Source organism: Rattus norvegicus, chromosome 7 (genome assembly GCF_021556685.1).
Source record: "Rattus norvegicus strain SHRSP/BbbUtx chromosome 7, alternate assembly SHRSP_T2T, whole genome shotgun sequence".
In the NCBI taxonomy this organism is placed as follows: Eukaryota; Metazoa; Chordata; class Mammalia; order Rodentia; family Muridae; genus Rattus; species Rattus norvegicus.
The window spans coordinates 76798487-77086844 of record NC_141540.1 but is presented as its reverse complement, the minus strand read 5'-3'; the positions used below and the strand labels follow the sequence as shown (position 1 = coordinate 77086844).

Genomic DNA, 288358 nt, shown 5'->3' with positions numbered 1-288358 from the left:
TAGACCTGTACAAGATTAAGCCAGATAAAAATTCCAGTGTGGATAAGGGAGGGGCTCCCCATGTCCCAGCCCTAGCAAGATAGGTGCTCCCCACACCATCCCAGAAGGCTGCTGGGGGAGGAAGAGCCACTTTCTTGAGTTTTACCATTGGTTGCCTCCCCATGTCCAAATGCATATGGCAACACCAACTGGACTTGGTGGTTTAAATACATAGAAAACAAAACAGAGAAGTGGAGTGAGAGGTTGGGAGGGAGACATGACAGGGAGTCCTGGGAGAGAGCTAGCTGTGGGGAGCACGGTGTATTGAGATGACACTGTATACATGGATGAGCTCTTCAAGGAAGAAATGACACTAAAGAGCTGGGCCAGGCCACTCTAGGTGGAATCTGTAACCAAGCAGCTGCCCTGGCCAAGGATAAAACACTTCCTGCTCCATTTTTTCCATGCTCCCCAAAGCTCCCTGGAACATAAACTGTAATGATGAGGAATTCTTTGTTAGACTGTCTTGATATCAGACATGCAAAGATTTGAGCTTGCTACTACCCTTCTAGACTGTAATACAACATTATTTTCCTAAAAGCAGCTTAGATGCTCGTCTCATGTCCAAAGCTCAGGGACCTCTTTTCCAATGTTATCAGTCGTATCTTGTGGTAGCAGCCAGCACAAGCCTCCAGTTGTGTTAATTCCTTCTTAGGGAGAATGGACTCCTCAGGAGTTCTAGCTGTTCTGTGTTGCCTTTGCTCTGTTGGCTGATAAAAGGAAACTCTTTTTTTTTTTTTTTTTTTTTTGGTTCTTTTTTTTCGGAGCTGGGGACCGAACCCAGGGCCTTGCGCTTCCTAGGTAAGCGCTCTACCACTGAGCTAAATCCCCAGCCCCGATAAAAGGAAACTCTTAATGTTTCTGTTTTTCTGCCAGGACTTTTTTCTCTTTTCTGAATCTTACTTCACTCATCCCCTAATCTACAGATAATCTCGATAAGGGGACCAAGTGTCAGGATCAGAAATGGTTCTCACAGGGCAGAGACCTGGTCTGTAACATGCCACAACCATCCTGGTTTGGATCTCTAATCACAGTAGTATAAAGTCAGTGGTACAGCACACACACACACACACACACACACACACACACACACACACACACACACACACACACAGAGGAGCCTGGTGGTGTTTAGCATTGTTTAGTGAAACTTCTTTGCCTACAGTTTGCCCCTACCAACCACTACAGTATACAGACAGAACTCACAGAGACATGGGGCTACATTCTAGCCATCTGACCCAGAACTGTACCAATGGGACAACTTCATCTTCCTAAAGCACGATCTATAAGACAGACAGGCAGAGTAGCAAACAACTGTAATCCCGACACTCAGAAGGCAGAGGCGGTGGGACAGCTATGAGTTCAAGGCCAGCCTGTACTATGTATCAAGGACCCTATCTCAAACGAAGCAAGGCAAAACAAGACGAAAAAGGCATATGAAATTATAATTGCAGTTTCCTCAGAAAGTAATTAATATTGTGAAGCACATCACTAGTTCAACTGTCTGCTCTTTCTCTCATAAACACACACACACACACACACACACACACACACACACACACACACACACACGGGGTGGGGGTGGCGCAGGGTAAGCGATGTTCCAGTTAAGATAAAAAATAGAACAAAACAGAACAAAGTAAACAAAGAACAACATCATTGGTTTCCCCCTGGCAAACCTAAGAACTGTCCGCCTTTAAAAACCTCATAACCATCCTTAAAACGCCATCTTTCGGTGAAGAAACGTCCCAGGCACCATGACACGTTTCTGCAGTCCTGAATTTGGGAGGTGGAAGCAAGCCGCCAGGAACTCAAAAGTCGCCAATACTGAGGAATGGGCAGAACACTGAACATAGTGTCCCATGTCTGTAACCCCAGCCTTCAGGAGCCTACAGCAGGAGGATTGACATAAGTCCCAGGCCAGGCTGGGCTACAGGGTAAGATCCTGTCTCAAAACAATACCAACGAAAAGAAGTAAAAAGACAAAGAAAAGCCTGCGACACTGACACCGAGTGTGCTGTTGAGGGAGCAAAAGCCACCAGGTCTCATGACAAGGGTGGAGCACACACCAGCATGTCATGGCTTGAAGAGGTGACTGTGAAGCCGGTTAAGACAACTCAGTACAGGGAGGACAGACACGTAGGTCAGTTAAACACAATGACTCCCACATTGCTGCTGTCCACACGAGATTGACCAATTAGCTCTTTGACATGGAGTAAAGGCAATTCGAATAGTAAGGACAGTTTTCAACAGATGATTTAGAAACTTAGAAAAGCAGGCTAGGTGTGGTGGCCCAGACCTTTAATCCCAGCCTTGGAAGGGATAGAGGCAGAAACAGGCAGACATACTTGAGTTTAAAGGGAGTTCCAGGCCATCCAGTGCTACTCAGTGAGATGCTGTCTTAACGACAACATCCACAAAAACTTTGAAGGAAACACAGAAGAAAAATCTTCATACTTTTGGACTAGGCACAGGGTTCACAGATAAGACATTGACAATTATGTTCTAAAATTGAGTAAATGTAACTTCAACAAAATTAAAAACCTTTGTGCTGTGGAAGACACTTGCTGTTGCAATAATAAAGCCTGCGGCATGGATGGGAAAACCCTGTGGGTGAGACTTGGATAAGGCCCAGGCTTGGCAGCACACTTGAGGTGTCTGCCACCTCAGAGGGTGGGTCAGAAGGGGCTGCAGTGCAGGCAACTTTCTACTACACAGCAGTTAGGTAAGGGACCCATTTAAATGTCCGTGGGACACCAAGCACAGTAGTGCATGCGTGTGATCCCAGCTTCAGGACACAGAGCAGGTTCAAAGTTGGGTTGCAAATGGCTGGTATCACGTAGGCACAGCCACTTAGAGTAAATGGATGCCAAGAACTCTGAATACAAGGGAAAAAATTAATTTTGGAGATTATATTTGTGATGGCTTTTCTTGGTTGCCAACTAAGTTGATTACATCTGAAATTAACTAAAATTTTAAAAATGGGGCATACAAATGAGGGGTTTTTGCTTAATTTGAAGTGGGAAGAATCACTTCTAAATTTTGGGGTGGGAAGACCCACCTTTGTTCTGGGCCACTCCTTCTGCTGGCAACCCATACAGACAGGGAAGCAGGAAGGTGCTGCTCTTTGCTGCCTGCCCTCGTGTCACTAGCAAAGCCCACTCCTTCACTGGTACTGGGGACTATTTCTTCAGGATTTCAGCATGTACTAAACACCAGTTGAGACATTCAGCCTCATGGACTGAACAACTACTGGATTCTTGGACCTTCCATTCATAGGAAGACATTGTTTGGGCTAGCTGGATCTCAGCCTGAAAGTCATTTTAATAAATCCCCTTTCTATATACAGAGAGACACATTCTATAAGTTCTGTTACTCTAGAGAACCCTAACTAGTACAATACTAAACTGTATTAAGAAAAATGGTGACCAGGCATGGCCTCTAATCCCAGCACTTTGGAGGCAGAGACAGGTGAATCTCTGTGAGTTCCAGAACAGTGAGGCCCTGAATAACAACAACAACAGCAATAATAATAATGAGGAAGAGGAAGAAGAGGAGGAGGAGGAAGAAGGGGAAGAGGAGGAAGAGGAGGAGGAGGAAGAAGAGGAAGAAGAGGAGGAGGAAGAAGAGGAGGGGGAGAATGGCCAGCAGGTAAAGGTAAAGGCCAGCAGGTCTGAGGCACTGAATTCAATCCCAGGATCCCAGGACTCATGTACTAAAGAGAGAACTGGCTCTGACAAGCTGTCTTCTGTCCCTCACATATGTGTTACATGTGTCCCTACCCAGCACATAAAATAAATGTAAAAATTAATTTAAAAAGAAAAGCAGTGCTAAACTTGACTGTAGACTTTAAGGTAAAGCTACAGCAAGTTTGGGAAACTAAGGTTTCCATAACAACAGAGCCCCCACCCCCCACCCCCACACCACCGAAGCCTTGTGATGAAAACACAGTTTGTATAACCAGAATGAAAGATGCCTCACCCATATCCACACCATCATCTTCATGATCATCTTCGTCTCCCTTCCCACCTTCATCTCCCGAGTTTTCAACTTCCTCAATAACCATCCTCTTCCCTTTGGTTTGGAGCTCAGAGGCAGGCTCTGAATTCTTCAGCTCTCTTTCAACCTCTGATAAGGTTTTCTGCAACATAATTAAATGTTTTTTTTTTTTTTTTTTTTTTTTTTTTCCGGAGCTGGGGACTGAACCCAGGGCCTTGCGCTTGCTAGGCAAGCGCTCTACCACTGAGCTAAATCCCCTACCCCATGTTTTTCTTTTAATAAAACAATCATTCTTTCTGGTAAGAATATGAAGTTACTTTAAAATGAATAAACTTAAAAACAGCCATCTTTATAATAATTTCACTGTTTTGTCTGATTAAAATGCTTATGTCACTATAAAATAAGCAAACATACAAGTGGATAATAATATAAAATAAATACGAAACAGGCTAGACAGACAGCTCAGGGGTTCAGGGTACTGGCTGCTCTTGCAGAGGACCTGGGCTCAACTCACAACTCAATCTCCTGCCCTAGGAGAGCTGAGGCTCTCCTTCTGATTCCTGAGGTACCAAGCATGTCTGTGGTGCAGACATACATGCAAAACACCAATACACATAGAACACATTTAAAAAAAGAGGAAGAAAACAAGTCGCCCAAACTCCTCGCCCCCACTTAACCCTGCTGACTGCTGGAGAGCTTTCAGGGATTTCTGTGTACAGACACGCACACAGATGGGCAGTTTATACAGACAAAATACAAACACGCACTATGAAGGACAGTGTTCAAGGTTCTGAGATAGGTTATGCCATCTAGAAAGAAAGACATTTATATTGATCCTTCCCATTAAATATTAAAAATTATTTTACTTGTATAAGTGTATGCAACACACATGCTGGGGTCTGCATAGGTCAGAAGAGGGTGTCGATCCCCTGAAGCTGAAGTTACAGGTGGTGGTAGTCTGTCTGATGGGGGCGCTGAGAAACTAGCTTGGGTCCCCTGGAAGATCAGCTAATGTTACTGACTACACTGCTGAATCATCTCTTCAGCCTCTAAAAATTATTAACATTATTGCTGTGTGCATGTGCATGCGTGTGTGCGTGTGTGCGGGTGTGTGCATGTGTGTGCGTACACGGTTGGTATCCTAAAAATTTGATTCCTCAGTCACCACACACATTCATCAGCACTAAAACTACTCTGTATAATCAGCGTGGGACTTGGGAATAAGAGGAGCTTTGTTGACTGTGGGTAAAAGCCCCTCCTGTCTGACTGAAGATACTGTAGTGCTTTGAATAAGAATGGTCCCCATAAACTCATATTGGAATACTTAGTCCCTCATTGGTGGATCTGTTTTGGGAAGGATTAGGAGGTATAACTTTATTAGAACAGTTGTGTCCTTTCTGATTTCTACCTGCATCCAGAGCTGGCCCTTTGCCATAACTCTAAACCCAGATCCTGCTGGGAGAAAGCTGGTTTCTCAGAAGTGCTGACGCATCTGAGACCACAAGTGAGACTACCATTTCTGCTCACATTCCTAGCCCAAGAGGAACCTGCCTGGAGCCTTCAAGACACAGGAACGGAGGAACAGTCTGGAACAGGATACTTCTGGTTTATGTCTGTGCCCTGAGATGACCCTGTACCACAGCTCTCTGTACCCAAATCCTGCAGGGAGAGAGCTGGTCTCCCAGGAGTGCTGACACACAGATTTAAAGGAGAGTCAAGTCACTGTCAGAGACAGCAAAACCAGCTAACACCAGAAGCAAGCATATGGTGAGAGGCAAGCACAGGAACCTAAGCAACAGAAACCAAGGCCACTTGGCATCATCAAAACCCAGTTCTCTCACCACAGCAAGCCCTGGATACCCCAACACACCAGAAAAGGAAGATTCTGACTTAATTCTGACTCCATTGCTGATCACAACTCATGATCATCATAGAGGGCATTAAGAAAGACATATAACTCCCTTAAAATAATACAGGACAACCCAGGTAAACAAGTAGAAGCCCTTAAAGAGGAAACATGAGGGGCTGGGGATTTAGCTCAGTGGTAGAGCGCTTACCTAGGAAGCGCAAGGCCCTGGGTTCGGTCCCCAGCTCCGAAAAAAAGAACCAAAAAAAAAAAAAAAAAAGAGGAAACATGAAAATCAATTGAACAGGTGAAGGAATAGAACAAAACCATCCAGGATCTAAAAACAAAAATAGAAACAATAAAGAAATCACAAAGGGGGACAAACTGGGAAATAGAAAAGCTAGGAAAGAGATCAGGAGTCATAGACACAGGCATTTTCAACAGAATGCAAGAGATACAAGAGAGAATCTCAGGTGCAGAAGATAATATAGAAAACATTGACAGAACAAAGAAAATGCAAAATGCAAAAAGCTCCTAACTCAAAAATACAGGAACTCCAGGACACAATGAGAAGATCAAACCTAAGAATAATAGATATAGAAGAGAGCAAAGATTCCCAACGTAAAGGGCCAGTAAATATCTTCAACAAAATTATAAAAAACTTCCCTAACCTTAAAAAAAGAGAGAGATGCTCATAAACATACAAGGAGCCTACAGAACTCCGAATAGATTGGACCAGAAAAGAAATTCCTCCCATCACATAATAGTCAAAACACCAAATTCACAAAACAAAGAAAGAATATTAAAAGCAGTAGCGGGAAAAGTCAAGTGACATACAAAGGCAGACCTGTCAAAATCATTCCAGACAGAGACAATGAAAGTCAGAAGATCCTGGGCAGATGTCATACAAACTCTAAGAGAACACAAATGCCAGCCTAGGCTACTACATCCAGCAAAACTCTCAATTAACATAGGTGGAGAAACCAAGATATTCCATGACAAAACCAAATTTACACAATATCTTTCCACAAATCCACCCCTACAAAGGGTAATAGATGGAAAACTCCAACACAAGGAAGGAAACTACATCCTAGAAAAAGCAAGAAAGTGATCTTGCAACAAACCCTAAAGAAGAGAGCCACACAAACATATTTCCACCTCTAACAACAACAACAACAACAAAAAACAGGAAATAACAATCACTATTTGTTAATATCTCTTAACATCAATTGACTCAATTCCCCAATAAAAAGACTTAGACTAACAGACTGAATATGTAGAGGACGTAGCATTTTGCTGCATGCAAGAAACACACCTCAATGACAAAGACAGCCACTACCTCAGAGTAAAAGGCTGTAAAACAATTTCCCAAGCAAATGGTCCTAACACACAAGTTTGAGTAGCCATTCTAATATCCAATAAAATCTAATTTCAACCAAAAGTTATTAAAAAAGATAAGGAAGGACATTTCATATTCATCAAAGGAAAAATCCACCAAAATGAACTCTCAATTCTGAATATCTATGCTCCAAATGCAAGGGCACGTATATTCATAAAAGAAACCTTACTAAAACTCAAAGTATATATTACATCTCACACAATAATAGTGGGAGACTTTAACACCCCACTCTCATCAATCAGATCATGGAAACAGAAACTCAACAAAGACACAGTGAAACTAACAGAAGTTATGAACCAAATGAATTTAACAGATATCTATAAAACATTTCATCCCAGCATAAAAGAATATACCTTCTTCCCAGAACCTCATGGTACCTTCTCAAAAATTGACCATATAATGGGTTACAAAGCAGACCTCAACAGATACAAGAAGATTGAAATAATTCCATGCATTCTATCAGATCACCATGGACTAAGGCTGATCTTCAATAACAACAAAGATGACAGAAAGGCCACATACATGTAGAAGCTGAACAATGTTCTACTCAATGACAACTTGGTCAAGGAAGAAATAAAGAAAGAAATTAAAGAATTTTAGAATTTAATGAAAATTAAGTCACAACATACCCAAACTTATGGGACACAAAGAAAGCAATGCTAAGAGGAAAACTCATACCTCTGAGTGCCTCCAAAAAGAAACTGGAGAAAGCATACACTAGCAGCTTGACAGTACACCTAAAAGCTCTAGAACAAAAAGAAGTAAATACAGCCAAGAGAAGTAGATGGCAGGAAATAATGGAACTCAGGGCCGAAATCAACCAAGCAAAAACAAAAGAACCATACAAAGAATCAACAAAACCAGGAGTTGGTTCTTTGAAAAAAATCACCAAGATAGATAAACCCTTAGTCAGACTAACCAGAGGGCACAGAGAATTTGTCCAAATTAACAAAATCAGAAATGAAAAGGGAGGCATAACAACAGAAACTGAGGAAATTCAAAACATCATCAGATCCTACTACAAAAGCCTATACTGAACTAAACTGGAAAATCTTGATGAAATGGACAATTTTCTAGACAGATACCAGGTATCAAAGTTAAATCAGGATCAGATAAACCATCTAAACAGTCCCAAACTTCTAAAGAAATAGAAGCAGTCATTAAAAGTCTCCTAACCAAAAACGTCCAGGACCAGATGGGTTTAGTGCAGAATTCTATCAGACCTTCATAGAAGAACTAATACCAGTACTGTCCAAACTATTCCACAAAATAGAAACAGAAGGAACACTACCCAATTCCTTTTATGAAACCACAATTATGCTTATACCTAAACCACACAAAGTCCCAACAAGAAAAGAAAACTTCAGACCAATTTCCCTTATGAATAACCATGCAAAAATACTCAATAAAATTCTCACAAACCAAATCCAAGAACACATCAAAATGATCATCCACCATGATCAGGTAAGCTTCATCCCAGAGATGCAGGGATGGTTCACTATATGAAAATCCATCAATGTAATCCACTATTTAAATAAACACCAAATGATCATCTCATTAGATGCTGAGAAAGCATATAACAAAATTCAACACCCCTTCATGATAAAAGTATTGGAAAGATCAGGAATCCAAGGCCCATACCTAAACACAGAAAAAACAATTACAGCAAACCAGTAGCCAATATCAAACTAAATGGAGAGAAACTTGAAGCAACCCTTCTTAAATCTGGGTGTGGATAAGGCTGCCCACTCTCTCCCTGCTTATTCAATATAATTTTTGAAGTCCTAGCCAGGGCAATCAGACAACAAAAGGAGGTCAAAGGGATGCAGACTGGAAAGGAAGAAGTCAAAATATCACTATTTGCAGATGATATGTTAGTATAATTAAGTGACCCCCAAAATTCCACCAGCGAACTCCTACAGTTGGTAAACAATTTTAGCAAAGTACCTGGATATAAAATTAACTCAAAGAAATCAGTAGCCTTCCTCTACTCAAAGGATAAACAGGCTGAGAAAGAAATTAGGGAAATGACAACCTTCGCAATAGTCACAAATAATATAAAATGTGATAATAATATAAAATATATAATATTTATTAATAATAATATAATATAAAATTATTTGGTATGACTCTAACAAAGTAAGTGAAAGATCTGTATGACAAGAACTTCAAGTCTTGGAAGAAAGAAATCGAAGAAGATCTCAGAAGATGGAAAAATCTCCTATGCTCATGGATTGGCAGGATTAATATTGTAAAAATGGCCATCCTACCAAAAGCAATCTACAAATTCCATTCCAAACTCAATTCTTCATAGAGTTAGAAAGAGCAATTTGCAAACTCATTTGGAATAACAAAAATCCAGGATATAGAAAACTATCCTCAACAATAAAAGAACTTCTGGGAGAATCACCATCCCAAGCAGTATTACAGAGCAACAGTGATAAAAGCTGTATGATATTGGTACAGAGACAGGCAGATAGATCAGTGGAATAGAACCGAAGACCCAGAAATGAACCCACATATCTATGGTCACTTATCTTTGACAAGGGAGCTAAAACCATCCAGTGGAAAAAAGTCAGCATTTTCAGCAAATGGTGCTGGTTCAACTGGAGGTCAGCATGGAGAAGAATGCAAATTGATCTATTCTTATTGCCCTGTACAAAGCTCAAGTCCAAGTGGATTAAGGACCTCCACGTAAAACCAGATACACCAAAACTAATAGGAGAAAAAGTGGGGAAGAGCCATGAATACATGGGCATAGGGGAAAATTTCCTGAACAGAATACCAATAGCTTATGCTCTAAGATCAAGAATTGACAAATGGGACTTCATAAAGTTGCAAAGCTTCTGTAAGGCAAAGGACACTGTCTTCAGGACAAAATGGCAATCAACAGATTGGGAAAAGATCTTTACCAATCCTACATTTGATAGAGGGCTAATATCCAAAATATGCAAAGAACTCAAGAAGTTAGACTCTAGAGAATCAAATAACCCTATTAAAAAAATAGGGTACAGAGCTAAACAACAGATGCTGGAGAGGATGTGGAGAAAGAGACACTCCTCCATTGCTGGTAGGATCGCAAGCTGGTACAACCACTCTGGAAATCAGTCTGGAGGTTCCTCAGAAAATTGGATATTGAACTACCTGAGGACCCAGCTATACCTCTCTTGGGCATATACCCAAAAGATGCCCCAACATATAACAAAGACACATGCTCCACTATGTTCATAGCAGCCTTATTTATAATAGCCAGAAGCTGGAAAGAACCCAGATGCCCTTCAACAGAGGAATGGATTCAGAAAATGTGGTACATCTACACAATGGAGTACTATTCAGCTATCAAAGACAATGACTTCATGAAACTCATAAACAAATGGATGGAACTAAAAAGTATCATCCTGAGTGAGGTAACCCAATCACAGAAAACACACATGGTTTGCACTCACTGGTAAGTGGATATTAGCCCAAAAGTTCAAATTACTCAAGATACAATCCACATGAAGCTCAAGAAGAAGGACGACCAAAGTGTGGATACTTCAGTCCTTCTTAGAAGGGGGGAACAAAAATATTTATAGGAGGGGATATGGAGACAAAGTTTGGACCAGAGACTGAAGGAAAGGCCATCCAGAGAGTGTCCCACCTGGGGATCCAGCCTATATATATATATATATATATATATATATATATATATATACATACACACACACACACACACACACACACAGCCACTAAACGCAGACAATATTGTTGATGTCAAGAACTACAAGCTGACAGGAGTGTGATATAGCTGTCTCCTGAGAGGCTCTGTTAGAATAGGACAAATACAGAGGTGGATGCTGACAGCCAACCATTGAACTGAGAATGGACCCCAATGGAGAAGTTAGAGAAAGGCTTGAAGGAGCTGAAGGGATTTGCAACCACATAAGAACAACCAACCAGAGCTCCCAGGGACTAAACCACCATCCAAAGCGTACACATGGACAGACCCATGTCTCCAGCTGTATATGTAGCAGAGGATGGCCCTGTTGGGCATCAATGGGAGGAGAAGTCTTTAGTCCTGCCAAAGCTCGAGGCCCCAGTGTAGGTGATTGTCAGAGCGGGGAGGCAGGAGTGGGTTGGTGGGTGGGTGGGGGAGCACCTTCATAAAAGCAGGGGGAGGGGTGATGGGATTGGGGTTTATAGATGGGAAACCGGGAAAGGGGATAACATTTGAAATGTACATTCAAAAAAACCAATAAAAATAAATAAATAAAAATCATACTTAAAAAAAAAGAAGAGGTTTGTCAGTAGGAGTTAGCGTTGAGATTTCTATCTTCCTGTCTGCTGCTGGTTGTAGACAAGATATAAGCTAGTTCTCTCTCTCTCTCTCTCTCTCTCTCTCTCTCTCTCTCTCTCTCTCTCTCTCTCTCTCTGCCCACACCTTTAATCCCAGCACTTGGGAAGCCAAAGCAGGTAGATCTGAGTTTGAGGCCAGCCAGGGCCACAGAGAGAAGCCCTGTCTTTAAAAACCAAAGGTGTACGTTCTCAACCACTGATCCAGCCCCATCCTGCCTGCTGCCATGCTCGCCGCCATGACAGTCATGGACTCACTCTCTGCACCTGGAAGCAAGACCCAGGGAAATGCTTTCTTTCTCAGTTGCCTGGTCATGGTGTCTCTTCACAGCAATGAAGCAGATACCTTGTATGTGCAGATCAGCCAGCCATGTTATTAATTTGCAAATAGAGTGAATTAGCACATCTTTCCTGGTCTTGAAAGTTCTTCTTCAGGCTCAGAGCCATGCTTCCTTTCACAGCTTACTCTCTCCTACCTCAAGGAGATATCAACACTTTATAGAGTTTTTCATCTTTGTGAAAGGTGTGGCTTCACTCCCAGCACCATCTATTCAACAAGACTGGTGCCATAAAAAAAAAGATTTATTTACTTTATTTATGAGTACACCAACCAGAAGAGGGCATCTGATCCAATTACAGATGGTTGTGAGCCACCACGTGGTTGCTGGGAATCGAACTCGGGACCTCTGGAAGAGTAGTCAGTGCTCTTAACCGCTGAGCCATCTCTCCAGCCTAACTGATGCCATTTTTTTTTTTTTTTGGTTCTTTTTTTCGGAGCTGGGGACCGAACCCAGGGCCTTGCGCTTCCTAGGTAAGCGCTCTACCACTGAGCTAAATCCTCAGCCCCCAACTGATGCCATTTTTAACTTACATTCAGTAGCAGCTGGGCATGGCAGTGAATACACTCTTAATCCGAGCGCCTGGGAGGCAGAGGTAAGTAAGCCTCTGTAAGTTTACTGCCAGCCTGGTCTTTACAGGGTACTACAGACCTACTACAGTGACATGCTGAAACCCTGTCTTAAAACCCCAAAATAAATAAGGAAAACCAGAAACAGAAAACTACAGAGTTAGGTTTTAAAAACCATTGTCCATCCTTACCTTGGCCAGGTCGTTGTCAGGCTCTGCTTGCAGCACCTTTCTCAGGTCGTCCACGGCCTCCAGGAACTTGTTTTGATGTTTATATGTGGTGGCGCGTCTCAGGAGAGCTAAAAATGTGCCAAGGTAAATGCTCGGTAGTTTAACATGGACCATGGTAGTGTCACATAGTTTGAACACGTTCCCAGCAAGAGGCAAAGTATAAGCAGCACGAGACACTAGCAGGTCCGAGTGGTGGCATGTGACACCACCCTGCCATGTGCAGAAAGGCTTCATTGGGTACCAGCCTGCCTTTTAAATTCCTTTAGACTTCCATACACGAGTATCATGCTGTGGTCAAATCCACCCTTTCCCCCTTCCCTCCGTCCTTTCTTCCAACAGCTTCTCACTTACAATTCCATGTGCACCTTTTTAAAAAACAAAAACCCAGAGTCCACCTAGTGCTATCGGAATGTGGGTGGGTGTAGGGCTAGGGACTGATGCAGGAGCAACATGGTGGTCTGAAGGACAAATGTCCCTGGGGGCATTGGAATTCGACTACTTGGTCCAGTTGGTGGGGCTATTTGGGGAGGTTTATGAGGTGCAGCAGCCCTCCTGGTGGACGACGGTGGGACTGTGAGAGAGAAAGCCTCATCCTATGTCCACCTGGCTCTCTCTACTGCTTGCAGTTAATGCTGTGGGCACTTCACTGCTTGATCCTTCTGTCAGGTCTCTCTACCATGATGATCTCAAACAAACTCCTTCTCTCTTATGCTGCCTTGGTCATGGTGTTATCACAGCAAAGAATAGCAACTCACACAGGTCTCCTCTCGGGGGCTGCATCTGAAGAGAACTGATCTCCCTCAGCAGTAACAACCGAGGCTACTCACGGCCTGGACCTGCCACTGGGCTCTGCCCCTTTCCCATGCCCTGCCCCGTGCTTGCCCTGTGCCACAGCAGGGAACTGCTCACTCACGGGACAGTAATGCTTGCATTCCTTCAGTCGCCACTGCTCATGGCTCATTATTAGGAGATTGCTTGTAGACATTTTGTAGGCACTGACTGGCCAAGGATAGATAAAACATATTAGCCGGTTACTTTTGTTTGGTGGTGGTGAGAAGGGTCATGTGTTTGGCTTGATTTGGTTTAGTGTTTCGGGTCTCATAGCATAGGCTGCTTTTGAACTCACTGTATAGCCAAGGAAGACCTTTAAACTCTGGTCCCCCTGAGCCTACCTGCCATGCAATAACAGGCATGGGCCATGTCACCCAGCTCTATACAGCTAATCCTACAATAATCAGAGCTGGCTGTGGCAGTAAGAAAGGCCTAAATCCCAGCTTTCATGCGGGTGAGGTGGGAGCATTGGAAGTCTGGGCTGGCTTGAGTTATATAGTAAGGGCCTGTCTCAAACAAACAAACAAACAAACAAACAAACAAACAAACACAAAACAAAGACGGAAACTAAACCAAAACAGCCCAAAGTTAACTTAGCATGAAGAAGAGCCATGATGTGGTCCTGGTGACCATATCAGCTGGGGTCAGGAATGGAGCACTCTGGCATTTTGTGTTAGTATTTTTTTGTACATTTCAATTTATAATTTTATAACCATTTAACACTAACGGTGTACCATTCTAGTCCCTTGGTCCCTTATATGAGAGAACTTTACATAGTAAAATGGTATATTGAGAAAAAAAATCAGGTTCAATAATTCTAAAATGTAAGAAACAGTGTGTCAAATGTTTTAATATGCTATCAATAGCTGGAAATTAATTATAGAACTTAGTTTTAGCCTTATAAAGAACATACTGTGTTGTACATATTGGCAACTCAACAAAATTACAGGTTTCAGGTTTGTTATTAGGTAGTTACTAGGTAGCTGACTGCTCAGAGGACTGTCACTCATGCTAGGACTAGGTAACAGCTGCAGCTCACATCGTTCTCCACTACTGCCTTAGGGTTTCCATTGCTGTGAAGAGACACTGTGCCCAAGACAACTCTTATAAAAGCAAACATCTAATTGGCTCTGGCTTACAGTTTCAGGTGTTCAGTCATTATCATCATGGCAGGAAGCATGGTAGTGCACAGGCCAAGACGGTACTGGAGAAGGAGCTGAGAGTTCTACATCTTGATGCTAAGGCAGCAGGAGACTGTCCTCCTCAGGCTCTTCCACCGGAGGAGGCTTTCTTTTGTCCTGGGTGGAGCTTATGCACAATTCCTCAAAAGCCCATCCCCACAGTGACACACTTCCTCCAACAAGGCCACACCCACTCCAAGGCCACACCCACTCCAAGGCCACACCTCCTAATAGTGCCACTTGCCTTCGGTCAAACATTCAAACCACAACTACTATTTCTTCTTCTGAAAGAAGTGGCATCACAAAGTACCTCAGGTGGGCTGCTGGACCCGAGACAAGGTACTTGCTGCCTCGTTACCTTTTATGTTCCCAGGCTCCAGCTCCAAGGCCTTCTCGCAGTCTTCAAGAGCACTGCTCCATCTCTGCAGCTTGATTTCGGCCTGAGCACGATTGTTGTAGGCAGTCGCAGTGGGAAGAGCGGATAAGCTCCTACAGAAGAAACGCAAGACGGCAACGGGGAGCTCAGAGACAGAGGAACTCAGCTGAGGTTCTGTTGTAGTATGAACACGAAATGTCCTGACAGGCTGGTGACACAGTGATGAGAGAGAGGCTCTGGAAACATCAGGGGCTGAGCCTACAGAAGGAAGGAGGTTGCAGGGATCACGTCCTTGGCTTCTCTCCCTTTGCCCCAGCGTGTGGATGTATTGGAGACTGGTTCTAATGTTTTGATTCAATCTGCGTGTCCAAATGCTAAAGGTCCTTGACCCCAGTTGGTTTTGATCAATCAGTAAAGATGCCAATGGCCAATGGTTAGGCATGGGATGGGACCCGTAGAGTTGCACAGGTTTGGACACAGGGAGAGAGGGAGAAAAGATTTCCATGAGTTGGGGAGAAGGATGGGATGCAGGAGCTGCAGGAGAGAAAGCCAACCAGACAAGTGAGAATGTGGCTGGGTGGCCACTGGCCACTTCCCTGATTGGGCCTGGGGTAGCAGTGGAAGGTTTAGGAGTACCAGCCTTTGAGGTAGCTAAGGCTTTTCAAAAATAAGTTAGTGTGTGTGTGTGTGTGTGTGTGTGTGTGTGTGTGTGTGTGTGTGTGTTCCATTCATGAATTCAAAGAGTTCCTTTGGGGGAGGGGGTGGCTGGAAGTGTGCGACCCTCAGGGAGCACAAAGCAGTATAGCTAAAAAGTCCCGCTACGTGGATATCCCTGACCCGGTCCCTTCCTATGTTCTACCGTCAGGTCCACCATGAAGTAAATAGCTTATTCCTGCCATCAAGTTGTTCAGCCTTACTTCAGACCCAAGATAACAGAGCCAGCCAAACCACCAAACTTGAGTTCAGCCCTCAGAAACAGTGGGCCAAAGTAAATCCTTCCCTCCTTATAGCCGCTATTTTCAGGTATTTAGGTCATAGCTATGCACAAGTAACTGGTACAAACTATAAGTAAAGCAAATCTAGACCGTATAAGAGCTGAACTCTGTGTCCCTTAAAATTTATATGTTGAAATCCTAAACCTACGATGTCTCAGAATATGAATATGTCTGTGTGGAGGGCTTTAGAGATACCTAGGCCAAGGATACACACGGCTTGGTGCTTGCTGGGTTCAATCCCCAGTGCCACAGTCTCAGTTTCTTTTCCTGTTGCTATGATAAAATGCCCCAATGTGACAACTGGAGGTAGAAAGACTTATTTTGGCTCACTTTCAAATACAGTTCATCATGGTGGGAAAAATCACCATATGCACAAGCAGGGAGCAGAGACAGGCATGGATGTGCCCTGCTGTTTAAGTGCCCGTTCTGTTTATACAAGCTAGGATCCTTGGCAGGGAATGGTAGCACCCATAGTGGGTGGGTTGTCCCAACTCAACACAATCAAGATAATAACCCCCCACAAGCAGGCCCATGGGCCCAGCTTCCGGGGGATTATAGATTCTTCCAGGTTACAAATAATACTAGTCATTACAACAACCACCAAAAAAATGTTTTAGAAAGGTAATTAAGTTAATGAGGTCCACAGTGTGTGTATTCTAGTCTGACAAAACTGATATCCTTATAAAAGGAAGAGGCAGATGAGAGGCAGATATGAGTGACAGGCATATGCTGTGAGCCAACAGTAAGAAGACAGACACCTGCCAGCCTAAGTCAGCACCTCTAAAGCAACCAGCCCTGCCTTCACCTTACACTTAGACTTCCAGCCTTCAGAAATGTGAGGTAAACATCTTGTTCAGGCCACTAGGTCTGTGGTATTTTGTGATAACATATGCCATGAAAGTACAGAAACGCAGTTCTGTGCATGACATGTCCATCGAGACAGTCTTAACCACTCAGTAAAAGGCTGGAAGCCAGTTTACCCCTTAGAGAGGGGACATAAAGGTAAGCACTGCTGGATCTCTGTTTTAAAAATTAAAAACATTTTCAACTCCTGGAGAATTTTTTCCTAGTACAAAAAAGTGAAGTTCTCAATCACAATATCCTATTAATAGTCAGTTCCTATTGTGCTGACAATAATGAGCTTGTTTATAATTAAAAGTAAGTTTAATTATAAGGAAATCATCATAAAATTATTTAGTCAAAGAAATTTAACTGAAAGAAACAGAAGAGTATATGAGAAGAAAGAGGACTACAGAGGAAGCCACAAAGGTTGACAGATTAGATATAGCACAAAATAACAAGTAAAATGAGGACTGGGGACTCTTCCTTTCTGCTGCTTTAAAAGTGATTTGGAATGATATGCAATAACTGGTACCAGATATAGGATTTACTAAACACAGAGGATATATAGAGGGAAAAGTCATAAACAGGGTCAATGTATTCAGATCACTAAAGGTGCACACAGAGGAATTCCAAGACTTGGTAGAGACCAGGCTAGGCCAGTGTCTGTAGGGCACTGAGTATGGGCAATGAGCACCTGTCTTACTGTCTCAGTTAGGGCTTCTATTGCTGGGATGAAACACCGTGACCAACAACAACTTGGAAAGGAAAGGATTTATTTGGCTCACATTTTTATATCATAATTCATCATTAGGGGAAGTCAGGGCAGGAACTCAAACAAGCAGGAACCTAGAGGCAAGAGCCGATGCAGAGGCCATGGAGGGGTGCTGCTTACTGGTTTGCTCCCCATGGCTTGCTTAGCCTGCTTTCTAATAGAACCTAAGACCACCAGCCCAGGGATTGTATCATGCACCATGGCTGGGCCCTCCCCTATCAATCACTAATTGAGAAAATGCCCTGCAGGCTTGCCTAGAGCCAGATCTTCTGGAGGCCTCCTCTTAACGGAGGCTCCCTCCTCTCAGATGACACAGACCACATAGCACAGCACTGCAGGCACTGAGTGCCCCCACACACAGATCATGCCATCCTCCTTACTTGGGCCACCCCAGGGGAGTCTTACCACTCTGCCCATTGAAGAGGAGAGAGTGCACGCAGTGAGGAATCTAAGGTATGCCAACAGCCACATCCACCCAGGAACTGCAAGGGCCACACCTAGACCACGGTGAGGCATCTGCCTTAGTCTAGAAGGCAGCAGACTGCAGTTCTCTAATCCAAAATTCTTCAACTAGCTGACCCCTCAACAAGGAAGGCAAAGAAAATGTCATTCCTGGTAAGAGACAGGGTCCACTAGTGGAAATTCACAACACACACACATCCCGAGCCAACCAAACAAGCAAACACAGTTGGGAGACGGTGGTGCCTATAATCCCAGCACCTGAGACATGGAAGGAGGAGGATCCGAGGTTCAAGGCCAACCTGGGCTCATAAACTATGAGAAAAGGAGTGAGGGTGAGGGAGGGAGGATGAGTCTGGCAGGCTGGTGTCCGCAGACTGAACATGGGAGGCTGCACTGTAGCCATCAGTATCCTTGCTACTTCCAGTTAGCTGAATACAGGCGCCATCAAAGAAGAAACACCTAGACTCACAAAGGTAGCAAACATCTGTAATCAGAGTGGAGGCAGGAGGACCAGGTCATTCTGAGGTTAGTTTGATATGTGGGGTACTACCTCAAAAAACAAACAAAAATAAACTTTACAGTCTTCCTTACAAAGGAGGAGGGAGGGCTGTATACAGCTTAATTGTGAGTTTAAGACACCCTGTCTTAAGGTAGCACTGGAACTTACTATGCAGACTGGGCTGACCTCAGAGATCCTCTTGCCTCTGCCTCCCCAGTGCTGGGGTCAAAGGGGTCAAAGGTGTGTGCCACCATGGTTGCTGGCACTGGTGACTTTAGAAACCTGGCAATGACATTGCATGAACCCAAACCTACTCCATCTTGGGACCAGCCTCCAGATTAAAAGAAAAAAAAAAAAAAAGACTTGAGAACTTGGCCTGCAGCTGAACCCAATCTGCACCCACTACCAGGAAGGACTCCATGGCTTGTCCTTGGCCCACACCCAGAATTACTCTCTAGCTACTTCCTAGCAATAGTGAAGCAAAGATCAGTCTGATTGTTTCAGATGTTCCTTTAGACTGTGATTGTATCTGGTCTTGCTTCAGAGCACCCACTGTTGGCTTACAACAGTCATCCTATGAGATGCTTGCCAGTCTACAACCCCTCTCACTTGCTCCCTTTTCTTATAAAACCTTGTCCTGCTGAGGGTTTCAGCTGCTTTGCCTTCCTGTCCTGCTCCGTCAGGGTTGGGCTGGAGGACAGAGTCCAAGCCGGAGGTTGTAATAAAGAGACCCCAGTGTGATTGCATTGCTCCCTAGTGGTCTTTTGGGGTTCACGAATGCTTCCTGGACAACAGCATAACTTCAAGAGTCCGCAGGTCCTGATGAAGACCTGCTATGAGCTGAGCCCTTCACTGGGTGGTGAGGGGAAATGTCATCAGACAACTGAACAAGTGTGCTCTACCCTCGGGGAGCTTATGGCACCGTGGCTGCCAGATACAGAAATCTGAACTGTACCCATGAGAGGAGCTATGAAGGGCTGTAAGGCGCTAAAAGAGCCTGCTAACCAGAAGATGGTGTGCTGTGTTACAGGGTACAGTAACTTGGGTGGGGGGATCAGGGAAGAGTCCTCTAAAGAACTGAAGACATGGGCTATGTCACAAAAGATAAGGTAGACTCAACAGATGGTGTGGGGAGGGAGACAGCCACAGGGGCCACCTCTGGGTGAACTCATGACATCACAGGTACAATCCCTGAGTGAACACAGTCTATCCAGTTTATTTATGTGGTTTTTAATAACTAAACCATCACTTTAATTTCACCCATGTGGATGTTTTGCTGGCATACATCTACAACTGCATGTGTGCTTGGTGCCCGGTTGGATCCCCTGGAGCTGGAATTACAGCAGGTTCAGAGCTGCCCTGTGGATGCAAGGACTGAACCTAGTTCTTCCGGAAGAGCAGCCCCTGTGCTTGCTGAGTCCCTACGAGGGGAGGGCAGGGGAGGGCAGAACTAAGCCACAGGGGAGGAGAACCCACTGACCTGGTGTAATACATCACAGCCTCTTCGTAGTCTCCTGAGTAGAACGCCTCGTTCCCTTTCCCCTTTTCACGGTTGGCAAGAAAATTCTTTTCCTTCTCAGTCAGACCTAGAAATAAACTCACATGAAAGCACACAACCTAAGACGACTTCTCTCAATGTTTGAATGCTTGAGTGCTTTGATTTTAGGGTGGCTCTGGAACTAGAACCTAGGGCCTCAGGCAAGGCCAACAAGTGTTCCACCACTGAGCGATACTCGATACTGCCATATCCAAGAATAGTTATATTAATGAAGAAGAAAGCCATGGGTTAAACAAACAAAATAAAAGCTCTCGAGTTTGGGGCTATTTCTTCTCTTCTAGCTACGTTTGTTTTTAGGGTTGGTTTTCTTACAGCTGGTTTAACTATTACTTTAAAGGGCTTGTATGGACTTCAGATGAAAAGGTGTCTCATTTCTTTTGTTTGATGCAAAAAGATGAGAATTTTTCTTAAAGAGGGTTGGAAAAAGGAAATGGAAAACAAAAGAATATTCTAAGAGAAGTATGTTTCTATTTAAAGTCTTACAAACATCATTATTAAAGCCAGGCACGGTGGTGCACACCTCTAACCGGAGCACTTACATAACGGAGGCAGGAGGATCAGAAGTCCGAGCTCAAGCTATGGTGAGTTCACTAGAAATAAACTTGTTAGGAGCGGTCCACTCTGGCCGAAGCCTACGAACATTCATGGAAATCAGTAGTGCTCAAGGACAATATGTCCTCAGCTGACATGTTTCCTGTAATTAAAAGGTTGGAAGAGGACCAACCCCCCTTTCCTCTTATTACCTGCTGTGTCTATTTTCGTCTCAATTTTAGACAAATGAGCTTTGTTGTTTATGACAGTCTTCTCTTTGTAATCCTCATCAATCTTTGAACACTCTTTTTCCACATCAAATCTGAAATAACAACAGAAGACTAGTACAATACAAGGAAGAAACAGACCTTAGCACTGTTCCTTGCCTCTAAGGCTCACACAGAGTCTGCAGATGGATTGTCTGGGACAAACTCTTAGGACTCGGTCTCAGAATGCTGCCTTGTCCTGGAACTCACTCTGTAGACCAGGCTGGCCTTTGAACTCACAGATATCACCTGCCTCTGCTTCCCAAGTGCTGGGATTAAAGGTGTGCACAAACACTGCCTGGCTGAAATTCTTTTCTCTGGTGTTGGCAAATATTTGCAGATGCCAAATGAGATCTGTGGGGAACCCACAGGTTAAAACGTGACACTCATGCCTGCTTCACATACGTGTAACCCAAGCACAGTTCCATATAATAGTTTAAATAATTTTATGAATGAAACAATAATTTTACGGTGTAAAATTATCCACTGGCACTGACCTGTCAGTGCTCAAAGAGCTTCAGACTTGAGAACATTTTTGGACTTTGGTTTTCAGATTTCCAATGCTCAACCTGTCCTGGGTGTCCAGACTTATGAGCCAAACACTCGCCGTGGGTTTCTCCTCATCTGCATTCCTTCTTAAGCAACTGCCTGGCACCAAGGCACCCACTCTTAAGCCCAGCACTGGGACGAAGAGGCAGGTGGATCTCTGTGAGTTCTAGGCCAGCCTGGTTTACAGAGGGGATTCCAGGCCAGCCAGAGTTACATAGTAAGAGGCAATGTAAGAAAAAGTTTTTTTTTTAAAATATAACCTGTTTTACTGGATGTTGGAGGTATATGCCTTTAATCCCAGCACTCAAGAGGCAGAGGCAGGCAGATCCAGGAGTTGGAGGCTAGCCTGGTCTACAAAGGGAGTTCCAGGATACCCAGGGCTACACAGAGAAACCCTGTCTCAAAAACAATGGACTTAAATATAACCTTTTTTTCTGGTTGGTCTCATAATCCAAAGGATTCAGAAAAGTCAGCTTTAATGGAAAAAATGGAATTAAAACAGCTTAGATGACCGGAGTGGTAGTGAGTGCTAAGAGTCATAGCAGCTAGTGGAGGGGCGGGGGAGGACAGACAGGGTTACATGGGAGATCCCGTCTCAAAAGAAACAAGAAAGGGGCCGGGGAGTATTGGGTAAAATGGTAACTTTACTAAATTAATTGGAGACACTTGTATCATTGTATTATAACATTTATAATGTTATAAATTAGCATAGTGTTTAATAGTAGGGAATTTTTCAGAGACAACTTTTAAATAAAGAAATATAAAACATACTTATCCCACTCTGCATAATCCCTTGGAATCCTCTTCTTAGCTGTCTTACTTTTAGAAGATGTTTCCTGAAAGAATAAATCATACTTGATCAGATTCCTTCAACCTAAGCTCACCTGGATTTATTATAAATGCACTGTGAGCCACTGCTGTAAGATACACAAATGGAACGGATCAGAAAAACAGGTCCTGGGGGGTTAGAAGAACTCCAGTGTCATGGTGTAGTTAATCCCAAGGAAAGTGTCATAGGCTTTTAAGGACATACATGAAAACTCATATATGTCATTGATGGTTTCTTAAAATAAAAATAGTACTAAACCCATTTATTCCTGTAGCATCAAGGCATTTAGAGAAACAATAACGACTCTGTTGGATTAGTAAGGGTTGTTTTGTTTGTCAGGACAGACACCCAACTTGGACTAATTCCAAAAAAACAAAAAATCAAAACCCAAAACAGTAAGAGCAACAACAAAAGCCACACTGGCGGGAACTGGGTGCTACAGGGAGGACTTCCCACCTTTGCTCTCTCAGACATCCTGCATTCCCTGACTGCTGGTTCCTCTGCTGTGTGCTTTCCCCGGGTGGCAGGAGACATAACCACAAAGGCCTCATCAGAGAAAGCTAAAGAGTGCTCCTGCCTTCTTGCCTTAGAGAGACTGCAGGAAAGGGCTCTAGTGAGCTGGCAGGGGTGCAGTGTTCCAGACCAGGTCCCAGACCTGCTGATTGACGATGTAAAACAGGGCAGGTTCTGTACCCAGAGAAATCAGGAGGAAGGCATGACAGCCGTTAGACAGAGGAGTACTTGATTTCACAGAACACGTCATACGTTCCTGAGGAATGGACCAAGCGTCAGGGGACTCTGAAGATGAAGGTAGGGAAAGGGTTCAGTTGTCATAGCTACGGATGGCCAGCAATACCAAGAACCAGAAAAGCAAAGAGGGGCTTTCCCTAGAGGTTTCAAAAGACCATGGCCCCGCCAACACCCTGGCTGTCAGCCTCTTGCCTCTGGAACTGTAAGACACATTCCTCTTGTTTAAAGCCAACCAGTTTGTCAGAAAACTAATACACAGCTTAGTGGTTAAAGGAGCTGAGAAGACAGTGGGGTACTGAGGCTGGAGTGATGGCTCAGCGGGTGAGAACTCTGGCTGCTCTGGCTGAGGACCTAGGTTCAGTTCAGCACCTGCATGCTGGCTCGCAGACACTGGTAACTTGAGTTCTAGAGGGTCTCACACCCTTTTCTGACCTCCTCAGTCACTATACATGCACATGGTGCACATACATGCATATAGGCAAAACATGTAAAGTAACTAAATATAAAAATATTTTTAAAGAAAGAAACTGGGAATACTTAAATTTTTGTATAGTTCTTTAATATCCCTATGTGAAAAATGCATTCCACTTAGAGGATAATAATATATGATGTGTGTGTGTGTGTAGATCAAAGGACAACAAAGAGAGATGGTTCTCTCTTGGATTTGGAGAGATACCTCAAATGTTAAGAGCACTAGTTGTTTTTCCAAACTACCCGAGTTCAGTTCCCAGCACCCACATAGTAGCTAACTCCAGTTCCAGAGGATCTGATACTCTTTTGTGACCTCCGCAGGCATCATGCATGCACACAACACACATGGATACATGCAGGCAAACATTGTACACATAATAAAATTTAAAAATCTAAAAGCCAACAACCACGAAATCTCCTCCCACCATGTGGCCTCTGGAATCAACTCGTGCTATCAGGATTGGTGGCAGACACCTTTACCATCTCATTGGCTCTCGAGTAATTTTGTTGAGATTCGAAGTAAAATAGCATTTCCTATTCAGTAGGCAGCTCTTGCTTAGCCTGTCACATAAAATATTGAAAGCACATGACTTCAAGGTGCAATATTAGACAAAATAGTAATTTGCCGTTGCACCAAAGGTAGCATCATGTTAATTGGTTTTGTTTTGTTTTTCCACCGTGTGTGCTGGTGGTTTGCGCCCCACCCAGCCTTGACTCAAGCCCAGGCACAGCAGTTTTATTCTTGGTGGTGATGTGAAGACACAGGGAAAGGTGAGGTATTAATACTGTTTTCCATCGGCACTGCTGATGCAGTGGTGTCCATCTACCTTCCCAGCGGCGCGGGAGGCCAAGGCAGGGCGATCATTCGACTCTATTTCACAGGAAAACAAACACTAACTTGTAGGATTCCCTGGGATGCAATCTGAGAATCATGGTGCTGCTCAACTGTCTATACCAATGGATTATAAGCCATTTTAAAACTGCGTCACGGGGCTAGAGAGATAGGTATGTGCTGCTTTTCCAGAGGAACCAGGTTCAAGTCCCAGCACCCACATAGCAGCTCACAACTGTTTCTAATTCCAGTTCCAGATAAAGACCAGAGTCACCTGAGGCCTAGGTGGCAGCGGGGCTATTGGGAGAGTATGAGAAGAGGAAGGGGTTTAAGTAGAGTTTGGGGACGAAAGACAGCTTCGAGAAGGTGGGGGCTGGGCGCATGCACCCATCTCTCCTCAGTCCCCTGAGCCGGAACTCCGCCCCACCCCCAGCCAAGCCAGTGCCACTGTGGGGTGGGTTCGATGCCAGTCAGGATAGATTCAGGGCAGTTTATGACTCCCTGGCCTGGACTGTCAGTGCCCCATCGCTGCTCCAGCCCAGGATGCAGAATGTGATTAACATGGTGAACGGAAATGCTCTGGAAGTGACTGAGTACCTGACTCTGGTCCTCAAGGAATCAAAATTTAAGGAAACAGGTGTAATCAATCCAGAAGAGGGCTACACGGGAAGAATTGAAAGTGAAAGCTTATCTGCCAATAGGGAAACAGTTTGTGGTAACCAAAATTGTTCCATGCCACAAAGGGTATAAACAGATGGAGTATTCGGATGAATCGGAGGCTATCCTTGAAGAAAATGATGGTGATGGGGGATGGGTAGACACATACACAACACAGGATGGAGTATGGGACGGCAACTTATCGACATATTTTGATATGAATGTGTTTTTGGATATAATTTTAAAAACTGTTTTAGAAAATTCTGGAAAGAGAAGAATAGCATTTTCTTCATTTGATGCAGACATTTGAACAATGATTCGGCAGAGGCAAAACAAATATCCCATATTATTTTTGACCCAAGGAAACTCTGGTATTTACCCTTAACTCATGGAACTCAAATCTCGGACAACACCCATTGCAATGAGCTTTGCACAGTTTGAAAATATTTTGGGGATAAATGCCTATACTGAAGACCTCCTTAGAAACCCATCGAACGTCCAAGAGGCCAAAACTAAGGGATTGGTCATATCCTGCTGGGGTGAAGATACCAGTGATCCTGCAAACAGAAGGAAACTGAAGGAGTTTGGAGTGAACGGTCTAACATATGACAGGATATACGACCGGATGCCTGAACAACCACATATATCCCAAGGGGAGCAACTGGAGCTCCTGAGGGGAGAGTCGCCAGAGCTTAAGAACTGTTTGTGTCCCACCGTCAGTCACTGTGTTCCTTCTCCTTTCTGTGAGGGGCCTGAAATCAGTGTGGATGCCAGCGGCATGGATAATATGGAGAACACTTAGTTCCTAGTGCACGGAGGACATTGAGTGGCTCTCCAGTGCACTGAGGTTGTTTTCACCGTTGAGCACTGCGGTTGCCTCTTAGGTGTCTCAGTCCAATGAAGCAATAATGACATATTTTACTATTTCATTACAGTGTCCGCAAGAATATCAAGTATGCTACTTATCACTTGTTCAGGTATAATTACCAATCAGTCTCTGCACAATGTTAAACATTTTCAATGGGAGATCTAAGCCTATAATGGTGAATCTTCATTAAAAGTATAATACTTAGAAATTAACCGGGTTGGGGATTTAGCTCAGTGGTAGAGCGCTTGCCTAGTAAGCGCAAGGCCCTGGGTTCAGTCCCCAGCTCCGAAAAAAAGAAGAAAAAAAAAAAGAAATTAACTATATAAATGTCTCATATTTAAAGTTTAGGCTTATCCTTTGATTAGGTCTTAAATCTTCAGTGCTTGAGAAAAATGACTGCAGAACTATCCCTGACCACTCCCTGAAGGAGTGCATGCATTTGCGGAGGTGGCTGCAGCGGACGAGTCTGTGCCATCCATGTTCACAGGTGCCTTTACATGGATCGACAGGAACGTGCCCCATGCTCCTTTGGTGTAACTGCTGCCATTTCCCCCCCGACCCAAACCAGCCTGCAGAGGAACCTCAAAACTTGTTTCATACTGTTCAGAGATGTTAAAAGTTCCAGAATGCTGCAGGTAACTTAATGTATGAAGTATTTGATCAGATACAGCTTATACGAGGGGCAGCTGGGCCTGATGGCACAGTCCTGTAATCCCAGCTTTTGGGAAGCTAAGAAAGGAGGCTCACAAGTTGAAGGCCAGCCTAGAACACTGGGGGAGGCACTGTCTTGAAATAAAAAGTTACACAGGTCTGGAGCCATAGGTCAGGGGTACAGGTCTTGTCTAGTGTGAGCTCCCAGGTTCAAGTTCTAGGACTATACCACAGTGGGGAGGAGGGAGAGAGAGGAAAAGAGAAGAGGGTGAGTTACACGTCCTTCTGTCACCCTGGTGTCCATGATCATACAGCGGAATCCCTGGGAGACACCTCCCATGCCTCGCAGTCCCGCTCCCCCTATTCCAGAAAGGCCTACCTTGCCGCCGCGAGGACAGCTGTTGGAGCCACGAACAGGAGGCAGAGGATCTTCCACTCCTGGATGTTTTTCAGGGTCATGGAAGTGTCGTGTGTTTTCCTCTCTTTTGATTTCTGACACCCAACTCTGAGAAGGATGGAGCAGAAGGGGACAGCAGTAGAGAAGAATGTCACTGACCACACCTTAGGAAGGACCGCACAGCAGCCTTCAGAGTCCAGGTCGATGTCTCTCTGGGGCTCCTTCCTTCCTTAATTGTTATAAATTTCCATAACACAGGTTTGCTTTATTAGCTATCTTTACTGTAGAGTTAAGTCTCACTAAGAATATTTGGGGGAGGGCATGAGATGGCTCAGCTATTAAGGCTGCCAAGCCTGAAGAACTTGAGTTCAACCTCAGGTCATATAACTGAAGGAAAAACTGGCTCTCACAAGTTCTTCTCTGACCTCTACCCCATACACGAACATTCTGCTGTCTCTGTCTCTCTCTGAGTATAATGAAAATACAAAAATAATATATGAGACAGTGGGCAAGGGTACTTGCCACCAAGATTGATGACCCAAGTTCAAATCCCAGGATGTGAATCAAAGACGGTAACTGGCTCCTAAAGTTGTCCTCTGATCTCATGCTGCACATGCATGCACACACACACACACACACACACACACACACACACACACACACACGGATGGATGGATGGATGGATGGATAGACAGACAGACAGGTAGATAGATTAAGAATTTTTTAAAGAATTTTCATGCTGTTTCCTATTTTACTGTCATGGTTTGAATATGCTTGGGCAAGGGAGTGGCTCTATTAGAAGGTGTGGCCCTGTTGGAGTAGGCGTGTCACTGTGGGTGTGGGCTTTAAGACCCTCATCCTAACTACCTAGAAGTCAGTATTCCACTAGCAGCCTTCAGATGAAGATGTAGAACTCTCAGCTCCTCCTCTCTCTCCCTCCCGTCTCCCTGTCCCCTGCCTTCCCCCCAATCTCTTCTCTCCCTTCTCCCCTCATTCCTCTCTGATGACTCTAGCTAGTGTCAAGTTGTACCAGCCAGCACATTTATACAGAGCTAAATGAATGGAAAAATATACAATGTTTATGAATGGAAGCCTCAATATTGTTAAGATCATAGTTCATAGAGAGGTGTGGTGGTGCATGCCTTTAGTCCCAGAACTTGGGAACCAGCTGGATCTCTGTGAGTTCAAGGCCAGCCTAGTTTGTTTCAAGACAGTTAGAGATACATAGAGAGACCCTGTCTCAAGAAAAAACAAAAAGATGTTAGTTCTTGTTAGTTCTTCTGAAACTGATTCACAAAGCAAATGTGGCAGCTGATAATCCTATCACTTGAAACACATAGGTAAGAGAACTGGCCATCTGAGGCCTACCTGGGCTGTAATATAGTGTTAATAATAAAAATAGCTAAGAATTCAATACAGTCTCAACCCAAACATAAGCACATTAGTGTATAAAAACTACACTATTGTATACACCTAAATGAATCAAACCAACTCACGAAAAGAGCAGGTGTGCTGCCTAGTTTTATGTGAACTCGACACAAGCTAGAGTTATCTGAGAGGAGGGAACCTCAGTGGAGAAAATGCCTTCATAAGATCCAGCTCTAAGGGGTTTTTCTTAATCAGTGATTGATGGGACCCATGCCATAGTGGGTGGTGCCATCCCTGGGCTGATGGTCCTGGGTTTTATAAGAAAGCAGGCTGAGAAAGCCATGGGGAGCAAGCCAGTAAGCAGCACCCTCCATGGCCTCTGCATCAGCTCCTGCCTCACGATCCTGTCTGACTTCCTGTCCTGACTTCCTTCTGAAATGAACAGCACTGTGGCAGCATAAGCCACACCCTTGCCTACCTCTCCCTGGTGGGTTTGCATCACAGCACCAGTCACCCTAACTAAGAAAACAGGGCTAAGGTTTCACTGCCTGATGCCAAGATTTTCTATAAAAATACTGCCATATAGACAAAGAATCCATGTGTACTAACACAGCCTGTAATCCCAGCTCTTAGAAAGTAGAAGCAGGTTAGGAACTCAGAGCCGTCCTAGGACCAGTCATGACATGCACTCTCAAAAAAACCTTAAACAAAATATTTTTAAATTGTTTGCTCAAATGACTTGAATTCTCATAATTTACTCAGGAGATATCATCAAGAAAATCCAAAACAAACGAACAACCACAGCCAAGTATCAAGTATTTCTGGTTTTGTTTTTTGTGACTGAGTCTTGTGTAGACAAGAATGACCTCCAATTCACTGTGTGACCTGGCTTAACTCTTTCTGACCCTCTGCCTCTGCCTCCCCAATGCCAGGATTACAGGTGACACCACTGCACCCAGCCCCACGTATCCTCATGGAAAGATACAGATGGCTTGGTTGTGGTTGAACATGATACAGAAATTTAGAAAGTCTTCACACCCACAAACTCACAATATGTGACTAGAATTAAAAAGCTACCACTCCTTTGGAAGTAGTCACCACTAAGAGCTGGTCAGTGACAGGCTGGAAGGCCAGGGTTTCGGGTGAGCTAAGCGGATGCTCAGAGCTAGCACGCTGCCAGAGATGGGTGGGTGCTCGCTCTACCTTTAGATCGCTGTCGATTTTTTCCCACTCTTCTGCTGAAAAGCTGGAGGCTGTGGCTGCAGGCTTGTCCTTCCTCAGAGCTCGACTTCTGGGAGCCAAGCCGGTGAGGCGCTTCTCACAAAACTCCGTGAGTTCAGGATAATAGCCTTCTTCACCAGACCTTAAAAAGCAGTTACAATTTTAGAGCCAGCATCTTACTTAGAGCATCTCACCAGTCCTCTAGGCTGGTGGTTTGCAAACTGGGTTCCCTGGGACCCCAGGGCTCATATCAAGGGTTGTGTAAGGCTGGAGCTGCGATGCTGGCTTAGCCAGAACATTGGCCATTCCTATTAGCAAATCTACAGCAGACTCCAGAGAAAACAACGTGCATCACACACATTAAAGGTTGAACACACCGGAGGGGGGAGGCAGCCTGGCAGTTAAGAGCACTGGCTGCTCTTCCAGAGGACCTGAGCCTCATTCCCACGTGGCAGCTCACTTCTGTAAGTCCAGTTCCACGTTATCTGACACCCTCCACCCAACGTCTTCTGGCCTTTGTGGCCACTGGATGCACACAGGCATACATTCGGGCTCAACAACCATGTGCATAAAATAATAAATTTTTAATTTGAATAAGTAATATTTTCTCTCCTAACATATATATGTTCATTTCATGTACAGAGCAATTTCAAAATGTATGTTGGAAATTCAGTATTAGCGACAAGCTGACAGATAATGTAGGCTTCCATTCCAGGGAGTTTCTGTTAAAAAAAAAAAATCTCACTTTCAGTCAAGTTCTCTTGTAGCCCAGGCTGATTTCTACATTCTGTAGTTTAGGATGACCATGAACTTCTAATCCTTCTGAGCTTGTACTCCTCATGCTGGGACTGCAAACATTTGCCACCAAATTCCATTGATGTGAATCAAACACAGGGTTTCGTGAATGCTAGGCAAACATTCTAAAACATCCCCAGCCCTTGTCCCTCGCTGTTTGTTTGTTTTTAATGTATGAGGAAAAAATGGCCGAGAAACAGCTTAGACAAAACACCCTTAAAGTGAACCACTCAAGATACAATTTCTCCCCTAGAAAGCTAGATGAAGTTCTGAACTCTGCAGGCCTCCGTGGGTACTGGCACACATGTGCTGCACGTACATACATATATACATACATGAGCTTTTTCAAGGGTCAGAGAAAATAGAAGCCAGGTCTAGTGAAGAGTCAGAAATCCTGACTGCACCCTGGGGAGGCTGCTGGCTCATGAGCCACAAGTTCAACTGTCACCTCTCAGGAAACCCAACTGATGTCCCAGGCTGGCACCCCACGGGGCAGGGACTTAAAATTCCTAACAGTTAAAAGCTCACTTCCCCCTCAGGCTTTCTGAAGTACAAAGACTGGGAACAAGGCACTCGACCTGCATTTTAAACAACTACATCTGGATACACATATAAGGTTTGACATCATCAACACCGGGCTCTGATAGCTTCCTGCTTCAGGCCTCCCCGCTGTCTTCCCTGGGATCTGGCAGCAGTGAGTCACCCTTTGCTCTCAGAGAACCAAAAAGTCTGCCTTCCCCAACGGCTGCATTCACAGGGTTTTACCTCGGGTTGGGGATTTAGCTCAGTGGTAGAGCACTTGCCTAGCAAGCGCAAGGCCCTGGGTTCGGTCCCCAGCTCCGGGAAAAAAAAAAAAGAAAAAAGAAAATCTGATACAGGGTTTTACCTCTGTGTACAGCACAGTGGAGGCCAGCAGGGTACCCACTTGGATCCTAGTCAGCATGTCTCATGTGGCCCAGAACCACAGAATCAAACCAACAAGGAACCTATGTGTTGGCTTCAACATCTGTAAACTCTCCAACACTTCCACTGTTCATTTGCCTCCCTGAAGGCAATGGAGGATTAGAACTGCTGTATCAAAGCATGGCATCACTTTTTACATGCTTACCTTAGCACACAAAGAATTTTTTCCAGCTGTTTCACATCTGAACAGTTTTCAATATACTTGAAATCCAAATGTTCGATGGGAATTTTAAATGTTTTTGTTGTTCCAAAGCCCCACAGTGGTGGATGGTCCTTAACCTTAGCAGTCATGGCTGAAACATAATAGAAAAAAAAAAAGATGTGAACCTAATTAGCTCAATTATATATATTTTATATCACAATATATTTTATATTATCATGTATAACATATTATATATAATTATATATTATATATACTAATTTAGCTCAATCTAGGTAGCCCTGAGTACTCTTAGAGGTAAATGGATAGAGTGTTCTTTTTCTCCAACGAGGAAGGCTGTCTGTTTTGAACTTTCTCTCTCAACATTAACTGACTCAAACTATTTGTCATCTTGTGTTATTTCAGACTTCACCTTACACAAGGCCTGACAGAATGACAAAAAAGGTTATGGGGCAAAAACTACAGGTTGTATAAAAATCAAGTTTGAGGGCTTTCTTGATGAAGCAGAGCCACATGCTTCTGACATGAAGTGAAGCTGGCGCTGGGTACCAGGAAGTTAAGTCCTCCCGCACAGACTCGGGACAACGCCTTCTGAGATGAAGTGCAGCATCTCTACAGCTTGGCACGCAATGGTCGCTAAGCGTGGGACCGAGGAGACCACCTGGGTCTGACTCACAGCCCGAATGTCCTTTCTCTTCCAGGTCATCTGGAGCTTTCTGGCTGTGTGGACACAGATATGTGTGATGCATAGACCCACATGCGGGCAAACCCCCATGATAAAATAGTCTATTCTAGAACATTCTTAATGGCTTTTCTCAAACTTACAAAAGCTAAGGAATTAAACAAAAGCACAAGGCAGGGCCAGGTGCCTTTAACCAGAGTTTGGGAGCAGGTGGATGTCTGAGTTCTAGGCCAGCTTGGTCTTCACATCAAGTCTTGGCTAGTCAAGGATACATAGTGAGATAAACAAACAAAACCCATCTTGTAAAAAGCTTTCAGATTTATAAAACCTGTCTATTCTGTCATGAAAACTCCCAAATACAGACTTGGGAGAACAAAACAAAACCCAGCTTTCTTTCTGTTGCTGTGACAAACACCGAGACCAAAAGCCACTTGGGAAGAGGCAGATTTATTCCACCTCGAAGATTACAGTTCATCACTGAGGGAAGTCAGGGCAGAAACTCGAGGCAGGAACCTGGGGGCAGGAGCTGAAGCGGAGGCCATGGAGAGTGCTGCTTACGGGCTTGCTCCCAGAGGCTCCAGGTCAGCCACCTTTCTTACACCCCCCCAGGAACACCCACAGTGGCTGGGTCCCCCAACGTCAATCACTACTCAAGACAATACCCCACAGATTTGCCATTCCGATAGGGGCAATTCCTCAGTTTTAATTCCCTTTTGCCGGATGCCCCCCTTTGTGTCAAGCTGACAATTAAAAAGAAAAAGCACAAAAGACATGTATTACAAACATGTTCACGCCATGCAATAAAAGCACATTAATCCCGATTCACAGACTTTTGCAAGTTCTCCTGAAATATTTCTCTTTCTTTTTTATTCTACTGTATAACATCCTTAAACCTGTGGCGATTAGAAATGGTAGCTTTTGTACTGGGAGGTAAACTGTACAGGGCATTGATGAGAGCAATGAACTGATCGTTGGTCTAGTAGGAACCATTCAGCCTCATTCAACAATGGCTGGAACTCTCCTCAAATTTGTTTGCTTTCCTGATACAGCTGGACTGTTCGTACTCAGTTCATTCAGCAGAGGCCGGCCTGAACAGAGGACCCATCACACGCCAGCCACTAATTCTGAAGGACATCTGAACCATCAGACATATTTGGATGAAACATTTTTGTGGTTTATTTAGGCACGCTTCAGAAAACTGTTGTCCACAAGGATGTGTTCAGAGACCCAGCGCTGAGATGCAAGGCCAAGGTCAAGTTTGAGAAGCGATACAAGACAGGGAAGAACAAATGTTTTTTTCCAGAAGCTCTTAGATCTATTTTTGTTTTCGTCATTAAAACTTAAAAAAAAAAAAAGAAAATTCTACTAGTAGTAAACTGTCTCAGGAGAGAGAGAGAGAGAGAGAGAGAGAGAGAGAGAGAGAGAGAACGAACATAATACAGCTCAGCACCACAGCACTTGCAAAGTGTGGGGCCTCATCTATTTCACGTCTACATATATAAATGCATATTTGCAAAGAGAACACATTTCTCAGGAATGCCAGGCAGCACTGGCAAAGCTCACTGGTTCATTCTTTCCTTTCTTCCTTCCTTTTTAAAAGCCACTTCAGTTAAACCTACTATTGGTCATTTTAAAAACAAAGGTAGCAGAGGTCTAATTCACAGACACATTTGTTTCAGGGCCATTGCTCTCTGGCAGTGTGGTGTAAGAAGGAGGCAGGCTTCTGCAGATCGCTGCTGGCTTTGCCTTGGGTATAAAAGGTTAACAGTTCGACTTTGGAACAGGATGCAGCCAGGGAATTAGACTAAAGCTTTCAAAACATACCTCTAGGCTGAGAGTGAAGACTGCTTTCCATCAAAAGCATAATCTGAAAGTTTGAAAGGAATTGGGAGAAAACTCGAAGAATTCTACTCTTTATTTGTATTAAAGGAGCTAGAGTTACAGACACTTGTGCACTGCCCGATGTTGAATCTTTTATGCTTTTTTTCTTCTACAGGATACATTTTCTTAATGTCGCTGCATGTTAGCTTGGCGTGGCGTAATGCTAGCTAGCACTTGGGGGCTGGACATAAATTCAAGATCATCCTCAGAAACATAACTAACTCTGTCAGCTTGAGCTCTATGAGACACCTCCCCCAGTCCCTACCTCCATACACACCTCAACGTTAAGTCTCAGCTTCTAAAGGGTGGTTTGGATTGTTCTCTAGAGAATTTTTCCGTATTTCTTTTCAGTCTTTCTATATAAAACCTTGGTCTTGGCCGAGTTTGATTCATTTCCCATATTCCCTAATCAGTGTATTAGTAATATCTCCTGTGCAAATTGCTGTAGCGTTTCGTGGTAACCCTAGTAACATGAAAAACCTGGCTTCTCCTACCCAGGCGGCCAGCGCCCTCTGCAGCCAGAAACGGAAGTGGCATGCCCCAGCTATGGCAACGGTTTCCAGGCACCGCCAGACCCAGGGAAAGTGTCTGGGACGAGCCCGGGAGCTAGCTCTAGGGCCAACCTGCAAGCCGTGGCGTCGGGAGTCGTTCCTCTGGCCTGGGCTGAGGTTCCCCGGGCTGAAGCAGATGGCTGTCCCAGGAAACCGCAGTGCGGCAACTCCACCACAATTTCCACTCCCGTGCGAACCACAGCGGTGGGAAGTTCCAATCACCTTTCCAGACCAGAAAGGACGTTCATCGATAGTGTGCGTGTGCGGCCCGCTTCCTCCACGCCCCGCGGGTGCTCACCGGGGTCTCTGACTATGACCAGCGGAGAGCGACCCGAGAACCGGAGCCAGTGCTTAACACGACTGGGCGGAGACTAAGCTCGCTGCCCGGCGATTGGCTACTCCAACTGCCACCGCTGATTGGCCTCACAGGCCGCAGCCCACTCCGGCCATCACCCAGACCAGAACCAGAGCGAAACCCCTCCTTTGGGTTTCAGTCTGTTTTACAGCAAGTGAAACGCTGTTTCTTTTTGCTTTGATTTTCCATGACAGGGTTTCTACGCGTAGCCTTGGCTGTCCTGGAATTCCCTCTGTAGATTCGCCTGCCTCTACCTCCCGAGTGCTCAGATTAAAGGTGTGTGCCTCCAACACCCCGCTTAAAACGCTATCAATAGACTGCTGTACTCCTAAGGAAAGTGGTGTCTAGTTCTACATAACTGAAATTTACGTAACTGAAACGTTAGACTCTTTGTTACACACTAGGCTTACTTATCTACTGTCCTTTGAACAAGAATAAATGAAAGGCACATTTTCCTCTTTTCATGCAGTCTTGAGAGGTTGGTGAGGAACAAGGTGCTGGAGATACAAATGATTGATAGAAGCAATTCAGATGAATAAAGCAGCAGAGGTCGTTTTGTGGAGAAATTTACTTCCGTTTTAAATACATTTCAGAGTTGGTAAAGTAGATGCGCAAAGCAGCTGGTATGTACTCAGTCCAAAACAGGAATCCTGTAAATAAATTTGTCTACGTCCCGACGAGTCTGCGGGCAGGGGCCACTGCTGCTACCAGTCCCAATGATCACGCTATTACATTTATATACTTACTTAGGGCGTGACGTTGGGAGAATGCTAAACTGCGTATTTGTGGATGAAGACCCAAGCTTTAGGATAGTCCCTAGGCTGACCCACTTATGTGGAAACAGCATCGTATGCTCCAGGTGCTCACTCCAGACGGCAAATCGAGTCTCAAGCAACCACCTGAACTCCCACAACACTGATTTCCTGCAGAGAAAAACTGTAACAATCTCGAGAATGGCTGTCATGCCATGGGGTTCGTAATTTTCTTGTCACACTTCATGTTTTCTTCTGGCTATACAATCTATGCTGAATTGACAAAAGGTCAAAATAATCTTGAAGACTGTGGGCAAGGAAAATATATCTGTCCTCATAAAAGAAAAAAAGTATTGCAACCAATAAACAGATAATGTAAAGAAAGGCCTAGTAAGGGTCACAAGGGGTGCCAAGGTTTATTCAATTTACAGAGCTCTTGAACAGCAGAAAGTATTTCAAGCTGTGCCTGGTAGTGTAGGCCTGCACTCCCAGTTACACAGGAGACAGAAGCAGGAGGATTGCAGAGTCAAGACCCGTCTTCAAACAGCCAACCTAGACATACAGTAAAGCAACAGAGTAGAGTACCATGGGAGAGCACCGGCTGCTCTAGTAGTCAATCACTCTTAGCCTCAAACTAGTTATGTAGCCAGAGACAACCCTTGAATACCTTCTGAATCCTCCTGCCTCCACCTCCCAAGCACTGGGATTAGACAGGCTCCACTACACCCAACTCCCAGAACTCTGTGGTCTAAGGAATATGTGTACCTACATAACTGAGGAAACACTTTTTATAGTCTATGTGTGGGTCTGTGTGGACTGTGTACACACCCAGAAGGCAGTGTCAGTTCCCTGACTGGAGTTCCAGTCTGTTGGGATATACACAACGGGTGCTTGAAAACAGAGCCAGACGCCCTTGGAAGTACAGCAAGTGCTCTCAAGTGTTGAGCCGCTCCTCTGCCCGCTGCCCAAGTCTATTTCCTTTTGGCTTTTTACAATTCTACAGACAGGAAGTACAGTGGCACTCTGGAGAGTTTAGAGTTGTTGACAAAGTACAGTCGTTCCCAAGGGACATATCTCTTCAGACCTTTAGAAAAGGGTTCTAAAAAGCTGCATTCAGAATTTTCAATGTTCTATTTTAGTTAATTGTCTCTGTGGGTGCACCACAAGCACATGCCCGAGTCTCCGTGTGCCCGTGGAGGTCAGAGGACAGACCCATTGAACACAAATCACCTGGCTCGATGGCTTTTTAACAAGACACTGGATTGAAGTGGTTTGGAGAAACACTTTTAATCTTCACTGTATGAGGAATTACAAGGACAATAAATTAAGTCATATGTTGACCCGAAATTTCCTTTATACAGAGTATTAAAATACAATTGGCATTTCTAAAATGAAATCATAGGTACACAGTTGTAGTCATTAAGTAAGCTAAGTTAAATGCTATACATTAAAGAGAAACATCAACGAGGCAAATGTATGAAGACATTCCTCAACTCCACTGTTTCATCGAGCATCAAAAACCACCACTGTTGAATTGAGTTAAGGATTTTAAACAGTACTTAAAATTGTGTAAGACTAAGGCTTCCAAGTTACCCCCTGCACCAAGCTTGCAATTGAATATAAAATGAACAAAAGAATGAAGTTCACTATAATCAGAGATTATCTAAAAAAATAAAGTACACTACTGCCATGTTCAGTAGCTTACTTTTTTGGATACAAGATAATATAAATTAATAATGTAACATATATTAATATAAGTAGTATTAAAAATAAACACAAATTAAAAAAACTCACTGAAACAATTGATGACTTTTAAGAGTTTGTGTCCGTTACCATGAAACAATTTGTAGGCCTCACTATTTTCCACTGTTATTAATCTCTTCTTCCGTACTTTATATTGTTCATAAACTAATAACCAACAATGACTATTACTAAAAACAAAGATTTCCTGAAAAGTAAAAAAGACTTATCAACTAGTTTTTATATTACTGAAAGCCCATAATGAATGGTACATGAAAATGCTAATCACATTTACTTTATATAAAAACCTCTGCCAGGCCTTGGGAGTACATGTCTTTAATCCCGGATTTGGGGGGTAGAGGTGGTGGGCGGGGATAGGTGGATCTCTGAGTTTGAGGCCTGTCTTAGTCAGGGTTTCTGTTCCTGCACAAACATCATGACACAAAGCAGGTTGGGGAGGAAAGAGTTTATCCAGCTTACACAGTCACATTGCTGTTTCATCACCAAAGGAAGTCAGGACTGGAACTCGAGCAGGTCAGGAAGCAGGAGCTGATGCAGAGGCCATGGAGGGATGTTACTTACTGGCTTGCCTCCCGTGGCTTGCTCAGCTGGTTTTCTTATAGAACCCCAGGACCACCAGCCCAGGGATGGCACTACCCACAATGGGCTTGGTCCTCCCTCCTTGATCACTAGTTGAGAAGATGCCTTACAGCTGGGTCTCCCGAAGGCATTTCCACAACTGAGGCTCCTTTTCTGTGATAACTCCAGCCTGTGTCAAGTTGGCCTTCAAAACTAGCCAGTATAAGGCCACAGAGGTTTAGGAAGGCCAGTGATAACCTTAATAAATGAATTAAAAATGTATTTACTGGGTTTTAAAATTTGTTTTATTCAGGTTTATTTTATGCACAAGTGCTTTTGCCTGTATGCATGTATGTACCATTTGGGTCCCGCGCACTGGTAGGTCAGAGGTCGGCCTATCCGACCACCTGTGATTGTGAGCAATCATGTTGGTTCTAAGGCCCTCTGAAAAAGCAGCAATGCTCCTGCCTGCAGATCCAGCTCTCAGGCCCCTAGTTGGTCCTTTGAGACTGGGTCTCACTAAGTAGCTTTAGCTGGCCTGGAATCCTAAGTGTAGACCAGACTGGCCTGGAATTCACAAGGAGCTGCCTGTCTCTACCCCACAAGTTTTGGGAAAAATAAATCCTATTAAAATAATTAATCTGGGTATACCTCCTGTGGAGGCTCCACTCTTTCAGTTCTCAATAAGTCCACATGCACTCTGCTTAAAAAATAATCCAAAAGTTATTACTACTTTGATCAGATCTTAGTCTTTTTTTTTTTAAAGATTTATTTATTTCATGTATGTGAGTACACTGTCACTGTCTTCAGACACACCAGAAGGAATCAAATCCCATTACTAGGTGGTTGAGCCACCATGTGGTTGCTGGGACTTGAACTCAGGACCTCTGTAAGAGTGGTCAGTGCTCTTAACCACTGAGCCATCTCTCCAGCCCCAGATCTTAGTCTTTATCAACCCAAGTATTAGTTACTTCCTCTTCACATTTAAAAAGTATACTTAAAAGGATACATCTCTTAGTCCTTTTCTTGTACATTATTCTGTATCCACATTCTCTGCATCTGATTGGATCCCTGGATTTTATTTCATTTTCGGTGTGACACTCTGGGAAAGAAAGCACATTTATTCAAAGCCTGAAAGAGAAACACTCCAGGGAAGCAAACAGTAACAACATATTAAAAACAGGAGGAAACCAGGGCACCAAAACATCCAAGTACATTCTTATTACTGAACAGACCAAGGAGAAAGAAGAGCTGTAGGCAGTACACCTTTTCCAGATAAAAGGAAGAAATCTTAATAAGGTAGAGGGATTTTAAAATTAACAATCGCTAAAGTGCTCCACGTTATAATTTTAAAGATTTGTACTCATGTATGGAAGGATTCTTTTTAATGGGAGGGGGGGGCGTTCCTAAGTAAAGCATTATTTAAATGTTAATCTTACCTCCACAAATATATATCATTGGCTGCTGCTTTGGTGGTTGAACATCTTTCTGGGTGTCCATTGTTCGTGCCTGAAATGAGAGCCAAAGACTGAGTAACAGGGCCTTCGCACAAAACATGCCCCATTTGATTTATCTTTTTCTCAGAAGCTATACGAGGTTCTGATTTTCCGACCAAAGAGGAAAACCTCAGTAGAATGTTTGCCTAGTGTGCAGAAGCCCAAGAATCAATACCCAATATTACGGATGGGGAAATTAAAAAAAAAAAAAAAGTAATTATCTACTTCCCCTAAACAGTGATGTGGGCTGGGTCTGAAGGATACAGCACATTTTCAACAATAGTAAATACATTATGAATGTTTATTACTCTTCAGGATCCTAGAGGGTATTACACACGAAGAAACGGAGGCTAAGGACATGTTGGTTTGTCCAGTATCACTCCGCAAAGGAATTCCGATTTGAGCTGGGAGCAGTAGCTCCGTCAAAGCTTGTCTCAACATTAACTCCACCGGGGATCTTTATTTTCGCATTTGGTTCTTTAAGAAGGCTTTGAGAGTCTTCACTTTGTAATTCAGGTTAGCCGAGAACTCACTTTGTAGCCTTAGATTGAAAGTCAAGGTGCTTGTTGATGGCAGAATTCTCCTACCTCTGCTTCCCAAGCGCTCAGATGGCAGGCGTGTGCTACCGCTCTCGGTCGTCCAGGGATATTTTAAAGCCAGGTGTCTCTCCTAGTTTTGCCTCCAATTTACCTCCCAAATCACCCGCCGATCCCTTACCTCCGCAGCTCCGGAAAGCGTCCCTCCTCTGTGCACGCAAACGCTTTCTCCGGCTCTTAGAAGCAAGAGACACTACCGGCGCTGCTTCGCCAACTTCCGGCGCTGACTTATGACGCAAAAGCCCTGTCCCTTTCTGCCTGGCAGTACCGAAGAACTAGGGCGCTTGTTGGGGACTGGTTTATAGTGTTTCTCTCCTTAATTCCTGTAGGATTTTGTTTTGATTTGCCCCTCTCTCCAGGGTAGCAAAACATTCCCACAGCTCGGCGTTCGAGAGTCTGTGCTTGTGTAACGGCAGATAGAGCAGGAAGCCAAAACAGGTGCTGCTGGAATCTTAACCCAGCCATTGCTTGGGCGAACACCAGCAGGCCACCCTACCAACACTTCACTTCCCAATATCACGGTTTTCAAATTGTTCAATACCCATGCAGGTTTTTGTTTGTTTGTTGTTTTCAAATTCCAGTTTTCTTAGTTTCTTGTCACCTCTCTTCTATTTTATGTTGGGGAATGGAATGATAGGGGAAGCCCGAGGCTTGATAGTCTATGTAGCCCAGGCTGAGCTTGCTCTTAAACCGGCGCAGTTCTCTACCTTCGCCGCCTCAATGCTGAAATTAATTGCGCAAATCACAACGCCTGCCCATCTTCCTTTTTGAAGCCAAGGTTTTCACAACTAAGGTTTTCACAAGGACAACTCCATCAATTACTTCCACTAGTTGGTGGCTTTAGCTTTTCTCGTAGTATTCTCCCTCTTGTGTTTGATCAATTCAATAGAGTACAGGTGGTATGTGTTCTCACAGATCAAACTTTTAACTCAGTAAAAATCTGTTGGGTTCAGGACGTTTACACTCAATTATTTCACACCATTTATTTTAAAAATAGAGTGGACAAACTAATAGAAGAAAAACTAGGGAAGCATCTGGAACACATGGGCACTGGAAAAAATTTCCTGAACAAAACACCAATGGCTTATGCTCTAAGATCAAGAATCGACAAATGGGATCTCATAAAACTGCAAAGCTTCTGTAAGGCAAAGGACACTGTGGTTAGGACAAAACGGCAACCAACAGATTGGGAAAAGATCTTTACCAATCCTACAACAGATAGAGGCCTTATATCCAAAATATACAAAGAACTCAAGAAGTTAGACTGCAGGGAAACAAATAACCCTATTTAAAAATGGGGTTCAGAGCTAAACAAAGAATTCACAGCTGAGGAATGCCGAATGGTTGAGAAACACCTAAAGAAATGTTCAACATCTTTAGTCATAAGGGAAATGCAAATCAAAACAACCCTGAGATTTCACCTCACACCAGTGAGAATGGCTAAGATCAAAAACTCAGGTGACAGCAGATGCTGGCGAGGATGTGGAGAAAGAGGAACACTCCTCCATTGTTGGTGGGATTGCAGACTGGTAAAACCATTCTGGAAATCAGTCTGGAGGTTCCTCAGAAAATTGGACATTGAACTGCCTGAGGATCCAGCTATACCTCTCTTGGGCATATACCCAAAAGATGCCTCAACATATAAAAGAGACACGTGCTCCACTATGTTCATCGCAGCCTTATTTATAATAGCCAGAAAATGGAAAGAATCCAGATGCCCTTCAACAGAGGAATGGATACAGAAAATGTGGTACATCTACACAATGGAATATTACTCAGCTATCAAAAACAACGAGTTTATGAAATTCGTAGGCAAATGGTTGGAACTGGAAAATATCATCCTGAGTGAGCTAACCCAATCACAGAAAGACATACATGGTATGCACTCATTGATAAGTGGCTATTAGCCCAAATGCTTGAATTACCCTAGATCCCTAGAACAAACGAAACTCAAGACGGATGATCAAAATGTGAATGCTTCACTCCTTCTTTAAATGAGGAAAAAGAATACCCTTGGCAGGGAAGGGAGAGGCAAAGATTAAAACAGAGACTGAAGGAACACCCATTCAGAGCCTGCCCCACATGTGGCCCATACATATACAGCCACCCAATTAGACAAGATGGATGAAGCAAAGAAGTGCAGACCGACAGGAGCCGGATGTAGATCGCTCCTGAGAGACACAGCCAGAATACAGCAAATACAGAGGCGAATGCCAGCAGCAAACCACTGAACTGAGAATAGGTCCCCTATTGAAGGAATCAGAGAAAGAACTGGAAGAGCTTGAAGGGGCTCGAGACCCCAAAAGTACAACAATGCCAAGCAACCAGAGCTTCCAGGGACTAAGCCACTACCTAGAGACTATACATGGACTGACCCTGGACTCTGACCCCATAGGTAGCAATGAATATCCTAGTAAGAGCACCAGTGGAAGGGGAAGCCCTGGGTCCTGCTAAGACTGAACCCCCAGTGAACTAGTCTATGGGGGGAGGGCGGCAATGGGGGGAGGGTTGGGAGGGGAACACCCATAAGGAAGGGGAGGGGGGAGGGGGATGTTTGCCCGGAAACCGGGAAAGGGAATAACACTCGAAATGTATATAAGAAATACTCAAGTTAATAAAAAAAAATGTTAAAAAAAATAAAAATAGAGTGGAAAACGTGAAGGGATTCAGGAATTCAAGTGAAAACCGTTAATTAAAGTGATGGCTTCTCTCCCAGTGTGCATCCTGGTATCTTAGTAAACTGTACTCTCTCCATTCTCCATTCACCAAAAGAACAACTTTGGGCTTTGCGTTTCATGTCTAGTTCAAGTCTGTAATATTCACAGACCAGCTTGAGAGATTCCAGTCTTCCTTGATGCCATTCTTTTTTTTAAAGAATTGTTGGCTTAACTCAGTAGTAAAATGCTTGCTTAGCATGCATGGACTCACAGTGGTAATTTCTTTCAAAAGGAAATCATTTCTGATTTCAACAGTACTTTCCAGCTTCTTCCTCTACATGCAGATTAACAGCATATTTTGACCTGCAGCCATGTTACAAAGTACTTCTTCTCAACAAAGGGGAAGAGGTAAACAAGTTTGTATACTAGACATCTGTACATCTGTACAATAAATACTAGGTTAAACCCATGGCTACCGTAAAAGGATTTCATACTGCAAGACATCTTGGATCTTAAGATTTTATTATTTTGAGTTATGTGTGAGTATCAGTAGGGATCAGAAGAGACAGTTGGATCCCCTTGACTGGAACTACAGACTACTATACACTGCCCCACCTAGAAGTTGGGCCCTGAACTTGGTTCTCTGCAAGAACAGCAAGTGCTCTTAAATGCTGAGCTTTCTTTCCAGGTCTTGTATTTTTTTTCTCAGAGTCTTGCTATGTAGACTAGGCTAGCCTGGAATTCATAGATCTTCCTGTCTCCCAGTGCTGAAATAACGAGTAACTTTTAAAATCATAACTTTTTACTAGATTCTAAATCTGTTCAAGTACCAAATTTTCTATCACAAAACATGTATGAAGGTTAGAATGGATCATCACATGTAGATCTTAAATGTACCCTGGGATTCTACAGGATAGTGGTGTAATGCCTAGTCACAGTAAAAGATCCAGTATTTCCATAGGGGTTCATACTGGTGCTAGTGCCCACCCCTTTTCTATTAGCAGTAACTGGAGAATCTCCATGTGACATAATCCATTATCAAAGACAACATGAAGCTAACTCCGTGAGCATCCACCCCATGACAGAAATCACTGTATCACTGTCCCAGTGCAGGCTGATGCCATCCTGAAGCCTTTAACTCTTTATATGATGGTTATGATGAAACATGTTGCAATTTTTTCTTGACTCTTCTGGGTTTCTTTTATGCTTGTGATAACAACTTCCGAATAGCCTGAATGCCAAGGTCATCAAGGAAGAGTCATTATGTTTTACTGAACAGGCCCCAAAAGAAAATGAGACCTTATGGGAATTAAATAAGTTTTAGAATTCTATCATGGGAGCTTGATCCAAGAAAAGCAAAGAAGCAAAAGACTGTGGCAGATAAGCAAAAGACAGGGCCAGCAAGATAGATCAGTGAGTAAAGGCACTGCCTCAAAACTTGCTATGTAGGGCTGGAGAGATGGCTCAGTGGTTAAGAGCACTGACTGCTCTTCCAGAGGTCATGAGTTCAATTCCCAGCAACCACATGGTGGCTCACAACCATCTGTAATGAGATCTGGTGCCTCTTCTGTCACATATGCAGACAGAATGCTGTACATAAAATAAATAAATAAATCTTAAAAAAAAAAACCTTGCTATGTAGCCAAAAATGGCCTTGTGTTTCCCATCCTTCTGCCTCCACCTTCCACATTCTGGGGATTAAAAGAGCTATCATGCCTGCTTCTGGTATGCTTCCCCCTCATATAAAAAAAGTCTCCTAAAAAACAAGTATTTTTAATCTGAGAGCATGGCAATACAGTGGTTATGGATTATTTGTAGCCATATGCAAAATGCTATTCCCTGTTTACACTGGTGTGGGGAAACTAAACTAAGTAGATTGGATTCCTTATATTTCAAAGGAGACTGTGATGCAGTCCTCTGCTACCGTGAATTACGCAGTTTAGTTTCCCACATTTGGGGAAATTGCTGGTGCCAGCACATCTGGAATGGAGAGGATGAGGCTCTTCCTGGGAAAACCATCTTCATGATTAGAGCAACTCCTCCGCCAGGTTAGTGTATAAGCCAGGTAAGTGTATCATCATATTTGTTTGCGTGGGCTTCTCACTCATCCTAAACTGACCTCAAATATATCTAGCTGATGTCCTTGAACTTCTGGTCCCTTTGCCTCCACTTCCCAGATGCTGAGATTACAACAGTGTTGCCCCCATGCCGGGCTTATGTTAATCCCAGCACTTCATACAAGCTAGACATTCCACTAGCAGAGCTCTGTACCTATCTAGATAACAGTGAATTTTAGAAGAACATACACAGGGGAGATGCTGCAGAGGGGAGGATTGCCGCTGCTGACCAAGGTGGGATGAAATGACTTTAACAAAGCCTTATTTGAGAAGACCAGAGAGTACCATTTATTGTATGTGGGAGTGTCAGACAAGTGCTACAGATGTTAGTGGAGTTCATTGGCTCCTTAGGTTATACAGGTACCTTCTTAAATTTACAGGAGTGTCATATTTCCTCCAAAGACAGTTGTTACCTCCCCTGCCCCCTGCTGTTGATCCTGCTGACTGAGCATGTTGGTCCAGGTTTTCCCTACCCCCTAGCTATCTTCCAGTAACACAGTCTCAGTCAGTGCCTCTGTCTGTTTCTGTCTCTGTCTCTGTCTCTGTCTCTGTCTCTGTCTCTGTCTCTCCTCGTCTCCATGCCACCACCCTCACTTCTTTCCATTCTCCCCTCCATTCTATACATCCCTTTCTCTAAGATGTTCTGCATTGCCCACAGGATAAAACTCAGTCTTAACATTCATCCACAACCCTTGAGACTAATCTGTCTCTTCTTAAGAGCGTTTTTCACCAGCCCTTTCTGCTAATACCCTGGTTTCCAGGTGCATCACCATCACCACCACCACCACCATCATCATCTACATCTATATAAATTCAATATATAGCTATGGCTGACTTGGAACTCACTGTGTAGAGTAGGCTGGCCTCAAATTCACAAGAGATCTGTCTGTGCTGCCTCTGCCTCCCAAACACCTGGATTAGAGGTGTGCACCACCACTCCTGGTTAAGATTATTTTTTGAGCAATAAATGAGCTTTTGATTGATTCAGATAAATTTTACTAAAGGAGAATGGTAATTCTTTCCTTTAGTATCAGAAGAGAAAAAAAAAAAAACCCAGGGCACTATGCATGGCTGGCAACAAAGTCAAGTCGTTCATATTCCATGTCCTGCCTTTAGCTCTGACTTTGTTGATGCCATTGCTCATATCCCTTTCTTGGAAGTGCCTTTCAACTGATTCCGGGAACCCCACTTGGCCTTGCTTTGAGGTCCAGCATCCCCGTCTGCTCTGTTTATCTGTTCTGTTGCCCCGGTCACTTGTTGATGTGGCTGTAGGTGAACAGGGTGTCATTCTCTTCCAGCCGGGTATTCAGGAGCTTAACTTCTGCATTTGTCACACTCGGCCTGTGACATGCCATCAGTGTCACTCAGATTCCTGAGAGCCCCAGAGGAAAGGAGCAGGAAACAACAGTGTCTGTAACGAGTGGCTGACAGCTTCCTGTCCTTGCATGTTCAGTTTGGGGTTCCCTGTTGTCTCCCCTTTAATTGCTATGCACCCATCAAAATCCACCTCACCTTGTAGAGCTTACAAGTCAGCACTGTCTCTCCTCTAGGGGCTTAGACACCTCTTTATACCATTATAGTATTGCCCTGTCCTGTTACCAGTTGGATGTCTGGCGTACCCTCTCTACCTGATAGAAACTATAAGCAGCACCAGCTTGTCGAGGGCTGGCCATTGCTGCTTTGCTTTTTCTTTTTTTAAAGACTCATCTGTTTTATGTAAGTACACTGTACACTGTCGTTGTCTTAAGACACACCAGAAGAGAAGAGGACATCGGATTCCATTACGGATGGTTGTAAGCTACCTTGTAGTTGCTGGGACGTGAACTTGGGATCTCTGGAAGAGCAGTCAGTGCTCTTAAACACTCACTGCCCAACTGATTTGAGCAACAGCCTGCGGGCCAGGAAAAGCAGCAAGTGGCGCCATCTAGTGTTAGTTCTCCTGCAGGCCTTGGGTAGCCTCACCCGTTGCTCTGTGGCTCTCATGTAGCCAAGGGTACCAGGCCATCAATATTCCACTTGGGCATAGGGAGTGGAAGTCTGAACTCCTTAGCCCTCCACCCCACCCCCCGATAGGTGTCCAGGGTTAACAATTCTCAGGATCCAGGATCTGAGACCCTTCCCCTAAAATCCTGACAGCTCTCTAGAACTCTTCAGCCACTGGGGCCTGCACACCCTTACTATGTCGGTCCAGCCTCTGCTCTCCCCTTCTCTACCCCCCACCCATGTTGTTCTTCCCCTGCTGTGCTCTGGAGCTCTTCAGCCGACCGACCGTTCTGTGACCACCAAGCAGCCAGCCACCTTGCCAGGCTGCTCTGCTGCCTTGCTTCCTGTCAGCTGCATTACTCAAAGTGGGCAAGGGAGGGGTGGGATGGCTCAGTAGGGACAGGTGCTTATCACCAGGCTTAACAAGCCAAGCCTAGTCCCTGCGACCTACACAACCAAAAGAGAACAAACACTATTGGGTTTTCCAATGACTGTCCTATGTGCACATGTGTGCGTGCCAACATACACACTCACACAATCAAAAAAAAATAAATGAATAAAAATTAGAAGCAGACAAGAGGACATTTATTGAGCTTATGCCCACTGCAAGAGCAGGAGAGCATCACAGCAGAGTGTTTCCTAGGCAATGCACCAACTAAAATGAATAGCCTGCTCATATGGCCAGAGGAGGGTAGGTTCTGTCAACATAGTACTGCGCTTTTAGGCCCAGTCAAATGAGTCTCTGCTGGGTCACTGGAGGAAGTGCTACTCCTCTGACTTAAATGGAAGTGGTTTGAGGGCCACTGAAAGTTCACGAAGGCTTGGGATAGCAAAAGGTGTAGAAATAAAAAAACCCTAGAAATAGTAGTGAAGGAGGCGCCTTGCTGAGGTGGGTATGTAGATGCTGGCACAGACACGACATCAATCAGGGCAGCAAGCGAGAGTGCAGTAGCTTCTAACTAGGGGTCAAGTCGCCTCCTTCGCCATCTTTGTCTACAGAAAAACGAACACGAGGAGTGCTCACAGTCAGAGCTTACACAAACACGATGGTTTAAAACATTTTAAAATGCATATCTTTGTGAGATATGCCACGTGTGTTCAAGTGCCTTGCAGGTCTGGGCGGTTGTAAGCAGCGTGGTAAGGGTGCTGGGAACCAAAGTCAGGAAAGAGCAGCAAGTGCTCTTAACAGCTGAGCTTTAATGGCTAACACCTGCCCAGCGCCTAGGGCACAAGGGCACTCTCACCTGTTTACAAGCAAGCCTCACTAATACACTGTGCCCTATTCGTCTTTGTATAAATAACTAGCATGTAGTTTGAGCTTAATATTTGAGTTTGGATATTTTAAACCTATTTTTCAATGCCTAAGGGGCACCCAGGCAGAGAGACGCCCTCAGAGAAGAGGGTAGGAGTGGTTGTTGCTGGTTTAAAGGTGGCAGCTAGGTTCTGAATGAGAACTATGTTAACCTGGGGAAGGTAAACCATGAAGACCGCCTAGCTGAAATGTCTCATTGCAGTGGTCCCAGGAAGAAAGGAGTCTCTGCTCAGAGAAGACCAGTTAGACAGTTGACAGGGGTCAGGTCTATGTCTAAACTACATTATGCATTCAGGGAACACTGAATGAAAATCAAGATGTGTCCAACCCCTAAAAAAGAAATGTCTGAAAACAATAAACAGTCACTCATGTATGCATAACTTTTGTTTAGTTGTTATTTTTTTTTTTTAAAGACAGAGGTTATGTAGCTCAGGCTGACCTGAAACTTGGTATGGTCTCTGTGGAATCCTCTGCCTCCTAACTGCAGAGACTACGGGGGTGTGACTCACAACTTTTCTTTTCGGTCTATTCACAAAATTTATATACTTGTCCAATGAGAAACAAGGGCAAAAACAAACTATTTTTAAAATTCATTAACCAGGTGCGGTGGCACGTGCCAGAACTTGGAAGGTAGAATGAAGAGGAACAGGAGTTCAAGTACAGCCAGGACTTCATGTGACACGGTCTTAAAGACACAAACGAAACAAAATTGTGTGTGTGTGTGTGTGTGTGTGTGTGTGTGTGTGTGTGTGTGTGTGAGAGAGAGAGAGAGAGAGAGAGAGAGAGAGAGAGAGAGAGAGAGAAAATGAATGAATGAATATACTAGCACTTGGAAGACGAAGGCAGGAGGATGTTCCAGAACATCCTTGGCTACCGAACAGGTTCAAGGTTCAGGCCAGCTTGGACTCCCTGAGACCACTGCCTGTCTCTTACTCCCAAATCAAATAGTAAGGAGGTCAACCATACCTCTCAGTTCTTATGCTTACCTTTTGTGAACACTTAACGCCTTTACCATCCAAAATTGTTGGCAGGATGCTTTAACTCTGAACATCGGGCGAAAGCTTCCAGTGATGGTGCCTGGCACTTCAGGTTTTCTAACCGACGCGGCCCCCCTCCTGGGCACACTCAGTGATGCAGGGAGGGGCGGATCGCTGGGGCAGGGCGGGGCTGCGGAGGGATGAGGGCGTGGAGCTGGGCCAGCCGCGCGGACCGAAGGTGGAGAGGGCGGTGTCCACGGGCCCCGGAGGGTGGCAGGGGCGGGCTCTGCGGAGACTCGGGGCTCAGGTGGGCGGTGCGGCGCAGGTGCGCCCGCCCGCTCGCCCGCAGCTGCTCCGCCCTCCTCCCAGCGGCGCCTCCCGCCCCGACACCCGCCCGCTTGTCCGGGTGACGACCGTTAGTCCCGCACGCAGCAGACGGCGCGGCAGCTCCGGGGGTGGCTCCGGTTCCCCCACGTCCAAGACTAGCTGGAGAGAGTCCCGGAGTGCGGCTGCCGCGGGTCGGAGAGATTCCGAGCGACTTGACCTTCCCTGCACGCCGCCGCTGCCCTTCCAGTAGCAGTCGGGGCGCTGCTGGGGGCTCCGTTCATTGTTGAGGTTTTTCTCTTAAGTGGTGGTTCCTTGGCATGAACTTTAAAGGCAAAGATGACAGATTTTGTTATTTGGAAGCCTATTTACTTTGACATGTCTTAAGAACTCAAGGTTGACTGGTGGTAAGATATCAAGAACCAAGCAGTTCTCTGACTTATATTGGGCCTAAGTCTTTGTAGATAGCAGTTCTGAGCGATTTATCAGAACTTTTTTTTTTTAAATCGAAAGCTTTGTTTGATTCATCAGCCTGAAGCAGGCATTTTGGTGTACAGGCAAGATGAGGATGACAGCTGACAGAGCCAGTGGTTTTTCCGAGGGAGCGTGTGTCTGGGCTCGCATTTTATTCCCAACGGTTTTAGCTTCCATTTCCCAAATCCTATGCTGGGTGAGGCACCTAGTGGTGAAGTGGCGGAACTTTCAGGTCACTGACCACACTGGAATACAATACAAATACAAATACAAAATACAATAAAAGCTCTTGCTCCAATTTTCACAAATTGATTGAATTTAATATTTTTTTTTCAGGAGAAAGTAATTTATGAGAGGAAACATTGTAACCCATATTTGGAATTCAAAGTGGTTTTAAAGTATAATGTAATTTGCAGAAAGCAGAATTGAATCCTCTTGTCCTCCCAGGCAGAAGTTAGCCATAGCACAGAGGATCAGAAGTCAAAACTGCCCCAAAGCTGTAGAGGTTTAAAAATCACTTTGTGTTATAATAGTGAGCCTCTGATCTTGTGTTTATCATAGCAAGATTTTTGTAATGTGCTTTTTCTCATTTAACTTACATACCATAGATGACCAAATCCATATGGTCTAAAGACAGAATTGACTCTCGGGAGCTGTCCTTTGAATCCCACAGTGTACTATGGCGTGTCTGTCTGCCTGTATCACCCACCCACAAAGAAATGTGCAAAAAGGAAAAACATAGTGTTTTTTCTGATCTATTTTTAATTACATATGTCTCTGTATGTGCATGAGCACAGTGCCCATAGAGACATACACAGAGACACTATGAACGTGCAGGTGCCCATAAAAGAGGGCATGTGGAGCCCGGAGCTGCAGGCAACTGTGAGCATGGGAGTCTGGTGAGAGCGGTACAAAAGCTCTTAACCTCTGAGCCACAGCTCCAGCCTCACCTAGTGAGCTTTGAAAAGAAATAACCCAAACACAAAGACATCAGAATGTTACAACCGAATGTACACTCGCGAGTTAAAATTATACTGTAACAAAATAATCTGAAAATAAGGCTGTTATGTTTTTGTTAAGAACAGTTCAAGAAAATATTTGTGCATGGTGCTTAGCCTATGGTTGTCAAGTAATCAGAATATAATATGGTTTATAGCAAGGTGGTGTTTTAAGTAGGAAATATAGGACAGTTAATTATGAAGATTTATTTTTAAGTAACTTGAAAAAGTCATAAATTTCCTAGTTATATTTAACACAAATTATATATTTTGTTATAAGCTGCTTGGATGCACATCACAAAGGAGGAATAAACTTGTGTCTACTTTGTAAAAACAGAGAGCTTGAAGATGCCCCAAAAGCACTCAGCCAGCCACAGAGCAGGAAGCAACATGGGGTCCTCTGCTGTCACCGTCAGGTGTCCCAGCCTCCCAGACTTCGGCCCCACATCCTCCTTTAAGCATAGGGGCCCTCACGAGCTGTCAGAGACTTGCAGCTTTAGTAAGAAAGAAAAAGACCCAATGCTAACCTGTGAACATCTGGAAACTCCACGTCTAGGTTTCCCTAATCCTGCAGTATCTCCCAGTCCAAGAAAGAAGTCTGTGTCCCTAAGGAAGGAAAAGGAGGAAAGCCCAGAACTTTGCGAGACTCCTAAACTCAGAAGGAAAAAATGCACACTACGCAGGAGGCTAGACTTGACTTTGACTCTTCTGAAGGGGGATTCTGATTCACAAAGCAGTTCTCTGGAAAGTAATATAAGCCACAGTCTTAGCCTAGAAAAACGTTTGCGAGACAGCACTTCAGGTTTCCCAAAGGAAGACAACTTTAGCCCATTGGTCACCAGCACAGTAAAAACCGAGGATGCGATTTCCAGCAGTCAGAACTCAAGGCTACATTTTTCTCAGCACAAGACTTCCACCATTGATGATTCCAAAGACGACTGTGGCTTATTTGAAGTGGAATGTCTGTCTCCAATAGAAGGCAATGATTTTAAAGATTCTGTCACACACTTTAGTGACAGTGGTTTAAGTGCTAGTGATGAGAATACATGTCCTGAACTTCTGGGCTCCTCTGGTAGTCAAACAACCTATGGCGCAGACGTGACCACATCTGTCACTCCGGTAAGTAGTCTCATAGCAAAAATCAAATTTCATGGAAGCCAAACCCTTGCTTCTTCAGCAGAAGTGAGAGACAGTCTGTCAACACCTGAAGACAGTGGCTTCTGCTCACTTAGCTGGGACAAGTCCGAAGATTTCCTCTCTGACCAAGAGGGCTCGTTCCAAGAACTTCAAAAACATAGGGGGACCCCCACAGTTGGGGACCTGGTAAGACAACCAAAGCATCCTGGGAGGTTGAGAAGGCTGCCCACTCTCCAGGAGCAAGGCTCCCAGTCAGAGACTGACGATGAAATGCAGGTGGCCCATCCCAGCGCTGGAGTGAGAGTGGGCACTGCTTCGGGTGTCTTGGAGAGTCAGCAGGGCTCTGAGGAGAAGAGTGGGGATTTGACTTTAAGCTTTAAGGACCTGTCAAATACTCCAGCCTTGCAGTTGGTGTGTGAGCTCTTTATGAAAAGCAAGAGGAAGCGGTTCGAGCAGGCAGATGACCAGGAGTTCTCCGAGGAGAGGGAGGAGGGGAAAATCGCCAGGCTGCAGCACGTTCTCGCAGGACTGATTGGCAAGAAGATGGGCATAGAACGGCTGGACATCCTGACAGAATTACAGTATAGAAACTTGAAGCATATCCTAGCTATGGTTTTAGATTCCTTGACTGCAGAGAGTTTATACAGGTAAGAAATAAAAGTGGCTCATGGAAGAAAACATCATTTTTTAAAATTGGTGTTTGGTTGTGTTTCTGTCTTTGGTTGGACATTTAAATGACCTCCCTAGTAGAGATCGCTAAGTCGTTCCTTTGTTTAAAAGCAAAAATGAAAGATGGGCCTGATGGGGCAGTCTGTGACCCCTGATGGGACAGCTTGTGACCCCTGATGGTTCAGCCTGTGACTTCTGATGGGACAGCCTGTGACCCCTGATGGGACAGCCTGTGACCCCTGATGGGACAGCCTGTGACCCCTGATGAAGGTAGAAGGATTGTTCAGGTTCAAGGTCAAGAAAGAAAAATCAAAATGCCAGGCTTTATTTCAAAATCGCTTGTTGTTTTGTTGTTGTGTGTGTCTTTTAAATCGCTCTCCTCCTTACTTTCTGAGACAAGGCCAGGCAGGAATCCTCCCACCTCTTCTCCCCACACTGGGATTTCGAGTGAGTGCTGAGCCTTTTATGTAGATAATGATAAGCCAGACTCAGGTCTTCCTGCTTACACAGAAAGCACTTTACCAGTCCCCACTAATGTGTGTGTGTGTGTGTGTGTGTGTGTGTGTGTGTGTGTGTGTGTGTGTATGTGTGCATGTGTGCACAGACAGGCCGCACAGGCACTCATGTATCCCAGGCTAGCCTTGTACTCACTATGTCGTCGAGGATGACCTTGAATTGATTTTCCTGCCTCCATCTTTCAGGTTCTAGGATTTCAAGGTATGTGCTACCATGCCCAATTTATTCCACAGATTTTTAAATGTTTTATTTAAAAGTCCACAGCTCATTGTCAGATGCAAATTGTTTTACAGTCCTGATACTTGGTTAGAAATAAGAGCAACAGTATGGTAACTGAGAGACTATCACACATCATGGATATTATTGTTTAGTCCAAACTCCAGGATCTAGAAAAATGTCTAGCTTTGGTTTAAGAGTTGGCGTCAGGGGCTGTGCGTGAGCCTTGTTTCCTCTTGGTTGTGACACAGCAGAGAAAGATGGCTGTCTTTAGGGATTGGAAGCTGAAGAACGTGTGTGCACAGACAGATGTAGATTCCATGCTGCTGCATGATTGCAGAGAGAAGCAGAGGTTTGGGAATGGAGATGGCAGACTGGAGACAAAGACTACACAAACCAGACTGCATGCAGGCATGTGGGGAGGGCTGCAGGGATTCCAAGGCAGGACCCTGAAGTTGTCGTGCCCAGGAGAATAGAAACCATATGGGAGTCCATGCAGGAGTCAGTGACCCTATTTTAAATATTTAACTGTAGCATGTGTGTGCATGTATGTTGTGGCACATGTGGCGGTCTGAGAACAACTTGCACAAATCAGTTTTCTCCTGCCGGGACTTGAAACTTGATGGCAAGTTTCTTATCTTGATGAGCCATCTTGTCACCTTGTGACTCTCTTTCCTGATGGGGAAGATGTCAAGTGTAGATTATGTTCTTGATGTTTTTATGGCCACTGTGCCCAAAGCCTGTCTTTACCCGGCACATTCCAGGCTATTGTAGAAAATTGTAGCATTTTGCAGATGGAAGTTTTCTGAGGTATCTTGTATATCTGTGTGATTTACAGACGGGGAGACCTCCTAACAGTCGGGACTAGATGGAGGTCTACCCCACTGGCTCTCCGAACCTTCATCTAGTATCTTCCTAAAACTCTTAAGGTTCTCCTGCTTTTCAGAGTATACTTGGTAAAGCTCATATTGCTATAGCACCAGTGGATAGCGTGCACACATGTGTGTGCAACCCTGTTTGCCATTCAAAGTGTGTGTTCAAATACTAAGTTGTCCAAAAAACAAAACAAAACAAAACAAAAAAGCATGGCTGAATACAGGAATGTTGTTTTATATGTTAGGGTGGAGTTGACCTTTGCTACTTTGTGGGTTCTTCTTTTTCCCATCCTTTTCCCCATAGTTTCATCACCATCACAAGGTAGGAGATAAGGATAGAAGTGGAGAGAGGGAGGTGTGTGTGTAGGGGGATCCTTGAATCTAATTTCTTCTTGTTTCTTCTTTGAGCACGACTACAACCACTAACAAACATCAACCAACCCCCCTGAACCCCACCTATCATAGCTCTAGCATTTAAATACCCTCTGAAAAATTCCCAGAATTTCAAATATCGTACAATCACAGAAACTATCTGTAGCTGGCAAAATCACACCTCTGCTAGAGCATGGGGCAAATCACAGTGAGCTGCTGGGGAAAGCCTGAAGCACCCATAGGCCTACATCTGGGATTAAAATGAAAACATATTCTTATATTATTTCTGTGTTTTAAAAGAAACCAAAGTTCAAAATTTCTCACTACATTGGAGTATTTTTTTTTTTTTTTAGTACAGGAGAGTCAGAATGCTGGCTGACAATTTGGGGTGGTTGCTTATGTGAGCCATTGATAGTGGTCATGCATCAACCTCTGGAGTATTATGTGTTTAAATTTTTTAAAAAAATTTTTTTCGGAGCTGGGGACCGAACCCAGGGCCTTGTGCTTGCTAGGCAAGTGCTCTACCACTGAGCTAAATCCCCAACCCCGTATTATGTTTTTATAATCTTGATGGCATGCTTCTTGGTAACATGATGGATGAAGATCAGTTGAGATAGTTCTGGAGGGTGTGTGTGTGTGTGTGTGTGTGTGTGTGTGTGAAAGGATGACTTTGTGAAGTCAGTTCTCTACTTCACCTCTATGTGTGAGGCAGCTCAGGTTGTCAGGCTGGTGTGGCACCTGAGTTTATCCACTGAGCCAACCCTCTGGTTCTGGCTTCCCTTCAATGGGAGCTTCTGTCCACTTCTTGTGTGATAAAGGGCATAGACTGACTTTGAGAGGAGTGCCTCCTTTGTTTGATCCTGTGATCAAGTGATTTGCTAATACAACAAAGACCAGCTCATCAGCTCAGTTTCATAAGTACTTGAAGCTGCTGAGAAATGGAGAGTCTTGGGCTGAAGCAGTTCTCTGCCATGGGCTTTGTAAATAAAACAGGGACACAATTGTCAGTAGGGTTTCCCTCAGGATTGGATATAGGGTGCTATGACAGCCATATCTGTGATATGGCACTTAGAATTTCCAGTGAAGGGTTATTCCTATGTTTATTTGGCCAAAAGTAACAGAGATCTGCTAGATACAAGAATAGGAGAAATTAATTGCTCACACTAAATATGATAATCAGTTGCTGCATGTTGTGTTCTGGATTTATAACTGAACATCACACGGACCCGTGGCTCATGTCTGCTTTGTTAATTTTTGCTGGCACTGTAATTTTTGTGACAGGATCTCAATGTAGCCCAGCCTGGCCCTGAACTCATTATGTAGCCCAAACTGGCCTGAGTTCACAGTAGCCCTTCTGCCCCATCTCCCCAACTTTCGGGTATAAACACCACCCATGACTCATGCTGGCCTTAAGTGACCACTTAACTGGGTTGCCAGCATGGCTCAGGAGGTCCAAGCATGTGACAGCAACCCCCGGGACATACACATGAGTTATCCTCTGACCTCCACTTGAGAACCATAGCACGTGTATTTTCCTCCTCCCAATAACCACCAGAGACATATTTTTTAATTAAATGAACACAGATGAAACAGTGATCTAACAAGGTAATGGCCTTATGTGCTTAGTGTTTTAATAGGGATTTTCATATGGTAAATTAGTAAGGAGCAATGAGCTGATCATATTATTATGTAATTGAAAGCTTAGGTTTACAGTCCAAGTCCTTAAGGTCATTTTTATTAATTGGTTATAGGTATAAACACCTATACCTTTGGAGAACATACAATAACAGACTGACCTGTTTGTTGTAGTGCTTGGAATGTCAGCAGAAACTGGCGTGGAATTGTGGCTCAGGATAAAAGGGCAAACAGGAGGAGGAAGCTTTTCATCGCACAGCTGAAAGCCAAGGCTCAGGTAATGTGGGCATGCTCCTCCGGAGTGGGTGTGTACCCAGTGACTCCGCATCCCTGAGCACCAGGTGCGGCTTGTCTTTTACAGTTTCTGTTCAGCAAACACCCCCTCATAAGTGCTACCTTTTCTAAGCTACCCCATGTAGTCCATGGAATTCAGCAGATGCTCAAGCTGTTTGCACGGTGGCTTGTCGACACATTTGAATACCATTTTTTTGCTAGAGCCTCTTCATAATTAGACACCCCGGTAGCATTTAAAAAAAAAAACAGTCTTGTAAGTGCATATCGAACATCAGGCATTGTGTAGTGGCTCAGATTACAAAGACAGACATTTCTGTCATGATCCCTGCTGCTTGGATCCTGTGCTGGGATGGTAGAGCTGGACAAGTGACTACAGCACAGGTGTGCTAAGGGACTCACTCGCACTTTCTCCTTGACATTTAAAAGCAAATACTTGGGAACCAAAAGAAGACCCTGTTGAGACGGGCAAGGTCAGCTAGGCAGGGAAATGGTGTCTTCAGAGGCCTGCAGAGGGCACTCTCGGCAGACTGAGGCGAGCCACAACTTGTCCTCCTTCGACCTGATGAGGCCAGTCTTAGAGAAACTTCCAAGTTTTTCACAGACATGCAGCTTTGTGTTAAATGGAAAATGGCAGCATCTATATTTGGTGATAGATTCAACTTGAGACCTTTTGTGGGCATCCACACAACTGAGCATTTGCTGCATTACCTTTTTTCTAGTAAGTACTGTAAGTAAATTCCTATTTTTTTTTAAATTATTTGTGTGTGTGTGTGTATGTGTGTGTGTGTCCACATTGCATGTGTAGACACGAGAGGACACCTTGTAGAAATCGTAGAAGTCTGATTTCTTCTTGCTCTGGTGATTGAACTCAGGTCTTCAGGCTTGGTGGCAAGCACCTTTACCTACTGAGCCCTCTCACTGGCCCTACATTTCTCATTTGACTAATAACTGAGATAGAACATGACATAAACACATAAGAAAGACCATCTACATGTAATTTGTGGATGTCTCCTTTCACTGAGGTAGTAAGGACAAGTCTTATCATGTTACTGTGAGGCTTTTTCTCAGCATGGCTGCACCATGACTGCTTGTGTGTGTATGCGAGCATGTGTGTGCATGTTCTCCTGTGACACAGCACACATATGGACATGGAATCACAAGAGTCCCTTGAGGGTCCCTGGGAGATCAGAAGACAACTTAAGAGAGTTCAGACTCAGGCTAGCTGGTAAGCGCCTTTCCTCACTGAGCCATCTCACCACGCCCTGCATAGTGTTTTTAAGATGGTTGCCCTATATATGATGGCCAAACTTTTTTTAAAAAATATTTATTTATTTTATGTATATGAATACACTGTAGCTGTCTTCAGACACACCAGAAGAGGGCATTGGATCCCATTACAGATGGTTGTGAGCCACCATGTGGTTGCTAGGATTTGAACTCAGGACCACTGGAAGAACAGCCAGTACTCTTAACCACTGATCCATCTCTCCAACCCATCAGACAAACTTTAAAAGTAGTTTGAAACAGTTGGGTGTTAGTGGCATGCACTTGAGAGGCAGAGGCAGGTGGATCTCTGTGTTTATGATCAGTTTGTTCTACACAGTGAGGTCCAGGTCAGCCAAGACTATACAGTGAGACCCAGTCTCAAACAAAGCAAAACAAAAATTTCAAATCAGTGCCTGTAAATGTTTAAATTGTAAACCTCGTTACTCCATCCATTTTCTGCTTAACTTCTCTAAGGAAGACTCCTGGTTACGTTGGCAGCCCACCTGGTAATTCCAGGTAAAAGGCTTGATCCTCATATCCTTGCTGTCATTTACAAAAGAAAACTAGCTAGGTGGGGGCAGCCCACACCTTTAATCCCAGCATTCAGGAGGTAGAGGTAGGGGCAGGCAGATCTCTGAGTTCAAGGCCAGCAGGGTCTTCAGGGCAAGTTCCAAGACAGCCAGGACAATTACACCAACCAAAGATGGAGATGAAAAAATAAAAGAAGGACGAGGAGGGGGAGGAGGAGAAGGAGAAGGAGAAGAAGGAGAAGGAGGAGAAGGAGAAGGAGAAGAGAAGAAGAAGGAGGAGGAGGAGGAGAAGAGAAGGAGAAGAAGAAGAAGAAGAAGAAGAAGAAGAAGAAGAAGAAGAAGAAGAAGAAGAAGAAGAAGAAGAAGAAGAAGAAAGAGGAGGAAGAAACCTCTAACAGCGGCAGCCACCTTGGAGGCTGGTAGGATGGTGTGGCGGGTAAAGGCCTTGCTGACAAGCCTGACGACCTGAGCTTGTACTCTGCGAAGTTGTCTTCCGACTTCACATGGACGCAGTGGCACATGCTTGACCCCCACAGAACATAAGTAGATGTCAGTAAGAAGATGATACATGCCCCCTCCCATGTCTTTACTGAGTCTTACTGTGGAGCTCAGGTTGGTACTGAGCTGTCTCTGCCTTCCAAGAACTGGGGCTACAGGGGCTATTGTTCCTTCTTTCAGTCTGCCTCCTATTTCCCCTTATTTTAGTTTGCTTTTAAAGCTCCTTCAAAAGACTACAAGCTTTAAAATAAAATTGGGTTAGAAGGTTTATAACCAAGTGTGCCCTGCTGCCTACCCTGTCCTTTTGCTTCTTTAGACAGGGTCTGACCCTGTATTCCAGGCTCTCAGAGCTCACTGTGTAGCCCAGGATGTCCTCAAGCTAGTGGTCCTCCTGCCTCACCTTCCTGAGCACTAGGATTACAGATAGAGCCACCAAAGCAGTCTCCAATTCTGTGATGTTTCTAGGTAATGTGCTTGACTGATACTTGTTATTTTTTATTTTTTGACACAGGGTTTTTCTGTGTAGCCCTGTCTGTCCTGGAACTGGTTCTATAGACCAGGCTGGCCTCTTAACTGAGAGATCCACCTGCCTCTGCCCCCTAAGCACTGGGGTTAAAGGCATGTGTCACTATATCCAGCCAACACTTGTTTTATCTGGGAGGGACTCTTCTCCTGCCTCTCCACACTAGGATCACTCCCTACTCCCCTTCTCTGGGCTGATTTCCCCTGTCTTAGGACTATAAGTGGTGATTTACATCACCATTTGTGGGTGGATCTGGTTTAGGTGTAACACAGAAATCGTATCAAGAGTATTAGTAACACGTGTATTATCATTATCATTAAACTTCCATGTTTGGGTTTCTGACAGGGTCTTACTGTGAAGGCCTGGAACTGTGTATATAGACAAGGCCGATTTTAAGCTCCTGGCACCTCCTGCCTCTTGAATGCTGGACTATGAGTGTGTATCAGCATGCCATTGTGTGTGTGTGTGTGTGTGTGTGTGTGTGTGTGTGTGTGTGTGTGTGTGTGAGAGAGAGAGAGAGAGAGAGAGAGAGAGAGAGAGAAGAGAGAGAGAGAGAGAGAGAGAGAGAGAGAGAGAGAGAGAGAGAGAGAATGCGCATGTGGAGATCAAAGGTCAATGTCAGGTATATCTGTTGCTCTCTACCTTAAGTTGGTGATGGAGGATTCCTCACTGAACCTGGAGCTCAGCTTGGCTAAGGCGTGCTGGTTCATGAGCTCCAGGGATGTGCTCGTGTTTGCCCCGCCAGAGATGCACTTAAAGACCCAGCTAGTTTTGGCTAGCTTTTATGTAAGAGCTGGGGATCTTATGCTCACCCATGTCCTTTACTGACTGAGCCATCTCCCAGGACAGGGTGCTATGTAACTCCATCCTCCTGCTTCTGTTGCTCTCCTGCTGGGACGATACATGCGCTGACACACTCGACATGCCACTACGCATGTTTTCCTGCGCAACTGTCTCCCAGAATTATTCATTGCTGGCTCTATCAAGGCCTCACTGTGTGCCTCATGTGTCTGTCTGTCTCAGCCAATGCCCACAGAAACATCTAGAGGTTTTCCTCAGATTGAAGAGTGTCACAGAAAAGTGCTAAGTGTGAGACTCAGAGAGCACAGGCCAGTGCATTCAGGCAGAGCTGAGTGTCATCTGTCCTCTATCTCTTGAGCAGGGGAGTGCACACCTGAGCTGAGGTACTGCTTTCCTTTTGAGCATTGTCACTTAGTGTCCACTGTTGTCACACACCATGGGTGATCAGCCCTTAGATGGTTCCACGTTCACAGTTAAGTCTTTTTAGTAATCCAGCACCAGGTGGCAGAGGTAAGTGGGTCTCTGAGCTACACAGCAGAAGTGAGGCCAGCTACTGCCGCACAGCTCAAGAACCGTGCTTTGAAGACTACTAGCAGACATGGCGTGTGCTTTGGTCAACAGCTCCATCTCTTAGACATTCAAAACAAAACAAACAGAATCCAGAAAAATAAGGAATAACTGCTTCTTCTCTATTTGCCGCAGCTGACACCTTGATTGGTTTGGTGCGTGCGTGTGTGCTGTACACATCAATTGCGTCAGAATCCTGCGGGTGTCCTTTCAGTGAGCTCTTGACTGGGCACTGTGGCCTAGGCTGCAAATGGTAGAAATATGTGAAAGACAGCCCTCCAATGAGTTCCGTATGTACAGCTGCACTTAAGTTCTAACCGCAAAGGCCAGCGTTGGCTCATTGCCTGTATTTTTAAGCTGTTACCCATTTCCCTTCTTATGACCCACTAACTGCATTCCTGATACTTGGTCTGCTATAATTTCTCCTGTTTTAGTTTTTCCTGTTAGGGGCAATTACAGCTCAGGAGACTGCCAAGACAACAACTACAGTAGAATGGTAGAGAGACCCATCACCCAGCGAGTTCATCTTGGTGGTTGGTTCATCACGCCTGGGCTTTAGAGAAACATTCCCCATCAGGTTCTTAACAAAGTACAAGGCTGTACAGGCTACTTATTGAAAATGCTTTTCTAATTATTTTTCTAATTTTATCGAGGAATAATTGACAAAGAGACATTGTGTACTTTTAAGGTGTACAAGCCAATTAACACACTTCTTGACTGAACATTAGAATAATGTGGCAATCTAGTTCAGATGAGAGATGCTTTTGGTTCCTTTAAAAATATCAAGGCTGTTTAAACCACTGTAAAAGTGCATCAGAAAATTTACAAAAGCCTGCCGAGGACATTGGGTCACAGGACCTCAGCAGTCCTATTGTTTGTCCAGCTCATGTTAAGGTAAGAACTTTCCAAGAATTCCACAGCAAACCTTGGAAAGGTTCACCCTGCTGTCAGTTCTCCTTTTTAGTTGTGGCAGTCCTTTCTGTCACCCGCACTTCTCTAAGTTTTACTGGAATGGCTGCCTCGGCTATACAGCCTGCAGTGTGACGTGCCCGCTTCTTACACTCTCGGATTCCTTAGAGAAGTTTGCCAATAATAGATAAATGGCTTAGATGAATCCTGTCAACGGAAACCCGAGAGAGAGAGAGAGAGAGAGAGAGAGAGAGAGAGAGAGAGAGAGAGAGACAGACACACCAAGGGTTCAAATGTGGAGGTCAGGGCAGCTTTGGAAGTTGGTTCTTACCTTCTATCTTGTTGGTCCAGGGTCTCTCTCTCTCATATTACACTGCTGTGTGCTGTGCTATAGACTTGCTTATAGTCCAAGTCCCATGTAACACAGCAGGCTGTTGGGCTTGCATGGCTACCTAGTGCTTTTTTTCCACAGAACTACCTCCCCATCTCCACAGCTTTCTTTGACTTAAAAGTTAGGTGAGAAAAGATTCCCTGCCTGTCCCCACCCCCACCCCATCCCCTCAAAAGGAGAAACGATTCAGGGAAAGGTCCTGATGGTATTAACCATTCCTAAACGTTACATCCTGGCCAGGCAGAAAGCTGGCCTGGTGATTTTGCAGTGTTGTTTCTCCTTCCCTTACCACAGGGGGCTGCTGTGTTACGTGTCCAGGATGCTGCCACTCGGCTCCGGCTTCTGAGTCGCTTGGCCTTAAGATCAGTGCAGGCCCAGGCCCAGGCACCCAATGGTCAGAACGAGCAGGCACCAGCTCAGTCCCCTTGGGGGGAAGTTCTGACACCGGTAGCAAGCAGTTCCCTCACCCACCTAAGAAGTAAACAGGAGCAGTATTTGAAGGTGAGCGCGGATCGTAAGTTATTAAAAGCATTTAGAGTTTGAAATGAAGTGACTCAGTCCCTGGAAGACTGAGTGCGCATGCTTCCCCTGCAGGTTGCCAGGACACTGTTTACTGACGAAGCCTTAAAGCCGTGCCCGAGGTGCCAATCCCCTGCTAAGTATCAGCCGCATAAGAAAAGGGGGCTGTGCAGCCGCCTGGCCTGTGGCTTTGACTTTTGTGTGTTGTGTCTGTGTGCTTATCATGGGTCTGAAGACTGTAGAAGAGGGTCAGCAAAGGGGAGAGGTAGCAGAGACGTTCTCCCAGGGAGTGCACAAAGCAAGCGGAACTTAAAACGCCTCTGAAGAGACTAAGGAACCACTCCCGCGCTGGCCCGTGTTCTGTCTGACTTAAAATTATGACTATTTTGAACACATGCAAATCTTCCCATTGATAACAGATGGTGATTTATTTCCTACTTTGTATATGTTATATTGCACACCATTTTATTTTCTTTAAAGTGATGAGTTTTGAAAGAATTTTATTTTACCTTGTCATATCCCCATTTTAATATTTTGATGTTTTAAATAAAGACATTTTAAGATTGTTATATATGTGTGTTTCAGTGCTCCATGTAACCTTTTAAACTTGTGCATTTCATAACTATGTATTGAAATGTCCTTCAATTATTTAAAAAATAATTTCCAAATAATTTGAAAAAATTTGAACTTGAGGCCAGTGAACTTTCAGGTTTGGAAAAAGAGTTGACAGCTGAAATTAAATATAAAGTGCTTTTAGAAGTTCCATCAAATGTGATCCACAATTTCAAGCTTCTCTTACTTGATGTTTTAGTAGACTTTTGGTTTAGTAAAATTTACGTGATACTAATAAATGTAAGTTACGGGGACTGTAGTTACTTAAAATGGGAACTTATTTAACAAATTCCTACAAGTCACACGTGTCTAACTATATCTGGAATTATAATAACATTCTGATATTTTAAACGGTTTGGGCTGGGTGGAAATGACAGGTTTTGAATGGGAAAGAATGAAGTTGTTAATAATGGACATTATAATTTTTATGTTTGTAATGAGCCTTTTTCCAAGAGGGATTTGGGAATGAGTACACTCTGTTTATATATCAGTGGCAAAAAGAGCTAAGTTTTATTGCTGAAAAAAGTGTAAGAGGGAGTTTTGGGTTTTGCTTTTGCCCTTTTTTTTCGTTGCTGTTGTTACTGTTGTTTTATTTTGAAGACAGGATCTCACTATGTGGCTCTTGGTCTCCAAGCCTGGCCTATGTAGACCAGCCTGGCCCTGAACACACAGAGATCCTCCTGCCTCTGAACTTGGATTAGAGTCCTGCACTACTACATGAGGCCACAAGAAAGGAACTTTTTTTTTTTTTAAAATGTCATTGATTTTTTTTTTACTTCTACTTTTATATGATAGTTTTAAAAATCATTATAAACATCAATATGTTTTGCTGAGAAAAAGGGAGTTTATAGCCAGCTTTGAACACTATTGCTTGTCCCTGTAATATATATAAGGTTGTCAGTGACATCTAGGCTAACACCCGCCTCCCCCTACATTTTGGGTTGTGCCTGGGCATTCTTATAGCGACAGGTTTTACTTTTTTCTTCCTTTCTTCCCACAAACCTGAACCCTTTAGCAGGGACCTTGTTTTCTTGATGGCTTTGGGCGCTCAATACTAGGTCTGACTCAATGTAGGAACTTAAGAAGTGTGGTGGGGGCTGCTGCCCTCAAGGAGAGCTGAAATCCAGCTCCAAGGAGCGACTTCAGGCTGGAGACCAGAGGTAAGACCAACTTTTCTGTCTCAAGTGACCTGCCTGGTGGACTCATCACATGCAAAGGCAAAATTCCTCTGGGACTGGACACTTCTGATTTCTAGCTGGAGCCCAAACCTCGCTGATCCTGGCCCACAGCTCCCTGCTCCCAAACCCCGTGGGAGAGAGAGCTCATCGCCCAGACAGGTGGGCACTCCTGAGACTGCAGGGCAGGAGAGACCGCTAGTACTGCCCACCCTTGCCCACATCCCTGGCCCAAGAGGAAACTGTACAGGGCCTCTGAGAACAGGAAGATAGGGGCAGTCAAGCTTCAGGAGCCCTGCGGTCCAGACTGCGCCTGGATCTGAACGGACCTGGTCAAACAGTTCCCTGCACTCAAATCCCATGGGAGAGAGAGCTAGACCTTCAGAGGGGCAGACATGCCTGGGAAGCCGGAGGAGAATACTCTCTGCCCACATTTCTGACTCCAGAGGAAAACACCTATCGCCATCTGGGCCCCCTGTGCACAGGGACCCAGAAGTAGGGGCAGGCCCTTCTGGTTGCTGCCCTCACGGAGAGCTGAAACCGAGCCCCAAGGAGCAGCTTCAGGCCCAAGACCAAGCAGAGACCAACTTTTCTGCTCCAAGTGACCTGCCTGGTGGACTCAGGACACAGGCCCACAGGAACAGCTGAAGACCAGTAGACAGGAAAGACTACACGCCTGAAAGCAGAACACTCTGTTCCCATAACTGGCTGAAAGAAAACAGGAAAACAGGTCTACAGCACTCCTGACAAAAGGCCTATAGGACAGTCTAGCCACTGTCAGAAATAGCAGAACAAGGCAACACCAGAGACAACCTGATGGCGAGAGGCAAGCGCAGGAACCCAAGCAACAGAAACCAAGACTACATGGCATCATCGGAGCCCAATTCTCCCACCAAAGCAAACACTGAATATCCAAACACACCAGAAAAGCAAAATCTAGATTTAAAATCACATTTGAGGGGTTGGGGATTTAGCTCAGTGGTAGAGTGCTTGCCTAGGAAGCACAAGGTCCTGGGTTCGGTCCCCAGCTCCGAAAAAAAAAAAAAAAAGAACCAAAAAAAAATTACATTTGATCATGATGATGGAGGACTTTAAGAAAGACAAAGAACTCCCTTAGAGAAATGCAAGAAAACACAAATAAACAAGTAGAAGCCTATAGAGAGGAAACACAAAAATCCCTGAAAGAATTATAGGAAAATACAGTTGAAGGAATTAAAAATGGAAATAGAAGCGATAAAGAAAGCACAAAGAGAGACAACACTGGATATAGAAAATCAAAGGAAGAGACAAGGAGCCGTAGATACAAGTGTCACCAGCAAAATACAAGAGATAGAAGAGAGAATCTCAGGAACAGAAGATTCCATAGAAATCATCGACACAACTGTCAAAGATTATGTAAAACGTAAAAAGCTACTGGCCCAAAACATACAGGAAATCCAGGACACAATGAGAAGATCAAACCTAAGGATAATAGGTATAGAAGAGAGTGAAGACTCCCAACTCAAAGGACCAGTAAATATCTTCAACAAAATCATAGAAGAAAACGTCCCTAACCTAAAGAAAGAGATTCCCATAAACATACAAGAAGCCTACAGAACTCCAAATAGATTGAACCAGAAAAGAAACTCCTCCTGTCACATAATAGTCAAAACACCAAATGCACAAAACAAAGAATATTAAAAGCGGTAAGGGGAAAAGGTCAAGTAACATATAAAGGCAGATCTATCAGAATTACACTAGGCTTCTCAGCAGAGACTATGAAAGCCAGAAGATCCTGGACAGATGTCGTACAGACCCTAAGAGAACACAAATGCCAGCCCAGGTTACTGTATCCAGCAAAACCAAGATATTCCATGACAAAACCAAATTTACACAATATCTTTCTACAAATCCAGCCCTACAAAGGATAATAAATGGTAAAGCCCAACACAAGGAGGCAAGCTACACCCTAGAAAAAGCAAGAAACTAATCGTTTTGCAACAAAACAAAGAGAAGACAAGCACACAAACATAATCTCACCTCCAAATATGAATATAAGAGGAAGCAACAATCACTTCCTTAATATCTCTCAACATCAATGGCCTCAATTCCCCAATAAAAAGACACAGATTAAGAAACTGGATACACAATGAGGACCCAGCATTTTGCTGCCTACAGAAAACACATCTCAGAGACAAAGACAGACACTTCCTCAGAGTAAAAGACTGGAAAACAACTTTCCAAGCAAATGGTGTGAAGAAGCAAGCTGGAGTAGCCATTCTAATATCGAATAAAATCAATTTTCAATCAAAAGTCAAAAAAGATAGGGAAGGACACTTCGTATTCATCAAAGGAAAAATCCACCAAGATGAACTCTCAAACCTAAATATCTATGCTCCAAATACAAGGGCACCTACTTACATAAAAGAAACCTTACTAAAGCTCAAAGCACACATTGCACCTCACATAATAAAAATAGATTTAACACCCCACTCTCAATGGACAGATCATGGAAACAAATTAAACAGACATAGACTAAGAGAAGTCATGAACCAAATGGACTTAACAGATATTTATAGAACATTCTATCCTAAAACAAAAGGATATACCTTCTTCTCACCACCTCATGGTACATATAATCGGTCATAAAACAGGCCTCAACAGATACACAAAGATAGAAATAATCCCATGCGTCCTATCAGACCATAATGGGCTATAGCTGGTCTTCAATAACAATAAGGAAAGAATGCCCACATATACATGGAAGTTGAACAGTGCTCTAGTCAATGATAACCTGGTCAAGGAAGAAATAAAGAAATTAAAGACTTCTTAGAATTTAATGAAAATGAAGGTACAACATAACCAAACTTATGGGACACAATGAAAGCTGTGCTAAGAGGAAAACTCATAGCTCTGAGTGCCTGCAGAAAGAAACAGGAGAGAGCATATATCAGCAGCTTGACAGCACACCTAAAAGCTCTAGAACAAAAAGAAGCAAATACACCCGGAGGAGTAGAAGGCAGGAAATAAACTCAGAGCTGAAATCAACCAAGTAGAAACAAAAAGGACTAGAAAAAGCTGGTTCTTTGAGAAATCAACAAGATAGATAAACCCGTAGCCAGACTAACCAGAGGACACAGAGAGTGTGTCCAAATTAACAAAATCAGAAATGAAAAGGGAGACATAACAGAATCAGAGGAAATTCAAAAAATCAGCAGATCCTACTACAAAAGCCTATATTCAACAAAACTTGAAAATCTGGAGGAAATGGACAATTTCCTAGACAGATACCAGGTACTGAAGTTAAATCAGGAACACACAAACCATTTAACCCCATATCTCCTAAATAAATAGAAGCAGTCATTAAAAGTCTCCCAACCAAAAAGAGCCCAGGTCCAGTGCAGAATTCTATCAGACCTTCATAGAAGACCTCATACCAATACTATCCAAACTATTCCACAAAATTGAAACAGACTGAGCACTACCTAATTCCTTCTATGAAGCCACAATTACTCTTATACCTAAACCACACAAAGACCCAACAAAGAAGAACTTCAGACCAATTTCCCTTATGAATATCAACGCGAAAATACTCAATAAAATTCTGGCAAACTGAATCCAAGAACACATCAAAACAATCATCCATCATGAGCAAGTAGGCTTGATCCCAGGTATGCAGGGATGGTTCAATATACGAAAAACCATCAATGTAATCCATTATATAAACAAACTGAAATATAAAAACCACATGTTCATTAGATGCTGAGAAACTATTTGACAAAATTCAACACCTGTCGAGCGCCCAATGTCCCGCCAGCAAGAACGACGCGCGGCAACAGGATTCTTCTGCGAACAAGCCTTTACTGTGTTACAGCTCTTCTTAGTGTTACAGCTCTCTTAGTGTTACAGCTCTCTTGAACAGGGACCCCGAGCAGCAAAATCGCTCGGCTTATATAGACAACAGTATGCTAATTATCTCTCAGGGATTGGTGGGTCTTGGATCACCCCACTACTTGTCCTCCAGGGATTGGTGGAGAATGAATCACCTCATTAGCATATTAACGGTCAACTGACACCTGGTGCATAAACCGCATGTGTGCAGTACCGCTGTTCACCACTAGAGGGAGCCCTAGCAAGGGGACAAGCCTGCAGATGCACAGTAAGTCGTTTATATCCAGACAAGGCTGGATGTCGGCGCCATCTTTGTTTCGCCGCGCCGCTCTCTACATCTCCCCTTTTTTGTTTAATAAAATGACTGGTCTAGATCTGGGTGTCACGTCAATCTTGTCATTGCTCCTGTCTTAGGTCGTTCTCATCCAAACTCGGCCTTACCCGTCATAGAGTTACCCTATCGCCACCGGGTCCCGTGTCTTGGGTTGGTCTGAGCTCGAGGAAAGTTGCCCGTCCCTGGATACAATGACTCCACATGACTGTGACAAAAATGATCTAGGGCGAACTCTTTCAAAGAGGCCAGCCATATGTTGGGAGAAGCACCCTTTTTAATGGTGGTCATAGCCTGGTAAACAACCACTTTGTGTCTGGCATGTTCTCTTTTTAAACGGCCAATAAACCAGAGACCTACTCCGCATCCCAGAAGGACAATAGCTCCCTGGGACAAACATGCCCGCCCACTCCTTGAAAAGGGAGAAAGCATTGGTAACCCATGAGGTAAAGTCTTCAACTGTGATGGGGTCCAGCCTAGTGCTGTTGAGGACAGCAATATGCATCAGCAATTGTCTTGATAGTTGCTCTGCTTTCATGGACCAGTTTCCTTTCAGATAATTTGAGATTTCTTTGCTCTGTTGAAAATTCTGAGAAAAGTTAGCTCGCACAGGAATAATGCATAAACCTCTAAGGGAGGAAACACAAGACAGCTGTGTCATATGATACAGTGCTTCAATTTGTTCTTGAACTAAATCTATCCTTTGATTGGCTAATAGAAGGCCAGATGCCAAATGGGTATTAAATTCTTCTTGTATCTCTAGCGCCACTGCAGTTCTTTCTACAATCTGATTGACAGTCTTAGCCGTCTGTATTTGATTGGTCATAGCGATTTCAGCTGTGGTAGCTGCGGCAGCAGACAGCACAATGGCTGAAATTATGGCTGCCATAATTCCAAAATCTCTTTTGGCTCTCAGCAAATTAAGAATAGGAAAGCTATCTGGGTTTGCCTCCACTGGGATTGGCACAAAGGAGGGAATCTTAACCATCACTGTGGTGTCATTGGTGCCATCCCAGCATTCAGCTAAATAGCAGACTACATCAGAGCTATTACAATTTAAAGCACCACTGTTTACATTAGTGCTTATCAGAAAGAAAAAAGGTGATCTAACACATACTGAAGTACTAGTGGCAGTATTATTTGCCAAGAGGTTATTATATTGAATATTGGTCAACCTGGTATCATTTTTTCTGGTAGCTGAAACATTATACAGCACGAAGTTCTCACCCATCAACCTAGCAAAGGGGGTCAGGGATATATATGCCCCTTGCTCATTAGACAGCATCCATTGAAACCAAGGCCAGAGATTATGTTTGCCAGTCTTATTCTCAAAACAGTAGAATTGCTATGAACTGGCATGGGTACTGGCCAGGATCTGGCAATAGCCCACAGGGTGAGCGAATTAACCTGTATTACCATTCCCAGTAGTAATAGTAGGGTTCGTAGTCTCATCTTCAGGAAGAGCAGAAGACAATCTTCGAGTCAAACGCTCAGGTACCCAAATTGGATTTTCTTGATTCTGCGGAAAAACACAAATTGCTCCCCTAGATCTCGAAATCACGGGATCTCGAAATCACGGGATCTGGGCCACGCCATTCATCAGTTAAGACATCCTTCCACTTTACTTCTGCATTAGTTATAGGTGTTGTAGTAGCATTGCGATCTGCAGCAGAGCGCCCATGCGCATCCAGAATTAAGAAATTTAGAGTAGAAAGAGCTAAAAAAAGTTGTTCTTTTGGTGTTCGGCTGCTGGCAATTCCCTCTTTTTGTTTTTCTATAAGCTCTTTTAAGGTACGATGTACCCTTTCCACAATTCTTTGACCTTGGGGATTGTATGGCAATCCTGTAGTATGTTTGACCTGCATTGTCTGGCAAAATGCCTGAAAGGACTTTGCAGTGTAGGCAGGCCCGTTGTCTGTCTTGAGACTATCAGGCTTTCCCCAGGCTGCCCATGCCTCTAAGCAATGACTAATGAATGGCATTACGAGCTTTTTCACCAGTCATCAGAGTAGCGTGTATAATACCGGAACAGGTATCAACAGAAACATGAGCATATTTTAAATTTCCAAATTGAGATATGTGTGTGACATCCATCTGCCAAAGTTTTAGCGGGATCAGACCACGAGGGTTAATCCCCACATGAAGAGGGTGGTGAAATTGACCTTTTTTAAAACTATATCCAATAACTTAAAAGCCAATAGTCCATAATCAAGGCATGTAGAGAATATTTATACATTTAAAACCAATCAGAAAACAAAATTGAAGTGGCTACACATATCTTAGCTACAGGTGCAAGGCTCCAAGGGCCGATTGAAACTGCTTTTTTAAGAGAAGCACCTTGTCACTTGCTAAATCTCCTTGAGACCAGGAATCCAAGTAGGCACACTCAAGTTTATCTTTTTGTTTGATTCTCCTGAATAAATTTTCAGGCGGTCTACCTCTATCAAATCTGATCAGTATGACTCTGTGAGGTTTCCAGAGCCTAATCACATACCTAGCAATAGCCTCAACTTGAGCCACAACAAAAGCTGCACTGACCCCATTTTTTATCTCTGCCTTCTCTCTGTTCCTTTTATCTCCTTTTCTTTTCTTTTTTTCTTTCGAGACCTTTTCTCCCTCTGACATACTTTCTTGTTGCTCTGCAAGGACCCTCTGACCTGCCCTAACAGCTTCCTCACATCGTTTATCCTCTAAGCAGGCAGGGACCATTCGCCAAAGAGGTTTTGGTCCGGGCTTAAGCTTGCCGTCAGTGGCTTCTCTATCCCACACAAAGAAAAAAAGAAACAAAATTACCAGCCTTGCCCACATAGGATCCATAACTTTCGGTTTCTTCACAGTGGCTCTCCACCTAGGCCCATATCTTTCTTCCTCATATCTGGCTGCCTCTTCCTCTAATTCCTCCTCCTCCGACTCTGACAACTCTTGCTCAGAGTCACTGCCAGCCAGTTCTAAGGCTTCTAATTCTTTTAATGGATACAAAGTATCCTCTCCGGATGACTTGTACTTTGTCCTCCGGGGCATACCTATTTTTTCCTCTGGCAGCGTTTCTTCCGCCTTTTGTATCTCTTTCACTTTTGTTTTAGTAACCTTTTTCTTTTTGCGCGCTCCTAATTTCTCACTCCGCTCCATTTCTGACATGCTCTGTTAAATCCAAAAAGGGGCATGCCTCTTGGAAGCCTAATTTCTCACTCTGCTCCGTTTCTGACATGCTCTCTTCCAAAAAGGGGCATGCCTCTCGAAGCTTACCTTTTAATTTACCTTCTCACAGTTCTGAATCCTCTTCAGCACACTGAAGGGTCCCCTCGGCACCGACGATGTTGGTTCCCGGGTTTCGGCACCACTTGTCGTGCGCCCAATGTCCCGCCAGCAAGAACGACTCGAGGCAACAGGATTCTTCTGCGAACAAGCCTTTACCGTGTTACAGCTCTTCTTAGTGTTACAGCTCTTCTTAGTGTTACAGCTCTCTTAGTGTTACAGCTCTCTTGAACAGGGACCCCGAGCAGCAAAATCACTCGGCTTATATAGACAACAGTATGCTAATTATCTCTCAGGGATTGGTGGGTCTTGGATCACCCCACTACTTGTCCTCCAGGGATTGGTGGAGAATGAATCACCTCATTAGCATATTAACGGTCAACTGACACCTGGTGCATAAACCGCACGTGTGCAGTACCGCTGTTCACCACTAGAGGGAGCCCTAGCAAGGGGACAAGCCTGCAGATGCACAGTAAGTCGTTTATATCCAGACAAGGCTGGATGTCGGCGCCATCTTTGTTTCGCCGCGCCGCTCTCTACAAACACCCCTTCATGATAAAAGTCCTGGAAAGAATAGGAATTCAAGATCCATACCTAAACATAGTAAAAGCCATATACAGCAAACCAGTAGCTAACATTAAACTAAATGGAGAGAAACTTGAAGCAATCCCACCAAAATCAGGGACCAGACAAGGCTGCCCACTCTCTCCCTACTTATTCAATATAGTTCTTGAAGTCCTAGCCAGAGCAATCAGACAACAAAAGGAGATCAAAGGGATACAGATTGGAAAGGAAGAAGTCAAAATATCGCTATTTGCAGATGATATGATAGTATATTTAAGTGATCCCAAAAGTTCCACCAGAGAACTACTAAACCTGATAAACACCTTCAGCAAAGTGGCTGGGTATAAAATTAACTCAAATAAATCAGTAGCCTTCCTCTATACAAACTATAGAAACAAACTGAGAAAGAAATTAGGGAAACGACACCCTTCATAATAGTCCCATATAATATAAAATACCTTGTTGTGACTTTAACCAAGCAAGTGAAAGATCTGTATGACAAGAACTTCAAGCCTCTGAAGAAAGAAACTGAGGATCTCAGAAATGGAAAGATCTCCCATGCTCATGGATTGACAGGATTAATATAGTCAAAATGGCCATTTTACCAAAAGCGATCTACAGATTCAATGCAATCCCCATCAAAATTCCAATCCAATTCTTCATAGAGTTAGAACAATTTGCAAATTCATCTGGAATAACAAAAACCCAGGATTGCTAAAACTAGCCTGAACAATAAAAGGACTTCCGGGGGAATCAGTATTCTTGAACTCAAGCAGTATTACAGAGCAATAGTGATATAAACTGTATGGTATTGGTACAGAGACAAGCAGATAGCCCAATAAAATAGAATTGAAGACCCAGAAATGAACCCACACACCACTTGATTTTTGACAAAGGAGCCAAAACCATCCAATGGACAAAAGATAGCATTTTCAGCAAATGGTGCTGGTTCAACTGGAGGTCAGCATGTAGAAGAATGCAGAACGATCCATTCTTATCACCCTGAACAAAGCTTAAGTCCAAGTGGATCAAGGACCTCCACATCAAACCAGATACATTCAAACTAATAGAAGAAAATGTGGGGAAGAATCTCAAACACATGGGCACTGGAGAAAATTTCCTGAACAAAACACCAATGGCTTATGCTCTAAGATCAAGAATCGACAAATGGGATCTCATAAAATTCCAAAGCTTCTGTAAGGCAAAGGACATTGTCATTAGGACAAAATGGCAACCAACAGATTGGGAAAAGATCTTTACCAATTCTACAACTGATAGAGGGCTTATATCCAAAATATACAAAGAACTCAAGAAGTTAGACAGCAGGGAGACAAATAACCCTATTAAAAATGGGGTTCAGAGCTAAACAAAGAATTCACAGCTGAGGAATGCCGAATGGCTGAGAAACACCTAAAGAAATGTTCAACATCTTTAGTTATAAAGGAAATGCACATCAAAACAACCCTGAGATTTCACCTCACACCAGTGAGAATGGCTAAGATCAAAAACTCCAGCGACTGCAGATACTGGCGAGGATGTGGAGAAAGAGGAACACTCCTCCATTGTTGGTGGGATTGCAGACTCGTACAACCATTCTGGAAATCAGTCTGGAGTTTCCTCAGAAAACTGGACATTGAATTAACTGAGGACCCAGCTATACCTCTCTTGGGCATATACCCAAAAGATGCCCCAACAAATAACAAAGACACATGCTCCACTATGTTCATAGCAGCCTTATTTATAATAGCCAGAAGCTGGAAAGAACCCAGATGCCCTTCAACAGAGGAATGGATACAGAAAATGTGGTACATCTACACAATGGAATACTACTCTGGTATCAAAAACAATGACTTTATGAAATTTGTAGGCAAATGGATGGAACTGGAAAATATCATCCTGAGTGAGGTAACCCAATCACAGAAAAACACACATGGTATGCACTCATTGATAAGTGTATATTAGCTCAAATGCTCGAATTACCCTAGATGCACAGAACACATGAAATCCAAGACAGATGACCAAAATGAGCATGTTTCACTCCTTCTTTAAAAGGGGAACAAGAATACCCTTGGGAGGGAATAGGAAGGCTACGTTTAGAACAGAGGCAGAAGGAACGCCCATTCAGAGCCTGCCCCACATGTGGCCCATACATATACAGCCACCAAACTAGATAAGATGGATGAAGCAAAGAGGCGCAGGCTGACAGGAACCAGATGTAGATCTCTCCTGAGAGACACAGCCAGAATACGGCAAATAAATAGGCGAATGCCAGCAGGAAATCACTGAACTGAGAACGGGACCCCTGTTGAAGGAATCAGAGAAAGGACTGGAAGAGCTTGAAGGGGCTTGAGACCCCATATGAACAACAATGTCAACCAACCAGAGCTTCCAGGGACTAAGCCACTACCCAAAGGCTATACATGGACTGACCCTGGGCTCCAACCTCATAGGTAGCAATGAATATCCTAGTAAGAGCACCAATGGAAGGGGAAGCCCTTAGTCCTGCCAAGGCTGGACCCCCAGTGAATGTGATTGTTGGGGGGAGGGCGGCAATGGGGGGAGGATGGGGAGGGGAACACCCATATAGTAGGGGAACGGGAGGGGTAAGGGGGATGTTGACCTGGAAACTGGGAAAGGGAATAACAATTGTAAATAAGAAATATCCAATTTAATAAAGATGGAGAAAAAAAAGTGTGAAGAATTTTGGAAGGATCCTGGTGAGGTAGGAAACCAAAGTACAGGAAACCCAAGAAGCTAGCCCTGACTACACTTCTACTCTGTTCTTGTTTTCTGCCTCTGTAGGTAAGGCACTACTATATCTGGGCATCTATTCCTTCCCTATAATATGATATTAATACCTATTCTTTTTCCATTTTTATTGAATATTTTCTTTATCTACATTTCAAATATTATCCCCCTTACCGGTTTCCCTTCCAGAAACACCCCTTCTCCTCCCCCTCCCCCTGCCTCCATGAGGGTGCTCCCTACCCAACTATCTACCCACCCACTCCCTCCCGTCTCCCTGCCCTGGCAATCCCCTACACTGGGGCATTGAACCGTCACAGGACCAAGGGCTTCTCCTCCCATTGGTGCCCAACAAGGTCATCCTCTGCTACATATGCAGCTGGAGCCATGGGTCCCTCCATGTGTACTCTTTGGTTGGTGGTTTAGTCCCTGGGAGCTCTGGGGGTGTCTGGTTGGTTGATCTTGTTGTTCTTCCTATGGGGTTGCAAACTCCCTAACTACCTCTGTCCAAGAAAGGAACTTTTAAAAGATGATATGTTTATCTTACATGCACTGGTGTCTTGTCTGTGTATATGTGAGGATATCAGACTCCCTGGAGCTGGAGTTATAGTTTTTTGCTGCCATGTGGATGCTGGGAATTGAATCTGGATTTTTCGGAAGAACAGCCAGTGCTCTTAACCACTGTGTCATCTCTCCAGACCCATTAGACAAATAAGACCCATAAGTGACAACACTTATATTTTGTGTGTGTAAGTGATTGCTGTATAAAAATGTGTGTTTATACTATACACAAATATTTAAATGTAGTTCTGGACACATCTTAAGGCAATGATTAAAATTAAAACTAATAATTAAAATTAAATTTAAAATTTACATATTTTCTAAGCTAGAAAGTCTCCCCCCCCTTTCTTTTTCTTTTGACAGACTCTTACTTTGAAGTTCAGTCTGGCAAGGAAGTCACTACATAGCTAGGCTGACCTTGAACTCAAAGCAATCCTCCCACCTCAGCCTCCTGAGTACTGGAATTATAGGCCACCACACCCATCTCGGTGTTTACTTAATTTCCTGACACATCTTTTGCACCAGGACCAATTTACTAATGTTTACTTCAGTCTTTACTGTTCCCTGCATCACAGAGGCTCTTGAATGTATTTTTAGGACATTTGCTTGGGTCCCGAGTCTCTTACTGTATGACCTCATCTCTGACTTATTTCCCCTCATGAACTGCTTACTCCCTGTGGCAAGTCACATGCTGACTGTTTCCTTTGTCCCTCAATGAAGGGATTTTAAAAGACTCTGGCTCAGAAACTCCAATCATTACAGCAAGTTGTGCTGCTGCTCGTTTGTAGAAAGTAAATCTAGTGAAATATTAGCTCAGAACCTTGATGCTGAAGAAACCATAGAGCCAACGTGTAACCTGCTCGCCAAGATGTCCGCTGAACACGAAAGCGCTCATGGGATGAGCTAATAAGGCTCTCTTCTAAGCCCCGCCCACAAACCACCTCGCTTATACCTCACTGTGATTCTTTGAGAAACCTATTTCGACACAGTTATGTGTGTGTACCTGCTGTGTGTATGAGCAGGAGCCTGCAGAGGTCAGAAGGCATCAGATCCATGGACTGGTGTTTGTGAGCGACCAAATGAGGGATGGAAACCGAGCCCAGGTCCTCTGCACATGCAGCCAGGGCTCTTAACTGCTGCGCCACCTCTCTAGCCCTGGAGGGACATACCCTGCTCCTTTTAATAAAATAGGACATTGAGGATCAGGAGATTACTTTGTATGAGGGCAGGATGAGGTTGGGATTCTAGCAGACTACGGTCAGTGAATGACAAGGCCTTTGCACAACTCTGTTTGAGAACTTAATACATGTGTCATTACAGCACCTTAAATGGAAGGTGGTTTTGTTATTTAAGAAAATTTTCTTGGCTTGCTATGGAAAAGAATCTAATTACAAATAATTTTACTTGAGTGTGTAATTAATCCTGTGTGGCTTAAACAACTCTGTCATTGGAAAGTGTAAAGAAAAGCCAAACGCAGGGGTGGGGAACATGTATGCGTGCGTGTGCGTGTGCGTGTGTTAGGGCAGCGATCTCCTGTGATCCCCGAGTGTGAGAGGTGGAAGGATCAGGAGCCCATCATCATCTGTGCCTATGTAGCCCACGTGAAGCTGACCAGGGCTGTATAACCAAAAGATGGAACAAATTACAACCCCCACTCCTAAAACAACCCAAAGCAAGACAGAGAAGCAAAATCCCCAGTGTGATCCTGCCAGCGTGATCTCAGGCACAAGCGCACTGCACCGCAGCAAGCGCCAGGCACTGTGCTTGGCTTCTGCCCTTCTCCCTTGTGGGTCACTGGGTGAGAGGATGCATGGAGAAAGGCTCGCCAAGCAGTCACGGTGAGCCCTTCCATGTTCCCTAGAGCGTCCAGGAGAAAGGAATGAGGGCGCTTGACTGATTCCCATTCTGCTTTAAAACACAAGGAAACGATGGAGGACTGATTGAGAGGAAACACCGTGAAGCATCACCTTTCATTGACTGTGAGAATATTTTACTCCTCCCCGCAACCCCCAGTCAGTCAGTCCCTTCTACAGCCATGAGAGCGAGAAAAATCTGACCAACTGATTCTTCTCTCCCAGAGCTTGGGAAAATGGTGGAAAGGTGTGTCAAATATAGAGAAACAATAAGGGTTGGGGATTTAGCTCAGTGGTAGAGCGCTTGCCTAGCAAGGCCTTGGGTTCGGTCCTCAGCTCGGGGGGGGGAGGGGGGAACCAATAAAAAGCAAGCTGATCATTTTATACTAACTTTCCTATGGGCACAAAGAGAGGTGTTTACATTTATTGTAACTTTTAAAGCATCAGATTTATGCAGATTTATTAAGATTTGAATTGCAAGCCAATAAACCAATCTTAAACTGCTTTTAAAAACAAAACAAAACCCTAAGGAGTCTCATATAGACCAGGCTGGCCTCAAACTCTCTATGCAGCCGAGGATGACTCAAGCACTGAGATAAGTGTGTGCCATCGTAATGAGGGGTTTGAACTCAGGGCTCTGTGTTTGCTACACAAGCTCTTATTACCAACCAAACCGTATGTTTAGTCCAAGGAAACATTTATTTTAATATATTTAACTTTTTAGAATTCATATATGCATACAATGTACGCTATACTAGAAACATTTTAATACTCTGTAAAGCTTACATTCTAAAATATATTTATATTAAATTTTTGTGTATATTTACATGTCTGGGTGTGGGTATGTACAGGAGTGCAGGTACAGAGGAAGGTGTCAGATCCTGTGGCCCTGGAGTTACAGGTCGTGAGCTGCCCGGTGGGCGATGGGACCTGTGCAAGAGTTGTACTTACATTGTAACCTCTGAGCCATCTTTCCAACACCCAAAGCTAAGTTCTATTTCCTTGACTTAGCCTTAGCACAAACCACAGTTATTAATTCAGGATACAAAGATTCCCTGAGGATTTGGGCATTTAATACATTACATTCCTGTTTACATTATTTCTTTAAATCATTTCTGGCTAAATGGCATGTTACAAGATCTGATTAGGGATGGAGAGATGGTTCAATAGTTAAAGAGCACTGGCTGCTCTTCCAAAGGACTCAGGTTCAAATCCCGGCACCCACAGCAGTTCACAACTGTCTGTAATTCCAGTTCCAGAGGATCTGACATCCTCGCACAGACATATACGGAGGCAGAACACCAATGCTGCCAACAACAACAACAACAACAACAACAACAATAATAATAAATATCAGATTATTGGTGGCATGGGCAAGGGAGAGATGCCCTACCACCCTGTGGTAGGTAGGAGGGTTGTCCTCCCAGTCAGAAGAGCAGGAGGGAGAGCTGGCCCTGCCACTCACTGACTGCTTACTCAGGAGAGCAGCCCCCACACCTGGCCTGGACAACACAGTACAGCTGTGCCAGGTGGTAGGAGTGCAGGGCCCCACCCCTGGGCAGCCTCAAGGGCATGAGCAAGTGAGAGCTGGCCCTACCCCTTGTATACCATGGAATGGAAAGGCCAAGTTTCTCCAAGTCCCCTGCGTCAGGCAGGAGCACTTGGGAGTGAGAGCCCTGTGCCTTGCCCGGGCAGCATGGTTGAGCTGGCCCTGAGGGTGTGAGAGCAGGAGAGGTGACCCTGCCATTTGCTGGCTGCAGCCCTGGGTGAGTTAACTGGAGGGCAGTGCCGGAGAGCTCCCCCTGGTGGTGACAGTGCAGGGGAGCTCATGGGCTCAGCTACCTACGGGCCCAGATCCAGGGCTTTGAGTTGCCACCCCCCCCCCCCGACTAATCTACCCTATTATGATCTGCTGGAGCGTGTGAAAGTGTCTGTCGTGCAGATCCAAAGCTACAGGATCCTGCTGACACAGGACAACAGCAGGATATTGGAGAGGAGTCCCGATGAAGATCCAGTATAGATAGGGAGCCAGAGGCCTCAAATGACTCGCTGCAGTGAACAGTCGCAACTATGACACCCTACAGCTTCCACAACAAGATTTTAAAATTATAATTTCATTTTGTTTTGCGAGGTTGCAAGGACAGAGGGCAGATATGAAGGGACAGAGAGATGAGTTGAATTGGGATGCATGATGTGAAATTCACAAATAAGATCAAATTAAATACAGAGCAGTTAATTTTTAAGACATTCCACTAGAGGGCACCAAAGACTTATATATGGTGTTAAAGGCATTCTACAAGTAAAGATAGCTTTTATGAATTTGACATACACTATGACATTTTCAGATAGAAGTATTTCTCTACTTTACTTTAAAAATATGTGTCGAATAAATGTGTGGAAAAGTTATTGCTTTGAGTTCATAATTAAAATATTTTGGTTGGCTTGCAAGTGTGTGATCATTTGCAGAGCTCTTTGTTGGACCCTTGTGCGTGTTTCTCACTGTGAACTTGCCCACTTGTCCTGCGCTCCTGTTTCCCTCATCACAGACTGTGGAGATGGATAAGAGCGCACTAAGAAAATGGTATCATGCTGGCAATGGTTTCCCTCCGGTGGTTTCTTTCTTGCGGGAAGCAGGGAGAGGGTTAGGATCTTAGTCACATCCTGCCTACGTTACTGCGAATGTTCCCAAGGGGCCCACTCCAAACATCTAGTCGCAGGTTGTCTGCTCTAAACCGGGGCTCGGCACCACAGTACTTCCTCTTGAAGAGCAGACTTCAAGCAGTCTCTCCCGTGATCATTCTGCACACTTTATTCCAAACACCACAACATCTCGCTCTTTCAACCTCCCACACGTTCTCTCCCACTCCCTCCCTCTCTTGCTGTACGGACTGTTAGTTAACCCCGCCATCGGTCTTCTCTTTCTGTGCGTCATTTTCTGGTATGTTCGACGAGATGAAAGTTTTACCTCCTTTGAATCGTGTATTTATCCTTTTGTGTGTGTGTGGTCTTTCTACTGTGTTTACTGCCATTAAAGCCTTCTCTGCCACCATTAGTAAGTTCTTGAAGAGCAGAACTCTTTAACCTTTGAAACTCTGTCAGCAAAATGTCTCCTGCAGAGTAGACTGTGCACAGCGGCTTAGTTGAATGGCTACCGGGGTAACAGTTGGTCGTTATTTGACACGGGGACTCTATCCAAGCCTCCTTTTCCTTTAAGGTGGCACAGGAGACTTCGACTGCAGATATTTTTAAGTTGTTCATTTCCGAGTGAGTCAGAACTGAGCCACATCTTTGCTGCTCTGACTCTACCATGTTCGTTTTCCAGGCACGCTCTCTGCCTTTGGCCATCCTCTCCCGCCCCAGGCTGGCCGTCTCCTTCCGCAAAGGCAACTCCCGTTGTATTGTGGTCCCAGGGTATATCAGAGCTTTTCTGTTCTCTTCAGTGTGCCCCCCAATCCTTGTCTGAAGGGAAGCCCCGAGTTTGGCAGACCCCTTTCTTCCACAGCACTTCATCTTTGGTGAGGTTAGGAACACAGAGCATGATGAGGCAGGGAGAAGGGGTCGCCGGTATCAAAGGACCCTAACATGGCTCCCTTGGTCTCCCCCTTGGCTGCCAGGGAAGTGTGAGGTGCTGACTCCTTCCTGAGATTCTCACTGTGATCAAGTATAAGTGCTCTTTAATTATTTCCTGAGAGGATAAATACTCTAGGGGCAGGACTGTGTTTTCTTACCTCCTCCCCCCATTTCTCCACTTATGTTCCTGTAATCTCATAGTGACATGTACATGGTGACGGAAGGAGCCAGAGCCAGACACACAATGTAAGCAATGAAACTTGTTACATGTCTTTATTGTTTGGATATATATATATATATATATATATATATATATATATATATATATATATATATCTCAGGGTCTTACCACATAGACCTTGCTGGCTTAGAATTCTCCGTGTAGACCAGGCTGGCCTCAAATTCAGAGGTCTACTTGTCTCTCTGCCTCTCAACTGCTGGGGTAAAAAGCATTTGTCAATATTCCCAGCTGGTAGCCCATTTTAATTTGGCTAGGCAGTGAACTAAATGCCTGTACACATACGTGTTAGGAACAACCAACCCTACAGGAGAAGGTGCTGTTAGCAGTGGCTTTTTTTCCAGAAAAGAAATATCCAGAGGAGGTGAGAGGTATGTTCCACCCTCACTGGTGAATTTAGAGCTGGAGTTCAAATGCTGGCTGTTCGCTGTTAGAGACTGGGCTTGGCTTGCCGCCTGCCTATATGTGTGTCTGAGCGCCACATGTGTGCCTGGTGCCCACAGAAGCCAGAAAAAGACATGAGATACCCTGGAACTGGAGTGACAGCCCCCGTCCTGCATCAGGGACCTCTGTGTGTGTGTTGCTCTCTCCTTTATTAGGAGCCACTTCCTGTTGTTTTTGCTTCTAGTAAATAAGAAATTCAAGCTATCGGGCTTCCTCCCTGCCCTCAACAACCGATACGTACTTAGAGCATTAAATTGTGAGATCTTTTGACAAACTATTCTTTTGTAACTTCAAATAATATATCAGTTTCTTCATTAAATAGGGTTGAGAGGATGAAGGGATGGCTCAGGAAGTAAGAGCAGTTGCTTTTCTTGATTCATATCCAGGTTTGCCTCCTAGCATCCATGTGGTGGCCGTAAATCTAGTTCAGGGGATCTCATGCTCTCTTCTTGCCTCTGTGGGTATGAGGCATGCATATGGTGCACAGGCATACATACATGTATGCAAACATTCGTAATCTTAAAAAGGGCCGCTTAGTACATATTATTTGAGCATTTACTTCATAGTCTATCTGTTAGATAAACTATCAGAGATGTCAACTTAGTTCAAAATAATCTCTTAAGGGTACTGGAGAGATGGCTCAGGGGTTAGGAGCACTGGCTGCTCTCTCAGAGACCCCAGGTTCAATTCCCAGCCTCCATGTGGCAGCTCACAATAGTCCGTCACTCCAGTTCTAGGGGATCTGTTGTCTTCTTTTGGCTTCTGTGGGTATCAAGGCACACATGTGGTGCTCAGACACATATGTAGGCAAAACATGCTACACATAAACTCACCACCAAGAGCTTAAGTTCATTTTCAAAGAGGAAAATGAGTTTGGGAAGAAGAAACACAGGAGGGGCAGGGAGAAGAGAGGAAAGCCAGGGAGGGCTTTCCTCTATGTGTGTAAGTGTTTGCCTGCATGTGTGTCTGGGCACCATATGCATGCCTTGTGCCTGCTGAAGCCAGAAGAATTCACTGGGTCCCCTAGGACTAGAGTAACAGATGGTTGTGAGCTGCTACGTGTGTGCCGGGAATCGAACCCAGGTCCTCTGAAACCCTGCAAGTCCTGTTAACTGCCGAGTCATCTCTGTAGCCCCCAAGAGAAGGTATTCTTTACCTGTAAAAATCACAACATGCATACTGTTAGCATTTTCCAACTCTGACTAGGAAAGGGTTAAAAGCAGAATGGAGTAATCTCATCAGTGCAGACCAGAGACGGCAACGGAGTGGAATCCACTGACAATTAGAGCAAATCTACACCAGCAGGTCCAGATGGTAGTTAACTTGGATAAGCTAAGAAATTACCTAATGACTATATTAAACTAATTATGTTCTTCCAAAAATTATGAACTGTTAATTTAGGAAGTATAAAAAAAAAAGCAAAAAAGCATCGTTTTCCTACTAAATGTCATGCAGGTGTGGGTAATTGTTCTGCAATATAGATAAGGTATGGATAAGGTATAGATAAGGTATATAATTTAATGACAAAAAAAAGATGTTGATTGAGAGGAACATGGAAATCTTCATCAGGCTGGCAATAGCATGGTCCAGCACTAGCCTCGGGCTGTGCAGTATCTCAGAAAACACTCCAGTGGATTAACTGGTCATTCTAATTCATGAGTGTAGTTTTGTGATGTGGTAAGAATACAATCAAAACCAGAACAGAGCCTACTCGGAGCTGTGGTCCGGGAGTCCACCCTCACTGCCTGTGGTTTTCAGGAACTCCAAGGCAGGCAAGGGAGAGGAGCACTGTAGGGACAGCAGAGAAAGACTCCACTTGGGTCTGTACAGAGGCTGTTGCTCAGGAAGATGGGTGTTGGGTTAACTCGTGTGCAGTGCGCACCCTTGGTTTAGGAGTGCAGTTGTCTCTGAGTAGCTCTGAATTAGAACTGGGGCATCAGGGGAGATAGGGACAGGATACAATGTGCTGAAAGTCAAGAGAGCTTAGTCACCAAGGAGCTAGACCTAAAGACCACAGAGAGGTAGTAGCACTTTACACCCAAGAGGACCACTATAATGAAAAGGTCAGAGGATACTTCTGAAAAATCTAAGCGAGAAGTGTTGGCCTAGTAATAAACTGGTCTAGACAATGTGGGAAACAATGTATCATTTCCTCAGACATTTCAGTTGCTGGTTGACCCACCAGTTCTGCTAGGTACTTAGGAGAAATGAAAACATCTGCACACAGCCATCGTACATGAACATCCATCGCATCCCTCCCCTTAATGGTCAAACCCGGAAACCTGAGTGTCCACCGGTAATCAATAACAATACTACTTATTTATAAAAACGTACAATGTCCCTGAGCCTTGAAAACATTAACTGAAGGAAGCCAGACCCAAAAGACCAGGAGCGATGTGATCCCATCTATATGCAATGTCTAGACAGGAGGGGCAGATTCAGGAGGCAGGCCCCAGGTTACAGAGTAGAGATGCTTTAAACATTGGGCCGTTTCTTTAAGCTACTGGAAATGTCCTAACCTTGTGCTGGCACTCCACACTTGAAATGAGTGGACTGGGTAGCATATGACTTATGTATCATTGAAGTTACAAAAGCTCCAAAAATTTTGAAGTTTATAGTCTAGGCTTTTGGGTTCAAGCTATTGTCTTTGTGATCCCAACGCTGTTTTTAACTTTGGGAGGTTGTTTTGGAAAAGGGCCATACAACAGAGCCATCCGTCCCGGTTGGGGTTACTGTTGCTCCGATGAAACACCATAACCAAAAGCAAGTTGGGGAGGGAAGGGTTTATTTGGCTTACACTTCAACATCACTGTTTATCATCAAAGAAAGTCAGGACAGGAACTGAAACAGGTCAGGACCCTGGAGGCAGGAGCTGATGCAGAGGCCATGGAGCGTGATGCTTACTGGCTTGCTCAGCCTGCTTTCTTAGGAAACCCAGGACCACCAACCAGCCCAGGGGTGGCCCTACCCACAATGGGCTGGATCCTTCCACATCAATCAGTAATTAAGAAAATGCCCTACAGACTTGCCTGCAGCCTGACCATATGAAGGCATTTTCTCAATTGAGGCTGTCTCCTTTCTAATGATTTTTAGCTCTGTCAAGTTGACTTAGCGCAACATCTAAGAGCAAGGGCTTTGGAATGTGAAAAATTTATTAATAGCTCTCTGTAACTTTTTTTTTTTTAAAAAAAACAAACCCTTTCTATATCTGTTTTCTAAACTATAAACCCAGAAGAACAATGCTGTTCTATTCAAGTTCTCATTCAGGGCTCCTGGTAAGAGAGGGCAACCGGTGAGACACCATCCATGATAAACAGATTAAGTTATCAGTGTGGCTCTCTGGCCAGAATGAGTAAGTGTGGGCAGAGCACAGGGCAGGTGACTGGAATGAGGAGTTCCAGAAGTCCAGCAGGCGACTCGTGGTCCTGGGTGTGTTGCAGCGGAAACCGGCTGACATCTGATGGGGCCTCCAGTGCCCAGAAGGTACATTTCTGACTCAGTGGCTGTAATATGACTGTGGCTTTAAGGTATTGCTTTGCAAGAACAAGAGGAAAAGCCAATGATGGGCATCCATGGGGACACACACGGGAGGGAATGGTCCTGGTAAAAAGAGGGCCATTATAGTCTCTTGGGTGGCAGAAAAAAAAAAATGTGTTCTCTCAAGTTGGTATCCCGAATTCTGAAGTCCCTTGTCAATTGCAAACTGGAAATCTTGGTTTAGGGACTTCCTTGACAGTGGCTCTGCACAACCTTCCCATGTCTGCTGACGACCATACCTTTCTGTGTGTTCAGACAAAAATCTTCAAGACTCATCCCCCAATACCTGTTTCTCCCCACAGCCATTTTGTCAGATCTTCTAGGCTCTACGTTTATTTATGTGTATGTGCCCAAGCGTCTATACTTCCTTGCAGGAAGAGGTAGTGGGATCGCTGGAGCTGGAGTTCTGAGCCACCATGCCGGCTCTGGACTTGGATTCTCCGGTGCTCTTGACTGCCCAGCCATCGCTCCAGCCCCTCAGCTCTCCCCTTACATAGAGATATGAAGCCTGAAGGCCGTGCTGCCTGACGACCATCAGCCTGGACCTGAGCTGCCTAAATCCTCTGCACAGCAGCCAAAGTAGCACTTGGATCATGAAAGTTAGTCTCTGCTGGGTCTACAAGGACTTTGGGGGAATCCCTGCCCCATCTCCCTTCACCTCTTTGCTCCCTTCCACTGCTCTCTTGGTTTCATTTGGCTTTCTGATTTTGTCTGACGAGGGCAGTATTTCACTGTTGTCTTTTCTCTGTGTCATACTGAAATTGCAATACTACAACCAGGGAGCAGGTGTCTGCTTCCTTGGAACATAGGCACCCATTGTCTGAAGGGCACACGGATACCTGCCTCACACTGAGGAGGCAAATGTGGAACCACGATGGTTTTAGAGTAGGTCAGATTTGCATTTAGATAGCTGGCTCTGCTTTCAGCATGGATAATGGATTTAAGGAGAACTCCTAGCTGGAAGCTAAGACTGGAAGATAGACAAGTTAGGAAGCTTACAACAGACCAGATGGGAGCCAGCACTAAGGCTGTGTGTGGGAAATGACAGGAGAGTCCAAATACAGACATGTTTTAAGGTAGAATTGGCTGAATCCAATGTTTGCCTGAATGTGGGGTTTGGAGGAAAAGTTTTGGGGGGCGGGGGAGGAAACTTCTGGCTTGAGTTACTTTTTATCATTTAATGATCATAAGATTTTTGCCCCAAGATGAAACTATATTCCTGTTTTAGTTGAGATAGGTTCTTATGTAGCCCAGGCTGGGCTTGAACCCCTTAATCATTCTGCCTTCACCTTCCTAGTGTGGGCTTTGCAGGGCTTTGCAGGTCTTTGCCCCAACCCTGGCCGGAAGATGAAGCTCTACGATCTGGTTTGGGAATGGGTATGAGTTGGGTGTGGAGTGATAGGTGGGGTGGGGTTTATTTCCTTTTAGACATTTGCATTGGAAGTACAGCTGGGTAGGGGACAAGCTCTGGGGTTTATTTAGCACCACTGGGGAAATTCAGAACTACAGATACGGATATTATAAGTTTTATAAAAATTTTTTTTAGTATTCAGAATATTAGTTTAAATTTTCATTATTTAAATTCTGTGTGTGTGTGTGTGTGTGTGTGTGTGTGTGTGCGCTTTACTGTAGCCCAGACTGGCCTCAAACTCTTATGTAGCTGAGATCATCCGCTAACTCTGTTCTCCTGCCTCCTTTCCGTTTCTTTTTTTTTTTTTTTTTTTTGGTTCTTTTTTTTCGGAGCTGGGGACCGAACCCAGGGCCTTGTGCTTCCTAGGTAAGCGCTCTACCACTGAGCTAAATCCCCAGCCCCTCTCCTTTCCGTTTCTTAACTGCTGTGATTACAGGTGTGTGTCACTACGCAGGGCTTTGTTTTCCTAACTCCTTTCCTGAACACGCATTACAGGGTATCTGTAATCTGTGGTTTCCAGTTCCAGTAATGTTTAGTGGTCAGTGTTCATAAAAACGCAGCGGTATTACCTTTGGCCGCAGGCGTCTGACCAGTACTAAGGGAACAGGGCCCTGGCTCTGCGGTCCTTCCCCGTGGGAAGGTCTGCACACACACCCCCATTGCCCCCAGCTCCCCTCCCCCCACCAGCGGCCCTTCCCCACCCAGAACCTTGCGATCTCCACAGTAACGGCCGCTCCCCAGCCTCCACCCCAGGCCCAGGCGCCTCTGCTTTGTGCAGCTCTATGGCAACAGCAGGCAGCACAGAACGGGCATTCCCTGGCCGCGCGCCGCCGGGCGGCGGTCGCTCCCCAGACAGCGGGGCCGGGCAGCTGGGCCCCCGGACAACATGCCGGAAAGGCGGCTCTCGGCGGGTAGGTGGGCCCCGGCGCTCCGCCGGGCACTCCCGCACCCAGGCCTTGCTCGACCCCAGCCCCACGCCTCTCCCCAGCCTCCGCCCGCTGCCTCGGCTCTTCCAGCCTTTTATAGGAGCCCCCTGGGAGGTCCCTATTACCTTAACTCCACCTCGATAAGCTCTCCCTTTGCAACTGGGGGCCTTAGGTTAGCTCTGGGGTTACAGTGGGTCCCAAGCCAGAGTCCAGAGGTCTTTCCTCCCCGTCTCCACCTTGAATCCTACCTTAAAATCTAATTCATATGCGGATAATGAACATTTTACTGAGCTCACCCGGGATGTATATACAGTAGGGCCAAGTCACTTAGTCTAAAAGGAAGATCTGAGTACGAAAAGGTAACGTTTTGTCTCCTTTCAGAGCCGCCAGAAGTTACAGAAGAAGAATTTGTAAGTACAGTTAAATGGGCTACTTGGTGATCCCCCATGGCCTTTTGTTTTAATAGAAAAGGTTGGATTCTAGGAGGAAGGCTATGTGATTTTCCTTTTGCCATTCCAGGCAACAGACACAGTGGCGAGACAGTGGATAGGTCTTTTTTACATTCTCTTCAGGTCAAAGCTGTCTCCTGTAAGAGAGCTCATGTAATTTCTCCATGGCTTTGTTGTGATGTGCCAGCACTTCCTGGTTGCAGTAAACATTAGTAGATGACATTGAGGAAGGGGGTTGAGCAGTAAAGTGACTCACAGTTGTAAACCCAGCATTAGAGATGGGGTGGAAGGATTGGGGGTTCAGGGTCATCCTTTGTGACATAGCAAATTCAAGGCTACGTGAGATCCTCTCTTAAAAAAAAATTCCCCCCACCCCTCATGGTACCCCTCATGGTAGCACTCAGGCCTTTAACCCAGGATTCAGGAGACAGAGGCAGAGGCAGGAGGATTTCTGTGAGTTTGAGGCCAGCCTGGTCTACAGTGTAAGTTCCAGGACAGCCAGGGCTACATAGAGAGACCTTGTCTCAAAGAACAAAACCAAAAACAAACAAAAACCCTCCAAAAACCAACCCCCCCAAAAAACCAATCAGATAATATAAATAACAAAACCAAAAAACCAAAACCAATTAAATAAAACAAACACAACCAACAACAGAAACAAGTAATACATTTATAACTGTTTAAAATGTCTTTGATGCATTGTTCTCAGGTCAGACTCTTGGAGAAATTGAGCGTACTAAATATTTGCCACATCCATTTGTCATTTGGCAGAGTGCTGTTTTTAGAGAATATTCCATGAAGCCTATCGAAAACATGAAGAGCTTGCCCCAGGGCACAGACAGATGTAGAGATGACTCTTACTCCTACCTGGTCGGAGGCTAGAGCTCCAGTCACGTCTAGTATTTACCAATGTCCTCCAGCACTTACTTCTCTAGTTGGCCTATTTACTTCTGGCTTCTTATTCAACAAACATGAGTGATTGTGCATTCAAAGTATTGTCCTAAATGCTGGGGCTAAGTCTCAAAACGTTAACAGTCCAGTTGGGGCTAACATCAGAGAGAGGGATAAGTTAGCAGATCCTGGAAGGAGGAGGAGGAAGAGGCAGAGAAAAGAGAAACTCCAGCCTTGTGTGTGCACCAACACACAGGTCCACACAGCACCTCAGAAGTGCTCGCATACATTGGCGGAGGCCCGCTTACTGTAGAATTTAAGTTATTCCAGCACCTCAAGTGCTTCATGCAGCAGGGCTTCCGATCCAGCCTCTCCTTTCCGTACAGGCCAGTCTAGCAGCACACCACTTCACATTTGAGTGATTGTGCTTGAAGACCTTTAACTTGCCCTGCTTCCTTGGGTACCCGCAGTGTTCCAGGCCTCAGTCCCAGTCTTCTTCCCCCTTCCCAGCTTCTCTCTTCCCACTCCTGTGATGTACTGACCTTCGGGGCTCTGCTCTCCAGAGGTTTGTGGGTAAGCTCTTTTGCCTATCTCTTGAGAATTCCAAGTTCATATACCATCCCCACATCTGCTCAGGGCGTTACTACCTAACCTGTGCTGGCCTGGAACTTGCAGCCCTGGATAACTTCAAACCTTGTATCCAGCTGCTTCAGCTTCCCCAGTGCTGGGTGGATTGCAGATGTGTGCACTACGTCTGTGTCCAGACAACACTTTCCATGCTTTTGCATATCCAATGTCCTGTGTCACCTCTTCAGACCCCTTGCCTGCATTCTCCAGCTCTGATTCTGCCTTTCCATTGCTTTATTGTGTTTTGGTGATTGGTACACTGCTGTTCAGTTGTCTGTGGGCCTTCCTCCCTCCCTTGATGATCTACCCCAACCTTCCTCCCTAGCCGTGTGTGTCTCTGCATCCTCAGACCTGCTGTTGTAGCTCTGGCTTCATCTACAGGCACAGAGTTTGACTGTAGTCTTAACTGATACCAATTCCACATTCCTTCTCTTAACCAGTTCTTCTTTGTCTAAAGCATCGGATGCAAACTGTGTGCATTGGCTGTCCTGGAGTCTCATCATTCTTGCCGTGACTGCCATACTCCTGTTAACTCTTTCCAAATTTACCATCTTACTCCATTGTAAGACACTTGATGAATAGCTAGTATTGCCAAATGCTGGCCACAGACTGACCTTTAACCCCAAGACAGCCCTCCGAGGTAGTGGCCATTTCCCACATTTCATAGCCGAGGAGGACAAAGTTCACAGAAGTAAACTGTGACTGAGGCTACTAATCTCATGGCCCATGGAGCCCTTCAAACATTCAGTCTTCCTTAACCCTGTTCTCTAGGATAAGTTTTCCATCCATCCTGCTTTGAGCTTGCAAAGCACTTCCACATGCTCCGCTCTGGCCAAGCTGCTCTGTTTGCCTTGCTGTCAGTTTTGACTAGGTTACCCTTCCTCATCCATTTCACAATGTGGCACATTCCTTCTGGTCCATCTCATCTCCACAAAAACCTTCCCAAACCCAACACCACGCAGACTGCCTTGGCACTGGGCAGCTTCCTATGGAGACCAGTTTGTGACCAGGTCCTCAAATTCGCATGCTCACCCAAGTGTTGGCTGACTCCTTAATTGACCTTCCTCAAATGTATGCTTGGCTTTGGTTCTCCAATGAGTGCTGGTGTTTTTTATCAATAAACAACATCTTCTTAGAAAAAGATGGCTGTTATTCTACTCTCCAGAGTAAAGCCAGGCTTTCCTGCCTCTCCTGCAGGTGAGTGCTGTCAGGTGGCCGGGTGCTGGGGCGAGGCTGTGAGAAGGAATGGTGGGCCCACACCATGTTTCCAGTGGCCAGGTAGCTATCCCTTTACCACAGGCTTGCTACTGGTTGAGCCACATTGGAAGCTGGGTTAGTGAGATTCTAAATAAAGTTCATGTAAGTGCTGAAGGGAAGAGTAACCAGGTTTCTTCCTCTCGCTGGAGCAGGAGCAACTACCTTGGATCCTGAGGAGGCATCTCGAGGATAACAGAGTCATAATCAGAGGGAACCCTGGTGGCAGACAAAAACTTTGTATTTCATTTAAGAAGCAGTGTTTCGGGGTTCCTATGTTTATAGTCATTTTATTCTTATTTTCTCACTCAGTAATCTAGACCTACATCGTTACTGTGGGTGTTCCAAAGGTTCTCAACCTCTCCACTTGGAGGGGCTTCATTTTCAAAGCATAGGGGAACTCGTTTGGAATCAACCACTTGTCTGCCAGGGACATTGTGTATATTTAAACTTCTGTTTTTAGGTGAGAGGCTTGTTTTGGGGGCAGGACCTTGTTATGTGGACCTGGTGAATTTGGAACTCTATGTAGATTATACATTCCTTGGCGTGGTGTATAGTAGGCTGATCTTCTTGTCTCTACCTACCACATGCTGGGTTAGAGGCATGAGTCATTATGCCCAGCTATTTAAACATTTTATGTATAAAATTTGAAGTTTCCTAACAAATCTGTAGGCCAGAAATGTCTCTGCATACCTTTATCCCCCCCCAGAGCACAACCCATAGAATATGCCACTTAGATGATGAATTTGGTTCAGTGGGTCATTTTTCATTTATTTACTTAATTTTGGAGATGGAGCGTCAGGTAGTCTAGGCTGGCCCCTGACTCTCTGTAAATGAGATGCCTTGAGCTCCTTATCCCCCAGCCTCCGCCTGCCAAGTGCTGAGACTCAGTGTGCCACTGTACCGGGCTTAGCGTCTTTATGGTATTTGGTTGAGCTTTGCTACAAAAACTTAGATATTTTTATGTTCTTTGTGGATAATATTTTTATTTATGTAAATGACTCAAGAGGCATGAATTCAGATCGTCTTATGACACATTGTGATATACACATCGAGTCAGATGGTGAGAGTGACTCCTATTATTCTTAACCGTAAGACAGATACATTAAGGATGTAAGTGAGTTTACATCCTGATTGTTTTCTTCTTGTGTTCCTTAAAAGTAGCTTGTTTGTACTAGGAAAACCCAACCTCAACAACATGGTGACCTAAAGGAGACCTACCTAGTGACAACACCAGTTGACATGCCAACATGAACAGGGTGGGGCGTTGGGAATGAAGAGGTACAAGCAAGCAATGGCTGCTCAGGGGGAGGATCCATCTTCTCCAGGGATGAGCCCCTGGCAGGTTATCCAGCCCCACATGGCCAACCCTAAGCACATACACATGAGTGACAAAAACAGACTCAGTAGGCTATCTCTCTGTGTGTTGTAACAAATAATAATAATAACAATAACAATAATAACAGTGATAATAATAAAATAATGCCACAAGGCATGGTCATAAAGGGAAGGAGAGGACAGGAGGCAGTCACAGGAGAGGGAGATTAGAAATTATGTAAATATAGAAGTTGTGTAGGAAGTCCTCAAGAAGTGTACCTGTGGAAAGGGACTCTAGCTTCAAACCGCATATGCAGCAACTTAGTTGTGAGAGTTGGTGTCTGTTCTCAACGAAGGCTTGGCTTTCTTGGATTCACTTTGATATCGTTATAGCTTGGATGTCATTATAGTAAACAAAAAGATTTCTTAAGTATAAAAATATCAACTTTATCTAAATGTATCAAAAGCCCCATAGCCCCCGTCACCAGGAAGGTGACTACATGATCTCCTGACTAATCGCTGAGTTTGTTTTCCAATGGAGCATGGTGGGTCAAGCCAGTCAGAGCACCCTCACGTGCAAACCACGGAGGCCAGGGCGGCTTGATGCAGGAATCTCAGGTCCTATCTCCCTTCACCCCCCTTCCCTGAAGACATTACAGAGTTAGGAGCCAGAGCACTGTGGGGACATCTTCTGGAACCCGAGACAAATCCCAGAGAGCCTTTGGAAAGTGTTGCAGTTTGGGGGTCACTGACCCCAATGGAGGCCTTTACTCAGGACAGGGATCAATCTTCTAGTGCTTTTGGAACTGTAGATCGTTAGACCCTCCAGAAACAAGGTAGCCAGTGACTGTAGCCTGTACTGCAACACACATCAGAGTTCCCAAAGCCCCGTCCCTTCTGCCTGGAGAGATAACTGTGTTGGTTAGTTTTTTGTTAATTTTGCCAATTTGACACAAGCTCAAGTCATCTGGGAAGAAGGAACCTTGGTTGAGAAACCATGAGGTTATCCTGTAGGCATGGCAGGTGGGGAGGCATTTTCTTGACGGATAACTGTTGTGGAAGGACCTGGCCCAGTGTAGGTGGCGCCCCTGGGCACAGGTGGTTCTGGGGTGTATGAGAAGGCAAACGGAGTAGGTCAGGAGGAGCAAGCCGGTCAGCAGTATTGATACTCGGCCTCTGCTCCAGTTCCTGCTTCCAGGTTCCTGTCTTGAGCCCCTGCCCTGACTGCCCACCATGATGGGCTGAAGAAGAGCTGTGAGGGGAAATAAAGCCTTTCCTTCCTAAATTGTTTTTGATCATGTTTTATTACAGCAGGAAAAAGTAAACGGAAACACTAACTAACCTTTCCAGGGAAGCAGAACGAGCAGTTACCTGTGTTACCTGTGTATGTTTGTTGTGAGGTTAAGATTTAGAGACACTACCACATCCCCCACGTGGACAAGGGGAGAAAGGGAGAGCCCGTTCTCTTTTTAAATTAGAATTGGAAAGACTTTTATACAGGGAGAGAGCCTTGGGTGTCAGGGTTTAATAGATTAAAATCTACTGGCTGTGATTTGAGATTAGAGTTAATGATGGGGAGGAAGGAGTTGTACTGAGGACCAGTGAGATGGCTCAGCGGGGGCTTGCTGCTAAGACTGACAATGTACATTGATTCCTAGATCCCACAAAGTAGCAGAATGAACACCTGGAGGTGAAAGCTGTGACCTACACACTATGTAAAAACAGTCGTGATGAATGCTGCCTCGAGAAAGCAGCACAATTGATTCCTTCCATCAGCAGCAGAGGCCATCACTGGCACGCATGCGCAGACTATTCACTCCGCCCCTCCTCCTGTAAGAAACTTTTAAGTCTGGACCGAAGGTGAACAGGCTGGCTGACTTAAGTCTCACAGGAGGCTCGCCTGTAGGACACCGGAAGCCAGGTTTCAAGAGTAGTGAGCGCTAAAAGAGGCCCCTCCCGTCACCTGGGCATGACATTGCACCTGTGGATGATGTAATGGGGAAACAGAACAACTTTTTGTTGTTGTTGATAGTTCCTTTAATCAACAGTTTGTCTGGTATTTGGAAGATACCAATCTGAATTAAGACATTTAATTAATTAAAAAAATGTCCGAATAATTGGATTATGGAAATTTAATGAGAAAAGCAGAACTACTAAACGAGATTAAAGATTAGGTTTTTTTTTTTTTTTTCTTATATAATTCAAGGGCTTTGGAAGTAAATAGCTTCTCAGGTCTTCATTGGTTTAGAGCTAGAGATGCAACTTGTGGTAGAATTCGTGCTCCCAGCACAAGATTCTCTGTTCAGTCTCAGAAAAAGACACACACACACACACACACACACACACACACACACACACACACACACACACACACACGGCACTTGCCTTGGAGTAAGTGTGAATTCACTTCCTGCTGAAATGCACTAAGGCCACAGCAGGTAGCACTTGTAGGCTACACTCACTTCACCTGTCTTGGCTGCTCCCAATCAACATAATTGTCAGTACTTAATATCAATAAAAGCTAAGCTAGAGCTTCCCAAAAGAAATGCCTATTTTGATGTATTTGAGTACTTTTAGGTTTCTATGGTCTCTATGACACGTGATTGTGCCACAGAACCCCTTCACCATGGAGTAAAGGCAGGCCACCAGTGTCCCCGGGATACAAGAGGAGCTCGGCAGCCAAGAGGAGATGCTTAGAAATGTTATGTCAACTTGTAGATGTGTTTATAACTGGAGAGTTTAGCAATGAGAGCTGGGACCGCACTGGATGGCCTTTGGTTTCTTTTCAGTGATTTACTCTTCGTGTATTTCAGGAAAAGTTCATGTCTGAAATGGATTACGAAAATGAAAACAAAGCAGGTGTTTTATCACACACCGCGACAGACTCGGAACCAGAAGCACCTAGGGCAGTGGTTCTCAACCTGTGGGCCGAGACCCCTTTGGGGGATTGAAGGACCCTTTCACAGGGGTCCCTCAAGACCATCGGGAAACATATATTTACATTACAATTTGTTAACAGTAGCAAAATTCAGTTATAATGTAGCAACAAACTTTTAAGGTTGGGGGTTACCACTACGGGAGAAACTGTGTTAAAGGGTTGCAGCATCAGGAAGGCTGAGAACCACTGAGCTGAGGTGAGTTTGTGAGCCTGAGGGTTATCTAAGAATTGCTGGTCCACCAGGCTCTCTGTAATACATAGAGTTATCCACTAACGATAAAAATGAAATGCATATTTTAGAAAAAGTAACAAGGAATTTTATACCCTACAGCTATTAGTATATTTATTAAGATAACAGTTACATTAATTTGTAAAATTAATATAAATATACATTTTTATTCACAGATTCATAATCCTATGGCTTGGTATTATAAAATTTGGTTACTTTAAAAAATTACAGAATTTAATAAAATAAATTTCATCTGAAAGACATAGCTGCTGTTTCAAATCATTTCACTTTGGATTTACCAACTCCACACAGGTTTGGCTACTCTGATTGTGACACAAATGCCTTCTACCTGGGTGACACTAAAAGTTACTGATTGAGTTAGGATGTGTTTCTTAAGAGTTAACTTGGTGCTTCACTATATAAGTTCAGAAGCTTGATAAGCTGAAATGTTATTTTTCTGGCTAGCATTTTTGTCAACTTGACATAAGCTAGAGTCATCTCAGGAGAGGACTCTCAACTGAGAAAATGCCAGCCAGCATCAGCCGGGCCTGTAAGCCGGCCTGTGGGACACTGCCCACCGATGTCCCACACCTTAGCTGATGAATGCTGAAGGAGGTGCAGCTAACTGTGCATAGGGCCATCCCTGGCCTGGAGGTCCTGGGTGCTGTAAGAAAGCAGGCTGAGCTGGCGGTGGGAAGCGAGCCTGTGAGCTCCTCTGCTTGAGACACCTGGGGTCTGAGCAGACTGAACCCTGGGTTGAGATTTCTAGTAAATTCCTTGATATGCATCTTGAATCTTGAAGCTAGATTTATTTATAAGTTTCTTCAGACTCTGCAATTACTTAAAGTTACCAAAACAAATCCTTTTCTTCTTCCTCTTCCTCCTCCTCTTCCTCCTTTCTTCTTCCTCCTCCTTTTTGGTGTATATGTGTACGTGCACACATGCCTGTGTAGATATGTGAGTGTAGACCTTGGTGGTGTTCCTCAGGAGCCTAGCCACTGTTTTTTTTGCTTTTGCTTTTCTCTCCTCCCCTCTCCCCTCCTCTCCTCTCTTTTCCCTCCTCTCCTTCCCTCCTCTCCTCTCTCCTCCTCCTTTCCCCCTCTTCCCATCCTCCCTCCCTCCTCCTCCCCCCTCCTTCTTTGGCTGGGTCTCTTGCTGATTAGGCTCCGTGGGTTGGCCAGAGAGCCTCAGGGCTCCTCCCATCCCTGCCTCCCCAGACTTGGTATTACAAGTGCACACCACCACACCCAGCTTCCTATGTGAGCACTGGGGATTGAAGTCAAATCTGAGGAATGCTTGCACAGCAAGCCCTTTACCAACTGAGCTATCTCTCCAGCCACTACTTCACTAATTTTTAAAAATTGGCTAGTAATAAAAAGAAAATTATCAGCCATATGGAAATAATAGCATTGTGTCATGTTTCAACTTTCGTGTTAGATTTGCAAAATTGAAATATAATTATGAATAATAAAATAACCACATGTACTGTTCAGCCGAGTGAGCCATGATGTGCTCTGGACACAATGGAAACACTGACTAATAGAGCAAGGTGTTTGATGATTTCGAGAGCAGTGTTGTTCTTGGCAGTGCTCATTTGATTTTGCCAATTTTAAAAGTGGCTCTGTTGGTGGAAGAGACAGTTACAGAAAAAATACACACACACACACACACACACACACACACACACACACAATCTGTGCTCAGAACATATGCATCGGCAAAAGAGTCTGTGTTCAAAGTCAAGCAGGAGCTTGACCCTGAAAACTGAACTTACAGACAGGAAACTGGACAGTATGCTTAGCTTGCCATTTCTGCTGGGCAGCGAAGGATGCCACACGATTAATTTTGTTTTAACTCATAATTCTTATTATTGTCTTTAACAAATCTTCCTTAGTTCTTTTTTACTTTAAATCTGTATTATTATTCATGTGTGTGTGTGTGTGTGTGTGTGTGTGTGTGTGTGTGTGTGTGCGCATGTGGGAGTCAGAGGACAACTCCATGAAGTCCATTCTCTCTCTGCAGAGTTATGGGGATTGTATCCATCAGGTTTTGGGAAAGCTTTTGACCTGTTAGTGCATCGTGTATACCTTCTGCTTCTGTTCTACGAGTGCATATTCCAAAGCCTGGGAAAGCCGTGTGGCACGTGTATTTGCTGAGACTCTGTTCTATGCGGTAGTACACGCTTCACGTTCTGTGCGCTCCCTGGCTGCAGTAGCAAGGTCTTCTGAGAGAATATTCCAATCTAGTTTCTTTTTTGTTAAGGATGGTGGTGGTGGTTGGGGCAAGGTCTCAGGTTGTCCAGTTTGCTTTAAACTCATTCCACAGCTGGGACTGGCTTTGAACTCTCAATCCCGTGCCCCCTGAGTGCTCAGTTCATGTTGTTGTCCATTTTCCTATCCCTTCCAGGGACTGTGTTAGGTTTATAGTGAGAGTTCAGTGTGTAACTGACTTAAAAGGTCTCAAAGATCTACGCTATGGTAATATAGACATGTGCAAAACACGGCCATAATGTGTTTTTGTGTTTTTGCAGGAAAATTACTTGGCAACAGACAACTTCCTTGTGGACTACTTTAATGAGTTCTTAAGTCTTCCTGTGAGTACATTATGATGTACTATTGGATATATTATTAAAGTATCTAAGCATTATTAGTATGTGTGTATGTGCGAGCACATGCAGTATGTGTGTGTACATGTGTGTGTATGTGTGACTGAATGCAGTATGAGTGTGTACATGTGTGTGTGTGTGAGTGATTGCATGCTGTATGTGTGTATGTACGAGTGCATGCATACATGCCACCATGCATGACTGTGTGTGTTCACACCATGGTACAGATGTGGGAATGTTAGAGGACAACACTGTGGAGTTCTCTCTCTCTAGCTTACATGGAACTCAAGCTGTCAGGTTTGAGCAGCTGATCCCTTTATCCATGGAGCCACCTCACTAGCCCCAAAACAAAATATTTTAACCACTGGACTATTTATCAGACGTATTTATCAAATATAATATTTTCTTAGATCAACTAAAGGCTCAATGAAGTGGCATATGCTTTAATGCCAGCATTCAGGAGGCAGAGGCAGGTGGATCTCTGAGTGCGAAGCCAGCCTAGCCTACGCTGAAAGTCCCCGACCAGCCAGAGTTACATAGTGAGACCTGGTCTCAAGGTTAAAATGATAAAAATGAGGGTCAATTAAAGTAAACTGTGGATGTGTGGTTAATCACACCTCTAACAACTCTAATCTCAACACTTCAAAACCTGAGGCAGGAGAATTGACATAATTAAATGCCAGCATGGGCTATAGAATGATTCTCCTCCCCCCCCCAAAAAAAAAAAGAAAGGAAGGAAGAAGAAAAATAAGTAAAAATAAAGATTAAGAAAATTTGCTCAATTTATCTCTCTTTATACTCACATATTTGGATTTGAGTCCAACTTAGAAATATTCTTACTGAAAAAAGCTGGTGTTTCTCTGAGTAGCAAAAGGCACCTGTAAGACGTCCTGGCCAGTTGCATTTGGCAGCATATTAGACTTCTTTTTTCTAAACTCTAGGCTATTGTTGTTATCCTCTTGGGGAATGTATTAAAGTAGAATTTGTATTTAAGGCAACTAGAGTTTATATTAGTAGAAAATAAGATTCAGGACACATAGATGGATGCCAGTTAATAGAGTTTGAGTTCAATAGCAATGATTTACAGGGGAGGTATTACGAGATTTGAGGAGCATAAAGCGAGAGTTCCTGAAATGGTTTATGGTGTCCTGTAGAAGTAAGATAGGTGGGGAATGGCTCGGCAAAGGACGTTAGCTAAGAAGCTTTCTCCATAAGGTTCAGAAAAGCATGACAACTTCTTCTATTAACATTTTAACAAGGAAAGGGCTGGATACAGAGCTCAGCTGATAGAGTGCTCACCCCGCCCATGGTGCTGGTGCATGCTGTAATGTGCCAGCATTTGGGTGGTGAGATCAGTAGGATCAGAAATTCAAAGCCATCCTTAGCTAAATGAGACCTTGTCTCAAAAAGACCAAGCAGGCAGATGAAACTTTTGTTAACTAGAAAGGATTTGGAGTATAGAGAAGAAACAAATAATTGTGAACAGTGGACCTAAACTGTTGCTACACTAAAGCCTAGCGGCTCACACTGTCTTTTAAGGAGAAAGCTGAGTATCATGTTCTTTTGCAGTCTGTACCAAGGATCAACCCATGTGGGAGTGCTTGTTTTGTGAATATCTCTTCTCTCAAAGTAGTTTCGTGTTCTCTTCTTGATTTGACACAACTAGGGACAGTGGAACCAGCAGGAAAGTTAGACCAAGCTGCCCAGATATCTTTTCCCTTTCCAGAAACAGACGGGGCAGCTCTCAAACATTCCCAGGGGATCCTCAGACCATTCTCCTTGGCTCTCTTTCCAGAGCTCACCATCTACTCCTGTTATATAACCCACCAGTAGCAACACAAAATTGCCAGAATTCTGCTTTTCCAGATTATATAATCTTTCCATGACCTCAGGCTCTTCAAATCTCTGTTCTTCCCAAAGAAGTGCATTTTATAAAACTTGGGAAAGTCTGGGGTAGCCTTGTCCAGCATATACAGAAGTACATAATAATCTCATGGCTTGCCCGGGACACAGGAGACCACACCTTAAGAAGAAAGAAGGCATGGCCGTGGCAAAGTGTAAGGGTATAGCTCAGTGGTAGAGTGCTTGCCTAACATGCTCACAGGTTCAATTCCCAGTCCCAACCAACCAACCAACAACAGTAACAGTAACAACAACAAACTTTAAATCTTAAATTTCATTTTCTTAACATTTATATCTTGGTGCTAACATTTGAGATTATCTTGGTGCTTCTTTGCTCCAGGAAGAAAAAGAGTTCCCTACTGTATCTAGAAAATCTGTATTGAACTGTAGAAATCAACATAAAAGTAACAGAAAACCAAAGCCAAGCATGACCGCTCATGACTGTAATCCCAGCTTCTTGGAAGGCTGAGGAAGAAGGATTGCCCTAAATTTGAGGCCATCCTCAACTACATAGTTTGACTGTCTTTTTTTTAAAAGGAAGAAGAAAATTTATAAAGTTTATGGAAATATTGAGCCACAGTCCTGCCATACAGTCAAAATTGGCATCTGCAGTTTGTGCGTTTTCTTTGAAGCCTTAGGTCAAGTGGTACATGGTACCTGTGCTCCATTCCCCCGCACCCCACCCCCCACCTTCTTTCTTCTTAAGGCGTGGTCTCCTGTGTCCCAGGCTGGCCTGGAACTTACTATGTACCTCTGTGTATGCTGGGCAAGGCTACACCGAACTTCCATTCCCTAGTATGTACCTGTGAGTGCACGCATGCTTGCATACACACACACAGGTCGGCCCTTGGTGGATCCAGTGCAGTGACCTGCCTGGGCTCTGCTTCACTTTTTTTTTCTAATTCCTTCAGCCTTTCCACCCCCAGATCTTCATTTCTCTAGCTCTGTTTGCATGTTTTGTACCATGCAACCAGCCTGTCAATTGATGGTTCTTCACGCTACAACCGGAAAGACCTGTCACACATTTTCAAAGAGAATTTGAAGACAGGAAGGAGAAGGAATGGTGGATTCCCAAATCGAGGTCCTGGCGAGTTCTAGACCATTAGTAATGCTTGGGTTCTGAGAATCAGAAGCCAACATGTTACCAAGAGGACGTGTGCCAAGCCAAGCTCTCTCTCTTTGGATCAGGTACTGGTATTTTAGGCACCTGTAAATATTGTGTATTATGGTTTCAATAAAGTATTACAAAATAATAAATTCAATCATGTTTCTTCCCACTCTGCTTTTAACAGTGCTCATGGTTTCCCATTAACCAGGACTAAAACCCCAATGCCAGTATGATTTGGTCTTTCTACCTCCTGATCTTCGTTTCCTCTCCTTTTTCATCCTATGTCTTTTCCAGCTTAACCAGTCTTCTGTTTTTCTTAAAAATGAATATGCCAAGGGTGCCAGCTGGTTTTATGTCAACTAAATACAAGGTAAGGTCATCTGAGAGGAGGAACCTCAATTAAGGAGATGCCTTCATGTGATCAGTCTGTAGGCAAGCTTGTAGGGCAGTTTTAAAAGTAGTGATTGGGTCTGTGCCTGGAGCTGAGCCTGTGCCACAGCCCTCTGTGCCTGGATCCCACTCGGGGAGAGCTGATCTCCCAAGAGTGCTGACACACCTGGGAGCGTGGGTGAGAGCACCACTTCTGCCCTGAGGAACCTGACTGCAGCCCTCTGTGTGCAGGAGCCAAGAAGCAGTCTGGGATGTGATCCTTCAGTTTCGGTACATGCCCAGAGCTGACCTTGAGCCTCAGCTCTCTTTACTCGAATCCTTCTGGGAGAGAGATGATCTCCCAGGAGTGCTGACACACAGACTTACAGGAGGGTCAAGCCACTGTCAGAGACAGTAAGACCGACTAACACCAGAGATAACCAGATGGCAAGAAGCAGGTATAAGAACCTAAGCAACAGCAACAAAACCACATGGCATCTTCAGAACCTAGTTCTCTCACCACAGCAAGTCCAGGATACCCCAACACACCAGAAAAGCAAGATTCTGAATTAAAATCACATCTCATGATGATGTTAGATGACTTTAAGAAGGATATAAATAACTCCCTTAAAGAAATACAGGAGAACACAGGTAAACAGGTAGAAGCCCTTAAAGAGGAAACACAAAAATCCTTTAAAGAATTACAGGAAAACACAACCAAACAGGTGAGAGAATTGAACAAAACCATCCAGGATCTAAAAATGGAAAATAAAGAAATCACAAAGGGAGACAACCCTGGAGATAGAAAACCTAGGAAAGAGATCAGGAGTTATAGACCCAAGCATCACCAACAGAATACAGGAGATTTAAGAGAGAATCTCAGGGGCAGAAGATACCACATAAAACATTGACACAATGGTCAAAGAAAATGCAAGAAGTACAAAGCTCCTAACCCAAAACATACAGGAAATCCAGGACACAATGAGAAGATGAAACCTAAGGATAATAGGTATAGAAGAGAGTGAAGACTCCCAACTCAAAGGGCCAGTAAATATCTTCAACAAATTCTAGAAGAAAACTTTCCTAACCTGAAGAGATGCCCATAAACGTACAAGAAGCACACAGAACTCAAAATAGAATGAACCAGAAAAGAAACTCCTCCCATAACGTAATAGTCAAGACACCAAGTGCACAAAACAAGGAAAGAATATTAAAAGCAGTGAGAGAAAAAGGTCAAGTATAAAGGCAGACCTATCAGAATTACACAAGACTTCTCACCAGAGACTATGAAAGATCCTGGGCAGATGTCATACAGACCCTAAGAGAACACAAATGCCAGCCCAGGCTACTGTATCCAGCAAAACTCTCAATTACCATAGATGGAGAAACCAAGATATTCCATGACAAAACCAAATTTACAGAATATTTTTCTACATATCCAGCCCTACAAAGGATAATAGATGGAAAACTCCAACACAAGGAGGGAAGCTATACCCTAGAAAAAGCAAGAAAGAAATCTTTCATCTAACCCAAAAGAAGACAGCCACATAAACGTGATCCCACTTCTAACAACAAAATTAATAAGAAACAATAGTCATTGGTCCCTAATATATCTAAATATCAATGGACTCAATTCCCCATAAAAAGACATAGGCTAACAGACTGGATATGTAAGCAGGACCCAGCATTTTGCTGCATACTGGAAATGCACCTCAGTGACAATGACAGATTCTTCTTCAGAGTAAAAGGCTGGGGAAAAAGTTTCCAAGCAAATGGTCCTAAGAAACAAACTGGAGTAGCCATTCTAATATCAAATAAAGTTGACTTTCAACCAAAAGTTATCAAAAAAGGTAAGGCGGACACACTATACTTGTCAAAGGAAAAAACTGCCAAGATGAACTCTCAATTCTGAATTTGTGTGCTCCAAATGTAAGGGTACACACATCCATAAAAGAAACTTTACTAAAGCTCAAAGCACACACTACACCTCACGCAGTAATAGTGAGAGACTTCAATACCCCATTCTCATCAGTGGGCAGATCACGGAAACAGAAACTAAATGGAGACACAGAGAAACTAACAGAAGTTATGAACCAAATGGATTTAACAGATATCTATAAAACATTTCATTCTAAAACAAAAGAATATACCTTTTTCTCAGCACCCCATGGTACTTTCTCCAAAACTGACCATATAGTCAGTCACAAAGCAGACCTCCATGGATACAAGATGATAGAAATAATCCCATGCATCCTATCAGATCACCATGGACTAAGGCTGGTCTTCAATAACAACAAAAAGGACAGAAAGCCCACATATACATGGAAGCTGAACAACGCTCTACTCAATGATAACTTGGTCAAGGAAGAAATAAAGAAATTAAAGACTTTTTAGAATTTAATGAAAATGAAGGCACAACATAGCCAGACTTATGGGACACAATGAAAGTTGTGCTAAGAGGAAAACTCATAGTTCTGAGTGCCTCTCAAAAGAAACTGGAAAGAGCATACATTAGCAGTTTAACAGCACACCTAAAAGCTCTAGAACAAAAAGAAGCAAATACACCCAGGAGGAGTAGAAGGCAGGAAATAATCAAACTCAGAGCTGAAATCAACCAAGTAGAAGCAAAAAGGACTATACAAAGAATCAACAAAACCAGGAGTTGGTTCTTTGAGAAAATCAACAAGATAGATAAACCCTTAGCCAGACTAACCAGAGGGCACAGAGACAGTATTCAAATTAACAAAATCAGAAAAGAAAATGGAAACATAACAGAAACTGAGGAAATTAAAAAAATCATCAGATCCTACTACAAAAGCCTATACTGACAAAAACTGGAAAATCTGGAGGAAACGGACAGTTTTCTAGACAGATACCAGGACCCAAAGTTAAATCAGGATCAGATAAACCATCTCAACAGTCCTATAACTCTTAAAGAAAATAGCAGTCATTAAAATTCTCCAAACCAAAAAATGCCCAGGACCAGATGGGTTTAGTGCAGAGTTCTATCAGACATGCATAGAAGACCTCATACCAATATTGTCCAAACTATTCCACAAAATAGAAACAGAAGGAACACTACCCAGTTCCTTTTATGAAGCCACAATTATGGTTATACCTAAACCACACAAAGACCCAACAAAAAAGAGAACTTCAAAGCAACTTCCCTTATGAATATCGATGCAAAAATACTCAATAAAATTCTCACAAACCAAATTCAAGAACACATCAAAACCATTATCGGGGTTGGGGATTTAGCTCAGTGGTAGAGCACTTGCCTAAGAAGCACAAGGCCCTGGGTTCAGTCTCCAGCTCCGAAAAAAAAGAACCAAAAAAAAAAAAAAAAAAAAAACCATTATCCATCATGATCAAGTAGGCTTCATCCCAGGGAAGCAGGGATGGTTTAATATACCCAAATTCCTCAATGTAATCCACTATGTAAACAAACTCAAAGGGGCAAAAAACCACATGATCATCTCATTAGATACTGAGAAACCATTTGACAAAATTGAATACCTCTTCATGATAAAAGTCTTGGAAAGATCAGGAATTCAAGGCCCATACCTAAACATAGTAAAAGCAATATACAGCAAACCAGTAGCTAACATCAAACTAAATGGAGAGAAACTTGCAGCAATCCCACTAAAATGAGGGCCTAGACAAGGCTGCCTACTCTCTCCCTACTTATTCAATATAGTACTCGAAGTCCTAGCCAGAACAGACAACAAAAGGAGATCAAAGGGATACAAATTGGAAAGGAAGAAGTCAAAATATCACTATTTGCAGATGATATGATAGTATACATAAGTGACCCTAAAAATTCCACTGGAGAACTACTAAGCCTGATAAACAACTTCAGCAAAGTGGCTGGGTATAAAATTAACTCAAATAAATCAGTAGCCTTCCTCTACACAAAAGAGAAACAAGCCAAGAAAGAAATTAGGGAAACCACACCCTTCATAATAGTCTCAAGTAATATAAAATACCTTGGTGTGACTGTAACCAAGAAAGTGAAAGATCTGTACAATAAGAACTTCAAGTCTCTGAAGAAAGAAATTGAAGACCTCAGAAGATGGAAAGATCTCTCATGCTCATGGATTGGCAGGATTAATATAGTAAAAATGGCCATGTTGCCAAAAGCAATCTACAGATTCAATGCAATCCCCATCAAAATCCCAAGTCAATTCTTCACAGATGGAGAGAGCAATTTGTAAATTCATTTGGCATAACAAAAAACCCAGGACATCCAAAACTATTCTCAACAATAAAAGAATTTCTGGGGGAATCACCATCCCTGAACTCAAGCAGTATTACAGAGCAATAGTGATAAAAACTGTATGGTATTGGTACAGAGACAGACAGATAGACCAATGGAATAGAATTGAAGACCCAGAAATGAACCCACACACCTATGGGCACTTGATTTTTGATAAAGGAGCCAAAACCATCCAGTGGAAAAAAGACAGCATTTTCAACAAATGGTGCTGGTTCAACTAGAGGTCAGAATGTAGAAGAATGCAAATAGATCCATTCTTATCACTGTATACAAAGATCAATTCCAAGTAGATCTTGAACCTCCACATAAAACCAGATACACTGAAACTAACAGAAGAGAAAGTGGGCAAGAGCCTCAAACACAGGGCACTGGGGAAATTTTCCTCAAGAGAACACCAATGGCTTATGCTCTAAGATCAAGAATCAACAAATGGGACCTCATAAAACTGCAAAGCTTCTGTAAGGCAAAGGACACTGCCAATAGGACAAAATGCAACCAAGAGACTGGGAAAAGATTTTTACCAATCCTACATCTGATAGAGGGCTAATATTTAATATGTACAAAGAACTCACGAAGTTAGGCTCCGGAGAATCAAATAAACCTTCTTTAAAAAGGGCTTTAGAGCTAAACAAAGAATTCTCAACCGAGGAATATCGAATGGCTGAGAAACACCTAAAGAAATGTTCAACATCTTTAGTCATAAGGGAAATGCAAATCAAAACAATCCTGAGATTCCACCTCACACCGGTCAGAATGGCTAGGATCAAAAACTCAGGTGACAGCAGATGCTGGCGAGGATGTGGAGAAAGAGGAACACTCCTCCACTGTTGGTGGGATTGCAGACTAGTACAACCATTCTGGAAATCAGTCTGGAGGATCCTCAGAAAATTGGACATTGAACTACCTGAGGATCCAGCTATACCTCTCCTGGGCATATACCCAAAAGATGCCCCAACATATAACAAAGACACGTGCTCCACTATGTTCATAGCAGCCTTATTTATAATAGCCAGAAGCGGGAAAGAACCCAGATGCCCTTCAACAGAGGAATGGATACAGAAAATGTGGTACATCTACACAATGGAATATTACTCAGCTATCAAAGACAATGACTTCAAGAAATTCTTAAGCAAATGGATGGAGCTAGAAAATATCATTCTGAGTGAGGTAACCCAATCCCAAAAGAACACACATGGTATGTGCTCACTGACAAGCAGATATTATCCCCAATGTATGGAATACCAAAGATATAATTCACAAACCACATGAAGCTCAAGAAGAAGGAAGCCCAAAATGTGGATGCTTCAGACCTTCTTAGAAGGGGGAACAAAACACTCAACAGTTTGGGTGGGGGAAAGGAGAAAACATTTGAAATGTAAATAAAAAATATCCAATTAAAAAAGTACTCACAGGAAGAAATACAAAGTGTGGAGCAGAGACTGAAAGGCCATCCAGAAACTGCCCCACATGGAGATGCATCCCATATACAGATACCAAACCCAGAAAATACTGCAGATGCCAAGAAGTGCATGCTGACAGGAGCCTGACATAGCTGTCTCCTGAGAGGCCCTGCCAGAGCCTGACAGATACAGATGAGGGTGCTCACAGCCAACCATTGAGCTGAGCACAGGGTCCCCAGTAGGGGAGTTAGAGAAAGGACTGAAGGAGCTGAAGGGGTTTGCATCCCCATAAGAATAACAATAGCAACCAAACAGAGCTCCAGGGACTAAACCACCACCCAAAGAAACTGCAGGGATGGACCTATGGCCTCATCCGGATATGTAGGAGAGGATGGCCTTGTTGGGAGGGCATCAAAGGGAGGAGAGGCCTTGGATAGATGCCCCAGTGTAGGGGAATGTCAGGGTGGGGAGGACAGAGGAAATGGGTGGGTGGGTGGGTGGGTGAGGGAGCCACCTACATAGAGGCAGGGGTATGTGCGGGATAGTGGGTCTCTTGAGGGGAAACCAGGAAATGGGATAGTATTTAAAATGTAAATTTAAAAAAGCAATTAAAAAAAAAAAAAGGAAAAAGTAGTGATTGGTGCCATCCCTGGGCTGGCGGCCTGGATTCTATATGAAAGTGTGCTAAGCAGGCCATGGGGCGCAAGGCAGTGAGCAGCATGCCTCCATGGGCTCTCAGCAGCTCCTCCTCCAGGCTCCTGCCCAGCCTGAGTCCCTGCCTGGGCTTTTCTCATTGAACTGTGATTCAGGATATGTAATGCCAGTGTGTCCTTCTTCCCCAAATGGCTTTTGGTCATGGTGTTTCATAGCCGCAGTGACCTTGACTTAAGACAGGAAGTAGATCTGGCCTGGAGAACTCTTCTGAGTCATCTGTGTCACGTTCTTGCCTGCATCACTGGTGTTTAACAGGCTTTTCCGACTCCCTCTGAAACAATGCCCTGCTGATATGCTTTATTTGTGGCATCCAAAGCCCTCATCATTATATGTGAAAATAATTTTCAAATCTTTCAACTGGTTTGCTAATTGTAACCAGTAGGGTCAATTCGTCATAGCCCACCGGCTGAACGGCACATCCCTTTAGTGTGGAATTCACGACCTTTGCAGTGTGGCCTCAACTTAATCTTTCTGCGCACACTACCTTCGCAGCACTTGTATGACACTGTCTTCCTGCCTCTGTGTCCTTTAACCCACCAAGTCACATGAGCTGCACATCCTGTGCTGGGGTCTCACTCTGCAGTGATGGGGAAGGAGTGTCATGGAGCTGCTGTTGATCTGTGCCCTCTCCTCGTTACCCCTGTGGTTTTAGAAATGCTGTAACCTTTTATTTATGCTTAACCTTTGTTTTGTGTTTCTCTGAGAAACAAAACTAGTGCATCTTTTAAGATTGCGGCAGAGCGAGGTAATGTGTGTGATGTATTGAGAGTTTATTTTCCCTTTAACCTTACGGTTCATCTTCCATCCCTGAAGTACGGGCGGCAATGGATCCGTGTCAGCATGCAGGGTGATCTCCCACGGCACACCCAAGGCCACATGGCCAGAACGCTGTGAGTGTCCTGCAGAACTAGCAACAGAACACAAACAGATCGTTTGGAGAGCAGGCGGAGGCCTCGTGGTTATCCTGATACATTAAATGAAGTAAAACAAACGAAGCTAATGTGTTTTTAGGGTGTGTGAACTGAAGTATAGTTCAGATCAAGAAAAAATAATAATCTGGAGCATAGAAGGCCCTTGGCGTTTTTTCAGAAAAGACTGAACTGTTCTACATTTAGAATATTGTGTTGTGATCTTGGTCCCATGTGTTGAGAATCACTCTGCCAAGCTGGTCTCTGGGGGACTCAGCCTGTGAGCATTCAGGAAACCTTGTCAGACGTAGAAGGGTTGAAAGACGTTCAGTGTTTAGCATGGCTTGAGGCTTGGTGGCAGGGGCTAGGTTGAAGGGGCTCGGTGGCAAGGGTAGAATGGGGTAAGCTCTTCTAATGATCTCAAGACCTAATCAAGGGAAATTTGTTAATACCCTGTGAATCCAGAGGCAGGCAGAACCCCATTTATAAGAATCTAGTTTTCAAATAATAAGATTGTTTGTTTACTTGGGAAGTAGTAAACTTTCCTGCACCAGGAGGTTTTCAGGTAGAGGCTGGGAAATGAGTATTGTATTAGAAGAGAGGAGGGGGAAAAAGGAAGAAAATTTTTCTCTTACATTTTCCCTTAAGATGATTTCCTATGACCAATAATTAGAAAATCATAATATTGATGAATGTGGGATGAATCTTATCCCACACTCTTATTGTATAAAACAGAGAATTTACCCAGGTGCTGGTGGCACACACCTTTCAGCTCAGCACTTGAGAGGCAGAGGCAGAGGCAGAGGTAGAGGCAGGTGGATCTCTGTGAGTTTGAGGCTAGCCTGGTCTATATTTTGAGTTCCAGGGCAGCTACATAGAGAAGCACTCTCTTGAAAAACAAAACAAAACAAAAACAAACAACAAACCAAGAGAGAGAAAGAGAGAATTTGTTATCTATCTATCTATCTATCTATCTATCTATCTATCTATCTATCTATCTATCTATCTATCTATCTATCAATCATTTGTCTGTCTGTCTATCTAATCTATCATCTGACTGTATACTATGGTGGAAGGCCGGAGTCACCCAAACAAAACAAAACAAAACAAAAATGTCAATTCCTTCTTTGCTGTTTATTTCAGCTTAGTATCTGAACTGTACATTGACATGCCAGGTCTCTTCTGCATTTTCCCAACATCTTAAAGATCATTTATCTCTCATTTCTACATCTTTCGTGGAAAATCTTTAAAATAGAGAACGCTTCTTTAGTCTCTCCCTTCCCTTCCTCTCCTACCTCCTCATCACGTTGTACACAACCAATGTTTGAGCCTGAAAAGGTAGCTAAAGTCACGGGGCCTTAGGTCAATCTAGACTTTCAAGCGCTCTGAGACCCCAGCCCACCTTTGCAGGGACATGGCCACGGCAAAAAATGGGCCATGAATCAGCCGCTGGCTCCCCTCACACTTCCTTCCATTACACCATTGCCCTCTTGGGACCTGCAAGATCCAGAGCCTGATGGCTGGTAGCCTGCCTGCCCATGTTGTCTCTGATGGGGGAAATCCAGGACAGTCGCCTCTGTTATAAACGATCATGGCACTTTCCAAATCTTAGCTTTCATAACTTGGTTGTGTTTGTTCTCAAGCCAAGTTCACATTCAGATATTGTTTTCATTTGGTGTCTGGTTTTTTTTCTTTCTGTCAACTCTTTATGGACAAGTGTTTGCTCGTTAGGTTTTCTTCTGTGCTATAGTGCAAAAACATTTTTCCCTTTGGTTTTGTTTTGTGTGTTTTATGCTCAGTGACTGTTGTGGGATTGAGTAGATGAGCCCACATAGATTTAGGTTGGTTCTCTGTGGGTGGTTTCAAATATTTGTGACATTTATGGTTTGCAGAAGCTGAAGGGGTGGCCTGCTCTATACCCTGCTTGCAAGGGTAGGTGTGCATATGTTCGCCAGACTCTGCTTAGCTATGCACTTTTGGAATTTTACCGTAACTCCTTCTTGGCCTGATTCTCCACACTTTTTTTAGTCTGTAAACTATTATAATTTCTTGCAGCTTTATGAAAGAGTTATATGCTAGAAGGAACCGTTGGGTGATGGGGATGAGAAAGGTGGGCTGAGAGAAGATGGAGGGCTTAGGTCTTCCACTGCCAAAAGCTAAATACTGGAGAGATTGATCTTCAAAGGCACGCTGACAGAACACCAGGTAACTGTTCAGTTCAGTGCTCACACCTACGGGTGTTTTCATAACCCCCAAACCCAAGGCCCTCACATAAAACACTCAGACTGCCACTGTAACTCATTTGCTTAGCTAAGGATATCCTCTGTACACTTCTTGTGGCATATTACTCCTTCTGTCTCATTGTTGGATGTCTGGTAAACAATTTATAGTTCAACATCTAAAACGCCAATAAAAGTTAGATTAAAAGAAGTTGTTATTGGTAACCAACTTGTTATATTCAAGTTAGATGGCTTTTATTTGCTGATGTGGATTCATGTTTGAAATACAGCTTTGGAGCCCAATTAGCAGAGACAGAATTGGAGCAGAGATGGACATGTGTTAAATTAACCTAGTCATTAGTTTTTAATTTAAATACTGTTCAGCTAAATAATTTGGCACCAGTAAGTTTCAGTGGTGCTGGGCTGGCAGTTTAAGCATAACACTAATTATTCACAGGTTTTTTCCCTCCCCCTCTTTCTTTTCAGAGAAATGTGGAACCAACAATTTATTGTGGTAAAAATATTTTCAAGCACTTGCTTTTTCTGTGACAATATTTTCCGCACATGGATGACTAGCACCACAAAGCTAGCTCTCACCACCTTCAGGACAATCTGTTTTAGAACATTTAGAGAATGACACCCTCGGAATGAGAAAATTAAGTCAGGAAAGGGGCAGTCCGGAGGAGCTTGTCTGGCTCCGAGGCACAAGCTGGAGACTTTTCTGCTGTACAATTAAATCCATGTTGTGAAAATCCATCCACCCAGCTTTCCAGGGTCTGTCCTTCCTGTGTCCCCCTCTCGTGTCTTTTACTGTTATTTCTGAATTCACTTTAGTGGTTTTGTAGGTAGGTTTAGAAAGGACAAGAGAAAAGTAAGGACTTGTTGAACATGAGTTGCACTGAAGGCTTCGCGCTCTCTCGTTCATGTACATAGACTGCAATACTCCATGCGTGACTGCACAGGCCAGTCAGCATAAGGGAGAGCGCAGAACGTGGCCTTTTGAGTTTATAATAACCCAGATTCTGCTCCCTCTGGCTAAAACTTCTTCAATCGCACCCTATCCATCTAAACAAAGGTTCTTAGACTGGAGTGGGCATTGGAACTACCAAAGGGCTTCCAAGGGTTGAGAGGTCTGGGCTCCATCCTGTTTCTGGCTCTAAGGAGGGGCCTGAGAACTGGCATTTCTCAAAGGTTGCTGCAGCTGGTCAGGGAGCTGTGTAGTGTGGGGACCACTTCCGCTGGGAAGCAGCAGGTCCTCGGTGAGCCAGGCCTCTGCCTTCTCTCCAGGCCTTTGGCCTGTACCCTGAACCTGTTGAGTTTCAGCAATGCCCTGCTGCTTGCAGTTTGCCCAGGGCACCCTGTTCTTCTGAGCTCCTGTATCTTGGTGCACTGGCTCTTTCTTTGATGAAATCTTCATCTTCTTTAATCTATCTGATGACTGCCAGTTCCTTCTTTAAGCCCCAACCTGAGTGTTCGGCTTTCTATGCCTGGCTGTACTGAGTTAAATGAGTCCCTATGTGCATCCCGGTTTAGTGAGTTCCTTTGTGCATCTCACTTGTGCCTTTTAGGTGCACACTGTTATAAATTGAGATGAGCACACTTGCACACAGAACAAGGGTGGCTTAAGACAGAAGGGGATTTTGTGCATTGTATCACTCCATGAACGTGTCTCCTCCAGGGCTGTGAGATGTAGTGTGGAAGTCTGCCATTCCCTGATGGGTCTCATCCTTCTTGCCTCTCTTTTGAGAATTAGTTTTAATCTTTATTTTTATTTCATGTGCATTAGTGTTTGGCCAGCGTGTATGTCTGTGTGAGAGTGTTGGGTCCTCTGGAACTGGAGTTACAGACAGCTGTGAGCTGCCATGTGGGTGCTGGGAATTGAACCCTGGTCCTCTGGAAGGGCACCAGTGCTCTTAATCACTGACTCATCTAACCAGCCCCCTTGCTTGTCTCTTAATAATGTAATAATCTCGTTATGTGAGGGCAGTTCCATCATTAAATATGAATATTGTGTGCAGCATAAGCATGAGACATAGGCCTACAGCACCACTTGGTCAGTAACTGTAGACTCAGCGACTCATTTCCATGCTGACAGAAGACTGGCTGTGCTAACTTGAATGGCGCTGGAGATGACGTTGCCCTTTACAGTGCTTTCAAGGACTCTATAGGGTTAATTTTAATTAAATATGATTGACTTAGTTCTAGCTTTGGAGCTGATGCCTCTGGCAGACAGTCTTTCTTTCGTGTCTCTGTGTGTTTATGAATCTTTTCTATTGGATTGCGGGTGCTCTGTGCTGCGCTCACTCCAGGCTGGGTAGTCCATGCTCCCTCAGTATCGCAATACATCATCTATCCTACTCGGCCACTGAACACAGATTCAGTACTGTAGGAATGAATGACCTAGTAGAAGAACATTAAAAAAAAAATCGTTATTGATGAGGGAGGGCTCAGCCCATTTGCCACCCTGGGCTGGTAATCCTGGGTTCTTAAGAAAGCAGGCTGAGCAGGCCATGAGGAGCAGGCCAGTAAGCAGCGCCCTCCATGGCCTCTGGGTCAGCTCCTGCCTCCAGGTTCCTGCCCTGATTGAATTCCTGCTCTGACTTCCTTCGATGATGAGCGGTGATATGGAAGTGTAAGGCAAATAAACCCTTTTCTCTCCAAGTTGCTTTGGTCATGGTGTTTCATCACAGTGATGATACCCTGCCTGAGACAGCTGCAGACTTGTCCTGCAGAGAGAGTCATGAGCAAACAGGGTATTGAGCATAGGTGGCACCTCTAGGTTATCGAGTTAAAACCCACGAAGGTGAAGTAGTTCCCCCAGCGTTTCTCCACGGAAGCGCTCTGCCTGTTCTTTCCTGCGTAGTTTCCAGCTTAGCCAAATCTGTTTTCAAGCCTGCTAACCAGACTGGACATCATGTCCTAGCATTGCTCCTGTCTTAGTGGACCTTGGCATTCGCATTTACATGGATCTTAATGTAAGTTAATGTCTTGTTGACTTTATCATAGGAAAATAGTGGGTGTTTGTTTATATGTTCCCTCAAAAGAGGAAGTTGTGCTTTATCCTTCTTTACATCTCTACGATTAGGATCATAATTGACACCTAAACATTTACAATTTTTGATATTATGGAAATAAAGTAATGGGAGAAATATTTGAATTTGTTATTTGACATTTTGTAATTTTGGAATCATAGTGCTATTAAGGGCTTTCTGAGATATAATCTAACACATAGCTTTTAAAGCAGAAAAACATTACTCCTGGCAAAGATTCTTAAACCTTAAATAATCTTGTTTTGTTTATTGTTTTTTTTTTTTTAGACTGAATCTTGTTGTATCCCAGGGTGGACTTGAACTCAGTGTGTAGCCAAAGATGACCTTGGACTCCTGCTTAGATTCCCACGAGCTAGGACTAAAGGCATGCACTACCATACTTGGCTTTAAAAAAAAAAACAAAAAAAACTATGTCCTCCAGGCTGGCTTGGCATGGCTGACACGGGTCTCCAGACCACCCAGGCTGGGGTGGCTTCCTACTGAACACGCACTTCTCCTGTCTCAGTCCAGTCCTCTGAGAAGCCAAAGCTGCATGCACTCGTCACTGTGCCCAGTATGAATGGTTTAACAAACCATATTCAAGAATCTGTTCATTTGAAATGGGGTCTCACTTTCCAGCCCTAGCTAACCTGCTTCCCATTACCTAGACCAGGCTGGCCTTGAACTCTGGACCCTCTTGCCTCATCTTCCTTATTCTGATGTTACTAATGTGCATTGCTTCTCTCTGCCCTATACGACTTTGGACCAGCAGCTCTCCTCATTTTAAAGTGCATTCTCAGCATTTCCTCCTATGTGGCTATACCTGTTTTACCTCCTCACATTGTTCAGAGTCCACGTTAGTGCATATACACAGCATGACCTAGGCCATACTTCAAACTGTGAAACTGGGAGTCTGAAAAAAAATTGTTAGTTTTCTAGGTTGTACACTCCAGGAGGTTGGGATGGCTTCTGAGTGAGTTGGTATACTGCACCCACCACGAGCCCTGACTAAACTTCCCTGGGTTTAAAGGGTTTTAACCACCACTCCAAAGTTGTGAGGCAAGCACACTGGGGCACTTGCTGTTCTATCACAAAGAGATCGGTAACTCTTCTTAGCCTCATGTTTGTTTCACACAGAGAGCCAACAACCACCACAGCGATCTGGTTTTGATGGCGGTTTCTATGCAGTAACACCTAATCCCCCAGAGTATGGCAATGGCTCTTTTCACTTATGGGGTCAGTCAAACTCCCCAGCTCTCAAGCTCCTGACGGGGGAACTGCAGTGATCTATATTGCTCCCTACTTTACGGCACTGCCATGCCCCCTGTTGTCCAGAACACCAACCCAAATCCTTTGTTCTGACATGCAAAGCCCTCTCTTATCTGATCTTCCTACCCATTCCCTCAAGCCTTTCTTTCTCTTGTCCCCTATGCTATTCTAGTCACCTACAGTCACTACAGGACAATTTTAACTCTGCAGTGTTCCTTCATAAATCTGAGCCTTTATTAGTAAGAGAGAGAAAACAAGAGGCTAGACATTAAGATCAAAATGGTGACCTTGAAGCTCCCTAACCTCACTAGGTCAGTACTCAGCACATCACCTGCACAGAAAAAATGGCTGCACACACTAGCTTCCTCCTGTGAAAGGCAGTATAGTAAAGAAGGAAATTGTGCTATCGGGCCGGTCAGGCTTGTTTCTGTGACTCAGTCTATCACTTCATAGCTCTGAATCCACGGAGTGACTGTCCCTTAAACACCCTCTGCATTAGTGCTCTGTAAACAACTGCCTCAGGAATTAGGCGTCTTGGTGACAGCAGTGAGGTATCCATCACAGACAAACAGCAGTTCCTCTGTCTATTATTTCCACCAATTAGAGCATCTCCATTGTTTGAACATTTTGATTAGTAGGAAAATCATCTTTGTCCGTAGAGCTAACTCATTGGCATGGTTTACTTGGGATTATCATATCTTTCTGTTCATCTGGCTACTATGTCCCAAGACATAAGACAGAAAAAAGAACGGAAAACAACACATAAAGACAGTGTGGCTCCACTCAGGTGTGCAGATGCTCAGGCCTGGGCGGATCCGTTCCCAGATGGCCCTTGTTATGTTTCCTTTTCCCTCCCTGTAAACGCGATGTCCGTCTCTGACACATTTAGTTCATTTCCCTCCCTTACCCAAACAAGTCTTGTTATTACAGGATTGCTTAATCTCTTTAGTCAGTATCGAAGATTGTATTTTTGACATTTAGGCACAAATTGTCTGTTTGACTCCTACATTCAGAAGACAGATATAGCAGGTCACTAATAAAATGTGGTTATTAAAGAAACCTCACAGGCAATTTCCAGATTGTGCTTACTAAGTTAGACCTGTCATGTTGGAGTCAAGTTCTAAGGTGCTTTATACTGTAGACTGACAGTTATCTTAAGGCTGTTGTCTATGTATTAAATACCCTAGAATGGGCAACGTTCTGGACTCTTGAGATGTGACACCATAGGACATGTCAAGAGTCGTGTGTGTGTGTGTGTGTGTGTGTGTGTGTGTGTGTGTTTGGCTTAAATTTTAAAAAGATGCTTGCAGTTTATTGCATCATAACTATAGCATATACAGCAACACACTGCCTGGGGCACCTCAGGACAGCAGGGAAGAGTTTAATCCCATCACTGCTTAGCTAAGCACCTGCAAATTCTGAGTCGTCAGTTCACTGACGCTGCCCTGAGTAGTCTGAAAAGGGGACCTGATCCTAGGCTTAAAGGACAAAACTAGAGCACAGAAGTCAAAACACAATTAACTCTTATGAAAATAAGAGGTCTAAAAATCTTTAATGTGCTTTGCCCAAAGTCAGAGAGCTAGCATTCAAATGAGGCTTCTGATAGCTGTGTATTGATTGGCTGTCTTTAAATAAAACTAGGAAACCTTCAGTACTTACTGAGAGAACCTCAGAGTATTGGTGTCTTTCACTTCTTTGTCACTGTGTAAAGAATGGTGCTGACATAATCGTAAATGAAGAACATATTGTGGCTAATTGTCCCCTTTTGGGAAAGAGAAATTGTTAGCTTTTGTGACTCCTGGGCCTAAAAGTCAATAGGATTATTATTTCTTTTTCCTTTCTTCATTCTTGCCCAGGAGCCCATCTCCTTCTGGGAGGGCACTACTGCTTCATAGAAGCCAGCTGAATCTTTTTTCTAGTTTCAAAGAATCATGGGAGTAAGATTATACAAGTACACTTTTCTGCTACATCTCACCTTGGCATAATTCCCCATGGCATAACGTCTTTGGTAAGGAAGACTTCAGTGGATCCCCTATCCTCTAGCCAAGGGACTTCCAAGATTCTAAAAGCAAAGAGAAACAATGGTTGAGAAGAAGAATGTGTGACATCAGGTCCTCCTAGAGCCAATGAGTTTAAATTTTATTAAAGTTTATTAAAATCTATTTTAAATTTTAAAAATGCTTATACTTTTTATCACAGACCTTTTCAGAGGCAATTAGATTTAATGTGGACTACGGAGTTTTTGAAGTAATTAATGATGCACCACAACTTCTGGAAAAGCAACTGAAAAAAATTCTGCAAAACCAGCAACCGCGGAATCCCATCTATGATGTTGTAAGAAAAGGGAAGAGTGACAGCAAAGCTAAGCAAAAGAGTGTCCCCTGTGAAGACGAGGCCATCAATGTCAACTACACCATCATGGTAAGCCAGTGGGTTAGGTTAGTGTGTATCCTGTAAGGGCAAGAAAGCGTTTGCTGAGCCCGAGCTCCGGAGTTCAGCAGTTAGAAGCTGCTGGGCCTGACCTCAATCCCCACACCCACACCATGGCTCTATCACAGCTCCAGTTGCAGGGAGTCTGGGGCCCTCTTCTGGCCTCCATGGCACCAGGCATGCGCTGGGGCACATATGGACAGTCAGGCAAAACACGTATACACCGAGAATAAAAATAAATGATTTTTTAAAAAGAAAGCATTGGGTGAGATTGACACGACGTCTGTTGAACTGCAGTTTTTGAGGTACAGGGACATTTATTAGTGTGTCGCACTTACACAGAGTGTCTCTCAGACACTGTGTCATCTGTTTTGATGTAATGGCCAGTTTAGTCATGTAGTTTTGTCGATATTCATCAACCAATATAAGAAGCAAGCAATTTGCCTTGAATATATAAAATGTCAAGTGTATTTAGGACAGTATAAATATGTCTATTCTTTATAGTTTAGTTTCCTTCTAGGGAATGTGTGCACAAAGGAAGTTAATTTCTTTTAGATCTTTTTTTTTTTTTTTTTAAACCAATCCTGTTATCCTGTTTACTGCGGGGAACTGAGATGACTTTGAACCTCCAGCTATACCCTGCCCCTGAGTTCCTGGCTTTACAGTCTGTTACCAGCTGCTAGGTTTTGTCTCTTTTGCTTCAGGTCAGCAAATGTATATTGAAACCTGGCTAACCCACCAGCTGTGTGTCCCTGAAGCAGGCCTTGAATCGAGCTGCTAGCTACCCCTGGGCTTTATTACATGGATCATTGACAATGGATGAATATTTTATTTTTTAATTTTTTTTATTAACTTGAGTATTTCTTATTTACATTTCGAATGTTGGATGAATATTTTAAATGCTATTGGAGCTAGGTAGAACTAGGCTAAAATACATATGTTCATAGCTCCAGGCATCTCTACTCAAATTCTCCTCTTTCCAAATTCAGATATACTTCTCTTAACTTCTATCACAGTAAGTAAATGCTAATATTAATTGCATTAAAGAATTGTTTTGCAGGTGGATCAGGGAAATTAAATTATAAAAATTATTAGCTAAGACTTTTCTAAGTAGGTATGCAAATATTTAGTAGCAACAATAATTAGTCACAGCAATAATTTAAGTAGTCTAATCATCCTAATTAAAAATTAGAGTCAGATGGGATTAAAAAAGAAGTCTTAATTATTTGTGGTCTATGAGAAACCAATCTTTTAAGTATCAAATAAATATATTGGAAGTAAGAAAGCATATTCCATAAAATTATTAATTAAGGAAAGTGAGGCTGATTAGTATCAATGTAGACTTCAGAGCAAGGACTCCTGCTGTGGACTAAGAGGGAGATTGCGCAGTAATAAAATATCAATTTATAGACATCACAACCAGCACTAACCATGCATTCTGAACCCCCGCGGTTAGATGGACTTCACCTAACGACAGAGGTCCAGGATGCATGGTGAGTGCTAATCAAACATTAGCCAGGAAAGAGCCACAACCAGTGTGAAGGTTTGAGATGAAAACATTGCTCTCACTGACCAGTAGTAACGGTGGCCCACAAGGACAAAGCAGGTCTGTGTTTTACTAGCAAGGAGACCAGGCTGTTGATGCCTAGAGACCCTTCACCCATAGAGCCAAAGCACATGTTCTTTTCAAAGTACACTTGGAATAATTAGCAAAAAAGATGCTATGCTGGCATTAAAACAAATTATAACTAAAAGATATGAAATAATCAAAATATATTATTGATCACCCCAGAATTAAACCATCAATCAGTAACAAAAATTGTGGGAAAGATATCCAAATATTTGAACTAATTTAGCAACATACTTCAAATAACCCATAGTTTCAAAGAAAACAAGAAACTAACATAAGCTGTCACAATTTGGGAATGTAGCTAAATTAGCCATTAGAGGGAAATTTATAGATTTAAGTAATAGGAAATAAAAACGCTAAGCCTTGCTATCAGTGATGTATCATCTACCATGAGAAACAAGAAAGATAGAAGTTAATTGAGACCCACAGTAAAGAAGAAATAGCATATCTATGAACTGCTGATCCACCTGGGCCAGACCACAGCAGGGCACTACCATGCTCACACCTGTGACCACAGCAGGGCCCCACCATGATCACACCTGTGACCACAGCAGGGCACCACCATGATCACACCTGTGACCACAGCAGGGCCCCACCATGATCACACCTGTGACCACAGCAGGGCCCCACCATGCTCACACCTGTGACCACAGCAGGGCCCCACCATGATCACACCTGTGACCACAGCAGGGCCCCACCATGATCACACCTGTGACCACAGCAGGGCCCCACCATGATCACACCTGTGACCACAGCAGGGCCCCACCATGATCACATCTGTGACCACAGCAGGGCCCCACCATGATCACACCTGTGACCACAGCAGGGCACCACCATGATCACACCTGTGACCACAGCAGCGCACCACCATGCTCACACCTGTGACCACAGCAGGGCACCACCATGCTCACACCTATGACCACAGCAGGGCCCCACCATGATCACACCTGTGACCACAGCAGGGCACCACCATGCTCACACCTGTGACCATAGCAGGGCCCCACCATGCTCACACCTATGACCACAGCAGGGCCCCACCATGCTCACACCTATGTCCACAGCAGGGCACCACCATGCTCACACCTGTGACCACAGCAGGGCACCACCATGATCACACCTGTGACCACAGCAGGGCCCCACCATGATCACACCTGTGACCACAGCAGGGCCCCACCATGATCACACCTGTGACCACAGCAGGGCCCCACCATGATCACACCTGTGACCACAGCAGGGCCCCACCATGATCACACCTGTGACCACAGCAGGGCACCACCATGCTCACACCTGTGACCACAGCAGGGCACCACCATGATCACACCTGTGACCACAGCAGGGCCCCACCATGATCACACCTGTGACCACAGCAGGGCACCACCATGCTCACACCTGTGACCACAGCAGGGCACCACCATGATCACACCTGTGACCACAGCAGGGCCCCACCATGATCACACCTGTGACCACAGCAGGGCACCACCATGATCACACCTGTGACCACAGCAGGGCCCCACCATGATCACACCTGTGACCATAGCAGGGCCCCACCATGCTCACACCTGTGACCACAGCAGCATACCACCATGCTCACACCTGTGACCACAGCAGGGCACCACCATGCTCACACCTGTGACCACAGCAGGGCACCACCATGCTCACACCTGTGACCACAGCAGGGCACCACCATGCTCACACCTGTGACCACAGCAGGGCACCACCATGCTCACACCTATGACCACAGCAGCGCACCACCATGCTCACACCTGTGACCACAGCAGGGCACCGCCATGATCACACCTGTGACCACAGCAGCGCACCACCATGCTTTATGTCTGTGCTGGGATTGAACTCAGGCCTCCATGCATTCTAGCCAAGCAATCTTCACACTGTTATAGTGACAACCAGAAGATTACCTTCTCTTTCCATGTTCTCTTAACAGTGTCTCAAGCGTGAACAAGGTATTAATTGGATCAAAAGGAAAAGACTTCCGGCATTTCTGGAAAGTGATTGCTACTTTGAATACAGGTGCCTGCAATTTTTAAACTTCTGTTTTCCGCATATAAAGAGGTGATATTGATATTTTTTGGGTGGTATTGATTGGAGTTTGGATCCTATCTGAAGAATAGGAGTGATAAAAAAATTGACTAAAATCACTCAACTTTTAAAAAGAGATTTTACGGTCGCATCTCTTTGATCATTTTATTTTAAAATTTACCTGCTCCTCGTATGTGCTCGTCATGTAAGGATCAGGGACAGGATGCTAGTTAGTGTGACAGTAAAAACAATCTGGGGAGCTAGAGAGCTGTCTCAGCAGCAAGTTTCTGCAGCACCCACGTGACACCCGCGTGACACCCACGTGACACCCACGTGACAGCTCAAAACCACCCCTGCCTCCAGTTTCCGGGCGTCGAGTGCCCACTCATGAATTCCGTGGGCACCAGGCATACACACGAGACATATTCACACATACAGGCAAAGCATGAAAAAAAGTTAAAGTTTTTTTTTAAAAAAAAAAACAAACAAACCAGAATGTTAGTATAAGGCTGAGATTTCCCTATTCAAGTGTGAACATGGAAAATCCCAAAGTTACTAAAATTTGAACTTGACTTAGAGTAATAATTTTAAATAAAATGCAGAGAAAAGCTGTAGACCTCTCTGTGAGTAAGCCCTTGCTGATTCCTGATTTCTATAATACAGGCTAGCCAAGTTGATCTCGCAAGCGACATGGAGCAGCTCAGGCATGAATTTCACAGTAGGTACAAATTTTTCTCCGTGGATCCTGAGAAAACCGCCCACTCCACCTCATGCCAGCACTGAAGAGGACAATTCCGGGATTATGAAGACGTTCTACGTTTCTCTGGGCCAGGTAAAGTGAGGGTTTGCGTGACTCAGCAACGAACAGAATCCTTTTGTTCAATGAAAAGGAATATCGATTTAAAGCGCTACCCCACTCCCACCCCCACCTTTCTCCCAACCAGTAAGGTCTCTTATGGGTGTGTGCTGACTTGTTTCATATGTTCCATCAGAAAGGCAAATAGAAGGGATTGGGGATTTAGCTCAGTGGTAGAGTGTTTACCTAGCAAGCGCAAGGCCCTGGGTTCGGTCCCCAGCTCCGAATAAAAAAAAGAAAAGAAAAAAAAAAAAAGAAAGGCAAATAGAAGTGCTTTCCTTGTGTGTGTGATACAGTGCTCTCCTTGTGATTGTTACACAGTGATTTCCTTCTGTGTGTGAACAGTGCTTTTGTGTGTGTGTGACATAGTGCTTTCCTTGTGTATGTGACATAGTGCTTTCCTTGAGTGTGTGACACTGCTTTGCTTGTGTGTGTGACACTGTGCTTTCCTTGTGTGTGTGACACTGTGCTTTGCTTGTGTGTGTGACACTGTGCTTTCCTTGTGTGTGACACTCTGCTTTGCTTGTGTGTGTGACACTGTGCTTTCCTTGTGTGTGAGTGTGTGACACGGGACTTTCCTTGTGTGTGTGACACAGAGATTACCTTGAGTGTGTGTGTTACACAGGGCTTTCCTTGTGTGCCTATCTGACCTAATGCTTTATGTGGTGTGTGTGTGTGTGTGTGTGTGTGTGTGTGTGTCACAGTGCTTTCGTTTTCTGTGTTATACAATGCTTTCCTTGTGTGTGTGACACAGTTTTTTCCTTATGTGTGTGACATAGTGCTTTCCTTGTATGTGTGTTTTTTTGTGATGCTGTGCTTTCCTTGTGTGCGTGTGTGTAACACGGTGCTTTCCTTGTGTATGTGTGTGTAACACAGTGCTTTCCTTGTGTGTGTGTGTGTAACACAGTGCTTTCCTTGTGTGTGTGTGTGTAACACAGTGCTTTCCTGATGTGTGTGTATAACACAGTGCTTTCCTTGTGTGCGTGTGTGTATAACACGGTGCTTTCCTTGTGTGTGTGTGTGTGTAACACAGTGCTTTCCTGATGTGTGTGTGTAACACAGTGCTTTCCTTGTGTGTGTGTGTGTGTAACACAGTGCTTTCCTGATGTGTGTGTGTATAACACAGTGCTTTCCTTGTGTGCGTGTGTGTAACACGGTGCTTTCCTGATGTGTGTGTGTATAACACAGTGCTTTCCTTGTGTGCGTGTGTGTAACACGGTGCTTTCCTGATGTGTGTGTGTATAACACAGTGCTTTCCTTGTGTGCGTGTGTGTAACACAGTGCTTTCCTGATGTGTGTGTGTATAACACAGTGCTTTCCTTGTGTGTGTGTGTATAACACAGTGCTTTCCTTGTGTGTGTGTGTGTGTGTAACACAGTGCTTTCCTTGTATGTGTGTGTAACACAGTGCTTTCCTTGTGTGTGTGTGTGTAACACAGTGCTTTCCTGATGTGTGTGTGTGTAACACAGTGCTTTCCTTGTGTGTGTGTGTAACACAGTGCTTTCCTTGTGTGTGTGTGTAACACAGTGCTTTCCTTGTGTGTGTGTGTAACACAGTGCTTTCCTGATGTGTGTGTGTATAACACAGTGCTTTCCTTGTGTGTGTGTGTGTGTAACACAGTGCTTTCCTTGTGTGTGTGTGTAACACAGTGCTTTCCTTGTGTGTGTGTATGTAACACAGTGCTTTCCTGATGTGTGTGTATAACACAGTGCTTTCCTTGTGTGTGTGTGTATAACACAGTGCTTTCCTTGTGTGTGTGTAACACAGTGCTTTCCTGATGTGTGTGTATAACACAGTGCTTTCCTTGTGTGTGTGTGTAACACAGTGCTTTCCTTGTGTGTGTGTGTGTATATAACACAGTGCTTTCCTTGTGTGTGTGTGTGTGTAACACAGTGCTTTCCTGATGTGTGTGTGTATAACACAGTGCTTTCCTTGTGTGTGTGTGTAACACAGTGCTTTCCTTGTGTGTATGTGTGTGTAACACAGTGCTTTCCTTGTGTGTGTGTGTATAACACAGTGCTTTCCTGATGTGTGTGACACAGTTCTTTCTTTGTGTGTTTGAGAGAGTGCCTTCCTTGTGTGACACAGTGCTCTCCTTTGTGTGTGACACAGTGCCTTTCTTGTTTGTGTTGCACAGTGCAAAATTCTTTCAACAGAGTGTTCTAGACCCACAGCTGAAGGGATCAGATGGGAAGAAGCCACCTCCTTTTCTACCAATGTCCATGGGTCACTTCCTTTTGTACTAACATAGCGAGGTCTGTGCTATTTGAATATTAATTTTCCATTTCTTCATATTGCACCTAGCTGCCTTTGTAGTCTGGGCATTTCTGTCCACAGTATTTATAGCTCCCTTTTCTCTGCTGAATAATGCTTGAGGAGGTGTTAAAGACTCACTTTCTTTTCTGTTATACTTATTTTCATCATCTTTTCACTTATGTATTATAGAAATGTCGGGGTACCATGAAATGTTTATTGGTAGGGAAATCACTTGTGACAAGAGAGAGCAGACATTGTCACCACTGAAGATGCAGCTGATTTACCCCACCACCCATCCCCATTCTCTGGGACGGTGTTCTCTGACTTATGACTTCTCCTGCCATGTATTTGTCATAGCTTTTGAATTTTGAGAATTTAAATATCTCTGTAACCTCAGATTACTTAAACCAGACTAGATAGCATTTATTTTTAATGAACAGATATACTTTCAGTGATCACTGTGATGTTTATTTGAGTCTTCACTGTGTCATATAAACACAAACTGGCCCATTTCTTTAAAGCACTGAGTGGATAATTAGACTGACTACCAACTTCTTCCCTTTTAATAAATTGGCAAATTCATCTTACTCTGTTTCTTAAAATTCTTTAATTATCTTATTTTTCTCCAAGGGCTTAGGGTAATTCTTGGACTAGAGAGGTGGCTCAAGTTAATGTTGAATGAATTTACAATTATTATTAATAAGTGACTTGGATGTAAGCTAGGTACACCTGTATCCTAGTACTTGGCATACTGAGACAGGTGGATCTCGAGTTATAGGAAGGCCAGCCTGGGCTACCTGGTAAGTTTGAGGCTATCCAGAGCAATATATAGAGATATACTGTCATACAAAGGCTAAGAAAATAAATAAGTGAGTGAAAGAGGCAACGAATCTGCACTAGAGCCTCGCATCAAGGAATCAGTGGCCTCAGGGACGTTTCCCTTCATTTCCTGCTCAGGCATTGTCTTGTTGTGTGGTCTGGTTTGCCCATGGACTGTGTATAACAGACAAAGGGATCCCAGCTCGTCCATATGAGCCCTGTCTCTCTGACAAGTCCCAGACTTGAGTAGCAAGCTGACAACTAGAGAAAGGAGAAATGAGAGGGACACTGGACACTCTTCCCCTAGATTTTCCATTTTGCTGTGTGTGCCCATGGACGTCAGAAGAGTTGTAATTACAGATAGCTGTGAAGCAAGCTGTGCTAGGAACTGAATTCGGGTCGTCTGGAAGAACGCCAAGTGCTCCTCACAGTTGAGTCATCTCTCTCACATCTGTGTTCACATCTACTGAAGTTTTAGTAAAATTTTCTTTTAGTAAAATAATTATCTAGATCATTATATTCTATAAATTGATTTATAACAATTTTTTTGGAGTCTCAATTGGCAAAGTCCCATTAACGTTATGTTAAACAGATGTCTCTTCTTCCTAGGCCTCCTATACTCAAACAAAAGACTGGTTTACACTCGCCAAGGAGAGTGAGAAGACAGTGACGACATTTTCATTACCCTGCTGTTTACCCCATCACGAAAGTGCATCCTCAGTTGTTGCCACGGTTTCTGGTAAGCCAAGAACAGGCTGCCTTTACTCCTCCACACAGCTTCTCCCGCCCAGCACATGTTAGTGTTTTCTCACTGCTGTTTGCTTTTGTTGTCATTGGTTTTGAAACAGAGTCTCATTATATAGCCCAGGCTAGTCTCAAACTCACAATCCTACTACTTCAGCTGCCTGTATGCTGGGATCACAGACATAGACAATGGCTCCTGGTTCATTTCTACTATTTCAAGAAGTCATTATGATAAAAGTGGAGGTGGATTCTGACATTTATTAGCTGTGTGATTTTGTTTTCTGAGACAAGGTTACTGTATATAGACCAGACTAGTCAACTCTGAAGGCTCACTCTGTAGCTCTAGCTGCCTTTGAAATCACAGTGCTCCTTCTCCCAGCTTCTGTGTGTTGGCATGGCAGGCTTTCATGAGCATGCCTAGCATTTAGCTGCATGATTTCATTATATATTATATATATTGATTATACACAATATATAGATATATATTGATTACACATAATGTATATGCATATATTATATATTGATTACACATAATGTATATGCATATGTCATATATTGATTATACATAATATACACATATTGATTATACATAGTATATACATATTGATTATACATAGTATATACATATTGATTATACATAGTATATTATATATTGATTATACATAATATATACATATATTGATTATACATAGTATATATTATATTATATATTGATTATACATATACATACACACATATATATGTGTGTATATATATTGCTATCCTAGAGATTGCCACAGTTTCTGCAGCCAGTCATTGTCTTGTCTTTTTTTTTCTATCATACTTTATGAATTCCTATTAAGTCTTTGCAATAAAGTGGATACAATATTTCTGACATAAAAGCAAGTGGGTGGGCTGGAGAGATGGCTCAATGGTTAAGAGCACTGACTGCTCTTCCAGAAGTCCTGAGTTCAAACCCCAGCAACCACATCTATAATGAGATCTGATGCCCTCTTCTGGTGTGTCTGAGGATAGCTACAGTGTATGTACTCATATATAATAAATAAATAAAATTAAAATAAAAAGCAGATGGGCTAGGATTGTTGGAATATGCTAGAATATCCCAGCCCTCAGAAAGCCAAGGCAAAAAGACTGTCTCAAAAACAACAGCAGTAATAACAAAAGGGAAATACTCATTGATAGAGATTGAACTTGTCTTCTACTTTTGAGTTTAGACTATTTTTCTTCTTATAAAACAGATGAATTCTACTATGGGGAGGTTTTATGGATGTTGTCAACATTTCATATAAATGGAAAAAAACTGCTCCAAGATGGGAGTTATATTCATTTTCAATACAAAGTTATAGTGAACTGTTTCTACTCTGTGGAGATTTCAGATTGGATGGAGAAAGTAGTCACCCTGAGGACAGTTGACTCATCTGTCAAGTTGGGAGGACAGCAGGTGTACCCTGAAGACAGTTACCCCATCTATAGAGTTGGGAGGAGAGCAGGGAACACCCTGGGGACAGTTACCTCACCTATAGCGTGGGGGGACAGAGTGACATGTGAGACATATGCCACCAAATTCTGAAAGAGAAAATAGGAACTGAAATTGTATCTTAGAGGGGATTAAGCTTTTATAAGTCCCTATGTTATTGTGTCATATTAATGATAAGAATTATATGCATGACAGTTTTTATTATATGCATGACAGCCTTATTATAAATATTTGGTATGTCTTCAGGAAGGCAAGGTTAGTTTCCTCATGGCCTCCTGACAAGGCTTGAGAATTTTGTGAAGTTACTGGCTCATGTACTTATTCCTGGTGACGGCCCCACTCTGTGAGCCTCTCTGAGGGTAGGTAGATGAGTTTGTGTTCATATCTAACCTATTAGCCTTTTATAATTTAATACAGAGATTTTTGATGATGGAATTCACCCCAGGACAACAAACGGCCTGTCTAAAACCTCTAAAATAGTTTCCGAGCCGGAGGAAGAAGAAGGTTCTATATCAATGAAAGATACACCTTCTCAAGCTCTACTGAGAATATACCTGGAGAGGAAGGGCGAGGACAGAAACCTGACCGTGCACTTCTCATCGTTTGACGAATTCCTAAATGCCTACATCATCTTTATCTTGAGAGAAGCCATCCATCATATCACAGGCCAGTCCCTTAGTGACACTCCAGGCTATGTCAACTACTATAAAGTAGCCCATGTGATATTTGATAAAGCCAAGCCTGTGCCTAGCCAGAAGGCTACAGTTTCACCCCCTGTTGAAGTTGTACAAGAAACCTCAGAAGATAGATTGGAGGAAAATGTAAGTTTAAGTTCAGAGAGTGAGAGTGTTGGGCCTGAGAGCAGGGCAGACTGGTGTATTTCTCACAAAACCTATGACATTGGCAACAGAAGGGAATTTGAAAGATTTAAGAAGTTTCTAAAAGGCACATTAGGAGAGAGGTACTGGTGGCTGTGGATGGACATAGAGAGGCTGAAAGTTCTTAAGGACCCTGGAAGACATCAAAGGTATTTTCATTTTTATTTTTCAATATTTTTAAAAACTAAATTATATAATATTTATTTTAGTTACTCAAGCAAAAAGTATTAAAGTGTAATTTATAATCGGGATGGTTAAAAACAATGGTATTTATTCTATGAAAATTTTGATATTACAATTTTGTGATTTTCTAGCTTTAAAATACCAATAATAGTAGTTATTTGGGTTTGAATACTATTTCTTCCCATAAATTCTAGACTTCTCTAAATTATTCTACTTTTTATAATGTCATGATGATACAAAAATTTTATGCAAAAAGCAATTTTCAGCTATTATGACCACACTCATATTAGATAGGTACAAATGGCAGCAGCTTTCCTGGTCTTTAGTCACATGCCACATAGTGGTCTGTCTGCACTGCGATTCTTCTGATAGTCTGCACTGCCTAGCTCCACATGCTCTAAGTCACTAGGAGTGTCCATCCTAGCAGGGCACCGCTTTAAGAAAGCCCTTGTGTCTGTTTCCTGATCTAATCTGAAGTAGGTTAGGCTGCATTTCTTCTTCAGGGCTTGGTGTAGATCTCTTAGTGACTGGGTCCTTATTAGAAAAGTATTTGGATCCCAGAGCTTATGCTTCAAAAGCGGCTCAACAACACAGTTGATTCTGAAACTTGACATGATATATAATTGTAAGACTTGTCAAGAAAGTCATATGCAAGAAACCTTAGGATTTTACCCACATTTAGTGACCTAAAGTGACAGTTCTAGAGATCTAGAGATCTAGAGATCTATTTCTTTATGTTTTCCGGTTTATGGAAGAGATTGTCTACACTCCTTGGTTTATGACCCCTTCCTCCACCTTCAAAGCCAGCAGCATGACATGAGCATCTTTCTGATGACATGAGCATCTCTTACATCCTCATGGTCCCAGTCCCCTGTGTCCCCATAGAAGGATTTCCAGAATTCCCTGGGGACCTTTGAATAGCAGGCTGATTTCTTTCTAGTCCTTATTTACCGACATCAGCTGCATTTTTCATAGGTAACCAATTTACAAATTTTAGAGATTAGATGTGCACAACTCTACAAGACCATCCAGCCTATTGAGAAGAGCAAACACCCTAGGAGATAATCCAGGTCTGCACAACCCTTTAGTACTCTGTAATGAGTATTGGTTTGAGGTGATTATTACTTATCTGAAGCAGTTACATTTGGGAAGTTGAGTGTTGAATTGATGTGTATATAACTATGTGTTTTACATAAGACATCTTGAGAAAATGAAAAAATGCTACCTTGTGAGCAGTGGGGAGCGCTACCTTTCTGCAGAAATTTTATCAAAGTTTAAGCTGATGAATGGATCCTGGTGGACAGAAGACCATTTGAAAAACATCCAGATTGAGGTTTTAAAACCTCTGCTTCTGTATTGGTAAGGAAAATAATGTGAATTAAAGCTATTTTCCTTTACTTTTCTTAAGCTAGTTATAAATAATACTTTCTCCAGTTTATTGTTGCCTTTCTTTGAAAAGCATTTATCTATTAGATACTTGGTATAGTGGTTTGAATTAGAATGCCTCCCATAGGCTCATATATTTGAATGCTTGATCACCAGGGAATAGAACTATTTTGGAAGATTATAAGGATGAAGAGGTTTGGCCTTGTTGGAGAGAGTATGTCACTGGGAAGAGCTTTGAGGTTTCAAAAGTTCCCTTTCTCTTGGCCTATGGATCAGGATGTAGCTCTCAGCTACTGCTCCAGTAACATGCTTGCCACCATGTTTCCTGCCCTTACGATAAAGGACTAACCTCTGAAATGTAGCAAACCCCCAATTAAGTGCTTTGTTTGTAAAAGTTGCTGTGGTCAAGGTATCTCTTCACAGCACTAGAACTTTGACTAAGGCAGAAGTTGATACTAAGAGTGTGCGTGGTGTGTGTGTGTGTGTGTGTGTGTGTGTGTGTGTGTGTGTGTGTGTGTAACAGGACTCCCCTTGTTGGTAGAATGTAAACCTTGGGACTTTAGATTAGGAAAGAAGTTGGATAATTTAAGCTGGGCTTACCATCTTAGTAGGGATGTGAAAGACAATGCTGCTGAGAGTAATGTAGAATGTGATGGCCCAGCTCAAGAGGTTTCTGAGAGGAAGAATATTAGTAAGTGGCCTAGTGGTTATTTTTTAATGATATTTTGGCAAAGAATGTGACTGCTTCTTGCTCTTGTTCAAATAGTATCTGCCTGAGGCTAAATTGAGGAGTTTTGGATTAATGGTGTTGGTAGAGGAGAGTTCAAGACAGCCTGGTATTGACAATGTCATGTGGTTATTAGTAATCAATTGTATGCATATCTATAATGAGAATGGACAAGCTGAACAAAAACTAACATAAAAATAGTTAGGGGAGAAAAGGAACACCAGGGAGTGTAACAGAGCTATAAAAATTTTAAAGAAAAGCCTGATACTAGATGGAATAAAGGGAGTGGTAACTTCAGGAAAAGACCCCACCTAGTTAAGCCTGCAACTTGTGAAAAAGAATTAAAGAAAAAGCTTACAGTGAAGGATACCATCAACAACAAAAGCTCATGCAGATGTTAATTGAGCTAGGAGGTCAAATTCTAGCCCCACAAGTAGCAGAACTTGGCAGCTTCTGACACAAGATTCTGGCCTTAGAGTCAAGGACATGAGAAAGGAGCTGTGGAATCTCCCTTTACAATCAAGACAAGCCACGGAGGGCAGGCATGTGTCGGGGTTGTCCCTGCATGGAAGCATAGAGAGGTCATTGTGTGAAGCTGTGAAGGTGAAACCTGGATTGTGTTGGAGATGCCAGAGTCCTGGGATACCAGCCAAGGAGAGCTGCAGACTGGGTGTAGAACCAGTCCAACAGAGAGAAATAGGTGGCAGTTGACAAATCTGAAAGGTGTTGGAGATCTGAAGAGCACTGACAGCAGACATGGAGATGCAGAATGTAGAATTTGTCCTGATGGATTTTAGTTTTGTTTTGGCCCACTATTTCCTCACTATTCCCCCTTTTCTTGCTTTTGGAAGGATAATGTATGATTTGGACATATGTGATCTGCTTTTTCTTTTTTTCTTTTTTTTTTTTTTATTAACTTGAGTATTTCTTATATACATTTCGAGTGTTATTCCCTTTCCCGGTTTCCGGGCAAACATCCCCCTCCCCCCTCCCCTTCCTTATGGGTGTTCCCCTCCCAACCCTCCCCCCATTGCCGCCCTCCCCCCATAGACTAGTTCACTGGGGGTTCAGTCTTAGCAGGACCCAGGGCTTCCCCTTCCACTGGTGCTCTTACTAGGATATTCATTGCTACCTATGAGGTCAGAGTCCAGGGTCAGTCCATGTATAGTCTTTGGGTAGTGGCTTAGTCCCTGGAAGCTCTGGTTGCTTGACATTGTTGTACATATGGGGTCTCGAGCCCCTTCAAGCTCTTCCAGTTCTTTCTCTGATTCCTTCAATAGGGGACCTATTCTCAGTTCAGTGGTTTGCTGCTGGCATTCGCCTCTGTATTTGCTGTATTCTGGCTGTGTCTCTCAGGAGCGATCTACATCCGGCTCCTGTCGGTCTGCACTTCTTTGCTTCATCCATCTTGTCTAATTGGGTGGCTGTATATGTATGGGCCACCTGTGGGGCAGGCTCTGAATGGGTGTTCCTTCAGTCTCTGTTTTAATCTTTGCCTCTCCCTTCCCTGCCAAGGGTATTCTTTTTCCTCATTTAAAGAAGGAGTGAAGCATTCACATTTTGATCATCCGTCTTGAGTTTCATTTGTTCTAGGGATCTAGGGTAATTCAAGCATTTGGGCTAATAGCCACTTATCAATGAGTGCATACCATGTGTGTTTTTCTGTGATTGGGTTACCTCACTCAGGATGATATTTTCCAGTTCCAACCATTTGCCTACGAATTTCATAAACTCGTTGTTTTTGATAGCTGAGTGAGTAATATTCCATTGTGTAGATGTACCACATTTTCTGTATCCATTCCTCTGTTGAAGGGCATCTGGGTTCTTTCCATTTTCTGGCTATTATAAATAAGGCTGCGATGAACATAGTGGAGCACGTGTCTCTTTTATATGTTGAGGCATCTTTTGGGTATATGCCCAAGAGAGGTATAGCTGGATCCTCAGGCAGTTCAATGTCCAATTTTCTGAGGAACCTCCAGACTGATTTTCAGAATGGTTTTACCAGTCTGCAATCCCACCAACAATGGAAGAGTGTTCCTCTTTCTCCGCATCCTCGCCAGCATCTGCTGTCACCTGAGTTTTTGATCTTAGCCAATCACACTGGTGTGAGGTGAAATCTCAGGGTTGTTTTGATTTGCATTTCCCTTATGACTAAAGATGTTGAACATTTCTTTAGGTGTTTCTCAGCCATTCGGCATTCCTCAGCTGTGAATTCTTTGTTTAGCTCTGAACCCCATTTTTTAATAGGGTTATTTGTTTCCCTGCGGTCTAACTTCTTGAGTTCTTTGTATATTTTGGATATAAGGCCTCTATCTGTTGTAGGATTGGTAAAGATCTTTTCCCAATCTGTTGGTTGCCGTTTTGTCCTAACCACAGTGTCCTTTGCCTTACAGAAGCTTTGCAGTTTTATGAGATCCCATTTGTCAATTCTTGATCTTAGAGCATAAGCCATTGGTGTTTTGTTCAGGAAATTTTTTCCAGTGCCCATGTGTTCCAGATGTTTCCCTAGTTTTTCTTCTATTAGTTTGAGTGTGTCTGGTTTGATGTGGAGGTCCTTGATCCACTTGGACTTAAGCTTTGTACAGGGTGATAAGCATGGATCGATCTGCATTCTTCTACATGTTGCCCTCCAGTTGAACCAGCACCATTTGCTGAAAATGCTATCTTTTTTCCATTGGATGGTTTTGGCTCCTTTGTCAAAAATCAAGTGCCCATAGGTGTGTGGGTTCATTTCTGGGTCTTCAATTCTATTCCATTGGTCTATCTGTCTGTCTCTGTACCAATACCATGCAGTTTTTATCACTATTGCTCTGTAATACTGCTTGAGTTCAGGGATAGTGATTCCCCCTGAAGTCCTTTTATTGTTGAGGATAGCTTTAGCTATCCTGGGTTTTTTGTTATTCCAGATGAATTTGTAAATTGTTCTGTCTAACTCTTTGAAGAATTGGATTGGTATTTTGATGGGGATTGCATTGAATCTGTAGATTGCTTTTGGTAAAATGGCCATTTTTACTATATTAATCCTGCCAATCCATGAGCATGGGAGATCTTTCCATCTTCTTCAATTTCTTTCCTCAGTGTCTTGAAGTTCTTATTGTACAGATCTTTTATTTGCTTGGTTAAAGTCACACCGAGGTACTTTATATTATTTGGGTCTATTATGAAGGGTGTCATTTCCCTAATTTCTTTCTCGGCTTGTTTCTCTTTTGTATAGAGGAAGGCAACTGATTTATTTGAGTTAATTTTATACCCAGCCACTTTGCTGAAGTTGTTTATCAGCTTTAGTAGTTCTCTGGTGGAACTTTTGGGATCACTTAAATATACTATCATGTCATCTGCAAATAGTGATATTTTGACCTCTTCTTTTCCAATCTGTATCCCTTTGATCTCCTTTTGTTGTCTGATTGCTCTGGCTAGAACTTCAAGAACTATATTGAATAAGTAGGGAGAGAGTGGGCAGCCTTGTCTAGTCCCTGATTTTAGTGGGATTGCTTCAAGTTTCTCTCCATTTAGTTTAATGTTAGCAACTGGTTTGCTGTATATGGCTTTTACTATGTTTAGGTATGGGCCTTGAATTCCTATTCTTTCCAGGACTTTTATCATGAAGGGGTGTTGAATTTTGTCAAATGCTTTCTCAGCATCTAATGAAATGATCATGTGGTTCTGTTCTTTCAGTTTGTTTATATAATGGATCACGTTGATGGTTTTCTGTATATTAAACCATCCCTGCATGCCTGGGATGAAGCCTACTTGATCATGGTGGATGATTGTTTTGATGTGCTCTTGAATTCGGTTTGCCAGAATTTTATTGAGTATTTTTGCGTCGATATTCATAAGGGAAATTGGTCTGAAGTTCTCTTTCTTTGTTGTGTCTTTGTGTGGTTTAGGTATAAGAGTAATTGTGGCTTCGTAGAAGGAATTCGGTAGGGCTCCATCTGTTTCAATTTTGTGGAATAGTTTGGATAATATTGGTATGAGGTCTTCTATGAAGGTTTGATAGAATTCTGCACTAAACCCGTCTGGACCTGGGCTCTTTTTGGTTGGGAGACCTTTAATGACTGCTTCTATTTCCTTAGGAGTTATGGGGTTGTTTAACTGGTTTATCTGTTCCTGATTTAACTTCGATACCTGGTATCTGTCTAGGAAATTGTTCATTTCCTGAAGATTTTCAAATTTTGTTGAATATAGGTTTTTATAGTAAGATCTGATGATTTTTTGAATTTCCTCTGAATCTGTAGTTATGTCTCCCTTTTCATTTCTGATTTTGTTAATTTGGACGCACTCTCTGTGTCCTCTCGTTAGTCTGGCTACGGGTTTATCTATCTTGTTGATTTTCTCAAAGAACCAACTTTTGGTTCTGTTGATTCTTTCTCTGATCCTTTTTGTTTCTACTTGGTTGATTTCAGCTCTGAGTTTGATTATTTCCTGCCTTCTACTCCTCCTGGGTGTATTTGCTTCTGTTTGTTCTAGAGCTTTTAGGTGTGCTGTCAAGCTGCTGACATATGCTCTTTCCTGTTTCTTTCTGCAGGCACTCAGCGCTATGAGTTTTCCTCTTAGCACAGCTTTCATTGTGTCCCATAAGTTTGAGTATGTTGTATCTTCATTTTCATTAAATTCTAAAAAGTTTTTAATTTCTTTCTTTACTTCTTCCTTGACCAGGTTATCATTGAGTAGAGCATTGTTCAATTTCCACGTATATGTGGGCATTCTTCCCTTATTGTTATTGAAGACCAGTTTTAGGCCGTGGTGGTCCGATAGCACGCATGGGATTATTTCTATCTTTCTGTACCTGTTGAGGCCCGTTTTTTGACCAATTATATGGTCAATTTTGGAGAAAGTACCATGAGGAGCTGAGAAGAAGGTATATCCTTTGCTTTAGGATAGAATGTTCTATAAATATCCGTTAAGTCCATTTGGCTCATGACTTCTCTTAGTCTGTCGACATCACTGTTTAATTTCTGTTTCCATGATCTGTCCATTGATGAGAGTGGGGTGTTGAAATCTCCCACTATTATTGTGTGAGGTGCAATGTGTGTTTTGAGCTTTAGTAAGGTTTCTTTTACGTATGTAGGTGCCCTTGTATTTGGGGCATAGATATTTAGGATTGAGAGTTCATCTTGGTGGATTTTTCCTTTGATGAATATGAAGTGTCCTTCCTTATCTTTTTTGATGACTTTTCGTTGAAAATTGATTTTATTTGATATTAGAATGGCTACTCCAGCTTGCTTCTTCTGACCATTTGCTTGGAAAGTTGTTTTCCAGCCTTTCACTCTGAGGTAGTGTCTGTCTTTGTCTCTGAGGTGTGTTTCCTGTAGGCAGCAGAATGCAGGGTCCTCGTTGCGTATCCAGTTTGTTAATCTATGTCTTTTTATTGGGGAGTTGAGGCCATTGATATTGAGAGATATTAAGGAATAGTGATTATTGTTTCCCTTTATATTCATATTTGGATGTGAGGTTATGTTTGTGTGCTTTCATTCTCTTTGTTTTGTTGCCAAGACGATTAGTTTCTTGCTTCTTCTAGGGTATAGCTTGCCTCCTTATGTTGGGCTTTACCATTTATTATCCTTTGTAGTGCTGGATTTGTAGAAAGATATTGTGTAAATTTGGTTTTGTCATGGAATATCTTGGTTTCTCCATCAATGTTAATTGAGAGTTTTGCTGGATACAGTAACCTGGCCTGGCATTTGTGTTCTCTTAGGATCTGTATGACATCAGTCCAGGATCTTCTGGCCTTCATAGTTTCTGGCGAGAAGTCTGGTGTGATTCTGATAGGTCTCCCTTTATATGTTACTTGACCTTTTTCCCTTACTGCTTTTAATATTCTTTCTTTATTTTGTGCGTTTGGTGTTTTGACAATTATGTGACGGGAGGTGTTTCTTTTCTGGTCCAATCTATTTGGAGTTCTGTAGGCTTCTTGTATGTCTATGGGTATCTCTTTTTTTAGGTTAGGGAAGTTTTCTTCTATGATTTTGTTGAAGATATTTACTGGTCCTTTGAGCTGGGAGTCTTCACTCTCTTCTATACCTATCATCCTTAGGTTTGATCTTCTCATTGAGTCCTGGATTTCCTGTATGTTTTGGACCAGTAGCTTTTTCCGCTTTACATTATCTTTGACAGTTGAGTCAATGATTTCTATGGAATCTTCTGCTCCTGAGATTCTCTCTTCCATCTCTTGTATTCTGTTGGTGAAGCTTGTATCTACAGCTCCTTGTCTCTTCTTTTGGTTTTCTATATCCAGGGTTGTTTCCATGTGTTCTTTCTTGATTGCTTCTATTTCCATTTTTAATTCCTTCAACTGTTTGATTGTGTTTTCCTGGAATTCTTTCAGGGATTTTTGCGATTCCTCTCTGTAGGCTTCTACTTGTTTATTAATGTTTTCCTGTGTTTCCCTAAGTGTGTTCATGTCTTTCTTGAAGTCCTCCAGCATCATGATCAAATATGATTTTGAAACTAGATCTTGCTTTTCTGGTGTGTTTGGATATTCCATGTTTGTTTTGGTGGGAGAATTGGGCTCCGATGATGCCATGTAGTCTTGGTTTCTGTTGCTTGGGTTCCTGAGCTTGCCTCTCGCCATCAGATTATCTCTAGTGTTACTTTGTTCTGCTATTTCTGACAGTGGCTAGACTGTCCTATAAGCCTGTGTGTCAGGAGTGCTGTAGACCTGTTTTCCTCTCTTTCAGTCAGTTATGGGGACAGAGTGTTCTGCTTTCGGGCGTGTAGTTTTTCCTCTCTACAGGTCTTCAGCTGTTCCTGTGGGCCTGTGTCTTGAGTTCACCAGACAGCTTTCTTGCAGCAGAAAATTTGGTCTTACCTGTGGTCCCGAGGCTCAAGTTCGCTCGTGGGGTGCTGCTCAGGGGCTCTCTGCAGCGGCAGCAACCAGGAAGACCTGTGCCGCCCCTTCCGGGAGCTTCAGTGCACCAGGGTTCCAGATGGTCTTTGGCTTTTTCCTCTGGCGTCTGAGATGTGTGTGCAGGGAGCAGTCTCTTCTGGTTTCCCAGGCTTGTCTGCCTCTCTGAAGGTTTAGCTCTCCCTCCCACGGGATTTGGGTGCAGAGAACTGTTTATCTGGTCTGTTTCTTTCAGGTTCCGGCGGTGTCTCAGGCAGGTGTCCTGCCGCTCCTGGGCCCTCCCCGACGGGAGCCCAGAGGCCTTATACAGTTTCCTCTTGGGCCAGGGATGTGGGCAGGGGTGGGCAGTGTTGGTGGTCTCTTCCGCTCTGCAGCCTCAGGAGTGCCCACCTGACCAGGCGTTTGGGTCTCTCTCTCACCGGGTCTGGGAGCAGAGAGCTGCTGCGGGCCGGGATCCGCGGGTGTGGGTGATCTGCTTTTTCTAGGTTGACTTTATAGGAGTTACAATTAAGAGATTGTCTTGAGTCTCAGAAGAGGCTTGGAACTTTTAAACAATGTTGAGACTGTTGAGATTTTGGGAACTTTCGAAGCTGGACTAAATCCATTTTTGCATTATGACATGGCCTTAAGTATATGGGGAGCAGGGAGTAGAATGCAGTGGTTTGAATAAGAAAACTCAGAGGGCTAATATCCAATATATACAAAGAACTCAAGAAGTTAGACTCCAGAAAATCAAATAACCCTATTAAAAAATGGGGTACAGAGCCAAACAAAGAATTCTCAACTGAGGAATATCAAATAGCTGAGAAGCACCTAAAGAAATGTTCAACATCCTTAGTCATCAGGGAAGTGCAAATCAAAACAACCCTGAGAGTCCACCTCACACCAGTGAGAATGGCTAAGATCAAAAACTCAGGTGACAGCAGATGCTGGCGAGGATGTGGAGAAAGAGGAACACTCCTCCATTGTTGGTGGGATTGCAGACTGGTACAACCACTCTGGAAATCAGTCTGGAGGTTCCTCAGAAAATTGGACATTGAACTTACCTGAGGATCCAGCTATACCAGTCCTGGGAATATACCCAAATGATGCTCCAGCATATAACAAGGACAAATGCTCCACTATGTTCAAAGCAGCCTTAATTATAATAGCCAGAAGCCAGAATGAACCCAGTTATCCTTCAACAGAGGAATGGATACAGAAAATGTGGTACATCTACAAAATGGAGTACTACTCAGCTATTAAAAACAATGACTTCATGAAATTCTTAGGCAAATGAATGAAACTAGAAAATATTATCCTGAGTGAGGAAACCCAATACCAAAATAACACACATGATATGTACTCATTGACAAGTGGCTATTAGCCCAAAAGCTTGGAATACCCAAGATACAATTTACAGACAACATGAAGCTCAAGAAGAAGAAAGACCAAAGTTTGGATTTTTCATTACTTCTTAGAATGGGGAACGAAGTACTTACAGGAAACAAAGTGTGGGGCTGAGACTGAAGGAAAGGCCATTCAGAGACTGCCACATGTGGATCTATCCCACATGCAGTCACCAAACCCAGTCACTATTGGGGATATCGAGAAGTGCATGCTGACAGGAATCTGATAGCTGTCTCCTGAGAGGCTCTGCCAGAGCCTGACAAATACAGAGGTGAATGCAACCATTGGTCTGAGAATGGGGTTCCCAATTGTGGAGTTAGAGAAAGGACTGAGGTAATGGAGGGGTTTGCAACCCCATAGGAAGAACAACAATATCAACCAACCAGAGCCACCAGAGCTCCCAACTAAATCACCAACCAAAGAGTATATATGGAGTGACCCATGGCTCCAGCCACATATGTAGCAGAGGATGGCATTGTTGGGCATCAGTGGGAGGAGAGTCCCTTGGTCCGGTGAAGGCTTGATGCCCTGGTGTAGGGTAATGCCAGAGCAGGGAGGGAGGGAGGTGAAGTGGTGGGTGGGTGGGGTAGCACCTTCATCGAGGCAGGAGGTGGGGGGATTTGACGGGGTTTTCTGGATGAGAAACTGGGAAAGGAGATAGCATTTGAAATGTAAATAAAGAAAATATCCAATAAAAAAAAAGAAAACAACTTTAAAATGAGTCAGCAGAGAGAAAAACAGAAAGCGGCAGGAGGGATTAATAACTGATAATTACATGACTTGTGGGCTTTTGATTCTAAAGTTTATTATAGTTTCATCTTAACATATTGAATCTTTGGGTTTTTTGTTTGTTTGTTTGTTTTTTTCCAATAAAAAGGGCACCAAGATTTTGTGTAACTCATTCAGTTTCTGCAAAAAATGCTAGTGCTGAGCTGAAGTTCTGGCGCTTCCGTCAGGAGAAGCCAAGGAAGGATGTTGACCCTTTCCCACAGATGGCCACTCTCCTGCCATTAAGACCGAAGTCCTGCATTCCACAGACCCCCGAGGTCCAGGTAGGGTGTCCAGTGACTGACCCGCTCTTTAATATTTATCCTTGGGTATTTGTCCACTGTTGTTTCTGAATGTGAACTATAGCCTCTAGGCTTACATGTTTGAGCACTTTGTTCCAAGTTGGAGTGCTGTTTGGGCAGGTTGTGGTACCTTTCGGGGTGAGGCCATATTGGAGGCCATGTGTCACTGGGACTGGATCTTGAAGCCTTATGGCCAGGCCTCACTTCCTTCTCACACGATGCTTCCTGAGGGTGGACACAGAGTGATAAAACAGTCTCCTGTCCTTGCCCACTGTGTTTCCCCTACCTGCTGCTATGGCTTCCCCCACCATGATGGACTGTATTACCTTGAAGCTGTGAGACAAAATATATCCATTCTATCTTAAGTTGCTCTTATAGTGTAATTTACCAGAGCATGAGAGAGTGACTAAGGCAGCTTTATCACATTTGTCCCAAGGTTGCTATCACAAGCCTGCTATTACATTGTGCACACCACCCCTTGTAAGAAGGAAGGAAAGGCTGGACCCTGCTTGTTCAGCAAGTAAAGCGATCCTTCTGAAATATACAATTATGCCACTCACTCCTCGGCTGGACATTCTCCAGTGGCCGCTCTTCCGTTTAGAATAAATTGCCAGCCTTGCACAGCCACACAGATCCCTCAGCACCCACACCTCATCCTTCCATATTGTCTTCTTGTTCACACTGACCTGGCCACACTGGGTCCTTTGACCATCTTTGAACATCAATTGAACCCACAGGTCTTGGCACTCTGCTCCCCGTGTTTGGTGCACTTTCCTCCGGAGAGCCTATGTCTTACCCCTCACAGCTTTCAGAGGGCAACTCCCCCATCACTTTGTGAGCAAGGCTGCCTTCCACACATGTGCATGAGCTCTTACATACAGGGGAGCGGGCCGCCTCCCCTCAGGCCTGTGCCCTTTGCCCTGTGGTGCTTGCTTTGTGGTATTTACAGCCACATGGACTGTTTATTGCCTTTTACATCCTTCTAGAACAGAAGGGTATTTTCTGTGTTGAGTATATATCCCTTGATCAGCCTAGCATAGAATAGTCCCGTAGTAAATCTAATAGGATTGCGAAGATGCTGCAAGTGGCACACCCAAACCAGAGGAAGGGAGCTTTGGGCACACGGTGAAGAACAGGAAGACGAAAAGCTGAGGGTAGTTGTAGGAATTTTTCTTAGAGCCTACATCTCTGACCCAAATCAAACATTAGAGTCACAGATTAGAATCTGTGTGCATGATGTGCTTATCCCCACTGCTGCAGGGGCTGCATCATCCCCTGAGACCATGTGCACACAGATACCCCAGGTTTCAGCACAGACCGGGGGTCAGCAGGGCTGCTGCAGGGCCCGAGGACTTGTACTTCCACTTCTCTTTCCGGGGTGATGTTTCTCACCACTAGAGCTCACACTTTTCGTTGGTTTCTTACTCACTGTTTTGACTCTCCCCTGGCCTGCTTTGTTGCTTGAGGCCTATCACAGGCCACAGCACAGGCTGAGCGTCTGACTCAGCCCCTGCAGCTCAGTAACCCAGGCTCTAGGTAAGCGCCATCTTGGAGGCATAGCACAGCAAACATGTCATCTGATGATGTCTGATGACTTACGACAGACATTATCAAACTGAGAAGTTGTGGAAGGAGAAAAAAATTAAGCGATATGGTTAAGCAAAGCAACTCCAACAGTGAACTGTAGTGGATGCATAGGGGAAGAGGGCAGTTAGCTTGTGTGGAAGAAATAGAAACCAGATTTACCTACCAGTCCTCTTGAGGTGAGAGCATCACTGTGGTGTGTTCTAGTTGGACAGTATGTTCTGATCCCACTCTTTGTGCTCTATCATCCTTGGCAGAAAATACTCCGGGCAGTAGAACTTTTATCACCAGTAAAATATAGTCTTTTAGTGGGCGGTCCTATGAACTTGACACATGCATACAGACTGTGTAAGCATCACAGTGAAGGGCATTCCTCTTTGATTTCACTGTGGCTTGCTAGTTTCCTCCTATCATTTACTCTGATTATTATTATTTATTTAAATTACATTTGTGTGTTTGTTTAGTGTATACATATGTGTGCATGTGTGGGGGAAATGCCACAGAGCACATGTTGGGGGATTCAGTTCCTTTCTTCCACTGTGTGGGTCCCTGGGACTGAACTCAGGCTGTCAGGCTTGGCAGTAGGTACCCCTGCCTACGGTGTCATCGCTCCAGCTGTGCTTAGGGCTTTCAGTCACGCAACAAAGTCCAAGCTTTAACTCCAGGCCAGAGCGATGGCTCAGCTGTTAGGAGCACTTGTTCTTGCAGACCTGGGTTTGTTTCCCAGCATCCACATAAGGTGGCTGAACAGTGCCCGTAGCTCCATTTTCAGAGTGCCTGATGCCCTCTTCTGGCTTCGGTGTGTACTTACACAACTGTGCTACACATACATATACACGAGAGTGCACGCGCGTGTGCGCGCGCGCGCGCGCGCGCGCGCGCACACACACACACACACACACACACACACACACACGTCTAAAAAATTATGGGCCAGGTGTGGTGAGGTACACCTTCAATCACAGCACATAGGAGGCAGAGGCAGGCAGAATTCTGTGAGTTTGAGGTCAGTCTTGTCTACATAGTGAGTTCCAAAACAGCAAGGTCTGCATGTTGAGAACCTGCCTTCAATTAATTGGGGAGGGGGTGAGTGAGAGAGAGATGGGGGAGGGGGATAATGGGAAAGAGAGAGAGAGAGAGAGAGAGAGAGAGAGAGAGAGAGAGAGAGAGAGAGAGAGATGTGGGGGAGAGGGAGAGGTAGAGGGAGAGTAGAAGAATGTCTTTTGTAGTTGCTTAGGGGTGGGACCCACAACCTGTGCTTACCAACTGTGTGCTCTACTGCTGAGCTAAGCAATTGGCCTAAAAATGTTTTAAAATTAACGTGATTAAAATGTATAAGCACACAACTTCTCACTGGACCTGTTTTTGAGTATTCATTACAACAGCCTTGAGTCCATGCACGTTGTTGTACAGCTCCGGAACGTTTCTGCTTTGAGAAAGGATTCCATTGCATGGAGACTACCCTGCCTCCCTCCTAACCCTCAGACCCTGGAAGCCATTATTCTAGCTGCTGTTTCTATAAGTCTAACCATATTTATGTAATTTATGTTTAATTTGAAGCTCAGCCTCTTGTAGTATTTCTCATTAATAGTTAATTAATACCTAAAACTATATATGCTTTGTTTGAGACAAGGACTTGCTGTGTAGCCCAGGTGGGCCTTGAACTTGTGACCTCTCTGCCTGAGCCTCTTTAATGGTGGAGTTTCAGACAAGCACCACACCCCCAGCCTTGACCTGAAGCTCCAGGGAGAGCAGCTTGGGTCATTTCCTAAACACTGCTGTCTTCCCCATCACTGATGGTCCGTCCCTGTTGCTAGAGTGTCCCCTCCCCTGCCCACTGTTCTCTGTCTTAAAGATCTCTCTTCTTAGAGCCTGCCCAATGGCTCCCAACTGCACTTGGTGCATGGCCCACCTTACACTTTGTTGAAATGATATGTTTTATTAATTTTTTTTATTAATTTGAGTATTTCTTATATACATTTTGAGTGTTATTCCCTTTCCTGGTTTCCAGGCAAACATCCCCCTAATCCCTCCCCCTCCCCTTCTTTATGGGTGTTCCCCTCCCCATCCTCCCCCCATTGCCGCCCTCCCCCCAACAATCTAGTTCACTGGGGGTTCAGTCTTAGCAGGACCCAGGGCTTCCCCTTCCACTGGTGCTCTTACTAGGATATTCATTGCTACCTATGAGGTCAGAGTCCAGGGTCAGTCCATGTATAGTCTTTAGGTAGTGGCTTAGTCCCTGGAAGCTCTGGTTGCTTGGCATTGTTGTACATATGGGGTCTCGAGCCCCTTCAAGCTCTTCCAGTTCTTTCTCTGATTCCTTCAACGGGGGTCCCGTTCTCAGTTCAGTGGTTTGCTGCTGGCATTCGCCTCTGTATTTGCTGAATTCTGGCTGTGTCTCTCAGGAGCGATCTACATCCGGCTCCTGTCGGCCTGCACTTCTTTGCTTCATCCATCTTGTCTAATTGGATGGCTGTATATGTATGGGCCACATGTGGGGCAGGCTCTGAATGGGTGTTCCTTCTGTGTCTGTTTTAATCTTTACCTCTCTATTCCCTGCCAAGGGTATTCTTGTTCCCCCTTTTAAAGAAGGAGTGAAGCATTCACATTTTGATCATCCGTCTTGAGTTTCATTTGTTCTAGGCATCTAGGGTAATTCGAGCATTTGGGCTAATAGCCACTTATCAATGAGTGCATACCATGTGTGTTTTTCTGTGATTGGGTTACCTCACTCAGGATGATATTTTCCAGTTCCAACCATTTGCCTACGAATTTCATAAATTCATAGTTTTTGATAGCTGAGTAATATTCCATTGTGTAGATGTACCACATTTTCTGTATCCATTCCTCTGTTGAAGGGCATCTGGGTTCTTTCCAGCTTCTGGCTATTATAAATAAGGCTGCAATGAACATAGTGGAGCACGTGTCTTTTTTATATGTTGGGGCATCTTTTGGGTATATGCCCAAGAGAGGTATAGCTGGATCCTCAGGCAGTTCAATGTCCAATTTTCTGAGGAACCTCCAGACTGATTTCCAGAATGGTTGTACCAGTCTGCAATCCCACCAACAATGGAAGAGTGTTCCTCTTTCTCCGCATCCTCGCCAGCATCTGCTGTCACCTGAGTTTTTGATCTTAGCCAATCGCACTGGTGTGAGGTGAAATCTCAGGGTTGTTTTGATTTGCATTTCCCTTATGACTAAAGATGTTGAACATTTCTTTAGGTGTTTCTCAGCCATTCGGGATTCCTCAGCTGAGAATTCTTTGTTTAGCTCTGAACCCCATTTTTAAATAGGGTTATTTGTCTCCCTGCGGTCTAACTTCTTGAGTTCTTTGTATATTTTGGATATAAGGCCTCTATCTGTTGTAGGATTGGTAAAGATCTTTTCCCAATCTGTTGGTTGCCGTTTTGTCCTAACCACAGTGTCCTTTGCCTTACAGAAGCTTTGCAGTTTTATGAGATCCCATTTGTCGATTCTTGATCTTAGAGCATAAGCCATTGGTGTTTTGTTCAGGAAATTTTTTCCAGTGCCCATGTGTTCCAGATGCTTCCCTAGTTTTTCTTCTATTAGTTTGAGTGTATCTGGTTTGATGTGGAGGTCCTTGATCCACTTGGACTTAAGCTTTGTACAGGGTGATAAGCATGGATCGATCTGCATTCTTCTACATGTTGACCTCCAGTTGAACCAGCACCATTTGCTGAAAATGCTATCTTTTTTCCATTTGATGGTTTTGGCTCCTTTGTCAAAAATCAAGTGCCCATAGGTGTGTGGGTTCATTTCTGGGTCTTCAATTCTATTCCATTGGTCTATCTGTCTGTCTCTGTACCAATACCATGCAGTTTTTATCACTATTGCTCTGTAATACTGCTTGAGTTCAGGGATAGTGATTCCCCCTGAAGTCCTTTTATTGTTGAGGATAGTTTTAGCTATCCTGGGTTTTTTGTTATTCCAGATGAATTTGCAAATTGTTCCGTCTAACTCTTTGAAGAATTGGATTGGTATTTTGATGGGGATTGCATTGAATCTGTAGATCGCTTTTGGTAAAATGGCCATTTTTACTATATTAATCCTGCCAATCCATGAGCATGGGAGATCTTTCCATCTTCTGAGGTCTTCTTCAATTTCTTTCTTCAGAGTCTTGAAATTCTTATTGTACAAATCTTTTACTTGCTTGGTTAAAGTCACACCGAGGTACTTTATATTATTTGGGTCTATTATGAAGGGTGTCGTTTCCCTAATTTCTTTCTCGGCTTGTTTCTCTTTTGTGTAGAGGAAGGCTATTGATTTATTTGAGTTAATTTTATACCCAGCCACTTTGCTGAAGTTGTTTATCAGCTTTAGTAGTTCTTGGTGGAACTTTTGGGATCACTTAAATATACTATCATATCATCTGCAAATAGTGATATTTTGACTTTTTCTTATCCGATCTGTATCCCCTTGACCTCCTTTTGTTATCTGATTGCTCTGGCTAGAACTTCAAGAACTATATTGAGTAAGTAGGGAGAGAGTGGGCAGCCTTGTCTAGTCCCTGATTTTAGTGGGATTGCTTCAAGTTTCTCTCCATTTAGTTTAATGTTAGCGACTGGTTTGCTGTATATGGCTTTTACTATGTTTAGGTATGGGCCTTGAATTCCTATTCTTTCCAGGACTTTTATCATGAAGGGGTGTTGAATTTTTTCAAATGCTTTCTCAGCATCTAATGAAATGATCATGTGGTTTTGTTCTTTCATTTTGTTATATAATGGATCACGTTGGTGGTTTTCCGTATATTAAACCATTCCTGCATGCCTGGGATGAAGCCTACTTGATCATGGTGGATGATTGTTTTGATGTGCTCTTGGATTCGGTTTGCCAGAATTTTATTGAGTATTTTTGCGTCGACATTCATAAGGGAAATTGGTCTGAAGTTCTCTTTCTTTGTTGTGTCTTTGTGTGGTTTAGGTATAAGAGTAATTGTGGCTTCATAGAAGGAATTCGGTAGTGCTCCATCTGTTTTAATTTTGTGGAATAGTTTGGATAGTATTGGTATGAGGTCTTCTATGAAGGTCTGATAGAATTCTGCACTGAATGCATCTGGACCTGGGTTCTTTTTGGTTGGGAGACCTTTAATGACTGCTTCTATTTCCTTAGGAGTTATGGGGTTGTTTATATTATCTGTTCCTGATTTAACTTCGGTACCTGGTATCTGTCTAGGAAATTGTCCATTTCCTGCAGATTTTCAAGTTTTGTTGAATATAGGCTTTTGTAGTAGGATCTGATGATTTTTTGAATTTCCTCTGATTCTGTAGTTATGTCACCCTTTTCATTTCTGATTTTGTTAATTTGGACACACTCTCTGTGTCCTCTCGTTAGTCTGGCTACGGGTTTATCTATCTTGTTGATTTTCTCAAAGAACCAACTTTTGGTTCTGTTGATTCTTTCTCTGATCCTTTTTGTTTCTACTTGGTTGATTTCAGCTCTGAGTTTGATTATTTCCTGCCTTCTACTCCTCCTGGGTGTATTTGCTTCTGTTTGTTCTAGAGCTTTTAGGTGTGCTGTCAAGCTGCTGACATATGCTCTTTCCTGTTTCTTTCTGCAGGCACTCAGCGCTATGAGTTTTCCTCTTAGCACAGCTTTCATTGTGTCCCATAAGTTTTGGTATGTTGTACCTTCATTTTCATTAAATTCTAAAATGTCTTTAATTTATTTCTTTATTTCTTTCTTGACCAGGTTACCATTGAGTAGAGCATTGTTCAATTTCCACGTATATGTCGGCATTCTTCCCTTATTGTTATTGAAGACCAGTTTTAGGCTGTGGGGGTCCGATAACACACATGTGATTATTTCTATCTTTCTGTACCTGTTGAGGCCCGTTTTTTGACCAATTATATGGTCAATTTTGGAGAAAGTACCATGAGGAGCTGAGAAGAAGGTATATCCTTTTGCTTTAGGATAGAATGTTCTATAAATATCTGTTAAGTCCATTTGGCTCATGACTTCTCTTAGTCTGTCTATGTCTCTGTTTAATTTCTGTTTCCATGATCTGTCCATTGATGAGAGTGGGGTGTTGAAATCTCCCACTATTATTGTGTGTGGTGCAATGTGTGTTTTGAGCTTTAGTAAGGTTTCTTTTACATATGTAGGTGCCCTTGTATTTGGGGCATAGATATTTAGGATTGAGAGTTCATCTTGGTGGATTTTTCCTTTGATGAATATGAAGTGTCCTTCTTTATCTTTTTTGATGACTTTTCGTTGAAAATTGATTTTATTTGATATTAGAATGGCTACTCCAGCTTGCTTCTTCTGACCATTTGCTTGGAAAGTTGTTTTCCAGCCTTTCACTCTGAGGTAGTGTCTGTCTTTTTCTCTGAGGTGTGTTTCCAGTAGGCAGCAGAATGCAGGGTCCTTGTTGCGTATCCAGTTTGTTAATCTATGTCTTTTTATTGGGGAGTTGAGGCCATTGATGTTGAGAGATATTAAGGAATAGTGATTATTGCTTCCTGTTATATTCATATTTGGATATGAGGTTATGTTTGTGTGCTTTTCTTCTCTTTGTTTTGTTGCCAAGACGATTAGTTTCTTGCTTCTTCTAGGGTATAGCTTGCCTCCTTATGTTGGGCTTTACCATTTATTATCCTTTGTAGTGCTGGATTTGTAGAAAGATATTGTGTAAATTTGGTTTTGTCATGGAATATCTTGGTTTCTCCATCTATGTTAATTGAGAGTTTTGCAGGATACAGTAACCTGGGCTGGTATTTGTGTTCTCTTAGGGTCTGTATGACATCAGTCCAGGATCTTCTGGCTTTCATAGTTTCTGGCGAAAAGTCTGGTGTGATTCTGATAGGTCTCCCTTTATATGTTACTTGACCTTTTTCCCTTACTGCTTTTAATATTCTTTCTTTATTTTGTGCGTTTGGTGTTTTGACTATTATGTGACGGGAGGTGTTTCTTTTCTGGTCCAATCTATTTGGAGTTCTGTAGGCTTCTTGTATGCCTATGGGTATCTCTTTTTTTAGGTTAGGGAAGTTTTCTTCTATGATTTTGTTGAAGATATTTACTGGTCCTTTGAGCTGGGAGTCTTCACTCTCTTCTATACCTATCATCCTTAGGTTTGATCTTCTCATTGAGTCCTGGATTTCGTGTATGTTTTGGATCACTAGCTTTTTCCGCTTTACATTATCTTTGACAGTTGAGTCAATGATTTCTATGGAATCTTCTGCTCCTGAGATTTTCTCTTCCATCTCTTGTATTCGGTTGGTGAAGCTTGTATCTACAGCTCCTTGTCTCTTCTTTTGGTTTTCTAAATCCAGGGTTGTTTCCATGTGTTCTTTCTTGATTGCTTCTATTTCCATTTTTAATTCCTTCAACTGTTTGATTGTGTTTTCCTGGAATTCTTTCAGGGATTTTTGTGACTCCTCTCTATGGGCTTCTTCTTGTTTATTTATGTTTTACTGGAATTCTTTCAGGGATTTTTGCAATTCTTCTCTGTCGGCTTCTACTTGTTTATTAATGTTTCCCTGTGTTTCTCTAAGGGAGTTCTTCATGTCTTTCTTGAAGTCCTCCAGCATCATGATCAAATATGATTTTGAAACTAGATCTTGCTTTTCTGGTGTGTTTGGATATTCCAGGTTTGCTTTGGTGGGAGAATTGGGCTCCGATGATGCCATGTAGTCTTGGTTTCTGTTGCTTGGGTTCCTGCGCTTGCCTCTCGCCATCAGATTATCTCTAGTGTTACTTTGTTCTGCTATTTCTGACCGTGGCTAGACTGTCCTATAAGCCTGTGTGTCAGGAGTGCTGTAGACCTGTTTTCCTGTTTTCTTTCAGCCAGTTATGGGGACAGAGTGTTCTGCTTTCGGGCGTGTAGTTTTTCCTATCTACAGGTCTTCAGCTGTTCCTGTGGGCCTGTGTCTGGAGTTCACCAGGCAGGTCACTTGCAGCAGGAAAGTTGGTCTTACCTGTGGTTCCGAGGCTCAAGTTTGCTTGTGGGGTGTTGCTTATGAGCTCTGTGCGGCGGCAGCAACCAGGAAGATCTGTGCCGCCCTTTTCGGGAGCTTCTGTGCACCAGGGTTCCAGATGGCGTTTGGTGTTTTCCTCTGGCGTCAGAGATGTGTGCAGAGTGTAGTCTCTTCTGGTTTCCCAGGTGTGTCTACCTCTCTGAAGGTTTAGCTCTCCCTCCCACGGGATTTGGGTGCAGAGAACTGTTTATCCAGTAGGTCCCTTCAGGTTCTGGCGGTGCCTCAGACCTGCTGCTCCTGGGCCCTCCTCTACGGGAACCCAGAGGCCGTATACAGTTTCCTCTTGGGCCAGGGATGTGAGCAGGGGTGGGCAGTGTTGGTGGTCTCTTCCGCTCTGCAGCCTCAGGAGTGCCCACCTGACCAGGGGGTGAGGTCTCTCTCCCACGGGGTTTGGGAGCAGAGAGCTGCTGCGGGCAGGGATCCGCGGGTTTGGGACTCCCCATCCCCCCCTGCTAACCACCGGAAGTGCCCGGTCCTAGAGGAATTTTGCCTCTGTGTGTCCTGAGTTCACCAGGCAGGTCGCTTGCAGCAGAAAAGTTGGTCTTACCTGTGGTCCCGAGGCTCAAGTTTGCTTGTGGGGTGCTGCCTACGAGCTCTCCGCGGCGGCAGCAACCAGGAAGATCTGTGCCGCCCTTTCCGGGAGCTTCTGTGCACCAGGGTTCCAGATGGCGTTTGGTTGTTTTATTAATTTTTAATGCCTGGTGTTTCCTGTACATATATGTCTTTGCACTATGAGCACACCTTACACCCATAGATGCTGGAAGAGGGCCTTGAATCCCCTGGGGCTGGAATTACAGACAGTTGTGGGCCCTGATGTAGATCCTGGGAATTGAACCTGGGCCCTCTGGAAGAGCAACCAGTTAAGCTGCTAACTGTTAAGCCATCCTTCCAGCTCCTACCATTAGAAACTTTTAAGAATGGGAAAGTGACTTTATCATAACATGCCCATAAAAGGAAGAAACAGTGGTAATTAAGTTGTAGACCTTTGCTATGGCTAAGCCAGCACCTGCGTTTTATTCCCCTGGCCTCCCATTCGCTGATGCTTTCCCAGGCAAGTTTTAAACCTGTTCTGTTCCAGAAGGAAGGATTGCTGACAAGCTCTTCCCCAAGAGAGACTGCTTCCATAGTGTTGGCAGTCAGGACCTAACAAGCGTTTGGCTCCTCTTACCATCTAAATTGCTGTTGTATTTCACGCTGCTGGTCTCATAAAATGCCAGTGTATGGGAGGGAAGCATTTCTACTTCACTGGGATATTGAGGAGGAAGTGGAGTAAGGCTTGAAAGCTAGAGATCATAGCAAGTTGAGGTGTACATGCAGAATTTTATTCGTTTTTCATTTTGCTTATTTCACTTTCCGTTTCACTATCTTCTCACTTTTAGGGAGAAGAAATCGGTTTATTTCAACCATCTAAATCTAAGAAATTATCAAAAATGAATGCAGGGACTCAAAAATTTGGGAGAAATGAGTCTGTGCGCCCAGTTTCTTCTAAGGACGACAGGGTTGAGAAAGGGTAGGTGCAGTCTTTTTGATACTACTGCTTTAGATTCGATCATTGGGTGTGTGTGTGTGTGTGTGTGTGTGTGTGTGTGTGTATGTATAAGAATATATATATATATATATGTATATATATATATTCATCTCCTTAGGATTCAGTAATGTGCATTAGAGGCTTATGAATGACCTGCCCACTCTAAGTTAGAAGAGTCCCAGAGAGTAGTCCATGTAGAGAGATGGCGCCTGTGTGCAGCCACAGGCCGACCATCTGAGGAGGCTCCTTTCTCACACTCGTTAGCTCCCTTCTAAGCCAGTTCTTCTCCAGGTCAAGAGCTCAAAGACCCTGAGTAACATTGGTGATGTTTAGCCCAGTGCACTATTTGTATTTGGTGTTTCCTCACCTTACTGTATTTCCAGAGGGACCTTTTTCCTTTATCCTGAAGAATACCCTTTGATATCAATTCTTTGTTTAGTAATTTATTGCTTCACATTTGTTCTTTTTTGAAGTAAAAGTTATATAACAACAAAGTTAGAAATGTACATAATATTAAATGTGTACAGTCTGATATTCAGTATATTTGCAAAATCAACCAACCATTACTACTATATAATTCCTAAACACTTAAACTAATTTTTATTTTATTTATTTATTTAAGTATTTATTTATTTATTGACTGTGTGTGTGCATGCATGCATGTGCATGTGTGTGAATCTATGTATATGTGTGGGTGCATGCATGTGCATGCATGTGCATGTGTGTAGGTGTGCAAATGTATGTATATGTGTGGGTACATGCATGTGCATGTGTGTATATATATGTATATGCGTGGATGCATGCATGAGCATGTGTATGAATGTATGTATATGTGTGGTTACATGCATGTACATGTGGGTATGTATGTAGATGTGTGGATGCACGTATGTGCATGTGTGCCTGTGACGTAGCACACATGGATATCAGAGGACAACTTGGAGTAATCTATTCTTTCCTTGCTGGTGACAAGGCCCTTACTTGTTGAGCCAGCTTGCTGGCCTAATTCCTGAGCATTTCATCATGCCAACAAGAAGCCCTGTGTCCCTTAGCAGCCACACCATGGTCCCTTCCCCCAACCCCTGGCAAGCCTGTCCTAACTCTCAGTGCTCTCCCCATGTGTTTCCTACAAATGGAGTCCTGGCAGTCTGTGGCCTCTCAGGCTGGCTCCTGTGCTCACACTGTTTGCCAGACCCTTTGCGCTGATCATTCCCATCCTCAGGTACTTTCCTGGGCACTTTGAAGATATTGTCCTGTCCCAACTCCCCGTCTCTGCCAGGCTAGTCATTGTCCTTCTGATTATATGTCTCTTCTCCTGTTGCTACTGCAGACAATTTCTAGATGGCTAATTTTTTTTTCTTTTTCTGTATCTCACACATGTGTATGTATGAAGATAATTTTGGAAGTGTTAAGTTCTTCTAGGAATCACATAATTATCTTGTCAGGAGTTGTAGTGATTTGTTAACCTTCTAGTATACATGGGGTATACATTCATCTCCATGACACTCTCTCCAACATGATCTATGCTACCTTTGGTGTGCATTGCAGATAGACTTTAGAAATGGGATTTATCCTCATTGAAGTCGAACTTTTTATCGAGAGCCATTTTACATGAGATTTTGTCGATTCTGTACTTGGAAACAGAAAAATGAGAGTGGAGGGGAGGTATGGGCGAAACCTACCCGAGTGATGCAGCAAATCGTCTAGCATGAGGCACGGGTGTGCATTTACTTAGTACTAGAAGGAATGAAGGAGTGTAGAGTTTAAGCCCTCTTGTTGGCTCACACCAAGTGTATCGGGTTCCAGGTTCCCACGTCCTTGCCAACTCAGATTTTAGGTGTTAAAACGTCAACATCACCATAATAAAAACCCAGTGCTACATTAAGTTTCACTCCTGATGTTTTTGACCAAGACATGGAAATAAGGGTTTGGAGTCCAGGAAAGTACATGAGCTATCAACATGGGTCATCTAGAAACCTGGGAATCACCACAGGAAAACTGGGCTACTGAGGTTCTAGTAGAGGAAGAATGGGTAAGAGAATGGAAGGGACACAAAAGGGTCTTGGGGTGGACAACACTTGCCTGGAGCAGCACAGTGCCATGGGAGACAATGGGGATCTAAGGTGGAGTGGGCGAGTTAATGCTTGGCTAACAACAAATACTGACTTCACGAGTTCAAGATCAGTGGTAGTACCTGGAAAATATTTTGAAGGTGAAAGTGAACCAAGCAGAATAGATCACCTTTCTTTTACTTTTTTATTTTGAGAAAGGTAAAATGTGCATGTTATTGTCAGGAAGAAAACTGGGCCTGGTACAGAGGCCTGTGAGCCCAGTTGTTTGAGAAGCTGGGCTGGAGATCACAAGGTCAGGGTCAGTCTGGTCTATCCAGTGAGTTCAGGACATACTTGGCCTGCATACTGAGACCTTGCCTCAAAATAAAGAGCAAAAACAGGGCTAAAGAGATGACTTAGTGGGCAAGAGCATGTGTCCTCTTTCTAGGGGACCCAGGTTTAGTTCCCTGCACCCACATGACAGCCCATAACCATCTATTAACTTCCATCCAAGAGGACTGGTACCCTCTTCTGACCAGCTCAGACACCAGCCATGCATGTGGTGCATATGCATGCAGGCAGGCAGGCGTGCGCACGCGCGCGCGCGCGCACACACACACACACACACACACACACACACACACAAACACACAAAAAACCAGCAAGCACTTACCTTTGTGTTGCCATGTTTGCCATGTATGCATGATGTGCTGGGCTCAGTCCTCAGTGCTCAGGCCAGGGTTGGGAGCCTTAAATAACTAGAGAATCAGAAATGGGAGAGTGACATTCATGTAACCCATGATGCTGGTAGCCCATGTTGTTGACAATGAGGGATCTTTTCATAATTCTGGCAGTCCAGCAATGGTATATGAGTGGAATCATGGAAGTGCAATCTTTAGAACTTGACTTTGCTCATCCAGCACAGTTCCTATAAGAGCCATCCAAGTTGTTGTATTATCCATAGTTTATTCTTTAAATGCAGAATAACATTCCATAATTATTCTTTTTAAAATGTACACATAGTTGGGCATGGTGGCAGGACTAAAGATGCTGAGGCAGGAGGATGGTGAGTTTTAAGCCAGTGTGGGCTACAGTGTATGACACTAAAAGTGAGACATAAAGATAGAATAAGAGTGACAGTTCAGAGTGACAACTGTTTCAGCTGCTGTCCCGGGTGGAGACTGGATCTGAACCAGGGCCTGGACTGCTCTCTACTTTCATCAGAGAAATTTCCCTTTACAGTTGACTATAGTCAGTACAGAGATGCATGGCTGATCAAAGGTATTCAAAGAAAAGCCTGAGTGCTCAGCCAGAAGGGGACATATTTATGACACTCCTACCCGACTCAGACAACACCATGGAGAGACAGAAGACAGAGGCATTTAAGAGCTGGGGCTAGGGGGGGCCATGAAATGCTGTCCTTGAGCGTAGCGTGGCTGCTGCTGAGGAGAGGATCGTATCTTTCTCTCAGTGAGGAGCAGTCGTCAGTTGATGCTGTGAGAGGAGGAGGATCAGGTGTAACCACTGGTGGGCATGGACGGCCCCTGGCCCACGTGCACAAGGGCAGCACCATCTGGGTTGAACAAGGGAAAAAAGACATGGGTTAAGAACAGGAGGCCTTGGGGGAAGTTGAAGGAGATAAGTGGGAGGCAGAGGTGACCATAGTTCATTGTATAAAAGTATGAGATTCACAGAGTAAATATATAATGAAATAAATGATGAGGGAGGATTTTTGTTGTTGACCTTCTGAAAATTATTGCATATATTATGTTGTTGTTTCCAGATTTCTCTGAGGACAATAAAAGCACTTTGTGTAATTATTATTTTGAAAAAAGAAAAGAAAAGGGATGGGAAGGCAGGTGGGTCTCTGTGAGCTGGAGACCAGCCTAAGGTAGTGTGTACAGTGAGTTTCAGGTTAACCAAGATATACAGTGAGACAGAGAGGGGGTGGGAGAGAAGAAAGGAAGGAAGGAAGGAAGGAAGAATAATTAATTGTCTAAAGTCACTGGATGTGGAAGATAAAGTTAAAATTTTGATTTTTAAATATTTTCCTTTTTTCTGGATGGGAGCATTTTATTTTGCTCTGTCCATTTCTGGTACACAGAAATAATTGATATCCTGTGATCTAGCTGGACTCAATTGTTAGTGTTAGCAGGACTTCCCCCTCAGTGTAATATACCTGAATGTAAAGACCATTGAACATTTTATCTGGACAGCTTTCATTTCCTTCCTCCCAGTCTCCAGCCAGATTCTCTGAGGAGGAGAAGGGATCGGAACAGATTTGTGGTCAGTTTCAGGGATATACTCATGCTTTCAACATTAACTCCGGGTTCTCGGAAGCCATGCAGGCGGACGGTGAGAAGGCAGAGCCCTCAGCTGATTGGTTTGCTCTCACATCTATTACTTAGGTCAAAGAGGCTACCAGAGAGCACCACGGTGGTCCGCTTGACATCTTTTACGGACATCTCCGAGTGTCTGAAGCCCCAACTGGAGAGGAAATACACTTACACAGAGAAGATGAATGTGAGTGTTTAAGGACCGCGTTCTTCATCTAATCAACCAACGTCTCTGATCTTAGAGACTTGAGTTTTTTTTAAAACATATGTATTTTTTTCTCTACTAAGCAACATGTTTTGATTTTTAGTTTTAAAGGAATTTTCCCACAAAGTCTTCACCTAGGTTTTTTTGTAGTATTGTTCTGCCCAGTCCTGCACCGATCACTCTTTCCAAAGCTGTTGCTCTGGCCTAGTCTTGCTGCCTCAGACACAAATAAGACCGTAGTCCTCCTGTCAAGCTTTTAGCGCTTGACTAGAGTAACACTGGATGCTATGTCTTGGAAATCGCACTTGTTTTTAATGAAGGTAGGGTTTCCAGAGTACAGTTGCTTCGACAGCAAGCATCTAATGCAGGGCATAAAAACGAATTAGAGGAAGCTCTCATGGCCCTAAGACTCTGCAGTTCCCACACGATCTGAACACTTATTTCTGCACAATTATCTTAAGTAAATAGTTCTCATTTTCTCATAATTAGGATTTTTTCCTACTAAAATAAGGATATTTCAGTTTCAAATGTTAGATATTAAATAAAAACGATTGTATTCTCATTTCAGAATTTGTTTAGCAGGCAGAGACAGTTTAATAAAGGCAGTAAAAATCTTACTTAAACCTGTCCCCACCATCTTTGTTCGGGGGAGCATAAAGAAATCTGAGTTCCAAGAAACAAATCATGATGTTACATGAACAGTCTCCCCTCTTTTTTTCTGGGGTCACTGTGTGCTTGAGAAACAGTCAGCCCTCCCTGCTTCAAGGCAGGTATTAGGGTTGCTAGTATTGTTGGCAGAGAAGTCATAAACAGCGAGGTTTATGAGAACTTCCAAAGCCATCTCCACTCTGGAGGCCGTGACCTGTGGGGGCGAAACTGTCCAAAAAGGGATACTCCCCACACACAGTTAACAAGCAGCCACCAGAGGCCTTGGAGATGGTTCTTTTTATAACCCACTTGTAGCTAGAATAGCAGCACCTCAAGGCTAAAATAACAGCCAATATGTAGAGACAGGCCACCAACTGAGACTTGGAAGGAATTGAGGTCAGGGATTTGCTCTAACATCAGGCTTGGAATCAGATTGGTTTGTAATAGAATGGCTTCTCCTGCCATAATTGGGCTTCATAAATGAATCTTACATGACAGTCAGATGCTAACACATTGCATTAATTATATCTATACACTACAGGAATAAAATGACAGCCCAGCAGAATTCACAAACCTCACTTTGTACAACGCTATAAAGTTTCCGTTATATTCAGGCAGATAATGAACTTCTGTTCTATTTTCTAGGTTAAAACTGTATCAAATGTTGGAGCCTTGGGAGGATTTGACATGGAAAACTTGTTGCAATCTTTATACGTAGAAAACAGAGCTGGATTCTTCTTTACCAAATTTTGCGAGAATTCAGGGAACAAGGTAGAAAATAATTATTTAAAATCTGGATTTATTATTTTACTTGATTTAAAAATAAGTGGCATTGAACTAATGTGGTGATCAAATAAATATATCTAATGTTTAGATTCCCATCTGATAAATTTCAATCCACACTTAGTAAATCTTTAACCATCCGCCCAAATTGTACTTCTCTTTGGTCTACCACCTTACTAAAATTACAAAGAAAAGTGAAATACAGATAGATATTGACATACAGTACTGATAATGGCTAATCATACAATTCAATCTCAATTTAATAAGCCATATTTAGTTTACTTTTGTTAATACTTGATTTTTAATAATTCTAACAACCTTGTGTTATGAGTAGAGGTAAGATGATTTCCAGTAATGTTTTTAAATCATGATCAATGGGCATATGACCCAATGAGCAGTGTCGAAGTGACCCAGTAGTTAATATTAGTTCTCCTGTGACGTGCACTTATCATATGTTGGTATATCAGAACGCCCTCAGGTCCCTTTCATGCCACAAATGCATGGTCTTTATATTTCAACTGGAACCATTGCTGTTTCTGTACTCATTACTAGTTTTAAACATTTGCTACTTTAATGACCAACTCTATGGGATGATCGCATGCACAAATACATTCCACTGAGAACAGCAGTAAATATTATCTTGTATATTGCCAGTTTGTGATGAAAAAATGGAGGCCAGCCTCAGTGGGGGCTGATTTGTGGTAGCAGCATGAGAGTGGGTGCTTGTGTAGAGTGGAGGTGCAGCTCTGAGGGCCTCTCTTAACTGGGTGGTGATCTCTGTCCTTCTCCGTCTGCAGCTGTGGAAGCACAGTGTGTACTTTTGGTTTGACCTACAGGCTTATCACCAGCTGTTCTACCAAGAAACGCTCGAACCTTTCAAAGTGTGCAAGCAAGCCCAAGTAAGTAGCAAATCGCACTGCTCTGTGCGAAGCTGTAAGCACACTGGAAAATGAAAACTGTGTTCGGCCCCAGACAAGAGAGAGCTGGGGCAGAAGGCATCCTGTCACTGCTCTGGGAGGCCTTTATTTAATGCCAGCAGGCTGTGTTGCTTTATCACCTGATTTGTGAGTTTTCTGTTTTATTTCTTTTATTTGGTTTGTTTTCTTTTCCTGTCAGTGACTTGTTCTACCGATAAAGAATGCCCTCATCTCTTTCCCTGTTCCTAACATACCTTCGGGGGTTGCCTGTAGGGATGGAAAAGAAGCTTGGGAGTGGATGTGCAGTGACCACTGCAGTGATCAGGAGCCCTAGTTCTGACCGGGGTTCCCTGAGCCTCTGGCAGATGTCTGCCTCGGGCTGTGCCAGGCTGCTGGCGGGTTGCTGTGCATGTGCAAGCCCCATGTAGGCGCCTGGGCTTCCATGCTAACATGCCACATGAGACAGACACTCAGAGGGTGGAGGAGAAAGCATTTCAAGACCACCCTGAAGCAAAACAGGGAAGGAGCAACAAGGACAACCTAGAGGAGGAAGAACAGAGGTTCCTCTGCAGACAAGGACGGAGAGAGGGGCCTCTTTTCAGGGGCGGGGCAGGTGGTAGAGATGAGAACACTTGTGAGTCCAGCTGACTTTGGGGGATTTTATTCTTAGGTTCTTTATAGATCTTTTATGGAGAGAGGTCTCCAAGACTAGACAGCTACGGACTGCCTCTCTATCTGTTGATCACTTAGGGAGTCTTATAACCCCAAGTGACTCATCCCAGAGGCTCCTACCCCCACACGCTGCTCCCAGTGTTAGTTTATCATCACATTGCTATTTTATAACCCTGCTCAGGACAGCAGCGTGTACTGGCTGCTCCCCCGCTCTCCACTCCACATGAGTAACTGCTTCATAGCTCAGTGACGGCTTGGTACTTTGTGCTGTGAGAATAAGGACTCCGGCTCCTCCATAGCCCAGATGTCTCCATGCAATCATGAAGTGAATCTCTCCTTTTCTGAGACCACACAGTTGTGCTTGTTGACCCATTACCTGTAACTCACTGTTTTCCCTCCTCCCCTAACCTACTGTCCCTACCATCTGTTATTTTTATGTTTTCACTACTCAAAGAGCACTCCTCCAACTGCTCAGTGAAGAGAGATGTTTTTGTATGTTAATAATCAACCTGATTTCCATGGACATATGAAATAGAGTCTATTGGGCTTTGGAAGCTCTCCAGTTTTTAGCAATGCTGTCATTCAGCCTCCTGCATGGCTCAGAAAACGGACATCTGGATAACTGGGGTTATTTAGAAATGGATTGTTCTATTTGGGGATTGCCAAGTCCTTGAAGCTTTCTCCCAAGGTCTGCTTCGGGGGAATCAAGGCAGGAATGGGAGAAGTGGATTAGTGCAGAACAATTTAGGATTGAATTGTGAGAAATGGGAGGAGCAAATCCATGTGATCTTTAAATGTATTTTTATCTAGCTCCTATAGATACTTTACTGTTTTATTTTTGGTAGAAGGAACAAACTGTATCAACTAGTTTGAGTTATACTACCCAAAGATTTTGTTCCTCTAGGTAGAGAAACTGTCTATGATATCACTGTATTATCAATTTATTTCACAGTATAAAAACCACTCATTTAATGACAATATAAATATTTTATGGTTTTTTCAAAAATTCACTCATGATGTAGATCTTTGGAACGATAATGCCACCAAGGGAATCTATTCATCTGGCACTGCATGTTGACCGCACCATGGAATTGATTTTGCATCGTTTTTTATGTGTCTGCCTTAGTCAAGAGACTAGGAGTTGATGCCAAAGGACCTACATGACTTCCTGGATACAGTTTCATTCTCCCAAGCAGCAGTACAGGCTAGTAAAGTAGACAGAAGAGAGTCCACAGTCAGGACTCACAAGCCCCAGAGTCTGAACTGGTGTCTCGGACATACCTTGAAGACTTTTCTGCAGGACTTCAAGAGAGCATAGTGAACAGTTAGAAACCAATGGTAGTCTTGGCATTGTATAGGTACAGTCCCTGCCTCTGGGGCCACCCAGCACTGATAGGCTTGGAGACCAACTTCTGTACCTTTCTTCATATCAGATGCTTGTTTTAGTGAGAGAACTAAAAACGAACAGCCTCTTAAATCTTTCTAAGAAACTTTATGTGGTAATAAAAGCTGCAAACTAGCAAACACGTATGTTAAATTCGCATTAGACATGCTTACAAACACACATGCATGTTTACTGGTCGAGAAGTGGTGAGGCCCAGGAGAAGGGAGCTGATAGAATAGGCAGACTAAAGTCTCACACTTTATTCAGATCATCAGACAGTTTATACTCTGAGGGTTAAGGGTTCAATCTCTAGCACTATAATAAATAAAAGTCAAATTTGCAAAAAGGGAAAAGGCAGTGAAAATAAACCACAGATTTCATTTGCCTGAAAATGTGTTTTATTCTGATGACTTAGCTCAATATAGACTCGATGGTTGTGTTTTCTGTAGTTAGCACACACTAAGTAATAACAGACTCAGTTGTGACATCTCCATAGGTGTATATAATGTGCTTTGACCATGTGATTCACCTGAGTAAAGTGTGTAATCACAAGGACAAGACACATGGGGCAAAACCAAGTGTTTCCTTAGAGGTATATGAGACAAGTAACTGCAGTTATAATGAATAATCTGAAGTGACCTCACTTTTATCTGCTACACTGGGAGGGACACAAAAGCATAATCCAAGAACGAGTCCATGTTTTTGAAGAAATTGAGATCACAAGACTATTGTCTTGGTTTCTTGGAATTCTCTTCACAAGCACCCAGGAGTCTCCTCACACGGCTTCATTCATGAACCATGTCCCAACATCTCCCTTGGCTTTATTTTTTTACTAGCAGGAGATCCGGAGTGGTTTTAGTTTGAGATGTTGTAGATAAATCTAATTGTTACTTGTGTGATTATCAGATAAGCAAGCAAATTATAAATATAACAAATAACATTAGCACAGTGAAAGCATTGCGTGTGCACACTAACACTACGAACCAGATTCAAACTATGTCCGAACTGTCGGTTACATAATTATACTGATCAGAAAGATCTAGACAATAGCTTGAAAAGAGACCCATAGGATTGGTACTTTTGGTATCTTGCACAACACAAACCCATATTTGCCTTGTAATAGGAATACAAATGTTACGACATCCTATGAAGTAGGAAGGATTCAAATCAGATGAACAAATGAGTCTATTACGGTCCCAAGGTCCAGGAACAAATCCAGAGTCATTAGTAAAGATAGCAGGAGCTAGATCCATTCAGCTACAGTTGAGGCAAAAGAGGTAGGGAACATAAGAACATAACACATGCTCAGAGACACTCACTGCAGAAGCCCAGGCCAGAGTGACTGGGACTGCCAGAAAAAAGACTCTCAGGTGACACAGGGCTCCAAGTATGTTGTTAGAATAACTTCCCCCTTGGTGCATAGGACCTTAAATTTGCTCCAGGTGGGCAGACTTGACTTCCGATATCTTCTTGTGTCCCTTAGCTGGAGGAATACTTTCTTTCTGGTGACTTTCACTGTCTCCTGCCCTTAGTCACTGTCCTTGATGACCCCAGGGCTGGAGGAGGTGCAGAGGAGCCCGCAATATTTCAGCATGTCCATCCACAATGACAGATGCATACCCTTCCCAACTTCTTGGAGTTTTCTCACAAGCTCAGAATTCTTCTTAAACAGCGTCATTCTTGGCCTGTGTTCTGACATATGCACACCAGCATACATACAATTGAGGAAAATAGGAAGCAGAGCTGGGAATCTGGCTCATTAGCCAGTGTTTGCCTAGCATGTGTGAGGCCCTGGGTTCAATTTCTAGCACTATAATAAATAAAAGTCAAATTTGCAAAAAAGGAAAAGGCAGTGAAAATAAACCACAGATTTCATTTGCCTGAAAATGTGTTTTATTCTGATGACTTAGCTCAATATAGACTTGATGGTTGTGTTTTCTGTAGTTAGCACACACTAAGTAATAACAGACTCAGTTGTGACATCTCCATAGGTGTATATAATGTGCTTTGACCATGTCTGCCCCTATTTCCCGCCTTGTTCCCATTCATTGCCATGGATTCCTCCTCCTTCCCAACTGTGGACTCCTCCCAGCACTATAAGATATAGGTGTTCCATTGCCGACACTGTCCTTGCTTATAGCTGTTCCATTGCCGACACTGTCTTACTGCTCTGACAGCCTTGCCCTGGCATTGGAGTCCTGTGTTTTAGCACAGTGTGCTTATACCCATGATCTTCCCGGGCTTTGGTTGCTTCTTTAATCTCAGGAGTCATGCTTTGGACTTGACTGATGCTTCTCTAATGCGTTTGGTCATGTCCTGGGTTTCCTGTCTGAATCATGCTGTGCTTTGCAGTATATCATGTTTTCATTTTGCTGTTCAGCCCACCCAATGAGTTAAATTATGTCTTTTATTCATAAACCTTTTTTTTTTTTGAGACAAGGTCTCACTGTGTAGTCTTGGCTGGCCTGGAACTTACTGTGTAGATCAGGCTAGCCCAGATCTCTGAGAGATCTTCCCACCTCTGCCTGGGACTAAAGGCATGTTTTAGAATTCTTGCTGGCATTTTTTTCATTCCATACATTTTAAAATTTATGTTTTAAATAATTTAAAGCATGTATTATTAGTCTTTAGCTGTATTAGTTACTCCTGCATGAGAGTATTATCACAGACTCCCTGGCTCAGAACAACACACACTTGTACAGTTTCTGTGTGTGTAGGATTCTGGGTATAGCAGTATTGGGTCCTCTTAATCAAAGCTGCAGCCTGTGGGAGGGTCTGCTCTAATATTCATGTACTTGTTAGTAACGTCCAGTTCCTGGCAAACTACTGCTCCGAGAACCTCAAATTTTGCTGGCTGCGAGCCAGCGGCTATGTCAGTGCTGCATGTGTGCTCTCAAGTAGATTACATACAATTCACAGCTTGCTTGTCAGTCAGCCAGGGGGAGAGTTTCTTAGCAAGGTGGCTATCACCTATTTACATAGCTTAATGTGTACACACATACATACCCTGCTGCTCTGTACTAATAGAAAAATGCCACACATTATGTTCAGACATGGGAGAGAAATTAGGCACAAAAGCCAGGCATGGTGTGTGCACCTTTAATATACCAGCACAGCAGGCAGAGGTAGGTGGATCTCTGTGACTGAAGCCAGAATTGTCCACATGGGGAGGTATGGGACAGCTAGGGCTTCACAGTGGGACCCTATCTCAAAACATGAGAGGGGGGAGAGAGGAAAGAGAGGAGTGAGAGTAGGGTAGAGGAGGGGAAGAGAGAGAAGGGGAGAAAGCATGACTATCAGAAGCCACTGCGTTTATGGGGCCACCCTACAGTCTGGCTGCCACAGTGTTCAATAATTCTGTGATTTGTAGTTCTTGGAAGAACTAACTTTTAGTTCTGCTGACAGTGGATTCTTTCCATGTGTGTTTAGTAATTTTGAATTATGAGCCCTTTAGTGATTTTTTTATGCCATTCTTCTGCTGGGCACATTCTAAATGCTAATTTCTTTTTCTTTCTTTCTTTATTTCATGTATGTGAGTACTCAGACACACCAGAAGAGAGCATTGGATCCCATTACAGATGGTTGTGAGCCACCATATGGTTGCTGGGAACTGAACTCAGGACCTCTGGAAGAGCAGTCAGTGCTCTTAACCGCTGAGCCATCTCTCCAGCCCCCTAAATGCTAATTTCTTATCTTGGAGTGATGTGGAAATAGACAAAGTATGAATTGGAAAACCAGACTCACATAAGGGGAAATTCTCAGTAAAGGTAACTGTTTTTCTCTTTTAAAGATGAAGACAGGCAAGTTTGTGTTTTGTTTCCTGGACTCAGTAGGTATAAAGAATCTTGTCTGTGTGCTGCTTACTGTGGACACAAACAGAAAACATGTGACTTGTCCTTCTGGGCCTTTCTTTCTGGTGTGTTGGCAGCCAAGATGACTTGAAAAGCCTCCTCTATACAATTTCTAGAAATACTGGGTGAAAAATGAAACACCCTCTAAATCCGTAGCCAAAATACTGAAGGACAAAGTTTTCCAGGCAGAGTGACGGCGAGTACATAAGAACCTAGACATAAGGGGATGGTGGAAAGCCAGAGCCACAGGGTGACAGGACAAAGGTGCAAGATGCCATGCATTAGGGTCATGTTGGGAGTCTGCCCTTAGTTCTGAATGGCTGTGCACAGCACAAAGGGCAGAGTGCAGAATGGGTCATTTGCATAAATTAATGTGGATTTTAATATTAAATTCAAATATATATATTTTGCATTCTTATCTATAACCCATAATAATCATGAGTCATTTTTATTTTCATGATTTATTATTCTGTGTGTGTGTGTGTGTGTACATGTGTCTATAAAGGCACATACATGACACACCATGAGGAAGGAGGTCAAAGGACAACTTCCAGGAGTCAGGGGCAAAAGGATGTATTTATATCATAATTTTCTTTTAAAAAGTGTTTTACACTGTGAGTTCTCTGAATATAAGAACAGGAATAGTGTTCTTGGAGATGTTTGCTCTCCCAGAAGGCGAGAACTACCTGCTGAACTAGTCCAGTTGTGCTGGAAACAAAACAGGTGCTGCTGTGTAGTGGAGATGAGCTGTTCTCTTTCTTTGCTGGTAGGTAACAGTTGGTGATTTCAAAATTCTTTAATAATTTTAAAAATAAATATTTTAAATTATATTAGAAACAAGGAACCTATTTCATTTTCTGTAATTTTTTGAGCTGAAAGCATTTCTCCTTTTAGTCTTATTTAACACAAATCTTTCTTTTGATGGCAACCCCTTACATAAAAAAATGATTCGTTCCATTTCACTCATATCAACAGCTTCCTACTAAATCTGAGTCTTTCCAGCCTTTTCAGCCACAGCGAGGCTCCATCTTGACAACAGGAAGTCCCACTCCTGGCTTTTCCCTCCATCCACTGGCTTGCCCACACCCTCTGGCCCAATACTGCATAAGAGACTGTGCTTCTGTCTGGAACCCCTTAAGAGGCCCAGTATCTAAGTTCAGTCACATGACTCTGAAGTTCAGAACACTCATCAACTTCGAGGGAAAAGGTCAAGGTTGATGTTAGGTCTCCCTCCATCTCTTTCTACTTCACTTTTTTTTTCTTTTTCTTTTTTTTTTTTTTTTTCGGAGCTGGGGACCGAACCCAGGGCCTTGCGCTTGCTAGGCAAGTGCTCTACCACTGAGCCAAATCCCCAACCCCTCTACATCACTTTTTGAGACAGGGCCTCTCACTGAACTTGAAGATCCCCAACTTAGCTCCCAGGAGCTGGCTGTCTTCATACCCCAGGGATCTAAAGTCAGGTCTTGAAAGCCCCTGTGACAAGCATTTCACCACAGAGCCATCTTCCCCAGCTGTGTTGCCTTCCATTGTGTTTCCAACAGCACGGAATCTGAGCTGGGAAATGTCACAAGACCTACATTCATGCGTCGGTGAATTTAGGAAGCCGTAGTTGTAACATGGTGTGGAATCTGCTCATATACCATGCAGAGACTACTTAGTGCCTTCCTCGCCTCAACTCTGTGGGGCGATATGAGAAAGTACGGATCCAGTGGTTGCTCAGTGTAACCAACCTGGGGAATTCTCCCAGAGTTGATGTGTTTGTCCCTCCTGCTGCTGCTGCTGCTGCTGCTGCTGCTGCTGCTGCTGCTGCTGCTGCTGCTGCTGCTGCTGCTCTACAGGCGACCAAGATAAACTGAATAGCAATTAGACCAGCATTTAAAAGCTTGACTCTTAGCCTAGAGACTTTTACTGCTATGCCCACAGATACCTGCTTTTGAGTAGGCTCTGATCAGAGCAGGGGCCTGTGAGTGAACAAAGTGCACACAGCTGTGGGCCACAGACCTCTTCCCATCAAGGTTGGAGAACACTCTCCGCCTTTCCCATGTTTCAGGAAGCCATAGAAAGGTCGGAGAAGAAAAGTCTAGGCAGAACTTTTCCTGTAAAGCTTGCATTGCCCTGGTAACATTTCCCAGTGACAGATGAGCTCACTTTAGCTTTGCCCAAACCTCGGGTGTTACCGTAAACTCATTTGGAGAAAAAAGAGAAGGTGACATAAGAGGAGCAGTGTGTGGAGAGTCTTCTCTCCCCCATCCATCACCGTAACTAACTCCTCTGACGACCTACGCATTTCAGGGTGGTCCTGACGCTTGCACTAAAGTGCTCAGAGCTAAGAGCTTCTCTAGGCAGGCGTGTATTTCCAGGTGCTCTAACAGAACTCATTGCTTCCTTACTGGGCAGCTGCATTTCCAAGCTGTGTTTCCTCAAAGATGAAAGGACATGGGTGAGGGTGAGGCTGACGTGTGGGATTGTGGGAACTCGTGGGCCTCCTTAGAGCTTTATGGTAAATTTCAGTGTCTCAATAGGTTTCCTGAGTTCTGGGCAGTTACTCTCCGACTTTGTTGCCTTGTTGGTTTTTGTTATAAAGAGGTGGTGTCCGGGTTAACAGACAGGCTTGGTTTCCTGGCACCGTGAATCGCTGAGCAGTCAGCAGGGTTGTTTTACATCCGTTTGTGCTGCTTTGCTGGGGCAGTGGATTCAGGGTGAACACGCACAGCCACCACCAGCTCTCTGCCTCACAGTCACCATTCATTCCCACGGCTGGGGTTTGCCCAGCTGTCTATGTCTAATGCAGCCTGAAGATCCACACACATGGATAGAAAACATGAGCCTCAGAGAAACCCCTAACCCCCTTATCCAGGGAAGGCTGAACCCCCAACCCCCTTATCCACTTAGGTTCTATGGCAATAAGTTCATATGCTGGTTTAATTCAAACCTGAGAGGGAGGAATTTTTGTTATCCCCCACCCCAGTCCTGTGGATTAGAAAACAGACTTTCCCAAGGCATTCCCTAGCAGTCCTTGGGATTAGAATTGAGTGTTATGACTCCAGACCTGATAGTGTGAGCTGCTGTTTTAGTATTAATTTCCTCTACACGTGACTGTTACCTTGCTAATCTTTCACCTTAATGTTTTGAAATACCCTCTTGAGCATTACATGTTAAATGTCACCCTTGCCGTTTCCCCATCAGACCCATGAGTCGTGAGGTTGATCTTTGTGTCCACTCGTGTATTCAGGACTGGAAGTGGCTTGTGCTCGTGAATGAGATGACCCACTGGCAAAGCTTGCAGTCTCAGACCCACTGGCAAAGCTTTCAGTCTCAGACCCACTGGCAAAGCTTGCAGTCTCAGACCCACTGGCAAAGCTTGCAGTCTCAGACCCACTGGCAAAGCTTGCAGTCTCAGTAGCATGCTATATATGTGATCACAGTTACAGTATTTCTACAATGGTCACTGACAACTCTTCTGTTTGGGTGTGAAGTAGCTCCCTGAACCGTATACACCATCACCCGTCTTACCAATCACCCCCAGCCTGGCTTTCCAGACACCACATGTATACTCCAAGTCTGACTTTAATACACGTTTCTCAGGAACAGGAGTGAAATCTCATCCCCTCTACCTACCTCACTCAAATAACTTTTATATTGCCTTCTGAGACATACATCTATATAACAATCAAAATGGCTGTGAGTAGCTGCCTGGAGATAGAATGGCTCCTGGATGGCCTGCCTTCATAAGGACAGTGCCTGTGTGTCTAAGAAGGGACACTTGAGACAAGGCGTGGTTAGTAGTGGCATCCCAGGATGGGAAGTGCCACAGGACCCTCCTGAGATGGCTGATCCTCACTCAGCCAGACGCGTTCACTGGAGAGAGTATTTGCAGGGCTCAGAGACTTAACTTCACTCTTCAGTGGGGTAACCTGCGGCAGCCTTTCTCGGTGGTGACGGTGGTGACGCTCCTTCTGTTGCAACATCAGCTGGCCTGACGACTGTCTCTCTCATAGCCACTCAGCAGCAGATGGGGCAGGAGGAGGGGGTCCTAGAGAGACAAGTCTTTTGTTGCTGATTTTTAAACCAAAAGAGTGACTAGAATCTTGCTTCTATTGAATTATTGCTCCACTGATTTCTATATTTATTTTCAGAGGTTAAATATTTCCTTTAAATAATTCTGCTTTTGTTAAAGTTTTTTAATAAATAAAAATCGAGATGATAAAATCCCTGGGCAGTTTAGATTGCCTTTGACTGTTTGGTAGGAACGTTTTTTTAGCTCTTTGTCTATTTTACTCTGCCATATACTTGATTGATTGGTTTTGCTCAAATGTCTTAAGCAATGGCTGAAGTCAGTCTTGAAACTCCACTTCACGTCGTTCCTTGAGTTTATGGTTTGTTTCTGGCTTTCTTAGCGTGTTCTGATTTCTCCTTCTGATTTTTCATTTTGTCAAAACAGATTCAAGCAAGTGTTCCTCTGTTACCAGATTAGCATTTTCTGGAGTTCTTTTGCTCAGAGTTCTCGTTAGTAAGGGCTGAACAGCGGCCAGACGTCCTCCGCGTGATTGTCCTCACACTGTCTTCTGGCAATCCCACCTTGCGTGGATCTGTGCCGCAGTCTGCCTCTCGGTCTTCACGTTGTTCTGGGATCCCCGATCCCCATCTTTGGGATTCCTAATTGAACGACGCAGAGCTCCTCACTTGGAGTCCATGTGTGCAGAGCTTCATCTGTAACTCATCCTCTCAGCACGGCTTCTCAGTAATGTTTTTGAGCGCCTACTGGGATGTGAGAAGTCATTAAAACCATCATTTTTTCCTCCTTTTGCAAAAAAAAAAAAAAAAAAAGGTTGGATTACTTGGTGTTTTCTTTTTCTGCCTCATTTGAACTCAGATCACAAGGTTCTGTGCCTGCTGGAGCTGTGAGTGGTTGTAAAAACACACTTCTCTTTTTGCCAAATTTTGCGATCTCTGAAAGTATCTGGTACCGGGGTATTCATATCCGTGTTATAAACACTCCTAGAGCTCCCTTTTGCTTTGGGGAACAGTTTCATCCCTGTGTTCTATATGGATTCCAAGAGCAGAGGGTTACTGAGCACAGTTGAGAGGCTCCTGCGTTCCTCTGCCATTGGTCCTCAAGCTCAGCAGTGCGTTTTGCTGCCCTGGCTGAGCCTACAGCTGCTGTGCTCTGCTCAAGGTGACCTGTGAAGAGAGTTGGCTCTTGAGGCAGGACAGGCTCCAGGCTAAGACCCAATAATGTGAGATTTATTTCCCTTCATGCTTTGCTGCTTCCTCTTCATACTTCCTCAGGAGGATAAACGACAGGTTCTCTCCTGCTGCAAGAGGTCAGGCTGAAGTCACAGTCTGCCCTTTTCTGAATACTCTTCAGAATGTGAAGAGACGAATGTAAGGAAGCACCAGTCGCTCTCCTCCAGACGGCTTTACTGTGATGAAACGAAGAGGAACTGTATTATAGTCCACAGTTCCAAAACTGGGATGAACTAAACAACCTGTAAGGAAAGTGTGATAAACTGGCACGTGACAGTGGGACGTGGCATCTTCTAGCTATGTTAGAACTTCTGCTCACCCCAGTCCTGTTTTCTGTCTTTTAGTAGTCCTGGTACAGAAAGAGAACATCTTGTGGTGTGACAGTGACTGCTTAGCACCTAACTGTGGAGGGCGGTCCTGGCAGGGGGGTAGCCTGTGCTTGTGTCTGGGTGATTTCCAGCTCCTGACACGGCCGAGAAGGTGTGTACAGCAGCACACTACCAGAGAGCAGCTCAGGGGCAGATGGCGTGACAACTGTGAATGGCAGTGAGAGTTAAAGGGCGCACTGAGTTTTTTTTTTTTTTTTTTTTTTTTTTGGTTCTTTTTTTCAGAGCTGGGGACCGAACCCAGGGCCTTGCGCTTCCTAGGTAAGCGCTCTACCACTGAGCCAAATCCCCAGCCCCGGGCGCACTGAGTTTTAAGTGTTCACTATCTTCAATTTTAATATAATTTCTACAGTTAAAAGGTTATGTAATTTAACTTTTGATAATGACTAAATTTAATATTTCACAAAAATTTTGAAAGTTCTTGTTTAGCTCCCATGAGCTGGGCTGAGCCAGCCTAGCATTCCCCTGACAAAGAAGGCTCACCCTGATCTCGCCATTCTAAGTTGCCTTAACAGTAGAGCTAGAAACTCTCACCTCCACCTTCAGAATTTCACCCACGTTTTAGAAAATATTTCGTGGTCCTGTGACTGTACCTCCCAAAGACAGTACCTTACCTCTGCTCCAGGATTAGCAAGTCCCCCACAGTTTGCTTACTGTAAACATTAAAGGGAGTTGACTAAAAACAAAAACAAAAACAACAAAGCAGCTGGTGAGATGGCTCAGCAGCCAAGAACACTGGCTGCTCTCGAGAGGTTCTGAGTTCAACCAGCAACCACGTGGTGACCATCTTTAAAGGGATCTGATGTCCTCTTCTAGTATGTGGGTGTACATGCAGACAGAGCACTCCTGTATTTAAGAAAATACATAAATGAATGAGTAAACAACAACAACAAAACACCTGGCAAGCAGATTGTACATTTCTGTGGCCCAGAGATTCCCCTTCTTCTTTCTCTACATGAAGTGGCCGCATGGGCTTCATAGGAGGCCTGCCTGCTGCCTCCTGTCTGGCCCTGGCAGGTTCTGCCACCGCCCAAGCACTGGGGACCTGTGCAGCAGCAGGAGGTGATAACTGCAGACAGGCCTTTATTTCCCATACTCCTTTGCTAGGCATCTTAGGGAGCTCAAACCACCTCCTGCCGACCTTCCCATTACAGTCAAGTAATGAGCTTTAAAAGGAAAAAAGACCCTCGATGACACTGCCCACTGAAACGTAAGAGGTCTCTCTTTGGTTACTTTACCAACTCATGTTGACAATCTGCCAGTTATTATGTTGTAAACCAGCATACTACATCTCTCTGTCCTTGTGGGCACTTTGGAATCGCTGTGTGCACAGCTAAGGTGATGAGCTATACACTCATCTTTTCTCGTGTTGGGACCAACAAAGGGAAGTCTACACTATTGTCCTCCTTGTCTGCCTTCTCTGCCAGACGTCCTGCGAGCCAGTGTTACGGTCTCACAGCATGTAGGTTTGGAAACATCTTCCGGCTTTAAAGTTTTCTATTTCTCTCTCACACTCCCAGTCCTGGCCTGGCAGTGACAGTCAAACATCATGCAATGCGAGCTGCGATGCAGGCGGTCAAGGCCCACACACCCCAGCCTTGAGTACGTCAAGGAAGTACAAGGGACAGCTGCTGGGTGGCAGGGACTCAGCAATGTGGCAATGTGTTTGCTGGCGTTCTTGACTCTTGCACCTGTATTCATGTGAACACGCAGCAGCTCCTCAGGCTACTCCGACCGCCCGTGTGGGTGGAAAGGCTCCTTCCCAGCGCCGCTCACCTGCAGCACAGAATGCTTTGCTCCCGCTTCATGCTTCATCCTTATACACAGCACAGAGGCCTAGAGCGTAACCGCAATCTTGCTCCCCAGTGTCATCAGCTAGCGTTTGGTACAAAGAGAAATCCAACTAGCACAGCTGTGAAATGTCACACTGTTTCTTGCTTTTTGCATTGCCTAAATGAAAAAGACACACTCAGGAAGCCTGGCACGCTCATCTCTCGAGTCGGCTTATGTGGGCTTGCTAGGATAGTAAGAGAGCAGCATGGTAAAGATGAGTCTGAATTGCATGGTGTCTAAAAGGAGGGCGCCCACCATACCAAGACCATGCTCACTGCTACCAGTGATTATTTCCATGGATTAAACCCAGGCCTCTACACAGGGCAAGCGAATGCTACAGATGTTTATTAACTCTCAACATGACTTTTAAAATTATTAATTGATATTTTAATCCAGCATGCAAAATAGCCCGGAAAGTATAAAGTCTGTTTGTTTGCGTGAATTGTTTGCTCCGTCTCTCAGGTACTTACTGACCTGCAGGTATCCTTTCTAAGGACGAACTGGGATTTCCTTAAGGAAGAAAAAAATGCAAACTCCCCATTTGTAGACAAATTAAGTGTTAATGTGCTTAAAATTATTTAAATGAGTGCAGTGGGTGTGAGGCTATTTAGTCCTCGGAGAACCAGCAGCAGGAGGATTGTAGAACCAAGGCCAGCCTGGGCTACTAGTGAGATCTTTTCTTATCACCCCAAAGTAAGCATTACTTTCATGTAATGCCCATTACAAAGCAAAGGATTTATCAGAACCTTCCTCTTCCATGCTCTTTTTATTGGTTTTGGTCTTGGTTTCCTTGAGTTTATTTTGCTAGTCCCTCCCCTGCCTCTGTTGAGCTCTCCTTCCTGTCTTGTGGTACCCACCCCACATCCTTTTCCCTTGCTCGTCCTCTTAGCAGTGAAATAGTCTAAGAGTTTGGTTCAACAAGAGAATGAGCTCCCAGAATTTCCTGGCTGTAAGAGATTTTTTTTTTTTTTTTTAATGAGAGAGGCCTTTTGCCCCCCTCCCTGTTGACACACTTGCCAAGAATGTGAGTCACAGACGCAGGTGTAGAGAGGTGTGGGCAGGCCGCAGCATGCATTTCCTGATTATATAACCTCTGAGCGTCTCCGAGAGAGTTGGAGCTAAGAGCTGTGTTGTGTACAGTGCCAGGCAGTCTGATCACAGACAGGCAATGCTGTATCCCTGCTGGCCTGGGGAAAACATCATAGGTTTAAGTTGGAATCAGGTCTGCCACAGCTGTGTATGCGTGGATCTCTGCTTTATGGTCAATCAGAGTGACCGAGCAGAACATGAAGGGAGCATTTTCTTTCTAACAGAGGCCGTGTTGTTAGCTATTTCTGTGGTTGAAAAGAAAGTTGGGTGACCCAAAGTAATGTAATAATGCTCTAATTCATAATCGCACACGTTACTCAGGAAATACATGATATAGTCTTTGTAGTTCATCAAAAAGGACTAGAGAGATGGCTCAGTGGTTAAGAGTACTCACTCACACAGCAGTTCACAGCTGACTATAACTCCCAGTTCCATGGGATCTAACTCCCTCATACAAACATACGTGCAGGCAAGACACCAAAGCACATAAAAATAAATAAAGCTTTAAAAAAAGTTAGGTAGCATCAACTTATAATTATTTCATCTTTATAAAAATTACAAAGGTGCTTAGCTCCTTGATTAGGTATGTTTTATTATATGTATATATAAATATTATATATAAACAATATATATATATGTACATATATATATATATATCCTCCCTTTGTCATCTGTCATGAAGGTGTTCCTTGATTACTAGAGGGCATCTTGAGATGCATCTTTAAGGATGTTTCTTTTATGTTTATAAATGCTTGTCAGCGTGATGAATATGCACTACGTACATGCCTGGTGCTCTCGGAGGTCAGAAGAGGGGACCGGATCCCCTGGTCACTTGCCATGTAGGTACAGGAGACAGAACTCAGGTCCTCTGAAGAGCAACAAGCTGTCCAGCCTTGTATTCCGATGTTAACGCTGGAAGCCAATGAAATTAGTGAAAGCAAGGGAGGGGAGGGAGAGAGGGGAGGGATCTATAGATGTAGCTTCTGGGAGTCAGCCACATTAGTAGGATACTTTTTAGTGATACAAGGTCAGCCACACATGAGTGAGGACTTCCTCACCTATGCTCCTATAGATAGGCCCAGTAACCGTGGGTGAGTAAACTGGACCTGAGAGGGTTGATCCTCTCTGACCTGTCATTGGTCCTCTTATCTAGAGTGAGACTGTACGTCCTTACATCTCCCAGGACAACTAATGCCACACCCTTTAAGAATCAACAACTGAGGGGCTGAGAGATGGCTCAGCGATTAAGAGCACCGACTGCTCTTCCAGAGGTCCTGAGTTCAATTCCCAGCAACCACATGGTGGCTCAGGACCATCTGTAATGGGATCTGATGCCCTCTTCTGGTGTGTCTGAAGACAGTGACTGTGTATACATATACATAAAATAAATAAATCTTTTTAAAAAAAGAATCAACAACTGAATTCTTACTTCCTATTTTTATTCCTTTATCACCTTTGTCTGTGTCACCTTGGAGAGGCAAGAAGGAGCTTAACAGAAGGCAAGAAACTGTGTCAGTAAGAAGAGCAAACTTTACTTTTAAAGGTTATGCTGACTGTCAGCAGTGGCTGCTACTTAGACAAAGAGAAGTGACTTGGCCGTAATAAATAGTATCCCTGAGGGGCTAGAAAGCAAAAGAATGGAGGAGACCAGGAAAATAAGTACCACACTGAGGCCCAACCATCCAGCAGGGGCCCAGCCTTCCACAGTCTTCCCGTCTCCCAGAGTCTCTCTTAACTGTAAGGCATTTTACAGTTTAAGATATAGTCTTTAATATCCATATTACGATTATTTAAAGATATTTTAAGCTAATTTGAATAATATTGTCTTCCTGATTTCTTTCTTGGTATGTTTGTCATTGATATGTAGAGAGTCCACTAACTGTTGTATATTAACTTTGTAACGTGCCACCATTCTGCGAGTTGTCTGGTAAGTCTTTAGGACCTCTTAGGGATAGAGTCATGTATATCACCTGCGAAACAGAGCTCTAGCTCTTTTCCTAGTTCTTCAGGACTTTTAACATGAAGTGGTGTTGGAATTTTGTTCAGAAGCTTTTGTTTGCGTCCATCAAGATAAGCATGCGATTTCTGCCTTTGAACCCATCCATATAACTTACATTTGTTATTCACCTACAGGGAGCCAAGCCTGCAACTCTGGAACAAGAGCGGCTTGATTCCGATGAATGATCTTTTTGATGTATTCTTGAATTTAGTTGGAAAGTATTTTGTTGAGAATTTTTGCTTCTATGTTCACAGGAGAGATTGGTCTGCAATCTTCTTTGTTTTATCTTTGTCTTGTTTTAGAATCAGGAAAACGCTAGTTTTGTAAGGGGAGTTGAGTAATGTCCCTTCATTATTTATGGACTAGTTTGGAAAGCATCAGTGCTAATTCTTCTTTAAGGTCTGGTAAAATTTACCAGTGAATCAATATAGAAATAGTGTTGACTTTTTAGTTGGGAGACTTATAAATTAACAGCTTCAATTTCATTGCATATTAAACATCTGTTTAAACGGTTTATCTCATCCTGGTTTAATTTTTATGGGTCACATGTGTCTATAAATTTATCCATTACTTAACATTTTTTCCAATTTAGTGAAATCTGTATTTTAGGTAACATCTAATGATCTTCTCATTCATGTTCATTTTAATGGCTGCCTTTTGTCTCTAATTTTATTAGTTTGGGTCTTCTCTCTTTCCTTTGCTTAGTTTGTCTAAAGATTTGCCTTTTAAGACCAGAAAAGGGTGTCAAATCCTCTCCAGCTGCCCAGTGTGGTCCCTGGGAACTAAATTCTGGTCTTCTGGAAGAGCAGGACGCCCCCCCCCCCATTCTAAAGCATCTCTCTGCCCTCACACTGACCTTGTAGGCACTTAGAGCTAAAAATCATCCTCTTGGAATGGCTCTCAGTGTATGCCATGAGTCTTCAGATGCCGTGGCTTTGTTTTTGATTCCAAGAAAGTTTTCCTTCTGGATTCCTTGGGACCCGCTCATTGTTAATAGTGTGCTCCCGCTCCCCGCCCCCACGGGCCAGCATGTTCTAGAGCTTCTCTTGCTGTTGCTTTACGTCCTTATTCAATCGTGATCAGCTAGAATACAGGGAACTAGTTCAGTTTTCCTGAATTTGTTCATAATCTGCTTTGTGCCCTAATATAATCTATGTTGGGGAAAGTTCCATGGGCCTCAGAGAAGAATGTGTGTTTTGTGGTGTTTGGGTGGAATAGAATTCTAGATACGCCTGTTAAGTCCATTTGGTCCATAATGCATTTAATTGAGGTATTTCTCTTGTGTTTTGGTGGGCGACTGGTCAGCTGGTGAGGGTGGGATGTTGACACCCGGGACCTTGGTGCTTGGGTCAGTCTGTCACTTTACATCTAGTGTACTGTTTTGCATGAAACTGGCTGCAGCATGTTTTAGCATGCATGTTAGAATCATAATGTCCCCTGGGTGGACTGGTCCCTTAGTCACAAGTAGTGACCTTTCTCTTTTCTCACTAGTTTTGAAGTCTATGTAGTCAGATGTTAGAGCAGTGACCCTTGCTTATCCCTAGGTCTATTGACCCTTGTTTCCATCTGCTTATTTGAAGGCAGTTATCTACCTTTTGTGATGAGGTGTGTTTCTTGGAGGTAGCAAACACATGGTTCCCAGTGTTTGCGGTGATCTAGTGCCTTCTGGTTGAGGAGTTAGGATCTGTTAATATTCAAAACTGTTTCTGAGAGATCTGCATTAATTCCTGTCATATTTTGGTTTTGCAGTGTTTGGTTTTTCCTCTTGCTTTAATATTCTAGTTTGGTTTATTCTTTCCTGTCGATCATGGTTGGATGCTTTTCCCCTCTTAGTTATGTAAGATTTCCTTAAGTGTCTTTGGTAGGGATGGTTAAGTAGTCATAGGCTCTTTGTTTTAGCTATGGGAAGTTATTTTTCCTTCAGCCATGATAGGAGTTGGTACAGCAGTTTGTGTTGGCAGCTGCCATTCAGAAATCGAAGTCTACCTGCCCAGAATCTTTTGAGTTTTCAAAGTTTCAGTTAACAACTCTGCTATTATTTGGATGAAGCTGCTTTTGTATGTGACTTAATGTTTCTCTTGCAACTTCAGATACCGCTCTGCACACTCAGTGTTTTAGTTATAATATGATAAGGGGCAGTTCCTATTTCTGGTCTTCTCTCTTTGGTCATTAGCCGTCTCCAGTATCTAGTTCGCATCTCTTTTCTTAACTGGCATATTGTCTGCATGAGCCTTTTGAAAATGTTTTCTCTGCCTTCAGAACGAGATTCTCCCTCTGTGCTCACTCTCCACAGACTGGGTCTTTCAGACTGTCCTGTTCATCCTGACTTGTGCGCTGGCACCTTCTTTTGACTTTGTCTGTGTCCACACTGTGCTGCCCACCTTCTCCCCCTTGTTTGCAGACTTGGCTTCTCTGCCTCTCCTTAGCCAATCTGACACTACGACCATCCCATGTTTTGTAGACTTAATGCCTTTTTATCCCCAACATTTCAGGCTGGTTTTTCTTCATTGTTTCTTCCCAATCACCCACTGCCTGTCTTCTCTCATCACTTTTTGTGTCTTCGCACACATTTATAATCATGTTACTTTTGTCTAGGATGTCTTCTCTCTCTCACAAGATGAATGAGGGCTAATGATTTTTGGAAGACTTATACTGACTTGTTTTTTTGTGTTTCTTATGCTCCTGTGTGGGAATTTACATATCAGACATAACATTGCTGCCTGCTTTATGTTTTATCAGTTATATTCTTTTTTTTTTAGATTTATTTATTCATTTATTATATATAAGTACACTGTAGCTGTCTTCAGATACACCAGAAGAGGGCATCAGACCCCATTACAGATGGTTGTGAGCCACCATGTGGTTGCTGGGAATTGAACTCAGGACCTCTGGAAGAGCAGTCAGGTGCTCTTAACCTCTGAGCCATCTCTCCAGCCCCCATCAGTTATATTCTTTAACTTGACATATTTACAATGCTCACATGAGGCTTGGCAGTGGTAGTATGTCCTTGAGAAGAATAATTGCTTACTCCAGGAGCTCAGGGTATCTGGTGTAAGCTTATGTCTTCTTCTGTGGGCACCCGGAACAGCCACTGTTAATTGGTAATAGAGCTACTCGAACACTGAACTAGCAGCTGGCAACACTGGCCCCTCTGCTTTCAACACCTGTGGGAGGATAAGCAATCAAAGACAGTGTGGGGATGCTTGGATTTTAGTTACTAGGATCAGGAGTGGGAAGGAAGTTAGGTGGATAAGTATACAGGCTAAATGTTGATTTTGAAAAAAAAATAATAACCAGAGTTCAATAAAGTAGGTCAGAGGGGAGAGTTGGGATGCTCTTGGGGGCACAGATTTAGACACTGTTAAGTCTATGGGAAGTCAGAATTGGGTAAAAAGAGGAGGGGTAAGGATGGAAGAAGAAAGAACAGGCGTGGGAATAAGATGGACGTACAAATGGTGAAGTGCAGTTTGCCTTAGAGCGAACAGCGTGGAGAATGGAGCAAGTCAGCGTCCCTGAGCTGAACAGGGAAGTCTCCGAGTCCTCTGGACCTCTAGCAGATTCCAAGTGCTATGATGTGGGGAGGTAGGGTGGGAGCCCCAGAGTCCCTGGGGTCCTGCAGGTGACAGGGTGAGCCTGTAAGTTCTTTCCCCATAGTTCCCTTGGATTTCTGAACCTCTGTGGGCTCCTCTGGGACTCTTCTGGACCTTTTCTCTGGTCCTGGCCTCTGCTGGTCCTACAGGTCTGAGTCATGTGAAGAACAGTACTTCCTATGCCTTAAAATGTGTGTTTGTATACACACACACACACACACACACACACACACACACACTTACATATATAATTATATAATATATGCATGTGTGTGTGTGTGTGTGTGTGTGTGTGTGTGTGATATGACTGTTATCAAATTGCTTCCTAAGTATGTTAACTATGATTGAGCAACAAGTCAACTGAGCAGGCAGGATGGACATTTGTGGGAGGCCATCAGAAGTCCTAGGCCTATCTTCCTATTCACTCCTACCACCTTCCTATATCTGTCCCACAGCTTTGGACACCAGATGGAGACATTTTATGCTCAAAAAAAGGACAATTAGCCATTCTTGGAACTCAGCAATTAAGCAGGCTGGGAGTTTGGCATCTAGACTAGAAGATAGCCAGATTTTCAGCTCATATAACCTTGGCTTTTGTTTCTTAAGGCTTTTGTTTGTTTTTAATTTGAGACAGTGTTGTAGCCCATGTTGGCTATGACAACTCACTATATGATCTCACTATGAAGCTGAAGTGATCTTGAACTGATCTTTCTGCCTCTGTGCCCTGAGTGCTGGGAGTGCAGGCTGACTAGGAAAGGACACCTTCAAAGCAGTTTAGAAGGCCGGGGGTGTCTGTCACTCAGTGGTACAGGATTTGCCTGGCATACAGGATTGAATTGACACTCATTATCTGAGCACACAATGTCTGGTCGCTAATTTCTAGTGGAAAGGGAGAGGAGGAGCATTGCTGTGCTGTATGTGGTTTTGCTGCTGTCTTTGCCTGTGTGTGTGCTAACCACTGTGCTTCTCCCTTTCCCTCTGTCCCACGCCCTCTCTCAGTATCTTTTCGCCACATACATCGCTCCATCAGCCAGTCTCGATGTTGGACTCCATCCGGAAGAGAAGAAAGACATTTACATAAAAATACAGCCCCCATTCGAAGACCTTTTTGACACAGCAGAGGAGTTTATCCTTCTCAACCTTCTGGAACCCTGGACACAGATGGTGATGTCAGACCAGGTGTCTTACAGAAAGGTGTGATGTCCAATAGTGCTGTAGGAGAGCGATGGCCTCTGATGGACTGAGGCTCAGCCAGGAAAATGCTTATTAACTGCTTATTTTTAAATATTTTTTCTTGCTAGTTTTCCCATTGTCTCTTAAAAGAGTTCATCTCTGTCATCCTTAGTTCTCTGCACAAAAGTTCTCAAAAGAAAAATGTGAGCTTTTACTTTCTGCAAACTGGCCAGATGGGTGTTGTCTTTTACTCACCTTCCCACCATGGTCGCATGACAAACAGAAAAGAACCTTCTCACTTTATGCTGCATGGGCTGCAATAAATATCACATCCATAGGAACCCTAAATTCTTCCCGTGTATCGTGAAGGGCAGAACCTCAGTCTTTAGCGCTTCCATTTAAAGTACAGGAGTTCTTCAAATCCTAATGTTTCACAGGATAAGTTTTTACACAGCTTTTTACATCCCAACAGATGTCATTTTAAACCTCTGCACTGGAATACTTTTATTACCATCAGAGATGGATAGAGAAAAAGTCCTGAGATATTTCTTTTGAATCACATATTAACACTGCCCTTGGGTCTTTTTTCTATCCGGTAAACACAGGTGCCTGGTGTGTGAGGTCATTGTGTATGGGAGTTGGGGGTGGGGGTGGAGGGTGGAGGGTGGAGGTGGGGGTGGGGGTGTTTATTAGTATCTACCGAAGGACTTGAATGTCTACCAAGAAGGATAAATTAAGCAATTATGATAGAATTAATAGAGAAACACTTTGCATAGACTTACCCTATTAGGTTGTGTCTAAAACAACTCTAAAACCTTAATAAATTCAGTAACCAAAGTAATTAGATTTTTACTCCTTAATTCTTGCCATGCTAAAAAATTAACATAGTATCCCCTCTATGAGTGTATAGATTACACTACAAAAATTAGAATATCATGTGATATTTTAAAAGCCTCTCTTGACTCATTTATAATATTACTAACTTTCTTAAAAGAAATATGAAGTCTATAGGACCCTTGGATTATAAAGGAAATTTGGAATTATAATTGCTTTGAACTGAAAAATTTTGGTATTAGCAAATGAACCTTATAAAAATGTGTAAGGTGGATTAGGTACTGTTCTTAATGAAAGAGGGGAAATTATTCTTAGTTCTAGAATCTTCCTTAACTTCAGTCCAGAGGGCTAAAAGCCTGACTGATGATGTAATGTAGACTTGTCCCCAGGAGTTTCAAATAGACATCCAAGCTACCCTATATAAATACAGAAAGTTCCCAGGCAGCCAGCCAGCCAAATGGGCTTTTCTCTGCAATAGAAAATTGGAGAGTGTCTTGTTCTCTGCCTAGAAAACATGGTACCTTACGTGGTAGGAAGACAGACCTGCTGCTGTGAGCAGTAATTTGACCAACTGCCTTCTCTTTTGCTATAGCAATAATACATACATTTAGGAGGAGACCAGGAAACAACACTGTCTTTTGTCATCCTCCTGTGAAGTACTAGGTTCATACAGCCTGCAGCTTTGACTGTCTCCCTGAAGCTGAACCTGTGATCAACACGTTTACATTATCTGTGGTGTGCCCAGAGAGGAAGAGGACATTGACAGCAACTGTGTCCATTTTTCCTTGTGTATATCTGATGTCACTTCATTGTAGCTAATATTTTTAATGACATAGAGCTTTCTTATTTTAAGATCTATTTATTTTATGTTTACGAGTACACAGTAGCTGTCTTCAGACACACACACCAGGAGAGGGCATCGGATTCCATTACAGATGGTTATGAGCCACCATGTGGTTGCTGGGAATTGAACTCAGGACATCTGGAAGAGCAGTCAGTGCTCTTAACCGCTGAGCCATCTCTCCAGCCTGACATAGAGCTTTCTGCTCTTGCCTCGGAAGCACTTTACTTCTTTCCAAGAGTCCACTGATTTTGGTAAACTGTGTGTTCTGTCCCCCTTTTCATAATGCACACTCTACTAGTATTATAAGTCTTGTTTTCTAGGTGGAACTACAAGAAGAGACTCGGCAGCTGGATTCCACATCCTTCAGAAAGCTACATGCTTTGCATAAAGAAGCAGTTTCCAAGAAGGCTGAGGTAAGACACTCTACACATAGAAAATCTCCATTTGGAATCCCTGGACACTCACCACCATTTGTCCTGCTGGGAGGAGACCTTAATAAGGTGCACAGTAGTGAGACGGGGACTTGGAATCACCATCCTGCTGCCCCTTTGCCTAGCATGCTTGCTACGTTTGACAGGGCACAGCATTATAAAGACATGTTCAGCATAGCTGAGAAAACTAAGTCAGAGCCACACGAGGAGTCAAGCCATTTGTTTCTCCTAAGATTGGGGACTACACCGCAGGATACTCTCTTAAACTGTGCCCATTTCCTAGAATTACATTTGTTGTCAAGTTACAAGAGTTCAGTTGCATTCTCTGAACAAAAGGAAGCTATCATGCCTATAGCAACAGATTTTAAAAAAGAAAAATACAATAAATAGTTGGAAAAGTTAGTAAAAAGAACACAGGATTGGTTAAGATATTACCTCTTATTTTATTTACAAAATTGAGACATGTATTTGTTTGTTTTGAGACAATCTCATGGAAACCAAAGTGGCCTTTCCCTAGCATGCAGCTGAGCATAGCCAGAGCCCACCACCCTTTCCTACAGCCTCCCACAGCTGGGAGGTATTAGGTGTGTGCCATCATGCCCAGCTCAACTGATTACATAAATCATAATAGACCCACAAAAACATAAAATCGAATGTATACAGCTACACAGAAGTTGAGTTACTGTTCAGGACCCACAGTTACATAAAAGTACATGGAATAAAAACACTGATGTCAAGCTGGTGTGCTGCACACACCTCTCACCTTTAATCTCAGCACTCAGGAGGGAGACAGAGGCAGGCGGATCTCTGTGAGTTCAAGGTCAGTTGGCTACACTGGCAATTGTATGCGGTTTATACTAACTGATGATTTAGTAGTTGAGAGCCACTGAGAACCAGGGCTCAATTCCTGGAGTCATGAGGTAGCTCACAAGGGTCTGTAACTCCAGTTCCCAGGGAGTTATAGAAAAATATTTTATGTCCATTACATATTATTAAGATAAAGAATATATTACAAAGCCACAGGTACATGATCATGTCCTCATTTTAATAAACTATATATGCACATATCTAATATATAAATATAACTATATATTATATAAGCATGTTATATTTATGTATCATATATTTATATATTATTATATATAATATATAATGTATTATATTATATGCTATGTTCATATATAAATATAAAATAAATGTATTTATAAATATTTAAATACAAGATATTTAAATGTAATATATTTATTATTTATTATAGTTATATGCTTAAGATATTTAAATATAATATAGTTTTACTTTAAATTTATAAATATATAAATATAGGATCTTTATATTTATATATGTATACATATGTAGGTTATTGAAAACTATGTATATAGAGAGACTAAGAGACTATATAAGCATGGGGATGGTAATTATCTCTGGGTGATAGTATAATTTTATAATTTTGCTTCTATTATAAAAGGGATTTCCATATTACTAAGAAATAAAAGTAGTATTTGAAGCAATTATTTTATACATGACCATCCATATGAACTTGTGCTCTCACACACATGTGCACAGAATACTTGTTTATGTCTAGTAAATGTTTACTAAATATTCATTAAGAAGGAATGGGGTAAAAAGCCACAGGAAAAAAAATCAGGACTTCAGAATGTGAGCATGGAGCTCACATAGCCAGCTTATCAATTGCTAACTGACCTTGGCCAGACAGTGCGTTTCCTTCAGTTTCTCTGTTTCAAACTGTAATAATCTGTGTCATTCCAAGATTATTCATGGAGGGTTTGTCAACAGGACACTGCCGGGTCTGTGACGGCTGCACTGTCACTCTCAGACATCTCTAAACAGACAGAGTATTGGCTGAATGTTCCTGAGGAATACAAGTACTTTACCTTTAATGACTTACTTAACAACAAACTAGAATTCGAACATTTCCGTCAATTTCTAGAGTCTCATTCTTCAAGGTGAGGAAATATGTATTCTTAAATACACTTATCAGTAAAAAAAAACCAATAATCCTTTTTGGTACTGCTTTTTATTTACGCTGTAATAATAGCTTGCTAGTAGATTTTTTTTATTGGATATATTTTATTTACATTTCAAATGTTATCCCCTTTCCTGGTTTCCCATCCATAAACCCCCTATCCCATTCCTCTCCCCTTCTTTTATGAGGGTGTTCCCCTACCCATCCACCCATCCCTTCCCTCCTTCCTACCCGGACATTCCCCTACATTCCAGCCTTGACAGGACCAAAGGGTTCTCCTTCCATTGGTGCCCAACATGGCCATCTTTTGCTACATATGCCACTGGAGTCATAGGTCTGTCCATGTGTACTCTTTGGGTGGTGGTTTAGTCCCTGGGAGTTCTGGTTGGTTGGTACTGTTCTTATGGCGTTTGTAGTAGGATCTGATGGCTTTTTTTAATTTCCTCAGATTCTGTTGTTATATCTCCCTTTTCATTTCTGATTTTGTTAATTTGGATACTCTCTCTCTCTCTGCCCTCTGGTTAGTCTGGCTAAGAGTTTCTCTATCTTGTTGATTTTCTCAAAGAACCAGCTCCTGGTTTTGTTGATTATTTGTATAGTTCTTTTTGTTTCTACTTGGTTTATTTCAGCCCTGAGTTTGATTATTTTCTGCCATCCACTTCTCTTGGGTGCATTTGCTTTTGTGTGTGTGTGTGTGTGTGTGTGTGTGTGTGTGTGTGTGTGTGTGTGTGTGTGTGTTAGAGCTTTTCGGTGTGCTGTCAAACTGCTGATGTAAGTTTTCTTCAGTTTCTTTTTGGAAGCACTCAGAGCTATGAGTTTTCCTCTTAGCACTGCTTTCATTGTGTCCCATAGGTCTGGGTATGTTATACCTTCATTTTCATTAAATTCTAAAAAGTCTTTAATTTCTCTCTTGACCTGGTTATCTTTGAGTATAGTGTTGTTTAACTTCCATGTGTATGTGGGCTTTATGTAGTTTTTGTTGTTATTGAAGACCAGCCATAGTCTGTGGCGATCTGATAGGATGCGTGGGATCATTTCAATCCTCTTGTATCTGTTGAGGTTTGTTTTGTGACCAATTATGGTCAGTTTTGGAGAAGGTGTCATGAGGTACTGAGAAGAAGGTATATTCTTTTGTTTTAGGGTGAAATGTTCTATAAATGCTTGTTAAATCCATTTGGTTCGTAACTTCTGTTAGTTTCTCTACGTCTCTGTTTAGTTTCTGTTCCCATGATCTGTCCATTGCTGAGAGAGGGGTGTTGAAGTCTTCACTGTTGTTGTATGAGGTGCAATGTGTGCTTTGAGATTTAGTAAGGTTTCCTTCATGAATGTATGTGCCCCCATGCATTTACAGCATAGATATTCAGGATTGAGAGTTCATATTGGTGGGTTTTTTGTTTGCATATGAAGTATCCTTTCTTATCCTTTTGAAAGTTGATTTTATTGGATATTAGAATGGCTACTCCAGCTTATTTCTTCAGACCATTTGCTTGGAAAGTTGTTTTCCAGTCCTTCTCTCTTAGTTAGTGTCTGTCTTTGTCACTGAGGTGTATTTCCTGTAGCCAGCAAAATGCTGGGTCCTCTTTCTGTATCCAGTCTGTTAGTCTATGTCTTTTTATTGGGGAAATAAGTCCATTGATGTTAAGAGATATTAAGGAATAATGATTGTTGTTTCCTCTTATTTTTGTTGTTAGAGGTGGAACTATGTGGCTCTCTTCTTTTGGGTTTGTTGCAAGAAGATTTCTTTCTTTCTTTTTCTAGGGTGAGGTTTGCCTCCTTGTGTTAGTGTTTTCCAGCTATTATCCTTTGTAGGGCTGGATTTGTGGGAAAGATATTGTGTAAATTTGGTTTTGTCATGGAATATCTTGGTTTCTCCATCTATGTTAATTGAGAGTTTTGCTGGATACAGTAACCTGGGCTGGCATTTGTGTTCTCTTAGGGTCTGTATGACATCTGTCCAGGATCTTCTGGCTTTCATAGTCTCTGGTGAGAAGTTTGGTGTAATTCTGATAGGTCTGCCTTTATATGTTACTCAACCTTTTCCACTTACTGCTTCTACTATTCTTTGTTTTGTGTATTTGGTATTTTGAATATTATGTGATGGGAGGAGTTTCTTTTCTGGTCCAATCTATTTGTAGTTCTGTAGGCTTCTTGTATGTTTATGGGCATCTTTTTCTTTAGGTTAGGGAAGTTTTCTTCTATAATTTTGTTGAAGATATTTACTGGCCCTTTAAGTTGGGAGTCTTCACTCCCTTCTATACCTATTATCCTTAGGTTTGATCTTCTCATTGTGTCCTGGATTTCCTGGATGTTTTCATTTAGGAGCTTTTTGCGTCTTGCATTTTCTTTGACCAATGTGTCAATATTTTCTATGGTATCTTCTGCCCCTGAGATTCTCTCTTACATCTCTTGTATTCTGTTGGTGATGCTTAGGTCTATGACTACTGATCTCTTCCTTAGGTTTTCTATCTCCAGGGTTGTCTCTTATTGTGATTTCTTTATTGTTTCTATTTCCATTTTTAGATCCTGGATGGTTTTGTTCAATTCCTTCACCTGTTTGGTTGTGTTTTCCTGTAAGAGAACTGGGCTTTGATGGTACCAAATAGTCTTGGTTTCTGTTGCTTAGATTCCTGCGCTTGCCTCTCGACATCAGGTTGTCTCTGGTGTTAGCTGGTCTTGATGTCTCTGACAGTGACTTGACCCTCCTCTATGCTTGTGTGTCAGCACTCCTTGAGACTGGCTTTCTCCCATCCTGGCGACTGGTTTTCTGCTCTGGGAGCAGGCAGAGACCAGAAGTGTCTGACCCCTGACAGTTCCTAGGTTTCTGTGTCTAGAGGATGCTAAGCGGGTTCCTCTTGGGCCAGGAATATAAGCAGAAGTGGTGTTCTCCCCTGAGCTCTCAGATTCGCCACACTTCTGAGAGTCCAGCTCTCCTCACCAACCTCCCCTTAGTAGATCTATGTCTATGTCAATAAAAACCAAACAAAAATATCTGAGGTCTGTTTAGATAATTTTGCATCAAGGCCGGTTGCTAGTAACCTTCCAGGTGGCATTTTAAGCAGTTATGCAGGGTTTGCTGGGATTTTTAGTACCAGCTAGCTTGAAAAAAAAAAACTTTCCTTTTTTCTGGTGTTCATGTTAGAATTTCTGGGAAATGTCTCAATTTTATTAACTAATATATAAATCAAACATTGTAGTTTTGGAAATGTGTGTTCTCTAAACTGAAATATTGATCATATTTTTCTCTCTCACCTTAAGGCAAACTAGTTTGAACTCAGGGCCAAACTTCACCTTTTCCTCATCAAGATGAGGACTATTCTCAACTGTCCCCTTTATTAAATCACATGATATATGTGTGCCATGGCCCCCGTATTTGAAATTGAAGACACTAGTTTAGCATTGACAGCTCTGAGACACCTCCAGTGATTGAGAAATCACTTCTGTCCCCAATGTTCCTTGCCACAAGTCAGATTTATCAAGGATTGAGAATGCTGCAACAGCAGATCCGTCTGACTGTGCTAGGTGGGGATGAGGCTGTGCTGTTCTCTGGCTCCTTGGTCTGATCAGTCAGTTAGCTAATCAGACAGCCACCTCCTGGGTGTCAGCAGTTTGACTGGTGTTTAACTGAATGGAGAGGAATCACTAAGAAGGAATCTATTTTGTTTCCAGTATCGACCTTATGTGTTGGATAGATATCGAACAGTTCCGAAGAATCATTTTTAAAGACCAAAAGCAAAGAGAGGCAAAGTCTATATACATTAAAAACAAGTACCTTAATAAAAAATATTTCTTCGGACCCAGAAGTCCAGCTTCTTTGCATCAACAGAACCAGGTATGAGCATGTCGGCATACTTTGAAGTGTAAAAGCAATCCTTTCTTTTAGCCAACAGCATAACAGTCTCTTTTTCTTTTGTTTTGCTGTTTTGGAAGAGCAGTCTGGTTTAGGTATTCATGAGTATCTATAGACATCTAAAGTTCACTCAAGTAATACATGCTCTAAAATATATTATTTTAAAAGTTGCTTTATTGGCTAAAACAGCACTCATCTGGGACTGCGTTAGGGCAGTGTTCGTAAGTTTGGGGGTCCAATCACAGCTTCACCTGATTTGCATTTCTCATTCACTGAGTGAACATGTGCCTTTGCCATGTCAGGTGCTATTCTGGCTGCTCAGGACCAAGTGGGAACCTGCATGGACAAGGCTCTTGCATCTTCCACAGTAGAGAGGCGGCCATTTTGACCATGGAGCCTAGTCTCTACCCCTGTTTTCTCTTAACCTGCTAACCTCAAAAGGCATTTGATCTTTAAAAATGCTGTTTATGATTATGTTGCCCTAAAAAGGATTGCTTACTCCTCCTGTCTGTCTGTCTGTCTGTCTGTCTGTCTGTCTTTCTGTCTTCCTTTCTTTCTATCTTTCTTTTTTCTTGTTTTAGTTTTGTTTTTTGTTTTTTCTTTTTTTTGTTTGTTTTTTGGTTTTTTTGGTGTTTTGAGACAGTGTTTCTCTCTATATAACTCTGACTATCCTAGAACTACATTCTAGCCTCAAACTCATAGACATCTACCTGCCTCTGCCTCCCCAAGTGCTAGGATTGAGGGTGCACCATCATGCCCAGCCTAGAAACTTTCCATAGACTATGAACGTAGGTCTAAGCACTTCATCATACCAAGGCTGTGACCCTGATTACAGATTCTGATGACAATAAGCCCGTCAGTTACAGGACAATGGGCTGTGACCTTGTGAGGCTTGAGTGTCTTGTCACATTCAATCTATGAAGTAAGTTTCGGTGCTTGTGCTTTTGAAAATTGGAATTAAAAGTAACTTATTTAGTATGAGGGTCGCTTTTGGTTTTCTTTCACGCGTATTATGCTTTTGTAAATTTTACAAGTTTACAAGGATGCATATTCTTAGTGGTTTATACTTAGAAAATAGAAATTTCAGATTAATATTAAGTTCATTAAAGAAAAAAACTCATAGATATTTACAGTACAGGCAACAAGACCAACAAACTGTCCCTTTGGTGGGGGTAAAAGGAGCAGAAAGCTGTGAAAAAAAGGGCAAGCAGTTTTAGAAGGGAGCAACTTTGACAAAATACCTTCCTGTTAGTTCCCAGAAATACAGATCTGGGGCACGGTAGAGACATGGCTGGGTATCTCAGTAAGCAGATGTCTGGGATAAACACATGGGAAGCATTTGTCTTCTGTTTGGCTTCTGCTCCATTGTGTGAGGGTCCGTGGCATCTGATGCTACTGTGTGAGCATGCTATATATAGTACATGCAGGGTGCTGGAAGGGAAAGTCACCGTTGCTGTGAGCAGACGTACTTCCAGGCTGGCCTTTGTCTCCGCCACTGTCTTCCTTAGCTCTACCTATATTAGTTATACTTAGGGATTTTACAGCACAGTTTATACAGAGCCTCCTATTCCTCACTGAGTTTGAAGCCACTTTTCTCTCTTGTTAGCAAGTCAGGGTTTCTGTTTTCAAGAAAAAGCAATCTTATTTTTACTACGTAATATTAGAAAGGTGATATTTCTGCTTTGTTTTAACAGAAAATATTAGTATTAAAATTTTATCCATAAAAGGTGAACTAAATAAAGAGGGCGTATTTTAGGGAGCAGAAGATTGACAGACACAGACACAGAAGATTGACAGACACAGACACAGACACAGAAGATTGACAGACACAGACACAGAAGGCTGACAGAAACAGACACAGAAGGTTGACAGACACAGACACAGAAGATTGACAGACACAGACACAGAAGATTGACAGACACAGACACAGAAGATTGACAGACACAGACACAGAAGGTTGACAGACACAGACACAGAAGATTGACAGACACAGACACAGAAGGTTGACAGACACAGACACAGAAGATTGACAGACACAGACACAGGTGGAAACTGCAGTGATTTGCACTCAGAAATGGCCATGAGAGGGATGCGGAGATGCTATGGAGATTCAAGCCATAGTTTCACCAGCTATGTCTGTGCTGTCTGCACAGATCTAGTAGGTGGCTGTCCTCTGCCTGCTGCCACCTTTATGTCAGCCCTTTGTGTCTCTTCGTGTCAGAGAAGCACCCACAGGGCAGTCAACCTACCACTGCCCAACAACCAAGTTTGCTTCTGCTGAGTGCATCGTCAGTGTCTGGGTTAGGATCCTCTTAACTAACCAATGCCTCATTTTCCTTACCTACAAAAAGAAAAAAACAAACAAAAAAAATGGATCAGTTGGATGAATATTAGGTCTAGAACAGAAGTCAGAAAAGAAACATTTACTGGCCTTGTGTCATAGTTACCAAGACAATGGAGGGAAAACTCTTAGGCCCCATCCCATACCATGTACTCCCACTCCTGAGAGCTCAGTAGCCAGACCCGTTGCCTAATGTTGCTGAGGCCCTGACACAGAAACAAAGAAAAATCCAACCTCACTCCTGTACTTTTTCCAGTATTGCATAGGAAGCTAAACCATATTAACCCCCGCTACATACACCACTATCGTGTTCGATACAGTCAGAAGATGCTCTGTGGAAAATGGAAACGGTGGCACATGTCCAGTTTGCTAGAAAAGGCCTGACATGAATGAATGAATTAATGGCTTTTATTGGTTTAAAAAATAAAAGCATGTGGTTCTGTTTTGGTTTTATTCTCTAGATAATGCTTCTGAGTGGTGGCTGGGGCAAGATTCTTCATGAGCAGCTTGACGCATCTGTGCTGGTAGAGATCCAGAAGCACGTCTTGAATAGGCTGGAAAACGTGTGGCTGCCATTGTTTCTTTCGAGTGAGCAGTTTGCATCCCGTCAGAAGATAAAGGTATGGACAGAATGATCTTGGAATAGCAATTGGCAGGGCCTCGCCAAACCTGAAACACGAGCTGACCAGTCAGGACCCTTCAGTGAGTAATGAGAGCAGAGAAGCGTGGGGCTTCTCGTGTTCTGACCCCCATGGCGGCCACACTTGTGGTTTCTTTCTGAGAATCCTTAGTTTCTTTTTCTCTTTGAAAAACAAGACTCTCCACAGCAACTGCCCAGGCCATGGAAGCAAATATCTGTAATTGCAGGACTCTGGAGGCAGAGGCAGGAGGATGGTTACAAGTCTCAGGCCCAGCTACAGCTAGAGAATGAAGTCCTCTCTCAAGAGTGACACCAAACACACCAGACATGTGCTTGGCTCCTTAGCATGGCACCTGGCAAAGAGAAGGGCTCACATAGTATCTATTAGTGCAATTGGGCTTTGTTTTGGTTTTCGTCGTTGTTGTTATTGTTTGGTTTGGGTTTTTCATTCGGTTGGTTTTTGTTTTTGAGACAAGGTCTCTCCACATAGGCCTGGCTGGCCTGGAACTCCCTGTAGGCCAGGCTGGCCTTGAATTCACAGTGCTGCACCACCATTCGTGGCTGGCAGTTGATGTTTTGGATGTTACTAAGTTCTCACACATTCGTTGCAGCATCACATAGAAGGATAGAGACTTAAACGACTTAACGATAGCTCAGTTCTGTGGAAAGCTCTTCAGATTCCCATATAAAATAAGATTATAAAATGTGGTTTTGATATAAACATGAGTTGCCCGCACATACCGACATGAAAGGTACTGAGACGCTAAGAGGATGTGGGACAATACACAAGAGACGGTCCTCCTCCACACACATGCATATCCATCACTGACTCTCTAGATGGCCAGTTACATCTGCATCTGCGTCTTCACACACACACGTGCATCCCTCACTGTGTTTCTAGATGTTTGTATTTATGAAACAAAGCTTCTGGAAAGATCTTCCTAGAGAATTAATTTAGAGAGTGAGGACATTCTTTTTTTTGTTTTGTAAAGCATGTTGGTCATTTGCTTCCTTTTTATTTATATGAAGTGAATATTACTTTGGTTGTTTAAAACATCATGTATACATAAAAGCGGTTAACCTGTTTTGTATAATTTTGATTTTTAAACATATGTCGTTAATACTGATCAGAAGCAAAGAAAACTGTCCCTCTATCTTACTTTCGATTTCTCAGACTCCTTGGATTTTCTTATCTGGAGATAGCCTTAGTTTTTGTGCTGGGCAAGTTAGGAAAAAAGTGTAGTAGGAACAGAGAATTTATAATATCGGGAAGAGCTGACTCATTGGCAAGGTGTTACTAAGCTTTGGGAAAACTAAAGACTCCTTGGTCTTTGACTTTAGAGAAATTCCAGCTCTCCAAACCCAAGTGAAGTAAAATTTGGCTGACTGATATTATTTACCACATTTTCTCCTTATCTTTACCACAGTCATGTTATTGTAACTTTTAGTCATTTCCTGACTTGGAATTCTTTGGTGGCCTACAAAACAAACTGATTCTGTCGCTCTTCAGCCAAAGATGCAAAGCAGTGAGAATTCTTAATAAATGATGCTGGGGCATTTCCCATGCTTAAGAGGGGAATTGTTGTCCAAGTTTTATAAAAGATAGTCAGGGCTAGCTCTGGGAATCGAGCAAGAAAGACCAAGTCTCTTCCCACTGACCTGTGACTGTCACAAGGACACAAGCATGGCGAGAAGGTTGGTGGTTCAGAGCCTGCCTGGTATGCATGTGGCCTGGGGTTCAAGCTGTGACATCGTTTTGATTTACAGACCTGGCCTTTTTAGATTAACTGCTAAGAAGATGTGTTATATATAATAAAGAAAAGACACACAGCATAGATTTGGCAGAGGTAGTATCCTGAGAAGGGAGGTAGAATTCATAATCAGAAGCCCCCCAAATACAATTGTCCCTTGGTACTCAGAGAGGACCTATAGAATACTAAAAACCTGAAGATGCTTAAATCCCTTCAATAAAATGAGGCTATGTTCGCATATGATTGCATACATTTCCCATTATACTTTACATCATCTTTAGCTTAATTACAAAATCATAATACACTATAATGCTAAGTGCATCTGGAGAAATAAATACAAGGGGAGAACACCAGCACGTGCTCGTACAGAGTCAGTTTCTTAGTTGGATATTTTGCATCTGAAGTTCTTGCATCCATAGATGAGCAGCCCATGGGTATGGAAGATGGCCACGCCTTCTGTGTCCCCGTGAATCGTGGGTCTCTTGTTAAATCACCTGTGGGAAATACAAAGTGGCTAGACAGCACTAACTGTCATTTCCTCCACGGCCTCCGTTTTGACTCGAGGACAGTTTTACTCGCACACTGTTGCCGCTGTTCAGAGCAGTGTACTTAGTGATGGAGCAGACGAGGAGTCACCAAACGCTGTCTGTGGGGCTTTCCTGCCGGAGTCCCTTCATCTGCAGCAACACTTCCCTGTCTAACCGACTGCCGCCTCGCTTCTTAGCTGTTACAATACTGAACAGTTCAAACTTCGGCAATTCTGAATATGTTGATAAAATCTTTGATTCTGCTTTTAGATACGGATGAAAGACATAGCAGATGAGCTGTTACTGCAGAGGCATGACAGGAAAATTGGAGTTTGGAAGGCAAGTAACTATATTCTTCCCTTATAGATTCTACACCGTCAAAGTGTTATACACACATTCGCATACTCCCCTCCCCACAACACACTTACTGTCCCTGACCATCTTTGTCAAAACCTCTGCCTGGAGGCTGGTTGTGATCCTCCTGACAGATGGAGCTTAAGGAAATGTTCTCCACAGAGCTCTGTTCCTCAGAGCTCCTGACCTCTCAGCACAGCACCGACCTTTAAACATGCGCTTTGCACTTGAAACCCAGGTTCGGTTCCCAGCACTGGGGACATATATATGTACATTTAATCATGCAAGTCTGGGTTTGTCAAGACAAGCTGTTCTTAGGGCATGTGGCCGTTTACTTACCAGGAGAGTGGATTATACAGAAAGAACACAACACACAAGGCACAAACAGCGAGTTATGTCATTCTTCATTACCCCTCCCCCACCCCTGACTTCAAACCACAGCTGAGCTGGGAAACAAGGACAGCAGCTGTAATTTTGGAGATTATTAAGATTACTGTGATGGGATGCTTTTGTATAATGGCTTATTGTGCTTTCTAGCATGGATGATGAACACAGTCCTGTTAGTGAGCCTGTGAGCTCCTGAGGGTTTGTCATGAAACTGGGCCATGAAAAGTGAGACCCAGGTGATCCTTTCAGATTAGAGCAAAGATGAAGGTTTCTCCTAACGTTAGAGGAATTCTTGGATCTGTCAGACAGCTCCCTTCCCCATCGGCTTGTTGAAACCTTTTGAAAGGTTTGCTTTTGTTATATTTTTATTGAAATACTAAGTATAGTGAGCTTATATTTTATATTACTGTGATTTATATTTTTGCATTATTTTCTATTTATTTAAATTACAGGCTTTAGTTAAATGGCTAAGTTTTAGTGTCTTAAGAATCGGGTTTTAAAACAGTCTTTGTTGAGTGGGTTTTAAATAAACATCCCACTTTAATCCATACTTGTTCCTATTCATAGGGTTGTAATCTTAATATGGAGCAGATGTCGAGAGTCTTAAGTTTTTGTCCAGAGAGTATGGCATGTGCCTCACTAAGGCGTGATAGGCATCGATGCCTGTGCCTGGGTTAATGGTCCACTACTCACCCAGACAGCCTGGAGTTGCTCTCCCCTTTCAGCTCCAGCTCAAGGCCCCCCTCCAGGCAGAATTCATTACTCTTTCCTCATGTTTCTAGGGCACTTCTTGCAGAGCTCTCTCCAACTTTCGTGTTGAGGTCACATGCGATTCATTTCAGGGAACGTATTTGGTGCCTTGTCAGCTATGGCATTTGGTCATTGCTGTAGTTTGTGTGTCCAGCTACAATGGTACCTTTGGAGCACCGCAACCTTGCATGGCTGCCTACTTAAAGACAGTGACTCGGGGGAACCCCAGCAGGGTTGAAATCTATTTTCAATATATAAATTTGATAATTTAATAAAATCTATTTGCTTTTTGAATCAGAGGGTAAAAGAGGTTGAATATGTGACTTTAATTGGGTAAAATATTTTTTAAAGTTAACTCCAAAATTGTTACAATATAAAATAGATGTAGATAAAATACCTTTGAACAGTACTGAGATATCATGTGTACTTGTAGATCTTAAGATATTATATAAAATAAATCTTCAGTCAAAAGAATTTTACTATTAAGAGAAAAACAAAAATATCTCAGCACTCAAGAGGCAGAGGCAGAGAAAGGTAAGGCCAGCCTGGTCTTCATAGTGAGTTCTGGGCCAGCCAGGAATACAGAATGAAGTTCTGTGTCAAGACCACAAAAATAACTATTAGTAGTCCATGAGTGAAGCTCAGTGGTCAAGCACTTGCCTTACATGCACAAGGCTCTGGTTTCCGTTCCTAACAGTATGACATAAATATGTCAACAAGCAATATAATTATCCATTAGAGGTATACTTTACTAAAATGGGTTAAAATAGAATTTTGGGGGGGTTGGGGATTTAGCTCAGTGGTAGAGCGCTTGCCTAGCAAGCGCAAGGCCCTGGGTTCGGTCCCCAGCTCCGGGAAAAAAAATAAAATAAAATAGAATTTTTTATTTTTCTTAGAAACATTACAATCTAAAAGAATAAAAGAAATAATTAGAAGTCATGCAACCATGTTAAATCACAAGGTAACTATTTCTAACAATAGCATTGTGATTGCTCTGGTCTCTTTTCTCACTGGTCCCAAACTGTAATGACTATTAAAAAATTTTAACAATGTAGTTACATGTAAGTCAGCAGGTAATTTTTCTTCCTAGTCTCTAAAAATAATGGAGCCATTGGGGAAAAAAGAGACAAAAAGCAGAGTCCAAGAGGAGAGCTGTCAAATTCCATTACATCCATAGTACACATTTCAGTAGCCGAATCAAAAAAATGGAGTTGGTGGTTTTAGTCTAATTAAGGACTTGATTGCTGCTTTTGGAACATGTCTGATTTCCTGTGTTATTTGGACAGCCTGTGGAGAGTAAGTGGATATCTTCATCCTGTGAGATTATTGCTTTCCGTAAAGCATTATTGAATCCAGTCATTGCAAGGCAATTTCAACGGTTTGTAGCCCTGAAAGGAGATTTATTGGAAAATGGAGTTCTTTTTTGGCAAGAAGTACAAAAGTTTAAGGTACTGTATTTGGAACTGGAGAAAACCACTTCTGTTTGAAGAGGCGGGGCCTTAAGATGGGACGTACATATCCGTAGCTTATGGGATTGCATAACACACCCTGAGACTGCCAGTTTCTTTCATGCTAATATCCAACCACTGATACACTTACTGCCCATTCTCTAGACACACTTCTCGCTCTACAATGATGAGTAAGAGGGTGGCCCTCAAATATTTGTGTTTTTGAGACAAGAACTTGCAGTGTGGTCCAGTGAGGACATTTCTGAAGAGTGTTTTCACCTCGTGCATCTATAACCTCACCGTGGCACACACTTTTCCTGGAACTGTCCCTAGTTGGTATATCTATAGGAGAAAGACTTTCCTACAAGATTCCTTCCTGGTCAAGTGTACCAATGATAGCCATGACGCCGGCCACGGGTGGCCTGACGGAGACCAGGGAGGCTTTTCTGCTGGAGAGTGGCCACGTTCAGAGTCAAAGAAGCACACGGAGGAGTTAGGCGCAGGTGCGGCTCATTTTCAGGCTACCTCTTCATGGAAGCCATGGAATCTTTGCCTTGAGCAGGAGGTGGCGTTCTTTGTTTTGCTGTCTAGACAGGACGAAGAGATGTCTAGCCCAGGCCTAAATGCTTCCGGGGGCATAGGCTCATTTCCTAGCAATTGACTTATTCTGTCTCACTGCAAAAGTACAGGAAGAGAATACCTTCAATTGAGAGAGAATGATGTCTGTGGGCTCACAGGTTAAGTGTGTTTTGGACAACACTGATGAGTTGCTCAGAAAATCCAACTTTTCTCCAACATACACAAATTTAGTGTTGTCACTTTCCTTAGTCTCCATTTTAATATCTCTTGTGGTGATGTTCCTCCTTGGCCTTGTGGTAGTTTGAATAAGAACATGGCTGCTTTCTGCCCTTGTCCAAAGTCTGCCTGAGGCTAAATTGCAGAGCTGCAAAGGAGATTTCAAAACAATTTGATACTGTGTCAGTGGTTCTTAGAGGTCACTCCTATGCAGATCTGTAAAGCAGAGGAGAACCAGGAGCAGAGACCTGGCTTGCGAATTCCTGAGGGAAGTTTGAGAGTCACTTAAAGACTCTTAGGTCCTTTGCGATTCTGAGTGAAGAATCTGTGGTTTTGGTGAGCTGGGGCTGAAGGTTCAGTGATTAACAGACCAGAACTACTGAAGTAAAAACTTAGCTGTACTGGGACAATTGATGCTGGTTAACTGGAGCTAGGAAGTTAGAGGTGACTAAAAAGAGACCAGCACCACTGAGGTGAAATCTTTTGAGAAGTATTTCCTCAGAGTCAGCACACAGAAGCTGTATCCTCGTGCTGGCAGCCAAACTTGGCAGTGTGAGTGTCACCCAGGTGGCTCTGGTCTAAAGGAATGAAGGGGTCATGGAGAACAGCTGAGGCTTACCAGCATGTGCAGGACTAGAGTCCCTGAAGAGAGCCCAAGAGAGCTATTGGTGAAAGTATAGCCCAGTTGCAGCAGGAGACCCCAGCGTTTTGGAAATGCCACTACCATGGGATGACCAAGAACAGCATTAGGTATGGAGTAGAGGACAAGCTGTGTGCTGCAGAGGGCAGAGCTGCAGACGTGACCCAAGCCCCTGGGAGGACCCAGAAGACGGTGAGTGAATCCCGAGTAATTGGATGTCTCAATGTTTACACTTTCTGAGTTTGGTTTGGTTTTATTCAGACGATGACTGTGCCCTGGTTCTTTCCTCTTGAGGTAAGAAAGTAGTTAACTTATTTTTGATGTGACAGGAGCCCACAATTGAGAGACTCTGAATTTGAAAAGACTTTGGAATTTAAAAAGAGACTGGCTATTTTTAAAGAAACTGATTTTAGGTTTTTAAATTTTTAAATACTGTGGGACTTTTAAAATTTGGAATATTTTATATTGCGATCTTATTAAGATCTTGGGAAAGGCTTAACAGTGATGTGCTTGTGTGTCAAGTTGGGGTCAGTGGTGCTGGCTGGTTTGATGCCAACTTGACACAGGTTAGAGTCACTGAAGAGGTAGGGAACCTCAACTGAGAAAATGCTTCGAAAAGATCAGGTTGTAGGCATGTTTTTCTTAATTAGTGATTGATGGAGAAAGACCAGCCTATTATGGGTGGTGCCATCCCTGGGCTGGTGGTCCTGAGTCCTATAAGAAAGCAGGCTGAGTAAGACAGCAAGCAGCATCACTCCATGGCCTCTGCACCAGCTCCTGTTTCTAGATTCCGGGCCTTTTTGAGTTCCTATCCTAATTTCCATCAATGATGGACAGCAGTGTGGATGTGTAAGCCAAATAAACCATTTCCACTCCAAGCTGCATTTTGGTCATTGTGCTTCATCTCAGCAATAGACACCCTAAGGGAAAGAAGCCTCTTGAGTGCTTGGATTCCAGGTGTGTGCTACCAACCTGGCCAGCTGTGACGTCAGTAATGGCACTCCAACTTTATATCGCCATGACCACAACATATAAAATGGCAACTTAGAGAAGGTAGTTATTTTGGCACAAGGTTTGAGATATTCAGTCCAGCATGCCCAACAGAGTGTGAAAGAAGAACCTTAGAGACTGGCAGATGAGAAGCAGAGACAGGTTAAAAAAAAACATAGGAAGGAAAATACAACAAAATAATCCCAGTGACAGATTCCAGTGACCTACTTCCTCTAGGCAGGCCCCAGAGTCAGCACCTCCCAATAACGACTTTATGCTCTGGGTCCATTAAAGCAGCTGCCTTCGTGGTCTAAGTGTCTTCGTGGCTCTGTTCTGGTGAGGTGCAGTTCGGCTGGGAGTAGGTGATGGTTGAGATGAAGCGACAGTAGGTCAGGAAGGTCTCAGCAGAAATCTTGACATCTATAATAGGTGTTGAGGGAGTGTGGCAGTTGCAAGGCATTCTACCTGACGATGTCTTGCTGGACTAACTCTTAAATAGCTTATTTTAAAAACTTGTTTGGAGCTTCTAGCAGGGGAGCCCATGATGGAAGAATGGTCATTCTCCACAACTGACCATGCAGCTTAGGAGTGATCATGGAGGAATGGACGCCAGCTAGCCATCTAGATCCCCCAGTCAGTGTGGTAACATATCACAGTCAGATCTCCTTCACACACGGGACTTTATGTTTCCCATCTGCCAGGGATCATTTTAATGCTTTTCTTGTGATCACGGCTTATCATTCACGAGAATTCTAGGACAGCAAAGGTGTGGTAAGTGGCGTGTTATGAGTGCAGATGCTAAACCACAGAAACGCTAAGACACATCTACTGTGAAGCTCATGAAGTAAGAGAGCTGGACTTTGAACCAAGTCACTGCACGACTGAAACCGATGGCAGCCACGGAGCTGCATCCTAGTATGACATGGGAAACAGGCAGGGACAGCTAAGGACATTTTGGCCAAACAATGTTCTGAATTATGAGTAATCAGAAGCACTAAATCCACAACAAGGTATTGGGTCATTAATTGAGATGTTGATTCATCTCTGCAGTCAATAAAACTCATTTAGGAGTATGATTAGTAAAGCTTATCTACTGATTTCTGGCCTGGAATTAGAAGTTTCTAAATTGTTTGCTTTCAGCTGATTTACAAAGAAAAAGAGACATAAAAATGCTGTAATTTAAGTCACGCTATCTATTACAAAATTATGGCTGCCAACCGTGACTTTAAAGCTAGATGGTATATTTTAATGTACTGCCACTACTTTTAAAGTCCGTCTAAAAGGAATAATGAGCTGATGGCTGAGCTACAAAATGGCCCCGCCTGCGTGCTGAAGGCAAACATTTGGTCACCAGTTGGAGGCCTTATTCTGAGAAGCAGAGGTGGGGCCCTCGCTGAGGATGGGTTACTAGGGTGTGACCTTGAAGGACATCTGTTGATATGAACCTCAACCCTGCCCCCCTCCCTCCTTCGTCCTATCCATCAAGAGGTAAGAAAGTTCAGCCTTGAGGTTCTGCTTCACGGGCAGCCAGACTCCGTTCAGCCAAGGGCTGTGGTCTTGAACCTCTGTAGCCATACATCACACGGAGGATCCCCTTCCCCAGCAAGTTGCTCACCCCAGCAAATGTCTTGTATTTTCTCAGTGTTTTAAGAGTAATTCATGCAGATGGGGTGACTAGAGTAGGATGCACAGTAAGTAACTGTAAGGGCATTCTTGTTTACCAACAGCCAGGTCCTAGCTAGTGTCCTAGTCCTAGTGTGGCAGCAGTCGGGATAGTTATGTCTACTGGCAACCTATTCGGAGCATGTCCCCAATGTTCAGCGAGGACTTGGTCATGACACTTGAGTGTGTCTTTCATTGTCCCTTCCATGGAGACTGATCCCAGCTCAATGTCTGGCAGGGAGCAGGTACTCAGTGTCCAGCATAGCTGTTAGGAGTCATACTAGGTGCTAACAGTGTCCCTGCCTAGGGACACAAGTGACAGAATTAAATGAAAGCAAGGCAGAGCGTTAGGCTCCTGAGCCTGAAGGAAAGGGCTTTAGATAGTTCTGAGGTGTTGCAGGCCCTCCCTCACAAGACGAAGGAAGGGGGTACATACTGTAGAGTGCTCTGATAAAGGACAGTCCCACTTTGTTTTGTTCAGGATTTGTGTCATTCACATTGTGAGGAGTCCATCATCCATAAGAAGATTACGACCATCATCAACTGCTTCATTAACTCCTGTATCCCACCAGCTCTACAGATTGATATTCCAGTTGAGCAAGCCCAGAAGATCATTGAACACAGGAAGGAGCTGGGGCCATACGTGTTCCGAGAGGCACAGGTAGGAGGTGAAGGCAATGACTGGGCACGTGTGGAAACACACCAGCAGCCAAGGCAGCCTTTTAAAGCTTTTACACCATTCATGCGCGAGAAGATCTTAATGCTCCTGGTTCTGTGGTTTGCTTTCTTTAATGTAGATATCATTTGCCTACATCACTAAAATATACAAAACTAGTGACTTACCTACTCTTTTCCTCGTAATGCCATAAATAAAATTAAATAATGTACTTTGACTTTCACAGTCCACTTTTATCTGCAAATTATAAAAATACTCCTTGTGATTTCTCCCGCCTTTCCCACTGTTCACATCCCCTTTAAAGTAAGATGTGTGTCTTAAGATGTGTATGTTTTTAAAGATTAAAATATTCACATAGCTCATAAAATAAGTGGAACTTGACCTCAACCAGCATACGGTACATGTACTCATGAAAGGGAAACACGCCTCTTTTTAACCTGCTGACATTACTTCTTTTTAAGATGAAGAATAGAAAACACTGACTGGATGGGCATAATTTATTCTGCAAACCCTTTCAGCAATGTTGTTTCTTAAGAAAAGTAAGTTCTCATCAGGGTAATGAGGAACAGTGTGCCACAAGAGAAGTGATGTGAACCAGATTTGGAGGATGACTGTGACTGCCCTGGAGCATGGAAACAGCATTGTCCCCTAACTATTCACTGTGAGCCTCTCTGGTCAAGTCCTCTGAGGGACTGAGGTGGACTCACAGTCCAAATTATGCATTAAAACTGGCAGAGGAGTGATTAAGGATGTACACGAGAGAAGCAGAAAACATGGTGACAGAAACCGTACCATCTACCAAGGACATGATCTCAGTGACTCAGCCTCGCCTTGCAGTCCTGACAAACTAAAGCAAGGCGTGCTTCTCTGTGTTCAAGATCTTGTGTCTGAGAAGAGGGTCCAAAGAGGCTCGTCTGCCAGGGATCGCTGTCCTAATGCTTGCAGTGTCTGGTTTCCTGAGGTAGCCTAAATAGAGAATCATTATTTGAGGACCTCTTTCCTCCAGATCTATAATTATCTGTCTGTATAGGGGCAGCTCTGAGAGTGGCATCCCTTACCCCAGAGATGGGAGTCAGAGATTTCCGTTCTCCCTCTCCTTTGCTTCCTTAGCCTCCTGTTTGATCAATTCTTCAAACATAATCATGTGCCTCCTTGTGACCACTATCCATTTTTTCTTCACCCCAATGCCACTTCAGATCTGTAAAACCTTTCACAGCCACGAAAGCTCCTGTCTCTGGGCTTACTCCAACCAATGTACTGCTAGCAAAGCACTTTTTCTCAAAATGGTGTTTGACTATGCCATTTTCTGCTCAAAATGCTTCATTGCCTCCCTGCGACAGAGAGCCAAGGTTGCCTCATGGCTATCTCTCTCAGCACCACAGTCTGCTCTTCTCCAGGGTCACTGAAATAGCTGTAATCGGTCTTTCCTACCTTTAGTCCTGAGCTTCATGCAACCCCATCTTCTCTCCCTTGCATTCGTACCAGCCATAAGATTTCTAACGCTAAGTTCCAAATGGCCGTCCTCGAATCTGACTTACTGGATTGTAAAGTTTGGGAGAGCAGTGTGCGGTTCTTACTGATCTTCATGTCTGTATGCAGAGCAGTGATTTCTGACTGGAAGGACATGACGAATCTCATGTCAGAAGAGCTTGGAAGATCAGTTTGGAAATGAGAGCCGAGAGCAGCCAAAGGCCTGAGCGACAACTGCTGGTCTTTCCTTGGGTCAGCAGAGCCTCTGTCTTCCCCACACCCACTACCGTAGCCTGAAGGTTTCCCTACTCGGCCAGGCTCTCACTGCCCCCTTTATTCATAAAGAGACATGCTTCACCTACTGGCAGGGAGGGAGCAAGGCAGTCCTGTATACATTAGTTTTTTTTTTTTCTTAGAATTTGGTTGTCTTTTAAGGTTCTATAGGTTCAGGGGGATGATATTAATTTAATATTAGACTCAAATCTCAGTTAATTCTTGGAGGATTATAAAATTTTCATGCTTTCCATTGAAAACATGGTTCCTAATAAGTAACGTTTAGAAGAAAGGCTGATATATGGCATGCATGGATTTAAGCTTGAGACTGCCTCAGGATTTACAGAGATAACCGAGAAGTAGGTTTACAGATGCCAACTAAAAGAAGACAGGCATTCAAGCTGAAGAGACTTATGGCACACATTCTATCTGTCATCGATGTATCCACTCTCTATCTATCTACCCATTGATTGATAGATAGTCAAGAGTTCATACAACATGCTTTTGTCATGTATACAGGCCCACTCGGCTCTTTTCAGATCCAACCTACACACCCAACTTTGTGTCTTTTCTCCTTTTTTCCTTTTTTTCCCCACCCATCAAGACCAAATTTGTGCTGCCCAAATAATCTTAGATGTGTGACCTTCTACTCAAGTATAGCCAACCTATCAGGGGCTACCTTCTTAGGCTCTCCCTCCTCCTCTCAGCCACTAACAGTTGCCAGCAGTTCTACCTCTAGGGATGGAATTGTGTGCCCAACTCCCATCTCCATGTCTGAATTTGGTCTGGCTTGGGCTTGCACGGATGTTGTGCGTGCTGTCACTGCCGCCCTGCTCTATCTTGGAAACAGTTTCCTTGCAATAATCAACTGCCTCTGACTCTTACATTCTCTCCCCTCCCTCTGCAATGATTCCTGAGCCTTTGCAGGAGGAGGTGTGGTATGTATGCTCCATTTAGGGATGAGCGTTTCATAGTTTCTTTCTCTCTGCACCTTGGACAGTTGTGAGGTTCTGTGTTGAGCACCGTCTACTGCAAATAAATAGAAGCCTCTCTGATGAGGAGAGCTGAGAGCTGCATTGAGCCATGGGGGTAATGATGTCATTTGGAATCCATTTAATGCTTTGTCTACTAAGACATCCTTTGACGTGGCCCTCCAAATTTTACATCCATGCTCCCACGAGGCCACAGAATTCAATGACAAGATTGTACTTCAAAGGGAATGAATAATTTTAGCAAGTAACTATATTTGTACCTAGAAAAGATGAGTAGTGACTTTTACTAATTCAGGACTCAAAACATTGACTTTGAAAAAAATTCCTCTTTTACTCTAAGAGTTGGCTTTGAGCCTAATGGGACGGCTCATTTTTCTTCAAGGCATTAAGTAAAAGCTACTCTTAGCCATAAGAGGCTAGACTCGATTTGATGTGGCAAGTCCTATCTTAGAAATAATATATGCCGGTGGAGCTAATGTAAAACTTCAGCACAGGAATTACAGCAGCCACTCTTATCTCTATAAATATCATAATTAATCACTTAATGTGCTGTGTCCTCTTAGAGAGGCTTGGTCTAGGATGCCGGCTTGCTTTTTAAATGTTACTTTTTCTCCCTCTCACACAAAAGAGAGATTATATCATTTAAAAGTTACTCAAGATTTATTCTTAGATCTGCAGCTTTGTTTAAGAGCTTTTCCAGAGGCAAAATGGTATTTCCTTTCTCTAAAAGTCAGAGGAGGGTGTGGGAGAGTTTCTCTTGATGAACTGAATACTTTGAATACTTGCATAAAACTGCAGAGAGTGGCTGACCATTTCAAAAGACCTAATGGGGGCTTTATTAATGCAACCAGTCGGTTAGGGAAGCATAAAGCCACTTTTAAGTGTACTATGTGAGTGTTTTAAAGGACTTCTCATTGGTGGTTAAAACTCTGCCGATAAGCATGTGCTGAGCTCACTGTGCTGTGAAGTCTGCAGGCGGGGTGTAGGAGGGAGGCCCGGTGTAGACTAAGAATAGAGAGGTCAATGCTCTATTGTGGCGTTTTAGAGTTAAATCGGTACATCTGCAGAAAATCATAATCTGAGACATACTTTTTTTTTATATACAGATGACAATTTTTGGGGTTCTGTTTAAGTTTTGGCCACAGTTTTGTGAATTTAGGAAGAATTTAACTGATGAGAAAATCATGAGTGTTTTAGAAAGAAGGCAAGAATATAAGCAGAAAAGGAAAACATCAGACATAGAAGAGGACAAAGCTGCAAAGGTAAGACCAAATCTATCAGACGCAATCACACTTCTAAACCATAAGGTAGTCTGTGTGGTTGATAGAAGAATGTGGGCTGGGGAAATGTGCAGAGAACTTACAGAAGTGACTGTAAAGCCTTCCTTCATCCCAACTGAATTTCCCAGAATTGATGTCAGATAGGTTCCCTTCTTCATGAAGTCTTTTGTTGACACCTCTAGACAATACCAGCAGCTTCCATTCACTGGAGTGATCCGCTTCTCTCTCTCTCTCTCTCTCTCTCTCTCTCTCTCTCTCTCTCTCTCTCTCTCTCTCTCTCTGTGTGTGTGTGTGTGTGTGTGTGTGTGTGTGTGTGTGTGTGTGTGTGTAAGAGAAAGATGGAGACAGAGACAGACAGACAGGCAGACAGACATGTATGTGCATGGTGCCTATGCATGCACATGCAGAAGCCAGAGTAGGAACTACTGATCTTTCATGCTCTATTCCTGTGAGACAGGGTCCTACCCTAACCCTGGAGCTAGCCTGGCCCAATGATCCTCTAGCCTCTGTGCCTGCAGTGCTGATGGGGTTAATAATACCTGAGCATGCCTAGCTTTTTACCCCACAGTGTGCATGTGGAGGTCAGAGGGTAGGTTCTCTCCTTCCACCATTCCAGTCCCAAAGGTCAGATTCAAGTCACTAGGCTTGTGTGGCAAGTGTCCTTACCTGCAAAGCCTCCAGCTTATGTTCTTGTGTGGTATTATAACCGCTTAAGGTGGCATTATCCAATTTGGAATAACCTGGTTTCTTACTTGCAGTCTGGAGTCAAGCAGTATGCAAGTACTACAGGCTCTCTTACAAAACCTACTTTAGGCAGCGAGTCCTTGCTAGTCCTGCAGTCCTATGGCCGACAGGTAAGGTTCCAGGACACACTCCTCTCTAGAGCAGCGGGTGCATGGTGGGACACAGTGCGAGAGATTAACATGTGTACATTGTGAAAATCTGTATTATCACTTGAGAAATATGATAGAAAATCTCAAATATAGTCCCCCTTTGTTTTGATTTGTTTTGTTTTTGAAACAAAATATCACACCGTAGTTCAGGCTGGCCTGGACTTTACATGTAGCCCAGGCTAGCCTAAAGGTTACGCTAACCCTCTTACTTCAGACTCTTTCACACTAGAATTATAGCCACCAGCCACCATACCTGGCTAAGATGTACTTTTCTTAGAATGTATTATATGTGAAATAAAAGTTTAAATGAAAGAATAAGATCTATGTTACCTTGTGTTTCTTTCTTGAGGGCAATCTGGGAAACTTTTTCATAATTAAATTTGAAAATTATTTTTTAGCCCACTTGGTGCTATTCAAAGTACATAGAAGCCTTGGAACAAGAGCGAATTCTTCTGAAAATTCAAGAAGAAGTGGAAAGAAAGATGTTCACAGGTAATGTTTGCCTCTTGTATGCAGGGCTGCTTTGTCTATGACAGAATAATGTAGGGTGTTTGCAGTGAGAGCTTCACCCCTGCCTTTGCCTTGTGCAGGTACATCGTCTTTCACAAACTTGCTTAAGCCTTCCACGGGCTCCGCTCTGTCTCTGAAGAAGAATGTGTCTCCTCACAGCATCCAGAGTCAGTCCCCCAGCCTTTCTGCCTCTCTCCTAACCTTCTAGCCCAAGGCCCCAACTCTCCCCACCACCACCTCACCCTCTAGTCCGGAGAATGTTCAGTCTCTCTGTGTCTCTGGAATTTCTCCTTTGCCAAGGAGGAGACAGAGATCTGTGCCTAACGTGTCTCTTATTTTCCAGGATAGCAGCATTCCTGTCCAGGCTCACATCCTCCAGCTTCAAGTACCAGGTAAGTCTGCCTGTGAGACTCCCTTTGACTGCACGCCCTCCCACACAGGCAAAACCCAGACCACATCCCCTCACACCCATGCCAAAGGGTATGCCTCACCACCAAACCAAAGGGTAGGAACAGCTTGTCTTCTGATTGATGGTACTGGCTCCCAAGAAGGAATTCCTCTCAGGAAGAATTGCAGGCTTTCTAAATTCATCTAGGCTGGCAGGCAGAGCTGAACACCAAGCCCGGGTCCCTCTCCATACAGACACTGATGAGCCCTAGGATTCTGATTGGATTCCCTGTTAGTTTAGCCATTTCCAGAGCAGTGTAGCCACAGTGTGTGTCAGCAATCAGTCAAACACTCAAAGAAGCAGTGAAGTTCCTTCATTATCCCCCGCCTTAACCTGGTTTCTCAGAATTCCATTTCCCAGCTCTTAAAGGATGGGGACTGGGGGAGTAGGGCAAACTTTCTTAGGCTGCTTACCCTGCTTTTCTCCTACTGAGTCCTGACAGGCACCTTCTCCCAGCCCCTACCTCTTAGGCTAACGTCATAGTGCCCTGAACAGTCCCGATGCCAAGCTTCGTGTGTTGGTTTATTTGTTTTCAATGACGATTGTTTGGATTTATTTTTCTATGCGTCTTGGTTTCATGCATTTTTTTCTTTTGCAGGATTTCTTTAGGCTAATTGTTAACTAACTTGAGAAGCTGAATGCCCACGGTGTGGATAGTCCGATTTACTTTAGAGTACTTTAGAGTACTTTAGAGGCTAGATGAATTAAAGATTTGTGCCTATCATACTCCTTAAGGAAAAAGCATGTGTAGTCTTTCAGCAGATATCCCTTGCAGGCTCGGCATATCTGGTTAGCAGATCTATTCACTGGATGGTTATGGGTGTGCCTATTCCTCCGCCTCCATTTCAGCTGTGATGAACTGTGGAAGCACTGGTCTTTACACAGCAGCACCCACAGGACCCACACGGCGAGGGTTAGCATCTCAGGTGCCTCGGATCCCTCCATGCAAGCCTTCCAGCTATTCAGGGGGCACTCTAGAGCCTCCATCGTCACCAGGCACCTCAGTGGTTTTAACTGGGACCTGCGCTACAGACTACTCTTGATGCAGACTGTTAGGGTCAAAAGAAATGGTGCTGAGAAAGGGAGGAGGCCTGGTGCACATGGGCTCCACATGCGGCAAAGGAGAACCAGACAACACGTAAAAGAAGACCTGAGAGGGACCCTTGTGACCCACATCACTAAAGCGCTCCGAGGACTACAACTCAGACTAGAAACTGTCCCACACAGTCCCAAGAGGTCTTTTCAAAGATAAAACTGTCATCCCAAATTCTCCAGGTAGTTTGGAACTTTAAATAGGGAATGTATCGGCTGACATACTTGTAAGGTCCCCTTTCCTCTAAAGAAGGGACTTTGCAGAGCAGAGACAAGCTCCTGAGAGTCCCTCCTTCAGGGCAAGGATCTTGCTGTGCGTCCAGGCTGCCCTCCATCCTCCTGAGTCTCTGGGATTGCCAGACAAGGTGTGGCTTGTCACGCCTTGCTAGATAGAATGTCCCTGCACTGTGCCGCAGCACCCTATGCAGTGGCCCTGGAACTCACTGTTTGACAAAGCCCTGAAAGAGCTCAGTGCCTCAAGGGTTCCGATCCTTCTCCCTCCTCCGCTTCAGCTGAGGTTTTATTGATTTGTTTGTTTTCCCGTTGTTCAATTTTCTGTTCTCTCAACAGGTTAGGTATAATTTCCAATAAGTTGTTTTTCCCAGTCGTTAATATTCATTACAGCAAATGAGACCCCACTCCTGGTCACAGTGTTGGGCTGCTTCCTGAAGAGTGCAAGCACTGTAGAATATTAACCAAAGTAAGATAAAATAAAATATATATCATCTTCTTACTTCTTCTCTAATGTTCTTCCTTTCTTTATGCAGACAGTTTCTAACCCACATAGATTTTCTTCCCTTAAAAGAACTTCTTTTGACATTTCTTGTAAAGCAGGTTCATTTGAGACAAATAACTTAGAAAACCTTTGAGGTGGAAATTTCTGGTGTCTCTGGGCACTCAGTTATGGCATATGTTTTCCTGAGGCAGACAGGTGGAAGGGGGGTTTTGCTGAAGCAGACACAGGAAAGGACTTGTGACATTTAGGAAGGATCTAAGTACAGAGCACAGACAGTGGCCTTTGCTGACAAGGCTCACACAGTTTCGTTCACCTGACATCTCGTTGCCGATCTTCCCTTGTCACGACTTCAATAGAGAATAACTCGGCAATGAATTTATGATATGCTGGCAGCTTGTTGCCACTTCCACAGATCCCCACCGATGCGGTGGGCTGAGCTTGTTTGGTGTTTGCTAGTGAACTGAACTGCTGACATCCTGACAGCGATGACTGAAATTACCCCCAAAGAACCATTTCTAAACATGTCCACTTCCCTCATATGCTAATAACCTTTCTTTCCACTCCTCCTGTGGGTGGTGGGGTGGAGGAGAGGTTGGGGTGTTTAAAAACCCTTATTAAAGTAGGTTTCTTCTCCCCCTCCTCGCTCTCTCCCCTTTTGTCTCCGTCACGCCCTTGGTCCTCTTCCCCCACAGTAAACCTCTCTCACATGGAAAAAAAGTAGGTTTTGGAAAATTGAAGCCTGCACACCTTCTTTTTCCCCTTGTGACAGAGCTTCTGCTCCAGCCTGTGCCTTCTGCTCTCCCTCCTGCACATGGCCACCTTCAGTCCTGTCCCTTGGCCCTGAGAGACTGTTCTCTCCCTCTCTGCATCTCAGTTTGGAAGCTTCCACTGGTCTCTCTTCAAGCTCAGCCCCACGGCTCTCCTCATCAGTGTCTATTCTAGATAAATTCCTCAGATGGTCTTCCTGTCTGAGATACTGTTCTTTTTTTTCTCACATTTCCATTTGACTCTTCCTTGACATTTTCTTCTCCGTGCTTGCTTTATGATTCTGATCTCATTTCCTGTTGCCCTGGCTGATTAATGTCGAAATGTACTATTGTCTGGATAGCCCTCTGAGCTCAGAGTAACATGGCGGACTCCCTTTGTCAGCAGGGCTTTGATTTCTCTGACTGTTTTTGAGGAGTTTGAAACCCCCACACGCCTATACATTCGGAGTGTCACGGAGCCTTGGTTAAGGTTGCTGGTTGAGCTTCCTTTCTCCCAATAAGAACCTGTTCAGCTGGCGTCTGAGACCACTGCTTCACCATGCTGATGAGGGCTCCCAGTACCCTACGCCTCCAACCCATGACCTTCGCCTACCTGGATAATCCCTTTCCCCCAAACTACATAACCTTCGACTCACCCCGAGTGAAGTTGACCTGTCTCCCTGAAGCTGGTCCCAGTGTGTCATTGCCAATCGTGCTCATGGGCCACCCAAAACCCTATTTATCGACTCTGTTCCCTTTGTCCTCGTGACACACATTCATCATCCATGTTGTTGTTTCCAAGACTGGGTTTCTCTGTGTAGCTCTGGCTGACTTGGAACTCTCTCTGTAGAGCAGGCTGGTCTCAAAAGCAGAGATTCCCCCTGCCTCTGCATCCTGAGTGCTGGGATTAAAGATCCACTGCTCTGCTATCATCCAGTTTTTAAAGCTGAAGCTCTTAATCGTTAAATGCAGTCATCGTGCGCTTCTCCTCTTGGCAGTGCCAACATTCCTACCATCTCTGGTTCAGGTGCTGCTAAGCCTGGACTGTGCTGAGTGTATTATAAATTTTAAGTAAGACATGATCTCCATGGTATCAGAGACGGTGATGGATAAAACTGTGAGCTGTTTATCTGACTGGCAGCGATTCTGAACTTACTGTGGTAGAAGAGTCTGAAATTTTCTCTATGCTCTTATTTTTGTCTTCGATGTTATTGGTTTTCCTGAAGCCTCCTCAGGAGTATGGAAGGCTTGAAGCTCTTGTTAAACCTCATTAAGTGGGAAGAAAGAAACATGTTTAGTCTCATGGTCAGGTCTCAGTGTTTTAATGAGCCTGAACTGAGTGATTCTCTTCTTCGAGGCTTGCTGGAGCATTGGTTTAAGAAAAGCAAAAACAGAACAAAAACAGAAACACAGCACAACAAACAAAGTGAACTCCTCCTATGTTACAGTACAGTTCTGGTACAGTTGTGCCTTTAGTGGCCAGTCTGGCTCACAGTGCACTGAGTAATGTCACATTGGTCGATTTACTCCCCACTCCCAGCAGTGCGTGGAGTTTCCAAGGGGGTAAAACTCAAGGAAATGCAGCCACAGAGATGGTGCAGCAGTTAGCGCACCAGAGAATGTGGTTTCAAGTCCAAGTGCCCCATGGTGGCTTACAGCTGTCTGTAACTCCAGTCTCAGGGCATCTGACTCCCTCTTCTGGCTACTGTAAACATCAGGTACTACATGGCATGCAAACACACATTCAAACAAAGCACTCATACACAAAAATAAATCAATAAAATTAAAAGCCTCTCAAGGAAGAGTGAGACCATCCCTAAGGTTGAGCCACTGAGAGTTCTAGCTCTGTAGCCGGCCTCACTGCTCTGGGCTGTGTACCAGGTAAGCTATGGCTCTCTGTTCCTGCCTACCTTCCTGTCCACAGCTTAGGGCTAGAGATGACCCTATTACCATAGTTCTTTGATGTACCCAGGAACTGTTGCCTGTCTGTTGAGCTGTTTGCCTGTTGCAAGGGTGGTTACAATGATTTCCAAGCTTTTGACACATGAGAGTGGAGCCCTGATGTTTAACATCTGTATTTTAAGTATTTGACTGAGCCAGCTCAGTCAATTGATGGGTTCTCCAGGAAGGGAGCAAGGATTCAGGAAAACAAAAACAAAAACAAACAAACAAAAAACCCTAAAGACAATTAGACAACTCTATAACATGACCCCAGGCAGTGCTGAAGCTTAAACTCAGAGAGGTGGTCTGGCTCTCCCCTTTCTTCCTGCTGTTATATCATTCTAGGTACATCCAAAGAACACACATTCCTAAGGCATAAACAAAGTGGTCAAAGACGACAATAAAAGCCTCCTGGTCACTGTGTCTAGGGGTTTATCAAATGACCAAGATACAGGGACTACCATACATTCCTCGGCTGTATTTGCCTTGAGCCTGCTTCATTGTCCCAGCCCAATGTCAAATTCCTTCCCAATTCCTAGAATGGGCCCCCAAAGCTCTCCACAAGAGTTCTTTAGACAGTTTGTATAACTAGCATACTTACAGTTAACAGATATTAGTTTAATATTGAATTGATGTTAATGAATGTAATTTGTATAATAATTATCTTCACCTTCATTTTTGGCTCTTCAAAGCATGGAACTGAGTCACTGCCGTCAGAAGAATTTTCTTCCTTCCTTGTGCCCACATGTGTGCATGGCCCTGGTCCATGTGTGTGCCTGACCCTGGTCCACGTGTGTGCCTGACCCTGGCCCACGTGTGTGTCTGACCCTGGTCCATGTGTGTGCCTGGTCCTGGTCCCTGTGTGTGCCTGACCCTGGTGCATGTGTGTGCCTGACCCTGGCCCACGTGTGTGTGCCTGACCCTGGTCCACATGTGTGTCTGGTCCTGGTCCATGTGTGTGCCTGACCCTGGTCCATGTGTGTGCCTGACCCTGGTCCATGTATGTGCCTGACCCTGGCCCACGTGTGTGTCTGGTCCTGGTCCATGTATGTGCCTGACCCTGGCCCACGTGTGTGCCTGACACTGGTCCACGTGTGTGCCTGACCCTGGTCCATGTGTGTGCCTGGTCCTGGTCCATGTGTGTGCCTGACACTGGTCCATGTGTGTGCCTGACACTGGTCCATGTGTGTGCCTGACACTGGTCCATGTGTGTGCCTGACACTGGTCCATGTGTGTGCCTGGTCCTGGTCCATGTGTGTGCCTGGTTCTGGTCCATGTATGTGCCTGACCCTGGCCCACGTGTGTGTCTGGTCCTGGTCCATGTATGTGCCTGACCCTGGTCCACGTGTGTGTCTGGTCCTGGCCCATGTATGTGTCTGGTCCTGGTCCATGTATGTGCCTGACCCTGGCCCACCTGTGTGTCTGGTCCTGGCCCACGTGTGTGTCTGGTCCTGGTCCATGTATGTGCCTGACCCTGGCCCACGTGTGTGCCTGACACTGGTCCATGTGTGTGCCTGGTCCTGGTCCATGTGTGTGCCTGACCCTGGCCCACGTGTGTGTCTGGTCCTGGCCCACGTGTGTGTCTGGTCCTGGCCCACGTGTGTGCCTGGTCCTGGTCCATGTGTGTGCCTGACCCTGGTCCATGTGTGTGCCTGGTCCTGGTCCATGTTTGTGCCTGACCCTGGTCCATGTGTGTGCCTGGTCCTGGTCCATGTGTGTGCCTGACCCTGGCCCACGTGTGTGTCTGGTCCTGGTCCATGTATGTGCCTGACCCTGGCCCACCTGTGTGTCTGGTCCTGGCCCACGTGTGTGTCTGGTCCTGGTCCATGTATGTGCCTGACCCTGGCCCACCTGTGTGTCTGGTCCTGGCCCACGTGTGTGTCTGGTCCTGGTCCATGTATGTGCCTGGTCCTGGTCCACGTTTGTGCCTGGTCCTGGTCCACGTATGTGCCTGACCCTGGCCCACGTGTGTGTCTGGTCCTGGCCCACATGTGTGCCTGGTCCTGGTCCACGTGTGTGCCTGACCCTGGTCCATGTGTGTGCATGGTCCTGGTCCATGTTTGTGCCTGACCCTGGCCCACGTGTGTGTCTGGTCCTGGTCCATGTGTGTGCCTGGTCCTGGTCCATGTTTGTGCCTGACCCTGGTCCATGTGTGTGCCTGGTCCTGGTCCATGTGTGTGCCTGACCCTGGCCCACGTGTGTGTCTGGTCCTGGTCCATGTATGTGCCTGACCCTAGTCCATGTGTGTGCCTGACCCTGGTGCATGTGTGTGTCTGACCCTGGTCCATGTGTGTGCCTGACCCTGGTCCACGTGTGTGCCTGACCCTGGCCCACGTGTGTGTCTGGTCCTGGTCTACTTGTTCTTCTTAATGCCTTTGAATTCTTCTCCATTCCTCTCTCTTGTTGGATAATCACCTTATTCTAGATCCTCATTACCTTGAATCTGAACCTTAATTTATCTCTTTCTCCTGAGGAAAAGCGTTTCTCTCAGGATAAGCATTCTAAGAGCGCACATGATATGCTCCTTTCTAAATGCCTTGCGAGGTAAGTGGTGCCATGAATATCTTGCTCTGTACTAGGACACTTCCTCCTGATCTGCTACTCCTGCTTTCTCACAGACATGGATCAACACGCAGCCACAGAAATCACTGACTTCTCTCCATGGTCATAGTCAATTCATTGCATGAGAGCAGAATCAGCCAGGCTGAGTAATGTTTCACAGCTCAGCTACAGCTGTTTACGTGTATTCTAGAACTTTACATAGAGAATCTAAAAAAAAGCAGATGTGTACAAATAGTTGTTGGGGAAAAGGAAAATGGCTCCAGGATTAAATCCCTAGAAGGTAAATGCTGTTCATCTAAGACGTTCACTGCAGTGATGCACCTCTCGCTTAGTGTGAACTGTCCATGCAACACAGACCTACCCAGCTCAAGAATCCCATGGCCCTGTAGGCATGAGCCAGGTACGGTTCACACAGCTACCAGCAGTGCGGGTGGGCCCTGATCTGAACCAGACAGGAGAAGCTGGAGAAGCCAAGTGATCCTTGACTTTCGCTCTGCTCTTCATTGTGGATGAGAGGTGGCCAGCTGCTTGAGTTCCTGCCTTTACTTCCCTGAAAATGATGGCTGTACCCTGAGATTGTAAACCAAATGAACCTTTTCCTCCCTAAGGTTACTAAATTCAATTCCTTGCAGTTAGCAAAGCTATATACTTCAGTTAGCCTCATTGTCTTTAATCTGATTTTGTGTGTGTATTCAGACGACTGATTAAATTCTAATTGTGCTATATTTGGGCATTCGATGAAATGTGCTTCTTGATTTTAATGAGTTTTGTTTGATCAGACTGACCAGCATGAGCAGGGCATGTAGACTCCTTGCTGGCTTACCCAACATTTTACTCAGTGACCAGTCTCAACAAAGATAATTTCACTCTCCCATTCCTGCCGTAAGACCCATAAGAGAGGGCTGGAGAAGTGGCCCAGCCTTTGAAGCTTAGGTTCACAACCAGACAGACAAGGCCAGGAAAAGATGCCTGCATAGGACAGTGTCACAGTGTTCCTCCCTTGGAAGCCTTCCTATTCTTGAGAGCTCGTTCACATTTTCCCTGAATCTATTCAGCCACTGGCTCAGGACACACTAGCTTTGGGTCAAGCTCTGGGCCAAGAGCCCAGAAAGCCTCTCTCAAAACATCCCTGTCAAAATGACTATCATTTTTATTCTAACCAATTGTTTTAGAAGTCCTTAAAATGGACACAATTAAAGTAAGAAATACGCTACACAAAATCAAGCAAGAACACTACGCTGGCTGCTTGAACACTAATCAGAAGAGATTTTGACTTGAAACTGATATTAAGTGAAAGCCAAAATTTTGATGGGATTCTATTCGCAACAAAACTACTAACCTGGCTTGAAAATGCTATAATTTTTCAATTTCTGAAACAACCACCAGGCCCCCAAACTTGAATTCAAAACAAGCTGTGCAATGTGCATAAACCCCATGGAAGGCTACTCTGCCAGCTTTAGATGCCGTCTAGAAATCAAAAAGACGAGGATAAAAAACCTAGGAGTCAAAACCAAATGCCTCAGAGAATGAATGAGTCTCGTTGGCCCTCCAGGGTCCCTGGACGCAGGTTAATTGTGACTACCACATGTGACCCTCCACACTTCTCAAACTCTCTGATTTCCCTCTGGTTGGACATCAGTGTCACCCCACAGCACTCCACCTTCCTCACATAAACAAGTCCTTGGTGAGCTCACAGCTTCCTCTCCCTCCCTGTCCATGGACACAGGCATTCTCTTTGGCTTCTTTATCATCCTACCTTTAAGAGAGAGTATAAAATAAGGTGTTTGACAAATCAAATGTGGAGCTTCTAGCAAGGGGCGGGGGTTGTTTTGCTTAAGGTTGAATTTTATCTCACAAAAAAAGAAACAAAAAAATATTGACAAAAACAACCTCCACAGAATTCTAGACACTTATTTAAAGAAAAATTACAGAATCTTACTTAATACAAATAGTTTAAAGACTCTGGCATTTGAGAGTCTTTAAACATTGTTTATGCACACATGCACGCAGACACACACACACACACACACACACACACACACACACACACACACACACACACACACACACACATCCACCCAGCTACCATAATGTGACAGTTCTGCTTGTCTAGAGTAGATGTTTTGCTCCCGGTGAGGTTATAAGTTGGGCCAGGATTGCTGTGAAAACTGGAATAATTCATGCACGATAGCAAGAACTGCATGAGGGCTAACCTCACGCTGAGGCTAAGGTTGCATCATTGGTTGGGGAAGCTGCCAACTACCTACTGGACTCTGAAGTCACCTACAGCTCCAGCAGATGGTGGCAGTTCTGTGCCTTCCCATCTCTGCCTCCCTTCTCTCAACATTACCAAACTCACACTCCGTTTCAAAACTATCCCTTTAAAACTACCCCTGTTTTTTTTCCTCAACTAAATTGGCTTCATTTTCTTTCTTGTCTTGCCACATATCTTGTTAGTATTTATCCACCATGTTGCAGTTTGGGGTTGCATGTTTGATTAGATACTCAGTAGTTTGAGAAGCTGTAACTTTATAATCACCTCCACAAAATGATGACAGTGCAATTCTTTTCTTCTGTGGGCCACCCTGATAAATGTAACAGTACTTCCCCAGGTGACTCTGCACTATGTGTAGCACAGTTTATCTCTTTAATGTTGTATTTCATCCCTTCTCAGCCTTTTGGCTAAGATCAAGTGTAATGTTGTATTTCTTAGTTAAACCATCTCATTATTGATACATATTCTACAGAAAATTGACTTCCAATTAGCATCAAACTATATGAAGACTACAGTATTTTCAGTTAAAACTGTTGTTTCTTTTTTAGTTTAGAGTACCATTTATTATGATTTTTTTTGTTTGTCATCAGAAGAAGAGAAGATGTCCTCCACAGAGTCACACTTTATAGCTGAGGAGGGTGGTATCCACATGTAGTCTCAGCTCTCAGGAGGTAGGAGCAGAAGTGTTGTTGTTTGAGATTAATGAAGGCTGCTTATGAGACCTTGTCTCCAAGAACACTACATACAACACACACACACACACACACACACACACACACACACACACACACACGAAAGAAAGAAAAGCTGTAACAGTAACACTCATTTCATCTAAAGATTTTAAGTGGATTATTATAAAAAACAATCACTGCACACTTTCATCTTATATACTATTTATTCTTAAGGCTTGTCAGCACCAAAGAACCGTGCTTTTAACTGAATACCTCTTATCCATTATAGCCTTGATACCATGTGTATTTGAAATCCCCATCTAGCTAGAAACATAGGGCTTTTTTTTCTTCTTTTCAAATCAAGAGAATTATCTCTTCTCAGAAAAATATTCTTGTGCAAAGACAAGCAATCCTCTCGTTAGCTAGAATGTGAAATGTGACAGATGACAAGTCAGAGAACATGTCATCAGGCGGGAAGAATGCGCTTGCACGCAAGAGTTTATGCATTACGGCTGTTAGGAGAGCCAGGCTCTCGGAGTAACAAAATGTCCCCTACATGGGAAGTCTTTGGTGTATGTGAGGAGGTTCGAGGTGGAAGCATGGTTTTTCTTTTTGGCAATTCTCTATTAAAATACTTCATCCGGCTGAGAGCGACTATTTTCATTCAAATGTAACTCTGCAAAGGCCGCTGCGTAATCATGATAGCCATCAGCAAATTGATCCATGTGCAGTCGGTCCAGAAGTTACAAAAGCTGTTTCTGAGCCCTTGTTTGTATCCACCAGCTTACGATGACATCAGAACTAAAGCATGCGGGACTTGAACTGACTTCAAAGACTAAACTGAGACCAGCTAGCGTAACGTTTTTCTTTCCTTGGTTCATGTTTTCCATTTGGCTCCCATATCCTGTTCTAGTTTGATGCTCCTTCTAGAATTTCACTCACAAACCTTATAGCTTTGGTTCGTCAAACACGCTGATTAATAATACTGCTGCGGAGGCCAAGGATTTTAGCAAACTCATGTCTCCTGCTTGGAAGAATTAAACATCTACTGTTGTTTTCCACCCATGTCTAATACCATATTGAACATACAGAGTGTGTCTTACACGGATGTCTAAATGCATTTAATCAACATACATTTGCAGGAGACTGTTGACACTGCAGTCTGTTGCCAATACAATTAGTCACCAAACAAGCCTTTTGATGCAACAGAAATAGATCTATTTTTCCTAATTATATTTTTTTCAAGTAAAAATGGGTCATAACTAGTGTGTCATCCAATGGCCTTATTATGGCTTTAAAGAACAGACAGTTGGACAGCCTCTGTGGAGACAACAGAGCTTAAACTTGCATTTGTTTTGCTGGCAGAAGCTATGTCTGGAAACAACGCAGTAGCTTTATGTCGGCGGCATGGTGCAGCCATCATTTTAGTCAGGGTGACATAAGCCTAAAATTGCGTTCCTTCACTGACCAAGCCGGGCAGGGCCTTGCGATGCTACAGTGCTTGGCTGTGGTGAGGTTTACCCTCCTCTGCGCTGTCCTAGTCTCATGTCAGTCGATGTCAGTTCAGGACTCCTGTGGACTGTGTTCAGCTCAGCCTTGCAGTGGGTTTGAAACTCTGCAAAGGCTGGTTGGTGAGTTTCATAAATTCTGAAAATGGTGGACTACAAGAATACAGCTGAGCTTCAGCCATCGGTCTCTTGGGACTCTAGCTGATGAAGAAGGAAAGATGAACCACTTAAAGAACTCAATCCAGTGTGGGGACTTCACATTTGTGCTTAGCTGGCAAATGTCTTGTTGGATTTCTGCGCAATAAGACGACACACTGAAAAGACGCTTTGTGAGTCTATGTGGTGGGTGTAGCAAGCTGCTTCTGCCTCCACGTTCAAAGCACTGTTTGCCGGGCCCCTCACTACCATGATTCTTACGACCTTCTGGGGTGTAAGTCTACCATCGGTAGGGACTGGCTGTCCAACACGAAGGAATGGCAAGCTGGTTTCAAAAACAAATTTTAGAAGTGTAACGAAAGGCTGGTGCACCTTATTTAAGACTATTGTCTTCATGACTTTAAAATATCTTTTCCAAGATGTTATGGTCTCATTTTTCCAACATTTAATTGAAAATTATTTGAAAAATAAAACTTAACTGAGGATTTCATTCCTTTGATAGATATGCTGGATTTTCACGTAAGTGCTAGAGACTGTGCCTCTGGGCCTCGTGTCTCCACAGAGCTATGCAACGGCACCTCCAGGGCCTCCTGAGCAGCTATCATAGTCTGCAGGGGTTTTGTTGTTGTTGCTATTATTTATTTTTCATTTTTAATCATATTTTTTATTTACATTTCAAATGTTATCCCCTTTCCTGGTTTCTCGTCCATAAACCCCTTATCCCATCCTTCCTCCCCCTTCTTCTATGAGGGCGCTCCCCCACCCATCCACCCATCCACACACACACCTTCCCAATTAGCTGCACTGACATTCCTCTGTAGTAGGGGGTCCAAGGGCTTATCCTCCCACTGGTGCGCAGCAAGGCAGAGACTGAAGAAAAGGCCATCCAGAGACTGCCCCTCCGGGGATCCATCCCATATACATACAGTCACCAAATCGAGACACTATTGGGGATTCCAAGAAGTGCATAGTGGCAGGAGCCTGATATAGCTGTCTTCTGAGAGGCTCTGCCAGAGCATGACAGATACAGAGGTGGATGCTCACAGCCAACCATTGAACTGAGAACAGGGTCTCCAATGGGGAAGGTTAGAAAAAACTGAAGCTGAAGAGGTTTGCAACCCCATAGGAAGAGCAATATCAACCAACCAGACACCCCAGAGCTCTCTGGGACTAAATCTCCAACCAAAGAGTGCTCCTTGAGTGATGGCTCCAGCTGCACATGTAGCAGAGGACGGCCTTGTTGGGCATCAATGTGAAGAGAGGCCCTCGTCCTGCGAAGGCTGATGCCCCAGTGTAGGGGAATGCCAGAGTGTCAAGGAGGGAGGGAGTGGTTGGGTGGATTTGGGACCACCCCCATAGAAGCTGGGGAAGGGGGGATGGTCCAGGGGGTTGCCGGAGGGGAATCCAGGAATGGGGATAACATTTGAAATGTCAGTGAAGAAAATATCCAATAAAAGAAAAAAATCTATACAATGAAAATGCTTTACAAATGTTACTTTATCATTATTTTGTAATTTCTAGAATGCATTGCATTCTGATTTACCTGAAGACAAATTATATAATAGTATTTGTTTCCTTTTAATATGGAATTATATTTCTTATGTACAGTAATTATAATTATATCAAAAAGGTTAGGAAAAGATTAGACTTAAGGTTTTTTTCCCCATCTTTATTAAATTAGGTGTTTCTTATTTCCATTTCAAATGTTATTCCCTTTCCCTGTTTCCAGGCCAACATCCTCTTAACCCCTCCCCCTCCTCTTCTATATGGGTGTTCCCCTCCCCATCCTCCCTCTCCTCAAGAATCCCATTCACTGGGGATCCAGCCTTGGCAGGACCAAGGGCTTCCCCTTCCACTGGTGCTCTTACTAGGCTATTCATTGCCACCTATGAGGTTGGAGCCCAGGGTCAGTCCATGTATAGTCTTTAGGTAGTGGCTTAGTCCCTGGAAGCTCTGGTTGCTTGGCATTGTTGTTCATGTGGGGTCTCGAGCCCCTTCCAGCTCTTCCAGTCCTTTCTCTGATTCCTTCAACGGGGGTCCTGTTCTCAGTTCAGTGGTTTGCTGCTGGCATTCGCCTCTGTATTTGCTGTATTCTGGCTGTGTGTCTCAGGAGAGATCTACATCTGGCTCCTGTTTGTGTTTTCCTGGAATTCTTTCAGGGATTTTTGTGATTCCTCTCTATAGGCTTCTACTTGTCTTTTTTCCTGTGTTTCTCTAAGGGAGTTCTTTATGTCTTTCTTAAAGTCCTCCATCATCATGATCAAATGTGATTTTAAATCTAGATTTTGCTTTTCTGGTGTGTTTGGATATTCAGTGTTTGCTTTGGTGGGAGAATTGGGCTGTGATGATGCCATGTAGTCTTGGTTTCTGTTGCTTGGGTTTCTGCGCTTGCCTCTCGCCATCAGGTTGTCTCTGACGTTACCTTGTTTTGCTATTTCTGACAGTGGCTTGACTGTCCTATAGGCCTGTGTGTCAGGAGTGCTGTAGACCTGTTTTCCTGTTTTCTCTCAGCCAGTAATGGGAACAGAGTGTTCTGCTTTCAGGCATGTAGTCTTTCCTGTCTACTCGTCTTCTTCAGCTGTTTCCGTGGGCAGGAACCAGAAGGGCCTGCCCCTACTTCTCCTGGGTCCCTGTGCGCAGGGGGCCCAGATGGTGTTAGGCATTTTCCTCTAGAGTCAGAAATGTGGGCAGAGAGTAGTCTCCTCTGGTTTCCCCAGTGTTTCTGCCCCTCTGAAGGTCTAGCTCTCCCTCCCATGGGATTTGGGTGCAGGGAGCTGTTTGACCGGGCCCTTTCAGATCCGGGCGCAGTCTGGACCACAGGAGTCCTGCAGCTTGACTGCCCCTATCTTCCTGTGCCCAGAGGCCATATAGAGTTTCCTCTTGGGCCAGGGATGTGGGCAAAGGTGGGCAGAAGAGGCGGTCTCTCCTGCCCTGCAGTCTCAGGATTGCCCACAGGTCTGGGCAATCAGCTCTCTCTCCTACAGGGTTTAGGAGCAGGAGCTGTGGGCTGGGATCAGCGAGGTTTGGGCACCAGCTAGAAACCCAGTCTGCAGGTTTTTAACATGTCTGCCATTGGCAACAACGTTCTTATTTTACTAAAGACAGTTGAGGGAAAGGCCCAAAATGAGAAAATTTGTTTGTAATCTTTTTCATGTTTTTATAAAAGTGACTGGCAGAACAAAGAACACCTAGATTTCTTTACTAGAAATTGATGATGGGGCTGGGGATTTAGCTCAGTGGTAGAGCGCTTACCTAGGAAGCGCAAGGCCCTGGGTTCGGTTCCCAGCTCCAAAAAAAAGAACCAAAAAAAAAAAAAAGAAATTGATGATATTGATAATGATGGTTGTGGTAGACTGACTATAATTGGCCCCTTAGACCCAGAGGGAATGGCACTATTAGGAGGTGTGACCTTGCTGGAAGAAGTGTGTCACTGTGGGGCGGACTTCGAAGTTTCATGTGCTGCAGGCTGTGCCACAAGCTGTGCCACATGGGAAGGGTCCGTGCTCCTGGAATGTTGCAGGGTTGTGTGTACTGGGCTTTGAAGGAAAAAGTGGAGAAGATCAAAATTATTAAACACAAGTTTTCCTAAAGTGTTTGATAGAAAAGGCTGATTTTCTTACATCTGTAAAGACAACTTAAAGATTTATTTATGTGTATGTGTGTGTATATGTGTGTGTCGCGAGTGTGTGTGCTTGTCTATGGAGACCAAAAGAGGACATTGTGTCCTCTGGAGATAGAATTATAGGCAATTGTGAGCCACCCATTTTACCCATACTGGGAGCCACATTGGAGACTTCTGCAAGAGCAGCCACCACTCTTAATCACTGAAGTCCATTTTTCTTTCCAACCTCTACACAAATAACTTTAAAGGAATATTTAGTAATATAACCTAAAATAAGAATGTCTGGTTTGATGGTGCTTTCTTTACACAGTGGAGAAGGAAGATGGTTATTTTGGTGAGTATCATATCATTGACTTGTTTTTCTAAGTTACAAATGCCCCCCTTTTTGAGACACAGTTTCTCTGTGTAGCCCTGGTTGTCCAGAAACTCACTCTGTAGACTGAACTGGCCTGGAACTCAGATATCTGGCTGTCTTTGCCTCTTAAGGGCTAGGATTAAAGGCATCTGCCACTATGCCCAGCTACAAATGCCTTTGTTATTTCAAAGCCAGTATTGCTGCCTTCGAGTCTGCACATCTCTGCACTGGTGAGTGTCTTCCCTGCGATGTTAGCAGCACTGGCTACTGAGTGTCTTTGGGCTGTCTTCTGTGAGTGTCATCCTTGATACCTACGCTAGGAATTCACGTCTCCAGACTCGAGGGGAAACATACTTTCTTCCACAGCTCACAGTAATTACAGTCCAGTTCTGCGGAATTCTCCCAAGTGTCCAGGCTTATCAGAATACTGTCATCAGTTTTGTTAACAAAGCAGATCACACGATCCTTAATCTGTATTATTCAATGCTTAAAAACATGTCAGTTTCTCCTGAGAATACACCTTAGTTTCTAAAACACTAGGTCACTCAAGGCAGCCTTTCCACCCTGCAGGTGCCCAGATGCTTTCCTAGTAATATGTGTGGAGCAGCACTCAGTGAATAGGAACACGCATTATTCTGGGGCAAGCTCATTACACATTTGGTAAGAAAATGGCCAGGCCGAGTCTTCCTGCTGCCTTAGTCTTACTGCTGTGAGTATACATTAATGTTAACATGTGTTATAAAAACAGTATATCCCATTACCTTTTTGTTTTGGTTTTTTGTTTTTCAAGACAGGGTTTCTCTGTGTAGTCCTGGTGTTAGGGTCCAAGAATCGCTGAAGGATGACCCTAGACCCCATTAGTATGCAAAGGCAAAGAACATTTCTACTACAGAAACCACCAACATGTGGGGGTCAGCCATTTCTCACAATAGTGACAACCAGAGGTGCTTGCAGGCCCCCTTTTTATATACTGCTAGGAGAATTTTCTAGAAGGGTTAGGTAACCTCTAATATGATTGGCTACAAGTACAGCAGCAACATTAGTACAATTTTGATTGGTTGCTATGTTGGTCTTATCAGTTTTGGCGAGGCCTTAAAGAATTTCAAGAACTGACAGCTCCAGCCTCATCTCCTTCAGCTAGATGCCCCAGAAACCATACTCAGGTCCAGTGTCAGGACCATCACTGATTAATGATCCACTGTTTGTGGCCCCCGAGGAACCTTGTTCATTTTCCTAGGAAACAAAGTTTCTCATTCTCAACATTTTTGGAGCTCTCATTGGCTGTCCTGGACTCTCTTTGTGGACCAGGCTGGCCTCAAACTTAGAGAGATCTGTCTGCCTCTGTCTCCCAAGTGCTGGGACTAAAGACGTGTGAAACCACTCCCAGCCTATCACTTCATTTTGATCAAGGAAGGAGTTATGTCCCAAAATCATAGCGATTATGACTAATTCTCTAAGCAAATGAAACAAAGTAATCGCTGAGATGAACAAATGGTAATTTGTACCGGATGCACCCATGGGAGTCAAACAGCCCTCTGACTGGGGGGGGGGGTGCAGATGATTATAGGAGAGATAGAAAAAAGGATGCAAAAGACAGAGAGGAGGGCTGCAGGTCATTACCAAGCCAGCTGCAAGTGTTTCTCATGGCCTTTTCTTACTACCTTACCACAGGAAGCCATAGGCTAACAGAAATAATTACTGAGATATACACATAAGACATTTGTTCCCATCCAAAAGACCCCCTCCCACTCCTTCCATCGAGGTCAATAGAATCTTCAGCACCTCACCTTGAGCCTCAAGTGCATCTTCTCTTATCATCCCATGCCTCAGCAGGCCGAGAAATCTGCCAGCAGACCCTGACCTGCCTTGACTCTGCCTGACAGGCAGACTTTTCTCTCTTGTTTTTCTCTGCTTCAGAGAAGTGGCAAATGACTCCCACAGTAATTATTTTCACATAACCTTATTTTGTGAGCTGCAGTATTAACTCTTGAGCTTAACAAAAATCTTTATGAGTCAATCCACCAGAATTTAGGTAAGAATTTAATTTTACAGCAAGTAAATGTCAGAGGTTAAGTTTATTGGGTGGTATTTGCACGTGTTTATGGCATTCTCAGTGTACTCTAAAAGATGACAGACAGTCCCTGTCCCAGTGAGACCATGGCCTAAATGTATTCAGTTTACATATCTATACCAGGAGAGGATTGCCATTAACCATGGCAGTTTCCAATGTACCTCACTGCCTAATGATCTACACATGGTATCCTCCAAAACCTGTGACTAAGGATGTACCTGGTATTCTAGCAAGGCCAATCTGAATGAGGTCATCCTTGATGTCTTGAGGGTTTTGATGTTGTTGTTGTTGTTTTGTTGTTGCTGCTGCTGTTGTTATTGTTGTTGTTTTTTGATGGCATCTGTTGTGGCACTATTCCTGGGGCGGTGGAGAGATAAGAGCAGACATCTCCTCAGTCCAGATAGAGGATCAATAAGAGACCAAAATACCACCGAAGTCCAACTTGGAGAACTAATGTGTTTTATTGAAACAATTTATAGGAACATGGATGAGGGGTTACTTATAGGAGCAGAACTGATTCAAAGAGAGCTGACAGATCAAAAAAGCTGGGAACCTGGAACACACTGATTACCTGCAGGCTTGACAGGTTGCAGAGAGTCCTTTCCCTGCAGGTCTATGCCTCTTGTGGGCAGCTCTGCTAATTCTGCATCATCCAGGCTGTATGGTCTGAACCTCCCCTAAGCAATTGGGCTTGTCCGAGAGTCTTCTTTATAGCTTTGCTTGTCTGAGAGGGTCTCTCCCTCAACAAGGAAAGAGGAACTTAGTGAATTTGGCTGGTTTCAGGGACTTCCTGAAGTTGAGTTGTTTATTTCCCATGTTAATGAGTTTCCATGAAGAAAGGAGTGTTTTACCTCCCCTGTTGTTTCACCTCCTTCTACACATCCTGCCTAAAATATCCTGTTATTTCACTTTCCTATTAAATCCTAGGTCTTAAGAAGTTTCCTTCCATGATGGAAGGTTTGAATTCAGAGGAAATTGTTACATAACAACATCCTTGGAGCTTGCCTGGTCACTGACTTTTCAGAGATGCTAGTTTTGGTACCTGCAAAATCCTAATCAACTTGAAATAGAGAGATGCACCCTACCCCCAATTAAGATCATTTGTTGCTCTTACAGGGGACCTGAGTTTGACTTCCTGTGGTACCTCACAACAGTTCCAGAAATCTGACATCCTCTTCTGGCCTACTCAGGCACCGGACACATTCATGTGGTGTCCATACATGTGGCTAGGCAAAACAGTCATACACATAAACAATTAAAAATTTAAAAATAAAAAAGGAAACACCTCACCAACTCTTCTAGATTTCTTGCTTTCAAAATTCATGGCACAAGCTATGACTCATGACAAGAAATGACTCAGTGGTTAAGAGCACTGACTGCTTTTCCCCAAGTACCTGGATTCAATTTCCAGCACCCACATGGTAGCTCACAACTGTCTGTAACTACTGTTTTGGGGGATCTGACACCCTCACACAGACATACATGCAGTCGAAACACCAATGTACATAAAATAAAAATAAATAATTTAAAAATAATAGGAGTCTGGTGGTGGCAGTGCTTGCCATTTATCCCAGCACTTAGGACCCAGGCAGGCTAAAACCTGCCTGTAATTCAGTTCCAGAGGAATTCAACACCTCAGGCTTCTTTGGACACCTGCATTCATGTACATCCACATATATGCACAGACACACTCATGCACAGTTAAAAAAATATAATAAAGGGGCTGGAGTGATGGCTCAGCTGTTAAGAGCACTGACTGCTCCTCCAGAAGTCCAGAGTTCAATTCCCAGCAACTACATAGTGGCTCACAACCATTTGTAATGGGATCTGATGCCCTCTTCTGGTGTATCTGAAGACAGCTATATTAAAGAAATAATTATTTTAAAAAAATGTGTCACACAAAATATAATGGCGTTCATTTTAGAAAGAGTGTGAAAGGGTTAGTTATGGTACTAGTTTGAGAGGTAGATTTCTGCTTTTCTCCAGCCTCTAAGAAGAGGTCAGACCACTGATATTGGGATCCTCTGATCCCAGCAAGGGCTGTCATCAGACTGGTTCTGTCTGATTAGAGTACTGAGTACTGTTCACAATCGTATCTATGTCCTCTCCAGTAGGAATGTGATATCTTTCCATGAGTAATTTTGAAGTTACATGTGTTTGTTTATTGAGTAAGCATGCATATATCTTCTATTGCATACATAGAAGTCAGAGGACAACTTGTGGTCCTACCATGTGGGACCCAGGAATCACACTCAGGTCACCAGCCTTGGCAGCAAGTGCCTTTACTTGTTGAGCCCATTAAATATCTTTAATGTCTCCTCTAGGAAATAGGAACTTCTTCTTTTCTTTTCTTTCTTTTTCTTTCTCCTTTGTCTTTCTCTTGTGGTCTCAAGGACAGGCTCTTAAGCATCAGTGGTTTTCACCAAGGGAAGAGGTCAGCTGATGATGCTTAAACTTACTAGCCTTTAACACAAATGAGGTATGTGACTTGGGCGTCTACTGACAGCTTGCAGAGGAACCACGAGGGTGGTATTTGGAGAAACAGGGAAGGGTGGCAAGTGGTATGAGCAACTTAGCTGATCTCCCAGAGCTGGAAGTCTGATGTCAACAAGTCAAGAACGTATGAGACCATATTTTCATGCTATTGCACTAATGCGTGATGATGATGTCTGTGAAGATAGTCAGCTGAATAGATATAAATAGTTGGTTTTAGAAAGTGCAGTGATAGGGACACAGGAGAGCAGAGTTTTGCCTTCCTCACCTGCTTCTGGATGCTTCAAGTCCCATACAAGTCCTAGAACCCTTCCTCCTTCCCAACCCTGAAACGAAACATCCAGGAAAAGACCTAACCTAAGAATGATAAGAACAGAAGAAGGTGTTGAGTCCCAGCTCCAACCTAAAGAAAGAGATGCCTATAAACATACAAGAACTTTATAGAACATCAACTAGAACTGTCCAGAAATGAAACCCCTGGCACATAATAATCAAAACATAAAATATATAGAACAAAGAAAGAATATTAAAAGCGATAAGGGAAAAATCCAGATAACATACAAAGGCAGACCTATCAGAATCACACCTAACTTCTCAACAGAGACTGTAAATGCTAAAAGGGTCTAGACAAATATCCTGGAACCTCTAAAAAAACCATAGGTGCCTACCTAGACTACTATACACAACAAAACTATCAAACACCATAGAAGGAGAAAATAAGATATTTGAAGACAAAACCAAATTTAAACAATATCTATCTACAAATCCAGCCTTACAGAAAATACTAAAAGGAAAACTCTAAACCAAGAAGGTTAACTACACACAAGAAAACACAGGGAATAATAATTTCACACTAGTAAAAACAAAATAAGGGAAGCACACACACATACACACACACATACACACACACACATTCAACATCAAAATAAGAGGAAATAACAATCACTGGTCATTAATATCTTCCAACATCAATGGACTCAATCAATTCCCCAATAAAAAGACAATATATATTTAACAGAATGGACATGAAAACAGGATTCATCATACTGCTGCATACTGCTCCAGAAACCCACCTCAGCCATAGAGATAGACATTACATCAGAGTAAGGGGCTGCAAAAAAGATTTCCAAGCAAGTGCACCCAAGAAGCAAACTGAAATAGCCGTTCTAATATCTAATAAAATAGACTTTCAACTGAAAACAAAGAGACAGGGAAGGACACTTCATACTCATCAAAGGAAAAATCTACCAAGATGATATCTCAATTCTGAACATCTACACCCCAAACACAAGGGCACACACATCCATGAAAGAAACATTGCTAAAGCTTAAATTGCACATCAAACCCCACACATTAATAGTTGGAGACTTCTACACCCCACTCTCACCAATTGACAGGACATTCATACAAAAACTAAACAGAGAAACAATGAAACTAATAGAGATTATGAATTAAGTGGACATAGCAGAAATCTATAGAATATTTCACCTAAACACAAAAGAATATACCTTCTTCTTAGCACCTCAAGGATCCTTCTCCAAAATTGACCATATAATCAGTCACAAAGCAAGCCTCAAAGGATACCAAAAATTGAAATAATGCCTTGTATCTTATCAGACCACATGAATTAGAACTGAACTTCAACAACAACAGAAACACCGGGAAGCCTATAAATTCATGGAAATTGAACAACTCTCTACTCAGTGATGTCTGGGTCACGAGAGAAATAAAGACGTTTTCCTTTCTTTCTTTCTTTCTTTCTTTCTTTCTTTCTTTCTTTCTTTCTCTCTTTCTCTCTTTCTCTCTTTCTCTCTTTCTTTCTCTCTTTCTCTCTTTCTCTCTTTCTCTCTTTCTCTCTTTCTCTCTTTCTCTCTTTCTTTCTTTCTTTCTTTCTTCCTTTTTTCTCTTTTGAAGCTTTTTAGTTTATTTTATCCTCTCAGAAATTTGCCTATCACAGCAGAACATCAAATCACTGAAGAGCTACTCCTTTGGCTTTTTGCCAGCACCAACATTGACCTTTGCAGTCCCCCTGACCTTCTTCATTCTGTTCTTGCATTCCTTTTGCTGTTTGCAGGAGGTCTTTTTCTTCTCATAAAGGCCATGTCTTGCAAGTCTGTGTTTAGGCTCATTCTTCTTTGCATAATCTAAAGAATCATAGATCATGCCGAAGCCAGTTGTCTTGCCACCACCAAAGTGGGTTCTGAATCCAAATACAAAGATGACATCTGGTGTGGTTTTGTACATCTTGGTCAACTTTTCCAGAATTTCTGTCTTTGGTACGGTGGCCTTCCCAGGATGAAGGACATCAATGATCATCTATTTCCTCTGAAGCAGATGGTTTGTCACGAACTTCCTGGTCCGGATAGTTATCGTGTCATTTATGATGGCTACAGTGCCAGAGCTGTAGAGGAAAAGAGGGAAATAAAGACTTTCTAGAATTCAATGAATATGAAGGCACAACATATCCAAACTTGTGGGACATAATGAAAGCAGTGGAAAGAGGAAAGTTCATAGCACTAAGTGCCTCCGTAAGGAAATTAGAAAGACCTCATGCTAGCAACCTAAAAATACACCTGAAAGCTCTAGAAAAAAAGAATCAAGCACACCAGAAAGGAGTAAAAGGCAGGAAATAATCGAAATCAGGGCTGAAATTAATCAGTTAGAAACAAAGAAAACAACACAAAGAATCAACAAAACCAAGAGCTAAGTCTTTGAGAAAATCAACAAGATAGATAAACCTTAGCCAAACTAACCAGGAGACAGAGAGACAGTATCCAAATAAACAAAATCAGAAATGAAAAGGGAGACATAACAACTGACGTTGAGGAAATTCAAAGAATCATTAGGTCTTACTTAAAAAATGTGTACTTCAAAAAAAGGAAAATTTTAACGAAATGGACAATTTTCAGATACCACTTATCAAAGTTAAATCAAGATCAGGTAAATGATTTATCCAGTCACATAACCCCTAAAAAAAAATAGAAGCATTAAAAATCTCCCAACCAAAAAAGGCCCAGGGCCAGATGGTTTTAGTGCAGACTTTCAAAGAAGAGGTAATTCCAATACTCCTTAAACTATTCCACAAAGTAAAAAACAGAAGAAACGATGCCAAACTCATTCTATGAAGCCACAGTCACTCTGATACATACACCACACAAAGACATAACAAGGAAAGAGAACTTCAGACCAATTCCAACTATGAACATTAATGAAAAAATACTCAATAAAATACTTGCAAACTGAATCCAGGAACACATCAAAGACATCATCCATCAAGATCAAGTAAGCATCATCCCAAGGATGCAGGGATAGTTCAATATATGACAATCCATCAACATAAACCGCCATATAAACAAACTGAAAGAAGAAAACCATATGATTATTTCATTAGATGCTGATAAAGCCTTTGGTAAAATCTAACAGAGAAATCATGGATGCAGGGCACATTTATAAACTTAACCAAAGCAACATACAGCAAGCCAATAGCCAACATCAAACTAAATGGAGAGAAACTTAAAGCATTTCCACTAAAATTAGGGACAAGGCAAGGCTTCGCACTCTCTCCTTATCTATTTAATATATTACTTAAAGTTCTAGCCAGAGCAATTAAACAACAAAAGGCGATCAAGGGAATACAAATTGGAAAGGAAGAAATCAAAATATTGCTTTTTGTGGATGATATGCTATATGTAAGCAAGCCCCAAAATTCTACCTGGAAACTCCTACAGCTGATAAACACCTTCAGCAAAGTGGCTGGATGTAAAGTTAATTCAAAGAAATCAGTAGTCCTTCTCCATACAAATGATAAAATGGGTCGAAAAGAAACTGGGGAAACAACCCTTACAACATAGCCACGAATAATATAAAATACCTCGCTGTGTCTCTAACCAAGCAAGTGAAAGAGCTGTATGACAAGAACTTCAAGTTCTTCAAGAAAGAAATTGAAGAAGATCTCAGAAGATGGAAAGACCTCCCACGCTCATGCATAGGTAGGATTAACATAGTGAAAATGGCCATCTTACCAAAAGCAATGTACAGATTCAATGCAATCCCTATCAAAATTCCAACACAATTTCTATAGACCTTGAAAGAGCAATTCTTAATTTCATATGAAAAACAAAAAGCCTAGGATAGCAAAAAACAATCCTGAACAATAAAAGAACTTCGGGAGAAATCACCATCCCTGACTTCAAGCTGTACTACAGAGCAATCGTGATTTTTTTAAAAATGTGTGTTATTTGTACAGAAACTGACACATTGATCAATGCAATTGAATCAAAGATCCAGAAATAAACCCCCACACCTGTGGACACTTGATTTTTGATAAAGAACCAAAAACCACACAGTGGGAAAATAAAAGCATCCTCACAAATGGTGCTGGTCTAACTGGACGTCTACATGTAGAAGAATGCAAATAATCCATACTTATCACTATGCAAAAAACTCAAGTCCAAGTGAATCAAGAAATTCAACATGAAGCCAGATACACCTAATCAAATAGAAGAGAAAATGGGAAGTAAACTTGAATGCATTGGTACAGGAGACGACTTCCTGAACATAACACTAGTGACTCAGGCTCTAAGGTTAACAATAGGTAAATGGGACCTCATGAAACTGAAAAGCTTTTGTAAGGCAAAAGACACTGTCAATAGGACAAATCAACAGCCCCCAGATTGGGAAAGGACCTTCACCAATTCTACATCTGACAGAGGGCTAATATCCAAAATTTATAAAGAACTCAAGACGTTAGACACCAACGACCCACACGGCCCACTTTTTAAAATGGGGCACAGGACTTAACAGAGAATTCTCACAGAGAAATCTCAAATGGCTGAGAAGCACTTAAAGAAATAGTCAATGTCCTTAGTCATCAGTGAAATGCAAATCAAAACTGTAGTGAGTTTGGTCTGATGTTGCTTGTATTCTTATGTTAATTTGAGTCCCCCAAATTGTTTGTACCAGAGTCTGCACATCCACTTGTAAGACACTGAGGGACCCTGCCCCCAGTTGTTTCTGATTGGCAAATAAAGATGCCAGCAGTTAATGGCTGGACAGGGTAAACAGGGGTGAGACTAGGATTTTCCCAGCCTTGGGACTGAGAAGGAGGAGAAAGAGATCCGCCATGGCAGGGGAGTATGGAGGAGAGAGGAGTTTCCATGCATCTCCAGGACTAGCTGAAGGCCTGGGATGGGATAGGATATGGGGAATGTATTGGGGTGACCCTAGCTGAGATTCCTAGCTGAGTGAAGTGGCCACCTCTGATAGCCAGGTAAGAGGGAGGGGGCCATCAATCTACCCACAAAACCTTCAACCAAAAATGTGTGTTGCCTATAAGATGTGCAGATAGAACAGAGACTGAGGGAACAGCCAATCAATGACTGCCCAAACTTGAGACCCATACCATGTGAGAGAACCAACAGCCCCTGACACTAGTAATGATGCTCTGCTATGCTTGCAGATAGGAGCCTAGCATAACTGTCTCCAGAGAGGCTTCATCCAGCATAGGATGGAGACACATGCATAGATCTACAGCCAAACATTAGGTGGAACTTGGGGGATCTTGTGGAAGAGTGAGTGACAGAATTGAGCAAGCCAAAGGGGTCAAGGACACCACAAGAAGACCTACAGAGTCAACTCACCTGGGCCCTCAAGGACTCACAGAGACTGGGCCATCAACCAGGGAGCATGCAGGGGCTGGACCTAAGTTCCCTACACATTTATAGCAATGTGCAGCTTGGTATTCGTGTGGGTCTCCTAATAATTGGAGTTGGGGTTGTCTTTGACTTCATTGCCTGCCATTGGATCCCCTTCCACTAGCTGCCCTGCCTGGTGGGGCCTCAGTGGGAAAGGATGCACTTAATCCTGCTGCGACTAGATGTCTCAGGGTGGTATCCAAGGTGGGGACTTCGCCTTCTCTGAGGAGAGGGGAGGAGCAGTGCAGGAGGAAGGATTTGTTAGAGACCTGGAGGAGAAAAGGGAGGGGGCTGTGATCATGATATAAAGTGAATAAAAATAAATTATTAGAACTCCCCAAAAGATTTATTTATTCTTTCATTTTATTATACAAGGATAATCTTTATACAATGCACAATAACATTATGCCTTAAAACTTTTGTCTAGCCAATGTTCTATTGCTGTGAAGAGACAACACAACTATGGCAGCTCAAACCATTTACTGGGGCTTACAGGCTCAGAAGTGTGGTCTGTAATCAGCATAGCGGGAAGCACGGTGAACACAGGCATGGTGCTGGAGAAGAAGCCAAGATTTCTACGTCCAAATCTACAGGACTGGCTTGGGCATTTGAAACCTGAAGTCCCACCCCAATGACACTTCCTCCAACAAGACCACTCCTACTCCAATAAAATCACACATCCTAATCTTTTCAAACATTGCCGTGCTCTATGAGCATATAGGGGCCATTTTCATTCAAACCACCACAGAGTCCAAAGTCTGAGTCCCAACCTCATTGTTTTGTTGATAAAGTTTTATTGGAAAACACAGTTATTTGTCTTTGGACTACGAGTACTTCACTATACAATGGCAGAGTTGAGGAGTGCAAGCGGGCACTTCCCACTTACATAGTTTATCAGCTATCCTTGGATTATTTCTCGGCAAATAATCAATGTCAAGTTTCAAACCTGGACAAGTCACCAAGGTGTCTATTTAACATTTCAAAGCAGACCTGGACTCTAGGTTCTCCCAGCATCCCTCTGTCCTGCCCGTTACGGGATACAGCTGGCATATCTGGCCCCCTTCCTTGAACTCTCTAGTCAGCTACTCTCCCCCCAGAGGCTCTTACCTAGATAACCCAGACATTTTGGTCACCTGCTCTCTTCTGCTCTTTGGCTCCCTTAGTACTCTGGCCTCCTGGCCGCTGTGCTTGGTTTTCCTCTCTCCCCATGGTTCTCGGCTCGTCTCATGGCGTCCATTCTCAACTATTCGAGGTTCCCAGCAGCCTCCATCCCAGCCTGTGCCATTTCTCATGTGGAGAAATATGGGTTGGGGCGCCTATCTCGGGCTGTGTTTTGTCTCCCCTGAGTGGCACGTCGGTGTCCCATGAGCTCGCACCCCGATGGGGAGAAAGGTATGTAGCCTAGCACCCCTACCATTTTGCCTCCCCAAGTGGCATCTCCCCAGTAGCAAAGCAAAATGCAGAACCACATTCCGCCATACCTAGAAGTAGTCATGCCCCTTCTTTTCCTTTTTATTTCTTTTTTTATTCACTCATCAGCATATCATTTGAGAATATATATATGTGTATATATATATATATATATATATATATATATATATATATATATGTCATTCTTAAAAAGAAAATTAGTATAAACCCCTTAATGTTATCAAATAACTGTTAGGTCCAAGTGGGCTCCCAAAAATGGTGGTGTCCCTGACAATGTCCCAGGTACCAGCGGGGCTCAGCTCAGGCTGGACTATGACCTGGCACACAGGATTGCTATTGGGTAAACAAAAACCTAAACTCAGGATTTCTCAGAGATCCTGCAAAGGGTTTCTGTTTGTCAGGAAAAGCCGTTACTTTCCTTTTCTGCCTTCAATGGCCAGCTACCTCTGGCAAAGGACAACTAGCCCTGATTAACACAAAGCCTGCAGTAGATCAAAGCCCCCAGCTAAGTCCCAGGCTTTTCCACTCTACGCCTCTCCTCCCACTGCTCTCTGTCCCCCTAAACCCAACAAGACATTTCCTGCACCCACACCCACACCCACTCCAAGCCCCAAGACAGCCGGCAGCTTGATTTTCCAAATGAAGTGCTTTTCTACCCACAGAGTAGTCTAGACATTTATAGCAATGTGCAGCTTGGTATTCGTCACTTACAAGGACCAATCCCTGTTCACATTTCTGTTCATTTCTGGGTCTCTGTAGTTTTCTTGTTTCCTTTGTTCAATGGTGTTTTCTAATGTTTTATATTTTATTTTATTGACATCCCGATCAGTATTTCCCCTTCCTCCTCTTCTCCCCATCCCCATGATCCCCATCCAGTCTTCCATTTCTCTTCAGAAAAGGGCAGGCCTCCAGTGGATATCAACCAGCCATGGCATATTAAGGTGCAGTAACCAGGCGCCCGGTCTTATTAAGGCTAGACAGGGCAGCCCAGTAGGGGGAAAGGTCTCAAAGGCAGGCAACAGGGTTAGAGGCAGCCCCTGCTCCCACTGTTAGGAGTCCCTCGAGACCAAGCTACACACCTGTAACATATATGGAGAGACCCTAGGTCAGACCAATGCAGGCTCCCTGGTTGGCAGTTCAGTCTCTGTGAGCCCTTGTGGGCTCAGGTTAATTGATTCTGTGGTTTTCTTGTGGTGTCCTTGACCCCTCAGGCTCAAACTCCTGTAGAAAATGGGGACCTCGGGATTCCCTAAGCTCTGATGAATGTTTGGGGTTTTTAAAAGATATATTTTAGTAGTTGTGATTCTTGACATGGTCCTGGATGCTAAAAAAATCATTGTGTGTGTTATGTGCCAACATACATACCATCTTGTTGCCCACCTACTTGCCTTTCAATCTGTTGGTCTCTTTGCATCGTTTTCTCTCTCCCTTTTTGGTACTTATGGTAGTTTGAATAAAAATGGCCCATATATTTGAGTGCTTAGTCACCAGGGAGTGTGCTATTTGAATGGATTAGGAGATATGGTCTTGTTGTGTGTCACTGGGCTTCGAGTTTTCAAAAGCTCATGCCAGACCAGGTCTCTGTCTGTCTCTGTCTCTCCCTGTCTCTCTCTGTCTCTGTCTCTCTGTCTCTCCATGTCTCTGTCTGTCTCTCCCCCTCCCCCTTCTGCTGTGGCTCAGGATGTAAAATTCTCAGTTCCTCCTTCAGCACCATGCCTGCCACCCTGCTCTCCACCAGATGAAAATGGACTCAGAGTCTAACCTGCAAGCAAGCCCTCAGCTAGACGCTGTATTTTATACGAGTTGACTTGATTGTTGTGGTGGTTTGAATATGCTTGGCCCAGGGAGTGGCACTATTAGGAGGTGTGGCCTTGTTGGAGTAAATGTGTCGCTGTGGGGGTGGGCTTTGAGACACTACTCCTAACCACATGGGAGCCAGTCTTCTCCTAGGGGCCTTCATATGGAGATGTAGAACTCTCAGCTCCTCCTGCACCATGCCTGTCTGGATGCTGCCTTGCTCCCACCTTGGTAATACTGATGGAATCTCTGAACCTGTAAGCCAGCCCCAATTAAATGTTGTCCTTATAAGACTTGCCTTGGAGTACACATGGAGGGACCCATGGCTCCAGGTGCATATGCAGCAGAGGATGGCATTGTCCAGCATCAGTAGGAGGAAAAGCCCTTGGTCCTGTGAAGACTTGTTTCCCCAGTGTAGGGGAATGCCAGGATGTTGAGGTGGGAGTGAGTGGGTGGGAGTGGGAGCATCTTCATAGAAGCAGGGGGAGAGGGAGTGTATATGGGAGAAGGAGGAAAGGAGATAACATTTGAAATGTAAATATATAAAATATCCAAGAAAAACAACAACAACAACAACAACAACAACAACAACAACATTAACAACAAAAAGAGTTGCCTTGGTCACGGTGTCTGTTCACAGCAGTAAAACCCTAAGACAGTCATGATGTCTCTTCACAGCAATAGAACAGTGACTAAGACAGGTAGGAACCCCGTTCAAGCCCCTTCTCTAAGAGGAAAATGGCTAATCTATAAGGGCACTTATAGATGCTTCATTTGCTCATTTAACTTCTCATTTTCAGAAATAAGAGTCTAAAAGACTGTTGCTTCCTCTGCTTCCTTCGCTCAAAGAATTTCTCATTGTTAGAAGATACAAGATGTATTTACTTGTTTGCCCATGTGCTAAGCAGAATCATCCCTGCAGAAGTGTGTGTTTCATGAGGCCAAACCCTTTCACATTGTTCTCTAATGGGTTGGGCAATGCTTGGCTTGTGAGTTTTGTTTCATGGCTGTTGAATACACAAATGACCTCACACTGATCTCCTTCTTACCTTTATTTATTTCTATGTTGTCTCAGTACTAAGTTCTAGTCTCTGGTGTTGGTGCTCCAGACTAACAAAATCCCTAGCTACTAGAGCTGGGGGATGGGTCGCATGGGTCTTCTCTTTCCTTCGAGGGCTAGTGCAGGTCCAGGAGCCCAGTGGTTGTTCTGTGAGTACTCTGAATTAAAGCAGTCATTCAGCTAGATGATTCTTAAAAATGAAGTTGAAGTCACACACAGTTCTAGAGAAGATGGCAGGTCACTGAAAAAGGAAGGTAGAAAGTGCGTCTGTTCATTCTTATACATTAATGAACAAGGTCCTTTTGAAAATTTTACTGGGGGCCCCATATTATAATGTTTTAAAATGTGTATGGGTGTTTTGCTAGTGTGTGTGTCTGTGCACCATGTGTATGCAGTGTCTGTAGACTCCAGAAGGGGACTCTGGAGTTACAGAGGGCTGTGGGTTACCACGTAAGTCTTGAGAATCGAACCTATGTTCTCTGCAAGAACAGTAAGTGCTCCTAACCCCTAAACCATCTCCCCACCCCAGGGCGCCAGATTTTAAACGCAGCACAGTGTCAGTGTGACTATGCATTCCTCTAACAACTGTGTAAACCATGTCCTGCTGGCACACAGTGACTGTCTACCCTGCAGAACATCTGGTAACTAAAGATACCCATGTTTATTGGATTTGATTAGTTCATCATGTCCATAAATTAAAATAAACATAAGTTCAAAGTAGGATTCTGAAGTAACTACCAAGAGATCCGTTTTTTTCTAGTCAATTAAAAGGTCGTTATCAAGTGTCCTATCTTAGATAATTTATATCTCTTGGCTTTATTGTATCCTCTTGGAAATTAAAGATACTATTTCTTCCTCCTCCTCCTGGTTCCTTTTATTCTGACCTAGTAAACTTTGATTCTTTTGCTCTTTCTGTCTGCTTAATGCAGCTAAGTTTTACACAACTCCTACATTTAATGGCTTCATTTCATAAGGACCTTTATCAAGCTGGAACATCTTGCATGGCTTCTGTGATTGATAGCATACTGACCTGGAAAAGTGGTTTTAATTACTAGCTCTGAAAAACCCAAAGGAACCTCAGACCTCACCGCGGTGAGGCTGGACCACCTCTTGTTTTTCTAAATAGGGCCTAGGAGGGTGTATCTGTCCAGTGAGAGCAAACCAAGGGGTATGCAATAGCCCACCGATTGGGAGAGTGTCCTCCTGACTGCTTGGGATGACACTCCCAACAAGAACACAAAGTATACAAAAGGCACCCAACAAATCATCATCATTGGCCAATGAAGGCTGCCAGTGAGGCAGATTTACTTTTCTTTCTTTTTTAAGACATGCAGTGGGCTTTCAGGTACTTATAAAAACCAGAAGAGAATGGTGTGATGTTACAGGAGAGTGTCCACTGCCTGATGTGGGTGCTGGGAACCAAATTCTGCTCCTCTGCAAGAGCAGCGAGTGTTCTTAACCACTGAGCATCTCTTCAGCACTCAGTTTGTGGTTTTGGAGTTCTTACGCATCAGGAAAGTCCTAGAACCTGGAACTCTTCCCCATTTACTTCTGCCGCCTCCCTACCCTAAATTCTCAGTCGCTCTCAAAAAACAGATCCACAGTCTTCTCATGTGATCTGCAAGAGGTTTAAATGAGAGTGTGCACGCTTTGCAAACTCCTAGTGCTGCCTGGGGTTTATAAGTATAGGAGGCAGTGACTTAGCCCTTTTGGGAGCAAGAGAACTTTGTCTCTGATCCACATTCAAGTTTTAGGGAAGTTCTGTGTCCCAACAGGAATGTTGGGAGAGCTGATGCCTCAAGCCCTCGACAACTAAAATTGCCTGTGGTAGTATGAACAAAAATGGCCCCCATAGGCCCATAGGAAGTGGCAGTGTTAGGAGGTGTGGCCTTGTGGGAGTAGGTGTGGCCTTGTGGGAGTAGGTGTGGCCTTGTGGGAGTAGGTGTGGCCTTGTGGGAGGAAGTGCACATCATAACTAACATACCATAACTAACATAAGGGGTAGGCTTTGGGTCTCAGAAGTTCAAACCAATTTTTTCTCTTGATGCCTGTAGATCCAGATGTAGAATTCTCAGGTCCCTCTTCAGCACCATGTCTGCCTACATGCCACCATTCTTCCTGCCACAGTGATAATGGACTAAGCCTCTGAAACTGTAGGCCAAACTCAAATGCTTTCCTTTATAAGATTTGCCCTGGTCACAGTGTCTCTTGACAGCAATAAAAGCCAAATGAAGACAGTGCCAAAACATTTAAGGTTCCTCAGATCCATAGCTGCAGATCTTGTGAGCATAAGGCAGGCTCTATCTCAAGACTTAGGGCTGCTGCTTTACAACTCCTCTGGAGGCCAGAGCTAGGCCATGGAAGACCATTAATCCAGTGTAGAGCTCCAAACTTTTGTCTTGTCTTTATCCTAGAAGATATCATGACATCCACCGTAACGTAATTGCAGTGCTCCGGAAGCCCTTGCTTCTTACTGCCTAGCATTTACTTTTTGTTGTAGCCTCCACACAACATGAGCACCTAACTGTGCACCTTTTAGATAGTCAGTGGAAGCTCAGTCTGCCATTGGATCCTCTCTATTGATGCTACAAAGTTCCTGAACAAATCCACTGAAAAGACAGAGAAATTCACTTAGGCTAATGGTCAGATGTCAATCCATGACCAGCTGGCTCTGATGCTTTGGGGCCTGTGGTGAGGTGGTACACACTCTTGGTTTCCAACTTGACTATATCTGGAGGCCACACCAGTGAGGAGGCTTTGATTCATTTGAAGTAGGAAGACCCACTTCTAGACTAGACCTAGGTGGGGAGACACATCTTTAACCTGGGCCACCCCTTCTGTTGGAAGCCCAACATGGAATAAGAAAGGTGCTGTTCTTTGCTTGTCCTCACCTCGAGAGCAAGCCATTCCTTCATTGGCATTACAGCCACAGTTTGGAGATCCAGCATATACTGAGACACCCAACCTGTGGGCTGAGAAACTACCTGGTTCTTGGACTTTCCAGTCCCAGCTGGTAATTGTTGGATTAGCTGGACTGCAGCTAAGTCACCCAATAAATTCCAAATATAGAAAGAGATAGATAGAGGGGCTGGAGAGATGGCTCAGTGGTTAAGAGCACTGATTGCTCTTCCAGAGGTCCTGAGTTCAATTCCCAGCAACCACATGGTGATGTACAACCATCTGTAATGGGATCTGGTGCCCTCTTCTGGAGTGTGAAGACAGCTACAGTGTACTCACGTACATAAATAAATCTTTTTTAAAAAGAAAGAGAGATAGATAGATATGGAGACTCATTCTGTTACTTTGTAGATCCCTGACAAATACACCATGACAGAGAATACGCAGTTGAGGACACAAGGGTCCTGATAGCCCCCTCAAGGCTCAATGCCCCCTGTTTCCTTCTCATCCTCACTTCCTATAGGTTCTATCCCATTCCAATAGTGCCACAGGTTGGTAACCAAGCCTTTAATCTATGGTCTTTGGGCACATACACATTTTATTCTAATTTGCTTTCTGCTGTGATAAACTATGACTAAAAGCAACTTGTAGGTGGAAAGTAATTATTTGGTTTGCATTTCCAGGTCACAATCCATCATTGAGAAAAATCAGTACAAGCACTATAGGCAGGAACCTGGAGGCAGGATCCAGGGAGGAATTCCATTTGCTGGCCTACGTTCTGGCTTGTGTGCAGCTTGCTTTGCCTGCAGTGCAGGGGCACCTGTTCTAGGGTAGCTGCTGCCCTAAGTGGTCTGGATGCTCCTGTATCAATTAAGAATCAAAACAATCGGGGTTGGGGATTTAGCTCAGTGGTAGAGCGCTTGCCTAGCAAGTGCAAGGCCCTGGGTTCGGTCCCCAGCTCCGAAAAAAAGAAAAAAAAAAAGAATCAAAACAATCTTCTCAGACATGCCAATATGATCTAGGAAATTCCTCAGTTGATGCTGTCCTCTCAGATGACTCCAGGTTCTTGCAAGTTAACTATTAAAACTAACTAGGACAAGTTTCAAACATTCTCTGTCTTAGTCAGTATTCTATTGCTGTGAAGACACACCATGATCACAGCAACTCTTATAAAAGAAAACATTTAATTGGTGTAGCTTAGAGTTTCAGAGGTTTAGTTCATTATCATCATGGCGGGAAGCATGGCAACAGGCAGACACGGTGCTGGAGGAGCTGAGAGTTCTACCCAGTACTGGCTGGTGTTGTGGGTCAACTTGACACAAGCTGGAGTTATCACAGAAAAAGGAGCCTTGTGGAAATGTCTTCATGAGATCCAGCTGTAAGGCACTTTCTCAATTAGTGATCACGGGGGTAGGACCCAGCCCATTGTGGGTGGTGCCATCCCTGGGCTGGTGGTCTTGGGTTCTATAGGAAAGCAAGCTGAGCAAGCCAGGGGAAGCAAGTCAGTAACATCCCTCCATGGCCTCTGCATCAGCTCCTGCTTCCTAACCTGTTTGAGTTCCAGGTCTGACTTCCTTGGTGATGAACAGCAATGTGGAAGTAAGCTGAATAAACCCTTTCCTCCCCAACTTGCTTCTTGGTTATGATGTTTGTGCAGGAATAGAAACCCTGACTAAGACATACCTCTTGAGCATATGAGACCCTCACGTTGACTCATTTCTTTCAACAAGGCCACATCTCCTAATAGTGCCACTCCTTGTGGGCCTTTGGGGGCCATTTTCCTTCAACTCCCAATCCCCATGACTCTTAGTGGGCTAACACACCATATAGCCCTTCTTATAAGATGGGCTCTCAACACAGACCAGCACGAGGTTTCTACTCAGTCTCTTAAAGCAAGGCTCTCATTTCAATCAATATGCCTATCAAAACAGTGGTGGAGTAAAGAGAACACAGCAAGCCACAGGCTTGTAAAGTTTCTATCAGAAATGATGCACGGCACCTCCACTCAGCTCATCAGTCAAGTCATATGCAGCTCTAAGTGTAAAGAGAGCAGAAGAGGTTGGGGATGCACCTTAGAGAATTCTTTTGCCTAGCATTCATGAAGTACAAGGTTTGTTCCCAACACCACACAAAAAGGAGGTGAGGAACAGAGATATACCCTATGGTATACTCAAGAGGAAAACGGAAGTATTTGTTATGTGGTACTAATTATGACCACAACTCTTGTGGAAGGCAACACCCATCCACAAATTCTCTGTCCTAACTCGTGGATTGCATTACACGGCAAAGGGAAGCAGAGCTTTCTGTAGGATTGGATGATGTTAAATAGGGAGACAGCCTATCCATTAGAATAAATGTGGTCTGTTTCCACAATTATAATACAAACTTTTATTTATATACAGGGTGAGGGACACTATTGCATAAACACTTCTCTTCAGGTGTGGCCTCTAGAGCCACAGTTTCGAATGCTTAGCTTTATAAGGAAGTCCTACCATAAACTCTTACCTTTGCTTAAACCGAGCAACCACATCTGGGTCTAGTAGGTTTATCCCATCCAGTTGGTTTCCAAGAGTAATCCAGTTGGGCTGCACATTGGAGATCCTCAAGAGACTAATTCTTAATTTTCGGAAAGGATATCAAAGGAATGATTAAGCAACTTTGTCTGACTGCTTCAAAATTTGTAGCACATCTTATTAACCAAAATGTGCCACATGAGGTTCTGTGCCTGGAGATGCTCACTTTGCTGCTAGAGAGACCAACAGATGATAGTGTTGAAGTAGCTGATGACTTCCTTAGGGAGTGCGGTCTCCATTAGCCCCAGGTGTCACTAGGGGAATCAATGCAATCTTTGATGCCTGCGAAACATTCTACATGAGGTCAACAAAAGAGTTCAGTACATGATTGAAGTGATGTTTGCTGTACGAAAAGATGGATTCAAGGGCCACCCTGTTATTCTGGAAGGACTTGATTTAGTGGAAGAGGATTGTCAGTTTACACAAATGCTTCCCTTGGAGGACAACTACAATCCAGAAGATGTTAATGTTTTCAAGACGGATCCTAATTTTATGGAGAATGGAGAGAAGTACAAGGTTATTAAAAAAGAAATCCTTGATGAAGGAGACAGTGATTCAAACACAGACCAAGAAGTTGGAACTAGTGAAGATGAGGAGGAACAAGAGGAGGAAGAAGAGGAAAAAGGACAAAAAGTAACTATTCGTGACAAAACAGAAATCAACCTACTCTCGTTTCATCGTACAATATATCTTGCCATTCAGTCAAGTTTAGATTTTGAAGAATGAGCACACAAGTTGCTGAAAATGGAGTTTGTTGAGAGCCAAACAAAAGAACTCTGCAACATGATACTTGACTGCTAGACCCGACAAAGGACCGATGAGAAACTTTTTGGCTTGTTAGCCGGGCAGTTTTGTATGCTGAAAAAAAAAAATACATGGAATCATTTGAAAGTGTATTCAAGGAACAGTACAACACCATCCATCCATTAGAGACAGACAAATTGAGAAATGTTGCTAAGCTGTTGGCTTACCTTTTATACACAAAGTCAATTCCATGGGGTGTTCTCCAATGTACAAAGCAGAGTGAAGAGACCATGACATCGTCTAGTAGGACTTTTGTCAAGGTCTTCCAGGAAGTGTGTGAATGCATGGGTCTTCCTAAACTGAGTGTGGGGTTAAAGGATGGAACTCTTCAGCCATTCTTTGAAGGACTCTTACCCCACGAGACAACCCACGCAATACCCAGTTTGATATCAACTTCTCCACTTCCGTAAGTCTCAGAAGACAGATGAACTGTGAGAACATCTGAAAAATATGCCCAAGGTCATCATAGCCCAGAAACCATAAGCTGAGCAAAAGAAACTGGCCCTGACATCTTCATCTTCAGAGTCTTCCTGGGCATCTGATCCCTCTGACTCAGATTCTGACAGCAGCGAGAGCAGCTCAGAGTCCTCCAGTGAAGCAAGTGACTCCTCCCCCTGCAGCAGTCAGAGCTCTGCCTCAGCTAAAGGTAGAAGAAAAAAGAGCCACGGGAAGGCCAGAGGTGAAAAGTAGATTCGTTAGCCAGGGCCACCAGGCAGGCATGTGACAGGAGACGAGGAGGCAGGGAGCACCAAAGGCATCAGGAAGGGAGGATTGAGAGAGCAAGGTCTAAAGACACAGAGCTCAGGGCTCAGATGCAGACTGGCGAGATCCCCAGCAAAGCACATGGAGGACAGAAGCCATGAGAGTAGTTACAGCAGAGTTGGCAATGGCCAAGAAAGAACGGGACTTGCACAGAGAGCCAGAAGATAGGCATGGCGAGCAAAGAAGCAGCAAGAGAGAAGAGATTCTTTTTCTGAAAATGAGAAACAAAGAACCCGAAATCAGGAGTGATAATGTTAGAAGAAAAGATCGCTCCGGGTCAAGAGAGAGGAGTAGAAAGCATTCTGATCATAAAGGAGGGGACAACGAGTGTCAGAACAGTGCCAAAATACGCTAGGAAAAACCTAGCAGATACACTGAACATTGTAGAGAATCAAAGAGAAGTCAGGACCAGAGGAGAGAAAAGTCTCCCACAAAACAAAAGTAATTCTAATGGCAACTGGACATGCCTTACATTCAGTCCAATGTCCTTTTTACATTGATGGATCTTATAGAGAACTCTTGAATAAAATACCTGTTTGTAATTTTTAAAGATGCTTTCTTTTTGACTTGTTTTATAATTGATGTATCTCAAGGTTCTTTGTGTAAAATCATAAAGAAAATGGACTCAACAAAGGGGTAAGTCATGTATTGTGAATAAAAGGAACAAATGTTCATTGAAAAAAAAAAGGATAAATGTGGTCACACAAAACAGAAGAGGGAGGTAAAAGGAGCCCACAGGAGAAACGTAAAGGGGCTGGGTTCAAAGCTGGAGGGGGGTGCTGCTATGATTTGGGTGTGGCATGCCCCTCCAGTACTCTTTGGGTACTGGAATTCTGGTCCCCAGTGGGGGCTCTGTTGGGTGGTAGAAGTGTTTGGAAGAAGGACCCAATAGAAGGTCATTGGGGTAGTTGCTTTTAAAAGGGATTAATGCCATCTTTCGGAGTTTGGGTAGTTCTCACGGAGGGAGTGTTGTAAAAGAGCAAGCGTGGCCTGTGTACTGTTCTCTGACTGTGGTCTTACCCTGTGACCCCTATTGTCTAGGCTTCCACCACGATTCCATCCACTCCATGGAACCAAAGAGGCCTCCACCAAAGCTGGGACAGACTGTGTCATAGCCTTGAACCTTCTTAGCTGCGAGCTACCTAAGTTCCCAGTCTCAGTCATTCCATTATGGTATCAGAAGATGGCGCTAGATCGGAACAAAGGACGCAGACTGAGAGGACCGAGTTAGCCAGAGCATGACAGGTTGAAACTGGCAGTTCGGGAGACTAGGTCTAATTTTCTGTTTCCCAGAAATGAGGACCCTGATTCAGGTCTGCCACGGGCAACCATCTGAGGACACCTTGTTGTCTGATCAGAAGTATGAATAGGTAGCTAGCATGGGTAAGCAACCCCCTGGGAAGTCTCCCCTCCTGGGAAGTCTCCAGAGATCAACCAACTGTAGAATCATACAGACCCCCAGAGATAGAGCTAATCAATCAAGGTATAAGGGCACACACCTCCCTGGAATTCCCTAACTGACAATAAAAACGAGGCCTGCGAGTCCACCAGAGGCCTCCATCCCTGAATGGAGAGACCCCTGCATGCAAAAAGTCAGCTGAATGAACGCTCTGTGCCTTTGCATACAGTTGGAGTCTGGGGTATCTTCAGAGAGTCCCATACCCTAACAACACTACCTCTAGAAGCTATAAAAGACACATAATATAAAAGCACATTCTCCCTTAGAATCTCCCAAAGGAATGCAGCCCATCTGGCAAGCTTTGATTCAAGTAGGGCCCCAGTCTGATTTTTAAATTACCAATTGTATTATGAATTGTGTTATTTAAAGCCAATAAGTTGAGATCATTTGTTACAATGACAATAGGAAACTAATATATCTCACTTTAAAATGGCATCCTTTGCTTTTTTATTTCTAACCATAAATAAATGATCAGGCTTGGAACACATTGAAATAGAAAAATGTAACATAAAATAATCCGTGCCAGACGTGGCAGTGCACATCTTTAGTCTCAGCACGAGGGAGGCAAGGCAGGCAGATAATCCGAGTTAGAGGGCAGCCTGGTCTACAGAGCCAGTTTTAGGATAGCCAGGGCTACACAGAGAAACTGTGTCTCAAAAACAAGACAAAACAAAACAAAACCTAGTATCATTTTTGCATATAAATACATAAATGTTATGTTTCAAGAGTGGTCATATGGCTCAAGCTTGCAGCATTCCTTTCTCTTTTAAAACAAGACTGCCAAGGCCCAGACTCAGCTTGGAGAGGGGTTCTAAGAAAAGGGGTGTATAGGAGCCTTGAAAACAAACACTCAAAGTCAAATCATGGGTCCGAGCTGTCCGCCTATGTTCTGTTGGAGACGGCTCTCTAAGAGCTCTCTGTAGATAGCTCTTGGCTCTGTAGTCTGCTCCAGACAGCTTTTTAGAGTTAGCTCTGTCTCTCTCTGTCTCTGTGTGTCTCTCTCAGTGTCTCTCTCAGTGTCTCTCTCTCTCTCTCTCTCTCTCTCTCTCTCTCTCGTGTGTGTGTGTGTGTGTGTGTGTGTGTGTGTGTGTGTGTGTGTGTTCTGCTCTAGACAGCTTTTTCTTGCTATACTGTCTTTGGTTGAGACAGCTCTCTCTGCTAGTAAGAATTCTAAAAGCTCTCTGGATAGTTCATGGGTTTTCTGACCAAACTGTTAATTCAGAAACTGTTAGAAAAAATTCTAAAAATAACTCTTGGGTTTTCTGATCAAAAGCAGAAAGTCAGAAAACATCCTAAAAGAGCTATCTGTGTTCACTCTCCAGAGATCTCCAGATAGCTTGGCTCTCTTTAGAGAAAAATTCTCTAAAAAGGACTGCCATCACTTTCTGATAGCTCATCGGATGCCCAGTCTTTTATTTACCATCAATTCAGTCCTTTATTCTAGTTTCCCTCATAACCATCCCCAGCATTCCACGATCTTAGCCCCTTGCCTCTGACCATGTCTGGACCTAAATAAGATATGTCTCAGGCTGACCTTGAACTCAAGAATCTGCCTGAAATTGTAACTGCCTGTCTTTGTATCTTTCTGACAAGCTGACTCCAAGTGCAGCTGCCTCTGTTCCTTTAGATCTGTTAAGCCCTTCATACAATTTGTATTGTGTTCTTATATTTTGCATAGTTGAGAAATTATGTATTTTTGAGCCCATGTTTTTAGAGTTCTTTTCCATAGCCTTAAGGACTGTTCTGAGGGTCCCAGCATTTACCATTTTGCTGAGACATTAACCACACCTTTGCCTCTTGGACTCATGCTGTCTTGATTATCATGGAGTCATTAATGTTAACAAGAAGGACACCCCTGAAAGAAGGAACATAAAAATATGCACATTATTTTACAAACAAGCCTTACACACCCTCTTCCAGGGGCAGAAACCATGTCGTTCCACCCCGACCAAGACCGTGCCATACCTGACATAAGATAATCTTTATTTATCATTTTTAATTTATGTGTATGAGTGTTTTGCCTGGGAAGGACCCTAGGGCCTTTCACCAGCCAGAGGAAGCGGGGAGGTTAAGGGACAAGGGGTGTGGGACCCCTTGGGGTAAAGGGACGCTGGATGAGGGCTCAAGGGAGATCCTAGAGGAGGAGCCTGGGAACTGGGGCCATGATAAGGGGGGCTGTGGGGACCCAGAGCAAAAGGGCTACTTCACCTGATATAATAGTGACCCTATCCCTCCCAGCCTATGAAGGACCCTAGTTCTTACTGAAGTGTAAGAGCTATTCAGAGGCTTGGCCTGGTAGAAAGTAGGTAGGTTATGAGGACCCTAAAGGCTTTCACCAGCTTTACACCCACCGCCTCAGGTCAAGATTTGGCCAAGTACCAGCTTCCTGCCTCAGATCAAGGCTAGGCCAAGTTCCATTCTCCACTCCAGTTCTTGGGAGGAGCAGGGACATTCTTGAAAATCTGCAGAATGTACTGACTGATAGTTACCTGACCCTCTGGTCCCAGATAGAGATCAAAGGCATGTCACATAAGTTTAAACTGTAACCGTGCTGATGTAACCTGTACCTCTAAAAGTATAAAAATGTTTGTTATAGTCACATTCGGGGTCGCTTTCTAGTCACTTGACATGAGGGGTGATTGAAGGTTGACCCTGACACGATGGAAAATAAACCTCTTGTGTTTGCATTGAACTCCATTCTCAGGCCTCGCTTGGGGGGTCTCCCGGTAGTTAAGACTCACTTTGAGCCTTACACCTATGGCCCGTAGATGAAGATGGCGATCATGCCATGCAATATTGGCCTTTCTCTTTGGCTGACTTGTACAACTGGAAGGCCCAACACTCACCGCCCCTTTAGCCCCTAAGGGGCTGATTAATCTCAGACTGTTTTATTTACTCCTCAGCCCACCTGGGATGATATCCACAACTCATAAGAGAGCTCCTCATGACCAAAGAGCAAGAGAGGATAATGCAGGAAGCCTGAAAGAACGTCCCCTCAGACACAAGGACACCATCGATTGACCAGGCTGTCGTTGACTAGACTTTCCCTGACTAGACCTGACTGGGACTTTAATATGGCAGGAGCGAGGAGCACCTGAAGATTTACTACCAGACTCAAGGGGGCCACACAACGATCCACCAATTTGACCAAGGTATGTGAGGTTAAGCAGGAACCAGACCAGTCCCTTCAGCCTTTCTAGAGCAGCTCATGGACGCATTCCGCCAATATACAGGCTACGACCCCAGGAGGAAGGAGCACAAAGCTACTGTGACTGTGGCTTTTATAGACCAGGCTAGGAGAGATATCAGGGAAAAGCTTCAGAGACTAGAGGGACTACAGGATAAGTCATTGAGGGATTCAGTGCAGGTTGCTGAGAAAGTCTACCATTAACAGGCAGACAGGAGGAGAAGAAGCAAAGAAAAAGGAAGAAGATGAAAGGGGAATGAAAAAAGAAAGGTGACAGGAAAGGAATTTACAGAGAATCTTGGCTACAATAGTTAAGGAAAGCAGAAAAGAGAGACTCCAACCAAAGAGACAGAAAACCCCTTGAAAAGGACCAATAATGCATATTGCAAGGAGAGGGGCCACTGGGCCAAGAGTGCCCTAACAAACAAAAGCTGGGATCAGAAAACCCCAGGCCTTGGGAAAAGTGTCCCCAAAAGGCAAAGGTATTAGCCCTGGGGGAAGACAGTGACTAGGGAGAACAGGGTTCAGACCCCCTCCCCGAACCCAGGGTAACTCTGAGAGTGGAGGGGAAACCCACTCAATTGTGGACATGAGGGCTCAACATTTGATCCTCCCCCAAACCCCCATTTCCAAGAAAAGATCCTGGGTCCAAAGAGCCACTGGCACAAAAATGTACTCATGGAAGAACAGTGGGCCAAGGAATGGGCCTGTAACCAATTCATTCATGGTCATCCCAGACTGTCCCTACCCTCTGTTGGGGCAAGACTTACTCTCCAAAATGGGGGCCCAGATACACTTCTTGCCTGATGGGCCACAACTAACTGGCACATACAGTTTCTCACTACCAGACTAGATGATGAGTGTAAATTATTTGAAACCACCTTTACTCAGAACCAGAACTTGACTTGGTGGTTAGAAACATTTCCATCAGCCTGGGTGGAAGTGGTGGGGATGGGCAAAGCAAAATGTCATTCCCCTGCGGTAGTAGAACTCAAGGCGCAGGCTACCCCAGTGTCTCTCAGACAATACCCTATGACCCAGGAGGCACGAGAAGGAATTAAGCCTCACATCTCCAGGTTCTTCCAGCTTGGGGTGCTGCTTAGTGCCATTCAGCCTGGAACACACAGCTCCTGCCAGTTAAGAAGCCGGGTACTAACGATTATCACCCAGTCCAGGACGTACAAGAGGTAAACTGTCAAGTGGCCGACGTAAACCCTATTGTGCCTAACCCCTACACTCTATTGAGTTCTTTGCCACCTTCCAGAATTTGGTACACGGTCTTAAACTTGAAAGATGCTTTCTTCTGCCTGCTTTGGGCCTTCTCCCGTTCTCCTGCCTCAGAGACAGTGGTGTGGCCCAAACTGGAGCTTGAATAAAGAGACCCCAATGTGACTGCATTGGAATCAGCTCCTTGATGGTCTTTTGGGGGTTCGTGAACGTTTCCTGGCACAGCAGACTTTTGCCTTCATTGTTAGGAATTAAGGGCATTTATTAAAGTCCAGCCTGTTTTTTCTAGCCACATCATACTGTAATCTAGGGCGTGTCTGCATTTGGCTGGATCATACAGACCTAAGAAGGTCTTTGGATGTGATCTCAAGCCAGAGCCATCTTGTTGCTAGATTAAAATTCCTCTACATTGTATCAGTTCAAAGAGCTGGAGACTGTTTGCTGTCATAAAATCTGCTTGCTCTTTTGCCATTTTGCTTCCCCTCCTGTTGTTGTAAAATCTAAAAAATAAAAAAGTAAGCTTGTCTTTTGCCTCACTAGGTCCAGCACCTCAGTGCCCCAAGATACCTGCTAGATATCTTGGTGGAAACACATCCCAACTCCCTCAGCAGCCCAGCGTCTCCTGCCACTGCACACTTTCCTACACTCAAACCCTCACATAAAAGAACACACAACACAATAATCTTTGGCTCAATTGGTAAGATATAATTGCCCACCTAAACATATAAAGCCCAGTACCATCCATCCCTTAAGAACATTAAATAACCTGTAAATACACAGAGCGGAATCTTAACGTCACCTGCCATGGCTTCTCGCCCTCTCCCTCCTCTCCTTTTCCATTCCAGTCCCCTCCCCTTCCTTCAAACTTCTCTCCTGCCCATCCTTCCTTCTCCTCCAATGACAGGCCTCCTTCTATCCTGTACCTGCCCCTCACCTGTATTTTACAAATTCAATGGGGAGAAGGTTCTGGCAAAGTCACCTGAGTCCTGAGTAGTGACTAGGCAGCTGTCCTTGGGGCAGTGGAATTAGCATCAAAATGCAGATAACTCCAGGGCAAACCACAACATCTCCCTTTTTTTTTTTTTGTCCAGTTAAAAGGCTTTTTCACTTATATATAAATTGAGTACAGTTATTACCATTCTACAATTTATAAAACATATGATATACTCAATACCTGGTCCATCACTATATCCGTTAAACAGAACATTTAGTTATCCATTCCAGCTTAAGAAAGGCTTAAAATCTATATTATATCTTGGCTATCTTGTATACTATCTGATAACTATCCAATAAAATATGTATTTCCAGAGTTAACAGCCTGATAGGCTATGAAACTATAATCAGTCTTCAACCCCATCAGAAATCTGAAAATGACCAAATATCTATACACATAGAAAAGCCTAACATGGCTTCCAGAACTGAGAGGTAGAGACAAATCTCCACTAGCACAGTCCCCGGTTAGCAACATGTGAGTGCAAGTCTTCAGCCTTCTGGCTCAAAATCAACTGACAGAGTCTTGAAATGCAGATTTTTGAAAGGCTGATCACCCTGTCTTGGCAAAGCTTATCAGCCAACTATTCTACATAATTTGTCCTTTTCTGGACTGCATAGTCTGCAGACGAAACAGGCAGTTTTGTCCAGTGGCTGCCTAGCCACAAAGTATTGCCTCACCTGGAGGTAGAAATGTTCAAATTCTTCATTAAATCCACCAAAGGGGAACTGTTAGGAGCAGATATGTCTCAACAAAAGATAAAAAGATGAGAACAGGGGCATTGCAAAGGGGGTCAGAAGTTAGGACCCTGGAACTGTCCGGTTGCCTATCTATCAAAGAAACTAGACTCAGTGGCTGCCGGTTGGCTGACCTGCCTCCTGATTGTGGCAGCCTTGGTCAAGGATGCAGACAAACTGACTTTGGGACAAGACTTGGTGGTAACAGCCTCGTAAGCCTTAGAAAGTACGGTGAGACAGCCTCCTGATAGGTGGCTGACTAATGCCAGAATGACTCATTACCAGACGCTGTTACTAAATGCTGACCATGTTAAATTTACCCCTGCTGCTGTTCTAAATCCTGCTTCACTACTGCCTGACCCCGAGTTCGGGTCCAACAGTTTCCAGAGCCTAATCACACTTTTTAAAAACACAAAGACAAAATCTTTCTCCCAAAATACTGTGTTCCTTCATCTGTAACCAGAAAAGTTTATATCTTGCACTCTCTCCCAGAGTAATAATATAACCATAAAACTCAAAGTCACACCCATTATGAAGATTAAACAATTTTTTAAAAAGGAAGTAAGCTAAACAATGAGCCTGATAGACTTTTGTACTCTATGATATCAGGAAATGAACCCAAAATTCCCGTGGAGCCTACGTTAAGAGAATCTGAGCTTCCTGTTATGGTAAATATCAAAAGTAACCACAAACCCTCACTAGCCGGCATCAACGAGCCATATGGCCTTTAGCGGGGTAATTCATAAAACAAACTAAACACCTTCTATCAATTCTAATACCAGTAAGCTACTTAAAAATCAGGACTTTAAACCAAAATATATCCATCTGTTAAACTCTCTACCTGGAGCCACAGATTTTTATTTAACCTTAATAACTTGTAAATATCACAATACTCTACTTTGAGTCGGTGACTAATTTTTCCCTAAGTTCCGAACCATGGATGAAAATCCCCACGTGATTCGGATAATCTCTGTACTCTCCTTAAAACAAACTTAAACACCTTCTATCAATTCTAATACCAATAAGCAACTTAAAACTCTGGAATTTAACCCAAAATATATCCATCTGTTAAGCTCTCTACCCAGAGTCACAGAATTTTATTTAACCTTAACAACTTCTATAATATATGTCTGCATTCACTCTGCCTGGTGTTATAGACATTCATCACAACTCTCTACTTGGAGGTAGTGACTAATTTCTCCCTAAGTTCTGAACCGTGGGTGAAAATCCCCACCTGATTCAGGTAATCTCTTTACTCTCTTCTTTCTAAAAACAAACTTAATCACCTTTTAATAATACCGGTCATTAAGAAGTAGCTTGTCTAACTAGGATTTCAACCCAAAGTTCCCGTGGAACCCACGTTAGAAGGAATATGAGTATCCTGAAAGACTTTCTAAACAACTTTCTTTAAAAAGCAGCTTTTAATCTCAAACTCTCTGAGCTACCATTACTTATCATACAGCCTGGGACCTACAGCCTGCCAGCCCAGGATGACTCCCTGTTTGTTTGAATTCCCCGCCCTTGAAATATCACATGACTTAACTTGGCGCCGCCCTCCTCTTACTTAGAAAATAAAAACTTTCTCTCAACTCTTAGGATTACTAGTGGATTCTTGCCCAGCACATTGACTCGCCAGCTGTTGTTGTAAAAATATAAAAAATAAAAAAGTATGGTTGTCTTTTACCTGCTCTAGGTCCAGCACCGCAGTACCCCAAGATATCTGCTAGATATGCTAATTCTCAGTCAGCAAAGCTTCTCACCCGCTCTGCTCCATCCCCTATCACACTGCGGAAGGCCTCTCTCTGAGCCTGGCAGCAATCTCTCTACCTATCTAGTTCCCAAGGCAGGTTTCCATTCCAGAAGCACACATCCCAATTCTGTGGCAGCCCAGACTAGCTGTCCCACACTCCATTACACTTAAATCTACTGATAGTGTAAAGGCTAAAGTTCTATTCTAAGTTTAAATCACTGGGCTTAAGAGATCTATAAAACAAACAGACCTCTAACCTGTGAGCCTCACTTGCTCAAGGACAGATAACTTCTATCATGCTGGGGGCTGTTGCTTATGTAAGATAGTAAACTACAGTGTTTCCTCTTTTGTAAACAGCCTTGGTTGCCCCAGACTTATGGGCGAGCTTGATCACACATAGGTGCAGGCAGGCTAGAGGTACTTAAGGAAATACATCAGGATGTAAGCATGCCCTGATTGGATGAAGGTGGGAAGCGCTGACCATTTAGGGTTCGCCTTTATAAGCCTCTGACTAATTTGTACCTTAATACCATACTCTGGGAGTCCTAGGTATGGACCTGAGCAGTGTCCAGTGAACTGGCCAGTATTTAATAAAGCTTGTTTTACATTTGGTTCCAATTTTGTGGTAGCTGCCCTATTCTTACTGGGTGGGATTCATCCATAGCCCTGGTACTCTGATCCCCATGAACCTTTCTTTCTAATCATAGGGTGGTCCAGCTCAGTAGCTCACTCAGTGATTTAAGTAGCCCCTGTGAATCTAGTTGATGTCATTAAAGTAAGACAAGCGTCCCAAGGCAAAAGTCATTTTCTTTAGTCAGCTTACCCAAAACATCCCTGTTGTTCCCATTCAGAAGTTATCTCTTATTAAGAACCCAGCACAAACACCTAATAGGATTTGCTCATGTTTGTTAAGCAGATTATTGGGTTTGTGGCAGTGGAGTGGGGTCACATCTCTAGTTTGTTCCACGGCATGTGTACTAAAATTACATTGGTTAAGCTCTAAAATTGGCCATTTCCCTCTTTACCAAAACCAGGCATTTATTGTGCCAAGGTAGCTGTAATAAAAATGCTTGTGCATGTGGTTTGGGCAATCCTTTGACGTGAGGCCCCTAAAATATGCCTTTTCACAAGGTTGGGCATTTAGAAAAAAGCCCTCAGACTTAAAGTTCCTGCTCGCTAAAAGGAACCATTCTCTTTTTCTCTGGCAAAAGGGAAGTGTAGCTCTTTTGTTAACATATTACTGTGCTGCCTATTAGCGTGTTGGAGTCGAGGTTCAGGTCGATTACCAGCTTCTAGGCCTCCTTGCTCTAGCTCCTAGGCTGCTTTTCTCCCAATACATTTGACCCAGGCTAACCACCCTCACCACCAATCCCCTACACAGCTTCTCTCTGCTTTCCCAGTAGACAGCCTTGACACTTTGGAACTTTCCCCTTTTCACCCACGCAGAGGCTAATTTGGTTTCTTTACTGTGCCTATTTTTTCATTGAGTATATTATTATACTTTTATAGAGTATATTATTTTTCCCCATGTGAAATATATATGAATTCCTTAATAAGTCCTCAACATTGGGCAAGATTAATATTTGTAATTTATTTAAGGAATCTTTGTAGGTAGTCAGAACTCGTTTTCAAGGTTCCACTTAGAAGAAAAGCATAGTCCAGCTAATATAGGTTTCAGTTGTGACCAACTGGATGCGCGTTTGTATACTTTTGAACTCCTTAGGCCACCGTCGCCGATTCCTCCATCGACTCCTGCGCATGCGTGCTGCTAGAAGGCTCTCCGTTTCTCCGAGAACCGGGAAGGACGTTGGTATAGAGGTGAGAATGGTGGAGAGAGAGAGAGAGGAGATCCTGGGGTTTGACAACTGTGGTTTTCGGCTTCTCGTGGGGCGGCGAACTAGGATTTGTTCCATGTCCCAGCCTAGTGGAGCCGCGGGCCTACCTTCCTCGTGGCCGCGCTTGTCCCCTCCGGGTCCTCAGGAGGCTGCGGGCCTGGTGGGCCTGAGAGCTCGGGCGGCCCCGCTGTTTACCCGAGTGCGCTATCGGGGCCTTGGAGGAGCTCTGCGGAGCCTCTGGGCCTCGCTGATGGCCGGCCGGGCCCGTTACCCGTTGTATTTTGCTGCGGCCAGGGTGACCTTGATTGGGTCGTTTGACTTGTGGGGCCTGGTGCTCCACTTGGATAAGGGCTGCGATCTTGGAGGGGACGGAGGCACCCAGGGGCCCTGGTGGTCGGCCTAGTGTGGAAGTAGAGCTGGGAAGCTGGAGGGTCCCCGACATGTCTGTCGCGCCTGCTCCACCGGCCCTCGGGGCGCCTGCTGGGCCCCAGTTCCGCAGTCTCAGTGACCTGAGTTCTTACCGAAGACTTTTCTTAAGGGTAAATTCTGAAAAGGCTACAGCTAGGTCGCATCTGCCTTTCTGTAGATGGGGTATGACACTACTGTCGTAGTTTTTGCTCATCGGTTGTGCCAGTTACCGCCTTGTTGGGGGTAGTGGAACTGTATAGGAGAGAAGCGGAACCGGCAAAGATGAAGCTGCCTAAGTCACTGAAACCTTGCAGAAGTCAGTCCGCAGTTACTAAAATACGATGTGCACGTAGAGTTCATTCAATCACTTACCCCATTCTCAGGCTTTTTTGTTTGTTTGTTTGTTTTACTTGCAAAGGACATTGGCTACCATGAGTTCCGGTGCTCTGTTGCCGAAACCACAGATGCGTGGTCTTCTGGCCAAGCGTCTGCGGGTTCATATTGTTGGCGCATTCGTTGTGGCCCTAGGAGTTGCTGCTGCCTATAAGGTATGTGCTTGCTTGTGTGTGCTTTAGGTTACAAGGTTTAAACCTAGTTAAGAGCTTTTTAAAAAAGAAACTCCCATCTTTAAGATATTCCCCTCTTTAACCTTCCATAAGCTTCAGCGTGCCAGGAGCCCATGTAGTTGACCCTATCTACAAATGAAGCTGTGTTTGCTATATCAAAGAACCAGGCCGAGTGGTTTAAATGCAGAAATTTGCTTTCTTACAGGGCTGTTTTTGAGATAGGTCTTACTATATAACCCTGCCTAGGCAAGGCTGGCCAGGAGCTCATGTGATTTGCCTGCCTCTACCCCACAATGCTGGGATCAAAAGATGTGCACCACCATACTCCCAGTTTTTAAGATCAAGGTTAATGCCTTCTGAATCTTTTCTTTTTTGCCTTCTTCCTTACATGGCCTTCTGTAACTGGATGAATTCCTCCTATAAGTTTTTAAGACAGTTATTTCCAGATGTAATTGTATTATGAGGTATTGTAAGGTCATGCATCTGGGGAGAACAAACTCCTGCCTTAAACAGGACAAATATGCAGGGAATAGAAAAGGTAGTCACTCAGTTCAGCAGTTTTGAAGGATTGACAAGAACAGCATTTAAAACGCAGGGCCTTTGTCAATCTTAGGTGAGACAGAGACTCACTGTATAGCTTTGGATGGCCTGGAACTTGTTATATAGACCACACAGAGACTGTGTGGTTCTACCAGATAGAAGAGTCTAAAGTGGATTCTTTGGAAACATTTGTTTCTCTGCCTCTGTGCTGAGACTAAAGGTGTATACTACCATGCCTGCCTCCTCTATAGACATCAGTGCTCTTACCACAGCCTTTTAATTCAGATTATATCATTATATAAGATCCTCTTAAAATGTTTATTATTATGCATGTTATGTTTTTGTAATAAAACCACAAGAAAATTTGGGATATGAATGTATGTACGTATGTATGTATGCATGCATGCCCCATGCTTTCCTTGCTGCATGTGTGGAAGTCAGAGAACTTGGAAGAGTTATTTTCTTCATGTGAAGTCCCAGGGACCCCCTTCAAGCTTGGTGACAAGTACCTTTCCACTGAGCCATCTTGCTGGTCTTTAAAATCTAGACTTAAGAGTTTCCCATTTAAAATATAGTGTATACTAATTTAGATGAGGTTATAAAATTAGGCTGATTTCATTTCTTGGGATCACTAACAAGTTTCTGGTTCTCTAATTATGTTAATGAAAAATACTTCTTGTTCTTTCTTTCTTTCTTTTTTTTTTTTTTTTGGAGCTGGGGACCGAATCCAGGGCCTTGCGCTTGCTAGGCAAGCGCTCTACCACTGAGCTAAATCCCCAACCCCAAAAATACTTGTTCTAACAAATAACTCATGGTTGGCTTGCCTAGTATATTATGGTACTCCAGAGAAGCAAACCCAGCATGATATATTTGCATGTACTTAAACATGACCCTTGAGGATACTGAAAGACACCAAGATTTATCGAATGACTTGTCTCATGAGTTTATTGGGCTGAAAACTCCCACCACAAGCCATCAAACATTTTAAGAATTGTTCCAGTTCCCTTTCTGTTGGCTGTGATTGATAAAAACTGATCAAAAGCACTTTGAGGAAGAAAAGGTTTGTTTACCCTGCAGGTTACAATCCACAGTGAAGCCAAGGAGGAGTGCTGCGTACTAGCTTGCTCCCTTCATTTGCTCAGCTACCTTGTATAACCTAAGACTGCCTGCCAAGGGAGGGCACCTGCCCTTGGTTGGCTGGGTCCTCCTTCCCCAGCTACCAATTAAAAATGCACAACAGACATGCTTACAGCTTCCCTCTTCCCAGGTATATCAAGATAAAGCTGACAACCAAGACACCTGATGTTATAATTTATTCCAAGTCTGGAGGGAATGTTGGTATATTACCCAATGCAAAGGCCTTGGAGGGGAAAGTATTAGCAGTTTTAACTGCATATACCACTGTCCTGGTACAAGTTCCAGAGTTGGAAGTCTAGGAGGTTTAGTGTCCATGAAGAAAAGAAGATGGGTGTCCCTAGCTCAAGAAGAGTGAAAATTTGTCTTTGGTTAACCATTTGTTTATTTGGGCCTTTTGTGCAGTGGGTGACCTCTGTTTACATTGTGAACTGGATCACTGTTAGCCAAGTTGCCCCCAAAACCAGCCTCATAAAACTCTAGCTGTCTGAGCATCATTTAGGCCTGTGCATTTCTGTAGCCCTCAGCAGTGAGAATTAATACTTGCAACTGTACTTTGTTATGTGCAGGATGAGTGAATTTGGGAAGATTCGCTAAGCAGTGTTTTATATTCCAGACATGGATTTGGATCACCAAATGCCAGCCATGTTGCTTAGCCTCTGATCCGTTGCTTTAACTCCACCTGGTCTCTCAAATACCATTACTTCCTTCTGTGCTGATCATTCTGTCTGTGAGACAAGTGCCAAATGAATACCTCTTCCTGGTCTTTTTCTTGTTAGCAGTTTTCCTTTCAAATAATTGGCCATCATTTTTGGATTCCATTCCCTTATTTGCAAAATGAATCAGTTTTCGTTTAAGTGTAAATCCCCTGTTACTTCTTGGCATTTTCTTATATCTTTTAAATCTGCTTTAGGCTTCTTTAAAATTCACATTCTGCTTAAGTTGAGCTGGGATATGTTACCATTTCGACTGACAATATTTACAGTTTGCTAGAAGGAAGACTGTTTATTTTGTACTATCTATAACTTCACACTCATTCTATCAAACATAAATGTGGATGCACAGTCCTACCCCAGAATAGGAGTAATCTGTCCCTAGGGAATAGGGAGCTCCTTGTTGTATAGGAGACTCTTCCTTTCATGGTGTCCCCCCCCACCCCCCCACCGTCTAGGAAATAGAGGGCTCAGTGAAGACAGAGCACAAGGATGCTCTTATTTTGTTCGTAAGTATTTCAAATAATCTGAAAAGTAAGTTCTATAATGGGCTATGTTACCTTTCAGTTTGGCGTGGCTGAACCAAGAAAGAAGGCTTATGCAGATTTCTACAGGAATTATGACTCCATGAAAGATTTTGAAGAGATGAGGCAGGCTGGTGTCTTTCAGAGTGCGAAGTGATTTCAGAATGCAAAGGTAATACAGTCTCTTGAAGTTATGCCTAAGAAATGCTTAACCAGTGAGGTACAAAGTATCTTAATGTACAATTCGTAAGAACATGCTCCTTCTAGGAAGGAGCCCATGCTGCCTTCTGACTGACAGTTAGTGCTTACTTCTTATGAATTGGTTCTCCCTTTTTCTTATTCTATGGGAGTATTGTACATGAATGCACGCCAGAGGGTGTCTTTGGAGTTGCTTTTCTTCCCACCCATTATATGGAACAAACTTGGGTTTGCAGATCTAGGCAGAGAGTGCTTTACCTGTTGGTCTTCGCTGGCCCTTTGTCAGTTTGTGACTGGCTTCAGTTAGTACACTGTTTGACATTTTAGAAATCCCCTCCTTTATTAAGGCTGAAAATACTCCAATGTAGTTTCTGAGAATTGAATCTGGAGTATTGTGCATACTTGGCAAACATTCTACCATTGACTACATCTTGTTCTATATACATACATATGCACATATACATACATATTCATGTATATACACACAGGACACAGGTATATACATGCATTATGTATGTGTTTTTTGGTAGTGAGTTGAGATATTTTATGGTAGTCTTGATTTGAGCTTCCTAATGATTTGTAGTTTTGAGTGTTGCATGTACTTATTGGCCATTTTGTATATTCTTTGGCTATATTGGGGATTTTATTGCCTTTCCTATATATGTATATAGGGTGCGTGTTTGCGTGTGTCTTTGCGTGTGTATGGGCATATCTGTATGTTGATATGTGGAAGTCTAAGGTTCATATTGAAGTACTTCTTTTAGTATGTATTTATGCAGGATCCTGGTTGAATCCAGAGCCCTCTGCTGAGGCTAGCCTGGCTAACCAGGTTACTCATGGAATTGCAGGTGGGCCACCATGTCTGTCCGCCATTTGTATCAGTTCTGGATGGTAATATGTTTGTTATTTTTGTGCTTTAACCATTTGGCCAGCTCTCCATCCTGGGGATCCTTTTATTCAACTCTGCTGACTATTTTTAAGTTTTACTTTAGATGAGTTGTTCCCTATTGATATATTCCTCAGACTGGCTTATATCACAGAACCATTGCCAACTCTAGTATCTTAAAAACTGTCTTTCAAGAGTCTTATGCTTTTTATGTCTTTGAGTCTTTCCTTGCTGGAGCTGGGGATTGTGTATCCCAAGTGTAGGCTTTAATTTACCTCTTTAGTCAGTGGCTTTCAACCTTGGGGCTCATGACCCTTTTAGGGGTTTCATATCCGATATTCTACATATCAGATAGTTACATTGCAATTCATAACAGCAGCCACATGTAGAAAGTAGCAATGAAATAATTTTATGGTTGGGGTCATTACAGCATGTGGAACTGTATTAAAGGGTCAGCATTAGACAGGTTGAGAACCAGTGCTCTAAGTCCTCTCACCATTTTATGCTAATTTTTGTTTATGGTGTAATGGCAAGATCCAGCTTCATTCTTTAGTATACAGATAATTATTGTCCCAAAAATATTCTTTAAAAATTGTTCTTTCCTTTTGAATGAAGGACCCTGATATTTTTCTGTTGCTTCTTGCCTTAGTCTGTTAAGGTCGCCTTTTCCTAACAAGAAGCTGTTTCATCTGGATTAGTTGGCCCACAAGCTCCTAAGATCCACCTGATTCTGGCCCTCCAGTGCTTGGGTTTTAATGTTCTGTCATGCCTGACTTTTTACGTAGGTGCTGGGATTTGAACAAGTATCCTTGTATTGCAAGCGTCCACATTCTGAATCCCCACTCGAGCCCTCCACCCACACCCCTCAGTTCTTTGAGCTATTTGAATATCTCTAAACTTTAGAGTGGTTTTTCTTTTTCTATAAGGATCACATGAATCTGTAGATTGCTCTGAGTGTATAGATATCTTAATATTGCAGTATCTTTCAGCAGCACTTTATCTTTCTATTCATCAGTGTTCTATTGGTCTCAAAATAATTATGAATAGAATTGGTTTTATTTTTAGTTACGTGGTTTGATTTTATGCCCTACAACTTTGCAAAACTCATTCTGACCTTTGTTTCTGTATTAAATTAAAAATGAAAATAAAATAAAATTTAAAAAAAATTAAATTGAAAAGAAAAACCCCATGTATATAAATATCTATGTCAATCTATATAACTATATAATTAATGTATATGGCTGCCTTGTCTGCATGTATGTAACTTGCATGCCTGCTGCCTGAAGAGGCCAGAAGGTGTCAGATCACCTGGTTACCGAGGCTTATAAGCAGTCATGGTTGCTGGGAATTGAACTTTGTTTCCTCTGTAGGTGCAGCCAGTGCTCTTAACTGCTAAGCCATCTCTCAGGCCCTAGTTTGCTTGCTCCCTCCCTCCCTCCCTCCCTTTTATCATGAAAAAGATGAGATTTTTTTCCTGCATCTATGGAGACGGCTGTGTATTTTCATACACCTGTTATGGCGTGTAACAGCTACTGACTTTTCTGTACAGAGTCGCCCTTGCACTCTAGAGGTGAGGCTCTTGGGCTTTGTTCATGCGTAGCTATCCCTGTCAATGAGTGCTTCATTTGTCTTGTTAGTATTGAGGGTTTGCCTGGCTCTTTGGACCTGAGTTCTTTGTCTAGTTTAGGTGTCAGGATAGTGCTGTGGAAGTTTTCCCTCATCTGTTTTGGAAGAATTTGAGAAGGATTGGTGTTAATTATTTAAATTTTGGTAAAATCTGGTCCTTGACTTTACAGTTTTTGATTCCTCTTTCATTTCAGTAATTTAATAACTGCTGTCCAGAGTGTCTATTGCTGCTTGATTCCATGCTGGTAAATCATCTAGTCCTTCTAAGTTACAAACTCACGTTTTGATCTTAGTTGAACGTTCTCTTTTCCCTTGCTATTTTTACTAAAGTTTTGTCAATATTCTTGACATTTACTGATTTGTTTCATTACTTTGCTAATCTTTAATACTTTTCTTTTTATAGCTTCACTAGATCTTCTTTAAATTCCTTAAGCTATATATTATTAGGTTGTATAGTCAAGTTTAACTTCTCCTGACTTCTTTCTTAATGATCGATTGGTTCTAGAGTTTTAAATCATTGTCTTTTGGATTTCCTAGTTTAATTAAGCCAGTGTGACAGAAGATATGTACTAAGCCACCCAAGATTTGCCAAGGCATGTTTTACCCTGACGTTACCAGTATGCTGTCTTAGATTCTGTGTTCTGTTACTGAGATGCTGATGTGTGGGTCACAGCTCATGCTTCCTCATCTTCTGTGTAGTGTTAAGTGGAGTACACTGCTCCTGTTGAACTCTTTCTCCATTTCTTTTTGTTTACTTCATACATTTAGATCTCTAATGTGTGGTGCAGGTAACTTTTGTTTCCTCGGCAACTCGCCCTATATTATTACTATAATGTTTGCTTCTTGCAGTTTTTGTTTTTTAACCTTAAATCTGCTTTTGTCTGATATCAGGGTCCACTTCGTTACTACTTGTGGATTATCTTTTTCCTTCTTTGTACTTTCTAAGACCTTAAGTGTAACTTGATTGGGGAATTTAATTATGTACACGTAAGTCAAGTATTAGTATGGAAAGACATCATTTACCCTTTTTCCTATTTGGTGTGTTTTAGGGGCCTTTTTCCCCTTCTAGTTTTTACAAATTGATATTTAGGGTCTTTGGCATGTACATCCATATGCTATGATATTTACTATTTCCTTTATATGAATTAGTGTTTTCTTTGTGGTTCTATGAGACAGAATAGCTGTAACAACCTGCTGTCAACTTAACAAATATAAAATACATCACAAAAAATTATCTTACAATGCCTCCCCTTTGTTACTGATGCCATAAATTACATGTTTTATATTTTATATTCATTAACATATATACTTGTTGTTCAATGCCTTTGTTTTTAAATTTTTATAAAATGATTTAAAGTCAGAGTTAAAACCAGAACTACAACATCAGAGATTAAAGCATATTATGTCTTTGTGTAGCTTGAAGTTCATGTCTAGGATCCTTTTCATTTCAATTTGGAGAACTCTTGAGTTTGTCTTAAAGTGCAGGTCTCCTGGCAGTGACTTTGAAGAACATTTTGGTAGACTCAGTACTCTGATTTGACAGCACTTTCTTTTTTTTTTTTTTTTTTTCCGGAGCTGGGGACCGAACCCAGGGCCTTGCGCTCGCTAGGCAAGCGCTCTACCGCTGAGCTAAATCCCCAACCCCTTGACAGCACTTTCTTTACTGCGATTTTTTTCTTTGTAAGCCATTTTGGCTTTGAACCCACCATGCGCTTCCTCCCTGCCTCCTCAGTGATGGAAATTACACAACCCACAGCTGACAGACCTTGAATACAGCCTCTAGCAGCCTGGCTTTGTAGTGTCTGCTGAAAAGCCTGTTGAGAGCCTTGTTGTGGGTCTCTGAGCATGGTGAGCTACTGTGGTATTTTATTTTCACTTTCAGGATTTTCTAGTTGCCTTTGGTTTTGACTGCTTAAAGACAATATGGCGTAGTCTCTAGGATTATTCTAGCTGCAATTTCTTTCTTCAGGTTTCTTCCCTTTCTCTTTGTGATCCATCATTGTGTGGGCCCACCTGGTATTTTATAAGCAACACTGTTTGTTCTTTTTAGTTTGTGTTCTACTTTTGTACCAGACGGTAACTTCAAATGTTGTGTCCTCAGGATTTGCTGGTTCTATCTACGGCCAACTGGAATATGCTTTTGAAACTTTTGTGATTCCTTCAATTACAATCCAATTAGTGTATCTTTTTTTTTTTTTTTGAGTTTTTTATTTGACTTCATACTGTTTTGCTCTTTGAACATATTTAAGACAGTTACTTTTAAGGATTTTCAAGAAAAAACAAAGTCCTGATGTGTGTGTGTGTGTGTGTGTGTGTGTGTGTGTGTGTGTGTGTGTGGTTTATGGAGATCCATTTTGGTGTTTGAAACGGGACATGCTTTCCTGATGGTTTGCCTTGTGATCTTTTTGTTGAAATTTTTTGCACTCAGAATAAACCAGTCTCTCCCATTATTTCTAGGCAGGCTTGTGAAGGGAGACCTTCCTCAACCAGCATTGTAGCCTAGATGCTCAGGCTCCTGTGTTTGCCGGGTGTGTGGTTTGATTCCATTTGCCTGCATATACACTACTCTGAAACTTTCTGTAACTTGTGAGTTTCATTCTTGTTAACCCTTGGAGCCTTCGCTGTTCTAGTATATTCCTCTGCCCCAAATTTCTGCCTCGCCCGTGGCTGCCTAGAGGTCAGTGTCCACCATTACATTCCCTTGTTTCCACCCTGAGTCAAGAACTATATAACACTTTTGCTATCAGCAAGTCAAGCAAGACAAACCAGACGTTTGGACAGTTCGTCACCCATACAAGTAGGGTATTACCAACAAATCACACTCCTTACTGCTACAGAGGAGGAGGAACCAAAAAAAATGGGTGATTCTCTGGGTGGTATTGCACCACACTGTAAATGCAAGCAAAGTGTTGCTGAATGGTGTACTGTTCGGTATGGATTTCTGTGGCTAGGGCTGCTGTAGTGTAGCTGAGGGTGCTGCTCTGTTGTTTTGGTTCTAATATTATTAGTAACAAGTTTGGGGTAAGGCTGGAATGTTTAGAGTTTACAGATATGCTGTCTTGATGACATATATTCAGAATTATTTAGAATTATCTATTGCTAGAGTGACAGTTAAAAATATTACTCTGATAAAGTGACTTTCTCAAAAATGCACATTTTAAAGACCGCTTTCTTTTTTTTTTTTTTTTTTATTAAACTGATGTGTGTGGGTACTGTACTTTTGCAAGCCTTATTAGCTTTAATATATATATATATATATATATATATATATATATATATATGCATTTTTTTTTTATTAACTTGAGTATTTCTTATATACATTTCGAGTGTTATTCCCTTTCCCGGTTTCCGGGCAAACATTCCCCTCCCCCCTCCCCTTCCTTATGGGTGTTCCCCTCCCAACCCTCCCCCCATTGCCGCCCTCCCCCCATAGACTAGTTCACTGGGGGTTCAGTCTTAGCAGGACCCAGGGCTTCCCCTTCCACTGGTGCTCTTACTAGGATATTCATTGCTACCTATGGGGTCAGAGTCCAGGGTCAGTCCATGTATAGTCTTTAGGTAGTGGCTTAGTCTCTGGAAGCTCTGGTTGCTTGGCATTGTTGTACTTTTGGGGTCTCGAGCCCCTTCAAGCTTTTCCAGTTCTTTCTCTGATTCCTTCAATAGGGGACCTATTCTCAGTTCAGTGGTTTGCTGCTGGCATTCGCCTCTGTATTTGCTGTATTCTGGCTGTGTCTCTCAGGAGCGATCTACATCCGGCTCCTGTCGGTCTGCACTTCTTTGCTTCATCCATCTTGTCTAATTGGGTGGCTGTATATGTATGGGCCACCTGTGGGGCAGGCTCTGAATGGGTGTTCCTTCAGTCTCTGTTTTAATCTTTGCCTCTCCCTTCCCTGCCAAGGGTATTCTTTTTCCTCATTTAAAGAAGGAGTGAAGCATTCACATTTTGATCATCCGTCTTGAGTTTCGTTTGTTCTAGGGATCTAGGGTAATTCAAGCATTTGGGCTAATAGCCACTTATCAATGAGTGCATACCATGTATGTCTTTCTGTGATTGGGTTAGCTCACTCAGGATGATATTTTCCAGTTCCAACCATTTGCCTACGAATTTCATAAACTCGTTGTTTTTGATAGCTGAGTAATATTCCATTGTGTAGATGTACCACATTTTCTGTATCCATTCCTCTGTTGAAGGGCATCTGGGTTCTTTCCATTTTCTGGCTATTATAAATAAGGCTGCGATGAACATAGTGGAGCACGTGTCTCTTTTATATGTTGAGGCATCTTTTGGGTATATGCCCAAGAGAGGTATAGCTGGATCCTCAGGCAGTTCAATGTCCAATTTTCTGAGGAACCTCCAGACTGATTTCCAGAATGGTTTTACCAGTCTGCAACCCCACCAACAATGGAGGAGTGTTCCTCTTTCTCCACATCCTCGCCAGCATCTGCTGTCACCTGAGTTTTTGATCTTAGCCAATCGCACTGGTGTGAGGTGAAATCTCAGGGTTGTTTTGATTTGCATTTCCCTTATGACTAAAGATGTTGAACATTTCTTTAGGTGTTTCTCAGCCATTCGGCATTCCTCAGCTGTGAATTCTTTGTTTAGCTCTGAACCCCATTTTTTAATAGGGTTATTTGTTTCCCTGCGGTCTAACTTCTTGAGTTCTTTGTATATTTTGGATATAAGGCCTCTATCTGTTGTAGGATTGGTAAAGATCTTTTCCCAATCTGTTTAAAGACCGCTTTCAACTGACTAACCAGAAAAGCCAGCATTGTTAATGCTGTTTACCTTTTCAAATCATGTTTGTATTTAGTTTCATTCAAGCTTAACAGATGGCCAAAAGGCCATCTAAATAAAAATTCTGCCCTTTAGTTTGGATCTGTGCTCTGTAAAATGAGTTTGATATGGATAATATATACTGTTCTTCCAAGATCTGAGGTGGGGGAAAGGCCTTATTACACTTTTCTATTACAGATGGTTTCAAGATAATTAATTTTCAAGGTAATTAATTTTTGCCTAATAGAAGATTTGATCCACAATGTTGTATTTCTAGTTATCACTAAAGAAAGCATAAAAAGAAAGTAATAGGGAGGAGGGAGGGAGAGAGGGGCGGGGGCGGGGGGGGAGGAAGCCAGCAAGACACTAGGCCTCTGACTTAGACTTAGGCTTCTGAAACCCCAAAGTCCACCTCCCAGAAGACACTTCATCCAAGAAGGTCACACCTTCTAATCCCTCTTAGGTAGTGCCACTCCCTGGTGAACGAGCATTTTGGGGCCATTCTTAATGCATGCAACCTGTGGTTATTTGAATAAGTATCCAGAGTATTACTACTGACTTATCATTATAGTCAAAAATAAAACAAAATAAAAAAGGGAAAACTGGGGCTGGAGAGATGGCTCAGCGGTTAAGAGCACCCGACTGCTCTTCCAGAGGTCATGAGTTCAATTCCCAGCAACCACATGGTGGCTCACAACCATCTGTAAGGAGATCCGATCCCCTCTTCTGGTGTATCTGAGGACAGCTACAGTGTACTTATATATAATAAATAAAATAAATCTTAAAAAAAAAAAAGGGAAAACTGAGCAACTTTATTTTCCATTGGTTAGAAAATTAGAATGATCTATATCGTACCTTGTACTGTTAGGATCTTTTAGCATTGATACCAAGAGACACAAAAATGTCATTGAAAGTTAAAAATGTAAAGAAAAACTTGAAGATGCCAGAGGAACAGGGATGCTGCTGAAATAAAAGCAAGAAATGAGAGTAAGTTATGGTTTGCCTAGAATGCAAGCCAGGAAGGGTAGTTAGGGATGGGCACTAGGTACCGGAACTGGATGAAGTTGGAAGGCCAATACTAGGACGAGGCATTATGGATAGCAGGAATAAAGATCGTTCATCATTAACACGGCCATTGTGTTTCTCTCCATAGAATTCTTTGGATTGTGCTCCATAGAAGTTCACTGCTGACCTGTGTTCCTGAACTATGAAACGTGAATATGTGGGCTAAGGAGTAGTTTCTCTCAATAAACATTAATTATATGGACAGTAAGTCTTTGCTTGGTTATTATTGATAATTCAGGGCCTTTAAAGTCTGACACCTAGTCTTATAACTCTAGATGAATATTATAAAGACAGCTGCAGTCATCTGACTCTGGTGTCCTGGAATACCTATGAGCCCGTGTACTTCTGGTCTTGGTGTTCCAGTCCTACCAGCAAAATCAGTCTTTGTGTCACTGTGGACCTTGAGTTGGAGACCAGCAGAGTGAGTTCCAGGGCATCCTGAAAAACACGGTGAGACACCAGCTCTTCATTTTTGGTTGTGAGCCTATCAGCTGAGCTATCACTCCAGCCTGAGATGCCATTCTTCAGAAATGAGCAAAATCTGTCCTTGGATTTCACTGCCAGTCTCTGGTATTGCTGCTATCACCAGAAAGATGAGTTAATTGATTTACTATTAGAAAAACTACTTCTACCAGTGAGCCACCAATATGTATAATGAAGGGGAATATGTGTCTAATCTGGAAAACACTTGACTAGTATTGAGGAGTGTCTGATAGTCACTTTTAAAAAGTCTGATAAGTGATTTGATTTTTCACAAGTAGTTTTAGAACCTTCCTATCCTTTAGATTTTGTTATGGCCAAAGTTATATTTATTTTATGCAAACTTGGGTTTTTTCCTTTGTGGTGACACAGGCATTGAAACCAAGGCCATGTGCATTCTGGCTAAGAGCTCTAGGACTCTTTATCCAGTGGACAGAATGAAATACAAGTTTGATCAGTAGTTCTGACTGTTTACCTTGTGTAAGAAAGACTCCGTGAGTTAGTTGTATTAAGATGGGGTACCAATGAAAACCTGCAAAATAAAACCTCACAGCATACACTTATCCATGGTCAGTAATTCAGGAATACCTTTTATTTATATAATAATTTCCAGCAATATGTAAAATTACCATAAACCATACAAGAGTCAGTACATATTTACATTCTTAAAAATAATTCTTGAGATGGACAAAAATGATCCTTTCCTAAATGTGTAATAGACCAATTGCAGAGATGATCTTCATATTTGGTTTGAATATGAGGACTTGTTTTCCAGGACTGGTGCTGTAGTATGGATGTGCCCAGTAGACTGAGAGTTGTTGATCAGTGGCCTTTGAAATCAATGGCACTGTCTTACTGTCACATTTGTCACTGTTGAAGGGAACAGACTGCAGGCCTGTGTATGAATGCCAATGCCATCAGTGGGTAATGAGCCCGTGAGATTCACTAACATCTGAAGGTAGCTGGTGATTCCAGGTCTTACACCAAAGCCCTCCTTAGCTGTCAAACAACACTTAGCAGACACAGGGATCTCTATGCGTTAGCACATCAATTCAGCAGAGCAACTCTTTGGACTGAAGGCCCTGCCAGTCTTAAGGTTGAAGTCCTCACTCATCCCCAAACAAACATCACAACTCACATGTATGTTCTGTTCTTGTTGGCAGACACAAACGTTACTGTTCAGCTCAGTTAAGCACAGCTTTCCAAACTATATCAGCAGTTAGACGTCTGCCTTCCAGAGGTCAGGAGAGCACAGCTGAGGGGAACGTACACTGTTCTACTAAAAGAGTGAGATTGTAATTAAGTGAAAAATTCAAGTGAAACAGCAAAGTTCTAAGTATTGAGAGGTGGTGGAGTTTACTTCTTGGTCTGCTGTCTAAGGCCTGTCAACATTTTACTGTATAGCCGATCATTAATAGGTTGAAACTCCAGTGAAAACGTATGCACATGTCATAGAGAAAAAAGGTTTCTTGTTATGGTAAGAACACAACAACATCCTTACAGGGTTTCCTGATCATTTATTCTTCTCCCATTTGGAATTTTTGTTTCTTTTGGGGAGAAGGTAAGATGTAAATCCCTACAAACTGAGTGTGCCCGTAACTAAAGAAGTGTTGGCCCCGTGTCTGTCAGTGTTGAGTGTCAGAACTCCCTGTTGCACATGGAGATCCAACACCACCTCTGGCTCAGAGGAAGCCTTTCCTCAGGGCTTTATTCCTCACCATGGTGAGTTTGCTAATGAAGACCTGTGCAAAATGTGGGTCAGCCAAGTAACGGTATGTCTTAACAGTGGCAGGAGGGGGCTCCAAAGCTACCACAGCGCATGTTTGCATAGAAGAGCAGCTGGGGGCCAGGTGACAAGATGTTTTTGCAATGTAGTCCACGAGTCTGTTAAACTGTTGCTCTGACAGTCTCTCCCGGGCACCGTCAATCTGGGTTCCAAAAACAAAGGTTCTTTAATTAGTTGCCATCAAAATTACTTTCCTGGATCCATTTATCCACTGTCTCCTAGGTCATCTAGGAAGCCACTCTGTCTAAGTCAGCCACTTCTGAGGTAAACCGATGCCAATGCACTTTTAGCACACACAACTAGATCTCCATGACACCATCAGGACAACCTCCTTTGAATAAACGGTTCATTTTGCATAAAATCCCCATGTTTAAAGTTAATGATTTGATAGTACTATTAACACATTTGTCATTGCCTTTTACTAGACAGCCCAGGAACAAAGGAAAAAAATACCTCCTCAGCTTAAATGTAGTCAGTATTTGATTCAGCGTCCCAAAATAATAGTTGCCCTGGTTCCCAGAACCTCGACATTTGACAGAAGGCAGAGAAGAGTCTGGTGGCTTTGGGCAGAACACTTTTAAAAAACAAAACCCCCACCTTCTTGAATTGTAACATTTTCTGTTTTATAAAAACAGAAATGCTAGGATTTAAAGCCAGAAAAAATAGAAAAACTGGGCAGAGGATGGGGAAATTTTTATGGCAACGGGAGGATGCAAACTACATTTATAGTTCATAAAAGTCTGGCTCATCTTCAGTGGAGCAGGGAAGGGAGATAGATACACTACCTAAGTTCTTAAGGAGACTGCGTGAGGAAGCACCCTTCAAAGGCACTTAGGACCATAAATTCTTCCCACCCTAAAGTCACTGCGATCTAGAGTGCAGATCAAGCCCAGTGGAGAATTTTCAGTTGGGCAGTGGTCTGCAGAATTTAGTAGCCACTGACCTTGTTGAGTGCGTGCGTGTGCGTGTGCCTGAGTGTGTGCGTGTGCGTTTTAACCTACTAAATACTTGCAAGGCCATTCTGGAAGAATTTTAACAGGAGTGTTTTGTTTCTCAGGGTTGTCGTAATGTAAAGAGTTTAAGCATGGCCCAGAAAAAATGAAGCTAAAAGTATAAGAAGTTGTAAAAGGCTACAGAGAACAGTGAAGGATCCTGCTAGAGGTATAAGTTAAGGCTTGTGTTATAGTCTGGGTCTTACAGATTTCAGCTTGAGAGAGGAAAGGAACCCCTCTAAGAGTCACTGACAGATGAAAGCTGTGCCCCACCAGGCAAAGGCCAGAGTGCTGATGATATCATTTGATGGGGCCAGCATTCAGCTGGAGAGCTTGAATATACAAAAAGGCTTAATTGCTCCTCCTGAACAGCAGCACAGGAAAGCCTGTGTTGTGAAAGGAACCTGGCCAAGGAATAAATTGACCTCCTGACTCATTTTGAGCCTCTCATAGGGGATTTTAATAATGTGCCAGGCATATTAAGCAATTATCCCTAAAAAAATGACTGCATTTAACCAAGAAAAGCAATACAAATTTAAATCCAAAACCTGCCATATTTGAATATGCTCAATGATGTCATTTACAAATTAATTCCTTCCAGAATTCAAAGGAGTTCTGTTTCTAGCCTCAAAGGTGAAAGGGCATGCTACAGAGCTTGAAATCCTGCTCTTGGTGTTCACAGCAGAAACCTCCCTGGCCAGGCTGTGGATCTGGACTGTGTTAGGTTCTCGTCTGAGCAGGAGGTGGGAGAATGGTCAGCATGCCTCCAGCAGCTCTCCTCTCCTGAGGAGACACTGATTACAGCCCTCAAGGAAGGGCCTTTGGAAAACGCCCTGCAGCTTCAGCCTTCTTCCTTGGGGTAGGTGAGAAGGGAGTGGTTGTGAATTGAAGGTAAGAATATGACAGAGCAATACTGAGAGTGCAGCCTGCAGCTTGATGCTTTGGGTGTCTACTCTGCACAGACAGGCGTGAGCTTGGTGCTTGTTTAGTGGCTGTCTGGAGGGTGTGCGCTGAGTGTCTGCCCCTGTAACAGCCACTCCTTCATCTCTGGACATCAGCGGGTTTCGGTGCTTCCACATCTTAGCCTCACCCTTCAGCTTCTACAGACGTGTGTTATCGGAAAAACCGCAGGCTCAGTCCCATTCCCCGGCTGCCCTCATAGAGATGCAAATGAGGATGAGAAGTAGACACCAGTAAAAGGTGAATGAATCTCATAGCTGAACATCTGAAGTGTGTCTGTGCCAACTAAGGGAAAGACTAGTCACAGATACTTCTTGGGGCTTGGAGGTGTCTCTAGGACTAAGAACTTGAAGACAATGCCACTGTCCTTTGCCAAATCCTGTAGCCAGATCACTGCTGCTTTATTGTCAACTGGATCAGAAGATTTCTGGCAGAGCTAACAAAGTCAGCCTGGACATCTGACCCCTGTTTATTCCCAGAAAGTCATCAACTGAAAGCAGCAGTGTAGTGTCGGTGCCAAGTTCCAGCTTACAGCCTGACTGATCATGGTCCAAGAGACAAGAGAGATCTTAGGAGATGTTGTGGCTGGCTGCTTTCCATCCACCCAATAGTGTGAGGGAGACGGTCTCATATCAGGAAGAATACCATGGAAGAGGGAGTTGGGCAGGCCCTGTGGGGGTAGGCAGGGGTAGTTTTGTAATCATGGTTATCACTCTTCAATACTCAGTAAGGACTCTTTGAAATCAGTACTTAGGGTGCACGGCTCAGGCCATCACCAGGGAGGTACACAGGAAGAGCGATTTCCCAGTGGGTGCATCTGCTTATTGTAGGTTGGACTGACTTAGGAGAGCAGGCCCACTCAGCTCAGGGCTCAGTTCTGACCTGAGCATCCATTCTATGTACATATTACCATGAGAACTAGATAGCACATCTAGAGTGCTGTCCTCAGGAAGCACTCCTATTTACAGGACAGGGTCATGTGTCATCCCTTGTGGGAAAGGAAAACAGGTGCTGAAGGCAAAGGAGGAGAGCATATTCATTCACTCCAGCTCTTGGGTTGGTCCAGGTAAAGGAACAGGGAAGGGGAACATAGCAAAGCCCCACCTGTTGTGTCAGTCTGCAAGCACTTAGCCTCCTGCCCTTGCATGGATTCCCTCCTTACATCTTTCATTGCTTCACCAGCCTTCTATACCTAACACTTGTAGTCGCCCCATGTTGCACAGGCCCTACTTGTACTGCAGCTGTGGAAAGTCTTACTCCTTACTACCTTACTCCTCATTCCTCAACCCCATGACAAATGAGTCATATTTCACACAGAAGCTCTCAGCCTGAGACTGGGAGTTCCTCTGACCGTTTACCTGGTTCTTCTCTAAAGACTTCAGATGTACAAATGGGGCCTTTCTAGTCCCTTCTAGTCTGCCTCGTCCCCTTCACAGTACTTCCTGTCCTGGTCTCTGCTTCCTGAAAGCTAGCCCCAGCCATCCTGTTTTTGGAACTGTACCTCCACATCGCAGGCTACTCTTGGTTGCTTGAGCTGCACAGTGAGCAGGTTCTTTTGCTTGGTGTCCTGTGCACAGTCGATCTCTGTGATGGGGAAGGCTTGTTGCTGCGTGTCCTCACTGATGCTTACGACAAATAGCACTTCTGATGTCAGCAGCAAGCACCCTTCGTGCTCCTGGCCTGAGCCCCTCACCAGAACCACATCCAGGGCCATATGGACTTCTGGTCTACCCAAAGACTGAAGCATTTTCCTGGTTAAAAGGAAGAAGTTAAGGTCAAGAGCAAGCCAGAAAGACAGAAAGTGGTTGAGCTTCACTGTTTATCAGTGATTGGCGTATGCCCTCCCTCCCCATAACAAACAAAACCAAAAAACCAGCCATTGCTCAAGTGCAAAGTAAAATGTTAACTTTAGCTTAATTGTGGTATTTGCTATAGCTGACTAAAACAATACTGCCACTTTCACGTTGATTCTTGCTTCTGGAGAGAAGATAACCTATGCTTCAGTTAGCTATGCTCCTCCCATGAGAAATGACACCCCAATTAGAACTCTGGTTCCACAGGGGATCTCGATACTTGCTGCAGAGCCAGATTTAAGTAATGTTTATCCCTAAGACCAAGTAGAGGAGATGATTTTGTTTCGTCTCCCTGTGTTGTCCAAGCTGGTCTTGAACTGACAATCCTGCCTCAGCCTCTTAAGTGGTTCTACCACAACCAGTCCACAGAGCAGTTTTCTATCCAGATTTAACCTGGAAAGAATAGCCTTTCCCTGGAACTGCTCAAGATACCAGTGTCAAAAGCAGCTGTTCCTTTGGTCTCCCCTGGACATGTGTCCATTAGCATGAGAACAAGCCAGGGTCTATCAGCAGACAGTGTAAATGTAAACTGAGCAAGTGGCTCAAGGATTTTACCAGACATATTTGACGTGGCTGTTTGGAGCCTGGTCAGCATATAGATGTGTTGGTTGGCAGCGTTGTTTGGGAAGCTGAGAAAGTCCAGCTCCATGTAAAATACCTGCGGTGAAAAGCAAGAGGTAGACTACTTATTTTCTGGAAAACAGTTCTATGCTGTAGCCATGCTATCTTACAGCTATCCATCAGATATTACAGATTCAAAATGAGGCCACATCTTTGGACATATGAGTATAGATAACCATTAAACAACTGCTTAGCTATGCTGATCTTGCCTTAGATATGCTTAACACTTAGAGCAGCCGTTCTGAACCTGTGAGTGACACAAGCCTGTCATAGAGATCACCTAAGGCCATTGGAAAACACAGATACTTACATTTCGACTCATAACAAATTACAGTTATGAAGTAGCAACGACAATAAATTTATGGTTGGGGTTCACCGCAAAAGGAGGAGCTGTCTTAAAGGGTCACAGCGTTAAGAAGGTTGAGAACCACGGAGTTAGAGGAAGCCATGCTCCTGAGAGAACTGGTCATGAATAGTATCTTACATGTCACTTAAAACTTAGGTGTTTGAAAAGTATTACTTGACTTTGCTGCTTAATACAATATTTCTATGTCTGATATGAGTGGCTAAAAAACAAAACAAAAAACCAGCTATGTACAAAGGCACATGGTTTGCCTAGATAAAGTATTTAAATTTAAATGACTTAATCCAGCTGTTAAACAAGATGCTGTATACATTTATGAGTGCTCTTGGGACCTCTGGTTTATTCCATGCTTTCTCTGGTGCCAGTACCAAACGAGGGCGCCCAGCAGCAGCCACATAAGCCTCCCAAGAGACTCTCCAGAACCAAAGATGGTACAGCATGTGTGCCTTCTGAGGGCTCGTAAATGTTCATAAACAAGCCATAGTCATTAGGCTAAGAGTTAGTGGTTTGTAAAACCTTCAGTGTGCTAATAAAAGTTTTACAAGAGTGATGGAAACCAAAAAGGCCATGTGAAGCTCTGCTCTGAGATTCTCTTACATAAGGGCTGAGTTCCTAAGCCCTGGGAAACATGGTAAAAGACAATGTTAAAACCCAAGCAACTGAGGAGGTAGAGTTTTCACTCTATTCCAGTTGGTAGCAAAAAGAACACTTTCTCTTAATGAGTAAGGGAGAGTTTAACTGTTCCCACCTGAGTTCTAGCAGTTTGTGTTGTCAGCTTCCCTCTACTGAACCTGCCATCCACAAAAGATGGCTTGGAAAGGTGAGCAAAGGCATGGCTGTCAGTGTGACCTCTCAAAGGATGTGTGCCCTGATCAGGCAGGCTGTCTCGTCAGGACTGAGGTGCAGGGTCCCTGCAAGGAAAGGGCCTGCTGATTGCCTGGCCATGTACAGAGAACGTGCTGTCTGACAAGTGGGTGGCCCTGCCTGTGGTGGTCTGAGATGCCAGTTAGCTTGCCTGTTGCCTGGACACAGTCAAGTTTTAAGAAGAAAGGTAATTCTAATCATATGTTTACTGCAAGGTATTTTAATGTACTCTGCTGGAGTGCAGAAAGAAAGCCAGGGAAGTGCTTCCTTTCACACCATCACTTATGTACATCTGGGGGGATGTCCTGACACTGCGACAAGCCCCAGGTCTCCTAGCATCAGCTTGGGAAAAGGGCTTTAGCTGCACACCGTGTGCCTTTGCTCCCATTGGTCTGGAGACTCAGACCTGGAAAGTGTAGCTGAGCCCAAAGATCAGCGTGCATGCCTTCTCCTCTTCACAGGCAGATGTCCTTCTGACTTAGAAATGGTTTGTCTGCCCCACTTTATCTTAGAAAAAGTAATCATTCTTTTCTTTCTTGCCATACTGTTTGGAATTTCTAACCAGTTACTTTATTAGAATCTATTAATTGCACTGTAAAAAAAATTGGCTCGGAATATCTGAAGTTACTCGTTGATGCTCCTGACTGGCAGTAGTTATACTCTGTAAGGGAACACTGGGGCACAGAAAAGTGAGCTATTGCTTACTCATTTTATGTCTCACCTCATGCCTTTGTGAGAAGCTAGACTCAGAGGACCCGAGTAGGAATGCACATTGCTGATTTGGCTTGAGTAGTTTATTTTTTTTTAAACCTACTCACCGTAGCCAGTCTGTGACACAAGTTCTGCAGCTCCTCCAATGGGTTTGGTGAATACCCCCATGATTCCTTTCCCCACGCCTGAGATGACACCTTTTGCCTTATGTCCGGCTGAAGCTTGGGTCTCAGATGTTTTCTGGAAGTTCTGCATTGGCTGATCAACTATACCAGCAACTGCACCTGAAATAACAAAAGCTTTCAGTGAGGACAGAGCTTAAAGACTCTTGGGTACACCTCAGTCTGGAGCTCAGTTTACCCTAGGATAAAAGTGGCTCTCTGCCCTCATTAGACAGTTTTGTTTACTTATAAGTACACTGAGGGACATTTACACTAGATGGTTCCTTATAAACACAATGCTCGGATTTTGTTTGGTTCACAAGCTAAGACCTGGAAGCTTGTGACTATTCTGGAGTGTTACCCATGTGCCTTTCTGCAGAAAGAAGGGCACAATTTCAGGAGAAAGAACCATCAGGAGAGCCTGCATAACCAATAATCTTGACTGTGGGGGTGTGGAGAAGGGTGTGTCTTCCCCCAGTGCTTTCTGTCTTATCTCCTTGAGACAGGGAGTTCCACAGATTCTCAGGCTTATGGTTGGGCTAGGCTGGTTGGCCAATGAGTGCCCGGGATCTATCTGCTTGTCTCTCCCCTTGGGTGGTTGGATTACAGTTAGGAGTTACGCCCTGCTGATTTACAGAGTACTGGGATTTCAATCAACTGAGGTCCTCAGAACTCCATAGCAGGCACTCCTATTCACTGACCTGGTTCTCTCTGACTTAAAACAATTATTTTCTAATAATTCAATATTATCACTGTTGATATTTAATGAAAGTAATTGTTGACAGATTATTTTTATTATGGCTAGTCTATCAAGTGCTTATGAACTGAGCACTGTACAAAGGTCTCCACCCACGTGAGGTCATTTAGTCCTCATAATCCTATGAATAAGGCCAAGAGATGAGAGGTTAAGGGATTTTCCCGAGGTCGCACAACTACTGAGTGGCTAGGCCTTGATTTGAGTCCAAGGATTTGCTTGATTTGCTTACCCAGTTTATCAAACAGGTTCCTTGCCTGCTTCTCACTTCAGCTGAGGTTTGGCCACACTTGACTTCAGAGTAGCCATTAAAACACGCTTGCCTCATGAATTGCTGTGCAGCTTTACCATTGGAGCTACCGTTTCTAACTGAACTGAAGGCTGTCACAAATGAAAGGCATCCCTCTGCTGCCAACCTCATAGGTCCTCTTCCTCCAGGGGTCAATGATAAGGTCAGCAAAGGGCTCGTGCGTCCTGACTTCACCACACAGCAGAGGGCTTCTTACCTCAGCAGAGATCGTGTTTATGATTCCTGACAGTTCCTTGTTTCAGCCTGAGCCTGGCAGGAATAATGCAAATGTACGACCCCTTGGTAGAGATTTCAGTGCACGTCTAATCCATTATTCCAAATGGCACCAACTCAAAATCTCTTGGGTCAAAGGAGATTTCCAGGTCTCTGTTAATGACCTGCTAATTTCAAGCAATACTCCACTGAGCAAAATATACTGAAACAAAAGACTAGACTAGTTCCTTCAGGTCATATCCAAGGGGACTGTTCTTTATAGGTTCCAGCCCTTTGGTTTTTAGCAGAGACATTTTAAGTTTATGAATTGACAGATCAAGAATTTGCCAGAGGTGACACCCTAGGGTAATGCCACTCCAGCCTAAAGAAATGATGGACTGAGGGGAGACTATAGCTTCCAGTTGGCCCAGCTTGTCTTGGCTCCTAAGAACAGAGTGTCATACTTCTAGCAGCCTAGGCAACTGGTGCTATCAGTGGTTGAGAAGATTCCTTCAGTTAAAGGATCAAGGCCTCTTCTGCTCTCCCTGGAACAACCAGAGCCCATGGCAACACAGTGTGGGTGTGGGCACGGAACAGTGCCACGAAGGCCTCGGTTTGGAGTCTTTGTTGTCATACTAGTTTTCTAAGTCACTACAGAGGCAAGGATGGCTTTGACTTCCTGGTCCTTATGTTTCTACCTAAGAGCTAGGATAATAACTGAAAGTACAGCAAATTGTTGTCAGTGTTTCTGGTGGAGATGCCCTTCCAAGTATGGCTTTCATTACAGCTATTGACTTGGGTTGGGGTAGGTGTTTGCCTCATTTAGGATCTTCCCCCATTTCCCTATCATGTGCCCTTTATAGATGATAATATCCACATGGGGTGCTCACCTCTGCCCCCTTCAGTGTAAAGAGGGACCTTAGTGAACCTCCCTTGATCTCTGCTTTCTTGTATTCACTTAAGGCTCCCATTACAGTGGCTTTGATAGATACACTCCTGGACAGACAGAAAAGTGGGAACCCCAGACTCATTCCAAGACAAAGTTAGAGAAAGATTCGTCAAGTCACTTGCCTCCAGTTCAGCCCCAGACTGCAATGGCGACAGCCACCCTCAGACAGCCCAGTGACTGACCATCAGGTGTCATGGGCTCCTGCTCTGTGCTAATGATACAGAGAACAGAAGTTCTCAAGAGATGAATAGAAATCCCATAGTCTGTAAATCTGGTTGGAGAGAGGCAGCTTCTCAGGGCTTTAGGAGGCCAAATACCACAAGTGGTAAATTATTTACTGTCATATTCTCTGCTCTAAGGCTTTAGGTAGTGGAAACTGATCTCAAGATTTGTTTGTTGGCAAAGGGCCTGTGGAGTGGGTGGCCACGTGGAGAGTGCTGTAATGTGAGGAAGTGAGTGGAGGAGGGAGGATGGCACATGAGGGTGGGGCACCCACTGTGGACTGAGCTAGGCCTCACAGCAGGTTTCCATCCTCTGAGATGTAGGAGGCCTGCACTGAAGAAACAAGGGACTACTGAGTGCTTCATTCTCGTCTTCTGACTTGCCTTGGAATCAAGGACACTCTACTAATCTATTCTGGTGGCAGCTTATCACACAATGCAGTGTTGTTGTTCATAGTAGTAGTATAGGTCTGAGCTAGGACACCATGCTGCTGGGCTATCTACAAGTGAGACCTGCACAGTGCTTGGGGCCAGTTTTCCTTGTCAGAGCAGATAGTCAAACCAGGAAGTAATTAAACTTGAATCTGTCAATCTGCAAGTCCCAAATAATTGAAAACCCAACTGCTGCTAGCCGGTTTGATGTTCAAGGGCCTCCTCCAGTGTACCTCCTCTTTTGCTCTTGATCTATTATATTGATCTATCTATTGGGATCCTAGTCAGCCTCTCCCCTTCCTCCTGAGGTGGGAGTAAGTACAACTTCATCAATTCAGCTGGGCAGCAGTGTTCTTGGTGGGTGAGTCAGGGCTTGGGGGACCATGGCAGAACCGGGACATGGAGGTGGCCAGCTTTTCTTAGCTAGACTCTAGGGCACAAAAGCATGTGTGGCAGTTTGAGGAAACGAGGTGGATTTGGCACGTGTAAGCAAAGCCAGTGCCCGTTCTACAGGTCCCACAGTTTCCAAACATGCAAAAGCCCTGGTGGCCTTGCGGACTTGGACCACATGGCCTGAAGTAGCTACAGAAGTCTTTGGGTTTTCAAGGCCTTCATAGCACTTGTATCCCTAACAGGACAAAAAGGAGGTGCATTTAGGGGAAATGTATTTCTCCTGCCCTTGGAACTCTCAGTTGTTTACTCTCCTGTCCTGATTGTGTCTAGGCGGGGAGCCCTGAGAGAAGGTGGTATAAAGGTCTGGTTCTTGCTGGGTAGCTACTTAAATTGAAACCAAGATTGTCAATGTGGAGTGTAAAGAAGGAAGTGAAAGGCGTCAGTCAACCCAAAGACATGCTATAGATAAATCCTCATTACAGATTGCTTATGTAAGGAAAAGTCTGGGCAGCAAGAACTGCAGTCCTCACTGTGGGCTCCAACTATTAGACACCAACCTCAGTGAGGCACTGAGTTACACGTGGCAATTCTAAACACTTTCTGGGGACCAAACTGAAATGGTGACATTGAGACTTGATTGCTCTCTCCCTCCTGGCACACATCCGGCATTCTGGGACCAGACACTACAGGACAGCTTATATATTCTGTAACACAGACAGGCTCTTGAACCCTCAGAGGAAAGGAAGTCACTTCACCCAAGCTGGAGCTACTCAGTGTAAATTCTGAGAAGTCCAGAAATACTGGCAGCCCTGGAGGCAGTGGGTGTTAGTCTGGACTGGAGCTCCTGGCGGCCCAATATGCCAGTATTAGGGCACCTGAGAGTAGGGGTAGGGAGGGTATTTAAAGCATCCTCAGAACTCCACAGCTTTCTGGAAATTGACAGCATATGAACCTATTGCCGTCCTCAGCCCAGTGAAGTTGGTTAGTAAGACACCATGAAAGCGCTCTGCCAGAGGAAGTGAGACAGTGGCCAGAGCTTTTCCTTATGGGAAGAGTATGGAATCTTGGAGCCTGAGGGAGTCAGGACCAGGATGGAGGCAGCCTGTGACGGTCAGCTTCGATCTCTTGGACAGGTTAAGAAAGCACTCAATCCCACAGTAAAGGGCATTTAAGGCAACAATTCTTAGCTTAAAACAATACAAAGTCCCCATATAGCAAGCTTGGGGCTCCCAAGATAACTTTATTGTCACCTCCCTCTGGACAGAGTAACTTCACTGGACTAAACTTCCCCAAGAACATGCCTGCGGTTGCTCAAATGCTACTGAGCCAGGATGTTTACAGTCCCTTTGATTGCAGAACATAACACCAATTTGTTCTGATTCTGTATGTGCCCTGTGGCCCCTGCCTTCTCATTGTTTCTAACAACTGTATTATCAGCTCCAGTTTATAATCAAATCAGGATTAAAGAAGTTAAACACATACCTAAGGTCACAAAGAAAGGACTTGGATAACCTAGCTCGGAGTCCAGAACCCTGAGGGGCACAGTCTACCCACTGCCACACCCCCAGAATGCCACTGCATCCTCCCGAAAGGAGTCCATGGCCTCTGGGTTGCAGAGTCAAGCAAGGAGACTGCTAGTTTACCCAGCTCTCTTCATGGGTCACTGGCCTCCCACTTTCACACATTATCAAACAACACACTGCACACCACAGACTTACTGCTTAACTCATCTCTGGCAAGTCAGCCTGCACTTGTAACATTTACCGTGTCCTCCCACGGCCTCAGCTGCTGCGCTGCTGCTGAGGGGCTGCATGGAGAGCAGGCCAAAGGGGGGAGGAAGGCTTTCAGCCTCACCTCTTCCACCCTGGGCTCTGTACCTCCATGGTCACTTTGATCTCCACACTGCACACTCCCTCAGATGCATGAAAGGCAGGGTGCCAAGCAATATAGTTTTAAATTCCTTTGCAAGCAAATAAACAAAAAACACCCTTGAAAAATCCTGCCCTGCAAATTTCTAACTCTGAAGCTTTCTTTTTATAGATTTTTCCAAAGCAACTTATTTTCAAACACTTGAAATACCCACGGCAATCTTCACCTCTAACTATACTATCGGGCTGCTTGACAAACAATAATTGCTTTGAGATGGGCTGATCTGAAATAAATAAATCCAAGGGGAAAGCTGGCTCCTGACCACAATTTACACAGTACGTGCACACTGCTCAAGTGCTGCTCAAACAAAAGCAGCCATGGTCAGGGGATACATGCTTTGCCAAGGTTGCTGGTAACTCACTTCTAAAAGTGTGTAGGGGTGTCCTGTGCAATTGTCCTTGGCTGTGCAGACTATCTACCAAGACCCATGTGGAGTAGGGAAGAGCGAGCACAGGTGTGTCTGATAAACTGCTCCCAGGCAGTCCTGATATGCCCTTCCCTGTTAAGGGGCACCACAACTCTATCACTGGTCCTGCTCCTCAGATGCACTCCAGACATCACAGCAAGGGTCTGCTGCATCACAGCTCAATTCTCCCTGTCAAAGGTCAGGAACTTCATAACCATTCCCATGAGCAAGCCATGTGGCCATTGCTGAGTGCAGACAGACAGGAGTGTCAAGTCCCTTACCGAGCAGGCTGATGCCTAGCCTGGACAGGCCCTGTCGCAGTCCTTCACTCAGGCTTTCTGGGAGCTGCCGCCGCCACTCCTCCTGCCGGGTGTAGTGCTCCTCGTCCAGTGAGAGCCGGTCCATATTTCGGGCCAGGCTGGTGGCCAAGTTGGTGATGGACGTCAAGGTACCTGAAGGCACAAGATCAAGGGTTGGTTTCCTTGTCACGGGTTGGTGGACTTCAGGTGGTAGCCTTGGAGGTTTGTAGGGTGGGATGAGGAGAAAATATACTGACAGCACTTGAGTGTCTTCTTGACCTGTTGGGTAGGGAGCCCCAGCCTTCCCTTCCCAGGCATTTGAAACAAGAAGCACAGCATTTGAGCACAGGAGCTGACATTCTCCAGTGGGCAGCGGAATATCCTTACGTGGCTAAGACCTTTACACCTGGCCAATGGTTTCCCAAGACTTGGGGAAATATTTCTGAAGTCCTCTATGGATCCTACTACTGACTACACCCCTAGCCTACCTTCGTTTCTGAGCTTGCTTTACAGGTTTTGTGTAAGGTTATATTCCTTAGTCCTCCGTAGACTGCCAAGAAATGTTTCCATTTTAGGACTAAAATTCTTGTCCTTTTTTTGTGAATTCAGTCTTCCCTCTCCTTCCTGGGGTTTCATATACAAGCTTACATCAGCTTTGAACTTGTGATCTTTCTCAGAATGCATGACTACATCTGGCCATGACTTCAGTCTTAATAAAGGGAGAAACTAAACTATATCACTTGGCATTCCGAGGGAAAAAAACTATTTGCTACAGAAGATTCATGTAGTTTTGGTGATCAGGACATTGACTGATGGAAAAGCCAACAAAGGGACCCAGGCAACAATTCTGTTTGGTTTTCCTAAAAAAGACAACTTCAGCCACAGGCTCCAACAGTCCCCACCACTCCAGCAAGTGTATATGGAAGACACCAATAGAGAAGAAATGGCAGGTGCCACTTCTGAAGCTACCACTTTTATCTGTGGTCTGAACACCCAGACATATGAGCACACAGACACACACACACACACACACACACACACACACACACACACACACACACACACACACACACACTCATTCCCCCCACCCCCCGCTGCCTCAGATTTTGCCAAGCTGGGAGAACAAATGTAGAGTGCAGTCAGGATGCTAAATAACTGAGCTTCAGCTTCAGGTGTTTGTTGTCCTACTGTAAAACAGAAATAGAAGAACCTCAGAGGTCCCACGCAGGACTGAGAAGCCCACCAGGCACACATCTGTGAGATTCTAGTCCACGCCCAGGCCTCCTGGGATCAGGGGCTGGGGAGGCTCCCTTTCATTGTGCATGGAATTTGTTTTTATTGCTCTGGCTGCTCTCTTGCCAACCCCCCACCATGAGCCCCCATCCTCTCTATGGATCATGGAGTCTCACATTTCAAGCCTAAGTCTTCTTTTGAGGCCTTCTAGAGACTTCCGTAACCTGCCCACTCATAACAGAGTTATGGTATTGTCTACAGTAAAATGCCTTTTATGGGCAAGAAGGCCTTTGCCCTGTTTTCTCTGCCTCCCGCTGAGAAGAAAAGGGGACTCAGATGGCCCTTGTTAGTTTCCCAGTCACTGCCAACCTGACCAAAATATCAAGCAAACACTGGATGAAATGAAAACATTCTCCTGGTGGGAAGCAGTTTAGCCTTCGTGCCTGATGGCCTGTCTAGACCACAAGATGGCACTGTGGGTGTAGGGAGTGGGAGCGAGGCTGACCTAGTCAGCTTCCCCACCACAATGTATCCATGTCCTTAGACAGTTATGACCACTATATCTGCACTTTAGAAATATGATGAGGCAACTGGTATAGTCCTGACTTAGCAGAAGTCACAAACACCTCCAATATTTCTATATTTATTGTACAGAATAAAAATTGAGCCAGTTCATGCTTTCCCAATGAGAGGTTTAAAATCCTCAAGTTTCTGAAACATTTTTATATACTACAGGCAAGCAGTGATTTGTTTAAAACATGAGATTTGCTACAAGCCCAGCATTTCCCAGCAACTTAATACAACATCAGAAGCTGGAGGCTGGGTGAGCCAACTGAAAAGCATGAACTCTTGAAAAACACGACAAGGAACAGCAAGGACCTGCACCAGAGAGCTACCTTTGGAAATGTGCCTGACGAACGATGTGGTCCCTCTGGAGACCCCGCTCACGAAGGCTCCTGGGCCTCGGGTCAAGCCCTCATAAGGAAGCCTGAAGAAGTCCGAGATCCCGTTTCCGATGCTTCTCACTAGGCTGGCAGGGCTGCCGAGGATTTCCAGAGACCCCACCACCCAGCCTGCAACACAAAGTGAAGGGGTTACTGAGACCTTGAGTTCAGCGCTTTCAACAGTCGTGAAAAGTGGCCTGTTTTCCCTAAAATTCCCTTTTCACTCTAGAACGAAGGGTGTCATAAGCTTCTTGGAGCAAAATATGGGAAATAACTCATTCTCTGTGAATTCATAAATGGTGAACTTTCATACTTTATAAATCACGGTGATCTTCTGGCAGCCTTGCAAATGGCTTTAATATGACTTCTGTGCCCAAGCCTCCTGTACTCCTGTAAAGGGAACCATGTGCAGAGAACACCGCCAGCTCAGGCAGGCACTCTGGGCTGCAGGTGCTCACAGACTTTTCTCCCTACCTGCCTTGGCAGCGGGGACTACCTGGGGGGGGGGGGGGTACAAGCCAGATGCTAAATAGGGTGTTGCAAAAGGGATGCAAGCTTTGACAAGGATGGAGGGTTGCTTCCTTAGAGTGGAGCTAGAGCCAAACCAATGTCTCTCCCTGAACCCTAGCTTCGGCTGTGTAAACATCAATGACAGGGACACACTGATTAGTTAGAGGGAAGTGCTCCCCCACCGGTGTCCCAGGAGGGTGGCTTTGGGTCTGCTTTCCTATTTAAACTCAGGGCTTGCCAGGAGCTGGCCTGCTCAGTCAGTGGCTTGCTTACAGCCTTCTGCCTTGTGGGAATGAGGCTATGGTGAGGTCCACAGCAGCTGCCTTTTCCCTTCCGCCTGGGGTGGGGACCGAGGGCTCTACCCCGAGGACTCCACGGGCAGGCAAAGACCAGGGGGAAGAGGAATCTGAAAATGTAACTTCATTCAGGAATCTTTAGACTCAACCCAGTACTGTGGCCTTTTCATTGGGAAGGCTGTGAGGAGAGGCCCAGGGTGGGCTCTGTTTCCTCTCTCAACAGCAATTCTCTGTGACAGAGATCCTCAGTAAAGTCACCAACCGAAAAGGAATGCCAAGTCCCCAGGTCACTACCAAAGCAGAGAGGAAGGAACTTGCATAAACGGAAAGGGGCTCAACCTTTCCGTTTCTGAAACATTAGGTTGACAACATGGGTGTCGAGCCTGAGGACTGACAAATGAGGAGCCACATGGGGCCACAGCACTGCTTGTAGAGTCCCCGGACAAGGCCAACAGTGCCACCACCACTATGCAGCCTGACCGCTGAGCTCCTGGGGTCAGAGCTGTATGGACACAGGAGGCCAATGACAATTTGTGTGTTTACAGTGTTTCTACTGGCAGGAAGCAGGGGACACTGAGGTAAGAGTACCTCAGTAAGGTATTCACAGTCTCTGGCTAGAAAACCTAGGAGTTTTCAACCTAGTTGAGTTTACTTGATGCCTGCCCCTGTCTAAATAAATAAATGAATAAATGAATGAATGAATGAATGAATGAATGAATAAATGAATGAATGAATAAATGAATGAATGAATAAATGGATGGATGGATGGATGGATGGACGGATGGATGGATGGATGGACGGACGGATGGACGGACGGATGGATGGATGGAATAAGTTATTCCTGAAAGGTACTCTGAGGAGGTAAAATAAAAAAGGAGATTCTTCTTAGAGAATGTCCCAGAATGATCACAGGTTCCATCTGAGGGCTGGCTTAGAGACCGTGGTTTCCCTTACGCATGTGAAAGAGTCTTCTGTCAGGCAGAGACCTCCATGAGGCTTCCTTCAGGTTTAGGAATCTGGGAAGAGATGGGAAGACCCACCTTGACTGTTAATTTCACCCAGTTAATGAGAGCCCTTGCCAGTTCTTCCGAGCCATATGAAAGGTGAGACTGGTCAGTAAGTCTGTGATCAGTGAAGCCTGAAGCCACCAGAGGGCTGTTTGTGGATGCAGATTCTACTTGGTCAGAAGGAAGCAAGGATACCCTTTACTGCTTTCTGTAGAGGTGAGTGAGGTGGCCCAGCATCCAGCAGGCATGGGTTCTAAACCCTGAGAACCAGAGCATGGGCCATTAAGCTTCTGCCAACTGCCACCACCTGTGGGTGTGTACTCCTGTATAGTGCACAAGCTGTGCCCAGTGTTCTGCTGATTTAAAATGTTTAGTGCTTTATTTATTTATGTGGCTGGGGGTGTGCATGGGGGTGTGCAAAGGTATACACTTGTGGAGGCCAGGGGACAACTTGTTAGTCAGTTTTTTCCTTCCACTCTTATCCACACAGCTGGACAGCAGCCATCTTGCTGGCCTATTTATTCTGCACATTTAAGGGATAAATGGCCAGAACATACATAATTCTTTTCTTCAGTGTCTTTAGGCTACAAGTGGTTGAATCTGTAGATGTGAACCCAAGGATGCAGAGGTCCATCTGGCTTAGTTTCTTGTAGATTTTGTTGGTGACCTGAGTCTATAAGAGTGAGAGCTGGAGGAAGGCAAGAACCTTGAGAAATTCTCAAGCCTACCTTCTTCCTTTGAATGGAGCTGTTCATTTCTAGTTAGCAGTTATATATTTTTAAAGCCTCTTTAAATGACTCCACAGACTTTCCTAGAAATGAGGTCAGGGTGTTTTAAGCATCCCAGCCAGGAACCTTGAGTCCAGTGGGTGAATGCCACCCCATATGAGGTGGACACAACCTGCTCCCTTCCGGCTAGCCCTCTCCCACTGTCCACAGGAATGCTCGTCCATTCTCCTTGGGCCTGCCAGCTACCCTCCCCATAGCCTTTCTAGCTCTCAATTTTCCAATGACTTTTCTTTCAGGTAATATTCAGACTGACTATAGGGTTTTAGTGACAATGTTTTCAACCCAGTTTTGGTATTAAAATTTCTTTCCTGCTATATATCGAGAATGAGATAACCACAAGATTTTTAATTACAAAAAGGCCAAAGAGAATGTTCTCATGAGATCTCTTTGCTCTCCAGTAAAGCAAGGCAGTAAGTTTAGCACAAAGCCCATGGAGGCCACAGTTACCTAGGCCCAGGTGGAGTCTGTCCTTTAGCTCAGCTTTCCAGCTTGGTATCAGCTGTGACCACAGGGAGCCTTCCTTCTCCCTAGGACTCTGACTAGAGCAGCATCTACCAGAAGGGTAAGTGTCTGGGGTACTTACAGATATACATATCTATTCGGTTTGAAATACTCTGCATTATTTTTAAATGACTCCTTAGCAAGGTGGAAACATTTTCTTCACTGTTATGCAAACTATCCAGACAACGGGTCATTAAGGCTCTCAACGGGAGGTCGTCAAGCTATCCCTGCTCTCTCTGTATTTCATTAAGGGAAGGTTTAGTCTCCAGTAGCAATGATTACTGGTCCCTTACTAATGGTAATACAGTCACTTGCTGCCATAGCCTGAGTGGTCTATGGGAATTCATTCACCAAGCACAAGGTTATCATGTATATGAACTCATCCTTCAAGTTCTTTACTGGAGTAGATTTAACAAAGTCAAGAGTGGATGCTGCTTGACATGACTGTTAGCAACCTTGAGGACCAGGCTATCACCCTGGACCTGTCTAAGAGTGACCCAGAGTCAGGAACACATGCTCTGGGCACAATGACTGTAAAGTAGTTGGTGGCCGAAGGTAGCCTAATTTTCACATTAGCACACGGTGTGTCCCATGGAAGATTCTGTATGCGCATCAAACACTCCCTGTAGGCTCTTCCAGCCAGGCGGGAAACTTACTTCTCCCTATGGTCCTCACTATAAACAATCCCATGGTCTTAAAACTCCACCTTATAGCTGAAGACACAGACTCAGGAAGGTTCAATATTCACCCAAGGTTTACACTGCCAGTCCAGACCTAGACCCAGTTCTGTTAGATGTGTGGCCTACATATATCACCCAGCCCTTACCTGCTCTCCCGAGTGTTGTGCAACAGATAGCCCTCTCCACAGTGTACCATTTCTGTCATGTGTTAGCCCATCACAGACCCTTCCCTTGCATCCTCACCTGCTCTGAAAAGAGCCCCGGCAGCATAGTGCATGGCCAGTGCGTGCACCAGTTGCCTCGCTGTAGTGAACAGCGGTCCTCTTTCAAACACGGAGAAGGAGAGAGGAGTGTGGTCGGAGGCGATGTACAGCTTGAGGGAGGCGTGAATGCTGACGAGCAGGCTCACTGGCTGGATGACCAGCTTCCGTAACTTCACTGGGTTCACCAAGGCCTTGGCATGCTGTGTCACCTGCATGGGCAGCAGCTGCTTTCCTGTACGGAGCTGTGCATGGTGACCAGCCAGCCTGCTGTGAGGAAGGTAGGTGTCAAACAAAGTTTTGATGTAGTATACGAAGGTGTCCTCCACATACAGCCGTGCTGGTTTCAGTTCAAAAGTGAACTCGCTGACATCGAGGAGGAAGTCCTTCCCTTCAGATACAGTGAGGCAAAGTTTGATGAAGCAATTTTCCTTGTAGTCCTCCAAGTCTTTGCTGGAGACCAGGAGACTG

The 288358-nt window shown here is 43.6% G+C and overlaps 6 protein-coding genes and 2 pseudogenes across 30 annotated transcripts in view; 4 read left to right on the top strand and 4 right to left on the bottom strand.

Annotated features, from left to right (window-relative positions):
- Positions 1-35050, bottom strand: part of Spag1 (sperm associated antigen 1) — a 59881-nt gene extending 24831 nt beyond the window's left edge. The window contains exons 1-10 of the mRNA NM_001012116.1: positions 34764-35050; positions 31563-31710; positions 29642-29801; positions 27053-27178; positions 22387-22451; positions 21013-21122; positions 20192-20297; positions 15123-15253; positions 12714-12820; positions 4021-4180 (exon numbers count right to left, since the gene is read on the bottom strand). Of these exons, the coding sequence (NP_001012116.1) occupies positions 4021-4180; positions 12714-12820; positions 15123-15253; positions 20192-20297; positions 21013-21122; positions 22387-22451; positions 27053-27178; positions 29642-29801; positions 31563-31708 (1111 nt within the window). The 5' untranslated portion in view covers positions 31709-31710; positions 34764-35050. The remainder of the gene's footprint in view (positions 1-4020; positions 4181-12713; positions 12821-15122; positions 15254-20191; positions 20298-21012; positions 21123-22386; positions 22452-27052; positions 27179-29641; positions 29802-31562; positions 31711-34763) is intronic.
- Positions 35051-37066: 2016 nt separating this feature from the next.
- Positions 37067-49405, bottom strand: Polr2k (RNA polymerase II, I and III subunit K). 3 transcript variants are annotated; one of them, XM_087555225.1, is made up of 4 exons: positions 49265-49405; positions 39557-39626; positions 39127-39219; positions 37067-37324 (listed from the first exon to the last, which is right to left on the bottom strand). In XM_087555225.1, exons 2-4 carry the CDS (start codon positions 39615-39617, stop codon positions 37302-37304), a joined length of 177 nt encoding a protein of 58 aa, XP_087411351.1. In that variant the 5' UTR covers positions 39618-39626; positions 49265-49405; the 3' UTR covers positions 37067-37301. The 3 variants fall into 3 exon arrangements, with proteins under 3 accessions (XP_087411351.1, NP_001269254.1, XP_087411352.1); NM_001282325.1 differs by lacking the exon at positions 49265-49405 and adding an exon at positions 40331-40413; XM_087555226.1 differs by lacking the exon at positions 49265-49405 and adding an exon at positions 40201-40404.
- A 254-nt stretch (positions 49406-49659) lies between these two features.
- On the top strand, positions 49660-63338 carry Fbxo43 (F-box protein 43). 2 transcript variants are annotated; one of them, XM_087557390.1, is made up of 5 exons: positions 49660-49986; positions 51389-52835; positions 56646-56748; positions 62545-62751; positions 62845-63334. In XM_087557390.1, the coding sequence occupies exons 2-5, from the start codon at positions 51400-51402 to the stop codon at positions 63091-63093; spliced, it is 1995 nt and encodes a 664-aa protein (XP_087413516.1). In that variant the 5' UTR covers positions 49660-49986; positions 51389-51399; the 3' UTR covers positions 63094-63334. The 2 variants fall into 2 exon arrangements, with proteins under 2 accessions (XP_087413516.1, NP_001012117.2); NM_001012117.1 differs by having other exon boundaries at positions 49769-49986; positions 51332-52835; positions 62845-63338.
- A 24397-nt stretch (positions 63339-87735) lies between these two features.
- Positions 87736-207950, top strand: Rgs22 (regulator of G-protein signaling 22). Of its 10 annotated transcripts, none has more exons than NM_001447181.1 (28): positions 87736-87846; positions 88243-88271; positions 98097-98159; positions 117565-117786; positions 121365-121450; positions 122123-122291; positions 126000-126129; positions 128029-128638; positions 129870-130031; positions 139899-140073; positions 151049-151179; positions 155654-155768; positions 157080-157205; positions 158015-158116; positions 179185-179379; positions 181357-181449; positions 183262-183431; positions 187118-187280; positions 190101-190259; positions 192828-192896; positions 195335-195496; positions 200065-200244; positions 204101-204256; positions 205033-205128; positions 205566-205659; positions 205758-205844; positions 206021-206069; positions 206724-207950. In NM_001447181.1, exons 1-27 carry the CDS (start codon positions 87822-87824, stop codon positions 206023-206025), a joined length of 3774 nt encoding a protein of 1257 aa, NP_001434110.1. In that variant the 5' UTR covers positions 87736-87821; the 3' UTR covers positions 206026-206069; positions 206724-207950. The 10 variants fall into 10 exon arrangements, with proteins under 10 accessions (NP_001434110.1, NP_001434111.1, NP_001434112.1 ...); XM_087558645.1 differs by having other exon boundaries at positions 87778-87846; positions 128029-128432; positions 158054-158116; XM_087558644.1 differs by having other exon boundaries at positions 87778-87846; positions 128029-128432.
- A 20383-nt stretch (positions 207951-228333) lies between these two features.
- On the bottom strand, positions 228334-234891 carry Rps24-ps17 (ribosomal protein S24, pseudogene 17; annotated as a pseudogene).
- A 6326-nt stretch (positions 234892-241217) lies between these two features.
- LOC134479800 (pre-mRNA-splicing factor CWC22 homolog) lies at positions 241218-243044 on the top strand (annotated as a pseudogene). The gene is made up of 2 exons (XR_015624420.1): positions 241218-241290; positions 241754-243044. The product of XR_015624420.1 is annotated as a pre-mRNA-splicing factor CWC22 homolog (transcript).
- An 11425-nt stretch (positions 243045-254469) lies between these two features.
- Cox6c (cytochrome c oxidase subunit 6C) lies at positions 254470-267199 on the top strand. Its single transcript, NM_019360.2, has 4 exons — positions 254470-254540; positions 255384-255513; positions 258486-258614; positions 267080-267199. The coding sequence occupies exons 2-3, from the start codon at positions 255397-255399 to the stop codon at positions 258597-258599; spliced, it is 231 nt and encodes a 76-aa protein (NP_062233.2). The 5' UTR covers positions 254470-254540; positions 255384-255396; the 3' UTR covers positions 258600-258614; positions 267080-267199.
- An 835-nt stretch (positions 267200-268034) lies between these two features.
- The window catches only part of Vps13b (vacuolar protein sorting 13 homolog B), a 570082-nt gene continuing 549758 nt past the window's right edge, over positions 268035-288358 (bottom strand). For 11 of the 12 annotated variants that reach the window (XM_087557395.1, XM_087557397.1, XM_087557399.1 and 8 more), the window contains 7 exons: positions 287871-288358; positions 283798-283974; positions 281651-281821; positions 275730-275906; positions 273618-273720; positions 272711-272960; positions 268037-269399 (listed from right to left, as the gene is read on the bottom strand). The exon at positions 287871-288358 is cut by the window's right edge and continues 318 nt beyond it. In XM_087557395.1, coding sequence (XP_087413521.1) covers positions 269154-269399; positions 272711-272960; positions 273618-273720; positions 275730-275906; positions 281651-281821; positions 283798-283974; positions 287871-288358 — 1612 coding nt within the window. In that variant the 3' untranslated portion in view covers positions 268037-269153. Of the gene's footprint in view, positions 269400-272710; positions 272961-273617; positions 273721-275729; positions 275907-281650; positions 281822-283797; positions 283975-287870 lie in introns of all 12 variants that reach the window. The other variant, NM_001134886.2, reaches the window with a different exon arrangement.

What these genes read in the sequence shown, in the direction of transcription:
- Polr2k (XM_087555225.1), bottom strand. Translation starts at nt 39,617, where the DNA reads ATGGACACCCAGAAAGATGTTCAACCACCAAAGCAGCAGCCAATGATA. An exon ending in AATGATATATATTTGTGGAG is followed by an intron (nt 39,220 to 39,556) that starts GTAAGATTAACA and finishes TTTCTTTCCCAG; the next exon opens with AGTGTCACACCGAAAATGAA. An exon ending in CAAGAAAAGGACTAAGAGAT is followed by an intron (nt 37,325 to 39,126) that starts GTATCCTTTTAA and finishes TCAATTCAACAG; the next exon opens with TGGTGGTTTTTGATGCTCGA.
- Fbxo43 (NM_001012117.1), top strand. Translation starts at nt 51,400, where the DNA reads ATGCCCCAAAAGCACTCAGCCAGCCACAGAGCAGGAAGCAACATGGGG. An exon ending in ACTGCAGAGAGTTTATACAG is followed by an intron (nt 52,836 to 56,645) that starts GTAAGAAATAAA and finishes TGTTTGTTGTAG; the next exon opens with TGCTTGGAATGTCAGCAGAA. An exon ending in AGCTGAAAGCCAAGGCTCAG is followed by an intron (nt 56,749 to 62,544) that starts GTAATGTGGGCA and finishes CCCTTACCACAG; the next exon opens with GGGGCTGCTGTGTTACGTGT.
- Rgs22 (NM_001447181.1), top strand. Translation starts at nt 87,822, where the DNA reads ATGCCGGAAAGGCGGCTCTCGGCGG. An exon ending in ACCAGGTGTCTTACAGAAAG is followed by an intron (nt 179,380 to 181,356) that starts GTGTGATGTCCA and finishes CTTGTTTTCTAG; the next exon opens with GTGGAACTACAAGAAGAGAC. An exon ending in CTTTGCATCAACAGAACCAG is followed by an intron (nt 187,281 to 190,100) that starts GTATGAGCATGT and finishes TTTATTCTCTAG; the next exon opens with ATAATGCTTCTGAGTGGTGG.
- Cox6c (NM_019360.2), top strand. Translation starts at nt 255,397, where the DNA reads ATGAGTTCCGGTGCTCTGTTGCCGAAACCACAGATGCGTGGTCTTCTG. An exon ending in GAGTTGCTGCTGCCTATAAG is followed by an intron (nt 255,514 to 258,485) that starts GTATGTGCTTGC and finishes GTTACCTTTCAG; the next exon opens with TTTGGCGTGGCTGAACCAAG.